Source organism: Anoplopoma fimbria, chromosome 24 (assembly GCF_027596085.1).
Source record: "Anoplopoma fimbria isolate UVic2021 breed Golden Eagle Sablefish chromosome 24, Afim_UVic_2022, whole genome shotgun sequence".
Classification (NCBI taxonomy): domain Eukaryota; kingdom Metazoa; phylum Chordata; class Actinopteri; order Perciformes; family Anoplopomatidae; genus Anoplopoma; species Anoplopoma fimbria.
The window spans coordinates 23113069-23338891 of record NC_072472.1 but is presented as its reverse complement, the minus strand read 5'-3'; the positions used below and the strand labels follow the sequence as shown (position 1 = coordinate 23338891).

General features: G+C 41.4%; 6 protein-coding genes across 7 annotated transcripts; 4 read left to right on the top strand and 2 right to left on the bottom strand.

Annotated features, from left to right (window-relative positions):
- Positions 1–1494: 1494 nt before the first annotated feature.
- On the bottom strand, positions 1495–9675 carry zbtb21 (zinc finger and BTB domain containing 21). The gene is made up of 2 exons (XM_054625843.1): positions 9588–9675; positions 1495–5139 (listed from the first exon to the last, which is right to left on the bottom strand). The coding sequence occupies exon 2, from the start codon at positions 5135–5137 to the stop codon at positions 2078–2080; it is 3060 nt and encodes a 1019-aa protein (XP_054481818.1). The 5' UTR covers positions 5138–5139; positions 9588–9675; the 3' UTR covers positions 1495–2077.
- A 2616-nt stretch (positions 9676–12291) lies between these two features.
- umodl1 (uromodulin-like 1) lies at positions 12292–23468 on the top strand. The gene is made up of 17 exons (XM_054625232.1): positions 12292–12367; positions 12556–12798; positions 13045–13203; positions 13842–13969; positions 14153–14336; positions 14956–15096; positions 16396–16545; positions 16836–17093; positions 17296–17408; positions 17530–17749; positions 18079–18216; positions 18303–19489; positions 19581–19735; positions 20844–21086; positions 22270–22426; positions 22582–22666; positions 23281–23468. Exons 1-17 carry the CDS (start codon positions 12292–12294, stop codon positions 23466–23468), a joined length of 3825 nt encoding a protein of 1274 aa, XP_054481207.1.
- A 4425-nt stretch (positions 23469–27893) lies between these two features.
- On the bottom strand, positions 27894–44916 carry map6a (microtubule-associated protein 6a). Its single transcript, XM_054626530.1, has 5 exons — positions 44240–44916; positions 33351–33564; positions 32935–33149; positions 29975–30085; positions 27894–28059 (listed from the first exon to the last, which is right to left on the bottom strand). The coding sequence occupies exons 1-5, from the start codon at positions 44914–44916 to the stop codon at positions 27894–27896; spliced, it is 1383 nt and encodes a 460-aa protein (XP_054482505.1).
- Positions 44917–47590: 2674 nt separating this feature from the next.
- Positions 47591–56226, top strand: mogat2 (monoacylglycerol O-acyltransferase 2). The gene is made up of 6 exons (XM_054626462.1): positions 47591–47684; positions 49172–49350; positions 54222–54426; positions 54615–54789; positions 55088–55287; positions 55683–56226. The coding sequence occupies exons 1-6, from the start codon at positions 47591–47593 to the stop codon at positions 55835–55837; spliced, it is 1008 nt and encodes a 335-aa protein (XP_054482437.1). The 3' UTR covers positions 55838–56226.
- A 3084-nt stretch (positions 56227–59310) lies between these two features.
- On the top strand, positions 59311–74171 carry dgat2 (diacylglycerol O-acyltransferase 2). Of its 2 annotated transcripts, none has more exons than XM_054625677.1 (8): positions 59311–59542; positions 63282–63410; positions 63639–63746; positions 64886–64956; positions 68516–68720; positions 69295–69469; positions 73210–73412; positions 73634–74171. In XM_054625677.1, the coding sequence occupies exons 1-8, from the start codon at positions 59476–59478 to the stop codon at positions 73786–73788; spliced, it is 1113 nt and encodes a 370-aa protein (XP_054481652.1). In that variant the 5' UTR covers positions 59311–59475; the 3' UTR covers positions 73789–74171. The 2 variants fall into 2 exon arrangements, with proteins under 2 accessions (XP_054481652.1, XP_054481653.1); XM_054625678.1 differs by lacking the exon at positions 59311–59542 and adding an exon at positions 60478–60842.
- A 3553-nt stretch (positions 74172–77724) lies between these two features.
- Positions 77725–166790, top strand: uvrag (UV radiation resistance associated gene). Its single transcript, XM_054625582.1, has 15 exons — positions 77725–78009; positions 81806–81923; positions 82684–82718; positions 84042–84203; positions 85916–85990; positions 86120–86205; positions 92163–92268; positions 95093–95219; positions 103222–103306; positions 105931–106018; positions 106325–106385; positions 109225–109390; positions 125795–125870; positions 155116–155207; positions 164317–166790. Exons 1-15 carry the CDS (start codon positions 77905–77907, stop codon positions 165158–165160), a joined length of 2226 nt encoding a protein of 741 aa, XP_054481557.1. The 5' UTR covers positions 77725–77904; the 3' UTR covers positions 165161–166790.
- Positions 166791–225823: the final 59033 nt, after the last annotated feature.

The window sequence follows — 225823 nt, the reverse complement described above, 5'->3', positions numbered from 1 at the left end:
CTTTATATGAGCTAAGAAGAATGGTTAGTGAAAAAATTGAACACTACAAATGGTTGTATATATACTCCATTGTTACTCTTTATTACAGAAATTAAGCACAAAAACTGTAGAAAAACCTAAACACAAAACAGCTGCAAGTTTCCAAAAGCAACAATAATGCAACCAATGCTGATACAAATATTCATTATTGCAGTGAGAGCACAGGAATACTAAAAAGATAAAACTTTTGTTTACTAACAAAATTGGTACAAAATCGAGGATACAAACACTTCCATGTACACAATTCTAATCATTTCTGTGAAAGTTTCAGAAAGTCTTTTATCACAAGAAATTAAGAGCACTATTATCAATACAGAAGTTCTCAGAAGAATTAAACATCACAATGCAGATCGCGTATCAGAGGAAAACAAATTCCTATAGTTTGTGTGGAGCACTCTTTGAATGCAACATCTCCCAAATTGTAGCAATCGTAATCATTTATGATGAAGGTCTAATCCATCTAGCCAAAGCATAACTATATACTTGTACAAGAATACAATTGTGAAACAACTGGAATACAATCAACACAACCTTTAATAATAAATCTTGAGGGAGCAGGAACACTTTCTCACCATTCATAGAATAAAAGATTTGCCTCCTCACGCTTCCCTCTTCTTGAAAAGCCTGAGTCATAAATCATCTGAAACTCTGTTGTGCTTTCGTGAAAAATAATATCGACAAAATATTTTTCAATATTGCATAAGGCCATTAAAGCACTGTAAAGCTAGGTTAATTACCACATAGGTGTTGCACTAGGGTGGTGGACTTTAGTGATTCAGAAAATGTGACAATGTCTAATATATAACAAATTATATAATTTTCAGTTCATTTCTTTTACTTGAGTATAACCATGAATTGCATTACCCTACTGCAGTGTGCTTTTTAAACATTCTTCTTAAAGTTTGAATGTTATCTTGTAATTATTATACTGTCAAATAACTCATTATTTTTTACAATTTCCCCCTTTTTATATTTATTACTACTAAGCTGGTCTGAGCACCTTTTACAAATGAGCTTTTCAGCAACATTTAGAATGATTCATAGCCATTAACCTGTGGAGAAAAAAACACAACTTTCTCAAATCTTATGATTGCACTCATTCATTTGTGTTTTCATTCATTTAAAAAAAATATTTCTCCAGGCTAGTAGTTAGGAATACAAATAAAAGAACTGCATGGCGACTTTACGCAATGAATCAAGGCTGCATCCTGAAATGCCAGGCCTAAAACTAAAAGGTGTCTGAGGTGCGTTTAATGTACAGTTTTTACTATACTGATGGCGTTTTTCAATTAGCCCATTACACGAAATCATGTAAAAAAAACTCAATTGGAGACAATTAATACAGAGGAATGCTCAGTATGTAGAAAACAAAACTAATGGACCTATTTATCATTTATACTTAGGCAGCCTAAAAAAAACCTCAGATAGTGAACGGACCCTAGCTAACATTTTGGACAATGCTCCCCCCCCCCCCAACAGAATCAAACTGTTAAACAAAGTGCATACTAAAAGTCATTGTTGAGGCCACCGACATTATCTTAAGGGATGTCGCTTACGCCAAGAGATAGATCTGATAGAAGGGTCAAAAAGCAAAACTCGAATTCAACTGCAACCTCCACAAATTTTAAAGCACTTTTTCCACACTCTGAGAGAACAATGTACACAGTTGCCACTGTAAACGTGGAACAGCTGGTGCAACTCTGTACCTTGTTTCCTCAAAAACACCTAGACAGATAAATACAAGTAAACAACCAAAGGAGGTTTAAAATAGATAAATGCTTATAGCTCAATTTGAAAGGAAAATAAACCAGTTATAATCATCTCATCTCACAGAGAACTCTAGCACTTGATTGCACATTCACATTTACACCTCTAATGAACATGGCCACTTCATATATATATATATATATATATATGACATTTGAGGCAAGCAAACAAGCTATACATTCAGAGTCTTCCTTTTGTAGGCTGAGGTGTGTTCATTCTAATATGAAGTATTGTCCCAAGAGAAAATCCACCACCACTACTTGTCTGATGCTTACACGTGGCTGTGACTCTGCTCGTGGCTCCAGAGACTAAAGGCCGTCTTGAAGGTCCTGTGACAGAGTTTACACATGTACTGCCTCTTGAACGTCAGGGCCGAGAGAGACGGCGCGTGGTAGAAGAGGGTGTCTGATTCCTGAGGGCCCCCTGCGTTCTCCATGCTGTTTGACCTTGACAGAGGGCTGCTGGCTTGCAGTTCTAGCTCGGGCCTCTTCATGTTGCTTGCTGACGAGCCGCAGGGCTCCGGGCTGCTGGACTCCTCGGCCATTACTGCGACCACTGGCGCCGTCTGGGCGGACTTGAGCACGGAGGCCTGTGGGGAGGGACGATCGGTGCTTTGAGGGGTCGCGGGCGGGGAGGGGGACAGAGACGACGGGTCTCTGTCAATCTCTTTGGCTCCAGGCTCGTTAGCGGTTGACATGTGGGACTGGAAGTGGCTCCAAAGGCGGAAGTTGGTCCTGAAGGCTTTGTTGCAGATGTGACAGATGAATGGTTTGATGTGACATAGCAGCTCCTGGTGTCGCTCCAGGTCTTTGCGAGAGCTGAAGAGGTTTCCGCACTTCTCGCACGGCCACACACCGGGTTCCTCGGGGCCCGCTTGGACAGTCTCTGAGTTCTCCATCTCGCTCACAGCCTCCTCTAACGGCTCTTCTTTCACCACCAGCCTGCCGTGGTGGACCATGCTCAGGTCCTCAGGCACATAAGACGAGGAGTCTTCTGAATCGTACATGGGCAGACCCGAGGAGTCGCTGTAAGTGATGACCTCCCTTGAGCTCCCTTGAGGCTCGTCACAGTAATGCTCCTCCCCAAGCATTTCAGGCGCCTCTTCGTTGTTCTCTTGCTGCCTCAGGTGAATCTGGTCTTTAACTGTCATCATGTTGTGGTTGTGGACCTCCACCTGGTGGCGCCATATGCTGAAGGACGACTTGAAGGTCCGCATGCACTCAAGGCACGTCAGTTTCTTGTACTTACAATGAGCCTCGTGGTCCGTCTTGACCGTCGGACTAGAGAAGCGGAGGCCGCAGTAAGGGCACACGGTTGCGTGTCGACAGCCCCTCTCGTGGTCGCCCTGCTCGAAGAGTGAAGACAGCTTCATATGACAGAGTCTGCAGGAGTAAAGGCCAGCCTCCGTGTTCTTCTGTTGAATGTTCTCATCCTGGTCCTGGTAGAGGAAGCTCTCGCTCTCCACCTCCTCGTCAGGCTTTTCAGCAGGATGTGTTCTTAAGTGCTGTCTGTACTGAGACTGGAACACGAATACTTTCCCACAGTAAGGACATATGAAGCTGGGCCTTGATCTCTTCTTAGCGAGTGCAGGAGATTGCAGACCCTGCTTATTCCTCTTCAACTTCCAAAGCAAGGCCTTCTTTATTTCCCGCTCTCGAACTATATCTATCAGCTTTTTCTGAAATTTCTCATCCAGCACAGAGGAGCTGGAGGACGATGCTGGGTTTTGTACTACACCATGCTGAGTCTGGCAGTGAGTCCACACTTTGAAGTTGGTATGGAAGCGCTTGTGGCAGATGTCGCAAGCATACGGCTTTTCGGGGTTGTGATACATATTTACATGGCGGTGCAGTCCAGCGCTGGACCTGAAAACCTTCAAACAGTTCCAGCATTTGAAAATCTTGTTCTGGGGCGGCTCCCCAAGGTTATCATTGGAGTCGCTGCCGGCACTCTGAGGTACTGTTTCTGACACTTCTTCATCAAGTGAGAGGGTATGTTCCTTAAATATTTTGTTCTTTTTGAATGGGTACCTTCTGTTGTCCGGCCTGTCCTTCCTTTTCCCAAAGGGATTGAAGTCGGACCGGGAATCTTGCTCGTAATTTGTTTGCAAGTCTCTAAGATTGACCGGCAACGCATCTCCAACTGTGATTCGAATAATGTCCATGGGGTCAGCGAGTGGACTGCTGGGCTCAGCTTTCACACTGTACTCTCTTTCTACCTGAGTATTTTCATCATACCTGCTGGGGTACTTTGACCTGAGAACCAGGGGAGATGTTCTTTTTGAATCGCCATTGTGAGCGGATGTTTCTGGCCCGGATGCTTTTGATGCCATTTTGACGACAGACTGTTCGCGGTTTTGCAGCTCCTTGAGCTCCAGCGTGGGCGAGAACACCGGAACAGGGCTGTCCATGGACAACGATCTTCGGAGTAGGCTTTTTATGAGCGGTCCGCTCCTGTCAATGGTCTGGCTTGGCTCAGTGGCCTGACCCCGGAAGGGCACTTTGGTGTGATAGTGGGGCTGCAGCCCCTCATCCTCCTCTTTGGTGTCCTGGTCAGTGCCAGACTGCAGCCTGGAGTGCTGCACTTCCGCATCACTGAAAGACACCGATGATGTCAGCTGGGGCCGAACGGATGTGATGTGCGATGAGTTCCCTTTCAATATGGAGGTGTAGGGATAGGTGGGCTTCCTCTCTGCAGCTTCACTCTGCTCCAATGATTTCCTGCTGACGGATTCAGAGTTTCTGAGAGATTCATACGAGTTGTGTTCCGATGGAGGCAGAGCAGGCTCTCGAGCAGAGTGGGGAGAAGAAGACAATCTCTCTGATGCTTTTCTCTGATAACTCGAGCGAGAAGGGTGGGTTGTGTCGTTCCGGACCCGACACACAATGACGCTCCTTGTCTGGACGTCGTTCTCGTCACCCTCTGAGAACGAAAGCCTTTTCCTGGACACGCAGTAGGATGCGTGGGGCCTTGTCGACGCGATGTTGGTGAGGAAAGGGATTCCAAGGCTGTAGCCCAGCTCTTGAATGGCTGCCAGGCTGCCTTTGTCCACAAACAGGGAGGAGGAGTAGATGTAATTCAGAACTATCTCGAAGGCGTCCGGCTCACAGAAGTCCAGGTTCACAACTCTCAGCGACTCTGCGTCCGTCCGTGTGAACAGGGTCTGGAAATACTCACTGGTGGCAGCCAGAACACTCTTATGGGCCTGGTACCTCTGGTCTGCCACAACCAGGACTACGTCACACATCTGGCCCCGCAGGCGCTGCTCATTCAGAACCCCCAACACTGAGAGGGCATGGGAGGTGTTGCTGTAATGCACTAGGCTCTCCATGGCTGAAAGAAAACGAGAGGATTGTGTATAAAAAAGCAGGAATGTAAACACAAGAGGAATGTTAATACTAAAAGGTAATCATTACGTGTGGAGACGGACATGAACCGGCACATGCACACACAACATAAGCCAACTGGAGATCAGGTACGGTTCCTATTGGCCTCTCATTAACGTGTCTATTGGCTTTTGTCAAAGGAGCCACAACACCATCAGTGTCAGAGATACAAACTCTGCGAATTTGAAATTGTATTATCCCAGTAATATCCCAGCCTTCAATTATAGTTTATTCAGCTCAACATGTGTCAATTATGCTAACATGTAAATAGCCTTTAAGTTAATGATTGGTTAACTATAATATCAAACAAATATAAGTGTCTATAATATTCAAAACAATCTAAATAGATATGCATCTAAATCAGCTTTTTAAAAATCCATTACAGTGTTAAAATGCTTTGCAGTCAAGTCAGCTTGATTCTACTGTATGTTTTGATAATTCATTAAAAAGTAAAAAGTAAAAGACATATCACTCTTCTAATAGAACAACATTGTCACTTCATTACAGAAATCTTATTTTTTTTATCTTGATGTATTAAGGCCAGATGATTAACATTTAAGCAATAATTTGACATCTTACTATAACCAAGTACAATTGAAAGACATCAGCTGCCACCTGATGGTAAATAGAGGCAACAAAAAGCCTTGAAATGATTTTATAAATTAAATAAATAAAAAATAATTTATTTGGACAGATTTCTTTATTTATGATAACTTCAGTTTAGACATGACTGGGCAGTGTTAACTAAGCTTCTTTGTTGATAAGTGTATGGTCTATGTGAAAATAACACTTTAAGGCACAGTAAGGACACTAAGGATAATGTGTCATCACTGGGATTTAAAACTCCAGCACTTAGTCGACTAATTGAACTACAAAAAAAAAAGACAGGCAGCTGCCCTTATAATTGAATAAGCATTTAAGCCATTTTTCAAGCAAACATTACAAATATGATCTGGTTCCAAACAATCATTTGTGGGTATTATTTGCTTCTCTCCATTTTATACAGATCAAGCAATTGAGTAATACAATAATCAGTAGATTAATTGATAATGAACATTAGCTCTGGTTGTAGGAACAGTGTGAACAAAGGCTGTCTTTTGTTGACCCTATTTTTCTTACTGGTTGTTTGTGATGATCACTAGAGTTATACACAAGGACATACAGAGTAAGAGTAATAAGTTTATGCAAAGGCATGATTATCTTATCTTATCTTATAGGCATGCCATCATGTTAAGAGTCAATAGGTATGGACATGCAGCTCTGTAAAGTCACCCTCAGTGACACAGACAAATGCAGGAAGCTTAACAAGTTGGCCTTTAAAATAAAATATTTAATATAAAGGCTTAGGCTAAAGCCTTTTAAAAGCACAATTTTCTGAGGAAGACCCTGCACTGGTGACCAGCTATACATAAAGTAGACATTGAGCATACTGCTGTTACCCTGCAGTATGCACTAAATTGACAGTTTATGAGGTAAACAGTGTAGGTTTGGTTTCAGCAGTGTGTGTGTGTGTGTGTGTGTGTGTGTGTGTGTGTGTGTGTGTGTGTGTGTGTGTGTGTGTGTGTAACCTGTATTTTAAGTTACAGGTACAGTTAAAATAATCTAGCACATTTTCCATATCATTTTTTATCTAAAATATAAAATAATGTTAACCGTTGCTAAATTTTGAAGGCAGTAAGCCAACTTAAAATCTGCCTATTTAATTTTTTTTGTTTCCTTGATAGAATATATACATTTTGTATTGGCATCTTCACAACAAAGAAACCCTCTACTGCCCTTATTTTGGATCTATGTTTTATTCCATCACTTTACATTTTTTTAGGAGAATAGCAACTTTGAATAAAAACGTTGTTAACATAACATAATGTTTACTTGAAAAACATGTCGTTATGCAGTTATTCCCTTCAGGCTGTAGACCTATCAACCTCCACCATCAAGTAAGGGCCGCCTGTATGTAGCCTGAGACGCAAAAACAAATATGCACTATGGAGATTTTAACAAATATGCACTATGGAGATTTTAACAAATATGCACTATGGTGATTTCTTGGTTATAAAGTTAACCCAAAATAAGAAAGCCAGGGGGGGGTTAAAAGAATATGAGATGGAAAAGCGAGGGTACATGCACCCCGCATCCTCAGCAAAGATTGCACCCTTGGAAGTATGCCTTACTAAATACACCAGTTCTGCAATAAATCATACTGCACATAATGTAGGTTTTAATACGTTTTTGTTGGAGCTGATATAGAGCTTTATGGTCTCATTTGAAGCAGTCGTGTCAGGTGATGTTAGGACCTTCATGGAGGTAGGGCTACTGAAAGAGGCTGCATTAGTTTTAACTAAGTATATTTATCAAACTGGCAACTGATTGTAATTACATTATCCAGTTATAAGACACAAATTCGTTCAATTTTGTTGGAATCGTTCATATGAACACATGTCAATCACCATCTGACATTTGTTGTGCAACAGGTTTTAAAGAACATTACATTACATTACATTAGTCATTTAGCAGACGCTTTTATCCAAAGCGACTTACAGGAAGTGTATTCAACATAGGTATTCAAGAGAACTACTAGTCACCAGAAGTCATAAGTGCATCTCCTTTCTTAAACAAGCATCTTAAAGCATAAACCAGAGCAAAAGTATAGTGCAGAGGCAAATTACTACGAAAACAATAATTGCAACAGACTAATACGAATATAATAAGTGAGAAGAATGTCAGAACAGCAGAATCAACAGAATCTGCATCAGACACTAACCCTTTTTTAAGCAGGCTTGGTACAGTTTAAGATCAATTTTAAGAAAGCAAAAAACAATATACTTAGTCTATCCTAGCAGAATCAAGTAGTTCAGTATCCCTCCAGAAGCCAAATACACAATACAAACATTATGTGAGAGGCCTATTTAAGGTGCATTGGCTTTTTACTTTATGAAAACGAAAACAATTGCGTCTTCACCTGCAAACAAGTGATATCCTGCTGCCCATCTTTAGGCGCAGGCTGAAAACTCACCTCTTCAAGAAGTACTACCCGGAGCCTTCCTCGTAGCACTTATTGCACTCGTATTAGTTGTTGCACTTACTGTATTCGTATCAGTTCGCTGCACTTATTGAATTTGTATTTGTTTACTGCACTTATCCTATTCGTAGTAGTTTGTAGCACTTATTATATTCGTATTAGTCTGTTGCAATTATTGTTTTCGTAGTAATTTGCCTCTGCACTATACTTTTGCTCTGGTTTATGCTTTAAGATGCTTGTTTAAGAAAGGAGATGCACTTATGACTTCTGGTGACTAGTAGTTCTCTTGAATACCTATGTTGAATACACTTCCTGTAAGTCGCTTTGGATAAAAGCGTCTGCTAAATGACTGTAATGTAATGTAATGTAATGTAAACCTTTTTACTTGAATAAAACCTTTGAATACAACTATTGACTTACTCCATTAAAGGTTAATGCATTTCTTTTGAAATATATTTCAACTTAGTTTTTACTTTTTATATGGAGTAAATGATTGTACTTAACATTTTAACATTTTAACTAACTGTACTTTTGCTCTGGTTTATGCTTTAAGATGCTTGTTTAAGAAAGGAGATGCACTTATGACTTCTGGTGACTAGTAGTTCTCTTGAATACCTATGTTGAATACACTTATTGGATAAAAGCGTCTGCTAAATGACTGTAATGTAATGTAATGTAATGTAATGTAATATCCATATTTGTTTGTTTCTTCGGGGGTTTTATTTTGAAAATGGTGACCGGAAGTCATGTCACTGATGTTGACGCTTTCTAAAATAGGCTCATGGGCACTGGGCAGAAGCTTTTCATTCATTCACCAGAAGCTAGTGACCATTTAAGTTGCCTCTCCATCAGAACGTGTAGTCCACATTAAGAGAACAACACCGACTGTCTCAGATTCTTGGGAGCTTTAGATCAGAACATGAGACGTGGCTCAATGTCTCATGACAGAACTTCTCCAACTGAGACGCCACTTTCAGTTCAGTTCAGTCACGAGTTAAATGTCGTAAGAACCGTTTCGCTTTAACGGTTTCATGAGGATGGAGGGAGGAGTTGATCTGAACGCGTTTCAATGGACTCCACCGCGGCAAACCCCGGAATGAAAACACAGCCGAGGAGCTGTGAGAGAGGAGGGGGGGTGAAGTGAACTTACCGTACCCCCGATGCTTTGTTAGTTTATTCAAAACAAAACGCTTCAACGTAGGTATTCAAGACGTAACGTCAGTTGTGGGCTGCAGAATATGCAGAATATGTCAGCTTTTACAGCAACGAACCCCCTTTCGAGTTACGTCAGGGAGGAAAAGGAAGAAGAAAAAAACAAAAACAGCTTCTCCTTTAACAGCACTATGTCCGCTATGTCCTCCTCTGTCTGCACTTACCCTGCCCCGTCGTCAATGTGGCCCTTTCTCCTCCGCACAGCCGCGACTTTACTCAGTGTTGTGTAGATTTCTGCGCGCTGGTCGTGATTCCATCCATCTTGAATTTGACGTCATCCCACTCCAGGGATGAGGTCATCGCAAAGAACGCTCGTCACGTGTACTGCGCTCTGATAGGCCGGGAAAGGGACCCGGGGGGGCGGGGCCAGCGGAAGGCGTGACGCGGAAGCTGATTTAAAGGGACAGGTGTTATTTTTCGTGTTAGCTCTGTCAGTTGTTCTGCTTCTTGCCACGTTTTTTATTTTGGCCAAAGATTTATCACCTTGTTGTTATTGACAGTGCAATATTATATTCCTTTATTGATCCCCATGGGGGAAATTCAAGTGTTGCAGCAGCTCAACTACACAGACACAGACAATAAATACACATACTATACAACTACACAGACAATAAATACACATACTATACAACTACACAGACAATAAATACACATACTATACAACTACACAGACAATAAATACACATACTATACAACTACACAGACAATAAATACACATACTATACAACTACACAGACAATAAATACACATACTATACAACTACACAGACAATAAATACACATACTATACAACTACACAGACAATAAATACACATACTATACAACTACACAGACAATAAATACACATACTATACAACTACACAGACAATAAATACACATACTATACAACTACACAGACAATAAATCACATATATACAACATTACACATTCACAACTAAATACACATACTATACAACCACCACAGACAATAAATACACATACTATACAACTACACAGACAATAAATACACATACTATACAAGTGTCTTGCCCAGACACATCGACTACGAAGCCATACTATACAACTACACAGAGAAATCCACTAATACAGACAATAAATACACATACTATACAACTACACAGACAATAAATACACATACTATACAACTACACACAGACAATAAATACACATACTATACAACAAAATAAAGAATAGAACTGCTCTGTCATTATTTTTTAAGTATTTCAATTAATTATAGTAAGTTCTCTATTTAACTTGATGTTAAATCACATGCTTTACAGTAAACTGGCCAAGAGTGGAGACTGGTGGTAGTTAATCTATTTATTTTTAAGCTTACTGTTTAACACATGAGTGTATATATTCCAAATAACCAGAGCCCACGTTTTGAGATTTTAGCAAAAAATACATACATTTAATAAAATTGTAATTATACATTAATAAAAATATATATATATATGATATTATTATTTTTTTAATTTATTTTTAAAATTAATTACTCATATATATATATATATATATATATATATATATATATATATATATATATATATATATATGTATCCACCAACAGAAGAGACTGTCTTTTGTAAGTTTAAACTGTGAAAGATAGATGTAATATGCTTTCCCCCTAACCCCAATGAAACCAATTAGTTTTGTGATTGAATGGAAGTCACTACAGAGTAGCAGTAGGTTTGTGTCATTACTGGCATCCAGTGGGGACTTGTTGCTATATTTATTTGGCCTACAGGCCTGTTCCCGGAAAGCCACAGTGCCATGACCCAATCAGGTGTGGCACTGATTGGTGAAACACGTGCGATACGGACTAAAACCATGTTCCATTGAGCTTGTGATTTTAATTTTGTGATGTAGCTGTGTGTAGTGACCTTAGTTGACTCAGCCTGGATCCCCAACCTCCCTGTATCCACATGCTCCACTGCGTCAGCATGTAACATTATCACTTAATGACCAATGGAAGTTTAATCAGGCACAGTTCCACACCTCATTAAATTGAAGAGTGCAATTACATCAATCACCACATTTAGAAGAAAGAATGAAACAGAAATATGCATGAAACGATTTAAAAGAATACAGAAGATCTGTAGAATTTTCTTTCATCAAAAGTGGAATGTATATTCACATTCATAAAGTCAAAGTGACAGAATGTTGTCTTTTTTTAGAGCATATCTTTGGCAGCCTGAAGCATCCCACTGTTCCTTCATATATAACGAGAAAGAAGACATGTGGGAACATGGCAGGAAAGTTCTCACTCCTTCTCACTTGACATTAATGGCTGACAAAGGCTGTTGGTGCCAGCAGCATAGCAAGCACTGCCATGGTTACCTGTGTTGAAACCAAGTCACTAGGGACTCTTACTCCTCCCATCCCTCATCTCTCTTCCCGGCATCATAAACATGTTTACTGACACCACCAAAGAATGAGTAAACTGACAACTTATCTTTTATAAATGATAAAAGCAAGGCCTGAGCTCCCCTTGTGTATATCATGCGACCCAAAGGCTTTTCTCTTGACTCAATATCTTGTCATGCTGCCACACGTGATGGCAATGCAAGGTATCAAATTGTCTGAATGTTGTTTTATTCTTGCAAAAACTGATGTAATTTTACCAACCTTGGAAAATGTGACTCCAACGTGTTCATAAATGCGATACCTACCTGCTGTCCGTGGTGATTTTGTGGTCCATCAGGAATTGATGGTGGTGGGAGCGGGGGTGGGGGGAGGAGAAAGACAGAGCCACTGAGGATTTAGTCTTTGAGTACGCCCTGAACAGTGAGTAAGCATCATCTCAAAGAGGAGCATGCACGCACAATGCGGTCATTAGATGTATGGTTGGGATTTTGATCTGTGGAAAATGAGTTGGATGCTCTCCGTCTGGGTGGCCACTGCCCTGCTGGCTCTCTGTAAGGGACAAGACACTGTGCATGAAGGTAGGCCTCCACGCAGATGACAGAACTTATTGCTTTGCCTGCTTTCCTTTGTTTTCTGTTTTTTTTAAATAATGTTTAATGTCATAGAGAAAGTAAAAATCAAGCAGCATTGTAAATTACTAATTCAAAATGTCATTATGCTACCATGGCAACCAACAGTTGAATTGACAAGATATATTTTGGTCTAGGAAATAGCCTGTCTGCGTCTGGCTACCATCTATGTGTTCACAATGTGACAAGGAATGTGAGTTTCCTGGTGATGCACCCGGTCCCCTACATCGTGACAAAGCCTTGCGGTGGCTGGATCCTCTGGAAGACATGTACGGTCACACTTTACAGGATGACCCATCAGACTGACCACAAGACAGTGATGGAGCAGGTGACAGGATGCTGCAGCGGCTATGAACAAGTCGGCCGTTACTGCGCCCGGCGTGAGTGTACTGCACATCACATGTATCCATCATCTGAGATTACAGAAGAGCACAAATTGCTCTGCGTCTTTGTGCAAGTGTTTATAAAATGGGATGATATTACATAGCTTGGCAGGCCGGAGACAGACAAGTTATCGGCGTGACCTTTCAGAGTGTGGTGCTGTGTGCAAGACACCAGATGGGAGCATAGAAAATATCTTGCTGCTAATATATGGCCTGTAATGTGTTATTTCCTTTTGAACGAAGCTGTAAACAGGAGTGACGAGTTCACTGCCAAGCCAGGATCCTGTCCAACCGCAGATGGATTGTGTCCCAGAACTGAGGAGTGCGAGTGGGACATGGACTGCCCAGGCTGGCAGAAATGCTGCCACCGATCGGGCCGATTTCTCTGCATTGATCCTGCAAGTTAGTTGAGCTGATTGTTTAAAAAATATATGTTTAAAGTAAGCAAGTATGCTTTTAAGTGTTCTCTATTAACAGGTGATTTCCCCCAAACGTTGAAAAAGTCACTGCCCTGCAGATAGTTACAGACAGTTCATCAGAGGTGAATGTTGTTTGTCATGGTGAAAGCACTACAACATTTGTTGTGCAACGGTGGCTACAAGTTGCAATTACAGGATAACTGTATAGCTCATGCTTAAATGTAGTCTTAACAGTAGCGCAAATATAGTGGAGTTGTAAAATCGGTGTCCTGACTACACAGCAATAACAACCATCACTTGCGCAAATAAACACAAGGGTGCATTTTATTTCTCATGATTCCAAGTTTTCATTGCTTATACAAGGAACGTGCTTTTATTTAAAAAGTCCCATGGTCTAACTTAACAGAACCTCAAGTCTATTTAGAAAGGTGTCTTGGTTCGTTAAGTGGTGTTGAGTCAAGGAGAGGGTCCATTGGATTACTTTAACAAAGCTTGGGAACACCTTGCTTTTTAAAAAAACGTCCCCTGCCCAATCATTTTTACACGGCCCCTATACATCCTAGGTGCTAAGTGTTAAAAAACATCTTGGTTGTACTGACGCTTTTAACTTAATTTTTTCAGGCTCAGCAAACTATTCTGAGAATGGAGGATACCGATTTAATGCAACCGTGACAGTAAAGACAGATTACGAGCAACTGATTTCCAGTGAAAGAGGACTTCTGAATCACACACGATTGCTACAAGCAATGGTAACTGCTAATACTAATACTGCTTATAATACAGCTATTATACTTCTGCTGCTTATATGATATATGACTAAGCTGCCAAAACATAGAACATATATCAAAGCTTCCTCATGTCTGTTTTTGATTTTCCTTTAAAAAAGAAAAGAAAAATGACACTCATTTTTTGTGTATCTCTATCACTAATAGGTGACTGGAGCTCTGAAGTCTGATGTTTCCGTTTATTACCTCAGCTCACAGCCCGTGCATCCCTACAGAACTGCCACCTCGCTGCTGATTGAGTGCAACCTTGCTCTTTCACTGCACAATGCCACGTCAAAGCTGCACCATCTCCTCAAACACATACAGGAGGTGACATCTGTAAGCGTGGAAGGTGAGGAGACACGGTTGGTCTGTGCAGCAGCAGCATAAAAATCTCTCTGAAGCTGCTCTTGGCTTCTTTTTTTTCTTTTTCTTTTCTTTCGTTGTTTATAGAAATGACGTTCTTGTACAGTTTAAGAATGATTCATATTGCAGAGAACACGGCGTTCAGGAAAGAATGACTCAGTCGCACCACAGTTTCCTTCTCCCACTGCTTCTGTTTGAGTGACAGTCATCTGTGGGATGTTTCCTGCAACAGCGGAAAAATAACACCAGAGCGAGCGCAGACACACATACAAGCATGCACGCAAACACACACAGAGATATTAATCATGAATCAGTCATACTTTTACATTTGCACAAGACACAGTAACAAGCGTGTCATACAATTAAACACACACCAAGTCACCTTCCAAATGTTCTTTAAATTAATTTCCTCTCAACACAAATTTAATTAATCACTTTATGCCAGCATGATAATGTACTTGCACCTCTGAAATACTTAGCCTTAAAATCAAAGATACAAGACGACTCAGGGATCAAGTCGAGCTGTATGTCTCATCCCATCTTGTAATTCAACAGCATAAACATGTACCTGTAACCTCCTCATATGACTGTATTTCTTGTTGCAGATGTGGATGAGTGTGACCAGCCTGCTCTCCAACAGTGCTCCCCTCATGCAGACTGTAACAACACAGTGGGCTCCTACCATTGTTCATGCCACCAGGGATTTATTAATCTTGACCCCAGGAACCCTGGAGCCCATTGTACAGGTATGTGAGTGAGTGAGTGTGTGCATGCATGTGGGATTCTCAACACCACCAAATTGACTTGCGTGTTTTTGTACCTCAGAAAACCTAACCGTTTATTATATACAATTACTTTGATACCACGTCCAGGGCATGAACATGATGGTAAACATCTTATAAAATAGAAATGTAGGTGAACTTTCTGTTTAAAGATAGAGAAGGAAAGAGTGAGCTGGAATGATACAAGCTTCTTTGTGGGTAACTTATGTTTAGGTGAGCCTTTCGCTTCACGCTCTTATTAGGGTGACGTCATATGGAAATGCCGTCTCGCTTAAAGGTGAAATTCAGGAAACAAGGCTTGAAACACAGCGGAGGAAAGTTCATCACCCACACTGACAACTGTGTACAAAAAAACACAAGACATGCTTCATTAAACACAAACATAGAATTCTTGTGGTAGGGTAGAATTATCAGACAATGCAAGTCTTGTCTTGGGGAACAAACCAAGGCCTTGAAATGAAGTAGAGGCCTCAACATGTGCCAAAGTAGTTCCTCAACGCTGCTAGAACCATGAAGTTGGGGTTAGATTTAATGTGAAGACATTATGTCAAGACAACAAACCTAACCTGGAGGCTGGTTTCTTAGCAGGGTCTGAAGAGTGAAGCCAAAGCAGAAGGTCCATCGGGGCGCGACTCCTCTGGTTGTAAACAAGTCTATGAGAAAATTACTCTACTTCTCACTTAATTTATTGCCACAGTAAACATTGTAAACATGAGTTTATGGTCTTAGTCGCTTGTTTCAAGTTATCTTTAATACAGCATATTCATTTATAAAATGATGGTCCCAATTATGTGTAAAATAGACTATAAAGCAAGATATGCTCTAGGGCGGGGCTACCTTGTGATTGACAGGTCGCTAAATTTGTTTTCTTCTTGTAGCTTTAACCCTTTCGCAGTGTATTTCTAGTTCATCAAAATGAATTGTAGCCATTTTGGTCGTCTAAAAATGTCCTGTTCAACGTTCAGTTGTATTTAGCCCCAACTTCTGGTGTCACTTCTGGCTGCAAAAAATCAAGATGGTGACGGCCAAAATGCCAAACTCCAGGCTTCAAAACCGTAGTCGAGAGAATAATGGGTGACGTCACCTTAAATGAGTTCACCTTTTATATACAGTCTACGGTATTTATTTATTTCCTTTTATAGCACTGTGATGTCAGCCATGCTAAACAAACTCTTCTGAGTTTCTCAACAACATTCTTCTGTGACACATTCATATTTTGCATCAGAAGCTTTGATTTCAACAACTCACTTTCTTTCTTCCCAGCTGACGTCGGGGCGACGACCACCACAGAGCTCCCTCTTACCTCCCTTACGCCCAGGAACACAGCGTACACCCCAGCCTTCAACAGCACCCAAGAAGACCCTCTGAGCACAAGCTCAACTGTAGAGCCGCCTCTGCCGACAACCACATGCTGTACGAAACATTTACATTTCTTAAGGCTTAATTAGCTACTGTTTTGTCCAAATAGAAAATTGTCGCTTTTTGAGAGGAAATAACTAAATGTCTAGAGACAGGATCAAATTATGTCTCGAGACATTTAGTTAAATGAGTTGTATGTCCATGTTTAACATCTTTTAATCCAATAATTCTCTAGCTGATGTAGATACATTTCTAGGAATTGTTTGACATTTTGGAGAATATTTGGAAATGAGCATAATTGCCCATTGAATGAATGATAACCCCCCTCTATCACCACCTTCCAGCGCCTCCCAGCATCACCAGCGTGTGGTCGGCTAATGTCACCGGAACCTCCTTCCGCATCTACTGGTCGAGCCAGTTTCAGACGAACCAGACATACCAGTTTGTTCTGAGGAACAGGTCAGAGGTCGTCCAGGATTTCATGACCAACCAGACCATGGTGGAGGTTAGGGACATGAAGCCTGGGATGCTCTACAATGTCACTGTCACGCCGTCTTCCTGCGGACGCCAAGGAGTCGCCCTTGGTATATCGGCCAAGACTGGTAAGCCCTCACAACTAAGATTGCAACCACTGATTACTATAACAGGCAGTGATACAGTAACCAAAGCGACAACATTGCCCTTGATGACTAATATGTGATGAAGATAGGAGAAGACATTTTTAACCATTTGGCCCAGGGCAGTTAAGAGGGCTGACATTTAATTGAAAAAAATGTGTCTACCAGGTTAGTCTTTTCTTTGTAGATGCTCAAACTCTCGACGCCACAGCCCGACTCACCAACATCCAGTTCACTTCTGATCTGCACAACACCAGCAGCCAGGCCTACGAAAACCTCACTGAGAGCATCAGAAAGGAGGTAGGTGTGTCAGTTCACCGACTTATTGTACAGTGGCGGAATGTGATCTTTGTTGTATTGTTCCATCTGCCTATCCGTCACTATTCTGACCGCGGGGTTGTCGGCTTTTTTCCGCCAACAGATCTACCAGTCTCTGTCTCCAGAGATGAAGGCCATGGTGGATTCCGGCCAGGTGAGAATCGAGATCAAAAGCTTTTCCCCGGGGAGTGTGGTGGTCAACTTCACCATCGTCTTCGCCCCCAGTCAAAACCAAGACATCGGTAATGTGTCCACAGCTCTGCTGCACTCCCTGATGAACAGCACCAAATACACTGTGGATGGAAACAACACAAGCACAAATGGTATATCTCTTTATATTCTCCTTTCTAACCATGGTTTCATGAAACCAGGGCTGGTAGGTAAAAATATAGGAAGTGCTCATCAGCCTGGGATAACAGTTTAATAATATCTTCTGACCATTACCAGGGCCTAAAAGACAACATATATTGTATCAAAAGGCAATGTAGGTATTTGAAAAATCAAAGTGTCAGACAAACTAAAATGTAATGCATTTTCTCGCCTGGTCTGGTTATTAGGTAGAATGAATGTGTAAGCCAGGAACCTACAGAACAATACTACAACAACAACATAAACCTGACTTACTGAGCCAAATATCTTTTGCTTTGTGCAGATTTCGATGAATGTGCTTCAGGAGAAAATGACTGTTCCCAGTGGGCTACATGTACAAACACCTGGGCCTCCTACACATGTGTTTGCCTGGATGGATTTACTGACAACAACCCAGAAAGACCTGGGCGAGCCTGTCAAGGTACAGTCTCACAGTGTGGTAGTGGGAAAGACTTGTGTAACACGGATTACATGCACTAAATAACCTGACTGTTTTGTCTTGTGCAGAAATCACAACAACCACCACTGCCCCAACAACCAACATTACTGCCAATGCATTCACCCCTACTGCCCCAACAACCAGCATGACTGCCCCAACAACAAACATTACTGCCCCTGAAATCAACCCTACTGCCCTAATAACCAACATTACTACCAATGCATCCACCCCTACTGCTCCAACAACCAACTTTATTGCCTCAACAACAAACATTACTACCAATGCATCCACCCCTACTGCTCCAACAACCAACTTTACTGCCCCAACAACAAACATTACTACCAATGCATCCACCCCTACTGCTCCAGCAACCAACTTTACTGCCCCAACAACAAACATTACTACCAATGCATTCACCCCTACTGCTCCAGCAACCAACTTTACTGCCCCAACAACAAACATTACTACCAATGCATCCACCCCTACTGCTCCAGCAACCAACTTTACTGCCCCAACAACAAACATTACTACCAATGCATCCACCCCTACTGCTCCAGCAACCAACTTTACTGCCCCAACAACAAACATTACTACCAATGCATCCACCCCTACTGCTCCAACAACCAACTTTACTGCCCCAACAACAAACATTACTACCAATGCATTCACCCCTACCGCGCCAGCAACCAATATGACTGCTCCAACAACCAACAATAGTGCCCCTGAAATCACCCCTACTGCTCCAACAACCAACATGATTGCCGCAACAACAAACAATACTTCCCCTGAAATCACACCAACTGCCCCAACAACCAATAATACTGCCCCAACAACCAACAATACTGCCACTGTAATCACCCCTACAACTCCAACAACCAACATAACTGCCCCTGCAAATACAACTACTACTCCCATAACATCTACTGCCCAAACAACCACAACTATAACCACAGCCACAGCTACTGCAATGATATCCATGACTTCTAACCCTACAACCCCCGTTGCCAGCATCACTCCCACCATAACAGCTCCTACAACTACAACTGCCCCCAATGACACTATGCTGGGGGCCATCTCAGTCCAGTGCAGGGTTGGTGCCATCACTGTAACAATTGCCAAGGATTTTCTTCTGAGGAACAAGATCAGGGAGCACACTCTATACTTGGGCTTGCCGGAATGTGCCATCAATGGAGGCAACGCCAGCCATGCCCAGCTGACTGTGGCCTGGAATGAGTGTGGTACCAGTCTTGTGCATGTGAGTTTTGTAAAAGTGATGTGTTTGGGAAGCTTTTGTGTGCAATAACTCTGTAAATACCTCACACTGCTAGCAACTTCTGTTGTTTTAGAATGAAACCTACTACACGGCATCTGTAACCCTGTTCAACAACATGGATATGTCAGACAGCGGAGAAGAGGAGGTACCCAGAATACGGCTGGAGGCTCCCATCATGTGTACATACATGAAGAGCATCCTCATCTCTGCTGACTTCGGCTCCATGGGGTACCAACATGCTGTCTTTATTACTTAGCATACTTTATGCATTTTTCTGAACAGCCTCAGAGCATCTGAAACAGTTTTTATTTGTTCTCTTGCCAAGAGTTAGATGAGCAGATTGATACCACTCTTTACATCTGTACAGTAAATATGTAACTGAAATGATTTTATTACATTTGTCACTAATTCTGACAATGTCACATTATTATTATTGTGATGATGTTGTTATTATTATTACAGCTATTGTCATTATTATTATTATTATTATTATTATTAATGAGTGTTATTATATAAATGAGTGTTATTATTGTTATTATAATATTATTTGTATTATTTTTGTAATGAATGCATCTTATTTTTTTGTTCATATTTATTCATTTATTTTTTGGTTATCACCGCTTCCCACAATAATAATTTGCATTATCATATACTGTATATTTATTTGTTTGTATATTTAAGTCATTTTTTCTTTCAATTGTTTTTGTTATTTTTACAATGTTAAACGCACATGTTTATTATTTTGTAATTTAAGTTATCTTTAATGTTATATTCTATGCCCTTTTATTTATTTAATTTCATATTGTCATTTCTATCATTTCACATAGCTCACATACAAACACACACACACACACACCCACAAACACACCGACATCACTCCAATCTCCCATACACTGACTACATGATTTTAGCTGGCCTGTTTTCACTGTTCTTGTCGTCCTCTTTTTTGCAATAAAATGAATAAATAAAACATATGTAACTGGAGCAAGCAGACGGCTAGCTTAGCTTTGCTTAAAGATTGGGAATAGGGGAAAACAGCTAGCCTTGCTCTGTTCGAAGGAAGCAAATTTCTGCAATCAGCATTGCTAAAGCTCACTAAGTAATCAGTAGCTCACCAGTGACATCCTGGAGTCCCGTTCAACAACAACTTTTAATTTTTACACTTGGAGTTTTGCTCAGTCTAAACAATGATATAACATTTTAATTAGTGAGCCTTAGAGTTGCTGGTAAAAATATTTTTGTTGTGTGTTTCTGTTTTATTTATGGCTATATATATATATATATATATATATATATATATATATTATTATTTTTTTTTTTTCTCACCCAACTCCAGGTATGACATGATCAAAGATTTCATCACAGGCTCGGGGACGTTCCAGGTGACCGTGCAGCTAATGAACGGTACAATACCTCTACCCAGCAACCACAGCCTATCCTCTGGCGATGCTGTGGTGGTGGAGGTCAGCCTCAGCATCAACACCTCCTTAGAGCAGATCAAAGTAATCATCAACAAATGTTGGGCCACTCCAACCCAAAACCCTGAAGATGCCTCCAGCCTCACCTTCCTGGAGAACAGGTCTGCTTCTTCCTACAGCACTTCCACTATTTCCATTGCTGTTATACTTTTAGTCGACTTATTTGTGTAATTCTTCCCTCACATTAATCACAGCTATTACTTATCATTTACTATAAATATTACTGGTTCTGTTACTTCAGGGTCTCAACCTTGGACATTTAGGCCTATATATTAATATATCCAGGTAATGGGATAAAAGTCTCAGCTTCTGCAGGTTTTCTATACATGAGTGATGCACGTGATTTATTTAATTTAAACAATTTGAAGCTCCCTTCATGCTTTTCAAAATAAAATACCCAAAGGAACGTTTCCATGAAAACACTGTAACTGCTGGGTTGACGAGGACTTTTTGACCCAGAAATAGGGTCACAGACAGAAAATAGGGTTGAGAAACTGTTCACTACTTGTTCTAATCCTCCTAATTAAAGGACTGTGATCTGGTTTGTACTCAGACCACTCCATACCTAAATATAACGAGCCAAACTTTAATTTCCAATTGTTAAACCAGCAAGTAAACTTACATTTTATAATGGTAAATTGTTATAATACTTTTCACCTCCTTGCTTAGAGTTGGATGAGAAAATCGATATCACTAAACGCTGTTTAAATATCAAGCTACAACCAGCAGCCTGTTAACTTAGCATAGCACAGAGACTGGAACCAGGAGGAACAGCTAGCCTGGATCATTATTAAGCTAGCACAACGCACACTACCTGCAATTTTACTTTGTTTAATCCATAAAAATAGTGACTTTCTAGAGGAGGTTGCAGCACATAACCTATTTTTACACTTTGTTTTTTAGTATGGATCAAATAAACAGGATACAAGATATTTGTTTATCGAGATTTAGAAGTGCTCTTAGGCAGATTTTATCACTGGAAGCAGCTGTTTCCAGTCTTTATGCTAAGCTAAGCTAACTCTCCTGGCTGTAGCTTCATCTTCAACAAACATACATGAGAGTGGTATTGACATTCTCATCAAACTGACGGCAAGAAAGAAAAGTAGTGTATCTCCTAAAATGTTGAAACTTTAACATGAAGGAAAAAAAACACCCTTGACCTTGACCCCCTGAACATTGTTAAGGATTGTCATTTCACAGTCCAATCAGACACACTGCATATCAGATGCAGACTAAGATTTTTAAAAACGACATTTCTGCAGTTCCTCGCCTCTGTCTCCACAGCTGTTCCCTGAACCCATACACAACCGTGTTGATGAACGGCAACTCCACCACATCACGTGTGTCTGTGCAGATATTCTCCATCGTCAACCTGGATGTGATCTATCTGCATTGCCTGGTCCAGATCTGTGTGGAGATTGGATCGGATACCTGTGTGCCTGTGAGTGCAACCTATTAAAAAACAAAATAGCATAGTACCTTTCATCTTCTATAGCAAATAACTAATCCCCCATTGTGACTGAAGCATTTGGTTGTTATAATGTTTAAAAAGAGATTCAAATTTCTTCCTTTGTCTTTGTTCATGTTTTCTTGCAGGACTGTCTGCAAAGAACAGCTCGGTCATCTAAAACAATTGGAACAACTGTCGCTTCTTCTGGTGCTCTGCTGAGGTCATCTGATGGTGAGTGCTTTTACACAGAACAACATCTACCTCTCACTCTTCTGCAATATGTGAGGTTCTGTTAGAAATTAAGTATTTGTCAGCTGCATGCCTCTGCTGTGTTTAAATATGAGTCAAAAATGGGATTTAACTACAGCTGAAGTAACCATGACACTTCAGCTTCTACTCTACTACTGACGAGCTGACCAGTTTTAAAAGCAGAGCAGCTATCAAGATCTTCAGTATCCATTATAAACTTGAGTGTCTCTTCATTTTAAAATTCCAATGGGCCAATCTAGCTGTTGTATTTCGGCAGAAGCGCTGCTGTCTCTACCATCACTGTGATGGAGAGGCAAGTTTAAGTAGCTTAATGGAAAACACACATTTTAAAAGCCTTGAAGTTGATAAAGTATCTTAATTTGAAGTGACTTATATATGTTCAGGGTGGACTCATGAGTTGAATTGAACATTTTAGCTTTTTGGGAGTGTGCTGAACAAAAGAGTTTGTTATTAGTGCCAGTACTTATAAAAGTCATAGTGTTTCAAATAATCTCTTTGTAATTTTGTTGGTTAAGTATTTCTTTCTTCCTTTTCACTGTATCTTTACTGATTTCTAATTCTATATCTTCTTGCAGAGTCCTTGGATGATGATTATAGCACTGTTTATATAGTGGGCCTCTCCTGTCTTGGAGTCGGCGTGACGCTTATCCTCATCATCGGCTTCGTCTGCATTTTCTACTTCCAGAGGAACCGCATTGGACACTACAACTTCAGCGTCAAACCCAAGCAGGAGAACTTCACCTACCTTGTTTTTAACACCTAAAGGTGCAGCAGCACCCGCGACCAAAGTCACAGAATTAGGAAAGATAAACTGTCTTGCAACAGCAGACAATTTTGGTAATCCATTAGAGAACAACTGCCACTAGGTGGCACTGCTGCACCATTCACATATTTGTTCTCGCTGAACATAGCAAGTCTTTGCACATTAAACAATGAATGAAATACAGATCTTATATATTTATATTTTACTTCCCCTCAACATATATTTAATGTTTTGTGATGATATGAGTAGTTGCATACTTCAATGTCAAATATATAGACTATAAATATTTCATGAATATTTCACATTAAAGAATATGACTTGTAACAAATTTAAAAGGTAAAAAATTCCGTCTTGAATAATCACAGAAGCAAGAGACAAATATATAAATTCACAATATTTCACCACATGCTTCACATCAAAAACTGTAATGCAATGAGCGCACTAAACTAGATTGTGTTGCATATTTTTGTCTAAATAATCATGTTCATGTTTAATACTACTCAAGTACAGTCATCACTTTATTGTCTTTTAGCTGCTATTTTTCTATATGCTATATATTTCCACATATTGTATTTGTACTGTTTGTTACACATCTGAAATATTTATTGTGTACCAGCTCTTCTCTTGTGCTGTAAGCGGTATAACTAAACTAATAAACTAAATTCCTGTATGAATGTAGACACTTGGGGGTGCTGCTGTCACAGTTCTTCAGCTCTGTAAAAACAAGGCAAGATGGCCTCCTGCATGCTTAAAGACAACATGTATACACTGTTTACAGAGGACAACAAAAGGTATGAGATAATAAAGGAAGGGCTTGAGAAAATGATCCAGGGTACGCCTTTCTCAGCCGACCAGAGCTGAAGAGGAGGATCCAGCTTCACATCCCATAATCCCACATTGTTGACTACAGGGTAATAAATGCACCTCTTGGTTTGTCGGCGAGGGACTGAATACTAAACAACAGAGGCTTTCTCTTTGAGAGGGGGTCCCTGGAGACCAGCAGCGAAGGGGGCCTACACTACCATCTGGAGAGCTGCAAACGCCCCGCCTCCCAATTAACCCATTCGGCCTCACCGTCTGAGACCTGGCAACCCCGTCGCTATGGCAACAGCCCTGTGCAGGGATGGATGGAGGGAGGGTGGAGGGTGGAGGGTGGGAGAGCAAAGGCGATCAAAGGAGAGAGAAAAATTTCATTTTAAAAGCATGAAATGCCCCTTTATTCTTGCTTTGAAACAACTGCAGGATTCAGATGCATCTTTCTGGGCTTCAACCTCTAATTTCTGCTGACTATTTTAATGAGTGTTTTGCAGTTAATCTACTAGGGATGGCCTTGATTGCACCGGACTGTAAAAACAGCAATGTGCAGGTGTTAAATCATTTATAAGTGGCCCCCATCACACAATCTAACATTGTTAAATACACAAAACAAGCCTCTAGGGAGTGATATTCCCAAATACAAAGACGAGGCCTTTGGGATCGGGAGGATGCTTCTATAATCCGGAAAGCAGCATGGCCACATCCCTCGTAATGGCCTGCAACATGATACGTGTCTCCACAGTCCTTCCTCTCTCCTCCCTCTCTTCCTCACACCCGTCTCTCTTTCTCTCTCTGGTGGTTCAGGTCAGAGCGGCTCTGAGACAGTCATTCATCATGCTTAATGTCCTGCTTTCTCTCACACAGGTCATTACTAATTAAACATCCTTATTGTGGTTTTATAGAGCAGCTCAGGCCCTTCCTCCAAACAGCTCGGCACTGTAATGGATCACAAATGTGAGCAGTGTTATTGCGCTGTCTGGAGACTGGTATGAAATCTCAGTCACCTGCTACTGCACCTGCGACTTTAGCTCGTCAAATGATCTTGATATTTCAGTGGTATAATGTAACTAAGTACATTAAACACTTGTACTTTACTCTAGTGTTTCCTTTCATGCAACTTCATACTTCTACACTACTTTTTACTCCTGTAGATTTATTTGAAAGCTATTACTGCACCAAGATGTTTCATACAAAATCTATGATAAGAATGTATTTTTATTTTAAACTAACGAGTAATCTACAAAGTAGTTAAAATCAACATTTTACTTAACAAGTCCTGCTGTTTTCTATGAAAATATAATAGGACCTTCCTGGAAAAAGCTGTGTCATCTAGTGCAAATTATAGATGAAGCATAGACAGTTCTTTGTGTTTATTAAGTTGTGTTGGGCATATTAAGAGCTGTTGATTTGCAATTTAATTTCTATGAAGGTACAGCAAAAATGTTGATAACTGACTATAACACTTACACCAGCAGTTCATTGAAACTAATTATATTTATTTTGATGTGTCCATTTCTCCTTTATTGCTACCAAATTTGTTCTTTTTATTTACAGGAAGTAATGGGATCCATAAATAAAGGGTAACCAAATTGGCTAAGCCTCCATCTGCAACAGTGAAATGCTCCTTAAACGAGAACGTATTCATCCATAATATACTAGTATACAATAATGTAGCACTCATTGGATACATTTTTCTGTATTCACTACTTTCACTTTCGATACATACAGTATATTTGGTTATTAATACTTTAATTTAAGCCACATGTTCAATGTCCGACTTTTAGTTGTTTTACTTAAAGACAAGAATATATGAATACTTCCTCCACTAGGTAAGTTGAATGAAGTTCTATTTCTGAGGATTGCTTTCTTGTTGAATCTTAAAACTACATTAATAGTGACATTTATGATTTATAAAGCTTCTGGAACATATCTTTCCCTGGTCTTTCTCTTGCTAACAACAAGTATAAACAAGATAACAGACCAGAAGATGATCCAATCTCTTTGGGCAGTCCTCTTTGAGCGTTACATCAAAATGGCTGACTTGCTGATTAGGAATGACAGAGTGAGAGTGACTTCCCCTCCTCCCAGTGCTTGTTGTAGACAACACTCTCTCCAGTCACAAATTACACAAATCCCAGAAATCTTCAGCACGTCGTGATGAGCTGAAACTCAACTATGCTGCATGTGCTCACTGTGTTATTTCTGTGAGGGGATGTGAGCATAATCAGATAAATTGTAATTTCCAGTTTGCCATGAAGCTAACAGCAGTAATGAAGGAAAGCTAGTCTAATGAGGAGCAACATGAACTGTGACAAGGGAACATCTTCTCTGCACCAAAAGCTCAAACCAGCTGCTTGGGTTTGTTCCCTGTCTTGTTTCTTAATCTCTCTTCCCTCCACTGGACTGTAGGACATAAATTAAATATGAGTATCTGCATTAATTAGCCACCAAACAAGCTTGCCAAAGATGCAGGTAATCCATTGATCTTTTCTTGTTGTAGTTGTCTCGGAGTCCAGACAGGAGTGTTTGGTAACAGCTTCTGTCCTAGTTCTCATCCAGTAGGGATACATTTGGTTGAACCAGCTGAGATGTACAGCTCCAGGCTTGTTACAGTGTTGTTTAAACTTGAGGTGGTTGGGTATCGAACCTTAATACGTTTCTATTTTGCTGATCAAAATGCGTTTGTAGCACAGTATCAGAACTAAGAGCTGGCATTGAACATCTGGTCGGAATCATGATGTTGTTTGCGTATTCGTTGATCAGATACTTCCTGATTTAAATCAAACATATTTTTGGTTATTTCTTGTGTAGCTGCTCGTGTTTAGACCTGTGTGAAAACGGTTGAGTTCTCCTTTAAGACACATAGGAACCGTGTGCCCTAATAATAATTTATGGTTGTCCCGCAAAAGACTCAATTACCTTTTCTACGTTTCCTAAAGGTCAGTTTTTTGTGTATGTGTACTGGATTCATCACACTTATGTAAGTTGCATACTGGATTGGATTGGCTTCCAAACTGGTTGTGATGTCACAAAATCCTGCTCGTACATTTAAGGTACACACAGATTTAAGGTGAGCACAGAGACACTTTCCCCCTTCAGCAAATTAATGCAAAATAAACTGTGCACATACATAACTCTGCACATTGAAGCTAAAAAACCTCAAGTGAAGGAACAATAAGTGAAAAACATTTTTGAGTGGAGGGGGACCCCCTATTTGTGAATTACTGATCGTACAACAAAAACTACAATACAGTATTGTAATGTGCAAGTTATGATTATTTATTTACACTAAAACCGACCAATGTACAGCACAGTTTCTGTTGTAATAGTTGTATAAGCACTTTATGGTGTGGTATTTCTAGTGATGTTGGCATATTCTTTTAAAATAAAATGCATGAAACCAGAAAATGATGTAGCACCTTTTACAATGATGTCACGGGTCATACAGCTGTGACCTAAAGCTGTCTCAAACATGCGTGTTTCAAATCTGCCTCTTAGATAGCTAAACGGTTTTTTTTTCACCTCTTGTCTTAATCCAACTACTAGATATTTACAGTACAGAGCATCAGTCTAGATAAGGTGTATCTGCCTCCATCCTCACGGGCAGAGCTACTCAGTCTGGTTCACATCTAGGGCGAAGCGAACAACTCCGCTGCTCCTCCGAGGCTCGGGTCTCTCCAGCGGTGGTGGTGGTGATGGTGGTGGTGGTGGTTCTCCTCCAGTAGCACCCTGGGAATGATGATGACTGGGTCGGAGAACCTCGTCCTTAGCATCACTAGGAGGCAGCACATGGTTAAGACAGCAGAGAAGAAGGAGACAGAAAGAGACACACGATGAGGCATTTTATTTCAGGCGAACAACAACATGTCATCGGGCCGAGCACCCTGTGACCGCTCATTTCAGAGGAGAATTCCAGGCTTCTGTTTTAGGGCTGAGAGCTCAACATGAGACAAAGAGACAGCCCTGCTATGGGGCCCGTTTGCTTATCTCTAATATTATCAAAAAACTCTTGATAGAATCAAGTGACTCAACTTTGATACTTAAAAAGACTATAAACCCCATTGTGTTGTGGGAATACACATCTAAATGAAAGCTCTTTGTCTATTTCTAATGACGCTTTGGACAGATTTGCATTTAAATCAATACAGGCCCTTGGTTTAAATCAAAACATTGACCCGTTCAGTAAGTCACTGTGACGTTATGAACTACAGGATGCCAATAGTGCAATGAGGGTCTCGGGGTGTTCTGTGACAGAATTGCTACAAGATGCGAAAACACATTTGAATGATATAAATTAGCAGCACAAATCAGAGTGAAGATCAATAACATGCACTTACAATGTCCCTTTGAACTGTGTGCTTCCAAAGCAGAGTTGCTTCTCTCATTCCATTCATACTTACCTCTCATCTTATATCCAAGCCAACACTCAAAGTCTAGACCAAATTATCAAAGGCATCATCGGATTGCAGGTCCAACAGAAAACAGTGGCAGCATGCTTTATAGACGAAACAAAATCATCGTAGTTCAAAACACAGTATGAAACGTCCACCCAGTGACGGCAGGCTAAGATGCAAAGTGCGACGGTTTCAAATGTGAGTGATTTGTTTCTTAAATAAATAAAATAGTGATCTCTTATAATAGTTCGATAATACAGCAGTCATGCAGTTTGTTTTAAAGGGCCAGTGTGTAGGATCTGGTGGTATCTAGTGGCCAGGTTGCAGATTGCAATCAACTGAAACTTCTACTGAGTGCCAGTCTGTAGATACATGGCGGCTGGCTCCGTGAAGAAGACATAAGCGGCTAATTCCAAGTTAACGTAAACACTTATTACGATTCCTATTTTCAGGCTATTACACACTAAAGAAAAAATGTAATAATACCGTGATTGACAGCTTATATGTATCAGAAAGCATATGCTGTTTAAATAATTTGCCTAACATATGGGAAAACATTTTAAAACTACAGTGTTTAAAGTTGTGTTCTGTTTATTACTTTACCCCCATGATACATTGCCTCACTGTAACCCGTCTGCTTTCTGAGGCTGGTGTTGAATGCACATTGAAATCATGACGAAAAAAAAAGACCTTATCTCTCGATGAAAAAGAAAGCTTAAAGGGTAAGCACCCGAGGTTAAAGCCGCCCCCGCCATGTGGATTGATAAGGCCTGGTCAATTACGTAACGCCCCAAAAGTGAACCTCTGACAATTCTCAACTATATATGTTATATTAATATATAAATATTAATCATATACTTATAGTGAATGATTTGACCCTGACAGACGTAATCCCTACAAGCGGTTTCAACCTTTTTACATATTCTATCTCTGCCATTAGAAACCCATCTATGCTACACACTGGCTCTTTAAGAGTGGGTGCATTACAGCAGCTAACAGAGGTCCAAGGATGGGTGATGTTTGGACTAAACCTAGGCTTCCTTAAGAATAGGCACCTTAAGGATCCTGACACGTAGGATGTGATCCCCGTTAAACTATTGTCCATATGGAAGAGAAATACACAGAAGGGCTGTGTTCGGAGGAGTGGACCAGAGGTAATGGGGTAAAACAAAAACACTGTGTGACTGTAATATAAATCAAAAGCAAATCACAACTCCATGGGCATGTATGGAGGGGAATGAGTGGCATTTGCGGCTTGCGGTCGACTTTCCTTTGGTTGCTCTCGCGATTGATTACCTTGGATTGGGTAGTGCACAGCCCCACAGGTGTTGCTTTAGAGTCTGCACCCAGCCAATATCTCGGATTGGCTGGCAGAGTTGTATGTAGTGGTACTGTTTTAGCACAACCCTTCAAATGAATCAGAATGTCACTCATTAGCACATGACAAATTGGACACAGCATCAGTATGAAGAAAGAACAATATGATCGCAGCAAATGGGATATCACACATTTGTGGGTGTTTTTTATGCATAGAAGAGCATCATTCGTACATAAACTAGGAGCCTAAGAAGCACATGACATCTTATTCTGGAATGAGTTTCTGGACGTCCTTCGACGCGCATGTTGCTCTACAAGTCGTGTGAGTTCTTGAAATATATTAAAGACACACGATGCAAAAAATAATATATTCTTCAGTTCTCACACGAGGACAACATGCGGGGCCCAGGAGGGGACGTCAGAGCTCATGCCAGAATGTGGGCGCAGTCTTGGATAAGCATAGAAAGAAGTTGTGAGAGCAAAATAAATTCTCTTCCATGTGGATGCATTCAATGTTGTCTTCCTCACAGGGACAAAGACTGGGACAGGAGAAACGCAGACAGATACTTGCAACCGCTATTTTTTTTTTCAGAAATGAAAGACACTGCTTTTTCTGCTTTTTTGCATTTATTTTTAATGTTTCATTAAATATAAGCAAGCAGATAGAAACACAAGCACGTCACAGTCATTTTTTTTTCTTGGCCCAAGACATAACTTTCTTCACCATACTTTCTATCCTTATTTGCCTAATAGTCACAAAGATATAGCACAGGGTGTGTGGTGTGCTAACAACTGGTTAAATTGACCGCCCCTACAACCCCCCCTTGTGTTACATGACAAAGCGTCCCCCCCAAACCAAAGGCTGCAAAATGCTAATGAGTTGTCCCTGATGGGGCAGCTTGGATAGACATGGTGGTGGTGGTGGTTATGGTCGATGTCAGACACCAAAGGATGTAGAGATGGTGCAGTCGTCCACTCACAATGGAGGGAAGGATGCTGAGAAGCAGAGCTAATGAGAGCAGTGAGGTGTGTGTGTGTGGGGAGGGGGCTGTACAGTGCTCTTCTAGTCCAAACACAAAGAAAACAGTGACATCTCTCTATATATGCTCAGTGAAAAAAGCTTTGGACCGAGTGCAGACTTAGCCAACACGTAGGCCTGATTTAATATACTGTATATTTACACAAGATGTTATTATTAGTCTTAACAGGTAAAACATTTACGATACAATTTACTTCCTGTTCCCCTTTTCTTCAACACATCTTACTGAGGACATCTTGAGTCAACCAGAATTCATGTTTTGGTTTTGGTATGTTTTTCACACTCAACACTACCGTGTTGAACTCGCCAGAGTTTAAATAAATAAACTAAACCTCGTCAAACCAACATACTTTGCTTGTTTTATGAATTTGGACAAAACAATAAGAACAACATGGATCCAGAAACAGAAGCAGTCAGCCTTATCATCACATCACTGAGCCCTTATTGGGGCTTTATTCAAATAAAAGATGGTGTTAATAACAGATGCAACTTATACTGTATACGGAAAATGGGATACAACTTTGTATCCTTGTAAACAAATGGCAGTGAATTGTTCACGACTCATTAGGAACGTGGATGAGTGCTTCATCCATACGACTCCCTCTTTAAAGATTATGTGAAAAACGCCATTAAGCAGCAATTTCAGCCGTCTGCTGTCGCCCAATGGCAGACTAATCATATTGGTTACGGTCACCCTCTGCAAAAAAAGAGCCAAAAGAAGGGGTTTGTTTATACTCACGCTACTGCAATTGAAAAAAACAGCTGTGATGCCTTGAAGAGGTATCGTTCTTAGTAAATAAAGAGCACACTGGAGGTGATTACACTGAGTTATGGCTATGAGATCGACAGGGCTGCACGCTGTAAGCTTGGGAGGATACAACCTGCATTGCTGCACACATCGTTTTCCAGCTCCACTGAACTCACCCCTCCCTGTTTCTCAGACACGTTGGTACTCTTATGTTAAACGTCGACATGACTGCACAACAAATTATCATCTAATTCGGAGGGAAATGCTCATCTGCCATGCAAATGGCTGGTGTTTAATGCATAATCAGTTTAGTGTGACCTAGATGCTTCCTTGGCAACAAATCGGGTTTTACAAAAAATAACATAACTTAATGAATGGGCTTTACATGAAAGGAGCAAATGTTGAATGGGATGAACAATTTTCGTGTAGCCTTCGACAGAGTTCAGTTCACAGTGAGACAGTACAAAATCACATTGAACAAAAGCGTTGCATGATATTGGCCAACACATACTGAACAAGCCGTGGATCAGACAGTCAAGGCTAACCAAGCGGGACGTTTATCAAAGATTTTCAGATTTGTTCATAATTGAGCAAGCGCAGAAATCATATCCAAAGTGCCAATTTGATTATCTTTTCCCGAACAAACAAAAAGAGTGGGGCAAAAATCCTTGATAAACTCAACAAAGCAATCTGCTCAGTTGATCAAAGCCAAGCCTTCCGAATTGCTTTTCGTTGGGCCCATGCAACGAGATCCATCCATTGCCTAGCCAGGCCGCCTGTAGCCATGGCAACCTGGAGATGGAGGCAGGCAGGGTAGAGGGGGTGGCATCAAATGGCGGAGGAAGAGGATGCTCCCGCCCACTCGTTACTATAGTGATCTAATATTGTGTGAGATGGGAGGAGCAATGACATGTCAAACCCCCGACACCTTGTTATCATTGTACAAACGTAGCCAGGAGGTAGTGAGAGACAGAGAAGAAGGATACTCAACAAAGGAGAGAAGAAGAAGAAACAGACAGGAGGAGGAGGAGGAAAGAAGAGAAAGAAGGAGGGATGATGAAGGCCTTAAATAATTTTGCAGCCTCTGTGTTTGTCCCCCCCCCCCCAAAAAAAAAAGAAATAAAAGGAGAAGTAGTGCTAAATGATTTTTACTCTTTTGCCTCAGCCAGTTTGTTGTTCATCTCTTTACTTTTCTCCTTGTCCCCCACCGCTGGCCGGGTCTCCAGCTGGTTCTCTGAGGCCGTCTTCTTGGAGCCCCTCAGCGTGGCGCTCTGCTTATCTTTGGCTTTCTTCGTTGTCTTGCCCTGGCCAGCCGCCGCGCCTCCAGGCCTTTTGGGTTTAGTGCGAAGGGCACTGTACCTGTCAACCTAAGGATGTCGGACAGCGGAAATGAGACTCCTGAGCTGAAACGCTGCATTTGTGGCTAGTCAATTCTAAAGCTGTGTTGTGATATGAGATGAGCATGTCAGGAATTTCTCCCTACAGTAATATAAATACTTTCTTTTGATCTTTCCCCTCCCTTAATTGATTTTTAACCATACATCAAAGTTAGAAAGGCGTGCTCTCACCTGATTGATGGGATCTATGTAAGGCTCGCTGTACAAACTGCGTATCCGCCTCCTGTCCACGGCCTTGTTTTCGGTTTGCCTCAGCGGGGCTTGGCCCTTGTATGTGGCATTGTAGCTGGTCTCTAGGCTGGTCCTCTCTTCTGGTGGCAGGTACTGGGACCTGGCCCGGATCATCTTCGCTGGCTTCACATCTCTGTAAGCCTTGTACTCAGCTCTGTATGGAAAGAAGGAAGTCGGGGATCATAAGTCAATGGGCTGTGTCGTAGAGCTTTCAAACCCATGGTTCAAAGAAACTCCACTCTAGTCTCAACTGGTTGCCTGGCAACCTCAAGGTGACACAAGATTTCAAGAACTCTATGCACCCGGCCAAGAAATAGTCCAGTTTTATCAAAACAAACGATATATGACATGGTAATTAGTGCCCTGCTTCCTTTTTTTTTATGCGAATCTAAGCTAGCCAGCTAGCCTAGCTTCATATTTAGGGTACAGAGATGAGAGTGGTCACCATCTTCTCATCATCCTCTCGGAAATATCCATATTTCCTAAGATGTCAAATTAGACCTCCAACGCAAATATAAATGAATCTGTTTGTTTTTAATGAAACATTTCCCACGTTTTCTAATCACTGACATGCTGGTTCATTATACATTTCAGTATTTAGTTATATACTTCATTTTTCTTTTTTTTTGTGGCTGACTACTGTGGTATAATTATCCCCATGCAAATCAGTGATTATTTTGGGTCTTGGTGTGTATATACTGCTGTATTTAGTTGGTGACTGTCTAAAGAAAACCGTCTATATTGGAGCATCATCAAAGAATATCTCTATAAAAATAGTTATCCCTTTTTATTGTAGACAGCATGACACCAATGTTGTAATCCGCATCTGGAGAAGTGGTGCATTACTACTGTAGAGTGCAGTATGTCAGAGGTATGGTAGGTGGGAGGAGGTTTGCCCCACAGTCTGATGGGGTGATATTCTGTAGTCCTCACACAGCAGTTCTGATGAAGGTCAGCAGTATGGCATTCACACAGAGCAGGCTGGCCTGCAGCATGTGCTCTCTATCAGTGACGCTCCCCACATTTATACACCTATGGATGGGTGTACCACAGAGGACAACCAGGTGCATCATCCAGGTTCATTTGAAGCAAACTAACATCTGTTACAGCTGCAGAAAATTTGAATCTCCAGTGTTCACATTGTATGAGGGATGCAACTAACAACTATTTTCATTATTTATTTAAATGCTGTTTATTCTCCCTTAAGTAATTGCTTAATTGTTTGTTCGTTACAATGTATAAAAATAGAAAAAAAAAGCCTCACACAAGACACACCTAAACAGTGGATCAGTTAGTTATTACAATTGATGTTGATTATTTTTCTGCCTATCAATCGACCTTGTATTGTTGTAAAAGAAGAAAATTCTCCTTACAGGAGAAGATGGACTGCTTTTCATAACAAACATTCATTACTATTGTGGAAAACAGATGAAGAGGAAGCTGAAATGTACCTTTTCTTTAAATGTTACTGCTTGTAGGGCTCGTTAATCTTCATAAAAGGTCATCTGGTGACGCTCTAGAAAATTAGAACAAAATGAAATAATCTAAACTTGATATAGGAAGAGTAAGCTTATAGTGTATCTGTATATTTATAAGACTGTTTATGAACCATGAATCTACTTCTCGTAACTGTTTTTTTTTTAAGGCAGAACAAAAGAGAACACCTTTGCTCTTATGATAGAGCTGTATTTGCACCAATGTAGGTTTCTTCTTAAGAAAATGAAACAATGGAAAATGTCAGCGTGTAACCTTAAATGGTAAAATAAAACAGTTAAAAGTGCTTTCAATGTTAAAGAAAATGGATTGATGTATTCCTCTACACATCGAGTTTTTTTAATTCAAAACATTAAAATTGTTGTTTATGAATCTCGCTTCCCCTGCGATATGATACCGTGATGCTGGGACTAATAACAAAGGCAAACAAATAGCTCTGTGTTTTAGGCGGGTCTGATGACACCTAACGGGTCTCCCCTGTGGCTCCAGTGCAGTCACAAACACATAAGCGGAGCAGACAAGGCCAGGCTGCTGCACAAGAGCCTCATTAGAACAAAATGTAAGCCCAAGTCATCTGGAAAGATATTGCATATCAATATCTCTACGGAAATCCGCCTCAGAGACCTTGTGATCCTGTTTAATGCAGTCATTTCAGGGACAGTTGTATCGATTTGACACCTTTAATGCATTACTTTGAGCATGGGTAATGAGGGGGTAGCTGAGTTGTCTGATTTTGCATCAGAGTGTGAAGCTGGGCTTTGATGTCAGATGTTCTTGAGGTGGGTTGTCATGGATTAGCAGGTAGGTGTTGCTGATAAACTAAACTGAAAATGAGAGCGCCATTGTTCGAAGAAACAGAACGCTGTATTTCTAAGAGAATTAACGAACAGGCAAATTAAATTGTTGAAAGAAAAACTTTCTTATTGTTTTGTACAATTCAATATAACATCTCTGGTAAAAGAGTTTGTTGCCAGTGTTGATGACAGTGATTATGATAAGACATCAGGCCGTAACAATTCTATTATAGTAGTTACTCAAGTATTTCATTTAACCTTTGGGAAACTGTGTCAACGCAGAATCAATATAGACAGCTGACATTTACAAATCATAACAGATGTTAAATTAAAAAACAAAATGCTTTAACTCTCTTTATCTCATCTACATAACTATATCGTGAGTCTCCTTAAATCTTAACTTAAATCAGCTATCAGGCGCTAACATTTAAGCTGTTATTAAACAAAACCGGGGCGTAAAGAGTCGTTTTATCAAAGTATGAAAAGCAAACTATTTATGATACGAAGGCTGGTGACAGTGACTGCTGTACTCCGAGGAGAGGTAAAAGTCACACAGAGAGCCGTTACATAACCTGACTGAAGTCCATTTTCAATGCTTGGCTGGGCCAAGAAGCCACAAAGACAGGTTATACAACAATGTCCAAGGCCAATGGTCTAGAGCACTCACATCGTGTGTGTGTGTGTGTGTGTGTGTGTGTGTGTGTGTGTGTGTGTGTGTGTGTGTGTGTGTGTGTGTGTGTGTGTGTGTGTATCTGTGTGTGCGTGTGTGTGCGAAGGACAGAGAAAGAGGCAGATTGTGAGTGCAGACAGGTTCCACAGTGTGAAACACCGGTCTGTACAGTAACATTGCTGCTATTCATGGACATATGACTGTTTAACAATAACGCCTTTGTCTCTGAGGTCAGTGTGTACTTGGTACTTATTTAAAAACGAGTGTTCAAAAAGCTTGCTTGGTTCAGCAGGCGTCATTAAACAGCTACTGTCACATATGTAACAGGCAGATTAATGTGCAACACTGCAAAACTAGCAGTTCACTGAGACTGACACTGGTGTACGAAGCATACCTTTTGGTTTGACTATTGTCCAGTGTCAAGAAGCAAAAAGCTCACTGTTAAAAAACGAATTTCAGTCATATAAGGTATTATAGATTGTCATAAAAAAATCTGTTTACACCTCAAACTACTCTCGTCAAGTACACCCAGCTTTATTTGTCTCGTCTTTGCAAGGATGTCTGATTATTTTAGCAACGAATAGCCGCTCAATGGCTCGCTCTGTCAATCGACGTAAACGTCCCTATCCTCTTTTTTGCCCTAGGAGGCTGAAATGACTTGGAACAAGGTTGTGTGTGAATGCATGAAAATGTAGAGGCATGCAAGTACAAGCTCACAGCTTTTGCAAATATACAAAATATGGCTTTCAATTTTTCCAAATGTATTTTAATTGGTGCTTTGAGCACCACAAGTCCCATCTAGTCCCATTATATCGGAGAGAGAGCAGACATCTCTATGTCCGCTATCCAACACTAGGCAACTCACACCAAAACATTCTATATTGATAAACAGTGCTACAGGTAAGAGTGTTTTTGATTTTAGGGCGAACCTTCCCTTTAAAATGAACCGCACTTTGCAAATAACCACATCTTCTATTTTCTCTTACTATTACTATCTTTTACTTCTGCATCATTTCCTCCATCGTTATTTCGGGAAGATATTCAGATCTGTGAATCACTGCGGCTCAGGCAATGCAATCATACTGCCTATGATACTTGTTTTTGCTGTGTGACTAAAGCCGCTTTGGATGGCGGACCCCGCTGACCCGCTGCAGCTGAGGGGATGTACAGAGAAATGCCTCGTCACTGCAACAGAACACTGGCGTGTGACAGGGTGGAACCACACCAGGGTACAGCACTGCTGAGCTCCAGGCAGCCCTGCATTGACGCGGCACAATCTGGACCTCTCAGCACGGGGAGGGTTATGGGTGAAAAGAATAAAAACGAATGCCCATACATTTCTGCGCTGTGGGATCAAACACTGTCAAGCTGCACAAGTCGATTTCGACACATAAAATGTACAATGACATGTTATAAGCAGGCCACAGATCACCAGCCAGGATAATAGCAGTGCAAATCTAGTTTACTCTAGGAAAGAATCCTCCTTGAGATGACGCTATTGCATATTATCACTAAACAAAGTACAGCTGAGGCTGATGAGACTGTCATTACCTTTTCAGGTGTTTTATCATAAACTAAATACTGGACAAATTGAAATTCAGTCCTGATTATGTCACTAGATGAAAAGTTAAGGAATCACCAAAGTGATCACAGTTCATCCTGAGGGGAACATGAATATCTGTCCAGCATTTCATTGCAATCCATTTCATACAAAACAGAACTTTCAAACTCATGGTAGCGCAAGAGGAAAAGCCAGGGGTTCACCAAAGTCAGTAGGGTTCATCCTCTGGGAACCATGAATGTCTGTTGAAAGAGTGTTGGCAATCTATCCAGTAGTTGTTGAGATGTTATATTATATATTGGTGGTGAATATACTGTACCACATCCATATATCAATGCAAAAAATCCCAAACTAAATCCTTTCTGATTCTGTACATTAAGTACGTATGATCAGATGTTATCATTATAAATCGAATACTGGAAGGCTTCAGGCAGTTTTCATTAGTCAAAGCAAGCATTTGAAGATATAGTATTGATATAGTTTTGGCTAGGAAAAACTAACAATCTTCTGACATTTTAGCTAAAATCAACAATTATAATTTTATTATGATCACATTATAATCTGTGTTAAAATGCCCTTCGAAATAACGCAAGCCATAAATAGGTCTGTGCACTAACGCTGCTGGGACAAACTTCTGTGCCTGTGCATTATAGCTGATGGTGACCACAGTGACTGGCTCTAGTCCTACACCATGGCTGGCTTCACATACAGGGCCGGCCCCCTTCTCTCTGGAATCAATCTGCCCGGACGGTACTGTATAGCTTCACTTCCTGGCAGTGTTTTCTTGGTGTGTCAGCGGGTGAGGGCCTGGCTTCTGGTCAATACTCCCTCCTCCCTCTGTGACCAGTTGGCCTCGTCTCTAACTCACAGACTCTCTGTAGCTTCTCAGGCAGCGGCTCAATGGAAACAGCTACACACTAAGAGCTGGAACAGTACATTACAGGGGCTTGTCATTGGGTCACAAAAGGTGGCTCCCATGTACATTTTCCAAGCATTCTTGTTATTGTCAGCAATTACAGTAATGCTCATTTCTATTTGAAAAATAACATGTTTGTGTCCTTTATAATAATGATACAGCCAGTTTGTCACAAAGTGCAGGCTTTCAGTTTTAAGCAATGGTCAGAGATCAGTCAGAACTGCAGGTTTAACTGGGTTACAGGATCTTACATAATTCATTCATAACCAGAATCAAATCCGAAAGACATTTCCTTGTAAATTAACTGTAATCAGATGTGATAAATCAGATTAAATCGGTTACATAAGACAGTGAGCTTTAGCTGGCAGAGCTCTGAATTGATCAACAAATGAATACTGGATATCAGCTGACATTTTTAGTATTACAGGCATGAATTAATCTCACACAACTTCCTTTCATGAAGCAGAATGGTGTTTCTGCATTCACTCCTTGTCAGTAGAAACATGAGGCTTGGCTGGCTCTCTAAGAGGATCATTTTTAAATCCACCAGAATCCATCGGCCTCTCTATAGTGTACCGTCCAATACCACTACTGCTACTGTGTGTACGTTCTGTAAACGTGACATAAAAGGCAAAGTCATTTATAGTGGATGGGGCGTCCTTGTCTTGGAGAGGGAGGAGCTTATTCGCCCAAGTGAAAAGAGAAGAAACAAAAAGAAGAAGCTCTTGAGATTGTGCTGCTGTGGAAAATGTCGAGCTGTGATACGTGACGCAAATGAAGATAAATTCATGCCTTCGTCTCTCTCTCTCTTCCTTCCTGAACTCAATGAACCTTCACTACCTGCCTCACTGTCGACTTTGTCATTCTCTGTAATAATCCTTGATGCAATCACCACTCTGTATGTCTTTTATTAGACGCATCACATAATTGAACAAATGATGCTGACAAGATGAAGAATGGCCTTTTGTCTTTTACACCAGTGCTGGTAGGAAAAAAGAAGACACTAACAAAGACTCCAGCAGCTGCTGTTGGAGCCTCATGACTTATTCTCATGCAAAAAAATGACATTTTAAACATAATGCAGGGAGGTGGCGGCGGGATGATGGCTGGATGGGGGCATGTGACTGGGAGGCTGCTGGTTGAAAATGCTGCACCAATTCAGGCAAGAAAATAAATAGTTAACACAGTGGTAGGCAGAAAAGTGCTATAGTTGCCTTTAGTATTTCCTGGGTGCACTGCAGAAAAATAGCCATTGTGATCTCTGTGGAAAATAAAACGTTTTTTTTAAAACAGCAGAAAATAGAGCTGAGGGGAACAGGACTTTGTGTGTAATGAAGTGCAAACCAACACAAAGGAACGGGGGGCTGGCTTTGAAGAGACAGTGAATGTGGCTCCCTAAGGAAAGTCGCTTCCCGCTACAGAGTCTATATATGCTCTATAAATAGAGCTACTGTACACTTACACATTGCTACAACCATATCCCAAATGAGACAGGGTGTTGGAGGCCAATACCCATATTAAAAAATGGCTAGTTGTCTCACAGTACACAGGCAATTTATACAAATGTTTTTAAAACAACCACTCCCTTGGGATATATAAGGGGTACCACAAGGGTCTGTGCTGGGTCCCTTTACTATTTACACTCCAATATTATCACTCCAACACAGACTTACAATGTCCATTTTTTATGCAGATGACACAGTCTTCATGTCAATAATGTCAAGCTGCCTTTGACTTTTATCTCTAAATTCTCTCGCTCTCATTATCTCTCTGAATGCAGAAAAGACAAAATGTATTTTATTCCCAAGAACCCATAAATCCAGCTTGCATCTTCCTACATCAACATCCATGATCTTAATACTACTAAAACTGAAATTGTTGAGTCTTAAAATTAGCTCTGAATTATGGCTTCCTTTAAATATCATGTGGAGCAACTTGCACAGGAATTGTGAAAATATGAAGCCGTTTGCTGCAGCAGAATGCAAGATTAGTCGTGGAAAACACAGAGGTGCACATTCACTCACTCACAGACTCACTCACTCACTCACTCACTCACTCACTCACTCACTCACTCACTCACTCACTCACTCACTCACAAGTAAACGTATGACGAGTTGCTGACCAAGAATGTAGCATTTAGAAGGCTATTTTTAAAAAGAGACCAGCACACTGCTCACCCCAGATAAAACTACATTAGGCCTGCAGCACTTCCAGCCAACTTCACTGAGAACAAAGAGGGCATAACAGTTTCACTGACTACGTCTACACAAATACCCAAGACTGGCCCCAGCATTGGTCAGCTTTATATGGCCCAGATAAATGCAGCCAAAGTTACTGTCATTCTCAGTACCTTAAAGATAAATTTACTTCATTACCTGTTTAACAATTTCTTCCGAGACAGAGACATTTCTGCTGAAATGTTCTCTTAAGATCATTAGTAGTATGAGCATAAATCAGGATAAAGACTCATCAGGACTGATCTTACTCCTGCTGTCAGCTGTGCAAATGTTGCTGGCAAGCTGACCACTACAAACCGACATGGACGCAATGTTTACGATCAGTACATTGGCTTTTTGTTTGTCATAGAACTATGAAATAATTCAACGTTATTGTGTGTCTATAGTGTCTTGCAGTAGAACCTTATTATGATGATAAGTCACTGTTTTTACAAAATTCTATTCTATTCTATCCAAGCAAATTGAAGTAAAGAAAACAGTTTTGTTACATGTAACAGTTAACAGTGGAATACAGTCCAACATTATAAATCCCCATCAGAAAAATATTCTAACCAATATCGTGACATTCATTTCAACAATATCGCCCAGTCCTAATTGAGGAATTAGCCTTTGTGTTTTTTGTTTTTTAACTGCAGCGATGGTTCTGTGTGATTATGCATAATAACCCAATGATGAAAAAAGTGATAAGAAAGCCAAAAAATACTTAAATAAAGATTTTATTTTGTGCATGTGTTATGTGTTAGTGTGTGTGAGTGTGCAATTTCCACACTGTATGCACACTATCCATGATATTAACCCACAGTTGACCTGCTTTAAGTCTCCGCTGGCGAAGTAAGACAGAGAGCTGACTGGGCTTCTGCTCGTCACGGTGCAGCCATTTAATGCCATGGGGGGGGAGCACCCCGGGCTACACCCTGCTGACTGCTCAACGACATAGGCACGGCAGCAGTACGCACCAAACAGCTGTAAGACCCGCTCACTGATCTTGCATGGCCCCGTTCACATCCGCCGGCCCAATCACACTTCAGCCAGGGTTTCTGTCTCAGACCTAATCTGCTCTCTGTGGCGACACCGACTCAACATGTCATTTTTCATCCTTTTTTGACAACACTGTGAATCCGATGGAATGTATTACAGATTATGGTATACAATATAAATGCTGAGATATGACTTTGCTGAAGGTAAGTCCAAGAATGAGTGCTTTGAAAATCCCCCCAAATCCACAGTTTACAGCAGCAGTAACAAAAACAAAATCCCCACAAGCCTCAAGTATGAAATTAATCTCATATATCTCACACTCTTATGACCAACAGCCTTCCCCAGAGCATAAATGCAACCGATAACATCAAGGCGCAGCTTCAGGAGACATGTGTACAGTGACGGGACGTGCATGACTTGATGCTCATCCATCCACCAGTCCCCACCATCCTGTGGACCATTGCATGATGGGACAGAGATTACCCTCGTGGACTGAAACATCAACAGTCAACTCGACCTTTCCATTTAATTGAATTACCTTCAGTAAGGAAAATAACAGTGGACTGATCTGTAATGTTTTCACATGCTGTCTGTACCTCTGGGTTGCTTTCAATTAAGTATGTGAACAACTGTTCACATACTTATCCTAAGATTAAGTGATGAATTAGTCAACCTAAATTAAGTCCTGTATTGTGGTAAAATTCACATTTCTCATGCCAGGAATGTAACAACTGACAAATATATAATCTTGTATTTTTAAAATAATTCCTCCCAAACCGGACCCTCCACTTATTAAATGTTTTTCCTCCAGTTAATTAGGGATTGTGTGAACATTATTCAGGGCAAAGGGGGTTCTGAAAAGTGGGGAGGGTTAGGTATTTTTAACAAAACAAGAAATTGAAATGTGTCAAATAATGTGACAGTGATGACTTCCGCTTCAAAAGTAAAGTAAATAGCAGGAGTATTGGGTATACAGGATCAACGCATCCTGATACAACGTTTCATACGATGTCTTACAAACATATGTTTTGTGCGTTCTCCTTTTTATGTGCAGCAACATGAGTGAAAAGTGTGCAACAAAACCACTTGGTAAGGTTTAGAAAAAGATTGTGGTTTGGGTTAAATTAACTATGTTTGTTAAGTAACAAAATTAAGTTTAAATAAGTCATTATTGACTTTTGGTTTCACAAAAGATACACACAGCCGTCTCCTGGGTGAAAGTCCTGTATTTGTCAAACCCATCTGTACCCAATCTCCTGGTCTACACTGACCTTGTCCCTCTTGACACCACGTCAGCTGACTTTCTAAGAGGCGCCCTGCTTACAGGACGTTCAATTTGTTAAGTATGCCATAACCCTGACAATGCAAATCACTTGTTTATTGTGCAATTCGGAGGCTATGTGAAAGTATTATTACACTTACAAAGTAAGGTTTAATTAAGGTAAACACACCTTAAAATCATTTATTATGACGATTGACTTTCATATTATTTTTTCACTTTGTATATTGTTGGGAGGGTGTTGCAGTTTTGAAGGGGGAGAAAATTTTACTAATTCTACACTCCTCCCTAAACATTTTCACCTGACAACAGATGAATTGCTGTGTTTTCTGTGTTTTCAGGATATATATATATATATATATATATATATATCCTGTGCAATACATTACACATTACACTGTGCAATAATAGTTAAAAAAGTTAAAAATAGTTGAAATAGTTGTTGGTTTTTTTTCTGTCTGTAAATATAATATTTCAGTTATTGTTGTTTTTTCTACTGTTTTTTTTTTTTTATTGCTTATTTATAATACTTGTTTTATTTTATTTTTATTTTTTTATTTTTTAGCTTGTCTTCTTCTACTATGTCTCTTGTGTGCACTTTACTCTACGCTGTTGTAAGCCTGCAAATTTCCCCGCTGCGGGACTAATAAAGGATTATCTTATCTTATCTTATCTATATATATATATATATATATATATATATATATATATATATATATATATATATATATATGCACTGACAGTAGGCCTATGCAACACTTCTGATCTTTCTGACAGTCTACTGAATGAATGGATAACACAGTGTTATACCGTCTTTGACCCCTATGACCCTTGGACGCCTGAGGCCTTTTGGACCCCCAGTTTGAGAGCCACCACATGATGGACGGTGTGTAAACTCACTTGTACGAGCTGTCGGCTGTAATCTCCTGTTTGATCTGCCTGTTCACAGCATCCCTCCCTTTGCCCTCTCCTTCCACCTTCAGGACTACTTTCTTCTGCCCCTGCTCCGGTTTACTGGACTTCTTCTTCCTCTCCTGGCCCTGCAGCAGGTCTTTCTCCTGCACCTTGTCGGCGACAGCGCCTTTCTCCACACCGCTGTCTGCGTCCTGCAACCCAGACTGTTTAGGTATCCAGGGATGGTCTTGCCTTTTCGGAATGGGCCAAGCTTTGAAGTCCTTCTGGTACTGGGTCTTGCTGTTGAACGGCGTCTCCGGTCCGTGGTACTCGTTCTTGGGTTTACAGCTCGGTTCGGGTCTCACCTTCCAGTGCTTAAAGTCCTCCCGCGTCACCGAGCCGCACATGCGCTCTTCGGACACGCACCTGCGCGGCGGCCGCTCAGCAGCCTCCGTGCGGGACGGCTGCGTCTCTATGGCAACCCGGCCCGCAGGATGGAGCGGAGGCTGCGTCTCTATGGCGACGCGGCCCGCAGGATGGAGCGGCGGCTGCAGCTGGACGTGCTGCATCTCGGAGACGTCCGTGTACTTGGTGAACACCAGAGGCACCGCGATGTCAGCCTTGTCCAGCTGGTTCCAGAAGCGGGCCATGCAACACGCCCTGCTGATACAGGGCCACGCCATTGTGGTACAAGGTGTCTCCACTCTATCCTGATACGACAGAAACAAGATGGTAGCACGGGAAAAGGCACCAATACCGGAGACGTTAGATGGTATTCAGTAAATCCATTTTTATTTAAAAACAACCTTGCTAACGTTTGTCCTGTACGTCTCGCCACACCACTCCACGGCATGGCACTGCAACGAAAAACAACCCCGCCCGCCTGCTCAGCATCCCGGAGACACGGAGATGGAGGAGGGGGGGGACAAAAAAGTAAAGTCAGAGAGAATATGGAACAACTTCCGGTTGAGAATGTAGTCTAAAACCCTCAATGGCGCTCTTTTGAAATAGAAAGCCCCAACAGAAAAAAGGCGTATCAAAATAGATGTATCACATAATAATATATTATAGTATCGTCATTTCGCATATCTGTAGCCATGTACGCTGAGGTCTGCTGCTTTTATTTTGAAATGAGACCATTCATTTCCGGTGTAAAGCTGATGAACACGGTGAGCTTGACGTAGACGGTGTTTCTTTACGTACGCTGCGTGACGTTGTGGTCCATCCATCACTCTGCTTCCGTTTCTGTGTCAACGTTTGATTAAAACAGAATGAGAAAAATGGGAAGAGGTCTTGCTTGAGAATAATAAATAAAAAATAAAATATATATATAAAAGGAAGAAATATAAAATGCTTATTAAGAATACATAAATATTATGATATCATATGACTTGATGAAAAAGAAACAAAATAAAGTAGGATAACATTGCCAATCACTATTGGACTTAAAATATTTAACCTTAAATAGAAAGTTATTTTTCACATGGATGGAAATTATGAAGAATAACAGTAATCTTATTTGATTAAGTGTAAATGTAGCTTGTCAAAGACATATCAAAGATCTGCACTGTTAAATGTAAGCTACTGATTCATGCAAAATTGCCTTTGTGACAAAGACACTGCTGGCAGACTGTGCCACACATGAATAATGCCAACTCATTACAAACCCTGGGGGCCTGTTTCACGTTAGACTACAGTTTCTAAGACATCTGACAGACAAGCAGGTGATCTAAACTGAGGCTTTTATATTGAAGGATGACAGCTCATTTTCAGAGACAGTGACTCTTATACAGCTTTGAATTGTGATGTTTCCTTTTGTATAAAGGACCAGTGTCTAGGATTTAGTGGCATCTAGTGGTGGGGTTGCAGCTGAATTACCCACCAAACCCTCCCTTTCCAAGCATGTAGGAGAACCTATGGGGGCCTTCAGGCACATTTGCTCTGCATTCACGCCACCAAATACAAGCTGTCACTATTTTTATTTAACCACATTATAACCATTGAGATTGAATGTTTTTTTACCATGGCAATCTTGCCAAGCAGACAGCAAAGTAGAGTGCACGTCAATTTTATACATACAATAAAAAAGTTTCAGGTGATTTTACACTTAAGAAAACATAGTTATGAAAAATAGATTCTATTTCTGTCGATAGCTCTCCCGAAAAGCCACACCAATGGTCCTTTAACTGCATTTAGTGTTTTTTATATGGGTGAAGGTAAAATATTAACTGACTAACTAACTGTATTGAAGGTTACAAGGTCCGTCATTGACATTCTGCAACACAGGGTTGCGCAACAAAATGCGAGTTTTAGTCTCTTAAGGCCTCACAAGAAAAACAAAACAATTATTTTTTAATAATGGAGTTCGAAGGATGAGTTGAGCAGTCTCACTGAGGGAAGAAGCTGCTCTGTAGTCTAGTGATACGGCAGCAGATACTTCTGTATCTCTTGCCAGACAGCAGCAGGGGGGGAACAGGCTTGCTGGTTTTGGGTTTTATCTTATTTATCATCCTTTGGGCTCTGCGCAGGCACCTCACCTCACCGATATAGCTGATCGTCGGTTAATGATGTTCCGGGTCGGTTTAATGACCGGCTGATGAGATCAAGTGTTAATTAGAGGTAATTAAAGAAGATAAACCCTGAATAAATCAACAATTCTAAGGGCAAAACTTAATGGAGGGGCGGTCAAACAAATTGACCCTGGCAAATGTCAATCCAACAAAAGCTAATGAGGTGAACAGATTAGCAGATAAAAACAAAGCGATGTGTCAGTGTGTGCTGATTGGTGACTTTCTCAAGGCATGAGTGGTTCCTCCACTATCTCCCGTTAGCTTGTTTTCCTCTTCTTCAACACCTTGGATAACCTTTTAGCCCCCAGTGTGTTATGCACAAGCTTTATGGGCTTGCTTAACAAAACTGCAACTGCCGTTATCACAATCTGCATACTGAGATGCAGTTACATAATTGCTCAACCAGATGGGGCTGCCTTTACAGCATTACATATAATGGTATATCATCCAGTCACATGCTAACCAGCGACTGGCTTCCATGCAGTGCAGGGGGCTGAAAAATGAGTAAAAGCAACATTAATTGGCCATTCCCCTCGTGAGTTATTGCTTTGCTGTTTGTGTTTGAATGCCGTCCTGTGTGTTAGCATTCTCTTTCCCTGCGCGGTCAAAAGTCAGATATAGATAGGGATTGACAAATCAAATCATATTTTCAGTGTCTGAGATAAGGCTGTCAATAGGATGATGGAGAGGTGAGAAGGGCAGACTTTGGACCCACTTCACTCGTTCTTCTTCTTCCCCTCCGGCTGCAGCACCTCGGTTTGTCTCTCTCTTCTCCCCCATGAAAGACATGAAGATCGCTTTTGCCCCCTTGAAAGTGCCGGTGCGCCGGAGACTGCAGACGGCGGCGGTGCTGCAGTGGGTCTTCTCCTTCCTCGCCCTGGGTGAGTGAGCGTGTTTGTAGGGGCGTCCGCCAGAAACATCCTGAAACTGACAGGATGGCACTGTTCATGAAGTACACACCTGAACAGTTTTTGTGTCTTTACAGTAGCTGTTTGAATATGTCTGCCTTGCTGTCTTGAGTAAAGTGTGAGTGAATGTGAAAGGTAGAGGAAGATTGTCTCTAGTGACATGAACTGCTGGATATCCGGAAGAGGGAGCTAAACATTGACATGACCTGAGCATAGTGCAGTCCACGCCCACACCCAAAATATTGCCCTCTCAACTGACCTCTGGTCACATTGTGTGTTTTTCAGAACACTTGCACAAATGAATGTGACTACCTAGTGTATTTGTTTAGCTCTCAAAGACCAGGTGTTGTAAATTTACAATTTTGTCGGACATACCCCTGTCAAATTGCAAAATGTATGTTATTTAATCCTATTAGTTATATAATAGTGGATATTATTTATTTTCATACAAGACAAAGTGATCGAGCATGTGGTGTTCAGGTGACTCCAGGTGTGTACTGTGTCGTCAGTTTGTTATATAGCTCATTGATTAATGTGGCTATAAATATACTTCATTAATCAATCCCACACCAACTTGTCTTTATATTTTTTTTAACCATTATTTAACCTGAATCATCATCATCATCATCATCATCATCATCATCATCATCATCATTGCCTTTTTTTCAAAAAGCCAGTTAAGCAGCAATGATAATGAGTTACAAACTACATAAAACAGATAACAAACTATGCCACACAAGATGAAAAATTATAAAACAACAGGATAACATTTTGAATACAATCATATACAAAATGTCATCTTAAAATCAATTTAAATGAGTCCTTAAACAAGCCAAGAGCTGTCTAAGGCTGTACCCATAATCCAAAACTTTCAATTCAAGATAATAAAATACAGAAAGCATCGGCATCCGGAAGAGGGAGCACCCTGTCTTCTGCAGCAGGGACTTGAAATCAAACCAAATTTTGCAATTTTCAATATAATTGAATAGGCTGAGGGAGGGGATTCAGGCACACTTTGTTCCACTAAAACAGAACAAATAAAAAAAAACTCATCACTTGCATCCAAACCATCACCTGATGCAGTGATCATTAAAAGGAATAGAAGTGGTGTTGTTGGATGACTGTGTGCGCCAAGAGAAAAACCAGAGCTAACGCTGAAAACCGTAACAACAAGGTTAAAATATAAAATTGCGCTGACATCACACCATCAGCAGGGCTCTGCTATCAGAAACCACCCAAACCACTCGTGACGTCATCATCCAGCAGTTCGGAATGCTATTGATGGAGAGCAGACGTCAGCCATTCCTAGAATGGCAAATCCGTGCTGAACACATGATCTAGTAACTCTTCGTACAGTGTGTTTTACCATTTCTCATGGCGGATTAGGGTGCACTTGTAATGCATTTATTTACTGTGTGTTCAGAGCTGCTGGTCATGACCCTGCTGTCCTCTCTCCTCAGCACCAACCTGCGTCCTCCTGTTCTTTTACCTGCTGTTCACCCGCTTCTGGCTGATCAGTGTGCTGTACTCCATCTGGTTGTACTTTGACTACGACAAACCTGCACGTGGAGGCCGCAGGGTGTCCTTGTTCTCCGGCCTCAAAATGTGGAAATACATGCGGGATTACTTCCCCATCAAGGTGAGAGACAGGTGATGTACGAGGCGTGTGGATCAATACTGTATATGCACAGCTTTGTTCTCTGACCTGCAGAGGCTCTACCTCTGCAGGTCAGAGAACAGGACACCAGGACATATCTTTCTGCCAGTTCACTTTATCTAATCGTTGATTTCCATATATGTGAGCAGCAGACCTTATCTCTGTCTTTGGTAGCAAATAAACCACTGATGCATGAGATCACTGTGTTCCCTGGTGCAGTCCAGTTTGATGATTTTCATTTCCAAAACAAACACATATGTCGCATGTCACTTGACAGACAAGTTTGATACTTTATTCAGTTTTCTTGGCGACAGTTATATGAGTAGATTGATACCCATATCTGTAAGTTAAATGTGGTGCTGGAGCCAATGGAGACAATTAGCTTAGCATTAAGCCTGGAAGCAGGAGTAAACAGCTAACCCAGCTTTCTTACAGTTGTTACAGGTTTAATGGGGGTCAAGGTTAGGGTTACAAGCGCACATAGCTGGACTGTGTTTTGGCCCTGCAGTAACTTCCTGGAGTCTCTCCGCAAAAATTACGTTCCCAAACAACTAACCCGCGGTCTCAATAACGTTTCAAGGGGGACGTATTTCTTCCCGGAATACGGTCGTTGTAAAAACACTTGGTTAACGTAGCAAACTAAAAAACACGAAAACAAAAATGCAACACAATGAAAACATCATGTTTTGGTTTGTTATTTTATTTCATTTTCAGATGTAAATCAAATTACGCCAACGTTTCTTTTTGGTTTCACTTGGGACATAAACAGCGGTCTCCTGGGTCAAAGATCGGTGTTTGTTTGACCCGGCTGTCTACCATAACTTCCTCCCTTCATTAACTTCTGCGGACTACGATAAGAAACAAATGTTTTCCAGGAGTAAATACGTTTCTATGTAATTGACAGTGCAGTTATTTGTGTGGGAATGTAATTAGACCAGGATACAGGCTGATGAGACGTTTCTTGGAAGTCAGCCCCCCCAGCTTCATATTTAACAGACAGACATGAGAGCGTGGAATCGATTCATCTCTTGATAGTCAGTCTCATATATACATGGGTGTAAACCATGAACCGGTTTCCACACTGAAAAACAGCCAAGTCATCCTTAAAAATGAAGAAAAGAAAATCTGATAAATTACAAGAAATGGCTGGTTACTGGGAAAACATTACCCAGGGATACAGGGTAGATACACACAACTGATTATTAAAGCTGCAGAGGTGGATTGAAAACATCCTTACTTTGTAGGATTGGTATTGCAGCCTGTTGTGTCCCCCTTGTGGTCAAACACCAGTAGTGCAAACATATGATACGGGGTACATTCCATTACCAGCTTTTGATCATAAAAAACTCAGTATTTTATATCAAAGTCAACGGTAGCGCCCAACGTGTTTTTTATTTTTTATTTTACAATGAAAAATAATCTATCATCTTCACAGAGAAGAGAACCCCGTTGACAACATCCAGTTCTTTCATGGGTTTACATTCTGCCCCCAGGCATGATTAATACTTTGGACTGTGCTGATAAGACAGAGAGCAACAACAACACAACTTCAGTTGTCTTTTTTATTGATTGCTTGGAAACAGACAAAAGTGAGTTCATGATTTGCTTGTAAAAACAAAACAAGATCAGAATGTTAAATAGCAACCTGCTTTGAGAGAAAATATAGACTTATTTGTGTCTCTGAACATTAAATGGGTCATGTCTCTGTTTGCACAATGTGCCCTTTGCATCCATAAAAGATAACGCAGCAATCCGTATCAGCCTGTTTAGCTGAACTATCTGAACTGATCAGATTCTGGCCATCTGTATAATTTAAAGTTGAAAATACAATTAAGTATAAGACTCTGAGAAAAGTCAGCACCATTTTAACATATGGATGATAATTCATTTTAAATATAGAAATATTAATGCCACTTCTACTACTATCGTCATTGTCCTTCTTTATCTTTATACATTAAACAAATGGCAATAAAACCCAGAAATGTACAATAATGATAATAACAGAGGCATGATAAGGCAGTGACATCATTGAGCACCATAAACACAGCAGCATATAATAATAAAAGTCAGGAGAAGACCGGCACAGAAGTGATAATACTACAATAACAAGAACCATACATTGGGTGAAATTAATCATAATCATACTGTCTTTACTCATAATAAAACAATACAAAGTATTAAATAAAATATTCAGAAGTTGATATACAGACATAGAAATGGTAGACAGGAAGAAGAATAGTAGGTACAACTGACAAAATAATGCAACACTGCAAACTGTAAAATAGGAGAATCAACTCCTTTCTGACACAATTTCAATTAGAAGACACAATTATAAGCTTTTTGTTTTGATATTCTGTATTGAATTGGATCAGATGAGTGTTCATGATATTATGTCCAACCCTGCAAATCAGAGTCACACTAGTTAAAAGAATACATTTTGAGAAGAGATAGAGGTGGATGACAAGCAAATTTAATTGTTTACATGGTTTTTACATGGAGTTGATGATTGTGTTAGTCTCTCGTTAGAGGCCGCTTATGTCCCTAAATCTGACAGAAGAATACTGTTTTCTACTTTTTTTATTAAGTCATTTCCAACATCAAGAACTCATGAAACTCCCCGGTTTGGCCCGATCTTACGTATCCAGTTCAAAATGTATCATCAGCATCATCTGACTGTATGCCTCATTAAGTCTGAAACAAGGAGTCAATGTGCGGGTGAAGAGAAGCAGTGTCCTTCAGAGGGCCTAATTAGTTTCATTGGTGTGTCTCTGCCCGCCGTTTCTAATGACACCATCACCTGCTCAGACTGAAAGCTTGCCAGCTGATGTGTATTCCAACAGAATGACGCTACACATATTTAGAAAGGAGGCATTCCCAATTCTTAACTAACAGAACACACAAGTGAGAGTGCTATAAATTGTCCCATCTATCTCTCTGAAAGAAAGCCAATTAGCCTGTTTCCCTAAATGTCACAGAATTTTTAATTAAAATTTTTAGGAGCTCAGAGTTTATGTCTGGATCCAAATTTATAAGAAGGAAATGACTGATTCTTTACTTTTTTTAAAACTCAAAGTCCTTGGGAGGGATAGCAAAGACAAAGCTGATTGTCTCTGTGACAACCTCGTGGGAGAGCTCTGTGATTGGTCACATTTCCTTTGTTTGTAAACATCTGCGGTCCTCCTCATCAGCGACTAATGATTGACTCTGCGATCTAGGGGTCGCCAGGAGTAGGTACCCCCAGTACAAACAGAGTGGACACAAAACAGCCTCGACAGGGTTCAATGTCATTGGCTCTACAGTAAAAACACGTTTAGTCCAATCTGTTACATTCTACATTCTAGGAAGGGAAAGAAAGAAAACAACAAGAAAAAAAGGACAATAAAATCAAAATGTACGAACACTTTTTATGATGCCCACATCTATGATGCATTCTAAATAAATGTATGTGTTATAATCTGATAATAACTTTATTAATAATTTTATAATTTAGTTTTAAGCAGTAGCAAATACTCATAATGTTTTATAACAATAGTCATAACACTTGACTGATAAGGTGAAGTACCGGGACAGAGGATGTCGCATGTGTACAGATTGTAAAGCCCTCTGAGGCAAATTTGTAATTTGTGATTCTGGGCTCTACAAAATAAACTGAATTGAATTGAATTGAAAGTATCGTAATACTTCATAATGACTGGCTGATATTTTCATTTGCAAAGATTAAAGTGTTTCATGATTCCCATATTTGTAATACATAATCAATAATAATACAACTTTTGTGTGTTTTTTTGTATAGATTTAATGATATTTCACTTTACAAATAATGACCACTTAGAGCAACTTGAAATCACATCATAATGCATTATAAACATATTATAATCTATTACAACTACGGCAACTATAATACACTATAATACTATATATATATATATATATATATATATATATATAATAACACATTATGATTAGGTTTTCAATGCATTAAAGACACGGCGTCATAGAAAGTGTTCCCTTCTTTGAAGCTGCCTTTTTGTCCCTGATGAGAGAACATGGTTTCCCTGATAATGGCTGCACATGTTGCCATAACAACATCGGGGCCTTGAGATATTAATCTCACACACAGATACAAAGAGTGAGGGGAGTAGTTTTGTTTTTCATACAACTGAGCACAACACTCGCTTCAAAACAAATGGCAGCACACGACAGGCGACCTTTGACTCTTGACAGTGACTTTTGACCCTCTAGTGCCTCTCACTATCTCCTCCATATCCGCTCTGGACCGGTGGAGACACGTACACAACGCTCCACAGGTGGCGTATCTTATCTGGTCCTTTACAGCTGATGATCAAGAAACCATCACTTCTCGCTCTAAAGGGAAATATTACTCAATTTCCAAGAATTGATTACATGGCTAAAAGCTTGTCCAACCCTTTACCTGCCAAACATAAAAATCCTCTGTGTGTAAACATTAAAACATCTCATTGGATTCCTGCCCAGGGTTTGGTGCTTTTCCATGGTCAACACCTGCAGAGTTCATTTTAAGTTTTAGATACATTTAAAGGGCTGCCCCAGATTCTTTTCACCTCTATAAGAGAACAAATTACTCTCCAATCAAAATTTGCCCCATCAAAACACACATATCAATTATTTAAAGGGCCAGTGTGTAGAATATATTGTGGGGTTCTAATATAATAGTTTTAGTAAGTAAGTTCTCTTACGTGTTAATCACCAGAAAATAATTATCATTGTGTCTTCGTTACCTTAGAATGAACTGTTTATATCTAGGTATGGAGAGAAGTTTCAGTTGGTTGCAATCTGAAACCTCACCTTTAGATGCTTTTCTTTTCTTTTCCCAGTTGGTGAAGACGGCTGACCTCGATCCCAGGCACAACTACATCTTGGGCTTCCATCCCCATGGCGTGCTGGTGGCAGGAGCCTTTACCAACTTCTGCACCTACACTACAGGCTTCAGGCAGCTGTATCCCGGCCTTACCAGCTACCTGCTCATGTTGCCCCTTTGGTTCAGAGCCCCGTTCTTCAGAGACTACATCATGTGTGCAGGTACGGGCCAGAGACCTTTCAATCATACCTGATCAGTTTGACCTTACAACTACCTATTCAATTATATGTATACAGATAGGGTAAACATTTTATCCTTAGTAATGCTAGCAAAAATATACTCTATTTGATGGCATTCAAGATATTATTTGACTAATTTTAACTACTTGTTTTCTGTTGCAACACTGCAGGTCTGATTCCCTCGGACAAAGAGAGCGCCAGCTATCCTCTCTGCAAAAGAGGCGGCGGTAACGCTGTGGTGATAGCAGTCGGTGGGGCCCAAGAGGCCCTTGACGCCCACCCTGGGTCCTACAATGTACTATTGGCTGAGAAGAAAGGCTTCATCAAAATGGCGATGGAGCACGGGTGAGAGCAGAGAGCCCTGTGGCAAATAAGGAAGGTTTTCTGCTTCCTTATTTGTCTTATCGGTTGTGAAAGGATCAGGTCCATCCATTCATTTTAGGTTTCGTGCAGCTCAAGCGTGGCATCTTGCAACAGAGGCTTATTCATGTGGAATACATGAATGTGGAATTTCCTGGAAAAGCACGCAGTGTGTTACGAGTTCAATTTAGAAAGAGATCAGTAAAACACTTCAAACACGGGGCAATGCTATGTAATCAATAAAACAACCTTTTCATTCAAATCTTTGTTGTTGTTTTTTCAGTGCTCATCTGGTGCCGGTCTTCTCGTTCGGGGAAAACGAACTGTTTGATCAAGTGGGAAACCAAAGAGGAACCTGGCTTCGATGGACACAGGAGCGGCTACAAGCAATGATGGGTATCTCCCTGCCTCTCTTCCATGCACGTGGCGTTTTCCAGTACTCCATTGGTCTCATGCCCTACAGAAGACCCATCAGTACCGTAGGTGAGTGGGCTGTGCTTATCTATCAGGGTGAACCCGCAAATGCAGTATATCAAATAAAGGATGCATTTCATTAGACTTGTCTGGCTGGGGAAAACCTGAGCTATATTTATATAATACTGTGTATTTCCCAACCTGCAGTTTCTTTTGGCAGAAGCATCAGTGAGTTGCTAAGAGTTTTTGAGTAATCACCAGTGATACCAGTCAGACCACTCTATTTTAGATAAAAGGCATCTAACGGACTATATTGCACACTGTAAAGTACACTGACTATTTGTGTGTGTGTGTGTGTGTGTGTGTGTGTGTGTGTGTGTGTGTGTGTGTGTGTGTGTGTGTGTGTGTGTGTGTGTGTGTGTGTGTGTGTGTGTGTTGTACTTCACCTTATCTCCTACCTGCAGTCGGGAGGCCAATTAGGGTGGAGAGGAATGAGAAGCCATCGGCCGAGCAACTCAATGCCCTCCACCAGCTGTACATGGACGAGCTCAGCAATCTGTTTGAGGAGCACAAAGGCAACTACGGAGTGGACGAGGACACACACCTGAACTTTGTCTAAACGGGACTGATGACGGAGCGGATTCGAATGCATATTTATTACTGAACCTCTGGTCTGCAGGCTCTCCAACTGGCCTGTTAATTAAAAGAGAAATACACTGTTGACACGATGCTGTACCAGTTTATATAAGGGAGCATTCAACAACCATGTGAGGGAAGAGCAACCACAATTGACATGATTCTGTATCCATAACTGAGACCTTGCTGCTGTCTTTTGCTAGGGCAGTGTGGGAAAAGGTTCAGAGGGAGGTCTGACAACACACACTTTCATCACCAGCTCCCAGTGGTGGCATCTGTCTGGGGTTTGGGCCTTTGTGCATGTCCTAAGACTTTCTTAAACAGAGTCAGAGGTTGCCTTTTGGTTGCTACATCATATGGAGACGCTGCATTAAAACACCAGTGATTTCAGGGTTTGGTATTTGCTACAAACAGGGAAAATAAAAATATTTTATACAGCACTCAACTGAATTTTCTCTCTTTTGTTACGACAATATGCCCTTGAAACATTAAAGGAATAGTTCCACATGTCAGTGTTGGAAGGTAACCAACATATACTACTATAAGTACTGTGCTTAAGTAATTTTGAGGTACTTGTACTTTACTTGAGTATTTCCATTTTGTGGTTTCAGGTTGTGACCCCTTCCATAAAGGCAGTAGGTGTCCCTTGTCACAATTCTCCCGTCTATGAGTTGTTAGCAGTTCCATCAAAGATAAAATGGTCAAATTATCATAATAATTGCATAAATGCTAAAAAAAATGCATGAAAAGGTTGCTCAATCATATCACATACACCTAGAGTTAGGAGACTGTTAACTTAGCTTAGCACTGAAAGCAGCTAGCCTGGCACAGATACTGAAAAATTCACTGCTACCAGGCCAAGAAATAATCTGGTACATAAGCCACTGTAAAACCACAGCTCGTCGTTTTAACACTTCAGTCTTCATACGGTTTAAGTGAACATGATATAAGTTTATTTGTGAATTTAAGAGCTACTGGTTAGCAGAATATTGTTGGGACAGAACCAGGCTAGCCGTTTCCCAGTTTTTTAAGGTATGCTAACCATCTCCTGCCTCTGGCTTCATATGCAACCTACAGATAAAGCTGTAAGGTAAATATGAAGAGACATTTGGCAGCCGGTTAGCTTAGCTCAAGGACTGTAGGCTAGAAGGGGGTAACAGCTAGCCCAGCTCTGTCCAAAGCACCTTCAAAGTTATACTCTTCCCTGCCTTTGCACTAAGCTAAGCAAGCTGGTTTCTCGCAATCGCTCCAAATGAACCAACTAGATATGAGAGATGTATTGATCTTCTGTTTTAACTCCATGCAAGAAAAGCAATAAGCACATTTTCCAAAATATTTAATTATTCCTTTAATATCTAGTGTTCAGCTTTATAAAAACTGAAATAGTAAGATCTCAAGACTTTTTAATCACGTGGAAGAACATGGAAAAAGTCATATAAAAGATAATTTATTGTTGATTTAATTGAAATCCCTGACTAAAGTGATGCGTCTGCTGCGCATAAAATACACCGGGGTTAATGGTGGTTTTGGTCACATCAAACATGCTCAATGTACATGAACACGTGTCTCATTTATTGTTTTATTAGTTCTAAATTCCACATTAAAGTTGAATGCCAGCCTTTGGATCAGGTTCCCAGATGATAAGACTGTCTGTGAACTTTGGCAGACACTTTTTATATGAGATGGCAGCGTTTTGATATTTCCAAATGAAATGACAGATTGGACAATGCCCCGATCCTTTCAACACACAGTCTGGACGAGGTTTGAGCGTACGTGTGTGTGTGTGTGTGTGTGTGTGTGTGTGGGGCATGGGGGGTGTGTGAGGGGTGGCTGTGGCGTAGTGGAGGGCAAGGTAGTTCTCCAATCAGAGGATCGATACCCGGCTTCGGCAGTCGATGTGTCCTTGGGCAAGACACTTAACCCCAAGTTGCTCCTGAAGGCTTGCCATCGGTGTGGACTGGATGATGAATGTTAGTTAGAGTCTGATGGTGGCACCTTGATGGTAGCCTGTCATCAGTGTGTGAATGGGTGAATGATATGTAATATACTACTGACTGTAAGTCGCTTTGGATAAAAGCGTCTGCTAAATGACTGTAATGTAATGTAATGTAATGTAATGTGTGTGTGTGCCTGTGTGTTGGGCTGATTAAAATGCTGACTAAAAGAAATTGACCTACTGCAGTACTGTGATGAAGAGAGAGAAATTATTGGGGAAATATTATATATATAATAATAAAAAAGCAGTCACTATTAAAGGCTGATAGGTATATGGTGTGTCAGGACACTACTGGAACAGAAGGCCAACCTGTAAAGCAATCAACCAACCAACAGCAAAGGCTTTCGCGGAGTAAACCCACTGTATTCACACTTGATCCAAAATTTTGTCCGTATCAAGAGATCTGTAATCGGAATCATATCTTAACGTCTCATGTTCTGCAGAGCTGCAATGTTAACATTTATATAAATTGATGAACCAGGCTTTGTGTTTTTAGAGACAGTCAGTGATGTTAGCAGCGTCATTGTGATTTGGGGGGAAGTTATCTGTCACATTGGGGTCTGCTTGCTTTGGACAATGGTGCTCTGCAGTCGATAACTGTTTGGTCTCCGATTCATCTTGGGTGGAGTGTGACTGGTTTGTCAGGTTAACAACATTATTGACTTATTTTTCAAGACAATGGTCAAGGTACAAACGTTTTCACAGAGTCCTTTAGGCTCATATCTTATCTTGTCTTTTTCTGAAAGGAAAAACAAAACATAAACAGAGTTCCGTTACCACTGAGTCATTAGAATATATACATAAACTGTATATACAACAGAGGCTTGATTGTTTTTTGTATGAGAGGTTAAACTAAATAAAAGTTCTATTGAAAAAAACAACAGCTTATTGAGTCCTTAAGAAAAACAAAAACATTATTATTACCTTGCAAGGTAATAAAATCATATCTATAGATGATTTGGTATCTGCTCTTCAGACACAGTATGCTGTACGCATATGGAACACTAAAACAACAAGTGTAAACAGGTTGGATTTATTGAGGTGTTGCACAACACAAACACATCATTTAAAACAGCCTGGACTAAACTAAACCAGAACTAGACCTGAATTTATCATGACAAAATTGGAATATGCCAAAATAGCCGTTTGAACCCAAAATAACAGGGAGAAGGCATTAGGGACATAAGAGGTGGGTTGCTAGGTAACTGTAATGTAAAATGACATGATAATACCACCAATGGCCCAGAAATTGTTAGACAGTGACATTTCTCAACAGCAGCCTGGTGTCAAGGACTGTGTGGCTGATTTCAGCCAAAAGCAGTTATGATTCTTGGGCCCGGTCCAACCAGATATGTGCTATCAGTTCAACTTTTTGGGATGAACTTCATTCGATTCAAAGTGCAAAGATTTTTTTTCCCCAGTAGAGTATATTATTGAATTTGATAAAGTGATAGGGGGTGAGGAAGCAGACTGGGGAATGTATCGGGGGGATGTTAAATTGGTTCTGGCCTCCTGTTTGAGTCAACGAGAATGCTATTTCTGCAGATTTAAACTTGACTTGAGAGCTGATGTGGTATGCATTATTTAGAGCTGGGGCTTGACTCATGATTTGAGGCGTATTGGTTATGCTGGTGATGATCATAACCAGTGGAAGAAAGCAACTAACTTCAAGTGCTGCAGTGAGATTTCGAGGTACTGTTACTATTTTCTTTCCTTTTTCATGTTCTACTTCACTACATTTCAGAGGGAAATGATACACCTTTTACTTTACCATATATTTATTTGACAGATATAATCAGTTACTTTTAAGATTGTTGAAGTTGAACTTTTTGGCTCATGGTCTCATACTAAAAAAAGCCAGTCTAGTTTTATTTAAGTAATTATCCAAAATTTCACAAAACTACTTTCCGTAGAAGCAGGATTTACCTGGAGGCTCAAACAGATGGCGGCCTCTTTGGACTTTTGCAATGAAAACCCACACTCTGAACTCACACTGTAGTATGATCAGACGCGCTCCGTGCCACTGCGACAAATGTAACATATCCCCAATGTGATATGAGGGCAATGAAAATAGTTTCGTAAGAGATGGGGTTTTTTTTTTGCAGAATGCCAGCCCAACACTTAGAAGAGAATCAGCTGTTGCATTGGCACATGCGCAACGAGGCTCCAGTAGCCATTGACGAGCATCTGTTTCTCTTCTGTGTCATTTAGGTTTTTAAACACAGCCATCTCTTAAGAGCTCAAATTTGCATTCAAATTTGCATTCTGACATGGGTTGTGTAGATTTATATAGTAGACCAACCGTGTGACACGAAGGACACAGAAAGTGTTCATCCAAACAACCATGTCCCTGCCGGTAGATAAGTACATGTATTTTCTCACAGCAGATAAGGTATTGCCGAGTGGGACACACACACAGTATTCTTATTGTTAATACATCAAATCTAGAAAAAAGCTGACTAGTACGAGCAGGTGCAAAAGCATATTACACAGCGTTACTGTAACAGTGGCATTTATGACACACACATCTGTCTCATCCAACCCCCAAAGATCCAGGATTGAGACACCAAGGAGAGGCAGGATCAATGGTCAATACATGCTGGGTGTTTTTTTCACATCTGACCCACTTGACTAGCCCAATAAATACAGAGAGGTAGAGAGGGAGAAAGAAAAAGAGAGAAAGAGAGAGACAGAGAGAAGCCCAGCAGCTCCACTGGTTTCCACCTCCAGGCCCTAAGTGTTGCTGTAAAGGGGGCTGGGACTCCTCACGACATTATTGATACACTGTTCTGTTCGCTCCTCCCCACACTGATTAAATGCCGGCCCGGCCCGTCGGCGTGCCGCAGTTGAAGGCAGCCGTGTCAGAGGAGCAGTAGGGTCGGACCTGTATCACCCCGACAGAGAGGGAACACGCTTTCTCTCTCTCTCTCTCCATCCAAGAAGGGCTCAGTTATGAAGACCATTCTTGCTGCATACTCTGGCGTCCTCAAAGGTAAGCCAAGGTTTCCAGGGTTTGAGCAGTGCAGCAAGTCGGTTTACAGCAAGTTTAGTTTAGTTTATTAAAGATCCCCATTAGTCTACACACCATAGTGGAGACTATTCTTCCTGGGGTCCAGGCAAAAGATATTACAATACAGATTAAAAGAAAAAAGTGCAGTACAGCATGATCATTGTTGGTGACCAAAACACAAACTTAGTAACCAACATTTACATTACATGTAAATAATGCAAAAAACAAAAAACAGAGAATTAAAAACAAATTATTTTTGTCAGTCCAAAAATACCTTAAATAATAACCTAATCTACTCTAATTTCCTTTCTGATTATTGCTGCCTTAAGTTTCCTTTTGAATTCACCTTTATTCCTGGTTAGAGTCAAATATGAGGGGAGCAGATTCCAGTATGCAATGGCTCTGTACATTACTGTTTTTTTGAGTGCATTGGTTTTGAAAGAAAGAAAGTCAACTAGAACACACACACACACACACACACACACACACACACACACACACACACACACACACACACACGCACCAGTTATAACATGTCATGTTTTATTCTGCGTGAAGAAACGCAAATATAAACAAACTATCATTTTAAAATACCCTAATTATTATAATGAGGTTTTTTTTCTAAAAGGGAAACTGCAGAAATGCAATAGAAAAACTTTCTCCAAAACTTTTAAAAAGTATGATACATTATAAAAAAAGCAAGTAACATTGTGATGTCTCTTAATGCCAGTACTTCCTAACAATCAACCAGGTTTATGTGCAACCAATTTCTTTCTTTTTGCATTTTTCTGCAGTTAAAATATTTAGAATTTGAGCTTTGATGAAGTTTTAAATGTGAATGTGGAAGTTATTTATTCAGTGAAAATAGAATGCTAAAGCAGTAGACAGACTGAAGGATTTTGTCGCTCATCAGTTAAATTGAAATGGATTTAGGGATGGATGTGTTCACGGCCAGTGTGGGAAAGTTGACGCAATTAAAACAACCAAAATCTCTTTCAATGTACATATGGGCATGTCAGGATTGAAGAATGTGAACTTGTCCTTTGAGTCGCCTCTGCAGATGGATATGAGTCTTATCAGTGCAGTTAGAGAATCATCGAGGCAGATCTGTTGAGCCAGTGGAATAACTGAACATTTAAAAGAAACAGGGTGGATTTTGTCAGACAATCACATGTATTGGCGGATTAGGAGAGGAAGGGTCCCTGGGCACAGACATTGGCCCCACCGCCTCTACTGTAGGAACAACACACACGGACTGTTAAGTTGTTAAACCTCTTTTTGCATTTGTTTTGTGTCTCTTTGTGGTCATTTGTTGTTATTGTGTGTCACTTTCTAGTAGTTTTGCCCCTTTTTGTATTTATTTTGTGTGTCTTTGCAGTTGTTTGCGTCTCCTTTCTGGTGTTTTTAAGTCTCATTGTGTTTTTTTTTAACCCTTTCTGTAGTCATTTTGCATCTATTTGTAGTCCTGTGTGTCTTTGTGGTCATATCGTTTTTTTCCTTTGGTCGTTTTGTGACTCTTTGTGGTTGTTTTGGCCTTATTTGTAGTTATTTTGTGTGTAATTGCAGTTGTTTTGTGTATCTTTATGGTCATTCTGAGTTGGTTCTTGGTTGGTATGTTTCTCCCTAACACTTTCCCTGGGCCTGCGCCTGCTAGGCCCATTCAGTAAACCATCCATGAGCACATGGTCCACCTTGCGTCATCTGATAGTGTTTGTGTACCTCTCATGCTTGCATGCTGACCAGTTTGATCTGGCTCCCATCCGGACTCAGAGAGCACATACTGTAAGTGGGGAGATTCAGCCATGAACCGGTCACTGGCCGTATCCTGACCTAGCGTCCTCTCCTGGCACTGATCCAAGCAGCGACAGCCTTTAAGCCGTCATAGCATCATAGTTTAAAGTCATTAGCAGCAGTGGCAGCTCGCTGCTGGGTTATTTTCAGTGTGCACAGATGGGATTAGAGTAGACGTGTTGTCCTGGAGGGGAGATCCTCTTCTAATTGGCTCTCAGTGGTACGAGCTTGACTTGCTTCGGATGCTCTTTATGTGTCCATTGCTTGTGCTCGCCGTCTCTCCTCACATGAGCTGCATGGCTTCGCTTTCATGGGCTGGTGACTGAAAAGACCTGGTGAGTGGTTGAGGCTGTGGCTGAAATGTGTAGCAATGTAGGGCTGCTTCGTTGTGTCGTTTGACAGAGCTTTCTAGGAAATCATTAAAATGTCCTTATTTCCTTTGATGTCCAACTTTTGGGTTTGTTAAACTCAAACCATGAGTATCACTGTAGTGTTACTGCATCTTGTCAATGCTTCTCTCCCTCATCTATTTAAACGTCTCTAGCTGTATCTTCAATAATCAACCCACATGGACATCTGACAGTTTTGATAGAACTCTCCTTTTTATTATTTGTGATCTTTTGCCTCCAGGCACCGGCTGCAGCATCCTCTCTGCCCTGCAGGACCTGTCCGTGGCTTTTTTGCCCTGCAGATCCAAGATGGAAAAGCATCTGCAGGTCATCTCGGTGCTGCAGTGGGTCATCAGCTTCTTGGCCCTGGGTGAGTGAGTGTATGTGTTTGTGGGCTAAGGCCACAAGAAAACAAAGAAAGCTAGAAGAAGCTTGTAGTCTCATTAGTCTCCTGATGAGGAGGTCAGATCTCTGAGCTGCACGCATACACTACTCTGTTAGCCTTTAACAGAATATTTTAGCCTTTAGTTTAGCCTACAATTTCATTTAATTTCTAGTCAAGTGCTTGTTTGTACCATCTCTCTCCTCTCTCCTCCAGGTGCTGCCTGCACTTTCCTGCTGATCTACATGTTCTGCACTGACTGCTGGCTTATTTCTGCCATTTACACCGCCTGGCTCATCGTTGACTGGAACACCCCCAAACAAGGCAAGACATTAAAAGCTGTCAATCAAGAAAATCACTGTTGCATAATTGTCCAATTTCGACCCCCATCTGTAGGGATGCACCGATATCGGGCCGATATTATAGCTAGACCAGATATCGGTGATAATGGGGCCGATCTATTCAATTCATGATTTATATACTATATACATTACATAATGGAATTTTAATTCTTCTTTGACCAATTTGCTGCGCCATTAAAAAGGTATGCACTAGAATTGTAATTTCTGTTCATTTTTAAGATTTTCTACTTAGTTGGTAGAGCTGAATTATGGTTGGTATCCAAACTTTTGGTGCTGATTTGGTGCTAATTAGCGATCTAAGACGGTGAACATTGGTAAAATATATGCCTGTCGAACATTATTATGTTAGCATTTGGATGTTAGCATTTAGCTCAAAGCATAGCACTATGCCAAAGTTAAGCTTCACAGTACCACAAGGCACATTTTATTGGTTCCAGTTTGTCAATGCGATGATTAGCAGTAAATGGAAACAATTTGTGTTCCCCGATAAAAACAGACAATCTGGAGAGGTTACCTAGGACTCTATTTTTTTCTGACATCTTGTAACTAAATAATATAATTAAAACTGGGGTTTGTAATGTTTACAAACAAGCAAGAGTACGATAGCTTTTTATAAATAATCCAGATTAAAAAACAGCCCAGTGTTTCCAACTCCTTTCCAATGAATGCAGCTAGCAGTGCTTGCTCCTAAAGACACTAAATCTAGCGAGAAAGTTGCCAAGTCAGCAATACTGAAAGCCTGTCTCTTCGGGCCTTCCTCACAAACCACTCCCCCAAAATAATCATTATGAATGTTAACAACAAACATGCTGTGGTTATTACTCTCAACTATCAAGCTAGCGGCATGTGGAAAACTCCGGTTATGAGCCAATGATGGGGTTTTTTAGCCTTTGAATAATTAATGGCTGCTGGCATGTAAAGATAATTTCAACTAATATAATCCTTTTTTCTTGAGGAACATTACCTACCCTTTCTTTAATGGAATATTCCAAAGAAACTTAAAGGGATGAATTGCTGATGAAATGAATTGTTGGTTGCAGCTGTATATTTGCTAATGCTAATGCTAATGAAATGAGTTCTAATCTGTAATGTCCTCCTCAGGTGGCAGGAGGTCCTCTTGGGTGAGAAACTGGACGGTGTGGACATATTTCCGAGACTACTTCCCCATCAGGGTGAGTAAATCTGTCAGATTCTTGGTGGGCCATTGCTAAATTTAAACTTCTCCAACCTTGAAAACTCAAGATAACATCAGAGTTATGGAGACATCAGGATTGCAACCAGTATGGAGATGAACCATGAAAGTGAGCACGTCCTCCTCTATTTCCTGCCCACACAGAAAAAGTTGTTGTGCTTCAGTATTGTAAGATTTAGCAAGTTCATCGATTTCCAGTCATGCACAGGTTTGACAATGTAGATAAGCTTATCAGGGGTTGGATGGGATATCAGCTGTCGGCTCCATGCTGTGCCTTGTCCCGTGTTGATTATGATGAGGGCTTGACGTCCGTCGGGAGTGTTAGACTTTGTCCTACCTGATAGGCCAAGGAGCAGTGCTAAGCTTGTTTGGCCCTCAGGTATTCCCCACAGCATCTTTTCGATGAGAATATAACGCTGATTAAGGCAAACACACTAACTGTCAGTGAAGAAGCCAGAAGTCATGGGTTGAGGGTTTCCTGCATGATTCAGTTAGTTGTCATGGGATTTTATTGAATCATCACTTTTGTACAGCTGAGAGCTGAAACAGTGATTAATTGATCAGTTGTTTTCCACAAAAATAATCAGCAACTATTTAGATTTTTGTTATTAAATCTTTCTAGTTCTCTGGTTCCAGCTCCTCCAGTAAGACAATTTGCTTCTTTTCTTTTTTGTATCATTGTAAACTTTTGACGGTTAACATGTCTTCTAGGACATAGGGATAATGTGAGGGACATTTTCAGGTATTTTGTTACATTTTATAGACAACACAATTGAAAAGAAAAACAAAGTAGATCAGTGTAAAACAAAAGATCCAGTATTGATTTTTTTTATTGATTTTTTAATAAATTCCTCTCTGATGCTGAATTAGCTTTTGTTTTGCTAACCGCTCCTCAGAATGCTAATGAAACACACAACTTTCACGCAGCTTGGTTGATTCCATCACTTCCTTACTTTACATGTTACTTGCGATACAAAGAAAGCATTACCCTTCTGACTAGGTTTCATAGTATTAAATCCCTTCACCAGGTGTTGACAAGCTTATCTCTGCTGTACAGAGTGAAGAAAGAAAAGAGGGCTGTCTGACTCCAGAGGGAGGAATTTGAAGTCCCACTTTTTGCAGATGAACTTTGCTCATCTCATTGATCTGAACAATGTGTTCTATGTAGCCGTTTGTCACAGTGGCTTGATGAGATCATTCACTTGTCTCCCTGACGCCTGATGCCAGCTGACTGTCTCGCTTTAATCCCAATTTCGCCCAAAGACTTAAATTGGCCGACGTTTTTTTAATTTTGCTGTTTTTTTTTCTGTCAAATGTTGAAATATCGGTTATTAGCTACTGACACAAGTTGAGACTGTAGTTGAAACTTTATTCCTTGCAGCGGAGTTGAAAAGGTCGAACACATTGTGATTAACTGGTACTTTTACTTTAGTCTCATAGCTCAAAATAACCAGAATATATCTGCAGGGCCATCGATTGATTGTAGGGCAAGTGTTCTCTATCGCTCATGAGCATATGATTATTATTTATATGAGTTGGAAGCAAACCGGTCAAGGTCCAAACCAGCCTTAAAATCAGAGGGAGAACTGTAAGAAGTGTGGAGTGGGACTGTGACATCAGCGTCTGCCTCAAACAAAGACTCAGACTTTTATGCAGTAACCAGCAAATCTATAGCCTCCATCTCTTTACTGAGATTCTCTTCTCACTATATAAGGTGTTGGTTATTTTATAAATATTACTTTTATTCATATTTGCTTAAACTGTCATTATGACAGTAGGACATGAAAAATCTGGTTCCTCTGCCTCGTTTTAAGTGCCCCTAATGAAGTTTGTAAGATTCCACTAAACTAGGCAGCACTCATCAAATATGTGAATAGAGATTTTGCAATGAATTTCTCACCTCAAATAGGCACCTGGTCGATGGGCAGAGGTTGGATATGACTCGACTGTTATCAACATGGCAGCTGGGCCACTTAAATATATTTTTTAAACCATTTGAGGCGAGAAATAGGCGACGCGTCAACAGAATGTTGTTTGACAGTTTGTTTGAAGTTCACAAGCTTCACAAATAGTGATTGGGAGCTGCGTTTGAGACTTCTCGGCTCTGATTGGTTTTCTTCAGGGGGCTTGAATCTGAGAAACACCATTAGAAGCACTAAGAGGAGGATTGATATTTTTTCAAATATTATATATAGCATGTACTACTGTCAGGGTATAGAGACTGAGCTTTTGTTTGAGCAATCACAATGAAAAGTTATATTTTTTTAAAGTTGCCAACCCTAGCTTTAATGCTGGTCACATCTCCCTTGGTCCTGCTGTAATCCTTCCACATCTGCCATGGTAGCCAGGTGGAGTCGTGCGGTGCTATGGAGAACTTGAATGTGAGCTCCTCTGCTAATGTGGTAATGCAACGGTTGTGTTTGACCAGCGACGAAGGGAGCTTTGTGTACACACGGTGATGGAATCAAGTCTACAGTGCAGATCAGAGCACAGCTTTAGTTTCTTATGAGATTCTGCAATTTTACAAGTTTAACATGAAACCAGGATGTTAAAATAATACTGAATGTTTAAGGTTTATGGCTGCCAATATGATATACATGAACAACATGTGAAGTGGGTAATTATTTTATAGCTGCACTTGAGCAGTCGGGTTTGAGCTGATAAGGATGTCCTCGTTCTACTAAAAACATGAGCTGTATCTAAAATTCATCCAACACACTTATTCTAAGCTGGTCTTCAGTGTGTAGTTTGTTCAGACTGGAAAGTCAAAAAATAATACCCTTCATACTCTTCTTCATCCATGTACCTTTTCCTGAATTTATGGATTGAGGATTTCATGAAGAAAATGTCTTGCTTATGATACAGAACACCATGCTCCACCTGTTGACATTGTGGATTAAGCTTGATTGCATTTCAGAGATTGATTGGCAACTATATTGATGATCTATTTGATCTATAATGTAATTTTCAATTAAAAATAATTTATAGCCTCTAGTTCCAGCCTACCAGATATGAAGGAAAACATTTCATTTGAATATTTTTGGTCAGAAAAAAGAAGCGATAAGCGTTAATTTGCTTATCACCTTTGTCTTACATTTGATAGACCAAGCAATTGTTAAATAGAGAAAATGATCGATTAATCAACAATAAATGTAATCGTTAGTTGCAGCAGCATAATATATAAATATATATATGCATAATGGTAAAGTATGTTGATGTATTGTATACTACTAACTGCAAATATTAATTTACTATAAAGACTTTAATGATATAGTATAATAATAAAGTTTATTTGTATGGTACATCTCAACAATAATGTTACATAGAGACAGTTTTCAGTAAAACACCAAGCTTAAGATTAGACTGTATTTTATGATGTGTATAATACGTATTTGGTGTGGAAGTAGTAAGCAGCTTCTGTTCTAAAGCCCTAAAGCCATATTGGTCACTAACTTGACATTTCTTCAATCAGATGTTCCCAAGTCTGGCAGTGTAGAAATCAGCCTCACACTGGTCTTCTTTGTGTTATTCTCCTACAGCTAATTAAAACCCACAACCTGCTGCCCAGCCGGAACTACATCTTTGGCTACCACCCGCACGGCATCTTCTGTTTCGGTGCTTTCTGCAACTTCGGGACCGAGGCGACGGGCTTCACCAAGAACTTCCCGGGCATCAAGCCCTCCCTGGCTACCCTGGCGGGAAACTTCCGGATTCCCGTCCTTCGGGACTACCTCATGTCTGGAGGTGAGCATTGAGGAGCAACGGAGGCTCGTCTGAGTCCTTGAAAAATCAGATAGCTGTATCTGTAAGGGAGCGGACCTTTGTCCTGTTGCACAGCTGAAATAGCTTCTGTTTGCCTGGATCTGCTGATTTCACAGATTGATAGAGAACTGTTCTGTTCTGAAGGGCTGTTTGCTGTTCAGCTTTACCCATAGATACTGTACATACTGCCTTTAGGGTACTATAGGTCATTATACATGTTGTTTCAGAATGCTTCATGTGTAAATGGCCCTCATAGAACATTCTTTGCTCCTCTTTTTGTTGTAATGTGTAATGCAACAATTTTCTCTGCAAATGTTCTGTTTTGAGGCTGTTTTTTTTATTTTCAGCTGCTGCAGATCAAATTTTGCACATGGGTTTATTTTACATTTGGCCTAGATTTGTTAAATAAGACTGTTAATTCCAATATTTGCAGCCAGAATTTGACCAGATCTAAAAGGATTAAGCAGATGTTAACAGACTTAAGAGGTCAGTGTATTTTCCTTGTGTGCACTGCTTCTTTACTGCAGTTATAATCATCTTTCTTTTTGTTCCTCAGGTATCTGTCCAGTGAACAAGAACTCAATCGACTATCTGCTGTCGCGCAACGGGACAGGAAATGCTGTGGTCATCGTTGTCGGAGGAGCGGCAGAGTCTCTGCAGTGCGCGCCGGGCATGAACACTGTCACCCTGAAGAACCGTAAAGGCTTTGTGAGGCTGGCCCTGCAGAAAGGGTGAGCTGGCTGCACAACACCTCGCAGACAAGGCCCAAACACAGCCTCGAACCAAATCTGATTTATGTGAAATTAATGTCATTTTCATGGCTGCAGGGACTCATTGGAAAGAGTAATCCCTAGATTATTATTCACAAGAAGGTTGAAAGGACCTTACAGAGAGTGTGCATTGTCCTTTAGTAGGGGTCAGACAGGCGTTGGGCTCAGCCATGCATTAATCTTTATAACAAACTGTACTATGAATGGAAGTGAACCCGGTTTGTGTCTCCTTAACCCAAACAAGCCTGATTATATAGCTGTGGCTTATCACAGGGTGCACCGTGTCAAAAGGAGCTTAGAGCTTGCTAGAAGGGACATGCAGTTATGCAGAACTTCATTCATAACTGAAATGAGGTCGCTTTGGGTTCACTTTCTGGACCTTTTAGAGTTTGGTTTTGATTCTTTTAAGATATAAGCTTATATATCTTATATTAAAGCTGGTTGAACTTCAGTTGATTTCTGCAGAAGATTTAGTCAAATTGAAAATCAACGTTTTCAATCACAAATTTAATAAAAAGAAACTTAGAAATGTGGAAATGTTTACAGTATACAGAATATTTTGGTTGCTATAAATTAATTTCTGCCCCACTTTTTTTCTTATTGCTTGTAATATCTGGGACAGTTTTATCATTGCAGGCCTTCAAAAAGTATTCAAATTAGTAGTCTTTTAAAGGGGCACAAACCAAAGAGGTTGACACTGGTGTAGACGGTGCTACTTTTTCAGTGATTAATGAAAAAGTTTGAAAGAAATCCACCAATATTGTGAAAAATGTGGAGTTCCAAATTGTCTAGGTCCAAAAGCTGTCTCTCTCTCTCTCTCTCTCTCTCAAATGCTACATTGTAAGCGTGGCCACAGATCTGATGTAGCTTTAACACTGATCCAGAACATTTTCTGTTTACATAAACTCTTTTATAACTGGCATACCTGGCAAGACAAAAGCATGGCTGAGCACCAACACTGAAGCTGAATATAGACCCACACCAAATTTTGAAATGCCTGTGAACTGGAAACTACAGCAGTCTGCCTAGGTGCTAATTATCATGACCTACTGATAAATAATAATTACAACATTGCATATATAAATGTTTTCGTTCTTGTCTGCTAACCTAAGTGAAAGGTCGGTGACGTAGAGACATGTATAGAAATTCAAGCCAACCAGTTATATATGATGGCTATCTCAGATAAGTAATTATTCCAGTGCCATAATTGTTCCCAAAGCCATTGAAATTACAGATATGACAGTAATAATAAAAAAAGCAAGAAAAATATCAGAGCATATAATTTATGCATATAATTATATAAACAAGTTTACAAAGTTTATGTTTTAGCCAGGGGATAGCTATGTTTATAGGCTTTCTGTGAGGTTTTATCAACATCGGAACCTTTTTTATTGTTTTACATTCGTTAGGTCTCCATCCATTGAAATAAAATAGGAAAAGAATGGACATTGCCATTCAAATCAATGTAGCAGGATGGTCAGAGCGGCGGCCATTTCTATGTGTACTTTTGCCAATTTGACCGTCGTAGACAAACTAAACTGACTTAAAGAAAGCTGCGGACTCACCAAGGTTTTGCAGTACCAACAGTGGAGTAGTAACGTGACGAAGCATAGAGAGCCAGAGTTAATGAGTCCAATTTGACAATTTAATGCTTCATTCACACACAGAAAAGCACATGTTATTGCCTGACGATTGACAACTTGTTTTGGCTCATTTCCTGGAACCGGTGCAGCGTTAAAGCATGGTGGCAAGCTAGCAAGCTTGTTAATTCCACCATGCTTTAGCGCTGCCACGGTTTTAAAAAATGAACCAAACAAAGTTTGTGAACAACTGTTTGAACGGCTGGATAGTAAGCTAGCTTGCTAATTCCGTTGTACTTGTATTCTATTTCTCTTAATAATAATAATAATAATAATAATAATAATAATAATAATAATAATAATAATAACTTTATTTATATAGCACCTTGTAAGAACAAGGTTTACAAAGTGCTTCGACAGACAAGGCAGCAAAACAGTGCAATAGATGAAACATTAAAAACAATCGTTAGGATAAAACTAAACTAAGAAATAAAATGAAATAACAAGTGACAATCAAATAAACGAACAAAATCAATAAAATCAAGTGAAATAGATAAACATAAAATAGTAAACGAATATAAGATAAATAGTAAAACCAAATAAAACGAAACATTAAAACGACGACATCACATAAAAGCCATTGAGCCAAGTGATTTAAAAGAGACTACTGATTCTGCAAGCCTTATCTCTTCAGGCAGGTCGTTCCAAAGCCGAGGGGCCCTTATGGCAAAAGCATGGTCGTCTTTAGTTTTTAGTCTCGACTTTGGAACAGCCAGAAGGGCCCTACCTGAGGATCTAAGGCTGCGAGCTGGCTCATACGGGGTCAACATTTCTCCTATGTATGTCTGGGCCAGACCCAGACGTGCTTTAAAAGTGATCAGTAAAATCTTAAAATCAATTCTAAAATGAACAGGGAGCCAGTGAAGAGAAGCCAGGATTGGGGTGATGTGATGTCGTCTGTTACAACCAGTAAGAAGCCTAGCTGCTGAGTTCTGAACCAGTTGGAGGCGAGAGAGTGATTTGTGGTTAATGCCAGAGAGGAGGGAGTTGCAGTAGTCCAGTCTTGAAAAGACAAATGCATGTATGATTTTTTCCAGGTCTGGGTGAGTGAGGATTGGTTTTATTATGGAGATGGTTCTGATTTTGAGGAAACAGGACTAGAGTATCTTTGTGATGTGGGGTCTGAAACTGAAGTCGGAATCAAAAAGAACTCTTAAGTTCTTAAAAGGAGGTCATTGGATACCTTGAGGAGGGCGGTTTCTGTACTGTGTAGTGCTCTAAAACCTGACTGAAATTTCTCAAACACATCATTAAGACACATAAAAGGTAGAAGTTGGGTTGAAACAACTTTCTCTAAAACTTTTGATAAAAACGGAAGTTTAGAAATTGGCCTAAAATTGTTAAGAACCGAGGGATCAAGATTCGGTTTCTTTAAAAGAGGTTGGACATCAGTTTAAGACTGGATGGAATAGTTCCTGTGGCTAACGAGCTATTAATAATCAATAAAATACTGGGCCCGACTGTGTCAATAACCTCTTTAAGAAATTTAGTTGGTATAAAATCAAGGCTGCACGTGGTTGGTTTCATACAGGATATGGTTTCTGCTAAAAATGAAAGCGATACAGGATTGAAACTGCTAAAATAACTAAGAATATCCCTACTAACATGTAAAACACGGTCTGGGGGGGAAATTTGTTGCCGTACTCTGTTTGCAAAAAAAAATAAAAACTGCTCACACACCTCTTGTGAGGCATCAGTAAAATGACAGGGGGAGGGGGTGACCATTGGGTCAATTATTTTAAATAAAAGTCTTGGATTTGAGTGGTTTGCTGTAATTAAATTAGAGAAGAAAGAAGTTCTTGCTTCTTTAACTGCCACTTGATAGTTCTTCATCGCATCTTTCCAAATTTCATAAAATACATGTAAGCCTGTTTTTTCTTACATGTCTCCACCACTAGAAAACTGTGGTATATATTAAACTTGTTTCACTTACGTTGTTGCCGATCTTAGATGTTTCAACTCTAGAAACATACTTCCTGGCATTGTCCTACAGTAGCATTGCTTTTGAAAGTGGACATTTAGGGGACAGTTAGTTGAGTTACCTCCTCTGTGTTTCCTCAGGTCTGACCTGGTTCCAGTGTATTCCTTTGGAGAGAACGATGCCTACAAGCAGGTGATCTTTGAGGAGGGGAGCTACTGGAGGTCCATCCAAAGGAGGTTACAGAAGATCATAGGCTTTGCCCCATGCGTCTTCCATGGATGTGGCCTGTTCTTTGGCAACTCCTGGGGCATTGTGCCTTATTGCAATCCTATCACCACCATAGGCAAGTTTGTTCAAGCTAATGTTTTCTTGGAGTGATTGACGTAGACACAGATTAGGGTTATCTCTAAAAATGTCAACAATACTCTGCTATTTTAGTACAGTTAACCGTATTTCCTTTGTCCAAGTAACACGGTGTATTATTGGTTAACACTGATGGTTCTTACAACTTCAACCAAAGTTTATTTGATCAACTCTTTGTTTAAATTCCCCTTCTTATTATAGTTGGAGAGCCAATCACTGTGCCAAAAATTGAGGATCCAACCGATGAGATGGTGGACCTGTACCACGCGATGTACATCAGGTCCCTGCAGTGCCTTTTTGACAAGTACAAGACCCGCTTCGGCCTGAAAGAGAGCGACATCCTGTACATCCAGTGAAAGGACAAGGGGGCCTGTTGAAGCTCTGAACTTTTTGACAGCATCTTCAAAAAAAACTCTGCCCCCCCTCTTCCCCTTCCCCACCCCTGCACAGTTTACTATCTTGCGGCCTGATTTTGGATTATCTCTGGACTGCAAACTCTACACATGAGGACGTTTGCTAAAGAAACCTTTGCTCTCTGCACTCATGTCACACGCACATATGTTGGCATAGTTCCATCTCAGGAAATGGCAGGTTTGAAGAACAGTCACATCTCCCTGCTGCTGCAATCAGGTTTAACCATCTCGGTTCTTATACCAAATCCCACATCAAAAATTGGGCCATTGCTGTTTCCATTTCTCTTTGAAGGCATTGGGTTCAGGCTGTGTTTATGGGGGGGGGGGGGGGGGGGGGGATTTGAACCAGGTGGAGCTGGAAGCTAACATGCAGGACTTCAGAGAAGTCTTTCACTCATGCAGCCATGTAATTCTCTCCAAGCTCTTTAGGATTAAATTATATGCTTAATGCACAAACAATGCAAATGGAAGATTCCACTTCATTAGTGGGATGTTAAGCCAAAAATGTTATTGAGCCAAAGACCTGGGTTGTCCCCACACAGGCATGTATTTCTACTGCATAAAAGCCAAAAGTGAAGGAATTATACAGGATGGATATATAAATATATATATATATTATGAATGCATACGCATGTAAATCTGTTCCTGTGATTGTAAAATGCCATAAAGTATTAATTGTATGCTGTAGAGAGGAACAAGCCTATTTTAGTTCTCGTCCAACAGTGGATATTTCTGATGCACTTTTCGTATTGCTGAGGTTTTTGTGCCTTTTTGATATGAGAAATTTTCCAAGAAAGTAATTGTGCTGCTTGGCTTGATTTCCCTTTCTGTTCCTACTGGTGTGTTTTTGTCTATGCAACAAAAACTACACTGACGTCTTGTAACTTCTTTAAAATGAAGGTATTTAGCTGTAGTTAAAGGAGATCATGTTTTGTGGGTGAAAATCCTGAATGTTTGAGGATTCCGGTGTACAGTAGATGTCTTTGTAACCGTGCCATGGGTGATAATTGAAAAATGAAGTGATTATACCGGTCTTATTACTGGTACTATGTAATGTTTTGAGGGTGCCCCTAGTACTTTTGTGAAATAAGAGTATTTGGGTATGGAATAGATATCGGGAATTATCGAAGAAAGTTATGTTGACGGACATGAAGATGGGGAAATTAATAATCAGATTGTCATTTGAATAGCCATTTCCCTTTGGTTTCACCACTGTGCCTTCTTAAAGAAAGTAGTATAATCCATGTGCAATAAATTTGCAAGAAATAAACGGCGAGAGTGATCTGTCAATATGATGAATGGCATCGTCCGTCTGCCAATATTTAAATTAAACTTTTATATGTTTTCAGAAGGAGATGTGTGTGTTTTTTTGTCTTGTTTTTTGGAAACATTTTCCCCAACACCTTACCTATTTATTATAAATGCTGCGTCTTTTTCTCCAATTTACTGAAAGAGATGACCATCATTTGATTGTGACATCTCTGAGTCCTCATGAGCACATTTGACACGATATATATATATATTTATACATATATAAACAATGTCAGCAGAGTTGCAGTGTACCTGTTACCAATCCTCATAAACCAATCTTACAGTTTTTTATAAATTAAATATAAACCATTAGGGAATTGACTTGGAGCTGTACGTTAATACTGTACATGTTTTGTACTGGTTCGCTCCTGCTATACAGGCACATGTTAATAGGATTTTGCCACATAGAGTGACATAGCTGATCATTTACAGTGTATTAATGTATTAAAAAGGACATTATCCATTACAGAAACTTGTTTCATCTGAGAATTCCACTCAACTCTACCCCTCAAGCAGCTGTAAGGCTGTTCAATTTATTTTACACCACACTATCTGACAGTCTCATACATGTATTACCTGTATTTGGCTGAACACTATTTTAAGTAAAGACAAAGTTTATTAAAGTTTAATCTTGCAAAGAATACCTCAAAGGGCTGCACATATAATAAAAACAGCTATGAGCAACATTAGTAGAGCACACTAGTACATACAAAGATCACAAAATAAGACACTCAGTGCATAAAAAACAGTAGCAGCATTCAAAAAATACAAAAACGTACAAAATTGTATGAATAACAGTAATTTAGTATTTTAGGGCAGACTAAGTGGGATTGAAGGCTGTTGCAAAATATGTATTTTAACATTACTTTTAAATTAATCAACAAAATAGCCTCTATATATATGGGTTTGTAGACGGTTCTGAAAAATGGGTGCTTGGTAAGAAAAGGTACCACCACTTTCTGGTGATTTTTGTATTTTTAGAATAGTCAGGAGGCTGGCATTTTGAGGTATTTATAATTGTAAAATATAGTGGTGTGAAAAGTACAATATATCCAATATTGCATTTTAGAATATTTAAAATGTGATGGAACATAAGTATGAAGTAGTAGAAAATATGAATACTCAAAAGGGCTGGAATCAGAAAATGTTGAGTATTAAAAAACGTTCGGTCAGGATTAGTGTGTTCTAATACGCTTGTTTTGTACATCAACAGGCCATTTTCCAAACCATGCAGATTTGTTTAAAATACAAAACAGAGAATTCCTAAAAGCAAACAGCAATCAATATTTTATTGTAAAGTCCAATGACCCAGAGGAAACAGAATTCTGTGTCTGATGCTGCCCTCTGATGGTTGCTTAATATACTTCAGTCAGGGGGATCAAGGCTCCCACAAATCATTCATGTAGTAGACGTTGGGGAGCCAGCAGTGGTGGAAAGTAAATTTCCTCAAGTACTGTACATAAGTACAACTTTTTCAGTTTTTTCCCACTATATTATTCAATACTTTCACTGCACTACATTTATCCAACATCTGCAGTTAGGTGTTGCATTGCAGGTTACGTACAAAACAATATGATACATTGTTAAATATTTAATAGTAACAAACCAATTATATTATACAGCCTAACATATATATAAAACACTATGAAATGTGTTATTTTACATTGAGAGAATGTATTGATACTTAAAGTACATTTAGCTGAAAGTACTGTTGTACTGTGATTAAGTTTCAATGTAAATGCAGGACTTTTACCTGTTATGGTATAATTTTTCACTGGTATTAGGCTACTACTTTTACTTAGTGAAGGGTCTCAGTACTCCCTCTATCTTCCTCTAGTCACCGAAGAACACTAAAATGTGGAAATATAACAAGTGAAATGGGACACTTGATCTTTTTTTTTCTTTTTTTTTTTTGCACAGTTCTGAAAACATTAAATGTTTAATATAGGCATGTAAAGTCAAAAAGGCTACAAAACTGGGACACTTTTCTTTACACAGTTACACAGTTCAGTGACATGTCTTGTTTATTTTGCCCTTTGTTATTAATGTGAAAATGTGAAATGAGTCAAATGTTAATGTTAATGTGAAAATGAAATGTTAATGTGAAAATGAGTCAAATGTTTCACATTTTGTTTATCATTTTGGAAATTCTATTTGAATAAATGATATTTTTGAAAGCTAACCTCACCTTTTAATTGCCAAATAATAACATACACTCTTACCAGCGGTCAAAACAATGCCATTTACTGCTTTTTATATAGAAATAAAATGTATATTATGCATAATTGAGGCATTTTGGCACAATACACATTTGAATAGTTTTCGTCACCTCAGCATTTAACTGTCACCTGCAGGTCACGCTGTTCTGCGCAATTTCCTTATATTCTGCAGCTTTGACAGCTTTCAACAGATGCCCGCCCCTTACTGGAAGATAAACAGATGATTCAACCAATAGGAGCCCGAGTTGGTAGGCTCTAAGTGACGGGCGTTACTCTGAGCCAATCAGCAGCCCGGATGTCACGCCGCTAAACCGGAAACGGATTTCCGAACCAAGTGTAGCAAAACAGTACTTTGTTTACGTCCCGCTGGTTAGCTGACAGCTGCGGCGGCGCTTCACTCACACTAACAACGTGTCTGCGTGTCTCTGGTGGAGCCAGGAGGTCCAGCACACTTCACACCGGGTGTTCTGGATGTGGTGGACGGGTTGTTCTGTTGAATGAGGGGGACCCGCTAGGTGCCGACAGGAGGATGAGCTCCATCACCGGTCGGGTTCTCGCCATCCCCGCCGCCTCTGTCACCAACTCTGGAGCTTCATCCTCTAGAGCCTTACATGTAGAGCTCACATCCCAACAGGTAAACGCAGTAATACGAATATATATATATATATATATATATATATATATATATATCTTAGTTTACAACGTCAGTCACAACTGCTGCCTGGAGGAGCACGGCGGGCCTGTCAGGCTAGCTAACTGCAAGCTAGCAACTGCTAGCTTGCAGTTAGCTAGCTTACTGTAAATGAATGTAAGCTAACCGACACTGACACAAAAAGAAACATTAACCACCAGCTAGGCTCTTGTTAAGCATTTCCGAGCCTGGCTTTTTTCCAATGTGTTGCCTAATTTTGAGGATATAGCTATATCTTTCTATACGTTTAATTATGTACGAAGCTAGTATGCTTCTGCTAATGGCAACTTAACTTGGCGTCAGGTGACAGCACAGCGAAAGGGAAACGGTAGCCTGTGTCATAACTGTGATGTTATTTTGTCTGGTTGAGTTATTGTATGGATACATTAAGCATTACAAAGCCATGAACTCATTTAGTTTGTGCTTCTTGGGAAAGAGAACTTAACTTCCATTTACCCATCCATTCATTCTCTCATTCATTCATTTGGAAACATGTAAAAAGTAAGCAGTTACATTACATTACAGTCATTTAGCAGACGCTTTTATCCAAAGCGACTTACAGTCAGTAGTATATTACATATCATTCATCCATTCACACACTGATGACAGGCTACCATCAAGGTGCCACCATCAGACTCTAACTAACATTCATTCACATCCAGTCCACACCGATGGCAAGCCTTCAGGAGCAACTTGGGGTTAAGTGTCTTGCCCAAGGACACATCGACTGAAGCCGGGTATCGAACCACCGACCCTCTGATTGAAGAACTACCTTGCTCTCCACTATGCCACAGCCGCCAGTTGACAGTTCATTCATAAGGGCTACAGACCTCAGGCTGTAAACTCAGCCCCTCATAGACACACATTCCTGTCATGTTCAGAAGTAGTTCGATAGTGATTGTATTGAGAAACGCTATAAAACTATAAAAGTGTGATTAGATTAAATGAAACCCCCTCTCCATATAGTAGGTCATTCATAGCAGTGTACAAATTGATAGTATTTAATATTTTTGGCCAACATTTTTTTTTCTCTTGCACCAGTTACTTACTCTTTGACCCTTGTTCCTTGCTCAAATTTGCATTAGATTGCTAGATTATGTGGTATTCAGATTATAAATAGTACTGTTTGCATATCTGACGTGCTGTATTTAGAGTGGTGACATGCTTGTAGCAACAACTGAGGATAAAGTTCTTGCTGAAATATCTGTTAACATTCTATCCCCACTTGCTTAAAAGGATCAGTTTACCCAAATTACCCAAATTACATTTGAAAGATTTATCTGCACTGAAATTCCATTTATTTCTATCAAATTGTCCTGGCAGCAGATATCTCAGAGACAGAGACCCTAAAACAATAGAAAAAAAGAAATCTACTACACTAGATTCTATTACTACGGGTCAGTAGAATACATTTTCCCTTTTTATTAAGGTGAACTGACCCTTAAAAAATACATTTTATGGATTTTAGCTTTAGCTATTATTTTATGTAAAATTCTAAATGCTCCCTCACGTGATATATCTCACATGTCTACTTTAAAGGTCTGAGGCTGTGACCAATGCATTTCTAATTACTGGTTTCCTGTATATTTTGCACGGTAAAACTGTTTTCCCACACCCTTCTCTAGCTCCATAGTAAAACATTGTCCAAGCAACATTGTTCTGCTGGCCAGCTGGCTCACAGTACATAAAGATAAACTCAAGAGAGATGATTGATCTGGGAGCTTTTACTGAAGGCTTGTGACTTCTGTTAATATACCTGCTATGAAAACTGTGAGTGTTCATTAAAAACTATTTGGAGCCAAACCTTTAAAGCCACAGCAATACAAATAACTACCTCCCAACAAAATGCAAACACTGTGCATTGAGAGTGCTTTCTCTGGTGGTGTAGGGCTGTGTGATACGGATAAAAAATCAAATACCAAAACATAGTTGACCAAATACTTCTTTGTGGATATCAAAGTAATAGGAATGTACATACCCTAATGTTACAATATTTATATTTGGATAATAGTGCCTTCAGAAGACAGAACGTGCGTACAAGTGTAATAAATTCTATGTAGAGATTATTATTTTTATTATGTTGTGCTCATAATTATTTTAAGATTTTAAAATGTATACTTATGTCTCCTGTGAAGTTTTGTGCAATGTGAAAATTAAGATAATTGTAACTAAAGTTCCATTTATAGCCTATTCGATGTTATGCAGTAAATGTGATTTTAAAAATTGAATTAAACAGTCTCTATTATTAATCTAGCTAGCCATGATTGGGTGCTCTCAGCAATAGTGGAGGGATTACACAACCGACCAACTGGCTCTCCTCGTGGCAAACCGACATTCCTAGCCCAACCTAGATTTTTTTTTTTTTGAGACGCTGTTTGCAGAATTCGGCAATAAGATGTTTTAATTCTAGCTGTTGGAGAGACTTGACTGGGCACTTAATTCAAGAGTATTCGTGGTGATAGCAATATCATACACTCAGTTTCCTGGTTATTAGGTACAGCTAGCTTAAACAATGAAATGATTGTGTACAGCAGCACAGACTGAAGGCCATGACCAGTGTGTAGTTTGTATGTTCATGCATTACATATGTTCAGCAGCGGACTTGTGACCAGCTAATCACTTAGTCACAGTATTAACTTTTCACATACCATACACCATCAGAGCTATTTGATCACAGTGGAAAACTAATGGTGATACTAAAGTTGATCTTTGTCTGATTTTTCAAAGTGTATTATGATTATTAGTGTAGTGTTATTGTTAAGAGCCTGACACACTAGAGTAGATTCACACTGCACAAGCGTCCCTCCCAAACTTTCCTCTCTGCCTGCGGTCCACATCAGCCCATTCAGAAATGTGCAGTCACATTTTCAAGGAGGGGAGGGGGTTAAAAGTCCCTTGAACAGTCAGGGTTTTTGTTTGTGAGGCCCTTAATCATAATAGGTAATCCCATGACTTAGACTTAGTCTCAGTATGGCTGCAGGAGGGGAGGTCTGCTGGTCAAGAGAGAAATTGTGCCGTGGTGACGTGTTCGCCCGAAGCGGGAACACACAGACATTTATTTTACATAAAGATATTATGTAAAATAAAGAAGCAGGTTTTTTATAATGATTATTCAAGCAATGCAGATGTTGTTGGATTGGTTTAGAGATTCTCTAATGAGTCATGCAGGTATTTATACATTAACAGTCTTAACTCGTCTTTACTGTGCATCTCTGGTATGCTAGCTTTAAGATAAACTGATGTACTGACTTTTGTTTTGAGTAGACGGGAAGCCTTTTTTTTTTAAATAAGTGATGGGTTTTCCGTAGTTGGCTGGTTTTGGTTTGTAGATTCTTTGATAAATCCTCGTAGAGCTAAAAGTGTTGCTACCCCTCTCATGTGACTGTCATGCCTGCCTGGTTAACTGGCTATTTCATTCTGCCATGAAGATGTCATGCCTCTATTATTTGAACCGCTGACATCTAGCAGGCCGTCACAGCCGGTAGTGCCTCTGTGCACGAGAAACTACTGCTATTTTAATCTGATTACGTATAGAAAAGAGAATGTGGTACTCTATTGACTTGAAAGCATGGCTTTTAACGTGTCCTGCGACCCAGTCAGGATTCTGCATTTTCAAAACGGCCCAGATAGTATCAGACTGAAACTGAATACAGCGGCCCTGATATCTGTTCTTTGTTCACTATCTGACCTCACTCTGTCTCTCCTTCTCTTTCTACATTCCCCCCACACCGCCAAACAGAGACGATTGCGTCATCTCCGGAGCATCGCCGCCAGAAACATTGTGAACAAGAATGGTTCCCCACTGCTGGACACTTACTTCACCCTCCACCTCTGTATAGGAGACCGCATATCTAGAGGTCAGTGTTAACACCCCACACACACACACACACACACACACACACACACACACACACACACACACACACACACACACACACACACACACACACAACACACACACACACAAACTTCCAGCCTGTAGCTTCCAGCCTGTGTTTTTTTCTACAAAGTAGAACATGTCAACTTTTTATCATGCACATTATATTTCTCGGGCTAAAACTCCACATCCCCTATGAACTAATAATGTACAGACGTTAAGGTAGCCATGACAACCATGAAAATGCAAAATGCTTAAATTGTCAGTATATAAAAGACAGAGCATTGATTTGGTTTGTAAAGTAATTCAGTAAAGTAAGTCAGTCAGCATCTCAAGTCAAAGTGTGATGGCCTCTCTCAGGAAAACAAAAAATAGTCTCCCTGGGCTCATTATGTCAGCAGTTTTCACTTTACGGAGCTGCGGCATGGACATTGGACAGGTGAGCGACTCTGTTTTGTGGGAGTTTTTATTTAAAGGTATTCCAATCAGATGCTTTTCCCAGCTGTGAATCAGAACATGTCCATAACCCGTAAAAGTCAGCGTGGTGTCCTTGCTGTGTTTTTACTCTAGATGACATCATTTCTACAGCCTTGTGTAATGGCTGTCCGGCAGAAACTGATCTAGATTCAGAAATTGAAGCTGAGCTTCTGTAAATTATATTTTAGGGTAGATTAAACTCTGACGGTTGTGCACCAGTGTTTTTACCTTTTTTTTATGAGTGTTCCTTGTTCTCTTTTTAGATTTTTACAAGAGTGAAGTCATACGGGACTCACTGGTGAGTATACCTACTTAAACTATCAAACTGTCCAAGTCTTCTCCTGGGATTAGATCAGGATGTTGTCATCACATTGCGGCCTTTAGGGTCTGCTGCCTATCTGCCATTCACACATTTCATTTCACTATAAGCTTCCTTAAACTGGTTTTAAATCAACAACGAACAGTGACATGCTGCAAAACATGCTTCGTTGACTAAAATGTCAGACTTGCACCAACATGACTTGAATATGATGATGTGCTGTATTCCCATATACGCAACTTTCACTCTTGGTCTGTAAACATGAGTCAGTTGTGTTAATGACCCGTGATTCTTTGGCTGCTCATACTTTCATTTGGACGGCAGATGCAGCATTCTGTGAAGCTATAGAAGCAACACAAGGAGAGCGAGCCATTACTGTTGGGCTCGTTGCCGAGTCATGAGCTGACCTAAGCTGCTTTCCAGCCATCCTGCTAACTGCCCTCAGCAGACAGACTGTGTAATGCGCTGCAGGAGTCATGACTCCTCCTGTCGTCTCTCTCGGCCCAACTTCCTCCTGTTGAATTTAACAGCCCTGCTGACGTTCGTTCTCCAGTACTCTGTCTCAGGAAACGTTTCCTGTCCGTCTTCCTGTTTCCATTTCAACTGCCATGCCCCCGTTGCTTCCACTACTGACTCTCACTAGTTCTCTTTTCCACCCTCCCCCTAACCTGTGTATTGTACTTCTGCATTTAAGATTCTTCCCCTGCCTGTTCTTGAAAGTGACCCGAATAGCCAGAGATTTTTCTCTCTGATGGAGGGAAATGATACATAATTGAATGATGTAAATGGCTACAGTGCTTTTTAGGACCGGTACTCAGTGCTGTCAGGCTGGAAGTTCAAGGACGGAGAACAAGCTGCAGTAGAGATCAAAACATTAAGGTTAATGTAGAACAGGTTGATTCAATTACTTTGCCATGTGTAGGGATCACATTATGACATTGAGTTTGACAGAGGTAAAGCACATTTTTTTAATTTACAACTTTGATCCAAAAATACACTTTTGTTTTGCCTTTACTTGTCTGACATAAGCAGTAGCTTCAGTTCAAGCTTGAGTGTAATTATTTCCTAATTGAATAAATCAGTTATAGTGCTGATCAGCTGAAATGTCAGGTATTTATGTACTCTTACTAGACCGATTATCCTCAACGTGTGTGTGTGTGTGTGTGTGTGTGTGTGTGTGTGTGTGTGTGTGTGTGTGTGTGTGTGTGTGTGTGTGTGTGTGTGTGTGTGTGTGTGTGTGTGTGTGTGTGTGTGTGTGTGTGTGTGTGTGTGCGTGTGTGTGTGTGTCTGTGTGTCTGACAGAATCCAACTTGGCGGAGCCTGGACTTTGGAATGCTGCCAGACCTCCTGGACACCTCTGTGTCTTGCTTCATGGTGAGGATCTGGGGAGGACAGGAGGAACAGTACCAGCTCCTCATAGAATGGAAGGTCAACCTGGATGGCCTCAGATACACGGGACAGCAGGTCAGCAACCATGCGCATGTAAACTTTATTTGAATCATATGCAATTTTGTCCCTGTGCGGTAGGAAGTGTGTACAGGCTACAAAGGGATGTATAAAGTAAGAGGTGAGACCTATGAATTCAGCTTTACAACAGAGTTTCAATTTTCAAAATACTTAACACAAAATGATGTTCTCTTAATGTTGACCTTGGTATCTAACAGAGCACACAAAATGAAAACGTCTGTATCGAATTAGGTTCATCAGAGCATCACAATGTGAAATGATCTCAAGAAAAACATGAACTAATTCTGTCACTGCAGAAAATCCAAGACGTATCACGTGACCGAGACAAGCGTCTTGACATGTGTCAAGAGGCACAGGCGGATATAATTGGGAGAGAATCAGGTCATTTTTCAAAATAAAACATCTTTCAGACTCTGATAATAAATAAAATGGAAATAATACGAGTTATTTATTGTTTCTGTGTCGCCCGGTACCAAATGACGGACCGGTACCGGTCTGCGGCCCGGGGGGTTGGGGACCGCTGCATTAGATCACAAAAACCATTTGATAAAATTTCACTTCAGGGAACATTTTGGTTGTTAGATATGATTAAGACCAGAACTCAACTACAGTTGGGGAGGTAACCGAGAAGGAAGTGAAAACTATGATCAGAGTAGTGTATGCTATGTTCACACTAGGAGCGACAAAGCAACATTCTAAAAGTAATTTCCAGTGGGAGCTGATGACATCAAGCTACAAACTGACGGCCGACACTTGTCGCTGCGCTACATATGAAAGCAGAGCTGGTCTCAATTTTTCAGGGCTCCAATGACGCGGCAAAGCGTCAACCAATCATATGATTCAGATTCACCCTGTTCCGCTCCATCTAAATAATCCTGTTTACCAGTTCTCAGTTCTATTTAACTAGATAGCTACGTCAACAAGCTCTTTATCAATACTTCAATGGCTACTCACAGTCAATGTACCTGGCCACTCATGGCTCTTTTTGATGCTTTTGTTGCTGGTAGGTGAATGTAGCATTACTCCCATTAGGCTCTCTTCTATACTGAATGAGATAGTGAAAATTAACTTTATCCTATTTTTTCTTTGAACCCCATGGAAATCTTTGGGTCCTCGAACCCTTAGTTGAGAACCTCTTCCCTAGAGACTGACTCTACCCCGCAGTAAATCCAGTAAATTTTATTCACCATACCTTTTTACAATCACTTAAAATACAGAAAGCTGATATGCACATTACTGTTAAAAACATCTTGCCACTAATCAAAAGGAAAGAAATCTCACCTGATCTTCCATTTCACCCCTTTACATTTAAAATGTATGGCAGGTGGGGGCTGAAGTAATAAGAAATGATGTTGCAATACTACTCACCAGGTTAATGGTGTAAAGTAATGTTAGCCTAGCACATTTTTGCATTGATCCAGTGAGCTCTACACTTAGTACTAAGCACTTAAACTTTTGAGGCGTCTGTATTCTTAGGACCAAGTCCAAGTCGTATTTGCACTTTAAAACTCTCTTTGGACAAATGAGCCAAAGCTTTCCCAAAATTCATTCAGTAAAATAAGTGCCATTGTCATTCTTTCACATTGACACTAGTTTCAAAGCTGGTAAACAGATGGTACATTCTCCTGCACAGATAGATGCCCGCCGTTTGTTCTCTTCCCTGTCTCAGTCCCCACACATGAGCCTCTGATATATCTCTTTGTCCACAGATTCGATCCCGAAATCCAAACGAGATAATATTCGGGCTGAATGACGGCTACTATGCAGCTGACTTTGATCATAAGGTACGGCCTTTTTTGTCAGTCTTTCCAGAGCCTTTGCATCACAATGGTATACCCGGTGCTAATCTCAATAGCTATATTCAGACGCTGTTTGGCCTCTGCACTGAAACACTTCACATGTGGCTGTTGCAGGACCAGTCGGAGCGGAAGAAAAACAGTCTGCTTCAGGTCGACCAGAGTTCAGTCAGGAACTCCTACAGTGTTTTCTCTCTGCTCAGGTAAGATTCATGCCATGAAGCCGTATCGCATCGTATTATCATATCCTGGAGTTATCGCATTATTACAGGGGAGTGGATTTCCACTACTGGCAAAGAATGCTCCACAGTATGTTTGATTTAATTTAACCCCCAAAAATAAATAAACAAAAGATCTTTTATTTAGTCTTTTGTTTTGTCATGTGCCGAAACTTTATCCCATTATGTCGTTTGCATTTTTGTCTTTGGTATTTATTTTCCAGCAGATGGCGCCACAGGAAAGCCGACATTTTGAGCCATTATCAGGGCAGCTCTTTTGGCCTATGTACAGTCACAAAGCCTGTAGTAGTCTTTGTTGGACATGATGGGACAAATATAGTAAACATTTTAAGCAGTCTAACCAGTGTCAGATTTGGGATTGTGATTTGAATTGAAGTACTCACTGCTGACTGTGACAAAACGGTTGCAATACAAATACACACCACTGGAAGGAGACAGAGATTGGCTGAAAAAATAACCCTTACTCTAGTTACAAGGGGAACCCTGGTGCAGTAATTAGCAGCTTTAGACGACACAAGGCAGTCCCTGCATCTGTTGACAAACATGGCTTTGCCGTTCCAAATTTATATTTAAATGCGGTAGAATGTAAACGCTACTTTCAGCATCAGGAGGGCTTCCCCAGAGGGAAACTCTGTGATCATGGCCGTAACACAAAATAACCTAATTACAACCATCCATTTTCCGTAACCTGCTTATCCAGTTAAGGGTCGCAGGGGTGCTGGAGCCGATCTCAGCTGTCAATGGGTGAAGGCAGGGTACACCCTGGACAGTTCGCCAGTCTGTCGCAGGGCTGACACATAGAGACAAACAACCATTCACACTCACATCCACACCTACGGGCAATTTCAGAGTCATCAATCAACCTAAGCTGCATGTCTTTGGACTGTGGGAGGAAGCCGGAGAACCCGGAGAGAACCCACGCTGACACGGGGAGAACATGCAAACTCCACACAGAAGGTTGTCCAGCCCGGGAATTGAACCCGGGCCCCTCTTGCTGTGAGGCGACAGTGCTAACCACTACACCACCGTGCAGCCCTAATTACAACCAGTTTTAACTAAATACACGTGTTTGAAGTTTCAAAAATAAGATAAGGATCCTGTCATTAGGAACATTATGAAGGCCTCCGCAGACATTTTCCTACTATAAGAGTTAAATAGGGGAACATAAACGCATCACAGGCCTTTGCAGCGTCAAGGAAAGGGGAGTCATGCCAAAGCCGGCTGAACTTAAACAGCGCTCCCTCATCCACAAGTGGTCATGGTTTGTGTTTGTATGAGAAGATACCGTTGACTCCCCAGCAGCTTGCAGCATAAAAAAATCCCTGTTTGAATCATAACTTTTATGACCTCTGCTCTTGCCACCTTTTGTTATTGCAGCTTTCCTCCACATCCTCTTCTTCTATCGGCACCCTGTGGGACTCTGTGGAGTTTAACACAGTTACATTGATCCCCCCTCTTCCCACACACTGCTCTGCCTGCAGCTCCTCACCCCTGTCAGAGTGGTTCCTTGGCTCGGCGCGCTCATATGCACATAGTTTATGATCATGTTCTGTAGAATGATTCATCAGATACTGAACACTCCAACAGGGATTATCCTCCCCCCATCCCCTCCAATGGTACATAACCATATATACCACTCAGTTACTGACCCTTCTTCAAAGAGCTGCTTGTGGAGCCACGCTTGGTGTAGAAATCTCTGCTTGTGTTATTGGCTCACTTAGATGGTTGCATGCGTTGAAAAATGATATATGGTAGCCACATTTACTTGCCTATTGGAGAACCTTATTGGCGAAAAGTAAAATACTAGGAGGTTATTTTATGCATGTCGACCTGGGACACCCACAGTGTCGGATATTCTCGCCCAACTCCCACTCTGCCTTTACCCAGTGCAAAGCGTCTCTCTCTCTCAGTGCAATGCTTTAATGGAAAAAAAGGGCAGAGAGCCGCTTCGCTGAGAATGCGCTGGTCTCTATTAACGGCGGCTATTTGTCAGCAGATTCACTGTCTGCTGTCTCAGCCTGGTTGACAAGTTGACAAGACCCATCACGGCCTGTGTTTGGAACACAGTGACGTGGGCTAGCAAATGCGTCACGTCTCAGATGGAGAGATGAAGAGGGAGAGTACAGATCATCAATCAGCAAAGTCTCGTCTCTTCCAGAGAGTCTTCCAGAATGAGATAGAGGCTGATCCTCCTACATACAGTAGAGCTGCCCCCCCCCCGTCTGGGTAGAGAGAAAGCCAAGGAGTCGGTGACGAAGATGATCCAGCTGTGTGTATGCTCCTCTGTCTTACCAGGGAAAGGTTTGATGTTTGAGCAGTGAGAGAGGAGGGAAGAGCTGACAGGACCGATGGTAGACTTGACTTATTGTCATCACATTACCGACATTTACTGTTCCAGTTTAGAACCGTTGGAGGATGGGATCCTTTACGGCCTAATATGTTCTTGAATGTCACATTGAAGCGCCGTGTAAGTGGAAGCACTCGAGTGGCCCCTCAGTGATTCCTCGCTGCTCCCTGAAAGCAAAGAGTCATGCACTTACTGTAAAACGTTAAGTAGTGTTTACAGAGTAGACGCTGAATGTTGAAAGTTATGGTCCATCGTAACAGTGGCCCATGTGACACATGGTAAACATCATTCTCGGGGCACAACTTTCACAGCTCAGCACTGTGACATTGCAGATTAAACCTGTTTCTAACTCCTGGAGCCTAAAGCGGGGAAACTTTCTTTTTCTCCCATGATCAGAGCCATATGTTGCCCGTGTTTCCAGATTTTGCTTTTGTACGCTTCTACGTGGAGTATGCATGTACACTATGTACGTGTCAACAGAAGCTGGGCACAGTGGTGTGGAGCTCTGCGGGGGGTCTCTCGTGCCACAGAGGCTGCTGAGGTGATGATGCTTCAAGGCAAGGCAGCCCCTTCAGGTCTACTCGCCTGCTGGTTGGACGCCCGCGGCCCCGGCTCTCTCTCCGGCCGTGGGTAGTCGTTGTAGTCCTGCGTGAAGCTGGCAGCTTGAAGGGAGTCTAAGGCTGACCCCGGGTCTCGAGCAGCAACTTTAAAAACAAACCGACGGCCTGAGCTTTGAATCACCGTGGAGAAATGGACGTGGTTGCTCTTGTTTTTGTATCACACCTCTGGAGTGGACTAACGCAGAGACAAAACAAACCCCCATATACATAATTTAAGAGGAGGTTTAAGGGAGTTTTTTCAGCCCAACCTTTTCTTTTTTTTACATTATCTCAATGCTAAGACCTCAGACATGTATTCCTCTGAAGCTTATTTTCCTTCCATTCTCACAAGCTGACCAATTATTTCGTGTTCCTCTCTCACTCTCTCCAGTGTTACAGCCTCTGCAGCGCTTGCCATGCGGTGTTATACACTGTTATCTCAGCTTGTTGATGTAGTGTGCATTACTCCCACCTTTCAAATTACACGCAAACTCAAAACTCCTAAGCCTTAGCCTTTCTTTGTGTTTTCTGGCAACCCAAACAAAAGTCAATAGGCGTTGACTAATCGAAATCTCTGTGAGATTTTTCTAAATGAAAGTGTTTTGGTTGTGTATTATTTGGCTTACTCCACCAGGAAGCTTAAGTCACCATGACTAACTGTTTTATAGTGTAAGACAAGGTCATGGTGCTCATGCTCATGACTGGGTTTTCCAAACTTCTATGATTATCTACACAGGGCGTGACCCCTTTTGGACCCTGTAAGGACCAAAGAATATCGTTTCTCCAGATCTCTTTGGCTACCTCGCATCTCAGTAGTAGTTGTCGCGTTAATACGGCTTATAGTAGACTCAGCAGAATAGAATTCAACTTATCTTGCATCCAATCTAATGTGTTGACATTCTTTGGGAGTGAGACGCAGGCGGAATTAAGTTTTGTTTGTTTAGTTCTCGTTTTGTGCCTGACAGAGGTGTGTTAACGGGACATTGTCCTCAATTTGTTGTCCCCGAACGCCTCAGAGCTCGTTTTGAATGGCCCTAATCGTTGAAAAATGGTTGCTGGAAATGAATTCAGTAAGGTCATTCGTCCATGGGCTCGTTTCCTCCGACCCAGGTTTGTTTGACAAGTGAGTCGGGCACACTTGCGTGTGATGAACAGCTGGAAGTACATTTAAAATTCTGCTTTGGTAAGGGGAACTAGCCGTTGTATTTGTCTGCTGAGTTTGAACTAGTCGATTAATTTACCTGATCGCAAATTTTATTTATTGCTCCGTTTGCTAGATTTGACCTACCTACTTTCTCTGTCACACACAGACACGAGGCTGTGACACAACGTTGCCGTTTCATCCCTTTCATTTAGTGGATTGTAAATCCTTTAGCAACATTCAAAGTTTAAGCTTTGTATTTTTAACTCTACCTAAAAGCCCCTATTAAAATAAATCTTCAAGATGCCTTCTGTTTATCAAAAAAAAGAATCTGGGAGTTTCTAAAGCACGAGTTTCATCCGACACCCCTTGCAGGATCTTAGTGCCACGGTCAAAGGAGAAGATGTTATTGTTTTTCTGATGTTTATCGGCATCAAGGGTTGAGTGCACAGGTTCAGTCATAACTTCCTGCAAATCCCATGTGGCAGAGTTGTTAGTTATCCTGGAATAGGAAAAGTTATAGAAAAGGAAAGTTGTCATGGCTCGCACAAAGTAATTTCTGGACTGTTGCCCAGAGATTCAACTGCTGCCTCATTGTGGGCGTACAGTGGTCAACATCACTGTCCCCCTGCCAATCCACAGGCTGTGATAGAGCCTGATGGGCAGGTGTTAGGCCAAGACTCAGGAGGGGAAAGATAAGGGGGGCAGACATGCGTGAAAAGGAGAGAGGAGATAACAATTCTCACCCGGGGGAAAAGAGCAGATCAGGTTCTGCCATCGCAATCACCTAAACAGATGAAGCTGTCAAAACAGATTTGCCCTGATGTTCCAAAAGGCTATCTCCGACTGCTATCGCTGTCACCTGAGACAAATTAAAAAATGTGGGCAGAAAATATGTTTCCTGTAGGACTCCTCTATTTACATCGTTGTTGAAATATTTTTTTCCCAGGTTGTTATCCAGAAAGTGGCAATAATATCCAGAGGTGACTGAGTGGTGTGTGAGTTTCATAACAAAAAACAGCACCCTAGGATTTGTAAAATGACCCCACCAAGTTGAGTGTGTGAAAAAAGAGGCTCTTACACTAAACCCACTGAGGCAAATTATTGAAGACTCAAAGCTGGTGCATACCTAAGGAAACCCCTACTCACATCTACCTCAGGCTAGGAGAGACAGAAACATGCTAACAAGAAGCGCTTGTTAGGGGGGGGGGGGTTTGTCTCTCTTTCTATGGGCTCGGCATTTGAGGGAAACATACTTGGAAGGAATTGTTCCTCTGATTAATGGTCTAAATAATGCGCCGGCTTGTCATTTGGGAGCTGATGTTGCTGTTCCCTCTTTACAGCGATGACAGTGACATCCTTGTGGTTTCTTCGGTTGTCTCCGCCTCCCGGGACTGATGGGTTCACGTCTATCGGAAAACTTTTGATCTCACATTGCGGTTGGATTATTAAAAAATAATAGTAATTAGCCTTAGTGATATTTGTGGTTTGTGGTATTTAAGTATTTGATCCGTGTGGTCAAATGAACTGTTGACTGTTATTATCATGAATTCAAAGCTTGTTAACTTTTAGGGTTTTAGCAGACTCAGCAGTCGGGCCGGGACAAAGGAGATCAACAAAGAAACGAACACAACTCGTCTGCTTGGGGACAATCGTGATTCTTAAGATGCCAAACTGTCTAAGCTAAATGATATAAATTGCCAGTGTAGTCAAAACACTGGCCGGTTGATTTACTGACCATTTGGAAGCACCATTACAGATCTGAGGTCCAGTCCACGGGCGCAAACAATGATGTGGACGGTGACTTTGTCTTATTCTCCTCTTCCTCCTCCAGGCTCCACACCGCCCAGAGAGCCATCAAGCAGACCCAGGTGACGGTGCAGAAGATCGGGAAGGAGATCGAGGAAAAGCTGAGGACGACGGCGACCTGCACGGAGCGGGTGAGCGCGGTCAACCAATCGGCAGCGAATTACCAGCTCAGCAACACTCCCTTTAAATCAGCAGCAGCAGTGTTTAGGCCGCTTATTTGCTCATTTTCAGCAGCGGCAGTGGGTTTTTTCATCAGCTTATACAATTTTAAAAATATGCAAACGTTTTAGGTTTTGAGGAAACAGATAGAGACGAGGCGCAATTTGAGATTCAATGTTTTCTAAGAACGTTCTCCGGGGAGCTGTAATTGCTGCGTTCAGCAATAAGAAAGCCCATCGGCTTCCACACCGACAACAAACATCAGCAAACTTTTCCGGGCCGTATACTTATGTGAGACATAAGAGCTTGTTTCACCCAAATCCCCAGGTGTAATTGTAACGTAAAGTAAGGTCAGGTGTAATTATACCCTTTGGGCTGCTATTGTATCCTTTTGTTTGGATGGCTCAACTGCTCAAAAGTGGAGAGAGCAATACCCCCCTCCCCCTGTGCCTAAATGCTTACGTTTTGACCAAAACCCACTGTTTGTGTTTCCACCTCCTGTCATACATCCTCGACTGGGATCCACAGCAAAAGCAAGGGAGCATATTTAACATTTTTGGAATCGGCAGCCGCACAGCTGTGAAAACGCAGCGCTGATCCCAGGTTTGACATTGTGTTTATTGTAAACATTCACTTCAAAAGCGTCCCGTCCCTTCTGCTGTTATAAAAGCCCTGAGGCAGTGACACTTTGGTGTTTTCTATCCTCCAGGTAGACTTGCCTTTTGGAAAAGAGTGCAGCTGGGATGTGTTTGCGTCCACCCAGTGTTTCGAATCTACAGGACAGTGTGTTTTAGGCATGCGCTTTTCGCACAGATACAGAACCTAAAGGTTTCGTGAGCCTCTTTAGCCAGCTGTTACAGCTGTTGCTTTCCATCACGCTCTCATCGGCTTTTGATATTGCTCTCCCCGGACCTTCACCCTACCTATTAAAGCAGCTCCACTATAGCCTTTTCAAGCCTTCCTTCAGAAAGCATTGAGGCTCCATTATTTTCCCTCCACAAAGGATCCCTTTCAAAAAAACTCCTCTCTGATATTTCCCCCTCAGTGAAACATTCCTTAAAAAACCCTTTTCAGAGCTCACATCAGCCAATAAATCACATAATCCTCGTCCTCCACCTCTCCGTCGAAGGAAAAAAAAGGAACCCGGCAAGAGTGTGTGGAGCATTGTGTGGCTCTTCTAAGGGTTTCCCCTCTTCGCGTTTTGGAGAGCTCAGTTCTATCCTTCTGTGTGCGTTGTAGTGAGCACGGATCAAAGTGGGGAACAGGGTGGAGGCCACCAACCCCAACGCATGGCCCTTTCACCCTCTCACCCACACTCTGCCATTAATCTGCTGGGTTATATCATGCCCTCCCCCTCCCCCTCCACCCCACGCCCCACGTATTTACTCAGCTGACCCAACTGCTGTTTGATGTCCAGTAAGAGTCAGACGGGCCCTGGTGGTCGGCTACAGTCTCTCAGACAGACAGACACACACACACACACACACACACACACACACACACACACACACACACACACACACACACACACACACACACACACACACACACACACACACACACACACACTTGTCAACTTTGTCGCTCAATGAAAAGTCCAGGCCGGCTCGCGGTTCGTGCCAAAGCCAGCGGCGGTTAACATGCAAGCATCAAGGAGCGACACGTGGGAGAGATGGAGGCTCTATCAGTCTCCTGCGAACTGATACCCCTCTCTGTTTTTTAGCTGCGAAGTCCTCAGAAGTCTTCAAGAAGAAGCGTATCTGTGTTTCCTCTGATCCAGGCCACGATCACTATCTTGAGTGTGTGTGTGAGTGTGAGTGTGAGTGTGAGTGTGAGTGTGAGTGTGAGTGTGAGTGTGAGTGTGAGTGTGTGTGTGTGTGTGATGCCACAGTCCCTGCTTGAAAACTACAGGGTGAATAACAAAGGCTGGGTCTCTGTTACACTGCCAGCAAGCTTTCTACCTTCTTCATTAACCATATCATACTCTGTTGTACCTCCACAGTCATTTCATTGTAATCATCCACATAGTCCCTTATCTGTTCATCCGCACCTTTTTAACTGTATGTTTCTGGTGACGTCTTATCTCTCCCCTTCATCTACTGTATATCAAATCTTGTTGCGCCTAAATACCTTTTATTGACCGCAAGAATAGGAACTCACCAATCCCACTTTTTCAGTCCTGATAGAGATACCAACACCTGGGCCTTAGGTGTACACCGAGCACTGATCTGATATCAGTGTTTGATTAATACGCTATATGCCTCACTGTGTGGAAGAGAATGGGAGTTAACATCAGATTTTAACCTGACTTTAACATTGCTTCCCTAACTTTGTAAGACAAAATGTAGCAAATACATAAATATAAATTAACTGAATGGTTGTAATGACACCTAAAAAAAAAAAAGGAACAGGAATTCATATGAAAACCTTTTTGATGCAGCAACAAATTGGCCAAAACTGACTGACAGGATTACACTCCCAGTATATAATGTAAATAGTATAAAAGCACAGAATTTAATTGAATAGATCAGCCCCCGTTGTCACCGATAACCTATCCAGCTATTTGAGGCAGTATCGGTATCGGTATCGATATCGGTGCATCCGTAGGCCAGAGTTAGCTCAGTAGATGTGCATTAAATCAATGTCACGTGGAAGCATAGCTTGTTTTTGAAGGAGCTTGTAGGAATTTTGGGGTCATTATAAAGGGTAATAAACACTAGAATCATTGTGCCCACACACTAAATATTTTTCCTTCATCCTCTTTCTCTGGTTTCTCTCCTGTTTCGCTCTGAGCAGAAGAAGGAGCGGGAGTGCATGCAGCTGCGCATAGCCGTGCTGCGGAGTGAACTGCAGCGGCAGAGGAAGGCACTTGGCAGGGAGATGGACCTGCGGCAGAAGGAGAGGGCACAGCTTCAGAAGAAAGGTAACGCCAACAGGTGCACATGCAACACCTGGACTGATCTGCCTGTTAACACCACAGAACTACGAGTTTTATTGTTGGATTCTTTTCCCCAGTGAAATAGAGGATGGGACGAGAGTTATGCATTTATATGGCTTGCTTTGCTCATCTTTTGCACACACAATATGTTGATGGGCTATTAAATGTTTAAAAGATTAATTTACACAGAAGATAACCAGTGGTTTCAGGTCTATAAATGTCATCGTGCTGCCCTGAAGAGTAGACAGTGCTCTTCTACTCCAATCTAAAGTGATACACAATATCGTCACACTCTTTCACTTTTGCAGATGCACAAAGTGGCGTTCAGCCACAGGCAACTTAGCCAACAAAGTGAATACTGTATACACATAAGGGTGCATATTGAATATTGATTCATGTTCTATGAATCTGATAGAGCTAACATGAACATATTAATGGCAATAGCAATGAAATTAATTTAGGGTTCACACACAGTTCCACATTAGATGATAAGTCAGTTCTGGTGCAGCTCATTGTGTTGTCTCCGATGGTGCTCAACAACTCAAGTTTTGGTATTTTTCAGCCTACATCCACTAAAGGAGCTTGTTTTTGCTGCTGACAGGCTCTGATTGCTATTATAAGTGGTTATAAGACTGGTGACAATGACAACCCGATGACAACAGAGGAAAAGTGCTGTAAAGATTGGGACCTGTTGATTTCACAACAAGACTTGGGACACAATCACAAACAGATATTGTATCAAATATTTTTGTCTGATTAAATATAACAACAATCTGAGCATTTCAATGACAAATACAAGCACTTTTAGCTAATGTTAGTATTAGTTGATGTGAGTCTGCACAATCACCCTTGCAGCTCATTTTGCAGCTGCTGGTTGCAGCATTCTCCCTTGGTACTGGACCAATTTCAAAAATTGTTTAATTCATTAATCACTCAAACTTCAAAAATAGGGCCCAGGTTGAAAATGACTGAAGTTACCAATAATATAATGTTAAAACTACATGCAGTGAAATCTACCAAAATCCCCAGACCTTTTATGTTTACCAACAGGCATCTGTTGCCGCTATTTATATGATGTGAAGATGATTAAACAAAAATATTACAGAATGATGTTGTGCCACAGTTTGATTGGGATTTTGTCTATATTACATTACATTTTTTAGTAAGAATAATGCAGTAAATCACAAATAGATTCAACATTTTTCTTCATTGAAGCCTTTGTAATATGCTCATAATATGTTGCATCTCTCTACATCTTAATCAGGTACTTGCCCCACACAAAATGAATGTCTTCAATATTTTTTCCATGTTAATGTATCACCAGTTATAGAAATGGCAAGGTAAACATGATACATTACCAATTAGATAAATTCTGACATCTGATATTTATAAATGTATTTATTGAAATAAGATGTCTCAAATGTACTCCCTTTCCCATTTTGTCACCTTCCACATGTGATGTTATTGTACAGGAAACTCTCATTTTAAACACAGCGGTGAAGGTGTCAGCGCTGTCTGACCGCAGCAGGTAGACTGTGTGTGAGCGGTACTACCTGTTCATATGGAGTACAGTGGAGAGTGTTGTAACGTACAGGAAACGTCTTTCAGAGGACCGGAGTCACTCAACACACATGCCCATAACGTACAGTAAATAGAGCCATTCCTGTGGTCGTTGCAGCCTGTGCCAGGCCGCTAAAGCGACGGTGTTTGTGCAGTGGTGTCATTTATTTAACCCTGTGAAGTCTGCAGCTCCTCCCTCTGATGTCTGAGAGCTGAGGAGGGATTTACTGCTGCCTGTTAACGTTCGTAGGGACATAAAAAGGCAGTGTTTGTAAAGCTGGGTTTGACAAACAAAGTGCACCCACAAATAAACCCAAACACAAGTGCAGGTGTACACAGGTATGCTTGATAATAAACTATAATTATGTTGGTTTTTTTTATAAACGTGTATTATAATTTCAAGGTATTCCTCGTTGGCTGCAGCACATGAACTTTAGTTTTTTTCTTTTCTCAACTACAGCCCCGCCTGTTTCATATTTAGTTATGTGTTTCTGATGGTGCTCATAAAAATTCCACATACACCTACCGCTTTGTACAGTGTCTGTTTATGGATTTACTGCATCAGAGGGGCCTTTTGTGCTTTGAATAAGAACAAACAGCTAATAGCTTTCAAACCAGACTAATAAAAACAGCAGAAGTTCATTTTGACCAACAGCTTCAGCCTGATGGTTGTATGTAGGAGATTGAACCTGTTCCTGTGCAGCTTTTTAAGATGCATTGTTTGCACTGACTAGATATATCATCAGCACTTCTGTTTATCTTAAAGAGGTTCAGGTGCTCTCAATATGAACTAAGGTGGACTCCAATGCTTCAAATCTTCAACCGTTGCCATGGTAATTGATTTCCAAATCAGTATTCGAATGGATCTTTTTTTATTCGTCATTGCCGGCGCTTTCTGTGGCTAGAGTCATTATGTTTTCGGGTCCTTCTTCCATCTGGTCCATTCTAGTGAATGAGATATCTGAGGAACGCCTGAACGGAATATCTTAAAATTAGGCACAAACGTCCAACTGGACGTGTCGGTTAACTGACTAGATAGATAAGTGGTCAAAGGTCAAGGTCACTGTGACTTCACAGAACTCTTTTTGTGCCGCAACTAAATTATTCATATGCTAATAATGACAATTCAACACAAACATCTAATAGGAAATCATTATTAAGGAACCCACATGGATTTCATGTGCAACCTCACTAGTTCGTGGAGGCAAGAGTTCTTTCTGTGTTTATTGTTTATTGTTATCGCTGTGATGTATTCAATGCGATCATTGCACATTTTGTTGACGATTTTGTTTCAACAAAAAGGAAAATCCTTGAAATCCGCATATTTTGTCCACATTTGTCTTTTGACAATAATAGCAAAGCAAATAATAATAATTCATGCTCGTCTTTTTGTGCTTGTCCTGACTGAATGGGAACGGGACAGAGGGTTCCGTACTACCGGGCGCTCTGCGCGATTTTCCATACATAAAGACGCAACAGCAGCAGTTTTATTTTTTTTACTCTGTCAGAACCTGCTACGATGAGAGAAAAAAAAACTATTTCTTGCAGCTGTATATGTGACTGAGATCTGTGTCTCTTACTGACTGAGTGACGGATGAGAGGCGAACAACGCTCGTACAGAGAAGAAGGTTCTCCTTTGACACTCTATTTCCCTCTCTCTCTGTGAGTGCACACTTTAGCAGGCATATGCATGCATTATGTGTGAGCGAGACTGATACAGTGTCCCCCAACTCAATTTCTGTAACGTAGAATATTTCTCACTGAAGCTTTGAAATAAATAAAAAAAATGTATTATGTACAGCATTAATTAGAGCCTTGTGTCAGTGAGCTCAGCTAGATCTTTGGCCAACACCTCATCCAGCAACCAAACCTGTGGAATGGATTGGTAATGATCAGCATGTAGTCCGCACATGCATGCAGACATTACACACGCACACAACAAAAAGAAAGCACTAGGAGGGGTTCAGGGAGAAGTTTCCTTTGTGCTGCAATCCCCCCCCCCCCCAAAAAAGTCTGTTAATCCTCTACCTCTTTACCTGTCACCACTGCGTCTACAGCCAAAAGAACTCACTGCTCTCCTTCATGGCAGCTCATTGATGGCTTTTTTCCCCGACTGGACAAGTGCTTATTAAGAAACAGAAGAAGAAATTCCTTCAGCTGGTTAAAAGGGGAAAGGTATTTTAGGATAAATTGAAATGCTCCAGCTGAATAGGGCTTGCTGAAAATCAGTTTTTTTATATTTTTTATTTTTTTTCCAGACTCATAACTCCAAAACTAAAAGCCATATGCTGCCGAGCTCTGCTGTACTTCCAGGTTGTTGTTTAACTCTTCTAATCAGCCTGCACATATTCATTGGTTCATGGAAAGAAAGACGCCCTGCATTAATTATAGACAGGATGCTCTTGGAGACAAGCGTTTACAGTATTTCATTCAGCAGCTGATTTTGTGTCTGATTATATTTAGATTTGCAACACAAAGTATTTGTTTCATCGGATCTCATCTTTCCTTTTTTTTTTTCTTTCTATCAATTGTAGCTTCAATTTCAATCCGAGACTTTTTTGGCATGTAAGTCAGAACACGCACAAACTTTAAGAAGCAGATCTAGACCTATTCAATTGCATACATTGTTCATCAGAACAGCTGGCGTTGCTAAGCTAACGTTCAGAAGTGTTTCATTTGTTGAATTTTTACACATTCCACTACTTATTAGATACAGGTTTCTTTGTGAGTTTTATTGACAGTTTAACAATATGCTTAAGTACGTTGCTATGTAATATATCCCCCAGAGGGCATCCAGCATTGGACCGTTAATCCCCATTCTTGGTCACGTTTGCTTGAGGATCTCATCTGTATCTGGCTGTGTGGTCCTCCCCATCTCCCACGCAGTCCTGGGGCCCATTAGCAAGGAACTCTTATCAACCTGTTATTCCCAGGAAAACCGGCCTCTCTCAAAACAAGTGGCCCAGTAAACCCAAACATACAGTTGGGGGTGCTGCAGGTGTGTGCGGCGACACGTGAGCTAACAAATAAAGATGAGGGGGAAATCGGAGGTCCACGGTTATTCATTTTTTTGTAAAGTAACCACTAGAATGTTGTTAGAGACTTGCGGATCTACTCTGCGCTCATCTTTGTGCTCCCTCTTTGCCGTCCAGGACAGTGTTGGCATGATAAGCACTGTAAAACGTCAGCGGTCGGCATCATTCTGATGAGAGGTTAACAACTAGCCGTTCAGTGCCGGCTGATTTACTGTAATGGAAATCATAGCAGGAGTGTAGACTTTAGAAAAGCTGTTGTTTTACAATCCTCCGGCAAATGCACGTATACTCTAAGTCCACTGCATGTCTTTCAAATGATCCATAACAGAGGACATATGAGCATGACCACCGTTTTTTTTTTTTTTTCTCCCTTTTCATGGCTATGAATTCTCCTCCCTCCAGAATGAACGGGTTCAGTTTTGGTTTAGGGGTCACCCTTTTGTCACAATTTCCTCCAGCCTAATTTTCCTCCTCCCTCCACCTTGAGCAGATGACATAAATCAGGTCTACATGCGGCGTTTATTGTACTCAGTAACGGTAGTCATTCTCACGCTCTGTATCACAGCCAGGGCTCCCGACCAATAAATGTCAGTGGTCGGGTTTCTTGAGTGCGAGGAGCACAGTTTTTGCGAAGGTTCAGTGTGAGGAGGTATTTGTCACCTCGGAGAAAAAGGTCTCATGTTGAAGCCATCATCATTAGGGCTCCTTTAGAAGCAGATTTACACGTCTTACACCAGTCGGCTGGCTGCATTCTTGACTGAGGATAAAGGTTGACAGGTACCACGGTCCTACACTCTGCCTAATGACTCAATAGAATGTCTTTATACGTTCTTCATCAACCCCCCTGACATCCCAGGTCACGGCCAAAAGTTTCCTTCATGTAGCATGAAGAGCCTGTTTTTTTGGTCTGTTCTGATGGATTATTTTTAGTTGGAAACAAAGGCGTGCTCTTTACAGTTGATTTGCAGGATTCAATATGGTCCACACAGTTGTTGAACTTTTCCCCAGACACTTATATGTATAGTTTTGTTACTTTGAAACACTTTTCCAAAACTCTTCATCGCATTTCATTTGTTGTGGTACTTTGTGGTTCTGTTTTGAGTTGATCGTGTTCGCACTATATTTTTATTTCACACTCGGTAATGATGTCCCAAAGTGAAGCTGAGCACCAGGATGCCTTTTAATAAGCCGTATGATCATCAACAGTTTTTAATGTGGACCAGATTATGTGCGCCTATTAAAGAGTCCTTTTGTGGAATTTTCTCACGAACATTTTGCTCTGCAATTTATGACAATAACTGTGTCTCAATAGCTTTACCGATCACTTGTATTTTGTTTAATTTGGATAAAGATTATTTTCTTTTAACTGCAGACTGAAATTACTGTTTTAAAAGAGTATCACAGAGGGGAATCATTTTGACATGAAAACAGTCAACTCTCTTGAGCTTTTTGCACCTTTTGCAATACACACAACAGCATGATATTGATATAGCGTGTCGACCCACACACGAGCAGAATGCTGCGTGTACCCTATCGTAGTATTCGCTGTAGTTTCTCTCTTAGAGGGATGAAGGATCAGGAGACGAATCGAACAGATAGCACACGGCTGGGCGTTACATGAAAGCAACACAGTGCAGTACAGGCCCATGCAGTCATTGTTAAAATATGTTTTCTCGTCATTCCTCACGACAGAGTCTGATCTCTGTCTGACGCTATCTGTCTTCCATTTTAATCTGATGGGGATACCGCGGAGTACCTTTATTTTCTCCCTCCCTCAGTCTCTGTCAAGGTATCTCTTCTTCAACCCTCATGGTGTCAGTGGGAGCAGCCTGGATGTCAGTGGAAATATGTGATTAAAAAGCAGGTCCTGTGATCCATCTGATTACAGATCCGATTTGATCATCTTAATTTCTCAAAACTCACTTTTCTGCCAGCCGGTGTCATCGCATCCATCTTACGATAGTCGATTCCCAGCACCCTAACACGGTTAAACGTTTTTTGTCCATTTTGAAAAGAGGCATGCAGAAGTAGACCTGGCATACCATAGCTAGTGCTTGAAAAAATGAATTAAACTTCAGCTAACAATGCCACAGAAATTGTAAAGCTCTCTGCAATATTTAAAAAAAGGATCCACTGACAATAAAATACTAATTTCAACATCACTGACTAAGACTACAGAAAACAGAAAACAATAGGAAGTCTAATGTCTACATTAACAGAAGCTTAATTACAGATTTCATAACAGCTCTGGGCTCAAACTATAAAAAAATGGTGGGAGTGCTACCTGTAGTAATGTTGTCTAATGGTTCATGGAAATGAGTGTGTGCTTACAAACAGGGTACAAACCTGACACCCACATTACCCACAATGCAACACGATGGCCCCGCTCTTTCCCTTGTCGTTAAGAGCGAGGGCCAGCCACCTTGGGGAGAAACCTCATTACCGATGTTTATATTCACAGTCTGAGCATAAAGCATATGTGATTTTTGGCAGAAGAGCTTTGCGTCGTGGCTCTGCTCTGTCTTCACCTCCATACCATCTGATACAGCAGCCGTCGCCTGCTGTTGCACCTGACGGTCAGTCTTTGAGACCCTTTGGTCCTAAATTAGTACAACAATCCAAAAGTTTTAATAATTAAGACAAGGCACACACAGTTGCCCATGTGACTTTTCCCTTTTCAGCTTCAATCAAAGATGGCAAACTAAATGAGCGTTTTCTGTTTATTCTGGAGTGTGGGGGAAATATGCAGGAGAAAAATGTGTAGCGATCATGGGGTTTGGTTATTCTGAATCACTGCGTTGTCAACCTTCTTACCAACATTGGGGATTGTATGTAATAATAGCTGCAAAAACAGCTATTATATATTAAATTAAATGACATGCTTAAAGTGAAATAACCAAATGATTTTTGATTGATTTGTTTGTTTTAATGTGTATCTGATAGTCAAACATCTTATTTATTTAAACCACCTGGACCCATAAATTCATGTTTTTCTGTTGCGTTTTGACACCCCACCATATATGATGCTGGATGAACACAGATTAGAGAAGAATTCTGTTGCAACCCAGTAAATTATACTTAGCGTGCCAATACTGCAGTTACATAACTTCAACACTCTGTATCATCACTGCCCCTTATCTGTCAGATTTTATTTATTTGCCCACCTCTGTATTTACACAGTCTGGCCAATCCTGTAATTTGCATACATGTGTTGTTTGGTTTTTTATGTGCTGTCAAAAGGAAATGGTTTTGGCTGTTTGATCTTGCTTAAGTTTAACAGTGGATGGCAGCCTACCAAACACAAGCCCACCTGGCTGTTCAGATGTAGCAGAACACACATTCACACCTGATAATTTCCTCTATATTTTTTTTTTTCTTTCTGTCTCTTTCAGAGGAAGCGTTCTCCGCCCAGCACGAGTGTCTGAAGGAGGAGAAAGAATCCTTAACCAAGCTGCAGAAGGAATGCACTGCCAAGAGGTATGTGTGAACCTGTAATTAGCTACCGCTTTATGTCTGCACAGAAAACACACTTTTTAAATGCGTTTATCCCCGTCAGACATTGCCCAGATGTGACCCGATGTGTTGCTCAATCCCACTGAATTGAGATGGGACTACACCCTGCTCCCCACCTCCCACCGCGCTCTTTCAAAACAAGGCGATGTTTTTGCGGCTGGCACTGCCTATTTATGTGTTCTCAACAGAGAGTTTGCCCATTGTGCTAAAAAGCCCGTCGGCCTGTGTTTGCCTTGGCCTGCGGGGAGACGTGTTCGGCCGGTGCCGGCCCTGGATACGGCTCTGTTTGTCTGAGAGGTACCTGGCAGTCGCAGAGGGTAAACCAGAGCCCCAGGAAGGCCGGCAGGGGCCAAGAGTCCCAGCAAACAGGAAATTAACGCCGACACTCGTGCATCTGCCTAACATCCATTCTTTGGAAATATCTGTGTCGTCAATGTTTTTTCATGGAATGTTTCTTTTTTATTTAACTTCTTTTTTTAAACTTTTAGCTAGGGAAAAGTTATGCTGAGCATGCACACTTTTTTTCACCCTTTCCACATTCCTGTTTAATATGTTACATCTGCTGTTGAACAGCTTATCTCACAAAATTGAGGCTTAAAGATAACAGATTACAGTTCTAGTAACTTAAGTTGTTGTAGTTGTTAAGTTGAGTGTTCTTTTTAAAAGACAGAAAAGGATTTTACTTGGTGTACTTGAGGTGTTAAACCAAATCCCCTTTGGTCAACAGTGGTTAAAGGTACTACTCAAGTACTACAGTTTTCAAGTACAATTTTGATGTACTCTACTTAAGTATTTCCATCATGGTACTTTATACTTCTATTCCGATACATTTCATTCGAAGTGTTGTACTTTTGCAGATTCAACTTAAAAAAAAAAAAAAAAATAATAGATAAAAAGATAATCTTCTGAATACAGTGCGTTGCTAAAGGTTAAACCAGTTGTTACCAACCTTTTGGAGCTTGTGAACTTTTTAAATATAGCAGTGTGGGGCCCTTGTGATGTTTCAGAGGTCAAAGAGTTGTTGGCAGATCCACCAAATACTTCCCCTCTAAACATCCCAGACGGTTTCATTTAGAGAACAGTTCAAGGAGTCAAAAGTGTTAAAATTATCCAAAATTTCATTAAAGGTGCTACATTTGTGTGCCGTAATCTGAGTTTATCCCTGCTTTGTTGATTTAGCCGGGCCTGCCTAATGTGCTTTCAGTGCATGTGAGCTGGCCCCATTGGCTAGCTCATGGCAGCCACTCTGCACTGCGCTCATACGGCGTTGTCACCGAAGAGTAGCACCGACCCTCTGGTTCCCCCTAAACACTGTTAGCACTGTCAGCACTGTTGCCGTATGTTTGCATTATTAGCACTGTTAGAAATCTGTCTCTTCCTTTATGAAGAAGCCGCACACCGGGGAAAGGGAAATGATAAAAGACCGCTAACCAGAGACAAAGCCAAATAGGAAATTCAAGTGCAAGGCGAGCAACATGGATGGGAGGGGGCATCATATTTGATAACGATTTCCCCCCCAAAAATCCTCCTTCATCTACATGAGATGATGGACTATTTACCACAAGCTGTACTGTAAAGGACGCCCACAGGCCTTTCATGCAAAGCAACCGATCATCTGTGTTACTCAGACAGAAGTGGTCCCTGGAATATATGTGCATAAATCCTGGAAGAGCCATGTTATCTTTACTTTTTTTTTAAACGCGAGGCTAGTTGCAAAAATTGAATATGTTTTTTATATTTGGAATGGGTTCAACACAACTCATAACTAGATTAATTGTACATACAGACTTGTTTTCCATATAAAGCCAACTTTACAGCTGTAGCCTTTAAATCTCCTGGACTCACCGCATAGGTTCCTCAGTGATATTACAATACTGTAGATGTTGGATGTGGAAGAGACATCTAACAGCAATCCTTAAATTGGGTTATTCAGTGGACTTGTTCCGATTCTTGTACCAGTATCAAAAATGATTCTGAGACAGACTTAAATTCCGATCCGGTCTTGGAGTACAAAGGTCTATGCACCCATCAGATATCACTTTATCTGATAATTTTTCAACTGATTTATGCTACACAGGAACAACAACAACAACACCACGTGTGACTAGTCCTAAACACCTGTGGTCAAACACACTCTTGTGCATCCTACTTTTTCCTGATAATGTTACATTGCGAATAACAAATCTGTTATGGCTGTAAATCTGTTATTAGCAAATGGCTGCAATGAAACAAAGAGTGAAAAATTTAAAGGGGTCTGAATACTTTCCGTACCCACTGTACATCATTTTGCTGCATAAATCAACTCTCCTCTCTGTTTGTGATAAATCTTTTATATTTTCACCAACTTAAATTCCCTCCATGCCTCACAGTGGGTCCCTGAGGAGCAGTGACTAGTCTGGATGACTCCCACCACTCATTGCCGTCTCCCTTCCATCCTGCAGCTACACTCATTCCCCTACGATCTCATCTCTGCTCTTCCTCTGGTCCTTCTTTGGCCTCTCCTCTCTCAATGTCCTCCCAGCGTACGTCTCCCTCCACCAGAAGGCTACTCATTGTGCCGTCCTTGTGTCTGGTATTTGTCTCCCCAGAGAGCAGTTCCTGAAGTCCAACGCCCAGCTCACCATCCGCTGTCGTCAGCTCCTCTCTGAGCTCTCCTACATCTACCCCATCGACGTGGTGAGTTGACGGTTCACCGCTGCACAACACATTGTTGACGAGGCAACTGCAAAGAATTATCTTTCTACACAACCGGGACTTTGATCAAGCTGAAATGGTGCAGATCGGTTCAAAAGTAATCTCTAATTCTGAATGTTATTTCTATTGAGTCATCACCTATCTGTTTGACATACAAACCAAACATTTCCAATGCCGACACCAAAATGATGGAACAAGTTTAAGCAAGTGTCTCTGCCGATTGCAAATCTGGTGTTTTACACAAGGTTCTCATCGTCCTTAACACGAAACCTTTATTGAAATTTGCAGGCCAATCAGTCGGATTATGTCATCTGCGGAGTGAAGCTGCCAAACTCCGAAGACTTTCAAGGTAAAGTATAATGTGCCTGCTTGTGTGTCTCAGGGTTACAGGAGGATACGCTGCGGTGTGGCACGCTGAACAAATGTTTGGCCTTAGCTTGAACGCTTGAGGTTATATGTAAATGCTTGATGAATAGAATCCAATCTGAAGGCCGATGATCTCATACATGCAGTATCTATGAGATCATGACTTTGGCGACTAAACGTGGTAATTAGGCATTACTGTTCTAAGGTATTACAGTCTTTAACACGCATAAATGTCATAATTTTATAATCACCGGTACAGTGTGCCATTTTAATGCATAAAAGACATAATGACATAATTGTATCATCAATAGTTTTACTAGCAGGGAAAGGTTGACATTCCTTTTAACTCTGGCTAATTCTGTACAATAAAAGAAAACAAAGTAGACACGCATAACAACGTGTCTTAGATACTGCGTGTGGGATGAGCTGGTAATGATTGAGCACCTGTGTAATCACTTTCCTGCGGCAAAGACGGCCTCTGAATTCAAATTAACAGGCACGCACGCACAGGTACTTTTGCTTTTATTAATCTTTTTCCTCCTCCTGACATTAGGTGCCTTTCCATCCACCTGTTTTAATGCACATTTACAATTTGCGCCTAAAAAAAATAAATAAATAAAGAAAGAAAAACGTATTTTAAACAGCAAAAGTTTGACAAAATCTTCAAATCTCGCCAAAAAGTTTTCCCACTTGGCTGAGGTGAAAAAGTCAGTGTGTGGATAAATGCAAAATAGGTTGACGTACATCAAGCATTTATGACTTCAACATGCAGTGAAGCTTCAGTTCTACTGAAGAGACAAAAGATAGCAGCCGTTGGACTCTGATGGAGGAGCTGTTCAGCCTACCACAGTCTCATAGAGTCTTGTCACAGGATGCTTTTGTAACTGGTCCCACCGCCCCCAAAGAGACACAGCCGCAATAACCACACAACGTAATATCAGAGATGGGCATCAGAGCACTGGAAAAAAAGAGGCGGTTTCATCCACAAAGCCCTTGTTATCACGTTGGTGGGGCAGGTTAGAAGGTCACGCTGGATGCGTCGTGATAAATGGGGTTTGCTGTCACAGCTAGGTGACGGCTTCATGACCTCTCAGTAGCTGGGATTGAACGGGCAATGAATGGTAAGCTTTTGGTCTGCAGCACTTGTCTAACACTGAGAACACACCCGCCACTGTCCGCTCCTCCTCGCAGCTGGTGAGACCCGGCGGGCCTCCGTACCCCGTAAATTAAAAAAATACCTCTCCCGATCCCTTGCTGTCACACTCCACCTGTCGCGGCATATTTCAACAGCACAGCGGAGCACGCAGTAGTGACAGCCAGCCCATTTTATGTTCGCAGCCCTCACTCGTTCCCATAAGTTGGAGGCCTGCGTCTGCTTCTGCCTCCCGGTCCTGCGTAGGTGGAACCCTAGCAGTGAGTAAAACAACCGAGCATGTGCTGTGGCGGAGGATGAAAGGCCTAACAAAGAACATCCTAATGCATTTACGGCTAACTTCCTTTGACCTCCCTGTCAGCTGGCTTGTTGTTTGTGAAATGTAGAGGAGGGCTGTTCACCATCCAGGTAGCCATTAATATTCAGCCTCTCTAACATCACCGCTGAGACATATTAAAAAGGGCAGTACAACATGCAGAGACCTTTTAGCCAGAGAGGATGGAGAAGCATGCGTTTTACCGCCTTCATTTAACCCCCTGCTCTCATTTGTGTGAGGTCTGCCCCAGAAAAAGCCTGATCATGTCTAAAACCGCCCACAGGAGGAGGATGTTCAACATTAGAGACCAGGGTCAGGGTTAGTTGGAGTCCTAATCCCTCTGGAGGTCAAAGTGGAGCAGAGCGTCACTCTGTTGAGGCCTTTCAGTGTTTTACATTCAACTAACTAAGCTTCCTTTTCTCAGCTCTGCAAGATACCAGCAGTCTCCACTTGCGCCCTAAGGTGTCCTTTAGTTGACCTGTTATTGTGTAGCATCGTCTCAAAGCACCAGAGGCCAAGAAGCTGTTGACTCCAGGTGCTTTTTTATTGTTTATTATTTGTTGCTGTTGACTAGAATATGCAAGGAAAAAAAAAAAGGGAAAAGGAAAAGAATAATGATACAAATTAGACGTTCTGGACGAAAAGGCAGTTCGAGCCAAGGAGCATACCATTCAGTATTGCCACAGTCTATTATTTCAACGCATTAAGATAAAAACCACGGTGATTTTAAGCCCTCGCCCCAAGCAGTGTCCTGCCGCTGTTTGAGAATGTGAAACCACTTAGTGTGTCGTCTTGAAACCATTCCTCCTCATTAAAGCCAGATAGTTTGCCGTCCAGTTTTCCACTCTTAACAGTTACTCGGGCTCAGAGGGAATAGTTCTACGTGATGCTTTCGCCTCTCAAGCACATATCTGAAAGATATTGGATATCCCACTGCAACCAATGTTTTTTTGGCTACGTTGTGTGCCGTGCCAAATTTCGTATCGCTCAAAACACCATGCCACATGAATGCAACGGGTCCTCTTCCTGTGGATACTGGGTTGCCAAACTATCTTTGGTTAGATGTTTGTTTGTACATCTTTGTTCGGATTCTCAAGATGTGGACACGGTGTATGTAAACGTCTTTATTCTTTTTCCATGTGAAACATTGCTGACTGAGCTTTGAAGTTGTTGGTGTGATAAAATACCTTTTGATTAAATTAGAATGCTGCTGTTTTGAATTTAATCTGCATTGGATTATAGGTTTAGATGCTTCAGTGTGTTGATGCAGGTCACCTTAAAGAGCACTTCTGCTCTGCTCAGCAACACTCCTACCTAATGTGCGGTTACTGGATCTTCTCTTTTACTTTGCAGCAAAGGATGATGGGAGCCTGGCAGTCGCCCTGGGTTACACGTCGCACCTGGTCCTGATGATCTCGTGCTTCCTGCAGATCCCTCTTCGGTATCCAGTGATCCACAAGGGCTCCCGCTCCTCCATCAAGGACACCATCACTGACAGACTCACTGAGAAGGAGAGAGAGTAAGTGGGCTCAATACTCAGACGTCTAATCTCAGCATGCATCTCTTTCATCACTAGTTTGTCTTCCTATACGAATGGATTGATCTTAATTCAAGGTTGCTTTTTCAAACACCTCAGAAATTCCTTGAGCTAATTTCTTCAAATTTGGCCAAAACATCCACTTGGACTCAAGGAGAAGCTGATTAGTTTTTGGCGGTCAAAGGTCGGAAAACACGTTTTGGGACGGAACTTTTAGAATTCAAATGGAATTATTACAATTTCACACTAATAGGATAAAATAATGATGTGATGTCATTTTGGACAGACTTGAACGTAAACTGCCGGCTGACGAGGGCAAACAACCAAAAGGTGGAAATTCTAGTTTTATTCATTAAAAGGATAGTTCAGCTGTTTTGAAGTGGGGTGTGAAGTGTATCATAGCCAGGCGGCAACCTTCAGTTCTGAGTTAGGCCAATGCAAAAGTGTCATAAAACTTGCATTCTCTCTACTGAACAGCAGCGGCTGATTCCTGCGACTCCAAAAAAAAGGCAAATAGTATAGAAGTCTATGAGAAAATGACCCTACTTCTAACTTGAGTTATTCCTTCAAGTTTTCTTCAATACAGCATGATTTTCAGTAAATGGGCCCATTTAGAGTCAAATATACCATAAAGCGGAGTATGCTTTAGGGCGGGATATTGTGATTGACAGGTTGCTGCCGCTAACAGAGCCATAGAAGCCGTCTCTATGTCCCTCCTTCGCATTCCAAATATGGTAACTTCGATTCATTGGTTGCCAAAAAACAACAGGGTGATGGCCGTAATCCAAGATGGCGATGGGGAAACGCCAAGATTTAAGGCCTCATAACGGCATTCCACAAACCAATAGGTGACGTCACGATGACCACGTCCACTTCTTATACACAGTCTGTGAGTGTAGCGTGCCAACCTCCATCTACTGTAGCTAACACACTGACAATGGATGAGTATCTCATACATCCCCACTTCAAAACATCTGACCTATTCTTTAATGAGAGCAGATCGTTCTTGTGGCTGAAGTTATTCTATAGCTCTCTCTCAGCCTTGTGTGGGCTGTATGGTTAGTTTAGGTCCCGTCGTTCAGGTGAAGCAATACAGACAATACAAATAAGCACTATTATACAATCCTGAAGTTCATGTTTTATTCCTTGAGTGATGAGCCATAAATCTCACTCATTGCTGTTGTTAGGATGAATATGTTTGCAGTGAGTCAACAAACAAGTTATTTGTTTTAGAGAAAAGAGACACTTAAACATGCTCTCATGTAAACAGGGTTATTGTGGGAAATTGGCAGTTTATACAAACATGTAAGGGGCTGCAACAAACTATGGCATCACCCAGAGGATTTGGCAGCAGCTGTAATTTTACTGTTGTATATAGAGAGAAACACAAAATCAGGGTTTGACAGTAAGGGTTGCCAAGTTGCCATTAGCGACCCTTTTTAAGGAATTGGCAACCAAATCTGGCCTTCGTCAACCACTTTTTCATATGTAAAAGCAGCAAACAGCAAAACGTGCACCCAGCCTCTTCAGCTGTATGTGAGAGGGGACACTGCTGTCTAACCAGAATCAAGTCAGACTGGAGGTCGTCTCTGCAAGTAGATACGATAGACAAGCTGATGCTGGTGTCACTTGAGCGTCCCACAATCCAAGACTTTAGTGTTAAACGGCAAATGGATTTCTGGTGGATCAGCCGAAGGTCCAGAAAAACAAAAATTGAAAAGGAGAGAACAGATGAGCAAGCAGCTACTGACTTGCTGGATTCATTTGTGAGGGATCTGTGAAGAACATGACAACAGCTGCACTGTTGCCAGTTTGTATATAAGGACCTGAGGATGGACATGCTAATGCATAGCACTTAGGATTCAACTCCTGTCAAGTATCAGATAAAAGACTAACTTTTGTTCAGGTACTGTTATAAAGCTTTTATTCTTTTATGTCACATTAGGCTGACGTATTACTGCATAGTATGTTAATTACTCAAAATAAAAGGTGACTTAAAATAGAAATGTTCTCAGTTTTTGCAACCAAAACTAATGCCTGCTTGCCAGCGTGGCAACCACTCTCAAAGTTGGTGTTGAGCCCGACATAATTGAATATAACTTAAAGACGAACTCAACTCTCTGCTTTAGATTGAACAAGCCTCCTGCACAAACTCAAATAATGTTTATTGACATCCGACCTTTCAACCACAATTATCCTCCTAGTATAATCTGTTGAAATGTTTGAGGAATAAAGCCATTTGTTGAATTAGTGACAATGTGTTAACTTTTCTCTTTTTGCCAGTGCCAACACTTAAAAGTTAAGTAGATAATGTGTTCTGTCTTATTGTGCGACAAAATCTCCCAAAACTTTTGCAAATCCTCCCTTTTTAGTTTTATGTTTGCTAGGTAGTTTTATCTTAAAATAATCTTCCTTAATACATATGAAATCATCCTTTTGAGTTTGAAGTAAATGTGTCAGACTCTGCTAGTTGCTCCTCATCCACCCTGTCAGTTTATCCTGTTTTTTGGCAGAGTAAATGTTTTTTTCATTGGACTTTTCTCACAGGAGATTTTCGATAGTAACATACAGAGTTGCTGCCTGTTAAATTTGAAAATAAAGGCTTTAAAATGGAATGGGCATTAATCAGAAATCTCAGCTGGTACTCATTTCCAACTGGAACAGTCAAGATTAAAAAAACTTTAAACATTTGTTACATTTATAACAGTGTTTACAAGAAAGTACATATGGTAAAATCAACAGTACATACTGAATGTTTATTTTATGTCATAATCACTGCTTCATGATCACACCCTTCTTTGATTTCCACCAAGTTTATTACACTTTAAGTAATCTATCAAAGCACAAAATCCACATCAAATTACTCAGTGCTGCCAGATTTCAAAGATCTGAGTTATTGAAGTCAATAAATAGCCAGCCTTGATATACTGTTATTCTCTTTGAGGCCACGCATATTTACGATTATAACGGATCATAAATTCATATATTTAATACAGAGTGGTACCATGTATATATCAAAATGCCTGAAGTGTGTAGTTTCTAACTACTGTGATTGACTTTACCACATGCTGAGTAGCTTCCGAGAACAGGAGTCTGGATTTGTCCGTGTGAGATCTCTGCCGTCTCTGCTATTGCTAGAGTCAGTAAGGCTACAATCACACTGGAGGCAAAAGAAGCCTTAATCTGTATTATTTATTTTTCGCAATTGTCTGCCACTTTTTCAGGAAGTCTCTACTGCATCAATTAGTTTAGCTGCAAGGTTATCAGATGTGTGTGTCTGCCTGACATAATCTGTCAGGATTTTCAGCAGTGTCTTGAAAGCCTGGCGTAACGTTAGGGAGTGTCCGGTCGAGAGACAGAGAACGTGTGTCATGTTGAGTATAAAATACTCAGTAAAGTTACAGCTGTGGATGTTGCAGTCTAGTGTGTGCGCAGTTTATTTGTCAGTGAATAAATTGTATTACTCCTCAAGACCCAAGCCAAGCTCCTGTGTCTTGTGGCCGAGCCACCTGCAACCTGTTGATTCCGAAGATAGCAACTACAATGGCTCTGGTGGACTTAAGGTTGGCTGACCTTTAAGGACCGGCTAATATCTTTTTCAGCTTTTTTATTTAGCTGATAGCATTAATTGGTCAAATTTTCGGTCAACGGTTAAACAGTTAATTATCAACATCCCTTATCCAACTACTTAAGGGATTTACCAGTTTCTATCTGCTCACAAATCCGCTGGCATTCATTGAGCATCAACAGATAAATGAAACCATAAACGCTTACTTCACCTGCCTCCATGTTTTCAAATGAACAGTGTGCTGCATGAAACGTCCATGTTATAGTTTTTTTATGCATGAAGGTCAAACTTTTACCAGTTTCCCTTTAATCCGATATTGCCACATTAAAAAATATGGCGAACCACAATACAACAGAACTAAACAGATTTGATCACTAAAGCTTGCAGTGTGAACGTGGCCTAAGAGACAGAGTACCTGTCCACCTATACATGTATTTCTCTGCTACTTGTCCTGGTCAGAGAGACATTCATCCTGGGTAAACTAAGTTACAGTGACTGCAGTAACTATTGCTTCCTCTGCAGTGCAGAGCAGAAGAGGGACTCTATCTGTCGTCATCACACCCCTCAGCTGCGTCTCACTACTGTATCCTGTGTTCCATTAGCTGCTGGTATTCCCTCTTTAAGCAAAAACAGATTCCAGGAGGGTGTGAGGGCTGGGGCTTTTGTATTCTTTGTCACATTTGGTGTTGTGGCATATTCTTGTGACGTTGAAACCTCCAACTTCTGTAACTTAATAGTAAACATAGACAGCAACTTTTTGAATTGAACATTTTAACTAAACCCTTTTTTTTTTTTTGGAGATTTTTTTTGGAGATGCTTACTGTTTTGTTTTGCCCATGGTAACAAGTTCCCCTGTTTTTTAACATACTCAGGTGTTCAGAGAATCTATAAAGAAGCTCTGCTGTGACTGTAAATCACAGTCACACCCTGGGGCTGTGACCACTTTGCTTCCTATCTTCACAGCACATTGTTTTTTATTTTAAATTGACAACTATTCAGGATTGATAATATTATGTTGACATAGAGAGCAGCAAATGATAAACTGAGAATCCTACCTCACCTGGGGCTACACCAGGGGTGTTTGTCATGAATTGTACAGACACTGCAATTACAGCGACAGCCAGTGTAATGAAATTATTATTTTTGATGGTTATGGTCTTGTAACTATGCATCAAGTCGTGATAAAAAAAACAAAAAACACTTCTGAGTTATGATAATTGCACGCTTGGGACACAATTGTTTAGGAATGCACCTTACATGCATATTGACATTCCACACGTTCAAGACCACCTTCAGTGAGTGTGAGAGGGGGAGTGCTGAGATGAAGATTATGCAGTGTTACTAATTGCTGGGGTTGTGGGTGAATATAGTGTTGGAGTGTGTAGTCTGGTTGGGTTCAACGCTACTGGAGGAGAATAAAGATGAAAATCCAAAGTCATGCTGCAAGTTAGCTCCTGCATTATGCCCAATATTCTGCTTTTGCTGTGCACGGCCTTGCTGACATCAGCAGAATATTTAAGTCCTTTTTGTCTTGCTTTTATGTAAAGACATTTCACACATGTTCTATAGGGTGTTTATTGCTGGGAATCTGAAAACATATGAGCACTTTGGGGGCATTCTCGAGCAGTCTGCTGTGTTTTTCTGGTGCTAGTTGGGGTCTTTCTAAACCAGACTTATTATAGCAAATTATTTAGATTGGTAGGAGAAGAGATCGAGGTCACATGGCGACGTTTAATCAGGTCTATATAACAGGACTGCAGACCAGGGAGCCTCACCATCCCTTTGTTTCCATTCTCACCTTTCAATGTTCTATGTGAAGCTGCTCATGGAGTAGCATGGTGGATATGAAAGTATCCTCGTAGAACGGTTGGTATATTATCATACAAAAAGATATTCCTCATTTAATCGTGCATTTTCCTAGGAATGTAAACAGCAACATGCTAGTTACATGCTGGTTACGTTAAGGAAAATATTGTGGTTTAAAATAAAAATAACTACTTTGAGAGGTTTAGGCACAAAACTACTTGTTTATTTTCGGGAAAACATTGTGGTTTGGGTTTAAATAACTAGGGATTACTTAAATCCATAATTCACAAATAAATTAATGTTGACTTCTTGTTTCACACGGGACACAAACAGCATGTCACTCTTCTCTGGGTTCATGATTGCGTGACATACATATGATTTCATGGGCTATATAGACCAATTACAGTGATTCATTTTGTAGGTATAGCTACAAGCCAACCATGGGTTCTCCCAGCTCCTGTGTTTACCAGCACCTCTTTTTGCTCTACTTTCAGTCCAAGACAAGTATCTTCTTATCCCTGTCTGAGGGAGGCAAACAGGGATGACGTGTAAATCAGAGCTGACACTTTCACATCCACATGTGTCGCACTTAAAAGACAAACAGCCGGGAGAAAGTGTGTGAGAAAAAGAGACGTTATCAGGCAACGCAGTGATGGAGCGGCCGTCTCTCTCTGTGTGGGTGATTATGTCATGACAACAGCTGGAGGGGCTCACTGGGAGTCGCATTCCTAGTCCTGCCATGCAGGATATTTACACCCAGCAAACGAAAAATAAACTTGTGGGCTGCGTGGCTGTCGAACAGACGCGACAGTCCAGCTTCGCCCTTAGGTGTCCCTGAGTGGGGCCGAATGCTCCAGCAAACTTTCACCCCCCCCAGCCTATCCTTCACATGTTTATGACCCCTGAGGTCTTGGCGGGCTGCAGACACGCAGCAAAATTATGTGTGGGAGACGGAAAGCAACTAGCCGAGCTCTAAAAGTGTACAAAAAAGGGGTGATTAAAGTGTCGGAAAGAGGCAGCCAGCGGTGATAAGTGAGGTGGCTTGGGATTGGGTTCCTCAGAGCTTGGTAAGATTAGCAAGCAGTTGGTCAATTATGATAGCGTGCATATAGGAAACTTAGCAGTTTTAATTACATGTCGCACTGTAGGCTCCTGCTGAATTTTTTGTCCTAACCCCAATTATGCAATGCATCTTTATAGTAAGTAAGTTTAGCATACCCATTTCTGTGGCTCTACTGCAGAGGTGTGGATCTAGATTTGGGGAGCTGTCACAATCCAACATGAAACCCCTCATGTTGATTTCGCAGAAAAAAATCGTTATACCGAGCTAAGGATTTGGCCTTCAGTGTGTTGTTGAGTATATGAATATACATTTTTTTGTTTGGCTGAATTATATCATATGGTTTGATATTTTGAAACAGGAATGTGTTCCCCTCCAGATTTTTAGAAAGGCCTTGTAAGAATGTTTGAAAGTAAGGGGTGGAATATCACTGGTCTGTTTGGCACCCTGTATGATTTGGTCTTTTCTGGACACCCACCACCCCTCCCAGTCCGAGACGTTCTCTGGACTCTTAACGACATGTTGCGCCCACATTTTGTCCTGTGGAGAGCCAGGTTCCAGTGTTTCTGATTGCAAGGGGGGAGAACGAGGGAGATGCGATCCAGATGTCCAGTGTCTGATTGAGACCAGAGCCCAGCCATTAAAAAGCAAGCGCGGCCTCATATACTGTTCGCCCCAAAGTATTGAGGCAAATCAGTTTTTTTTGTTTTAGTTTTTTTTTTAGTTTTTTTTGTTCTTTATCCCGGCCAAAGAGGGGAAAAAAGGATGCAAGTGGGATTTACACATCACTGCTTGGTTCAAACGCAAAATAAACTGTTGGTGGAGGTAGTGAATGTGAATGTGAACGCCAGGGAAGGGGGGGAGGGTTGGGAGGCAGCTTAAGGGGAGAGGAACCTGTGAGCTCCAAGAAAAGAGGTTATTGTTCCGGGGCTTCAGCGGTTTCATGTCTCTTAACATGGACCATGTGCACAGGAGGAGAGAACTGCTCCCAAACTAACCTGTCCTGGAAAAAGCACTGAGGCTGGAGGGCAAGGTTAAGCATCCTGCTGAAATGCACATTATATAGAAAGGCCTACACACATACAGTAGTCGAGTTTGGCAATGACTTAAGGTGATTTATTAGCTCAAGTTAAAGCTAGGATTGGTAATGTTGAGAAAAAGTAAGAGTAAGCTTCACTTTAAAAACGATCCAATCAATAAAACCAACTTAGTGTTGCCAACTCTTTGACAATGAAAGTAGCTAGCAGCACTAGATTAATCAAGCAAGGAAGTTGCCAAGTCAGCAACACTGACAGCCTGACCCTTCGGGACTCCCAACGAAGCCACTCCCCCAAAATCATTATGAACATTAGACTGTATATATGAAGTGGACATAGTCATCGTAACGTCTCCCATTGGTTTGTGGAGGGTGGTTTTGAAGCTTCGAGTTTGGCATCTTTGGACCAGTGAACGGAGGTAACCATATTTGGTCTGCGGAGGAGTGATGGTGATGGCTTTTGGGCCTAAGTTGGACCATAATTTACTAAATAAACATCATGCTGTATTGAAAAACACTTGAAACTAGCGATTGAGACCATAAACTCATGATGACAATGTTTAATGAGGTAGATGAGGTAGAAGTAGATGATGGATAGTAGAGATAATGCAAGTTTAAGGTACATCTGCATTGGAATCACTTTAAAGAACTGTAGGGTTGCCTAATGAAAATGAAATTATTGGACGGAATAATTAAAGTCTTGCGACAGCCACAGATACAGGCTTTTTCCCCCCTTTTCTTTGTCAGAGCATTTGATTTATTAATTGTAATGATGTATTTCAACAAATATAACAAAAAAAATGTTTTAAGAAGCTTACCAACATTAGCTTTTAAGGGTGAGTTCCCCCAAATGACATGCTTGGAGAGGCTTTCTATCTTACCCCCAGTAGGTATCAAGCCAGGCAGATGGATCTTTAAATATCCTTCTGGGCATTTCTGCTATAACGCCAATGTTGTACAATGTGGGTCAATGGGATTACATTTTTTGGCACCTGATCAACTTTCTCTGTCTTTATATTTTGATTGTGTCCTACAGCACAGATTCATTTCATTTTACAAATTTACAGATTTCAGCTCCAATTTGAATTCAAGTTATCCATATTAAAATGAGTATTAAATATATCTAATGAGAATCTTTTGATGTTCTACTGAGTTTTATAAGAGACGACACATTGTGCAGCATGATAGACTAACTCATTATTTAAGCAGTGTGATGAGCACATGTTTGGTGGTGGGTCAGCTGCATAGTTACTGTGTTTCTCATAGAAGAGATGAAAGAGGTGATCAACTAGGGAGCCATAGAGTTTAAATCAGATTCCAACGAATTGTTCATTATTTAGGTCTGTACGTCAACTACAAAGGCACTGTGGGACTGGACTGAATGTTTACTTGTCTTCTGAGGTTACCTGCCAAATCACTCAGGGACAATAGCATGAATACTTTGTTTATGATAGCTGTGAAGAAGCTGAAGAGTCTCTTCTAGGTTGACGGGTTGGTTGCATGAGCAGCCCTTCATCTCGGAGCCCTGCTGTTGCGCAGCTTATTGGAGCAGTCGTTGTCCATACTTCATTAAAAAGATAACGAGAAGCATCTGTGCGGAATGGCTTTCTGAAGGATGCAGAGAATATCTAATAAAAGTTTATTTATGTTCATAGGTTGAGGAGAAAACGTGAACGTACCTCTAACAGTTTTTCCTTCATTATTAGCTTTTTTTTTTTAACAATGCTAGCGTAATGTCTATCTGCTGGTCTATACACCACTTTGTCCAGATATGTCAAAAACTATTAGATGGATCCGCACATGGTGTTTCACAGACATTCATAGTGCCCAGAGGATGAACCCTGCACACTTTGGTGACCCTGACTTTTCATCCGGCGCCACTTTGAGGCTGAATGTCTTGTAGTTTTAAGTTAAATGTATCCACAGCCACCCGTTGGATTGCTGTCAAATTTTGTACACACCATGCAAATGTCCATCTTAGGAGGAAGTTTAATGATTTTAGTGATTTTCTGACTGTATCATTTGTGAAAAAATGGTATTTGTTAAAGGCGAAATATGTGTCAAAATAGCATTTTAGGTTAAATATAGTCTTGTTCAGATTTTAGAAAACATCTTTGTTTGGTGCAGATCCTCCAAAATAATCACACCAATACGATCTTTATTATGTCTTTAAATGAAAATGAGAACAATGTGGTAAAAGTGATCATTCCCTCTAATATTGCAATTGCAATATCAGTCAAAATAATTGCAATTAGGTTTTGTTTTTTTACAAAATCGTTTATCCCTACTAGCATTTTCATTATGAGCATGCCTATGGTAGTATTTAGCTCAAAGTACTGCTGTGCTGAAGTCCCACAGAGCAGCTTGCATGACTCTGCACTCTTACTCTTGTTAGTAGTGCAGCTATGATCATGTAAATTGGTGTTGACCATAAACCGCCATGGGGTCGGAATATTATCGTAAATCTGTGTAATAATCTTTGATTCAAAATCAGATAGCATGTCATGTTTTTAGTTTGTTTGGGATAAAGTGATGGTCTGCTAGGTTTTTGGCGAGAGAATGCTATGTACTGTTTGGCTGCTGGTCAAATTGAGCTCCTCTTTTCGTTCCCTGCTTGTGGTTTAAAACAATGAAAGAAAACAAAAGGAAAGGGGAATGAAAAAAAAATGGGAGTGCCGAGGTCGGGAGCTGGGGTCAACAGACCCCTGGATATTCTTAAGAGCTGTGATGAAAACCCAGTATGACAGAGTGAGCAACCGCCACATCACTCAGGAGGCGCTTTAACGGCGCAGGCCAAGACGGCGAAACGGTTATACCGGGGTCCTAAGTGCAGCCGCGATCATTAAAACAGCGTTCACTGACAGATGCTCAGTGTAATCATTTCTCAGATATTGAAAAATACAGCTCACTGTGATTTATATAGTAACCACTGCCATTAGAGCTTTGACAGTTGCAAGGCAGGTGTTTTTTTTCTAAAAAGCTGGCCCAGATGATTTATGGTTCCATGCCGTTTGAAATTGCACATTAAAGACATTTGCGCACACACACACACACACACATACACCATTAAAACGGGGGCTTTACGTACTGGCCAAGCCTTGTCTGCAACATGTGAGCCAGAACTGTTGTTTTGCACATTTGGAGTATTAATTAGGATGTCTAAACAGGCAAGCCAACACATGTGGCGACCTCAGCCTGTGTATACATTACTGCAGGTCAGCCGGTCGCTAGGAGTCCTCCCACCGTCTTTCTAGTGAACCGCGGCGAAGCTGAGCACGACCACCCACCTGCATAGCTGTGTCCTCCTTTTTACACTCCTACATTTAATACAGTGGACCCAAGAGGCAAGAGATGGGAGTCCAATATACTATAACATGCTTAAATATACATGCTCTCCATAGTATTCCCAAGAAGCCCCCCTTCCCCTGACCTTGTGGCCTTCTCTAATAGACTACTTTTAACAGGACAGCCAGTAGAGACGATGGTCATTTTAACTACAAAAATAGAGCTCAGGTGGACTCCATTTTGGCTCCAACACTGTAGTAAAACTCCAGACAAACAATGTCGATTTAAAACAGGCTGTATGCACAAAGCAAAAAAAAAAAAAGAAAACGCATGTACCAAGCTTTAACTAGAGTCTTTGGGCCGTTGTAACCTCACAACTTGTCTTTGCACAAATAGCCCCACAAAATGTTGCCGTTTTAACTGGAGGGTGTAAAAGGCTGCTGACACCTGTTAAGAGGCCTGCCGGGATGCAGTGCAGGGAGACGGTGGAGACACTGGCAGTGGTGGATATCTCTGTGATGAAAGACATAACCGTCAGCCTGCTATTAAAAGATCCCTCACCAGGAATAAAACATAAAGAAATGGACAGGAAGAAAGAGCAAAGGACTTCCTATTACTCATTACTGTAGCCATGTGTTTATTGGTTGTATCCTCCCTTTAACAAGAGTCCTTCCTTTTAGATTTTGACGTTGCCTTTGTCTAGACCCCAGCAGTCAGAGAGCTGGCAGGCCGGGGCGCACATATTCTCGCTCATAAAGACCTGGGACTTTCCTGTGAGACGCAGCTTTTGTCTTTTTACAATGTCAGGGATTCACACTTATTAATTACACATTTATTGTGTCTGCGCTCCGAGCCAGCACTCGCACGTTAGCTATCCCATGGTGTAGGGGGGTGTAGAGGATTTTTTTATTTTTCATTTGAGAGGTTAACTTCTGCTCTCAGCTCAGTGTCATTTCTTTTTCTTTTTTCAATTGTTCCCCCGGTGCACACAGAGTTGAATATTACTTAAACGAAAGCACATTTCATGTTTCAGCAATCGTTTTTTTGGGTTGTAAATGGACGCTGAAGCCAGTGGGTGTGTTGATTATGGCGCCTGTCATATTGGGTTTGCTGTGTTAGTTTCACGGACACGACCCTTCAACGGAGCTGCCACCGAGGGGAGCAGCGAAAGCGATGTGCTGACGGAAGAAACGGCCTGATTGAGGGAAGTGAGGAAATCTGAGGAGGAGCTGCTGAGATAGAGATGATTGCGTTTGATTTATATGTACAACAGAATTAAACAAAAGAACCAACAGAACAAGATGCAAAAGCGGGCATGAGCTTATTTGGAGACAACAGACAAACAAATGTGTTACAAGCCGGTCGTGGAGGAGGAAATCACAATTAGTGCCACAAACAGTGCTTCTCCGGCCCGTGTGTGAATCTCTGGTTCGTGTCTGTTTATTCTGGACCCTCAATTCCGATGGACGGACAGGGTACTGATTTTGGCCCGCATACTCATCCAGGAACTGTAATTTATTTCATCCTGTCTAGTGTGCAGGACCGCTTCAGTGTAGGCTGCTGCCGCTGGCTGAGTGATTAAAAATGGCGTCCTGTCTGTTCTTCCTCTGCTGCTCTTTACTTCTCTCCGGAACAGAAACAACACTTACTTCCTCTGCTGTTACAGCAGATGCTTTTTTTGACAGCAAAATTAATTAAAAAAACATTTATAATCAGACTTTTTGCGTTGTTGTATGTCCCCCCCCCCCCCCCCCCCACACACACACACACACACACACACACACACACACACACACACACACACACACACACACACACACACACACACACTGGTATGTAATAATATATTTGACTCTACTGGACGTCCCCGGGTGGAATTCCTGGTGTTTGGTGAACCGGAGTCTCTCCAGTGTGATTTCAGACACAGCGGACAGCGGCCATTAATCACTCCGCCATGACTGTGCGTGTTTGTGCGTTTGCGTGTGTGTGTGTTGGACTATGCTCTGTTTTCCTTTTTGTGAGTGTTCATCAGCAAACAAGTCCTATCTGCTCGTGGGGAATTGATATTGGGAATGCCAGCGGCGCAAGGGGAATGCCTGTTTTGTTGTTCTTCCTCTCTCTGTAAGTTATTTCCCAGTGCTGTGATATGGCCTCCGGCATGTCGCTTTCTCCGCGGGGCCCCCTGGCCGCACGTCGGGGATGTGGAGGGCCAGAAAGTGTCTGGTAGCGTGGCCCCCCGAGGCTGGAGCGCCTCACTCTTTACTTCTTTGGAAGCAGCATCCTGTTAGAATTAATTCTAGGGCTGGAAAGACCTCCATCTGTGAAGGGTTTACTTTTTTCACTTCCCAGGGTTGCAGCGTAATGTGTGAGGGAGGAGGTGTTTACAGTGAGCAGTAGGTCAGAATGTTGTCTGCTCACACACGAGAAGGAGAAAACAAACCAAAGAAATAGAACCAAACCCTCATTTGAGTTCACGTTCCTAAAGCCCGATTCTCTGGCAGCTGAAATTCTGAAACCTGGGTTTTATCAAAGACTCCGGAGCATCGAGATCTGAGTAAAACCTGCCCTTCAAAACGTCACAATCACATCTGAATCAATACATTCAATTCAATTCAATTCAGTTTATTTTGTATAGCCCAGAATCACAAATTACAAATTTGCCTCAGAGGGCTTTACAATCTGTACACATGCGACATCCTCTGTCCTTCCCTCACATCGGCAAAAAAAAACCCTTTAACAGGGAGAAAAAAAGGAACATAATAATAATAGTAATGTGACTAATAATGATAGTGGTAGTAGTAGTGGGTGTCAGCAGGGCCTCAGTAGGTGGCACGATGACAGTCCAAATATAACCCCGATTCCTGGGAACCTGCGAGACATCAACCCCGCCGTGTTAGCAGTGCTGTTAGCATGATCTCAGTTGACAGAGGAGTCCAGTGAAGTGGCAGCACTGAGGAAGTGTATTTTCTGCTGTATTCTCCTTTTGCCTCAAGCACTTATAGGTCATAGTTAGGGGGAAGAGGGGAGGGGGGGCATATCTGCTCTCACAAAGGATTATCAAAAGACCATGACCCAGTCCCAGGGGGCGCACACAGAGAGGAGGCATGCCGGATGCACATACTCACCAGCACACACTCTCACACACACACACACACACACACACACACACACACACACACACACACACACACACACACACACACACACACACACACACACACACACACACACATATGTGCAAAGCATTCAACACATGTCTGCACATACTGTACAGAACAGGCACATCAGAACGCATCTGCTGCTTCTGGCAGAGCTGTCATATAGTGACAGAGGCTCATGTCTTGTAAAATTGGTCACACTCAAATTTGCCGGTAAGGATACCGCTTTTTAAAAATCTTATCGATGTGTCTCATTTTAGAATTTGCGTTGAGACTCCCATTAAGGAGCCTCGAGCCCCCCTTCAGTTTTGCTATTCATAGACATGATGTCTTTATGATAAAGTAGCCAATCAAAATCCCCCTATTTTACAGAGCTAGCCCCAGTAGCAGATGAAGGCACTGACATATAAGAGATTGACAGGTGAATAAAAAAACAAACTTGTACTAATAGATATCACCATGACACTGTGCCAGTTGATTACTGATATTTAGACAATTATTTTGTATTACAAGATTTCTGAAAAGTCGTGTTTAAATATGCAAATGAGGCATATTTAAACATGACTTTTCACTAATATCAAGAACATAAATCTGAACATTGGATAAAGCCAGGTTTTAAATTCTTGTTTCATGTTGTTCACATATTTCAGTCAAAGCTTTGTACAGAGGGAAGTTTGGATATCTCTTTGTATCACTCCATAAATCTGAAATTACTGTCAACAGCAATACAAAAATCCATTTTCTCAATGATTTTAGTAATAAAAGGCCATGAATGATATCTGAACAAACCCTCAGTAAAAACCTGGCTTAGAGTCTGACAAAAAACTGCTTTTAAAGATATGTTTTGTAAAAGGCACAACAGGTGAATAGAGTAAAAATACAACTAAGATATATCACCATGAAACTTCCCCTATTGATTAAGTTTCCTGAAATGTGTAAATGAGGCATTATTTAATGCTAACTTTTTGCTGAATTTAGAAGAAATCTACAATATACAAAATAGTTAAATAAATACTTACATGTGTATTTTAGGTGTTTTCTTTCCACTGGCTGAAAGAAGACATTATATGGAAGCAAAATATCCCCAAATCTCAGCCTGAGGTTTCCTGCTTGAGTGAGGTGGTGCATTTAATCATAATTTGTTGAAGTTATTTTTGAGGAGATGAACCAAGGTGCTGCTATAAAACACAATTCTGTGCTGTTGTTTAGACGTGGGCCTCCCTTACATGGCATCAGACGACAACACAAGCTTTATGAGTTAGTTTTCAGATATAAAGGCTGGTCTTTACAATCATATTTCCTCCGCTTTCCTCCGCAACATAAAAAAGCAACAGCTGTTTATGTTACCAACTGTGTGGATGCTGCATCTGTGTGTATGTACATATGTATGTATGTATGTATGTATGTATGTAACTGGCCTTGGTCACATCTCATGTGTGTTGTTTAGTTTTGTTTTTACAAACACCAGATGTCAATTCGATGTGTAGAAAGGAGCGGTGCAATTCCTCCCCCTTCTTAAAAAGCACTTTTATTAGTGTTTGGGTAAAAGGTTAAGAGAGGGATTAGCTTTAGGTTACTCTGAAGGTTAAGGTGAAGCATTTAGAGATGGGCTAAGATGTGAACGTGGATAACAAAGGTCACGGCAAGTATGTTGATGCAAACGTGTGTGTGTGTTTTGTCAGACCAAAGCCCTGCTCAGTTCATGGAGCTGGTTTCCACAAAATACGGTATCCTCCTCCATGGGAGATCAGCAGACATAAGCACATAATGACAGAAAAGGATGAGTCCAGGCCTAAGTCCCTGATAGCAAAGAGAGTTTTCCCTCTCCACATGTCAGCATATTCCCCATCTGTACCTGAACCCAGCACCCAGGGATATCATCCTCATCCTTCGTGAGCACTCCCATCGCTCTGCGAACTAAGACTTATGACTGACACAGATAGGAATTTCCCATCATGCTGAAAGGGAAAGTTCTCCTTTGTTCCTGCTCAGAGGCAGATGGACGGGCTGCTCAGATGCCTCCGCTCCTGTTTGATATTTCAGCTTAACGTGGCACAAGGTTGCGTATGTGGAATGGGGATCGTAGACCTAGACCCGGTTTCATCTGTCCTTCTGCAACTGTTACCGAATGTAAGCGCTGCTGGCTACGTGGACGGCCACTTTAAATCATGGGAAAGAATTCATTGCCTGTTGCGAAAGCCAAAGAGCAACAGTTGTTTGAATCTTTCAAAGTAACATTAATAAGCAGTTCACCCTTTTAATCCCATCATCCTTTATTGATATTTTCACACGCACAGACCTACAATATGACATACAGTATGGATTCAATGCCGTCATAAGCTTGACTGTGCTAAGTTGGCTGGGGAATCTCTTAACACGGCTGCTTCTAGACTCTGTTGGTAATGGATCAAGTAGAATAAATCAGCTGTTCTTGTGTAACGCCGTGTTTGTCTTTTTCTCCTGTCTTCAACAGATTCCCTTTGTACCCCCGAGGAGAGCGCTTTCATTTTGAATACGGTGTCTACTTGCTCAACAAGAACATTGCCCAGGTATGAACATACACATAGTGCACAAATGGGGTTCGAAATTGCAACTCCTCATGAAAAATTTGAGGATCTTAGAATGTCTAAAGATGAAAATGTATTAATTGCACTTTAATTTCTATCATAACGGTTTCATCCTGTCATCCTATGGTCAAAATTTTTTTGACAAAGGGGATCTAGAGTGTCTTAAAGCCAAGATTTGTTTTGGAACAAATTTATTATCTGAAGAAGGCACTGTGCTCGTGATACCACAGACAATGGCATAATAGTAATATACTGTATACCTGTCATTCTAAAGCGCTTCTCCTGCTTCTTGAATTTGGGAAGGTGTCACACTAAAGCCTGGCAATAATGAAAAGGCAGAGTTCCTACTAAAGATAAGTCTTTAGAAAGGCATTAGTTTCATTAAAAAAAAATAGTTTTCTAAGACATCTGCCTGGACACTGTAGTCTTTAACAAGTTTTACTGGAGTAAACTGTGCAGCTGTTGGAGACTACTTTCAGCAGCAGATTCTGTGTGCTTGTGAGTATTCTTACGGCAGCAAGACGGTGTGTATGGGACCAACTCCAAATAGTTTTACAGTGCCTGTGTCAATCATAATTAATCAACTTTTTACCCTGTGCTACATGGATGTGTTTTTGCCATTCTAGCGGCGCCAGCATGGTTATATGGATGTTTGGTCCAGACGGAAATAACAACTTGGATGTATGGGTGGGATGGATTGCCATGACACATATATATACAGCTCTTTAAAAAGAAAAATTAAGAGACCACTTCAAAATTATCAGTTTCTCTGGTTTTACTATTTATTGGTATGTGTTTGAGTAAAATTAACATTTTTGTTTTATTCTATAAACTACTGACAACATTTCTCCCAAATTTCGAATAAAAAATATTGTCATTTAGAACATTTATTTGCAGACAATGACAACTGGTCAAAATAACAAAAAAGATGCAGTGTTTTCAGATCTGGAATAATGCAAAGAAAACAAGTTCATATTCATTTTTAAACAGCACAATACTAATGTTTTAACTTAGGAAGAGTTCAGAAATGGTGGAATAACCTTGATTTACAATCACAGCTTTCATGCGTCTTGGCATGCTCTCCACCAGTCTTACACATTGCTGTTGGGTGACTTTATGTCACTCCTGGCGCAAAATTCAAGCAGCTCGGCTTTGTTTGATGGCTTGTGACCATCCATCTTCCTCTTGATCACATTCCAGAGGTTTTCAATGGTATTCAGGTCTGGAGATTGGGCTGGCCATGACAGGGTCCTTATCTGGTGGTCCTTCATCCACACCTTCACTGACCTGGCTGTGTGGCATGGAGCATTGTCCTGCTGGGAAAACCACTCCTCAGAGTTGGGGAACATTGTCAGAGCAGAAGGAAGCAAGTTTTCTTCCAGGACAACTTTTTACTTGGCTTGATTCACGCGTCCTTCACAAAGACAAATCTGCCCGATTCCAGCCTTGCTGAAGCACCCCCAGATCATCACCGATCCTCCACCAAATTTCACAGTAGGTGCGAGACACTGTGGCTTGTAGGCCTCTCCAGGTCTCAGTCTAACCATTAGACGACCAGGTGTTGGGCAAAGCTGAAAATTGGACTCATCAGAGAAGATGACCTTACTCCAGTCCTCTATGGTCCAGTCCTTATGGTCTTTTGCAAACCTCAGCCTGGCTCTTCTTTGCTTCTCGTTGATGAAGGGCTTTTTTGAGCTTTGCACGACTTCAGCCCTGCCCCTAGGAGCCTGTTTCTAACCGTCCTCGCCGTGCACTTCACCCCAGCTGCCGTTTGCCATTCTTTTTGGAGGTCACTTGATGTCATCCTACGGTTGTTGATTGACATTCGAATGAGTTGGCGGTCATCCCGGGGAGTGGAGAGTAGTTTTTGTCCTCTGCCGGTCTGTAGCTTTGTTGTCCCTAATGTCTGCTGCTTGACCTTGTTCTTATGAACCGCCGTCTTTGAAATTTTAAGGATGGAAGCAACCTGACGCTCACTGTATCCCTCTGCCAGTAAAACCAGAATTTAACCCTTCTTTTCCTCACACAAACTTTTCTTTTTAACTCTTTTGGCATGGTTCACTTTTTTTATTCCAATTACTTTTGAGGTACTACTAGCACTGTTTCTGCCATCCAGCTGGTCCTATTGCAAGAGGATAGTGATGACCACAGCACTGGTTTTTATATTTTTCTTCATTAAATAAGATTTGGTTCAGGTGATCACCTAATCAGTACCTCATTAAGTAGAATCAGGTGTGCCTGTATTGGAATTCAACAGACACTGGAATGGAATGGCTGCCATACACGTAGAGATGCTGATTTAAGAAAAATTTGGAGTGGTCTCTTAATTATTTTCAGAGCTGTATATATATATATGTATATGTATTATTTTTTTTATAGGCCCTAGAATACCTTTTTATTATCCTATGACTACCATGTAGCCCCATTGTCATGTCAAAATTTCAATTAGTCCAGTACCGTTTATGATCAAATATCCTGTGTTTGTTTGGAGGTAATAAGCGAATGTTAGCACTTTAGCATTTAGATGGTAAACATGGGGAAAACCATACATGCTGACATTAGCATGTAGCTCAAAGCACCACTGTGTTCAATAGATCCACACAGAGTCACTAGCATGGCTCTAGAATGGTGTCAATAGGTTTTGGACAACAATGGAGATCTATGGGACAGAGGAATAAGATCTATCAGGCGTTGGGTACGCAGGCATCAGTTCATTGTTTTTTTAGTCTTTTCATGGGATTTTTTGACATGAGGAAAACAATAGAATATCATCAGACTTATCTTTTAAGTTGCCTTCGAAGGAGCAGATAGTTGCAACATTAAATTTGTTGAATCTTAGTTGAATTAATGCTCTAAATTGGTTTAACTTTCTCTCCCAATCTCTCATAAACACTTAACACCTCAGGGGGAGGGTTGAACTCTTGACCTATCCCTGCTTAATAAAGTACTCCTAATGTGTTGACCTGGGTTCCTCCCTCCATTCATCCCTCAGACATTTACCACTGGCTTATAACAATTTGCATTCCATTCCCAGTTTTCCTCCTCATTGGGGCGGGAGTGAAGGGCCCCTCTGCTGAATAAGACCGGGCAATTAGCGCTAGCAGGTGGCTGACTTCAAACTTCTGCAAGTTGGGAGGTTTTAGTTCTAATGCCAGACCACAAGCTACTTGCCAATATCCAAGTCTGCCATCTTCCCAACAGAGTCCAATAATAAGAAAATAAGCCAGATAACAAACATTTTAGACAGCAAAAGAAAACTAGTGCTGCATGAAGCTCCCAAAGGGAACCTTAAAGCGGCCCGTCATGTTTTGAAAAAAAGTGTATTTAAACCAAAATGGAAGCCCTTATCAGATGTGCTGTTGTACGTTGTTAGCTCAGTGTACAACGCCAAACTTTAATCTGACGCTCATTCCATCAATCATTAGTCAATTTTATTTATATAGCCCATTATCACAAACCACAAATATGCCTCAAGGGGCTTTACAATCTGTGCAGCATGCAACACCCTCAATCCTTAGATCCTCGATTCAGATAAGGAAACCCCCTTCCCTTCAAGTATGGACAACCTGGATGAAAACATGATCAATTTAAATATATGAACATAAATCAGTGCTTGTCGATCTAAGGGCATTCATTTGCACCACCTCTAACAGACACCTGGCAAAAGCTAAGCAGTAAAGCTCAAAGAAAAAATGTATACTGCTCATATATCCGACAAGCTGAACATATTATTATTTTCGGTGACATACACTTTAGTGTGTGAAGTAACAAGTGATCTATAACATAACTTAGCTTGTTAAACTATCGAAAACAGCTAATTGTGATGGTGTTATTTAAGTAAGTAACCACCGAATTGTATCCATGCACGAGAGAGAGAGAGACAGATTCAAATATTCATGACACTATGTAATCTTTTTCACATATCAGAACATTTGGCATGCAGTCATCTCAATGCATATTCCTGCCTTTCAACTCGCATAACCCCCACTCATAATCCTTTTTATCTAAACCATGCATCCAGATCTGAGCTCTCTGAGATTTCTGTTTCATGAATCTCAACCATGTGGTGCCATCCAGTGCAGCATTGCTCACTCACTCTTGCTGAAAGTTTAATTTGACTGCTGATAGAATACACATGCAAGTGGCTTGAGGAAAATGCTCTTTATCTGAGTCAGCTTCCCAGCAGTAAAATCTGAAACAAGAAAGGTGCGCTCAGTAGAGTGCGGATCAACTTAAACTTAAGACTTTTAATTTTAATTTAATCGTCATATACATACAGGTACATACATCAAATAGCACCTCTGCATTTAACCCATTCAAAGCATTTTTAGGAGCAAGTGGGCTGCTGTTAAGCTCCCGGGGAGCAACTTAAGGTTCAATGTTTTTCTCAAGGACACTTAGACGTACGAACAGTGTGAGCCGGGGATCGAACCGCCAACCTTATGGTTGATGGACAACCCCAGATCTTTGCCAGGTGTGTCTGCAAAGACCACTGCTGTAATGTTTGGTTGAATGTATGAATTGCCAGTTAAGAGTAGTGATTGAGGGGTTAGCTGTCAATCACAGGCAGAATAAAACCTACAATGAAACGTGTTTTGAGAAAGTGTGAGTCACTGCAACCATTCGAGGACCTTGTTGCAACAGAATGCGGGATTTGTGTTGGACAGACACAGAGGTGCACAAACACTCACTCAAGATCACACGCATGGCCTATCTCATTATCTCCTGGGGGAGATAATAACGGTGCAGTGATGAAGAGATGTCTTTTTCCGGTAGTCCAGAGTGGAACACATCTCTTCACAAGCTTCAAAGGAATTTATTCTACAACAGATGAATAATGAGATCCAGACAGCAGAACGTTCTCACCTGTGTCCATGAAACCCATGCAGATAGATTCAAACGTAAGGTTTTGAAACCAGATGTAAACCATCGGCTGCAACACAATGTGAGGAGTGCATGATAACTCTGTAAGCGCAATCTGCGGGATGATAGATTAATAAACGACAGTGTGATGTCTTTGAGGACTTATTTCTGTCAAAGTCCGTGTCTGAAAGGTTGCATGTTCAACTCAATGAAATCCATGCATACAGATATAAAAAAAAAAAATCTATATATACCTAAAATAGAGTAAAACTCTTCGTTTTCTCATTGTCAGCGAAGCTTACACGCTCTGCCTTTAACAGCTTGGGAGAGCATCATTGTTTTTTTGCAGGATGAAATTTCAGCTCGCGTTCAAAGCCCTGTCTCATGCGTTCCATGTGTGCCCGACTACGGCCGCGTTAAGGATGAGTTATCAGCTCGACTCCACAGTATAACGGCGTCCCACGAGTGGTCCGCATCCATATGATAGTGATACACCATTGTATCAAAACCGAAGCAGTGGTAAACATGTCACAGTCGATTAAATGCAATGGAGATTCTCCATCCCGGTTTGGCTGCACATGGCATTAAAGTGTGTGCTCCTGTGAGTCTGATCTTTCAGTGGCTTGGATCTCACATCACCACACATGTGAGGCTAAGACTTTTGTGCTCTATGTTTCTCGTTCATTTATTCAAATTTATGTTAAGAAATGATGGCTGCACTGACAACTACATATTGTACCTGGATCTTCTACGGTTGAAATGAATTACAGACAGCATTTTAGTTGCAGCACACTGTTATTATTTAGTCTCTGTTTTTTTTTTTTTTTTTTGGTGGCAGCTTCTTTATCGAGCCAGGCTTGTTATGCGACCATTGCACGGAGTGTTCGACGTCTGGCTCTGTGATAAAAAGCCGAGATCCGGATTCTGGGCAGAACCAGCTGACTGGCTAGCTCGCCGACCGACTAGAGCCTGGGTGGGAGACATTAGCCGTCCATCTTTTATTAAATTGCCCTGTGTGGCTGCGTTTGAAAGTGATACAGGGGACGCTGGCAAAGGATCGGGGCCACAGCAGGTCACCCCCAGCTTTGATGTGGTTAGTTTGCTTTCATTAGGGCCTCTTGTTCATGAGGCCAGGGGCAAAGGCTGGGGCGGCTGTGTCAGAGAACCCTGGGTGTCAGGTGGGAACATGCAGCCACGTTGCCACCTCGGGTTAATTTGTTAAGAAAGGCTTCGTAGAGCTTTAGCCACTCTCACCAGCTCCCTCTTATTTCTTGTGCAACTATTGCAAAATCTGCAATGCCTGAGCGTGAGCATGCATACTTTCTCTTTGGTCCCTGTTGAGTTGATACCAGTACGTGAATAAAAGAGAATAAGATTATTTTTTTTCTCAGCTATGTCATTAAAGTGAATTCCTCCATTCACAGAGACAAATCAGCCAAGTTAGTGTGGCTGACTCCAAAGGAAACCTTTTTTCTAGAGGCACGCCATGTTTTGCATTTACTTACTCTCTGTGTGTTATCCACTAGGCTGCGTTGTTGTGAAAGCAGCATGTGGGGTTGATTAGTTGACAACCGATGTTACCACAAAACCTTTAGGTTTTTAGGAGGAGGGGTCGGGCACGACAATTAGTTCTCAGTCACTTAAGCTCGGCGTATCATATTTTGCGGGCCTCGGGCACAGGAAAGCTGGTATCGGGAATTAAAACACAGCAAATCCCGTCGAGGCTCAACCCGGTCACCTCTGGGTTCACCTTTATTTTCATCTACTGGGGGAAAGTCGCCTGAAGTCGCCTGAAGTCTCCAACCCTCCGAGTCTATGGGCAATTTCACGCCGCGACCTGCAGGCAAAGTGCCATTCTGGTGGTCCAAAGCGTACGTCAGAGCGCTGCTGCCGTTAAGAGTGGCAACTGTGGCTCCATAAACTCATGGGGGAGCCTACTGTGTTTAGTGGTTAGTGGAGGTGGCGGCAAGCAGAACAGGGGCTGGTTGGCTGGAGGTATTTATTTTGAAGCTATTTGGGGATGTTGTAGGCGCTCTAGCAAGAGAAAACGTTTGCTTAGAAATGTCAAAAATTAATGAGCGTTATAGTTCATATTTTCCACACGGTGACAATTCATTGATGGAATGGGTAGATATGGAGGGGTGTTTTGCAGTTATAAGTATTGACCATTTTTAGCCTGATAAATAAAGATTATGTAAATTAATACTGTGAATTAATGTCATTATCCAAGCTTTTTGGGCTTTATACATCATTAACTCTCACCTGCAGTGAGTTCATTAGCACACAAAAGTCTGTAGAAAACAGGCAGCATTTTGCATTATACTCATATATTTTACTGTGTTAAACTTCTCAAATTAATAAAAGTAACAAGTAGCAATTCACAAAAGGGCAGATTTAGAATGTTACATGGTATGATCTGCAGACACCGTTCCCAACCTTACAAGGAGATCTGGTTTGGATATAAAATATAAAGAGAAATTGTTCCTTTTCCTGCAATGACAGCACTGAAACTGAGATGTAAGCAAAGGTCTGACTGATCTGTAACTGAACAATGAGCTGACTGGAGAGCAGTCTCTGTTGCTATTTAAAAAAAAAAAAAAAAAAAAAAAAAAAGGAACATGAAAATGTACTACATGTGCCACTTTGGTCTGGTGGAGTGACTGTAAGCAAACCCATTCACCTTCTCTTCTTCGCACACTTTGCTCTTTTCTCATCCGTGTCGTCTCTGCTCATTTGACATATTCCAAAGCTGAGGCCCCTCCCTTGGCTCTTCACCCCTGTGACAAAGCTCATGACCCCCAGTAAACAGAGACACGACATAGTCTTGGCACGGCCAGCCCTTTCACGGCCATTAGCTCATGTGATTGCGCTTCGATAAAAACCATATGACCCACGCAAAGACCTGCAAAAAGAGAACATTACGCAGCTCCCTCCCACCTCATGACTCCCCTCCTTGTCAAGACCGTTAACATTTACCAATGAAAACTATCTCACCCTCATTCCCCTTCCTCTGTGATGCAAATGTTGGACATGGTACGGTCCACAACTGGGGTTTTGTGAATATAGACTCCTTGCAGTGAAACAATGGGCGTAATATATATTTGCACATGAACTCAGTTTTTCCACAGTTGACATTCTTGTAAGCAGTTGTGTGTTTACTTTGTGTTGCTCCACAGGCCTGTGAATCAGACATGGCTGTGCACACCAAGTGATTGTGTAACAGTCAGATGTTGGATATCGTGTATTGCCGTTGCAATGATTACGCTTGTTCTTTGATGCAGCGCTGCTGCGTCTGTGTTACTCGGACTAATGTTATTTCATGTTTTGTGTTTGTTTTATGTTGCACACTATGCCGAAAAATCGATTGCCCTTTGGGGACAAATACAGTTAAAAGTTGAAAACATGTGCTTCCGTCTGCCTTGTGTGACAAACGTAAATACACAGGACTCTTATCTGAATTTCTTCTCTCACATGCTCTGCAAATTTTAATTTAATTATATTCAATATTTACTGTATTATACCAAACAGGACTGAATTAAATGAAAGCAATAGCTAGTTTTTTCACTGGTCAATTAGGAGATTTTGGGCTACTTTGCTTCCATAACATGTCTTCTTACACATTGGAAAGGAAAAATACAAAATCAAGATGTTTATTTTACGGCTTTTTTTAAAAAAAAGTCCTGCATTAACCAAAAGTTAGTAGATGATGCCTAATTTTCATATTTAAGAATAACATTTCAGAAAAATTAATAAATAACAATATAAAATGAATAAAAATATAAAATTGTTGTCTAATGTAAGTAATTAACTGGGGAGATTTCTTGGTTATATTTATTAGTTAATTTGTTTACCCTATTCACCTGTAGTGTCTTTAAAATGTAAGTAACTTTACAAAACATATCTTTAAAGGCCGTTTCTCCAAATTAGTTTTTTCTCAGACTCTGAGCCAGAAATCGCCACTTCAGTAGCACCTACATACACCAAACTTTACCTTTCCATTCATATCTATATTCTAAAGGTTTTTAGCAGAGTGGTTTGTTAATATATCATTCATTGCCTGAATTAGATCACATGTTGTGACTTTAAACATGGCAAAAATAGATTTTGTTCAGACTGTTGACAGTGTTTTGTGATTTATTGAGTAATACAAAGAGATATCCAAAAGCCCCTCAGTGAAAACCTGACTCTAATATGACTCAAAAAGAAACAAGAATTTTGTAACTGGCTTTATCCAATGTATGCAAGATAATGCCTCATTTGCATATTTAAAAAATAACATTTTAGAAAACTTTTTAATGCAATATTTGTCTTTTTTAAGTAATCAACTGGGGAAGTTTCATGGTGATATCTGTCGATTAAAATATTTTTCCTATTCACCTGTAGTGTCCCTTTTTATAGTCTTTCATCACAGCGAACAAGGATCCATTATTTATTATTCTAGGGGGAAAAACAGCTCTATCTGGCCATATCTGCAGTATTTATCAGCATTTATTCACTCGTCCATCGCTTGAATTCCTTTGAATGGGAATGGGATCATTTTTAGACCGAGCTATTCCAGATTTCCCTGTTGGTCTTCCTCTCCCCGTCCAACTCAGGCTTGTGGTTGAGAGACTCACTCCTTGGTGCGTTCAATAAAACGTTCCAGAAAAAAAAGAAGAAAAACAGATGATTACATCTCCACTGTCCAAACAGACTCCTCAATGTTCAGGAATCATAATGCGGCCCAGTGTAGGCCACGCTGTTTGTTTACCTGAACCCTGGACCACGGCTCCCCGGGCTCCGCCACCGGCCCCTTGCTTCCAGACACTGCCTGGAAGTAATCAGGCAATTTCAACCGCCTGCTGCCACTCATTGTCTCCATCCTTCCATAGCAGCCACATCCGTTTTCCATTGATATGATAAAACGGGTGGGATGGACGGCAGAAAATCTAGCGCCAAGCCAACGTAATGTATACGTCACTCTCGAGTCCTAACAGGAAGGAGGACTGAAGGAGTGAGTGAAGTTCTCTTCGAGGCCACGCCACAAACGTGTGTGTTTCTGCTCCAGCACGGTGAAGAACAACCTGAATCCGCTCCCAGTCTTGTCTCCCACATGGCAACATGCTGTACAAATGTTGGGTAATCATCCCCTTGTATCGAGTAGAGGATAAGTTATAGGCCCCTGAGTCTGACAATGTGTTTTGCATTTAGATGCCATTAAGGTGCCACTTTTAACCAGATCTCCGTAGTCCGCTGACAGTTAAAAGCACTTCATTAGTGTACTTTATTTGTCACAGTTCAAGCAAGGAATTATTTTTGGCATGTCATAAGTGGGTTAAGCTGAGAGCAGCGTGGGTTGTGTTGGGAGATTGTTAAGCGGCCTTACATGAGTAGAGACAGTAGGCTGATGGCTGTCTGCTCTCTCCCTCCGGTGATTGATGCAAAGAAAGAGGAGGGGAGTCGTTTTCATAACGCTGGATTTAAGATTAGATCTGTCAAAAGGTTGTAGTCTGAAGCTGCCAGTGCTATGTTATCTCATAATATGCATTTACAGTGTAAATGCATATTATGAGATAACATAATAATGTAAATTTTACACTATCTGAATATTATTATAATAGGGGTGCATTAAATAACAATTATAGATGAATTAACTTTAAACGTAACATTGTTTTGTTATAATTTTCCCTTTAACTACAGTATTGTGCTGTATGTATCCTTACATTTTCAAAGTAAGCGAAAAGGAGCATCTTGTTAGCCGATTATGTGTAATGAGAAGCTTGACCAGCTCCCTGCACTGCCACAGAAAGAACAACTACTGAGAAACCTTTACTGTAGATAAGAATTTTTTTTTCTGCTCGGAAGAAACAGCCTGTAGGAAAAAGGGGAGAAAAAGAAAAAGCTTGCAGTGGTTTAGTCGTCCCGTGGTTCTCTGAAACTCCTCATTCAAGCTACCTATTAACCAAACCCAGGCCTTAACGTATACTTCTCTATGCCCATGGGTTTTCATAGCCCTACTGTGTGGTCCCTATTTTCCATCAACAAACCTCTGTTGTTAGCTACAGCTCGCATCCAGTGCCACTCATCGGCCAGAGCGGGTTTTTGTGGGACCCTTTTTTTTACCACCAGAAGCACGAGAACCCTTTTCTATAAAAGGGATATTCTCCATACACTGCTGTATCAGGGAGATTGTAAATCCCCCCCACTGCAGGTCCCTGTGTTTGATAAGAAACAAGAATGTAAGGCATCGCCACTCCAGTCCTGACCAGGACCCGACAGAGAGAGCGGTCTTTGTAGTCCGTCAGCTTGACGTCGGGCCGAAGTAGCGATTCACAAGCAGGCCTCAGACCGCAGTTGTGGGTGTGTGTCACCGTCCTGCGGTTTCCAACGTGGGGCGTGTGTGTGCGGCACTGAGGCCGTCGTTGTGCTGCGATTATGCCTGAGCCCCAGGGTTTTATGGGAATTCCTCTGGACAGCCACCTATGACTTTATGAAACACTTAAATTCGTCTAATTGAATTTCCACATTTTGTGGTTGGTAGTTCCAGGTTCGTCCTTCACCGCAGAGGAGCACCAGAGCAGCTAGTTCCACTAAGTACAAGAATGAAAGTAAATGTTAGTCCTGTGTCTTTATGTGTGTGTGTAAGAGAGTAAGAGTGGGTTTCATATGTGCCAATGTATTCAGTTTTTGTGGCTTGTTTAAGCTTGGACTGATTGGTGTGAGAGAGGGACCCGTATTGATATTATATATTTGTTCTTATAACATCATAATAGATAGGTTGAGATCCAGAGATATTAAATGGTATGTTTTATTCTTTTTTTATCAGTACAGTCGTGTTCTGATCATCACGTCAGTATATCTCCTTCCCACAGGTCAGACTGTGGGTTCCACTGGCAAAGTGTTCTGAAATATGAGGGCTTTGCCTTGATTCCGGGTGTTTGGAAAAGTGTTGGCCGCTCCGCTCCCTCATTTTCTTAATAGCGTGTCTGCAGTTTCCAGCTGGTTTGAATTTCTAGCCGAGGCCTGTTTGTTTAGAGCCCTGCTCTCCTGTTGTCTCGCTTCGAGCTACACCGCTCTGCTCCAGGCCTCTCTGAAATACCTTTCGCTTGCAGGGAGCTCCTTTGTTGCAACCGAATCCACTTCACATTTCTATAAATGATAATGACGATAATATCTAAAAATGACGGCTTAGGTGAGAAGGAAACTAATTGCTCCGTAGATTAAAGGAAAGAGATAGAAAAAGTCGTCACTGGAGGTTGTATCTCTCTCTCTGATTGTAGTTTTGTCATTGTGTGTTTAAAATATCTGTATTTCTGGTTCATTCTGTTTTTCTCTTTGTGAAGTACAAAACAAAAACGTTGTCTCTGCTTGTGTGGCTGTTTTTGTCTGGCCAAGCCTTCCTCCTGGGGCCCCCCACCAACGTCTCCAAAGAATGGCCAAGGGCAGTGACCAAGTATATTTTATGTCGGCAAGTTTAGAAAAACTTGTTTTTCTTGTTAATTCATCAAACCCTGTGTGCTGTCACATGGGTGTTTGGGAGTAGAGGTATTTAATCATGAGGCCTCGCTGCGGCTCAATGACACTGAACAGCTCTCAGAATAAAACAATGCTGGCCTCATCTGGTCAGTATTTGAAAGAATATCAGCCATCCTGGCTCTGTGTGTTACTCCTTCTATCCGGTGCCGTTTCTTGCTTGCATGTGGGTTTCATTATAGCCCTTTGACTCCGGCCAATCTGAATTAGCGCAGCGCCTCTGGACCACAGAGTTATTTCAGTGCCACTCATCACCGACTTAAGAGAATAAGTGTTTCTTTCCACTAATTTTTATTTTTTTATTTTATCAAGTTATTGCCCGCATTAGTCTCTCTCTCTCAATGTTAGTCGCTCCAACACTCTCCTCCATCAAATAAAGTCCCACCTCATTAGATCAGTGTCACTCTCCATCACCCCCTGATGTCAGCCTCCATTACTCCGTCAGGAGGAGAGGATATGGCTGTCTTGTCATCAACTATGCCATCCAGTCACTGCCTTCTGTCATTATTAATGAAGCGTCTGTGATGAGCCCAGGCCTGTTGTCCCCGAGGCCAAATAATGGTTTTACAGTTGTGAGAGAAAGAGAGGCTAAGTGGCTCATGAAATAAGCTGTTAAATAAACACCAGCTCAAGTTTTTAAAAAAGAGGAAGCTGAGTGAGAGTTCTTTTGAAAATAATTAGTGTAAAAGCTGTTTCATCTGAATCTGAATTGAACTGAACTGTTATTTCTAAGATATTAGCTGTATAAACACTGTAAAAGTTTCTCACCAGTGGGATGCAAAACTGCGGTTCAGGAATACAGAAAAATGATGTTTTCCATTCCAAATAACTATCCAGACAGAGAATGTTGAAGGGGCAGATGTTAACTGCATAATGCATAATTACAATTTGATGCTAACGGTAGCTGTTGTGGCTAGCCGTGTTCCCTGAACATATAAAGTCAGCAAATGCATATCGGCTACATTACCATCTTCATCTTATCCCAGCTGCTGTACAATCGTAGGCCATATATAGTCCTTTACCTGGTTGTTTAGGTTTTTGTCTTACATTATTGGTTGGTGTGAATGGGACTGCCCATTGTTCTGAAACCACATTATTCCGAATCACCAATAGTCTGTAAAATAATTTGCAGCACTCCATCCCCCTGAAAACCAACGCTCATGGCTCCTCACACTCACTCTCCATGCAACAATCCGAAGAACATGGCTAATTATTATGCAGCGTGTTGATATTGTTGGAGCAAAGGGTTTCTTTGGTCAGACATGTTTCCGCAAGCGGAAATCTGTCTGAACGGTCTTAAGAACCCACAAAATCAGTTGTTATAAATTTCAGTCCAATTTTTCAGGGCACAAATACATGCTTGGATTATAAAGCTTTTTCTTTGCTCATGTGGTTTTGAGACAAGTAACGAAATGCATAGCTCTGACTGATACCTACGGTGCAGAAGCAGATTTGGACATGAATTTTATACACACGTTGGCATAGGAAGCTGCATTCCTGAATTTTGACCATTTTTAAACAAATTTTATTGAGTGAGTAGTTAATTGGAGTGAGTCTCACAGGAGAACTATTGCTGAGTGTGTTAAGTCAGAGGCACTGCAAAAAGTTTAGTTCCAGTTACACATGAGCTTATATACTTAGATTCAGTTTGATTGCATCTCAGCTGTTTTGTTTGTTGTTAAGCTCCAGATTGTTACTCACCCAATTATGACGCCCAGAAAAAGGCATCTCTAAAGTTTAAGTAGACAAATCATTGCCAATACTGTTGTCGTCCCCATGGAAACGAGTTAAAACATGTCTCGGCCAAGTTGTTGGCTCGTGCTTTTCAGAGCAATTAGAACGGCGTCCACAGAAACTGCACCCGACTACAAATATAAACACAAATGCACACTGTAATTATATAATGTTAGCTCATGTGTTTGGCTTTTTACGCGTTCGGCGCCTTAAGCCTCACGACCGCTCAGAGCGCAAAGTTATTCCTGAGAGGAGGAGAGTATTTCTGTGTGAACCAGGCAGCAGGAGAAGTTCGTAATTCATCTATCTCCATCATCCCTGTTGACAAGGCTTTTCTCCACCTCACAGCCTCAGTCAGTTTGTTGACCACAGAGTCCTGATCAATAAATCCAACCAATGAGAAGTGCTGTGTGAACAGTTGTTTGGATATCTTTTGTAGATTGGTTATATATCATGTCACTTGAACTTTAGTGTTAGTTTGTCACTCCATAATAATTCATTAATAAAGGGTACATTTATTTATTTTAACAATTAAATTACAATAAATATTTTTAACTCATTATTAGTAATGCTATTATTTGTAATTTTAACATTTTTTGCACACATTATTTTTATTAAATACAATGTTAAGTATTTGTAAGCCTTTAAGAAATTGTTTGTAAAAAAATATATATATTATTGGCATTTTACATTTAATCCATCTATAAGAATTACATAGCTGGATGTGCATGTGATGTTTGTAGATGTTTTACAGAATTTTTTTAGGGTTTTCAAATCCTTTGCTAATCATTCACAGATAATATGGTAGATATAATGTGTGCATTTAGACAGTAAAATAATTATTAAACAAAGTTTAATTAACTTTCAATTTACAATGAATTAACGATGGTTGTCATAAAGTGTTACCCTGTACGACAGCTAATCTTTCTGAGGCTGCGATGGTTTGGTTTTTTATGAATTGGCTGTTGCAGGAGAGCCGGATTTCACTTTAACCTTCAATTCAGCAGTGGCCTTGTTCCAGCTCATTAGAGAGTTAGAAACCACACATTCAACCTCACACTCTTTCCATCATGCTGAATTAATGGAACAATTCACATAGTTGGCTACCAAAAGTGTATGTGTGGGGGGGGAAATACTCGACCACACAATAGCTATTTGCTTCTTGTTCATCTGTCTGTTTCTGCCTCTCTCTTCAAGTCCTAAGCGTATTTGGTTGGGAATTTAGGGCCCATACTTTGAAAAATTAAACCATTTATAGTTTTTTTTATTTGTATGTTTTTTTGTTTTGTTAATTTAATATGATGATTTTCTGGAGAGTTGTTTGACACATAAAGTGGAGCTTCATTTTGAAAATTGTAGGTTGTTGTCATCTGACTGTACAGGGCTTTTGTGCCAACTTAAATGGAAGGGAATGTTATGTATTGTGTTTATTATATCACAGTATATTACAGAATGTTTATTGTCTGGCTGAAGCACATGGAGGCTAGAGAGGAAGTGTAGCAAATAAATCTAATCATTGTCCTCATGGGCAAACAAGTTAAGAGCTGTGAGCTGTTATTATTAAGCATGAAGTTGTGCGAGTTGAACTCTGGACAGCACTAAGTCTGAGGACATTGTGAGCTCCAATCTGCCAGTCTAATCACAGATTACACCATTTTATCTGATTAAAAACAATACAGCGCTCCACATGTTTCTCTTTTGCCACAAGTATTTCAAGAGTAACATCAAATATTGTATACAGTCAATTGACCTTGATTATGTTAGGCCATTCATTATGATTAAATCTCTCACCGCAGCCAAAACTGCACTGCAAACATAAAAGTTTTGACAAGATGCAGGGTCACAGTTGAACAAACCCAGATGAGCAGAGAACACTCCAGGCTCTCCAAGGTAAACCGGACACGGTCTTTACTCCTCTCGTACCGTGGCAGGTTCAATCTGATACTTGGAACCAACAAAACAGAAAGCCAAGGGTTCCTTATTTTTCTTCTGTTTATTGTACGATTATGTTGCTTTTTTAATTTTCATCCCCTTCTGTAGAGATCACTTTTATCGCTATTCTATTTGCTGGACATACACTGGATTTTACCGCACTATTTTTTTTCAGTCATATTTGTGGCTACGACTGGAGATAGTGTATTTACTATTTTCCTTCTCTCTAGCAGAGTAGCTCTCAACCATCTTACAGTGTAACATCACTTGCTTCATCACTGAAATCCAAGATGTGGTGCTCACAATTGACCCTTTGTGAAGTCCCGCCCCGCAAATGCAGATTGACCAATCGTGGGGCGGTATCAGCCAGCTATAATCAGGTTCCTAAAACATTTGCGTTTTTTTGTAAAAACCTGTGGAGCTCACATTAGCATATTAGCGATAGCATGTCTATGCTACCCTAGCTGCTGAAAGATACTGAATGCATACACATGCTGCTTTTGCGTTTTAATGATGCAACAGTGAATAAATACCTACCTGACTCTACAGGAACAGTGTTGTTCCTTAATTTTATTGTCATCTCTCCTGATCACCAGGTGATGTGGTAGTTCACTTTTACACTGTTATCTTTAGATTTAGCTTCCATCTTTAGAATTTAACATGTTTTCTCTGCCAAATAAGTTTGACATCCTGGATATATCCTTCAAACGTATATGGTAGACCCTTCTGTCTGCTTCTCTCTGAAATTGCCTTTCCAAGAAATAGTGATTATCTCTGAAGGGAGTGCAGTTAGTGACAGTGTGGCTGTCCATTGTAGCTCTGACAGCTTGACAGAGTAGCATCGGGGGGCGGGGCTTAGCAAAGGGTCAGTTTGGTCTTCAGTAAGTTACTGTCAAGTGTGACAAAATTTATGTGAATTGGTGCTTACCTTTTATTCCATATTTCACAAAGGCTTTACCTTTCTCTCAGATGTTCTTGTGTAAGAGTGCTTTCTAAAGCAAAATGTGGACTTTGCCAGTTGCTCTAAGAGAGCTCACTGCTCAGATCTGTTCTTCGAGCGCTCAGGCATAGCTGATCTGTCAAATTACAACTAGGATGCCCGCTAGTACTAAATATGTTCAGAACCTTATCTTGATGGCTTTGTCTGGCTCCCATACATTTACACAGATGCTCACAAAAACAAAAATCTTACAAATCTTCAGTATGTCCTGTGTGCATAAATGTACATTCAATAAACATAGGTGTGATACAGCATGTGATACATGTAGCTTAATCCTTCACCATGCATATATATGAAAGACCTCTTGTTTTCCGATTTTATCCCCACCAAGCCAAATTCCTCCTCAGAGAAGTTTGATGCTGCCGGTTTTATCCTGGTAGAATAGTGGCAGGATCCGTCTGGAAATCCCTTTGAACTCTGTGAAATATTGGAAGCCTCGGCTTTAATCTGGGGCTCTCTGGTTACTGTTTTGATAGGGCATGTAGTTGGCCAGTAAGTTGGACTGTAGGCCAAACGTGGCCATTTTTCTGTCATCAAGGTTGTATTCATACTTGACAAATTGCTTCTATGAAGCGGGCTGAACGTGGTTCAATAATGTTGTTTGCCAGATGCAAACGTTTGCTACTTTTATGTCTTGAGGAATTGTGAGAAACAACCAAAGTGAATCCCAGATCATCCATTCCTCATTTTTTGTTATGGCCCACTCGCACTTTTGACTTGTTAAAATAACTGCAGACATTTGGATAAGTAGCTCTCGTCAGCCGTCACTTTGAAAGCAATACGTTTTGAAAGTTAGTAACTGAGACGGATGAAGAGGAATGTACGCAATATGGCAGCCCAGGCTCTCCAAATGACCTCCAATCCGCTGGTAATACTAATAGAAAAATCTCAGTCGTAAAACCATCCACAAATTAAAGAGGAAGTAAAGAAAATATAATGCGCCCATTCACAAGCAGGGGAAGGGAGAGAAATTGTGGGCAGCACGATGCCGGGATAGGCACCTGCCCACAAACCATATATTCATCCTCCTCTCTGGCCTACTATTTTCCTAGGGGCCTTGTGGAAACACAACACACACATAAAAAAAGATTTCCCTTGTAAAATACCACAACACTTTTATTCCAAATAATAAAATGAGTGTGATCAGACTCTAAATTGAAATAATGTTTTAACGACTGTATTTGGCAGGTTTATTTAAAAGCCAGCGTAGGGCAAAGTTTGTTGAGGTTTTTTTTAGGAGCACTTTCCTCCATTTATGTATCTTTCCATGCTAAGGACAAGACATTAGACCTGTGCTGAATCCAGGCTATCCTCCCTTTCCTTCCCGTCGCCCATCACACATCTTGTGCCCTTCACTGTTTGGCACCACTTGCCATTCAACGTTCATGGCATCCCCAGAGAACACACTCCGTATGCTTTGAATTTGAAGCTACATAGCAGTGAATTAGCACAGTCTCACCCAGGGCACCCGGAGTCCTTGGTGAGAGCGGCTGCGAAGGATTGATGATGGCTCTGCATGCCAGCACTGCTAACAGGAAGTTGACCCCAGTGTTGTGACTTCACAAACCGGGTCAGCCCCAGTGGGTGGGTGTCGGGTTACCTACCAGCAATACCCGGGCTCCGGTGTCACAGTGATGACGGCCATTAACCCCGAGGACCTTGGGCGTCCCTCAAGGACAGTGGCTCGTCCAATAGGTGTCACTGTAGCACACAACACTCATTGGATTCCTCTTCATGCTGACCAGCATACACAGACTCAATAACAACATCATGAAGGGATCTTATTAAGACCTAAGGCACCACGGTACCCGCCTCCCACCCTGGGAGGTGATTGGGGTCAAAGGAGACTGACATTGGTCCTCTTGTCACCAGTGGTCCCCCCTAACTGAATTTCCTATTCATCTCACACAGCCTTTCCCATAATTATGTAAATCTGTTGACTGAATTTGGTGGCAATACGATATGCAGCAAAGTGTAACGACAAGTACCGCAACGGAAGAATCTGGTTTGAGTTTTAGGGCTGCGTTTGAATCGGACCTGGGCACCACACCTGTATTGCATTACCACAGTGTGGTAGGAGACAGAGCCGAGGGGAGAGCAAAAGGAGCAGAGTTGAAGGATGTTAAATGAAGTGGAAGAAACCTGGAGTATGCGATATTAAAAACTGTTTTATTACACGCTTGTTTGAAATGGCAACAGAGACAGGAAGTGAAAAGAATATTACATTTCAGCTGTTGAGGAAGTGCTTAAACATATAGAGCGGACCACGCAGTCAGGCAGTTCCCATGGACACGTGTGTGTTGAGTTTGCTTTGGTTCTTAAACATCTTACAGTGATAAGGCCGCTGCTAAAGTCAATAACTTAGTCACACACCATAATCTTAAACACATACTGCTCCGTTATCTGCTATTTAATCGTCTGGAGGTGTGGATATGTTTATGAAAGTGAAAGGCTTTAGGCCCCATGCACATCTCGAGAGGACTCTGAAAGGCAATTCATGTCAAATTTTGGATGAGTAGAGTTTCCCGACCTGTAGCACAAAATCATTGTGGAGGTTTTAGTTGGAAAGCTGACCAGCAATTTCACCAAATTTCAGTCTCCTAGAACTCCCCCTCCCAACAGAAGACAAATTACACCTTTTCAGTTGACATTTTTAATTTTTTGCTCAGATAATTATCCCATAAGATGATAATTGTGAGTGTTAGATTGTATATGCTGTTGGTCACTTACAGTCCTCTACTAGTTGAGCTTATAGAAAGTCTACCGTGTTTGGACTCTGATTCTCATAGGAAGTGGACATTCTTTGAAAGCTCCCGTGTTCATGAGTTGAGATGTGTTTGCTGACGTTCTCAGAAATCTCATTACGCCGTAGCATTTCGCTAGCTTGCTTTTTTGTTAGCCCCGATGGCTTTTGGCACCGTGTTGCCGTTGCCTAGTGGCAAGCACATGGCGTTCACGACTTCCTATGTCGGAAACCAGGAGCTAACGAGTTCCATTCAAAGGCAGCATTAGATGACAGAGGCTGATAAAAGATGTAAATTATTTGTTGGCTTTTATTCAACACAGAACCGCTCCTGATGCGTCTCTTCAAATAGCCGACAACAGTATGTTTCTTATCGGTTTTCCCAACATCCAGACTAATACTCATATCTGAAAAGTCTTTTCATGTCTGGTTGTAAACAAACTAGAGCATTTAATCTAATTTAATTAGAGTGAATGAAAGTATAATTTGTTTTCTCAAACCCTGGAGGGCTGACATCAGTTATTCTTTTGCATTGCCCGTGTTTACACATTTCTGGAATTGACGGGAGCAGTTTATCAGCCAGTCAACATTTAACATTGACATAAAATCTGATAATGACTTGAAGGACTCGGTCCGACTTCTGTCCAATCAGTGGGTTGCTGGTGGACCCCGCAGCCTCAGCTCTATTCCATATTTAATTTAAAGTGTATTTATCTCACAATCCCTCAAGCTTAAGAGTTCTACACAGTTTGTTGTGTTGGACGTTTACTTCGTCTGAACATTTTAATGAAAACAAACTCCACACAGAAAAGTAATAATGCAATATTTTGCTGATCCTTCTTTTCTCGTTCTGTTTGCCCTTTGGAACGTTTGAAGCAGGGCCATTTGGAGGAACAATAATTAAGCCACGGCTGTCATTATGTCTGAGTGTCAACATTTCAGTATGGCATTTTCTTGCCCAGTCCACATCCAGTGTAGGAAGTGAAAACGTGGAAAGGAAATTTAATAAAGTTGTAAATTGAACTCAAAAATGTAGCATGGGAATTCAAGAAATATATCTTTTGCCATGCATGTTTGAGACAGTGGGGGGATTCCTCCCACTATGAATATGTGGGAAGATATTTTCTGTGGTAAGCAAACGCCTGTGGTGTTTATGGATCCAGATTCCCAGTTTGGATTGAAGACTGGATGATGATGACCGTGGCACGTATTCAAGGCCAGAAAACTGCTCTGAGTTTAAGGGAAGCGAGTTTCTGTTGTGAATGAATTATATGACTATAGCCAGATTCAAACAACTTCTCAGCCTGGCTCTGTATATTTATTGAGACACATGAAAGGCTGCGGTGATTAATCAAGTTGGATTTCATATTCAATGTCGTACCACATGATTGTTGAGGTTCTCTGAGCCTCCATTTCACCATGTGAGACTTCACCTACCATCGCCCGATAGAGAGTTGGAAATGTAAAAACGAAAAAAAACAGCGGGTCGGTGAACAAGGACAGATGATATAGCTATAAATACCCAGAAAGTGGAAACAGTAAGGAGCTATACAAATTAACATATCATTCTCACATCCTGGTTCTACTGTGAAACTTATTTACAATCATTCTTTCACTTCACGTCACAGCTCCCATCTGCAGTCGCTTTGTCTCTGGTCCGTTTTGTATGCGTGCCTGGTCAACATTTCACTGTAACTTATTTAGTGGATGAGTGAAGGCTGTACAGAGCAAGTTTCATTATGTGCCCATAGTAAGCCAGAGGGGCGGAATCATTGGAGCACCGCGCTGTAGCCAACATAATCAACCATTTCAAATCCACCAGTGAGCTAGAAAGAGATTCTCATCTCAGAGAGGGGGGGATCCAGGGGAATATAAATGAAAAAAACACAAGGCAAAATATATATGAAGAAGATGCTGATAACACCAGAAAGAACCATCATTTGCATGGAGCCTTTTATGGACAACATCAGAGGTCCTGGGTGTAGTTTTTATCTTACATTTGCACCCCCAAAAACATTGCTGGTTTGGCTACATAAAGCTGGATGTATGTAAGTTTCCAACCTTCGTGTGAAGAGTTAACGTTTTTGCAATTGGTTCCTGGCATTTCTATTACGGCTGCAAAAACAAGACATGCACAGAACCAATGGTTGCTTTTTTCTCACACACTTTTGTTCAAATTAAAAAGGCTTTTGGGTAAAAATAAAAAGGAATTTTCTAAATGATACTTCCTCAAAGTCATGACTATATTAGCAAAACAACTAAGAAAATAACAGCTTAGGTGCTAGGCATTGGACTTGATCGGAAAAAATTCATGTTACGATTATTCTGGCCAAATAGCTGGGGTTTACGAACTTATCCTGATAATTATCAAAATATGCTTAAAACGGAAATTTAACATACTGGAATCTCTTTACCTAACTATTTGTAAGGAAAAAAACTTTCAAACAATCTTAAATAAGGTAATCAAAAATCACAAGGTCCCCCTGCATAAATAAATTATATATAAAAAGGAAAATAGCATTATTGTGTGAGTCTGTTCTTTCTTACATGTTAGTTCCTGTATATCAGGCTCCATTTTACTTATGTCTCTACCATGACAGAAATGTAGACAATTTTTCACGTCCCTCGTGGGGATGTTCTCGATTATTCGTCCATTGCTCATAGCTACAAACACTGCAAAGGGGAAAGTAGAGGTCAAGTGTGATGATAATAAGCCTTTGCAATGGTTACTACCTAGTTATCACTTTCTGGTTCAGCTGCGAGGTGAAAAATCAACAATAATTCATTGTTTTATTTCCCATGTTCAAAGCAATTGTCAAGCATAGTTCTGTTATGTTGTAGGTTTTGGGGTAAAATAAATATACTTTGTAACACAAGAACACGTGAGGCCACAAAAGATAACGCCAGCCTGTAATTCTTCTGGATGAGTCAAACTGTTTATTGAAACGTCAAAACAATAGATCAGACAGAAAATCTCTATCTGTAAATACGACGTTCTAATGAACGTCCTAACCAACCATGTCAGCCCACTGAGGTGAATGAGTTGTTTACTCCTCCAAACCCGGACTTCCAAAGGTTGGCAACAACAGATCTGCTGGCAAGGATCCCCAAGCTTATGTGTGGCTCACAGAGCCATAAACAAAAATGTAAGATAATTGAATCGATGTGCCACTGTGTGAGTTGGTGGTAGGGAAACAAACAGACAGGCGTAATGAGAAGATTAAAACGGGAACATGCACACGCTGATTTAACGACCACCATAATGAGGAGAGTAAAACTACACCTGCTGCCATTGGGGAAGTTTAGAGCTTGAATTCCGGGTGAAAGGAATCATGAAAAAAACATGAGCTCTGTGTGGGGTATGTGGTTTTTAATCGGCAGCCAAACGGCTCCAGTGGACACCGTGGATGCTCAAAAAAAGAAACCGCTCTTACAAGCCAAGAAACTGCTGATTATTGAACATTTTATTACTTTTCCCTGTTGAAATAATATGTATTAAAACCTTTAAGTAAGGGCCCATAATATACAGCACCACCTGTATCAGTCCAAATAGAAGTAAATGCAACATTAGCTTATAGTAGACTCTAACATACTTTCCCCTATTTCATTGCACTAAAGTGTCAGATTGCAAAAGTAATTTTGACTACAGTAATTCTGGGTTTTAGCTTCCACAGACTAGTTAGCAATTTGAACGAACACTTCTTTGTTTTGGCGTGAAGGTTCCTGGAACACGGTTAGCTTTAAAAAAAACAGCCAAGCATGCAGACCTCATAGCACTTCCAGGCAGGATCAGTAGAAATGACGGGACAAGCACGACAGGAACCGTTCCATTACACTGTAATATTAATATATAATATTATTTGTTGTTACAGCTTGGGTTTTTTTCTCCTCTGGTATGTAAGCTGTTCGTGAATCATGTCATCTTAACTAGAAGAGGCACAGCCCTGAAATATTGTCGGCGGCGGGTTATCTCCCATAGCTCCACTTCTCTACACATGAGCTCTATGTCTGTGTCTAGAGACTTATGCCTGTGTCAACCTCACGCTCTCTGCTAAAGTATCCAGTCCACAGTTTGACCAGAGGGACGGTGGAGGGAGGAACACCTGGTTATCCCCTCTATAACAAGCTGTCATAGGACCTAATGAGCTCCCTGATTATCCCCCCCAGGGACTACGTCAAACCGATGTACTGTGTAAAATAAGCTTTTCTATTTTTACCCCCGTGGACAAAAAGCCTGCTGATTATAAATCACAGGGTAATAGTCCATGATGCAGGTCAGACATACACAGGATACTCCCGGGTTTGATTTTCAGGACTTTTAACCCTCTTGACACATGAAACTCAACGCTTTTGATGAAAACACCCTGCTTCCCAGACAGACTTTCCTCCAGCGACGGTGGAAGACCGCCTGTGAAACGATGCTTATGACCGTCACCGTTGGGATGTCCGCTGCAGACAAGTGGCTTTTTTTTTTTTTTTTTTTTTACCTGGGCCCTTCTTCCTATACCGCGTCATCGTCAATCAACCTCAAAGTTCTCTGCAGCCCGCCCACATTCGCAAACCTGATGTGAGGGTTATTAGCACTGACAAACTCGGAGCAAACAAGCAGGTTTTTTGCCAAATGATGGGTGGCACATACTGTAAACTTTATCTTTGAGACGGATGAGGATGAGTCCCCCAAACCCTCAGATGTTTTGTTTAGTTCAACGCTCATCCTCTAGACTCATACACAGGCTCATACTAAACCTCGCAGTCATACTCGCTGATTGCTAGACATTCTGCGGTGTCCCCACAGCCCTGCGTGGGCCTAGTAGAATAGCTAAACAGGGAAGGGAGTGTCCAGACACAAAGGTGTAAGCAGCGACGAGGGGAGACCTGGCCGGATCTGTTTCAGTATGTCATCATGTAAAAGGGGCCCCACCCTCCCTCTGCCAACTCCTCTCACCTTTCAGCCTCCCTCAATGGGCCCTGGGAATTTCTCACCCCGATCTGGTTAGCCCCTATTACAAAGAAGCCCGTGGCCAGCAGCTTGAAAGCATCCCTTTCCTGTACACATAAGCGCAAGCACGCAAAGGACTCTGCCAGCATTCATCACGGTGATGTATGAAAGGGAAACGAGGAATGACAAGCTGTCTCAGGTGGACTGATCCTGAGCCATTTGTGTGATCTGGTCTGGAGCTGTTGAATTAGGAGACCTCAGAGGTTGTTTTAAGTTGCCGTGTTTGTACAATAATTCTCACTTCACTGGCTTGTGGACTCAGAAATTACAGTGTAAACCACTGATAGTGATCAGGGATATAGTGATCAACCGCTTTTATGGATCAAAAATCTTGGGACGGAATCATTCCCATAAAAATAATGTTTAAATAATATGCTTATAATAGTCAGCTTAAAGTGTTCATTTCGGGTCTCTACATGCATGACAACATATGGAAAACCATTTTAAAGCTACGGTTGGCTCAAGTTCCTTTAATTTTTGTTTCAAATTTTTACTTTACTCCCATGAAACTTTGCCTCAAGGTTACATTTCAAACATGTTTCAGACCCTTCCGTCTGCTTCTCTTTGAAATGGCTTATTTCCCAAAAAATGTAAAAGTATTTATTCGGGGAGTGCAGTTAGTGACAGTGGGGGCTCCGAGGTAGCTTTGACAGCTTGATGTAATAACAGCGGGGGACGGGGTTTAGCAGTTTGGGTCCATTAGAGGGTAATCTGCATGAGAAATTAAGAAAAAGAAGAAAAGACAACAGTTATATAACAATTCGCTGAAAGGGATCAATCACAAATCTCAATTTCTATTCCTGTTGTGTGCAACAGATAACAATTAATTGTGTTTCACCTCATATGAATTACAACACACTGCCTCATATCAGTTACAACACACTCCCAAAGGCCAGTTTGCGTGTACAGAACCAGAATCTACACCCTTTCCCCGCTCAGCTGTTTGTTTCCACCCTACAGTCAAAACCTTCATGCCGCCGACAGTTATAAATGACACCGAGCTTTTATGTGGTTAAGCCGCCTCACACGTTTCCTCTCTTTTCCCTCAGATGACATGGCTGGGTCACTGATGTTTTTCTGCTTTTTTCTTCACTGCTCGGAGATGAAGGGAGGGGGTTGACGTTTGCAGCGTCTAGGATATATGCCTTCCCAAGACGAAGGCCGGAAGCAACACATGTAAATACACATGTAAATACACATACACATATATATATATATATATATATATATATATATATATATATATATATATATATATATATATATATATATATATATATATATACATATATATATATATATATATATATAAACGAGAAGGCCGCTCTGGGAGGGAAACGTAAAGCAGCTGAATATTTATGAATATTTAAGAGTCTGGCTGGCTGAGCGTGGGTCAGCTGTAGGGCCGCAGTATTCCAAACTGTCTGAATGTGTTTAACACAGCTCATCACAAAGACACCCGGTGCCGGCGGCTCTGCACCGCTGCCAACCGGACACTTAGCTCAGGTGTTGTTGGTGCCCACTGGCAGAGAATTGGCAAAAGCCCGAGTGAACGTTCATGAGTTTCCAGTTCTTCTGTGACGACCTGACTCCTCATGCATCATGAGGATTCCCGGACTCTATTTATTAATCCCCCACAGCGAGCTCCGTGTCAAGGAAGTCAATGATGTCACCCATCACTCTCCTGTCTTCACCCATATCCAGTTTCCGTATATGCTGTGCGCTTTGAGAGATCTTTTCTTGTGAGGACACAATAGGAGGCACACATACAAATGCGCACTAACACTCTCGCTCTCTCTCCCACACACACTCTCTCAGCCATACAGCCGTGTAATTTGACATAGGGTCTCCTGTCAGACACACAGTGTGGTTATTACACTCACTTCAGGGCCGAAGGCGAGTAGTGTGATTTATAGATAGCATTTTGTTACGCCTTCCGACTGAGAATGTATGTACTTCCTGTAAGTCGCTTTGGATAAAAGCGTCTGCTAAATGACTGTAATGTAATGTAATGTAATGAGAATCAAAGAAAGCATACAGCATGTCCAGTGAACGCTGTTTACCTTCACTGAAGCCATAATATTTATGCTTTGCACCAATCTGGTTCCAGATTTCTGATTCATACTTTCTAAAGCGTAACCTTAAGATATGCATGAGATTGGGATTTTCCTTCTTTTTTTTTTTAGCATCTGGCCACAGAACAAGCCCCCCCCAATTCCCCCACCCCTAGCCCAATGTTGTTATGCTCTTTCTGTTTCTAAACTGGTGGTGTTATTGATCTTGGCCCGCCGCTTCAAACCCAATTCCGTTCAGCTGGCCCTGTGGACGGTGTAGCGCCGTCATTTGGTCAGACCCGGAGGTTTAGTCCGGGCCATGAATGGATCTCTTGTGTTGTTTGCACAGGTTTTGGACCGTTCCATCAACATCTGGGTTTTCGCGGCGACACCCCTTGTCCCATTCCCTCCATCTGAGCTTCTTTTGATAAAGTCCTCCGTCGATACTGTCATGACTGTCCATCTTAGGCCAGAACACACACACACAAACACACAGGAACATTGATACAGACATGTGAACACTTTGGCAAAAATATTACTATTACTGGAGCACCTAAGGCTGTGACAGAATACACTCAACATCAGAAAAGGTGCAGCAGCCCTTGAAACGATCACCGCCCACGGCCGACCACCTAGCCAGACCTGCCCGGACCAAACGCCACCGAACTGCCACAGGGAGGAGAGTAGAGATGGAAGCTAAGCCAACCCAGCTATGACCAAAGGCTACTCCACTAACCAGCCTGCTCCTTGCTCTCTAATGAAAATAAGATGGTTTATATAAGACTCCAGGTGAACCCAGGGACGGGAGATGGGTGAATATTTAGCCCATGTAGACACCTGACTCCATCGTTCATCCCAGATCAAGCAGCACTTGATGGGGGTACCTCAGGACAGAGCGGAGTTCCTGGTGGGACTAGAGGAGTTTACATCAATGATGCTTGGTGATCATACATATAACCCTGCTCAGAGAATTGTTTTTGTTGCTGCTGTTAACATTCCTTCTGATGCAAACTGAAAAAATGCACTACAGGAATGTACTAGTGTTTTTTTGTTTGTTTTGTTTGTCATGTTCTTTTGTTGAACTGCACCGTTCATATTGTACAGTTAACAAGTTATTCTGGCAGCTGTTCAGACAGAATGGGATTTGGCCATACTATGCTGAGTACAAATTTGACACGTATGCACATGTGGCCTGTGAGTGCTTCTTCCAATGCCCAACCTCCCAACATTAGTCAAGCTTTACGAGAGCCACTACAGCAGGACTCTGAATAAATGTTACGGCAATTATCACAAGGAAACAGGTATTGATGTGTTATGGGGGCCGCTGATACCCTGAAAACCATTTGTCTCCTCCCAAACTGTTCAACCAAAAACAGGGAAATGTGACCTTTGTCCTCTGAGGCTCAAAGATGTATTCCTCTATAATTTCTTTATTATCATGTCACTCATCCATTATGTGCAAGAAGAAGCAGTTATCCCGGATGAGTGATGTTTTGGAGTCACGTGCGCTGCATCTCTTCATCAGAAGTGTGTGTTTAAAAAAAAAAAAAAAAAAAAGAAGCTGAGTGGTTGCCGTGGCACCCGAGTGGAAAAGAAACAGATGTCAGCTGGTGCAGGCAGTGTGTGTGTGTGTGTGTGTGTGTGTGTGTGTGACAGAGGGGGCCTCAGAGATGTAGCCGGACGTGCGGCGTGATGCTCCTCTGCTGTTCAGTAATATAGGTTAAATAAACTCTGCGGGACAAGAGCTGGCTCGCTGTGACATCACTCAACTGTTGGAGGAGATATTTCTGGCAGCAAGAGCTGGAGTTTCAAGGTTGGCCTTGTTGATATTAGATTTTTTTTCTTCACTGAATTTGATTCTATCATCATGAAATAAAGCACTGTGGTACAAAGGAGGGAACACTCAAGGCCAAATTTAGATGTGAATCCACAGACGAGTGAGGGAGAGATCATGGGAGAATGTAACCGGGTTTCTAATGTGCTCTCTGTCTCTCTCTGCGCCATTTCGTCCAGATGTTTTAACAGCAAGTTGGTTTTGGGGTTTTCTTTCTCGCCACCCGCATCTCATCCCCTGTCTTTCCACACACCTTACATATTAGCGTGCATGCCTGTTATCAGGGAAGGATGCCCATTGTATGTCCAGATGAGTAATGGTCCAATGAGGGGGAGAGCAAAAACGTGTCATGGCCAAAGAATGTCGGCTTCAGACCTCTCCTGTAGGTGGTATTCCTTTCTTCTCCAAACGACACCTAAACAGGGAGAATTTGCACACGTGTCTAAGTGATTCGCCGTAGAGCCGGCCCACCGCACATATGTATAAGGTTGAAGGATGCACGATGTGGTAGGTTGTTTGAGGTTAATGACGGAGTGTGTGTTCCCTTGTCTTGCAGCTGAGATATCAACATGGTTTGACCACCCCAGACCTGCAGCAGACACTACCCAACCTGAAGAACTTCCTGGAGCACGGCCTGCTGGTGCGATGGTAAGAATCATTTCACTTATTTCCATCTGCAGTACCTTCATCAAAACAGAATCTGTTCCTCCTGTAGTCTCATCACCAAGCACATTAAAACATCACCTGTCAACACACCTTAACACCAATGCCCAACAAACTGAAAGCCAAAAATTGAAATAGACAAACAATGCAACAAATAGCTAAACCAGTGAGACAGATATAATACCTGAGCGTATATTACAATTCGGCATAAACCGCGGCTCAATACATTTCAATATTTTACAATGCACATGATTGAAGATCTTGAGGTCTCTTCTCATAAACTGAGACATGAGTACCAGCACGGTAGCAAAGCAAAAAATCAATATGAGTTTAAGTTAACGCTATATATTTAGAATATTTTCACAGAGACATCTGGCTGTCAGACAGTTGTTTCTGAATGAGAACTCAAGACATTTTCTATTCTATCTATCAAGGTCACCAGACTATTTTGACAAAAACAGTAATTTGATCTCACAGAACACAGAAGTTATTGGTCTACTGCTGCCTCAACGAGTGAGTTTTTTTGTTTTATTGTGTGACTTTGGCTTTTTAAAAAGTAGTTTAAATTCACCAGAGTCCCAGTAAATGACTCTACAGGAATACATTATGTATTGACACCAGGCATAATAATCTCTTTAAGATTGTTCTCACTGAAGTAAGTTTGGTCTGACACAGCACATTATGGTCTGAAATCATATGGATGTATGATGTAAATGTTAAGAAGGCTTCATACTTCACCTTTGTAACGATGTAGCGCCTCTGCACACCATCAGTGCCTCCACATGTAAAAAGAGAAAGCGGTGCTTGATGAGATTTGCAGCAGCCACTTTGTCCCCCTGAAGTGGAATGCTTAGATCTCTGCCCCTCTCCTTCTACAGGCTTGTGGCCTGTAAGTAACCCTTCACTTAAACCCGCGAGTCGGTCCGCGTCCGACTTCAGCTCCACTGCGCTATAAAAGAGAAAGCTGTCTTTGATCTCCACTCCTCTCCTGGGGTCAGCAAAGGGGAAAATGTGTATCACACACATTAATTGAATAATCTTTTGTTTTGAAAGGAAAGAAGCCATGAAAAGCCTGAGCTCTCAAATCAGCCCTCCACCCCCTCCTTAATGGGAAGTGGAAGGGCCCAAAGATAGATGAGATGAAAGCATGGGCCCGCTAAGCCTGGAGCTATGTATGTGAATGTGTGTGTACACATTCATGGAAGAAATGGAGGTGGAAGTGTAGTACTTCTACAGTGGCTCTCCACAGCCACACTCCGTGTACGACAAGGAGGCCACAGGGACAGGAACAACAGCTACTCTGAAAAAAAGAGCATGATGGGGAAAATGTCAAACATACAGTGGGTACGGAAAGTATTCAGACCCCTTTAAATTTTTCACCCTTTGTTTCATTGCAGCCATTTGCTAAAATCGAAAAAGTTCATTTTTGTTTCTCATTAATGTACACTCAGCAACCCATCTTGACAGAAAAAAACAGAAATGTAGAACTTTTTGCAAATTTATAAAAAAACAACAACTGAAATATCACATGGTCAGAAGTATTCAGACCCTTTGCTCAGTATTGAGTAGAAGCACCCTTTTGAGCTAGTACAGCCATGAGTCTTCTTGGGAATGATGCAACAAGTTTCTCACACCTGGATTTGGGGATCCTCTGCCATTCTTCCTTGCAGATCCTCTCCAGTTCTGTCAGGTTGGATGGTGAACGTTGGTGGACAGCCATTTTCAGGTCTCTCCAGAGATGCTCAATTGGGTTTAGGTCAGGGCTCTGGCTGGGCCAGTCAAGAATGGTCACAGACTTGTTCCGAAGCCACTCCTTTGTTATTTTAGCTGTGTGCTTCGGGTCATTGTCTTGTTGGAAGGTGAACCTTCGGCCCAGTCTGAGGTCCTGAGCACTCTGGAGGAGGTTTTCTTCCAGGATATCTCTGTACTTGGCCGCATTCATCTTTCCTTCAATTGCAACCAGTCGTCCTGTCCCTGCAGCTGAAAAACACCCCCATAGCATGATGCTGCCACCACCATGTTTCACTGTTGGGATTGTATTGGGCAGGTGATGAGCAGTGCCTGGTTTTCTCCACACATACCGCTTAGAATTAACGGCAAAAAGTTCAATCTTGGTCTCATCAGACCAGAGAATCTTATTTCTCATAGTTTGGGAGTCCTCCATGTGTTTTTTAGCAAACTCTTTGCGGGCTTTCATATGTCACAGCAAAGGGTCTGAATACTTATGACCATGTGATATTTCAGTTTTTCTTTTTTAATAAATTTGCAAAAAGTTCTACATTTCTGTTTTTTTCTGTCAAGATGGGTTGCTGAGTGTACATTAATGCGAAAAAAAATGAACTTTTTCGATTTTAGCAAATGGCTGCAATGAAACAAAGAGTGAAAAATTTAAAGGGGTCTGAATACTTTCCGTACCCACTGTATATATATGCTCATATTTAAGCAGTTACAGTGGTTAAACTTGCCCCTCTCTCTTCATAAGACCATGCATATTGCAACTTCAGCCAAACCTTAGGCCTCCGGTGAGGATGAGGAGGTGACTGTTTCACAATGCCCTGTAATAAGGAGGATATGCGAAGACTTTTCTTCACACTTCTTCTCTGCTGCGCTGTTTCCTTTCCATATCAGTTCCAGTCTGTCTTTCACCCCCTTGTGAAAAAGCCTACATTCAGATACAATTTCCAGCGCTGGGACCCAACTCATGAAATATGGATGTATAAAAAAAGCTGCATGGCAGCTGCAGATAATTACCTTATAGACTGTGAGAGAGAGAGACTAATCTGCTTCCTCTATCCTTCCTTGCCACCTCTTTTCTTCCTTCCATGCATCCAAACAAGGATGATGTGATGAAGGATATGACCAAGGGCTATGTTTCCAGAGCCCATTTCGAAACGGTTCTTCCCTCCATATAGAACTAATTCAGCATGCATCCAGTCTGCAGGGAGAGCTTTTCCCCAAAGCGCCAAGACCCACACCAGGAGAGCATAGCGGGTTCATCTTGAACGTTTTATACCATTATATAGAGATGAAAAACTGGGTGCATGTGAGAATAAAAAGGGTGTACCACAGAGTACGTTGTGCAGCGGGCTAAATGATGCTCGTCCGGTGAGCTGCTGATCATATCTTTACACATTTCCAAACAGCACTGTCTCAGAAACACATCATAACATGTCATAATATATACAGCCCAGCTCTGCTGAAAAACGTTTTTTTATTTTTTTTTATCTTGCTGAAGGAGAAGAAGCAGCGGAAAATGGTGAATCTATTACCCAGCGGCAGACAGAGACAGTACCAGAAACCAATTCTTTGTAAACTGTACAGTCTGCCAAGATCAAAGCAAACGCATTCAACATGCTGCCATTTGCCGCTCCACATCCGCTGAGGGCCTGGCCGAGGTTCACAGGGCCCTAATCCCGCTCCGGTGCCTGGAAGCAGGGCTATGTACACTGGTGGGTGGGGGTGGGAGGGGCAAGGTGTGGCAGAGCTCCTGGCCGGGCAGATTCAACAAAACCGCAGTGGTCCCCCTGTGCTACATGATGTACACAACGGGATGCGATATTTAGACAGCTGCAGTCTCGTCAGTGAAAGATAAAAGGATATAATCTAGAATTTATATACCTAAAATAAGCATTTGCAAGGTACATTAAGCCCGACAGGTGCCCTATGGATTTACTATATTTATAATAGCGGCTGGTCGTTTGGAAGGATAAATCAGGGGTATTTTCTTTTCCCTGTTCATGTGATATTCTGTAAAGGTACATTTGTTCTCCAAATACCCCTTCCTCCTTTTCCGTTGGGAATAATAATGCCATTTCCATTCCATTTCTCCCTCTTTAAACTATTTCTCTAACCAACCACAGGTTTACATTTCTTTTCTTTTTTATTTAAAGGAATGTACTATAACATGATATCTTTTTCTTTTTTTTTTGATATTCTAAAATTTGAAAAAATGGCATAGATGTTATTAGAACTTGTGAACGCGTGTGGAATATTGCTAATCACAAGCTTTTATGAACAAATTAGGGTAAACTAAGTTGGTTCAACAAAATATTCTTAACTCAACTTAACTGGTAAGCGTATCATGGCATAAAGACCGGTAGCGGAACAGGAAGTTGCTGTGCACGAAAAAGATAAATTGTCATTGTTACACCTTGGTTTAAACAAACAAGATATGATGTGCCAATCAGTGAGCTTTAGGGGCACTGATAGGGATGTTTTGTTACCTTTAGACAGAGCCAGGCTGGCTGTTTCCCTTTGTTTCCAGTGTTCCTCTCTTTCCAGGCCAGATAACTAAGCTGTAGCTTCATATTTAGTTTACACAGTAGTTTATGTTTTGTTCATTTAACAGTGACAGTAATGAACATTTCTCTAAAAGCTGTAGTCCCTGGACACTTGGTACAAAGCCATCAGAAAAAAAAGAGTTATTTAAATTACAAAAGTCACATTATTGTTCAAACCACTGAGCAGTATGTACGGGGTGTTGATATTGTCAGCTTGTTGATCGTGTTCCTCATGCTGCGCTGTGGTGAGTCCCTGTCTTCAAAGGCCAGACAGTTAATAAGTGCTGCCCTGTTAAAGGAAAAAATAAAACTTAGCTTCCACCACAGTAATGTTTGCTCTTTAAGTTTCAGAGGGATTTCCCTGAACCACATCAAACAGCCAAATCTTATCTGCCGTTATTGTTTTTGGCTCAACATTGCGACTCCTTAGCAGGATTTTGATACGAACAGGAGAATGTTGTGAAGCCTGTCCGGGGATTGGACATTGAAAAGTCCTGGCTTACTAAACTCCTGAGTCAGCCTGAAATATGCCAGGTTTGACATCAGTGGTGGAAAAGGAAGAGAGCAGACAAAAAAAGGACTTATGGCTATTTCTGGCTCGGCATGTCAAGTTTTCTGCTTCATGATTCAGGCTGATGCATTTTAGCAGCATTTACAGTGTGCAGTGAAGTTGTTGTCAGGCTGGTGCAGCAGTTTGGGGTCCATTGACCCTTACAGACATACTGTTGGTTGTAGCTGCCAGTGGAGGGAGCCTATCACTATGCAGCTGTGAATCATACATTGTGGATGAGCAACAGGCCTTTTTCCCATCAGTATGGTATATCAAGCTGCTGTCATGAATTCACTTTGCTTGTCACGAAGCCTCAGACGAAGTCCAAGCTGCACAGAAAGTTTGAAATCTGAGCCATCTATTGTAAAGCTCCATCCTATTTAATAGTGTTCTTATGGACGGAAATTTCATCATATGGATAGAATAGGTTATTTTATCCGTCTTCATTTTTATTGGTACAGTAATTATAGTTGCCATTGCAGCAGAAAGTTTAAAACATTAAACATACTTATGGGATGAGGAATGCTAAAGACGCGCCCAATTACATCATTACATGCTCAATAACAACTGCTAGTGGGCCGCAGCATCCAACTCAACGGACATCAAGAAATGTATGTGTCATGACTCAGGGATGCCTGGCAACAAATCAGGAGTCTACACAGAACACTGACACAGTGAATATTTAATCCTAACTTTGTCCACAGACACACAAGCAGCACTGTGAGGCTCTACTTTGACACAGTGGTGCTTTGACTTACTTGCTAAAATGTTTACAATAACCATGCTGACATGCTGAGCAGGTATAATGTTTACCATGCTCACCACCTTAGTTTGGCGTTTTAGCATGTGGCCGACAGCTAAAGCTGATGGGATTATCATTAGTCTTGCAAGTATTAATTCCAAAGTATTGACAAATCTTTGGATTTTATTAAAAAAAATTCACTAAACCACACCGATTGCTGATTATCTGTCAAGTTGTCAGAGCTACCATGGAGCCCACACTGTCACCAACTGCACTCCCTGAATACATTGTACCTTATTTCTGGAAAGAAGTAGAAAGAAAAGCATACAGAAGGGTCTACAATATGCGATTTAATTATATATCCAGGATGTCAAACTGATTAATCAATAAAAATGGGTTAAAAAGATAGAAATACAAGCTTAAGCGCAAAATTGAACCACTGCATCACCTGGCGTTCAAGACGGAATACAATTAAATTAAGGGACAGCACTGTTCCTGTAAAGCAAGGCATATGTAGACATTCGGTATACCTTCAGTAGCAAGCGTGGCATTGAAGTGCTGCTGCTTGTGAATTATGTGCTAACGTACTCTGCTAATGTCAGCTCCACAGGTTTTGACGTAGAACCGTAACGTTTTAGAAAGGTGTATCTCCTCTCAACCTCTCTGTGTAAACCCTAACACTTTAACACAACTTATAACCATGACGAGCTCCAAATCCACGCAACCAGCCTGACGACCAAGAAAATCTTTGACGAACATTGCACGAGTGTCTATGGAGCAGAGCCGGATAGTTGTTGGAACCTGGTCAGAGCTGGCTGATGATTGGCCAGTTCAAGGGGCGGGGCTTAGCGAGTGGGCAATTCATCCTGAAAGGGGAATGAATGTGTGCACCAAATTATTTGGGCCTTGCATTCAACAGCTGTTGAGACAGTTCACTTAAAATCAGAAATGTTAACCTCATGGTGGCACTCAAGGAAATGTCAGGGGATCACCAAAGTATTTAGGATTCATCCTCTTGGAACCATGAACATCTATACCAAATATTTTGCTTATCCCCTTTGTAGATGTTGAGATTTAACTAGTTAAGTAGAAACTTTGACCTGCTCGTGGCGCTAGAGGAAAAGTCAAGGGATCACAGATGTAGTAGGATTCATCCTGTGGGGACCATGAGCATATGTCCCATATCTAATGGCAATCTATCCAATAGTTGTTGAGATTTTTCAGTCTGGAACAAAGTGGTGGACCAGCAACAGACAGACACACATTATTATCCCTAGAATTTCCTTCTACCTCTGTTCAAAAAGCAGTTTAAGGACTACTTGTGAGAATGATTTATGCAATGAAAAGTAAGTTTCACAATGGGAACAGAGTAAATGTTTATCAAGAATATGAAAAATCTCACGCAGTGCACCGAGAATGTCAACAAGAGACAGTTCGCTCATGCATTATTGGCCTGTGTCAGTTCCAGCTTTTCCAAACAACTCTAGGAACAGTGTTTCAGCAGTTCTGTCTTCCCAGCAAACATAATCAGCACACATGCTCACAGTGGCCGTACATGTGTAGCCTAATTGCCCACATTAAAAAACATGTCATCGATATAATAGTTAAAATGTTTCAAGAGAAAAAAATGTTATGACTTTTCAGAGGTTTGCTTGGCTGAAGTCCTCACCGACACACCCAGTCTTTTCTGTTACTCACACACTGCTGCACTGTTTGACACAAATAATGGAGCAAATGTAGGCCAAACATAGAAACTGAGTGGAATAAAATAACATGCTCCAAATATGAAATTCCTCATTATACAAACGACTTGGTGTGATGACCATGTGATTTTTCTGCCAGTGTCAATAATACATTTGCTTGTGGCGTAAATTGCCAGCTACATGCAGACCAAATGGATTATATGAGAGAGCCAGCTGGAGGGGAATGGAAGAAAATGGCTGATAATAATTAAAATCAAAGCCACCCAATCCTTGCCGAAAGGACATCAGTCGGTCAACCTAAAATACGTAGCAGTCACTTATTAGCTTTATATAAATGATGCATGGAAACCTGAAACTTTCCGCTCGGTACCAGTTGTCTCCGGTTTCCAAACCTGCATTGTGTTTCAAAGAGCCCGAATCACATTTTCCACTTACTTAAATCATAATTGACTTCTCATGACATCCGCCTTTCTTCCTTCCTACCGAATCAGGGTTTGAATTTTTTTTGGGGCTGACTTCCAAAGAGCCCATGATGGTTTCATTTGGAAAGTCACAGATAAGTGTTTGAGATGGCAAATCGTTCATTCTTTCTTTTTTATTTGTCTCTCCAGCAAAATTAGGTGTTAAAGAGCACATTGTTTCCATTTAGCCCTTTAAAAGCCTCGTCACAGAGTGAAGCACATGCTCGTTAGGGGTGGCAAGCTAAAGCCAGTCCTATCAAATGATGTGTTTTGATGGACATGCGCTGCCAAGTTAAGCATAAGTCCATCTCTTGTATCACATCAAGCATCACATCATTGCCCTATGCCTTTATTGTCTTAACGCTGATCTTGTCTGACGGTCCAATATGTCGTGTACATACTGTACCTTCAGACCGTGAATGGTTCTCATTTCTGATCAAGTTTTCTGAAAACTAGACAGGCTCCTCCACTCTTCTCAGCAGAGTGTCCCACCTATGAACCCTGTCAGGACCACCACGGCACGGTGCTGGTGAGGGGTCAAGGTCAGGCCCCTTTTTTACAAGCTGCCAAGTGTTTGGTGGTGGAACTGTCCATCAGACTAGTACACAATAAGTGCATTAGTCAACTGCCACTATCATAAAGAAGACATGCTTAGTAAGTGCAAAGCTGCGGGAGAAAATGTACAAGGACATCTATTATGACTGCACGTCCAACTGAATAAAGCAGAGATCCTTCCTTACACGTGAATCTCTAGAGCGCACAGGGAGGCCCCGCTTCACCTTTGACCCCAACAGTACAGTGCATTGGCTCCTGACACAGTGGAATGGTCACGTTAAGCGGAGTGTTAAGCAGTCCCGTGATTTTGGCCCCGGCCAATCGAAAGAGGCGGTTAGGCCCCATTTAAGTAAATTTATGGCTCCAGAACTGGAGCCAAGCAAGGTGTCCCCAGATCCCGAGTCTGTTATCTGTTAAAGAGGAAAAATGTCTGACATACTTGGGAGTACGCCTGCTGTGCACTTCCAGCAGCAGAAAGTGAATCTCACAGGATGCAGGAATGTTTTGTGAATGTTGTAAGTTGGAGTGATTTACAAAGAACTGCAGCTGTCTTTCTCCTGGACCAGGGGAATGGAGTTGGGTGCTTTAGGTGGAGGGGGGAAATCAATGGAGAACAAGGTCCAAATAGAGACTGGGTGTCACATTCGACTGCTTAGGCTGTTCCAGGATCTTATGTAGGCTGTAGAGTTTGTTGCTGATCAATTAGGACTAAGTCTTGTCTTGAGTTTGGTTCCGAGCACAGAAGTAGCTTGATTGTTGTTGTCCTTATTCATTGACTTTCTCTTTGTCCTTGTTCCTCACAGTGACAGACACCATGTCTCAAGCTCCATCCCGGTGCCGACCAAGTCTCAGCTCGGTGTGTCTGCTGCCTCTGAGTTAGGCTACCCCAGCCACACCAGCTCCCCAGACCGAGGCCTGAGAAAAAGGGCCAGCTCTGAGGCCGACAAGTACAAGCAAACTCCTCCACCAAGCTACAACACAGCCATGGGCGAGGAGCAGCCCCCACTCGGCCTCGCTCCGCCCTCGCCCTTGCCTTCACCCAAACACCTATCCTCCTCCCTCGATGCTGGCATGGCCTCACTCAACCTGGCCAAGACTACGGAGTCCATTGAGGAGGGAGAGCAGAACGAAGAGAATGAGGAGAGTGGGGAGGCAGCGGTGGAGGTGGAGAGACGAAGAAGCATCGCCACCGAGATCAGAGAAGATAAAGGAGAAGAGACCGAGGAGCGACCGCCCAGCAGCACTGTTGTGCCCAACTGTTCTACAGTGCAGGACATCGGTGAAGAACCTGCACCAACTAGCGAGCACACGGGCGCCATGAACGGCTCTCTGGTACCAGGACAAGCGCCTGTCAGCCTGGTCCCAGAGCTGCGCTGCTCTGTGGAGCAAGCCGAGGAGATCATGGGCACAGAGGCCACCAGTTTAGGTCTGGGGTTGGGGGTTGGGTTGGGTTTAGGGCTAGCGGAAGAGGCCCGGATGGAAGACTACCGCTGCATCCCTGTGGACCATGCGGTAGCCGTGGAGTGTGACGAGCAGGTGCTGGGAGAGCTGGACGTCGCCGGCTTTGAGGAGTTCTCCAGGCGCATCTATGCACTAAACGAGAACATGTCCAGCTTCCGCAGGCCGCGAAAGAACTCTGACAAGTGAGGTGGGGGACCTGAGTGAAGAGGAAGAACAAAACTTGCACAGGGACTTTGGACGAACACAAGGACGAGGACTTATCGCAGCATCAAAAATCATATGAGCTATTCTGGAATAACGACCAATTTGCACTTATTGTAAACATTTCCGTAGTAAACTTTTAAATGAAATACAATTAAAAGTGCAAGTATTGGGACAGTGAGCTTTACTTTTATGACGGCATTCATATAGTTTTTTTTACAATGGATGGAATCATTATTCAGACATTTTTAGCGTGAACAGCCACCCTCAAGAATTAGTGTCAGTTATTATATCACTTGCACTTTGCTTTCCAAGACTTACTGCAATAGTAGCCCTTAACTTGTTTTATAAAAACACCAACTGCATTTAAGATTCACATCCAAAGTCAGTGCAGCCTCAGTACATCAGTGTACAAAGATGTTCCAAGGCGGCAGCTTTTTTGGGGGGGATAATTTGTCAATTATTAAACCAACAGACGCCCACTTGAGAATGTTTGCAACTAGAAGTTTTTATTCAAAGTGAATCGAGTCCGCTGTCCCAGCACTTACACCTTTGACCGTACAGTACGAGCAAAGTGTTTGGACACTTCCCGAGCCTTCATTCAGGGTGCAAGGCGGTGGGTTCGCACAGGAGGGAGGGCGTGTTGTGTACGCAAGCGCGTGTCGGGGCTTCACATTAGCATGCAACATCCGTCAAACAATCGCAGTTCGGTGTCAAGTTATCCCACCGATGACCTTTGAACAGGGCAGGATTTTGCCCCCACAGAGTGAGGTGGGAGCAGGTAGCCCCAATGAGATATTCCCTGAGCGTGACACACGGCGTCCTCCCCGCGACGGCTCAACCCACCACGCCATTCTCCACATGGGAGTTGAGTTTCTCCTTCAGGTCTTTACAGGATCAGGTGGCAGGTTCGAGCTCACAGCACATGGCAGGGATACGGTGTAATTGTTTTTCTGTCCATCTCCATGTCCTCTATTTTTCTCTTTTTATTTTATTATTTTTTCAATGTTAACGTACGCCATCAATATAAACGTCAATGTTAATGTTAAGTCCACTGATTCTCATAATCAGTAGACCAAAAATTTAATTCTGTGTCCGTGTCCTGTTGGAATGTCTCACTCAGGCTCTACTGTAAGTGTTAATAGCAATTGTCTCGATCCCAATGTCTGTGATTATTTTGTCCCTGTGTCTCCATGTTCTGAATGCTTTCTTGCACTGGTATTCAATTTTTGCTTTATTTATGTTTCGAAACAGTTGCGTGCGCTTTGTTTCAAAGGAAATTCACATTTAGTTTAATGTTTCCCACTCACATGGGATGTTGCTAATTAATGTTGTCAAATGTTAGACTGATATAACTGGTGTCTGGGTCCAGACATTGACAGCTGCTTTGCATCGCCCGCCATGACAAAGATGGACTCTCCACCGACAGCACACTTTGTGTTGCAGATCCAGTACTGTGGTTGCTGACTGTTGAGAAGTATTGTATTTAAAGCTTAAAGATGAACCATGTTCGATCATTTCCATAAAAATGCTATACAGTAAGCGACCATGTACAGATACTTTTGTATGGAGGGGTGTTTTTTTTTTCTTCTTTGTTATTAAAGACTTGCAGTCCAATGGCATGGATGTATGTAGCCCCTTTTACATTTGCATCAGTGTGCTCAAGTTTGAATTTTAGGTTGTTACAACTACAATATATTGAACATATGGAAGGATATGATAGTTCTAAAATGGTATGAAAATGGACAAAATTCCAGAAGCTCCTAGAAGTCTTCAATAGTATGAATTTGAGACACTAATAACATTTATTTTTACAATCATCACTTGAAAAGATGAAGGCCCTTGCAAATGCTAAGGTAGTGGAAATTGAAAACCTTACTTTTGGTGTTTCATTTTTACCTGTTTACTAAAAACTTTTTTTTTTCTCTTTTTACAAAATGTACCAAAATAAAACGAGGTTGGCAATGAGGAAGATCTTTGGTAGATAATAATGAGAATAAATATGACACAACAATTAAATCATACCCTCTAAACTAAAATAAATCAGAATTGTATTGAAATTGAACACTATTACTATGCTCGTTTACAAGATATCTAGTCATGGCTGATCTATAGAGGGAAACCATAAAGTGCATATTAGCTAGCATCTAAGTCAGGCGGTGCTTTGAGCTAAAATGCTAATTTTAACATGCAAATGCTGAGAAGTTGCTATGTTCATCATCCAACTGTGCGTTCCAATTCCCATACTGCCATACTATTTAGTATGCCAGAAGGCAATTTAGTATATCCCAATACCTGGTATGTCCAATGCAGTATGCCATAAATTACAGGATGTCCTTCTGCATTTTTCAGTATGCAAGCTGCCATTCTTTTCTGGCCCCTCTAACCCACAATCCTTTACGCAGCGTACTTTTTTGTAAGGCAAACATGTTGACTAATCATAACAGGAACAGGTGTAACTATTAAACATTAACGATTGAAGCGGCAATTATAAATCAACCATTAATGGAGGGCCACTTACGCTTTTGAGCACACCAGCGCAGTCCTGACGAGATCCAATCAGGTGAAATTAATGCGAACACATGCGTCATGTTATTGTGATGGTGCATAAACAACAGATATGTTTCATCATCGCCAGAGCTGATGCGTTTATAGGTTAGCACAACTACTTCAGAGTCATGGGTAGGGGGAAGACTCCAGGTGCATCCTCCTTGGAACTGCCCGAAACACATTAATCTGGCAGGTATAGAGCTCTTAATCTTTAACACATTTCTATGCGCTGGTCTGTACCTTTTGAATTATTTACGTGCAGCCAAGTTGTGTCAGCGTGAACTTTTGTGCTTTACTGGTTCTTTATTTAGCTTTTTAGGGACATGAGTTTTGCTGGAAAAGTTCATAAGACTCCAGACGAAGCTTCATCGCAACATGGTAAGTAATGTGTTAAGCACTAACTATAATAAATGCGTACTGTTAGGAGTAACTAGCTTTTTTTTGTATGGAATTTGTTTTATTCATTTGGCTTGATGAAACTTTAATGATGCCCATAGGGTAGCTGGTTTATTCCAGATTCGTCACATTATTTCTGCCTTGAACAACTACTAGAGCTGTTTCAATCGGGTCAGCCAGAACGGGTTAAATCCCCTTTCCCCTAGTCTGACACGTGGACACATGTGGTTGAACATGTGACTAACCTTACAGTGCCTTCAGTGCTTGAATTAAGCCCTCCTGCATTCCTTTACCTCCTTATGCATTTGTCTGAGTAAAACCAAACCTTTCTGTAGGGTAATACCGTGTCACTGTGTTGTCAGGACTTTTGGTAATGGATCAATTTGTTCACATTAAGCACTGGGAAACTGTAGCTTAAAGCATTTGAAGTGCAGAGCGTCCTTGTAATCCTCATCTCCGCTTGGTTGTTTCAGGCAGATCATGTTTGGCTTCTCATTATATTTTAGCCCATTTGTCAAGGCAATAAAGCTTTCTCCTTTAGAATCACCTGTTGGACTTTTCATAGTCGTCCCCGTTAGGAATTCCAATAATGCAGACGATTGCTGAATGTGTCCTATAGTGCATTCTCTTTCCAGATTCACATGAAGCAGCTTCCTGCTCCTATAAGCTCTCAGTGTCTCTCTGCAGGCTGTCTTCTCTCTCTCAGAGTTAAGCCCCTACAGGTGTCTGAGGGCCTCAAGGCTCGGCCCTCTGGGAATCACATTTCATATCCAGCACAGAGAGACGGGACATTTGTGCCATCATTGGAAGGCAGACCTGCTCCAGAGCGTACTGCAGCAATGTGAGTGCAGGTGCACGGTCTAAAACGTTGACGGTTTGCAGGTTGTTATTGTAGTTTAAAGTTTACGAGAACGAGAACCGAGGCATCGAGACTGAGAGTAAGCAGGCCTTATTTCCTTACTCACAAAGCCATCTTCATATTTTCTGAGTGCTCAGTTTAAAAGACTTCAGCGCGGCTGCACCGTACAGTCTGCTGTACTGTTCAACATCACAGGCACCTCGCAAAATACACACCGGACAAACTAGCGCCGCTGGCTGTCTAAGCCTGGGCCTCTGGGCTTTACACCACGATGTGTGTACGTGTGTGACAGCAATGAATGAACTCTTTTTCTGTCTTTACCCCCTTCATGGTGTCTTGATTAATTATTGATTTTAATAGACACAGGCCAACTTTGTCCAAATCATCTAATCCTGAGATTAGAGCAGAGTCCATCTCAGCATTCATCATAAATAGGATTAACACTGTGCACGGGGAGGACCGCTGCACCACTGCAGTCCATCAGCACCTCATTTGTACAGCAGCCGTATCGTCTGACCTCATCAGTCCCAGGTCAAAGTCATTCTCCATACCCTTGTCATTCTCCGGTCTCGCTGACACCCTATACCCTTGACGTTACACGGGTACACATGCTGTAGATCCCCTGTCATTATTACTGTGGGTGTCTCACTCATGCACTGTAATCCTGTCATTGCTACATGTCAGGCACAACAGCATGCGCTGTACATTTATTTTTGGAGATCTGTGAACAAATGGAAGACAAAGGAGTCGGGAGTATTTGATGGCTGCATTACGGTATCTTGTGTGGAATAATGGCCATCAAACGTCTCATGGGAATAACACCCGAGTGGGAAGAGAAGCTATGTCTGTGTGTGTGCGGAAATCCCTCCTTTCAGTCAGTTTAAACTTGTTCTAATGTTTGTTTTAGGCAGATGACTGCAACAGAGTAAGATGAGATCACTACCACTATCACGTCGTATAAGCATATAAGTGAAACTTTTGGAAGAAATAAAAGTTACATAGAAATAAAACCCTGAATTCATGCAAAAAACATACTCTTGTTCAATTCAGTAAGCTACACTCAAGGGTATCTGGCTACAGCCTTACTCCGGGCCTTTCTCAATAACAAGTACGCCAAGTACCGACTTGTGTACTTGGGAGTTTGGACTTGGCAAATTGGATTTAGGAGTCCAGACTTCCAAGGACGGGGGGACGCAGTACAGTCATTCTGCAATTGGAACAGCAGCTTACTTGATGATCTCACCACCTCAGCTGGTCTTGGTAATGAGTTTACTGCGATTCTTCACTGTAAAGTAATTATACAATCAAACCAAATATGACAATGCTGCCTTTTTTCGGTTTCATAAAAAAAAGATATATATATTTATATGCTTCATACCATGGTCTGGTATGAAGCATATGCTGACTCATGTTCTAGCTAACGTTAGCAAACTTGAGATAGCTATAGCTGTATGGCTAACACTGAGTCATGACTCTTTTGTACTTTTGCTACTGTTACACTATGTTTTAGCATTAACCGTTGTACTGTAATTGTCATTCGTGGCCACAGCAAGGATGCAGGAGAACAGCTAACCTGGCCCGTCCTAAAGTTGTGGTTTTACTGGAGGGTCGGGACTGTTTCTCTGCAGGACACTGACTTTCTGTAGTCTTGTTGTGACCTTGATGTTGCCAGTTGCCGCTTTTCACTTTGGGTTTTGTTTGGATTAAACAAACAAGATTTGTTTTACCTTATGGACGAAGCCAGGCGAGCGGTTTGCCTTTGATAAGCTAAGCTATCCATTATAGCTGTAGCATCATATTCAACTCACTGATATCAAAGTGGTATCGATCTTCCCATCTACCTCTCGGTAAGAAAGCAAATAAGCAATACAGTGTTAAGGATATTAGCTGACTTAGTGTTGCATGTATCACTAAACACCCTGTGTCTCCTGACATGAATGCCCCACATGTAGGTATCGTCACGGGACAAGAGGAGGGCAAAAGTCGGATATCAGCTTTGGCAAGAGTTCAACTCTGCGGTTTAAAGTAAACACAAAGACGTAAAGCACTTTATTCATTAGCGTGTTGAGACCTCATACTACGACTATAACTCTTTAATGCTGGATTATAGTCACAATACGGGTATCGGGGGGACGGCGTTACAAGCGTGGGGGGAGACGAAACGGCTCTGGTGTCCTGTCTGAGAGCTCAGACCAGACCCTAGTGGATCCGCTCACCTTGACCCAGCCTGGTCCCCGGACTTGGCTGGTCAACATTGTGCTGTGATCTGGCTCAGCTGTTTAAACCATCTCCCTGAAAGGAGACTATCTGCCTGGATGAATTCCCAACCACCGCTCCAATTCTTTCGGCAGTAAAACCTTGCTCCTCTCTATCACTCTCAGTGTTTTCTTTTTCTTAAAACGCGAGCCTCGACCTTTCCCAGCCATTCAGCACCAACTCAGACTTTTATTGGGCTGACTTATTCTCCCTGCGTGCTCCAATTGCACGGCCTAATGAAATGTGTCCAGCTGATTTCACTGCAGCAATATCAATGTTGGGATTGGAGTGCTGTTGAGTGCAGAATTCTGGGTAAAAACTAATATCACAGGTTTTATTGTGGACATTGTGAAATTAAAACCATTTGCTCAGGACTGATGTCATCGTGCTCATACGAGGATTTCGGGGTAAATTCGTGCTCGAAGACATTGTGGCTTTCTATGATTACCTATAGTTAGTGTGACTGACGTAATTGATACCAGACAAACAGACGACACGGGGAATACTCACCAAACACACAGTGGGCCCCCCCTGCAGCTAAAGCAATGGGAAACAATATGAACAGGCATATCAGAAAACAAAGGGAAAGGTTAGAGTTTAGCTTTTGTACAGTAACCATTGTACTGTGTGGTGTACATGTTTTGAAGTAGATATATTTTTATGGATAACATCATGTTTTGTCCTCTCTTATTTCTAGAAATGATTCCCTTTCTCTTGCCTTTGAGGTATAGCCGTGCATTGGTTCCCGGTCCTGATCTCGTGACTCAAACACTGGCTGAGCGTCCATCTTCACAAACAATAACGGCGTCCCGCTGAGCTGCTACCAAACCACTGCATGGCTTCTGATGAGATGAAAACTGAGAAGCTTTAAGAGAAAGAGTGGTGTCTGCTTGTTGTTTGCGCATATTGAACCACTATCTGTAAATAGTTTCAGCATGATTTTTTTCTCTTCCACTGACCGAGTCGCATCACAACCCATTTGAATAGTCCTAAATACAACACCCAGTATGTCCAGGTGTGATGTGAATGGAATTACTTCTCCCAGTCGACGCTTATATTCCATTTTAAAAACAATGGGTTTAATTTTGCCTGGCTTATTTGAAAACGTGTCTGAAAAGAACACTGCTTCTTTAGTAATGCTCTGAACGTCATATATTGCTCCTTTAAGCTAACAACTATTGTCTATGTAAATATATAGTGTAGTAACGTCTACCTGAACAGAGAATGAAGTCACTCTCTGTATATGTGTGTTGTAATCTGAGCTTCTCCCAATTTTGTTAATTAGCCTTGCATGCTTTTATTGCATGTTCGTGCATTTGCTAGCTAAAATCCTTCCCGACCAACAGCATTGTCATGAAAGCGTAGCATCCCTTCCGTGTCCACCTAAGGTTTCCCGCTCAGGTAAACACTGTGAGCACATGTTTCTGTAGTTTGTATTGTTAAGGCTGTTGGCACCATTAGCGTTGAGACGCCGGCTCAGCCGTCGCCATGTTGGGAGCCGTTGATTGGCAATCAAAATGCTCCAAATCTTGTATTATGCACCTCCATGTGCTTAAGTGACGTATTTGATGTATCTTCTCCTCAAATCAGCTTGCATCCTCACATCAAGTAATGCTTGTACAATGCCTGTTTACTTGCATTTTAGCCATGCTAATTGCATGACTTTATCCCAGTCTATCAGCCAGTCTGTTCACCACTTGGGTCCACACTTAGCTACAGTTGCTGCATCTCATCTCTTAGCATTAGTGTGACATTTGAGTCATCGAGCTATAGAATCCGTTTCTCAAAAAGATTATAGCTGGCCATGTTTGAAAACCCCTGAATGTCTTTTAACAATCCTCAGAGATTCCTCTAAAATGATGTCCACTGCACAATTAAAAGGTTCTAGTGATTCAAAGTAAAATATCTCAACAACTTCGAATGGGCCCATTAACATTTGTAGTTTTAAGTAAAATAATAATAATAATAATAATAATAATAATAATAATAATAATCAATCCTTTATTAGTCCCACAATGGGGAAATTACAATTCTCTGCATTTAACCCATCCCGGAGGAGCAGTGGGCTGCTAAGAAGCGCCCGGGGAAGAGTTAACATGTCTAAATGTCGGCGTTGCACTGGACCATTGTGGTGAAGAGGAAGCCGAGCCGTAAGGCACAACCAGCTCTTACTCCCAGCTCGTCAAAGAGGGTTTACCTAGAGCGTCAAAGTTTGAAGCTACAGCCACTGACCTAGCATAAGTTTTTGAGGAGTTGGGGATGAGAATGTGTTGGAAAGCAAAGCTCTTGATTCACCAGTCCATCTACGTTCCGATCCTCAACTATGGTCATGAGATTTGGGTAGTGACAAAAAAGAATGAGATTTTGGATTTAAGCGGCCAAAATGAGCTTCCTTTCTTAAGTGGCTGGGCTCAGTCTTAGAGAAAGGGCGAGGAGCTCAGACATCTGGAGGGAGCTCGGAGAAGAGCCGCTGCTTCTTTTGCATCAAAAGGGGCAAGCTGAATTGTTTGGTGCATCTAATCAGGATGCCTCCTGGACGCCTCCCTTTAGAGCAGGGGTCACCAACCTTTTTGAAACTGAGAGCTACTTCAAGGGTACTGAGTAGTACGAAGGGCTACTTGTTTTATACAAACTTCCTGAATAACATAAGGTTGCACAGATCACAATAATTATTAACAATGATTTCCCATGGTAGGAAACACAGATATATTTAAACACGCAACATTAATTATTTCTGTTAATTTGTTTCAACTTTTAGTTATCACATCTCTGATATTTTTGTAAATATCTTTCTTGACAGTTCTGTATGAATGAGCACATTTGTAGCATTTTGTTCAAAATCACACCTGTTATTTCTTTTGTACAAATTATCACCTGTCCGAAAAGGCTGTCTTGTTCTTTATCAAAAAATGTGCAGCTCAAAAAAGAAATTCACCGGCCTCGAGAAAAAGACTGCTGTTTGCCCAAAGCTGCCTTTCAGTCACGGGCTTTTTCTGTCCGTAGTGCACTGCCAGGTGGGTAGTAAACCCAGAACACGCTAAAGGGATTATATATCTCATCTGGTCTAAAAATGCTTCAGGGTTCAGGAAGAGCTGGAAAACGAATACCTTGCTTAGCCTGCTGCCCAGCAATCCGGCCACGTATAAGTGGATGAAAATGGATGGATTTGGTTCACTGTCGAACCCAAAATGGGCAACCAAAGGTCAGCTTCTACAGGGGAGACGGTTTATTCAACTCTACAGAATTTATCCCCATCACAACCATTACAAACACAAGTCACACAAGGGCCACAGTGTCATTTTTTACCACATCCCTGTGTCTATGTCTGGACTGTGCCCGTTTGTGTAACTTACACCGCATTAATAACACATGTTGTGTACAAATGTATCAGTAACATATGTTGTCCAAAAAGTAACACAAATGTGTGTTGTCTGCCAGAAAAGAAGATACAGGGGTGTACGATAAGCCTCGTCATGATTCCGCTAATGAAAAACATATAAGAACAATCTGAGGTATGCTTATTAAGTAAATAAACTCCCAAATATTTGAGCTTGTTCCAGCCAAAGTGTGCAGTTCAAATTCAAAATGTCCAGCATGGGAAAGGCGATTCGGTTTGGACTCAAACCAAGACCAAAGCCATTTCTTAGCTGCGCAAACTCGGTCATCTGATAATGGGACACACATGTCCACTGTCACTGATAATCACTGAAATACCGGCACCGGCGGTCTAATGAGGAGATCTCCAAGGTCGTGGAATTGACTTGATGTCCTCTTTGCTAATTACCTCGTCATGTGCGTAATTGTCTCGTCTTGTACATCACAGGTGCATCCAGGCCTTTACATCCCAGCAGCAATTACGCACATCTGATGCTCATTGTCTCCAGGAGAGACCAGTTACACAAAAGGAGTGAGAGGAAGTGAAGATGGGGGGGAAGGAATGAAAAGTGTGTGTTGTGCATGTGCATGTGTGTGTGAAGGAGACACACTTGAGTGCTAAGTAGTTGAGGTGAGATTTCAAGGGAGGGGCTTGGGGCCTAGCGCCCCTTTTTCTAGAAATCCACCCAGCAGGTGGGACACTCTCGCCTGAGGATTTACTAAAGCCTCCTGGCTGCATCGGAGAATAAAAGCTTTCTTGTGTGAAAAAGGGGAAGAATGTCCTCCTGGCTGCTCCGATGGCTTTGATACGCCTGGAAACGGTGAGAGATTTCTCCAACAACAGAGCCTTGGAAGTAGTTTTCTTCCTGCCTGCTCTACACTTACTCACACATGCACGTTCTCACCTCTAGAATATTAAATCCGCATTCATGGACGGTGTTATCCGACTGCCGTCATTTCCCTAAGCTGACAGATATGTATCTGGCGGTCAAATTTTCAGCACAACTGTTCATCAACATGTCGAGTTAATTCCTGACAACTTGTCTCTGGACTTCCTCTCAAACTTGCCAAAGCTTCGTGTGGAAACGCAGTTCGGAGTCATTCTGGGAGCGCTCCCAGTATTTCAACTTGGCCTGAAGACTCCTGCAAGAGTTCAGGGAGCCAGTGGGGAACATTAAAACCTACTGATGATGAAACTTTATCAACAGGGCTGAACGCTCAGCACCCTCATAGACATTTACATAGTGCTAAAAGGAATAAACACATTTACGCTTTAAGTTTGTTTAGAGCTTAGAGCATATTATGCCCAATAGTATCTAGATGTTTTTGCTGTTATTTGTGATTAAGCTTTTTTAAAAGAAAGCACATAACAGCTGATTACTTAGACTCCAGTATTGCTGCTTGCAGCTTTCACGAGAACTGCTCATCCAAACAACTTCATACTCCACTCTGCTCTCTCTTAGGTCCTGAGCAATACACCCGCCAGGTGATGAGAAATGTACTATTAAATACGTCCCGTAGACGTCCCATCTCCCTTTCTTTATCTGTTCTTGAATGTGCTGTAGTGAGTGACGGAGAGTCAGATGTACCAAGCACGCTGTTCGGCCGTCCTGTAGGGGGCGCACTCAACACTGCACTTCCCTGGGTCCTCAGCAATACACACGCCAAGTGCTAAGTAGATTGGAAGTCAAGAAAAACGTAGGGCAGAGAGACTCACCAGTTAATTTTGTAGGTACAATGCTATTAAAACCCATAGGTATAATAAAAACTATATATATATATTTTTAACCGTTTAGGGAAACCTCCAGCACTTACAGAGAGGCGAAGTCCCTCCCCTTACGATGAACCCCCTGGGGACCTTATTTAGGGAAATATATGTGAGGCAGTAAACTGCAAAAGAGAGAGACAATGTTAAGATCCAGATTGAGTTTCGCTATGAATTAAACATATGATTGCATCATTTTGCAACTCAATCATTTTGCGTAAGTGACGTCTCTCGCTGAAACTACGACAGCTGAACAACGAACCTGCTTCCCAGTTCATGAAACAGATGTGGGCTAAACACTTCAGAGACAGGTCAACAGATCATTCACGCTCACATCCACAACAACAATGTCTTTGGACTGTGGGACGAAGCTGGAAAAACTGGAGGGAACCCACGCTGACACAGGGAGAACATGCAAACTCCACACAGAAGGCCCAGGTGTTTGTGACATATACTGTACTTGAAAAAAATGTAGACCACAGAGCAGTTTCACACAAAACTAACTGTTAATACAACAAACTTTGACTCTCTTGACTTGCAAAATTCTCATTTAAACAAACTGAAAATGAGTATTTCATGGCACAATTCAAACAGGATCAAAAAAATATTTGTCTCTTGCAGATCACTACAATACAATTTTCCCAAAAAATAGGGTCCAATGGAGGACGTCTGTAGGGGAGGGACTTGGCCTCTCTAATGAACTGTCCTGATCTTTTCAGATTCACTCTCTGTGTGCCATATTGAAGTTTTTTAAATGTTTTTAGGAAAGAGATTGGTTCATTTGGTGGCAAAGAATAATACTTCCCATCATGCAACAGCCTCCATCAGCCACACTGTGTCCGGGCTCAGAGAAACGTGCTGCTAATTGATGCCACTGGTTGACTCCTGTTGTGCTCAGCCTCTCATTGGCCCGCTCTGCATCCAGCTGAGCAACTCCCTCCCTCCTGCTTAACTTTGTCAAATCAGAGAAATCAGAGGGAGGAAACACGCAGACTTGTTTCCTCCCCCCTAAACATTTAGCTTTTAAGAAATACATAAAAATCTTGGAACCAATTTAGATTCTATAAAAATGTCACTTAACTCTCCACAGACTATTCATTTTACATTCGCCGAGAGGAGGAAACACATTACACACAACATTCTGGATGGTTGTATTGTGGATCATTCTCATTACCCTCTTACTTACTTTTATGCCTCAATCAGTTACAGTTAATCTATATGTGCAGCATCGGCTGCCAAGTATTGGCATATATAGTAAGTCTGATAAGATTCCTGAGATCAACCCAACATCTGTCCACTTCAGTAACACATCTGTACTAGGATGCTTCCAGAATTGGGAGTGGAAAACTTGGAAGTACCACAGTGCAAAGTATCAGTGAAATGCTGGTCTGTATGCCCACTGGTGCACCTAACATATGCTGTATTCAAATATATTTAAGTAATGGGATTTTGATCCAAACTTGACTTTGACGACAAGCTCTGTCCAAATGTTCTGCTTCCTGTCCAGCCTGTAAGTGGTCACTTACTAACATGTGCTATATATTACTATAGGGGAAGTTCAAATGAAACAGGACCCTTCTCCTCACTAGACAATGCACGCTGAAGTCAAGAGAGAGTCAATTCAAATAGACAGATGGATTGGACTTTTGGTTGATATAATACTTCCAGCAGGCTGAATCATCGGCAGCAGCAAATGTTAATGTTTTGTGACTAATAGCTCCTATCTTTGTTTGGCCGAACAGATGCTTCAATCAAGCTGAAATGTGCCGGTCAGGGACTGATGTGTTAGTTTAGGTAATCCGGTACTAATAAAAAATAAATCTGCACCTAAATGAAATATTTCTAACTAGTTGTATTCCCAGAGACACAGCCAGTATTACAGTTTGTGATCCTAAAACTCTCTGCATAATCTGTATGTATGTGTATATTAACTATTAAATATTTTTATCTTTTTATTTCCGATATTATTTGTGTGCCTGTGCTAAGATTCTATATACATTAAAGGCCTATTAATGAAGTTGCAAGTGGATTATATGTGCTCCTATTTCTCATAAATCACCAGATCGACAATTTTGCTTTTACTCACGTAGCCTATGTATCATATGAAAAAAGTCCTGAATTACTGTGAATGGAACAAGAAATTAAAAAAAAAAGATAAATCAGCAGATGCAGCAAACAAGAAGCTGGAGGTCAACATGCTAACATGCTGCCTTCACTGACATGACGGCGGAGCCTTATTTTGAATTTAAGGAGCGGCCTATTTGACTGGTTGTACTGGGACCAAAGAGGACTGGTGGACTGGTTATGCATTTGAGAATGTGACGAGTGGAGAAGCTGAAAGGACGTTGCTGGTGCTGAAGACTTGCAGGGTGACGTACATACAGGTGAGAACAACGCACGGCTGTTCAAATGTTGCCTTAGTCATTAACGTGAACAATTGTCAACCCAAATACCAATCACCCAATCAAAATACATAACCTAATGGCATACTTTAGCAGAAAATACATTTTTATTAATATTACGCTTAATCTGGACAGATAACCCTCTGAAAAGCTCCTGAAAGTGTAGTACATACATATGGAAATGTTGGAAATCTGACATTAGTATAACGCCATCACTTACTTATAGGGTACTTTGATTTACCGCGACCGTGTATTTGAGTGGGGAGATGCTTTGTTAAATCAGCTTTCCCAAGAGAAGTAAGAGATATAAATGTCCTATTTGACTGCACATATGACACTTGAAAATCACTGCACGTGTCTCACCCTAGACTACAGTGTGTGCCTCAAACAGGAGGCCTACTGCCCTTCAAGCTTTGTCTTTTCCTTGCCTAACACCTCAAACTGTCACCTGTTCCCACTCCTTCATCCGTCATCCTCTAATTAAACTAGATCCTAAAATCCCATCTGCTACCCACTCCCTTGGCTGAGACGCAACCCCACACATGAATGGTCTCAGGATGCTTTACTGTTGGCATGACACAGGACTGATGGTAGCGCTCACCTTTTCTTCTCCGGACAAGCTTATTTCCGGAAGCCCCAAACAATCGGAAAGGGGATTCATCAGAGAAAATGACTTTACCCCAGTCCTCAGCTGTCCAATCCCTGTACCTTTTGCAGAATATCAGTCTGTCCCTGATGTTTTTCCTGGAGAGAAGTGGCATCTTTGCTGCCCTTCTTGACACCAGGCCATCCTCCAAAAGTCTTCGCCTCACTGTGCGTGCAGATGCGCTCACAGTTCATGTGTGGGGTTGATTCTCAGCCAAGGGAGTGGGCTCACTCACAATTTTGCCTAAGAACACAGCCGTGAATAAAGAATGGTACCAAAACATCCTCCGAGAGCAACTTCTCTCAACCATCCAAGAGCAGTTTGGTGACGAACAATGCCTTTTCCAGCATGATGGAGCACCTTGCCATAAGGCAAAAGTGATAACTAAGTGGCTCAGGGAACAAAACATCGAAATTTTGGGTCCATGGCCAGGAAACTCCCCAGACCTTAATCCCATTGAGAACTTGTGGTCAATCCTCAAGAGGCGGGTGGACAAACAAAAACCCACAAATTCTGACAAACTCCAAGCATTGATTATGCAAGAATGGGCTGCCATCAGTCAGGCTGTGGCCCAGAAGTTAATTGACAGCATGCCAGGGCGAATTGCAGAGGTCTTGAAAAAGAAGGGTCAGCACTGCAAATATTGACTCTTTGCATAAACTTAATGTAATTGTCAATAAAAGCCTTTTAATTATACTTCAGTATACCAAAGTAACATCTGACAAAAAGATCTAAAAACACTGAAGCAGCTAACTTTGTGAAAACCAATACTTTTGGCCACGGCTGTAGTTAATATTAATTAACAATATTATATCTTCATTAATAATCATTCTCCTGTTTCTATTCTTTATGCTAAGCTATGCTAAGCTAACAATCTCCTGGCTATGGCTTCATATTCAACAGACAGATATGAGAGTGATCTTCTCATCCAACTATCGACAAGAATTTCCCCCAAAATTTAAAAGTTAAACTATTCCTTTAATGCATTATTGAAAAATCATTTTTATGAATGCTACATTAAATTACTGTGAGGCATCATGAAGATTATATAAAAAAGCTTTTTGATCAAATTTGGTCAATAAAGGAATTTAGTCACATATCCATGAACTATGACTATTTTCTCTACTCTATTGTGTATATATTCATATAATTGTGCAAATCAAAAGACATCCAAGCTCACAAAGCAAACAAACTGAACAAGTATAGTTTGTATGTTACTAACACATCAGTATTATATTACTGGTACACATTGTTTTACATTGTTACAGTAAGACTGTACATGCACAGTTATTAGCCGCCAGGACAACATGTCTCTTGTGCTTGTTGTGTGCGGTCACCATTGTACGGTTTCAGTTACCTCATGTGTGTGATGAATGCAACAAGAGACAGGAGTGCCAGGATGGATAGCTTGGTAAGCCTGCTCAGTAAAACTTATATCCTTGTTTTTTATGATAAAGAGGGCAGTGTTCTTATCAATAGGCACATTTCTCAGAGCTGCGCTGGAGACAAAGTCCACATACTCCCTTATTGTGTGATATGGGGAGGATTATTTTTGCTCCAGGAATTCCGTGTTATTCTAGAGGGCCTCATGGTCTAGTTTTTCAACGGGGGGGAAGAAACACGGCGGGCCCCGGTTTTGAAGACCCTTCCAGAAAATCTCTTGCAGGACCCTGTAGCAGCACTGACAGAGCAGCCTTAACCACCCTGACCAACTTCTCTGGAGAGGAGCCCAAATCTATGTTGGGCTTAATAATATTCTGGGGCAAACGGGGGTTTTTATGTTTTTTGTGAGCACCAATTAAACGATGAAAGGGAGATGCACTGATACCGTATCTTAAAATGTATTTATCAACTGGCTCGAACAAGAATAAGACCCAAACAGAATTCTAGAAATGCTGAATTCCTCCCCCAGAAAAACGAAACTTTTGCTAAAATGTCTTTTAAAATATCACTATGTCAAGCAGTATTCATTATTGTAAAACATTTATTCACAAATATGAATTCCGAAGAATGTCATTGTGGTATTTCCTTTTCTATTTTCATTGAATACCCGGTTGTTTCTGGTAAGGCCTTTTACCATTTGTGGCGTGATTGCAAATTCAATTTAAAATGTTGTGTGGTTTAGAAAACCTTATCCTGTTCAACTTGAAAAGCAGTGGGTTTTTTCTGCTTCGACATCAGGCCTTTGTGGTCAATTCTCTTTTGATGCAGGGCGTTGTTGTTGTATGGTTGTGTAGTTATGGTCTTATTGGTAACAATTTTAGCCTTGGGTATGTGTGTGTGTAAATCTTGTAGGCCTTTAGTCTAATTGATTGCCTTGGTTTGCATCCATGTAGATGATGCCGTCTTATTGAGTGTAAGACTTCAGTACAACACTGAAGCACAATGTAGAGGGGATTCTATTGGAACCAGGTATTTTTGCACACAGAACAGAACTTTGTCTCCATGTCACCTAAACATTACCATACTTGTACTTGGTTGTCTGTCCAGAAAACGTCTCTAGAAATCATCAGGAATTTACAGACCTGTTAAATAAAGCATTGCTGTACTTTCATATTCTAAGATAAAGGCCTAAATGCGGAGTGGAGAATACTTTATTTATTGATTTATTGGCCTATAAATAATAATTTAAGACACAAAAAATACTGGAATCAGCCTACAAAATACCCACCATGTGTATATTTTACTCTCTGAAAAAAAATAAAAAAAATATTCGACAAGACCTCAGTGTCCTCAAAGGTATCTACAACCCTGCGTCCAAAAATAAATTCTTAGAATCCTGAGAATCTTAATGCCTCACAACTTTCTGGCAGCCTGTAAAATATTTAGAGGTTAGGTTGCCCAAAATCTCTCATAAATTTCAACTGTTAATATTGGTGAGCCGAATGTAATATGATAGTTGAAAACGTTTCTGAGGCTTACTACATCCAAGACTGGCCACACAGGCAGTACAAATATGGAGGTCGCTTGTTTACTGTGTTATATAAAAAAGGTATTACTGTATGTGTAGTTATAAAAAGGACAGACAGATGGACAGTTTAATGCAAAATAAAAGGCCCCAACTGCTTTCAAATTGTCAATTCTGACAGGATCATATTGGATGTGTAGTCCCTAATATTTTACAATAGAGGCGTTTTTATTCCCCACAAGCATAAAGACCACCGCTGTATATGTATTGTTCAGAGGCCGCATATTTCTGTCTCCTGTTTGTAGAAAGAGTCCTGGAACATTCCTCAGCTTCCTCTGTCACACCAGTAGTCCATTAGTGGCCCTTGAAATGGATACTCGGCCCCTTTATCATGAAATGGTGGTATTACGCCATTAACATTATTCTTATTACCGGTTTAACGCTGAAATCAGACACAGTATCAAAGTCTCTTGTAATGCGAAGAATGACATATAAGACAATATCATCTTGACCAAGCTTAAGAAAGCACATAAAAAGTCCTTTTAAGGTGTTATTATGTCCTTGTAGTTTTCCTTAAAGATGTCTGATAGTAAGGCTTTAATCTGTGCAGTCATCCAGCCCTCGGAGAGATAATGACTGTATTTTTGGGAGATTGCTGTGCTCTGGAAATATTTAGCATTTGCCCTTCGGTGTTTGTTATCATTGGCTCTGTCCATGCGAAGAATGACTGTGACAACATAAACTTTTGATGCAGCATTGATCTGTAAAGCAATACTGCTAGTTTTCAGGAGCTTGTTTGGATGTTTGGTCACATTTTTCCACCAACTGAACGAAGGTCTAGTTAAAATCTCTTTGTGTTTTTTACCTCCTAAAGGATCCTAGTGTTGGTCAGTCAGTCGCCATATCCACTTTTGGTTCCAGAGTAAAACATCTCCATAACTACAAATGGAGTGCCATGAACTATTGTACAGACATTCATGATCCCCAGAGGATGAATCCTAATGACTTTGGTGATCCCCTGACTTTTCATCAAGCACCTCCAAAAGGTTTACATTTGTGCTTTTGAGTGAAACTTCTTAGCAACTGTTGGATGATTGCCAGTGAAATGGAAGTCAAAGCGTCTTTAGCTTCTACACTGTGACGTATTTCCCAGTGCAACAGAATATTTGAGAGGTGTACAGTTATAAGAGGGATGTAAATCAAATCTTTTGCATTTAATTGGACAGCTAAAAAGTGTGCAGGCTTAGAATGTAGCACGATACGGAGCTACAGAGGACTTTGGCTCCCTCCCTTGTCGCTCAAAGTTGTAGGTTGATTTATGGATGGATTTCATGATATAATTGGTTGGAACTGGTTGGTACTAGCGCTAGTGAAAATTCTCTGTTCAATCAGTGGTCTGCAGCATTTTAACTCCAACTTCTAGTACCAGCTTAATTCACTTGGAACCTCAAGGGAGGTGGTACTAAAAAAAAGTACCAGGTACCATCTATAAGTCTGGCCAATGAAAAGGCTAAAATAACCCTTTTAATGTGTAACAAAACAAACTGAACTTAACTACTTTGTGGATTCGCTTCTTTAGACTTATAGGTGGATCAGAAACAGGTTTATTGCAAAGTAGTTTTTTTCAAGGAATTTGCCTTTTGTGGTGTGATACAACACTTAAAAACAAATTAAGCTTTGAAATACATAATGTATGTTCTAAAATGAAGAGTAGTACAGTGTTTAAATTGAAGAGGATGAACTGGGCCAAATATTGACTAGAGAATGTACAAATGTTTACATTATAATGAAAAAAAGAATATGTGCAGTGCAAAGAATGTGCTTTAATGTGATGTGTCTAAAGTACTAGATCGGTCCATCTGGCATGCATGCTTTCCTTTTAGCAAACAACAGTTATACTCTGGCAGGATAGTAAGTCAATTTTAATGGCACATATCCAACAGATACAGTGTGATACAGAACCAACCGCAGACATGACCAAATCACGTCCTGTGACTTTTCTCATTGTGCTGTTTTAGAAAACAGCACTGCTCTCCGCATCATGCTGTCCAATTGGACTGCTCCCAACATGGACTGCTAAGTTTCCTATCACAAGCAGCATTGAGAGGAAGGATGAGATAAGCTGTGCAAGGCACCGCCAACAGGCAACATTGTACTTGTTGTATTGGGCTCAATACTTTATCAGGAACATCCTACACAATATCAGGCTCAGCTGAAGAAAAGCAGACTGACCACGCTTCCACCAGAAGATTGAGGATTAAAAGCACATGGCAGCATATGTCAGCGAGCGCTGCATATAACCGGCAGCATGCAACAGCAGAGTGCACAGAGAAAACATGGGTTGCCTGTGGCTAACCCGAAGGTATACTTTTCAGTTATAAATGGCCGAATCAGAAATAGTGCACAGTGTGCCATGCAGCTGTCACAAAGCTCTTATTCAGGCGCGATAAAACCAAAGTTCATGCAACACGTACGGAACTGCCTGGCAGAGGAATAACATTTCTCAAAGCGTGAAATTCCCTCATATTCCCCATAAATACTCTCGTTCCAGTGACAAGGCTGTCTGTTCCAGTGATAAGTTGGATAAACGTCACTTTAATTTGCACCAGCAGTGCACCGGGTTTCACCGTCCGTACGTATTAAGCACAGACTCTGTGTATAGCCTCCTAATAGAGATTGATGCATTTAATCAAACGTTCCCTCGGCCTTTACCATTCCAAAGATTTTGTCCTGGTTATCATAACAATAATGTCTAATGACGTTGCAATGGCAAACGGCGGAGCAAACGAAATCGTTTCAATCTATTAAGAGTACATTAAAGCAAGTGTACACTGAGTAACTGACCAGTCACACATAAGTCACACATGCACTGTAAAACAACACTGAGCCATATTAAAGTCTGATTAGAGTCTAATGAGGAGGCCGATTCAAGTGGTCGGAGTGCAAGATGCTTGTGCATTAGTCCATATACATACTGCACAGTACAGTGAGCGCTCATGCTTTCGTTGCTGCATGACAAATGCACTGTAGGCCATGGCTGAAGAAACATCAGCTAATGTGCTTATTTTCATGCTGCAGAAGGTAACTCATTTTAGATTAAAGGAACACTTTGCTCATTTTCCATATGTAGAGTTACTGTACGGACGTATCGTGTTCTAATAGAGCTCTTTGTATCGCTGTTGCCAGCTGATCTGGTTCACTTCCACCGTCCGCTGACATGTTCTCATTATTCTCCTGATTTTGTGTTGACTTTGGCGGTCCCTGTCGGCAAAAGCGGTAGTGTTTCCCGAGAACCAGGGATCCTTCAGAAAACCTCTCATTTTACTGCAGCGAGGTCTGACAGTTTTCCCCGCCCAGTTCTGGCACTGGTTCTCCCGTACCTCCCTTCCCTCCAGTGGGCCCAGCAATACGGCCTGGTTCTCCATTAGCATGGTGTCGGTGTTGGCTCCCACCGGTGAAAGGAGAACGTGGTGTAAACATCAATGATCGAAAGAGGTGAAAGGTTTATTCAGTTTACCGATAAAAGGCTATGGAGGAATATGTATGAGCGGGGCTGCTATAGGCTCTCTGCTATAGTCTCATTGATCCAGGTTCATTGTAGACTATTTTGTATGCGTGTCAGATTTAGTTCCCCACATCAGAACAAAAGGATTATGACTGCATGCTAGTGACAATGGAGGCTTGACACTGTTGTTAAGATGAGAAGTATCTCAACGGTGAGAATATAGTTATCTCATCTAACCCCTCTTGACAGATGTGTCCTCTCACTCTGTAAAGAAAGTGTGTCATATGTCATTATGAGCCATTTGCTGAAGTTCTAATGGATGGTACCTGCTATCTTATTTGCAGCTCTAGTATGGGGTGTACATTATTTCACATGGCCCCCTCCCAGCTCCAGTTAAAGCAGCCATTAACAGTACAGTCAAGTCTCAGGCAGAAACAGTTGCAATATACACCTCAAACATAACGCATTCTGGCAGTTGTAAGAACTTTGAGGTAGCAGGATAACAATCTTTCTGTCAGGACGAGTGCCGTTGATGAGACTGTGGTTTCAATGGATTACAAAGATCATCAGGACAGACTGGAAGTCCATATAAGTGCTGTTATTGCACAAAAAAGGATGTCACATGGCCTTGGGGTTTAGGACGCAGACCATGTAATTGCAAAGTCCCCCGTCTGGGTCTGACCAGTTCTTACATGTCGTCCTACCTCACTTTCCCCCTATTTCCTTTCACCGCTTTACTGTTGTTAACAAATATCGGCAAGAATGCCTTATAGATGCAACTTATTATGAGTTGAAAGCTTAGCTTAGCTATCATTCAGTAAGAGGATCATTGTTATAGCTAATTAGGAAACACATTCTTTTTAGTGTTTCCAAAGGCTTCCCTCTTTTAGTTCAAAAGGTTAATCAAACAGCAATATTTAAAATAATGAACTTAAATGCTGTTTTTCCTGACTTTTCCTCTCTTTTCTAAATCAAGTGGACTGTGCAAAAGGGAATTTCTTCCAGCAATTCAGGAAAAACAGCTAATGTGTCCTGTAGATCATCTGTCTGGAGAAGATCTTCCTTCAGCTGAACTGCTGGGGAAGCACTTTATACCAAAGATTGATCTGAGGTCCGAATGCACGCACACTGTGTTTGGTTAGTAAATGTCTGCTGCGCGGGGTCGACTCAAATGTACTCTCTGCTGCGAAAGTGTGAAACGTGACCCAGTGTTGTTCCTGTATCTGTAGACTTAGCCGTAAGTGAGAATTTAAGTTTTGGATGCAGCTTAAAACATACAATAACTTTGCTCATTGGGAGCTAAGATAACCATATTGTGAAATCAGCCGTCGGACTTCATGTGATTGCATTGCAAATCCAAATTGCTATGTCATGTAGAATTAATGAAGTGCATGTGTATTGTCAGTGAGAATCTTCCAGCACATAGTAAGTAACATTTTTTTTTTTTCCTGTCACGATCAAAACCTCAGTAGCTCTGCAGACAGGATGAAGGCTTCCTCGTCGGGTTTCACAGTGAGTCATCCATCAGATGAGGTCAATTATTTGTTGTTTGTGGACTGACTGGGGGCTTGGCAAGGGGGGGTGGGGTAGCCCAGAAGGAAAGGTGGTATGTGGATTCCTGAGCAGTCAGCTGGGCGAGCAGGAGCAGCCTTACAGCACTAGTGCAGATGAGATGGATGAGATAGAGGCTCGAGTGCAGGTAGAGGAGGGGCGAGGGTGGGGCCGGACGGGCGGAGGGGTCCGCTCTAAAAGTCCCGAGGGGGCACCGCATTGATCTAGAGATGTCTCCTTCAAAGTCCACATATCTCCTATCTGACTAATATTGACTTTGACAGATTTGTATCTCCGTCTTCTGATGTTTTGTCGGCCTTAGCAGTGTCACCTCTGACCCCCATTTCCCGCCACTTCTTATTGGAGGCATATGTGGCTACATTATCAGAATTGGTAGTCCTTCCTCATAGGAAACAATGCAGCGTCTTTGCCGGTTCTAAGCTAACTGAATTAGCATCAAGACACATGAATTTGTTCAAGATCACCATCAAACGGGCTGAACTTTTACCTGCATGTCTGTAGTGTAGCAACAACATGAGTCCCATCTGAGAAAACAAGATTGGTTATACAGGGGTTCCCTGGTGGATTGGATGGATAAAACATTACATAAATTACATTGTCAGCACACATCTACAAAGCCTACAAGGAGCATTTACAACTGTACTCTAAAGAGAAAGAAAACGTTACATATGATTCTAGCAATTAACTTTAAAATCATGCTTTTGTCAACAAGTGGAAGACAATGGCCAGGAGGAAAAGAAACGTCAGTCACTCCTTAATACTAATAAACATTTCCCCCAGTGTATAACTTTAAATCCACCTCCTCTGATGTGTTTTAACAGATTTAAACTTCCTAGTGTATTTTTAGTAACCACAATTCCTGTTCTCCGTTTGTTGTTTGTCGCTAGAGGCGCAAGCCTGATTTATTGCACAATTGAGGATCTTTAACCATAACAGGAAGAGGAATTCCTCACTTGTTTGTTACAGGGCAGGATTATGTTACAGGTGAACAAATACACAGAAAGTCCAGATGGTGTGCAGTAGGGGACAAGGGGTCAACTGCTTTGGAGAATGAATGTATTCCACCTGATCACTCCAGTGAGGATTACTGCAGTGAAGCATCGCTGCTTGACCAACTGACCGACCGACTGACCGACTGACGTGACCTGACTTTGGCTGGTGATGTGTTTAGCGCAGTGGGAAATTGGGACCTTCCTTCTTAAAGACAGGTTTATCGCACATTCAGTGTTCAGTTTTCTCCTCATCTGCTCTGTATACATCTTCCTGCCATGTGTGGTGCGACTTAATATGAGCCTAAAATGTGCTTAAAGGTAGTTACTGTCTTGTTATATTTTGTGTGTACATAATGCATACTTATACAAGGTATATTTTATATATATATATGTATTTCATCTATTTTGCTTTCTGATTGTCATTCTCCATAACTGTGTGTGTTTGACTGTAATGTTAATGTCCGTGCTGCTGCATGACGACATAATACTTTCATGCAGCGTCTACAGAACATGTTTGTAGATGTTACCAGCAACAAATGAACTGAATTATGAGACTTATCTCGGTCACCAGTCATGACCCATCAGCTGAAAATCGGCTTTGATCGGCTTCCAACCGAACGGTGACTCTCTAGCCAATACATCATTTATTATTCTTTGGAGGTCATTACTATTGCAGCTAGCTTTTCTCTTTCCAAAGGTAAAGAAAAGTCTGCCTCTTAACCACACTAACTAATACATCATATATCAACCAGCTGCCACAACAAAATGTTGGCATCGGATGTTTTCCGCAAACCATGGATATGTTGAATGTCAAATTTTCTGAACCCAAAATATGTTCAATTATTAACATTGTTCATACACGAATAGTTATTGTGCTTTGACCTTTTGTGTTGCTTTAGGCTTTTTTGAAACAGCATTCTCAATTACCTTTAGGATTAGGCAAAACAAGTCCTTGGTTTTTGTTTATGAAACAAACTTGCTAAGGATTAAGCAACCAAACCACTTGGTTTGGTTTAGGCAACAAAACTACTTGGTTTGGTTTAGGCAACCAAAGTACTTGTTCAGTTTAGGCAACAAAATTACTTGCTATGGTTTAGGCAATAAAAGTACTTGGTTAGGTTTAGGCAACAAATCTACTTGCTTGATTTAGTAAACAAAACAACTTGGTTAGGTTTAGGCAACAAAACAACTTGGTAAGGTTTAGGCAACAAAACAACTTGGTTAGGTTTAGGCAACAAAACTACTTTCTAAAGTTGAAGCCACAAAAGTACTTGCTTAGGTTTAAGCAACAAAACAACTATGCTGGGTTTAGGCAACATAGCTACTTGGTTAGGTTTAGGCAACAAAAGTACATGCTAAGGTTTAGGCAACAAAAGTACTTGCTTAGTTTTCCTAGTAGAAAGCCCCATGTTTGATCCGTCCTATCTCCACCTCATTCTCCTACCTACGTAGAATTGTTTTATGGGAACGTAATTTTTAGTCTGTAGATCTCGATTGTTTAATCTGTTCAAATTTTAAATTTCTTGGGCAGTGACTTTGACAGCAAGACTCCAGGAAGTTTCGGAGGTGCTGGCAGGGGGATTTTTCGGGGGGCCTTATTGCCTTTATTAGACAGTTTTAGAGACTGAGACTGGAAATGGGGGGAGAGAGGGGTATGAGAAGCAAAGGTCCCAAGGCTGAAACTGAATCCTGGACTTTGTAATAATGTGGCATCTGCTGTCATAACTCGGCAACGAAGGCGCTCCAGTTTATTTTAATTGATTTCACCTTTGGACAGGGGTAGCTGTTTCCCCTTTTTCCAGTTATTATGCTAAGCTAAGCTAACTGCCTGCTAGATGTAGCTTCATATTTAATAAACAATTATCCGAGTGGTATTGCTCTTCTCCACTAACTCTCTGTTCCTTTTAGCATCAGTAAATGTTTTATCCATGATTAAAATGATCAGTGAACTAATTAACTGATAAGTATCCTTTATTTGAAAGTGTCTCCCTAGCTTCTCTACAAACACTATCCACTATTGTGAGCCAGCTTCACCAAACCAACATGTAACGTTATCCTTGTGCACAGTGCGTGTAAAGACACCTGTAACTTGCACTGACTGACCTGTGGTTGTCCTGCGGCGACGGATGCTGTAGCTGCTGTAAGCGCCACAATAGACAACATGTCACCCTAATCCCAGCAACAATATAGCTAAGAATAGAAGCCAAGTGGATACTGGAGACGGGCATGAACAATGGTGAAGTAGGGTAGAAATACACCTTCAACAAGGACAATGGTGTATTTTAAGCCTCGACAAGGCTTTGACATAGTGATTGCTAACCTTTGCTGCTCACCTTAATGGCTCTTACAGGTTTGTAGCCTCCAGTCCAGGCTCTCTGGGGATAAAGTAACACATCCGATGACTGTTCTCAGTGTTAACACAACAGTCTGTCCATTTTTGGCGCTCATATTCTGCCTGTGTGTATGCTGGGATGGTTGTCAGCGTGACAGCTCGCCAGCTGTTGGTACTTGAGTTGAAGCCTCCAACATGTAAAGCAACACAAAGAACCTTTAAGGTTCAACGACTGATACGAACGCCTGGTCCGGCAAACTCTGCTGATTGTGAGGTCAAAAATTATTTCTGACCCCGTTGGACCCTTTAACAAATGACTCCCAAAGCATCAGGGGCAGCAGTCATATCCGATGTGCTGCTCTGTCCATGCGAGACACATGTGCTACAACTTAAGTCGGAGGAATAAATCATGCTGTATGAGGGGAATGAGGAGGATTTCACATTAACCCCTGAATGCCTTGTACTCACATGGGATCTCCCTCTGGCTACAGGGATAAATAACATCCAGGGAGCCCTATAAACTCTTACACAGCCAAGGATTTATTCTTCCGCCTGCTGAATGGTAATGAGATCAGCCGGTTTTGCGGGGCATGAGGCGGGTATGAATGTCGAATGACGTCGGTGCAGCAGGACAACAATGCGAACCGCAAGCGCCTGTCGTGTAACACCACGCTACCTGCCATCCTTCAAGGTGGGACTCCCTTTTGCACCTCATGGTAATAAATCAGCTGTCAGGGTGGCGGCGCAGAGGTGTCAGATACTGGGTTGCGTAAGGGGAAAAAACAAAAGCAAAAGACAAATGAAGAAGGAAGGGGAGTGAGCGAGTGTGGACGGGTCAAAATTCAACCAGGTGGAATGTGGGAAAGCTGCGAGCCTCCCTTTCCTGGTTGCCCAGGATGTGTTTCAGCAGACGATACGTATATGCGCCTGTTTGCTTTTTATACCTGCTGCGCATATGCAGAGGACATGTGAAGTAGCTCTGAATGCCTCTCTCTGTAACGCTTTTCCATCTGCCCCTGTAACTTTAACTGCGTCCCATCAACCGTTGTGCTCAGCGGCCTGTCACTACAGAGGCAGCAGCATTTAGGAGCTGTCACAATGTACACATAAAGCTTAGCGTGCAACTGTGACCCCCCCTCCTCTCAGTGTGTCTGCCTGTCACTTTATGAGACAGGTACAAAGATACAGCGTGAGTTCAGATGTCCTCGGTGCTCTACAATAGAGGCAAAGAGGGAATTGAAGAAAAGGGAGAAACAAAAGTAGAAGGAGAGAAGGAGCAGAAGAAAGTATGCTAACGAGTTTAGACAAAAGGCAGACAGGGAAAAAAGGGTACAAGGGCGAAGAAGGAAGGTATAAAGAGATAAAGAGATAAAAAAAACAGGGATGAGAAAGTAAGAAGTGACAGAAATAACAAGAGAAGGAAAGTGAACAAGAAGGGAAGGCAGGAGAAAAGTATGTAAGGAGGAAAAAATGGAGGGAACTGTATAGATGAAGAAGCAAGGGAAAGCTGACAGAAAGAAGGAATTGAGGCCAGAAAAGGGGTGAGAGAAAGAAGATAAAAAGGTTTAAAAGGGGGGGAAAGGTAGGAAGATAGAAAGGTAAAATTTAAGGAACATTGTACAAAAGATGGGGGAAAAAGTAGGTAAGAAGCAGAGGGAAGAGCATATATATATATGTGTTTAGCTTCTCTTTGGATTATATTCCAAAAGAAGTGAGAACGATAACACCCTTTTCATTGCTAGCCCAAGCTGTTTACCTTCACCGATTCAATCGCCTCCCGTTAAATTAAAAGCCTGCCAACATCAGGCTAACAGCTTCTGGCATCTCCAGACAGGAATTCCTTCTTGCCCCTGTGATCTCAGCATGCTGGGATTTCGGACAAGGAGGGAGCTACAAAGGAGCGTGTCATTATTATTTTTTTGGACGCGGAGTTCGGGTGCCTCCCCGCCACATATCCCCTCCGTGCAGCAGGTTATAGGTTTGCACTTGCACTATCTTGAATTTATTTTTTTAGCCTAGCGCACCTCAGCTTCAAATCGTTCAGAGAGCGTAAAACACACAGTATCAGATCACGCATCAGTATCAGTGTGAGGAGGATCAACCATCCGAGCTCTGTAGCTCTCCCAGGTGGTGCCGCAGAGACCAACATATCCCAACCAGAGGGTTTCTGTGTCTCTGACTGTAATCAATACAGCTGAGGATGAAACAGCAGGACATAAACATCGAAGAGATGTGTGTGTGTATGTGTGTGTGTGTATGTGTGTGTGTGTGTGTGTGTGTGTGTGGCCTGGCTTGGCTCACTTTCACACCCCACACCAGCCGTTACTGGTTGCAGAGCCGGGAAGGTGACCATGAACTAATAACAGCGCTCATTCTAGGTGGGTCACAGCTGTTGAATGAACCACTCCGCGTTTGCTCTAAAAATACCAGCGTTGACACAGGAAGAAAAAAAAAAGAAGCTAATTAATGAAGCCCTCCTCTGTCTTGATTTACTGCTGCCAGTTTTCACATCCTGTGAGATTTCATTCAGAGAATATCTCAAATTTTCCTTTTTTGTGTGTACATTTTTTCCCCAAACCATTTCTCAACCTTATGAGCTGAGCTACTCCCGCTGTGAGCAACGAGATGCGGGCCCTCCAGGCCTGTGGCCCCCCTCGTTGGTTGGTCATATAGTGGAGGAACACCATCCGTGCAGCTGTTATCTCACCAATCCCGGAGAGCTCTAACTGGTTTTATGAACATAAGACGTCGGCGGTGGAATTAATGGTTTTCCAGCGATACCTTGAGAACAGTGGGGTTTTCCACTGTGGGAACGCATGGTGGGCTGAGCTGTAATACAGTGTAATGAGATCTGAGCAGGACCCTTGAGTGTGAAGGGGCTGTCCACACTGCAGGCTGCCTTTATGGGCTGCTAGAAAGACGAGATCAGGCTGGCACCGCAGGTCAACAAGTGGAATGCGTGTGTGGGTGTGTGTGTCCTGCTACACAGCCAGCGTGTGGGTGCACGGAACATCCCATCCTTAATTAAAACAGCATTGCCTCCGTTTTTGGTTACAGGTGGGAAAATGTTGCACCTTTTTTTCTTTTGCTTTCCACGCTGTCGTAAACGGCATTAACTTTTATGTGCCACACATGCACACACACAAACAAGCACATAGGCATGCAAATAATGTGTACACATATGCCCACACACGCTAGCGCTCCTTGATCAGAGTCGCCATGACATGCTGGAGGGTATTCGCTTGGTTATGGAGAGAGTTGGAACACACGTGTAAACACACACCCACTCAAAAGGACATTAAAGCCCGGAGCTCAGTGATAATTAGAGGTCAATCCAGTGACAGCTGGCGCAGGGCATACCACGGCTAGAGGAGGGTGATCCAGCATAAAGCAGGCATTGCTTTCTGAGTGTGGAGAATGCTGAGAAACCGCTGCAGAGTAAGCAAGCATCTTGCGCCATAACGAACGGCTTTACAAACAGAATAGTCAGTGTAACAAGTGTGGTATTCTGTGAACTCTCTTGTCAGTATGTAACTTAATTTGCTCTCTGGCATGGAAGGGAATGGTTGGGGGGGAGAAATCCTTGATGGCTATCTTTTTTTTCTTTTCTTTTTTTCAGTGAGGAATCACAGTGATTAAAAATGTAAAATGACATACCCCCATTTACTCACTCTTCTCTCCCTCATACTTCATTAATACATTCATCCATCTCCACTGTCCTCCTTTCTCCCTCCGCCTACACACTCTTGACACCCACCCACCCTTCACACTCATTCACTGAGTTAATCTCAACAGGGAATGGACAAGGAGAGAGGTCTTGGAGATGGATTATAATAATAACACTTTTTGTATAAATTAATTCATTTTAAAAAGTAATAATTGCAATAATAATGATAATGAAAATGAGTAAATACATAGTAAAAAAAGAATAATTAGAAAACAAAGAGAGAAAGCAATGACAACATTGTTTTAGCCTTGATGTTTCTAGTTGAATATTTGTCCGGGTTCAACCGTAGGATATTTTACTTGTACAATGTAGAGTGACCACGGTTACAGGGATCAAGCGCTTATATGGATCAAAAGCTTGGGAGAGAATCATTTCTTAACAAATGCTGTTTCAATTATTTGCTTGTAGTAATCAAGTTGTCTGCTACAGTTTTTGGAGGTCTTTGAATGTAAAACAAAGCATTACTATTATTTTGTATTGTACTTTACTCCCATGATACTGTATTTTATGAATACTTTCTTTTCAAACTCTGCCCCCAGTGCGGCATCAATAGCCTACAGTTTATTTTCAGGCCTGTTAAAAATGTAGAGATGCACTGAAACGAGTCAAGCTGTGTCTTAGTAGCCAATTTGCACTACTGATGTTCCTGTATTTGCAAACAACACAATGTGGTTATAGCCTAACTGTAGTTTGAACTACAGTAAGCTATATTTTATATACAGCATATACAATTTTTGCAAGCCATTAAAGTCTAAATTCCTCTCACAGACAAAGAATGGCCTTTGGAGCGGAGTGTCCCAGCCTGTAAAGTGTGAATGCCTTTTCAGCAGGTCATCCGTTGGCACTACATTTTATAGTCCTCTTCCTGTTCCACATTTTCACAGCCAGTTCCTGTCAGCTTGATCGCACCTCCATTGTGCGATTGACAAATCGGAGGCCTGGTCAGTATTGCTGTCCTATGCTGAGATCAGCAATGTATTTCGATACTTCAAGTGTAAGTGAGAAAAATGTTATGTTTACGTGCAAGAATTGTTCCAAAGAGAATATCCAGCCATCTGTGTGGAACTGGACGCGCATTGACTGGCCTCCGGTTGCAAATTAAGCTATCAGCATTAAGACTTGACATATTGTAAACCTTTAATAACCTAGGGAAACAAGCTGTGAACACAGCACTGACATATTGCCTCATAAGGTTGGCCAACTTGGCAAACGGACAAGTCATTTACACGGAGCACCGTTAGCAGTAATTTGTAGCTGTGTCTCTAGCTGCCTGGTGAATTGAAGTATTTACTCTCTCCGTTTCGCTCCATATTTGGTCTCAACCGACCCCTGAGAAAAATATCTGTCTTTTTCGCAAAATGAATGTTCTACTATTTTCCCTCGTTAGCTGACTTTGACAATCTGCTGTCTGGTGCTGGAGCTTTTTTGGTGGAAAAGGATGCTTATGAGAAACGAGAGGGTGAATAGAAAGAGTGAAATTGCTGGCTGTCAAACCTAAACAAAGAGCTGAAAGATTACTGCAACCTTTTTCACATACAAGTTGTAGTATTGATTGATATTGATTATGGCTGTTTTGAAGGATAGCAGTTTCCACATTTTTTTCTGAATTTTAAGAGCAATATCTGGGTTATTATTGCAGTGCCTTTTAAAAATGTGCATGTAAAAATTTGAAATGTGAAACACACCAAAGTCGCCACCCTCACACAGTCACAGATCTGAAATATACTACTTTAATATACTACAGTTGGCTATCCGCTCGTGTTGACGTCAGGGAAGCAAAGAAGAGTTCTGTTGTAAAGTGAACTGCAGACAATGAGCCACGGTCTGCCCGCGGTGGACGACTTGCTGGACTGCAGAGGCCTGAAGCTCCGCCCCCACTGCTTCACAGAACGTTGTCCGCTTGTCTATTAAAACATTATTGATATTGAACCTGCTGTATGTGAAAATTGCACCCACTCCAGCTAAGCACTCCCTCGGGTCCTCAGCAATCCACCCAGAGTGGATGGTATGGTGTGATTGAGGTTGGGTTGGCTTGTTCTTAGAGGGTCTTGCTGTAATTTCACCAGAGAGTGTCAGAACACTTACTTCTTAACTTCTTGCATGTATTAAGTGGATCCTAGAACTCTGTTAAGGGGTTGGTTGGCTCATGTCTGTTTGAGCAGTTGAAGTCATGGAAAAAAGTATTCAATTATCATAAGTATATGGTTTCGTTCGCTGTTGGCCTTGGTTCCAGACCTCTGACCATCCACTTCTCGGATTTTCTGAAATAATTCTAGAAATGTCCGTCCAGTCTGAATATCAGGCTGGGTCAGCGTTGGATTTGTACCATGATTCCAAGGGATCACGAACACTGATTGTCTTGGAAACATTTTGGGTATTTTAGGAACGTTTCTGGCCTCTTTTGCTCACTTAGAAATGCAGCCAAGTCAGATTGGAGTTGGAACTGGAAAAACAATAGCTATTGGTACCATATGCCTTTTTGGAGCTGCAGTCAGTTTGAGGGTGTTATAAAGGTATTCATTTCAAAATATTAGATTTTATGGTGTGAGCTCATATTGTGTGATAAATTATGGCCTCTTTTTTTATTGAGAAAATCAGTTCCTATAGAGGTATTAGTTTAGGTTTGACAAGTGCGGTTTTTGACAGGGCTCTGCTTCAGAGTCCTGAACTGTCTTACTAAGTCAGTGATGGGAAAACTCTCTCCTTCCACAGCAAGTACTGATCATACAGGGTCCTTAGTAAGGCATTTAACTCTATCCAACTGCTTCAGTCCTGCTGGGTAGCTCCCAAGTGTGAACATGTGCAGCTCTTTGAAAGTGAAGTATTGCAGTCCTGAGAAAACCGGAACCTGGATAACTAAAGATAAAAATCACCAGGAACAGGTTTAAATCTTGTGGGAAAGCAATCAGGGGTTCAATTAATATAGAAAAAAACCTTCCCCTGACACCATTGTTGAAAATAATATTCAGGCTGCAGCAGTATTGGTCCCAATACCTGAGATACGACCACACTACTAAAATAAAGGTTACGGGTAGCAAAAGCTTTTTCAATCTGTAAATACGCTTCAACTCTAGTCTACCTTAGAGCAAGACGTTTTTCCACTCTTTAGCATCCCTGCTTTTTAATACGGTCCCTCCGAAGCTGATCTGCAAGATTATTTTCTTCCATTTGTATTTTAGTCTTCAACAGGACGAAGTATCACCTAACGCCTGACATGGCGTTTAAGGGACCGGCTACAGGAAAGAGAAGAGGTCTGGATGTGACCTGCGGCAGTGGCGGAGATATAGACCAGATCCGCCATCGTGCAGCCAAAGATGGGTGTGGTGTCCCTCTCTCAGCTCCCCGGTGACTTCTGGGTAGAGGGAAGCAGTTTTGGTCTTTTTCAAGACGGTTATGGAATCTGTTCTCACATCCCCTCATTTATTTAGGTTCCGCTCCAGACATTTAGGAGTGACATCAAGACAAGACAAAAAATTTAGAAGAAACATAGATTTGCAAAACGGTTCATTTGTGGATTTATATTTGTAGTCTTGGAATGGTATTGGTCCAAACATTACCGCTGCAGATTCCTTCATCTTTTTACCATTATCACAAAGTAACAACATGTCACGAATGTCCCGGGACCTCCCTGTCTCCCTTTGACAGAAATGTGATGGGGTAATTATTCCAGGAGGAGCACTGTGGGCTGCTGTGCTCCTGCAGGCTGCACTCAGGGTCAGGGAGCTCTAAATCTCGAGGGATTTTCTGTGCTGAGCTGTGCTGTGTCCTCCCTCAGAGCAAACCATGTACATTTGGACGGGGATGAATCAGACTATTATTAATTATCCAGCACGCAGGTCAGCGGCGCCATAAATAACCATCGACTGACAGACGGATTTTAACCAGAAAAACAGGCAGGGTTTAGGGGGACTGCAGGGTATGTGGTGAACTCTGAGAAATTTGGATCATAAGGACATTGCTACAGTGAAACTATCTTTTTCGATGATTCTTGCTTCGACACTAATCAGTAAAGAACGAGAGAGGTCAGCGAGGAGGACACAAGACAAAATAAACGTCCCACCCTGGGTTTGAACCTGTGATTACCAGGGATGCACCGATCTGACTTTTTCAGTCCCGATAGCCAGTCTTTGGGTATCGGCCCATACAAAGTACTGATCCGATACTTGCGTTAATTAATAAGCTGTATGCCTCACTGTGTGGAAGTTACAAGGATCATTATGTCATGTGTAAGGAAACAACAGACTTCTTCACTTAAACATTTCTCTCCTAACATAATTGAACAAATTTAAATATAAATGTACTGAATTGTCAAGTTATCTTTATTATAATAAATCGAGCGCCAACATCAAAAATCTTAAAAGGGAATACAATACAAGTGTTAACCTTTTTAACGCAGCACCAAATAGTTCAAAACTAAACAGGAATTAAATAGTATGTAACTTCTAGAGCATAATTGAATTGGGCAGAATGGCCCCCTTGTCACCGATACTCTATTCTGCTCTAAATGATTATCGGCCGAATATCCGATATGGGTACTGGTGCACCCCTAGGGATTTCTTCTTACTTAAGTTGCATGTTTTTCTGCCTGTGAAAACACACCATAAAATGGAAATATTTAATTCCCCCCCCAATTTTTTAAGTCCTATTAAAATCTTTTCACCTGGAACTTTTATTAAATACAAAACCTTAGTTTAACTTAATCTTGAAAGCGATGACTTTAAAGTTCACCAGAGTACACCAGAATACAGCTCTCTTAGAATATAGTTTGGTTCAAATGTTTCAAACCACACCATTTCAAGGTTATTATACATTAATGAAGGACTCGCTTGTTTTGAATTTCTAGCTGGAATTTGTGGCGGCCAGTACGATCTGAAATTTGGACACTAACAGCGTCTTAGTGTTGTTGCTCCAAACCACCCCTGGGGTGGTTTTGTATTTTCCCCACCCACCAAGGCAAACACAAGGCGTGTGGGACATCAAAGAGCCAAGATGCCCTCGGGGCACCCAGGGGCCACAGCATATCTGAGTTCAAGCATCATTTCACCATTAGACAAATCGCCTCCTCATAATCCTAGCTCTTTCTAACTAGCTGTCCATCATTTTCTTTAAACAAAAAAAGAAGAGAAAGAAGATACACAAATAAACCCAGATATCCGTTTGTTGACTTAGTTCAGATTTGTATGCCTGCTTATGGTCAGCACAAATCAAATATGAGGTCAGTATATTTTGAATCTCCAACCTCCATCTCAATAGCTGCTGAGCTGTGACATTGCTTTCCATTCGGAGCTGGGAGTCAAATAAACAAATAACTCCATCCCTTTTTTTGCCCCGAGGTGTTGCTCATCGTTATACACGTTTAGTGACGGGCGATTACAATTTTAATAAGCGTGAGAGGAGAGTGCCTGTTGGCCTCCTCTTGTCAAAACATTTATACAGCATGCAAAAGGGCCTGTGGTTTCACCGGCAGTCAGGGGAGAATGAGTTGACTTTTATTTTAGTCCTCCCAGAGCAGGACAGTGGGAGCATTTAGCGGAAGAACCTCGCAGCTCGGCCGTCTGTCTGGTTGCATGCACGTGTGGCGGGATGATTCATACTTGGGAGGAGAGAAGATGAAACACCTGCACAATGTCACCCTTGTGCCAGCTTGCTAGCTGATAGTTGAATTCCCTATGCAGGTCAAGGTTTGCTAAAATGAAGTGAAACAGCACTGTCTAAAGTTAAGGAAAACAAGACTTGTAATGAAGGATAGATCATAAGAATTGGACTTGTCATTTTCTGACTTTCAACAACTGTCTTGAAGAACAATATTAGTATAAATATAAGTGAACATTTTTTTTACAAATTAGGACTGTCCATACTTACTGTACTTCTGCACAATCAATGGTGGAAGAACTCACTTTTTTGACTCAAACCCACAATAACTGTTTGGTTTTTTTGGCCACTTGTGGGCAGCAGAAACAAGTTGTAAACACAATAAGATTTGAAAAAATTGCCAGCAGTTAACTTATTCACACACCCAGCAGTTATGGAGCAAAGTGATCATTGATTTAAAGTCGTGTTTCTGGCCAACTGGAGAGTCTAAGTCCAATAATAAATCACTTTTAGCTCTGTTTTTGGTCCCCACCAACTCGTTACGAAATGCTCCACCATGTGCAGTGATCCCATAATTGGGAGTTGGATTTAATTTAAGCTAAGTGTGATTTTTAACTGCGCTTTGCTGTCATTTAATATTGCACTTGTTTCTCTCCTCTTTACCGAGGGCGGAGCTTACACACACTCCATGTGCAGATCGACGGCACTCGGCAGTCCGCTAACTTGTTGCTCTCGCTACCAATAGTAGCTGCTCTGTTTCAACAATGTTGGGCTAAAACGTGCATGCAGGTGGAAAATTCAACCGTGATGTTGTTCTGTTGGGAGATGCATTGACGTAAGAGTAAGAAAGCCATGAGTCAAAAAAAAGTCCCCTAGCCGCTAAGTTAATTTATGCAGTGTAAAATGCCATAGGCATTTAGAGCCCTGTCTTTGATCTGCTATGTGAAAACCTTATTTTTGAGTACAGCAAGGCGGCAACCTCTGTTTCTGCCGAGTGAAGTGAATGCAGAAGTGTCTTAAAAACGTGCATTCTCTCTACTTGCATTTAGGGGGCAACTCCTCCGGTTGCAAAAAGAAGTCTGGTTGTATGGAAGTCTATGAGAGAACGACTCTACTTCTCACTTGATTTCTTCTCTCAGTAAACATTGTAAACATGAGTTTATTTAATCAATCACTATTTTCAAGTCTTCTTCAATACAGCACGATGTTCATTTAGTAAATCACGGTCCCTTTTAGAGTAAAATAAAAACCATAAAGCGGAGTATGCATTTGGGCGGGCTTACTGGGATTGACAGGTTGCTGTTGCTACCAGAGACGTATATCGCGTCTCTAGGTCAACCCTCGGCATTCACAAAAATGGTAACTTCTGTTCATTGGTTGCAAAAAAACATCATGGCGTTTTCCAAGATGGCGATGGCGAAAGTGCCAAATTTGAGGCTTCAAAACTTCAGTCCACAAACCAATGGGTGACTTCACAATTAATACGTCTACTTCTACTTCGAACTGCAGAAGGATTAATATGTTTTTTACATGTTTATTTACTGGGGTGCCTCACACGGATCCTGCATAGATGCATCTTATATTATTATAAACTGTTCTAGCCCGATTCTTGAGTTCCGATTTCACCTCAAGTATCGGGATGAAAAAGTTGCCATGTGTAGAGATATAGAAAATTGAGGATGCGGTACATCGAGATGCATATTCAAATCGTTGGTGAATTGTAATTGAATTAAATTGTGAGCACAGTGAAGATTCACAACTCTATAAGAGTGCCGCAAGAATCCTAAAACCAGGACATGAGTCAGCATTTTTGAACTTCCGGTTGCCTTATCTCAAGTCAATAGGTTTTTTGAATGGTATTTTGGTTTGATGCATGAAATAAGTAGTGTGGTTAACACAAGCTTAGGAGATTTAAGGTTTTGTTCTCCAATTTTAAAATACATCAAAATGTATCCCGTTAGTACATTTTGAAGATTTTACGTGTTTAAAAAAAACGGTTACTTATAGCTTAAAGTTAACTTGTACTCCTGGTGGTGGTATTGACGCTTCAAAAACCATAAAAGTGGTTTTGACTTGTGATAATTATCTTGCTGAACGACACTTACAAGTATCATAAACTTGCTTTGCCCCAGAGCTTATTTTCTGACATAAACCACAATCTAATGGGAGAACCCCGTTGGCTTCTTTACAAGGGAACCAGGGTGTTGTTGCCAGACAAAAATATGTTGTCACAGCAGCATTCAATGGCAGTTAATGTACAGTGGGTTTCTAGAGCTTTTCACTTCACACAACATTATTTGCATGAATCAAGCCCAAAGATGGAGTGAGATTTTTTTTTGCCAACATTTCCAACAACAACAAGGTCAATTCAATATTTTTTGTTTCCTGTACTCGTTTTCTTGATCCTGGTACTTTGATGTGTCTTGTTCTGTTTTGACTTGAAATCACCCAGATTTGCCGGATGTGAATAGAAGGATGTGTTTGGCAGTTATGTTCCCCGTGGCATTTCTTTGTTGTTGGGCAACTTGCTTTGTTCTCAATGCTACGCCGATCCCTACCTCTGTCTTTCTGTCTTTGATCTGCTCCCACAAATAGAGGCGAGAATAATCAGCCTGTGATTATTCTCGCCTGAACCACAATTTTGCTAAAACGATGTCCAGATTCCTGTGAACTCAAACAACCCGTACTTCCATGAGCTGAAAATGAGCTGCAAGTGTTTAGAACACACCACCTCAATGCCTTTCTGTTGCGCAATTGATTGACAGCTGTTTACAGCCTGCACACTGCAACTTTATTGGTCTTTAGATGAGTGTGAAGCGTGTTTTGCAGCAATTCTTCTGTGGGTTGAATCGCACTAATTATGGAAGATCTCTTCAAACACCTATCCATCAGTTTGCTGACAGCTCGTGCATGCATGGTGGGACCGATGTGAGTGGAGCTGGCAGCTTGATTGCTAGTAAATGAACACAAGATTCTGAATTGTGGTTAACCAATAATTAAATTAAAATCTAAAATAAGATGCCTTTTTTTTTTAATAAACGACCCAGAATGCACTGTAAAAATAAAGCTGGGCATTTTTGTCTTTATGATCCAATAACTATGTTTAGTTTTTTAAGTATTTACAGACTGCTTTCTGCAATGTTCTCTTTCAGTCTTTCGTTTGCACAAAGTTTGGTTCCATCTCTTCTCTTCAGCTGTGAGGAAAGTATGATGAGCAGGTCAGAAACACTTTTATCTAACAGCGCAAAAACTTGTCACTCTGACAGGCTGTTTACCCAGATATTACGTTAGTCTAAGGAAAGCATCTCAGCACTATCTGAAAATTAGACATTTTACAACAGCACGTGGAAAGAGAAAAGGAAAATGGAAAACAGAAAAAGCCCCTCCGAATAAACAGGTACAACTGTCGGTTTGAGCTCTTGGGTCCATAGTACAACACAACGTCACACCAAAGCTGGCTGGCACTGCGTTATCATGAGCCCGCGAGATGTTCAGCCAAAGAAAATGAACCAGAATGGATAAAAGCCCAAGACGTGTTTGTTGAATTTAGTGTTTGTTCCATGGGAATAGGCTGAACATTGAACATTTGAAGCTGTTGAAGAAACGTCGAAAGTTTGACGCTTCTGTGATTTTGCGATCTTAGCATAGTGTTTTATTGTCTTTTTATTTATTTATTTATTTTGTAAATTATTACCAGATTCTGTTTTAGTTTTTTAGGCCCCGAAGAAGACGTCAGAAACAAAGCATTTGTGTAAGAACAGCATAATTGTCAGACTCAAGGCCACAGAGAAGTTGAATGTTCACCATGTGCTGGCAGCCATTTTGGGTGAAACTCCAGAGCTGTGATCCAATTGCACACACTGTACTAATCCTTTAAAGTGAAAAGCATGTGCAAATGTTCATAGTCAAATAGTCATATTTTGGCCGTTAGTATATAAGAAATTAACATTTATTTTACTGTTTTTAAAAAAACAAGTTATAGAAGAGTTTAGAATTTTGAAACGTTGCAATAAAGAGGGCTATCCAAAATCAAACATTTTTTGCTGAAATGTTCCTGGAGCCTTCTCAACATTGTCTACACTAATGTTTGTTTTAATGTTTTCCAGCTGTGAGGAGCCACTCCATTTGGGCATTGCATTGTGGGACAATAGAGTCCATCAACTCCACTCCAAAAATAGTTCAGCATACTTACTGACATCCTTTAAGATACAAGTTCTTTATTGTTTTATTTTGTTTTCTACTATTTCTACTTTTTACATTTTATCACATTGTCATTGTTTTACTCTTTTTAAGCACTTTATAACTTGTTTGCAACTTTTAGAAACTGATGTCAGAAGCAGCTTTGCAGACCGTTATAGAATAAGAATACGGACGTGATGGAAGGCGCTTGTTTGCAGATTGTCGTGCTCTTTTGGGACTACTCAGTGCTTGAGTCTCAGCTTTAAGTCTCAGTTTTCCAACAATATGCGTGACACATTTCAATGTGTCTCTGACTCTTCAAAGCGCTCCGAGTGCGCTGCTTTGCCCACTTTAACAGAACGTCGAATCAAAGTCCTCAAATTACTGCAGTTAATCTGTTTCCTCTAACGTTGCGGCAAAGAGCGGGGATGAGTAACACTTAAGAGGCATGTCTTGTTTTTTGAGTTTACCAACAACCCCTGAATGGGACTAGATAATCCCATGCAGGTCTCTCACTTTGCCTCACAGCGATCCATTGTGAAGATGCTTCTTTGCACTCCAGCTCCCCACAGCGGGGGATGTTTTTCTGCGGCGGAGGAACAGAGGGAGACCGGAATGGCTGCAAATGTAATCCTCTGTAGCTGAGAGCCCAGATTGAGTCTAAGCTGATAAGACTGTCTTGGGGCTAACGACAGGCCACAGCAGGTAACCAGCCCATCCATTTTGCTGAAATAAAGCCTAACTTGCAGCCTGGTCCCCTGAGGCTTAAAAGAAAGAGTCAGCCCTAAAGCAGGCCGACCCCGCTGAGGGTCACAGCCGCTGAGAAGAAACAAAGTTGCCAACCGCGGGAGAAGCGATACTGCCTGTATGTCTGGTCATCTATCCATCTCTCTGTTAATGACACCTGTAACTTATGCCGCTCCGCCAAGTGTCACGGCTCTGATGGCCAAGGTACAGAGGAGACATGAGAAGCTCCAGGGGTCAAGAGGGGAGGTCAGGAGGCTGTATTGATGTAGCTGCCCCCTGACCTTATGTCTCTAGAGGAGGGCGGGTGCCATTCAGCTCCTGGCGGTGTGTGTCCACAGCCTGACCTGAAACATAAGTCCTGCAACGGCCAAAGGTCTTCATCAGGCACTGATTTTTACACTCTGTGATTTTTACAGAGAAAAGGGGGAAATGGGATCATGGGCAAAGATATATGTGATTACACTTTGTTTTACATCCAGATCCAGGTGTGAATCCAGGATTTGATTGCAGAATGGCTCTAAGGATGGCAATGTTGGTCCGTCTGTGTGGTCCGTCTGTGTGTCTACTGCTTTGGTGCATACTGTAATATCTCAACAACTCTTGGATCAATCATCATGTAATTTGGGACATAAATTAAAGTTCCCTTAATGATGAATTCTATTAAAATATTAAATATAAAATATCTCAACATTCACAAGATGGATTTTTACCAAATAAAAGTAAAAACATTCCTGTTTCCTAATTTGTGTTTTATTCAATCATTTGATCTCCTGACTCTTCCTATTGCGCCAACAGGAGGTTGACATTTTAGTTTTGTGGTGTGGGAATTTTTTTTGGGACAAAATACCATAGACTGTAAATAAGAAGAGGACATAATCACCCTGACGTTAACCATTGTGTTCTTGAACTGTGGTTTTGATGCCTCATGTTCGGCATTTTGGTCGTGGCCATATTGGTGTTTGGCCGTCGCCACCTTGTTTTTTGACGCAAACCAGAAATGACACGAACATGGGGAACATTTAACTTTCTAAACATCAGCATGTATTTATGTAAGCATGCTGTTGTTGGCTGGCTTAGCTCAAAGCACCTCTCTGCCTTTGGCAAAAATACCTGCAGATCTATCCCATAATTGGGACGGGGTATAATTTGATGCCGATCCGGATGCTATAAAAAAAAGAACATATTCTATTATTAAAATACATTTTTGAAGAATAGCAGCCTTGACAGAAGTATGCCATACTCTAGAGTTATGATTGCTCCTAGTTTCAGCTCGGTATGCAGCCAGCTTTTTAATTCACAGAAAAAAATAATTATTCCATCAACACTGTGGCTACATGGCAATAACAAAATGAAATTATAATGTAGTATTGCCCTGAAAAATAAACAGAGATAAAAAAAGAAGAAAAAAATGATGCCAGTCAGACTGAGGTCCTTCCGAGAGACTGCTGTGTCATGCACAGACCAACATTCTCCCTGCCATGTGATTTACGACGCATCATTTGGAGCGTACAATTAGGACCTGTAAATTAGCTCCGAAAACTCTTGAGTGCTCGTATCTGCACAGCGAGGCCTCAGGGGCAGCCGATCTGAACACTGACGGCCGCCGCTCCCCCACAGAGACACTGGATAGCACACAGCACACCGCACCACAAACAGCACAGGGAGGATAGAGTCACAACAGCTCCAGGGACGAGTCACACTCTGGGACGGAGGCAATGTCCACCGCGGTGGGCTGGGTCAGCCGAGCGATTTTGCAATCGTGGGAAACCATTGATTCATACGTAACTGTGTTGGATTTTATGATTTGAGTCATATACTGGTTGATGTTCCCTCACAGGGGACCAGTAAAGCTCTTTGTAAAAGCTAACACAGTTTATATAAGCTAAATTCTAGTGGTCTCTCCTGGCCAGCCAGGCCTCCTGCTCTGTTTTTCTCAGACCCTCGGTTCACCTTATAGAGGGGGAAATAAAAGGAGAGGAGTAAGAAAGAAAAAGGGGATACAACTAATCTGGTACAGATAGCAGAGCTGAGCTGTAGCTTAGAAACGCAGACACACAGGCTGGGTCCAAATTGGATCGGGTGGATTTCGACTTGCCAGTTTGGCTAAGAAAGAGAGAGGGAGAAAAAAAATACAAACGTCAGGAACAATAGAAGATAAGAGACCACTGAAATGTTTGAGCTCTCTGTCTGCTTGAGTTAAACACCTGCTGGATTCAGTCCTGAGGCAGATGCTTACAGTTTCAGTGCATCTTTGTTTTGTGAGTGAAGGATCACCGGCATGTGACCCCTTTCCTCTGATCACGGCAAGCTAAACAAATCATCCCTAAATGTCAGTTCTGGGTGTTCTGGCTCACAAGGGCCAACCACTCTCTGCTAATAAGTCATATAACAGATGGAAAGACACGAAGGCTTGTGAAAAGCAGTGAAAGCAAATTGGCTAGGCCTTAAAGCGGCGCGGGCAAAAGGCTTCATTGTAAAAACACATCTGTCTGTAAGAGCAAAACTGCAACATCCGGCGAGACGCTGCAGACTGGCTAAATGATATTGTGCTGTCAGGAATGGACGCTCCTCCCGCCGAAGGTGTCAAAATGAAATCTTTTATTTTATTGCTGCTCATGCTAACTACACATCTCCCTCTCCGATTTATTACAAAGAAACCACTGTTGCAGCTGTTACTGGAAAAGAAAAAAAACACATCACTTCCTGTGAACCAAAGCACTTTGTGTTCACCAGAGCAAATGTGAAAAGGTTCCATGCACAGCATATAGGTTAAATTGCTCTTTTCCAGCTTTAAAAACACGTTTCATTATTACTTAAAAAAATCAATAGTGATAAAAAATACAATGAAGCAGTGCTTCAGGAAGTCGGGGATACCAGTTTGGCTGGGACACCTGTGATATGTGTGCGCAATTTTCAGTGACAGTATGGCTTGAAGACGTATTGTGCTGCAGAGGAATGTAAGGGGGGGTCTGCTTGACCTCCACAGCTCACTACAGAAGGGCAGCTGGGCCTTCACCCCGTAATCCTACCACACCAGGGAGCGACAGGGACAGCTCAGCCTCCGTTAAAAGGCCAGAAACTCCCTGCAGGGACAGACTCCAATAAAATGTCTTTGTTCCCCCGATGAGCGCTACATCTCAGGTCCTCATCAATGCTGCGGTTTGGGGTTTCAAGAGAAAAACAAAGTACCCTGTGGCTGCTTTCTGCTCGCGCTCTTTGTCAGCAGAGTAATGGGGAGACTGGAGTGAGATGATGCTGCTCACAGAGATCTGACTGAGCCTTTAAAGCCATTGATCTTTTCCTTAATTTATTATCTTCATTATTTTTTATCGTGTCCGGTTTTCTTGTTGTTGTGCTGGTGTTTACCATGTCAAATTCTATCACTTAGCACCCTAGGGGATTTAGGGATGCAGCCAATTTTCTTTATCAGTCAATCTACATATTTTCTTAATTAACAGGCTAGTTGATTGTTCTATAAAAAACGATAATATGATGATAACGTGGGATACGTACCAAATCCAGTGCGTTGCTTTTTGTATGTGTAAGTATGAGAAGGGGATGAGAACAGCCTAATTGACTAATCTTTTTATCTGTAGTCATATTAAAGCTTAAGTTTGTTTAATAAAATGTCATGGAATACTAAAAGTGTATTCATACTAAAAAGAGAATAAAAAAGGAATCAATGAACATTGGTAACATGATGTTTTGTATGTTCACCTTGACTCAGAGGTCATAAACAGAGAATAATATTCTCCGGATGCAATATGTCTCATGCAATCAAAATTTGCAAAAGCTCTAAAACAAGTCCCTGCTGTGTATTCTGTAGACGATGCTGTTATTTCACCTTCCTCGGGTTTTTCACAGTTATTAAATAGGAATCCCTCGCAGGTAGAGGAGGTGTGTGATTACAGAGAAACGTGACTTCTCTGTCTGGTAATTTTAAAGTGACGGTCTGTTTGTTTCTGTTGCTATGGAGGTGAAAAAGCAGAGTGATTGTAGCTGACTAAAGGCACGGCATTAACGGCTGCATAGTTTGAGATGACTACGCCGCTGCCTTCTAATTAGCACTTCCGCCTGTTGGAAGCACTTTTGAGCGCCTGAGAAGAATTTAATTTGACAGCATGAATTATTGTAATATTTGTTCTGCTGCTAAGTACTGCGTGCTATCCTGTAATGATCCTATGGATGTCAAACCTCTAAATCAGCTGTGAACATATCCTCGTCTGTATCATTTCCATGGAAACCTATTTTAGAAGGATGGCTCTCCGTGCCCCGTTGTGGCAGAGAGGACCAAACGCAGGCAAAACAGCCTTTCACACTGCCAAATCCCATTTGTTAATGATTCTTCAGATGAATCTGTTTACATCTATCGGATGCCTCAGCATGTGAGAGAGGAGAGGCCGCCCAGAGAACAATGGGGAGAGTAAATATTTGATCCATCTTTCTTCTCCGCTCTGTCTAGCTGTCATTACAAATAGAGGGTGAAATGCAAAAGATTGCATGGCTCGGGAGCATAATGACTCATAAACAGCTTGTGCGAGAAATGAAATATCATTTTAATTGAAGTATAAATGTTTACGACGGTAGAAGAAACATCAAAGCCCTGACTGAGACTCTGTATACAGCCGTGGCTGCTATCAGAGGCCGCTGATAATGTTTACCCCAGTTGATGACCAGAATTTCATTGTTGCATCTTTAAATCAAACAAACACAACATTTGACCGTTTGTCCGTCAGCGCCGAGTGTCTCAACATCCACCTCTCATTATTCAGGCCATTTTCCATTCAAGTGAGGCACAATCAGAGGATCCAAGATGGCAGCAGATCCCAACGCACAAGGCACAGAGGAATGCATTAACCTAAAGCAACAATCAGCAGAAACAGTTTGATGCTCTGATTCCCTGAAACATTAAGACCAACAAAACTGAACCAGAAAAAGGCAAGCTGCAAATCTGAGGTCAAAAAACAAAAGCCTCTTTGTTCCAGACAGTGTGATTTCACCTAATCAGAGGCTCATGTGCCTCTGATTTGGAAACATTTCCTAAATTTGCTTATGAAATCTTTTCAAAATCGTTTAAAGTCCCCCTCCGCTCAAAAACATGTTTTGCTTCTTAATTCACTGTGCAGAATGATGTATGTGCAGAGTTTGACACCAGAAGGCTGTTTTTTATTTTACATTTGTCTGCTGAAGATTTCTCTGTGCTCTCCTCAAATCTCAGTTAATAAGGACACAAGCTGGATTTTGTGACATCGCCAACAGTGCGGAAACTAATCGTGGTTCAATATTCAACTTACAGAATTGCGATGTAAGCAAACATTAGGCGTTATGTCGGGATCTGATTCAGCTCACGGTGATGATCCATCAAGACATTGGAGGTTAGCAATTTTTTCTCTGACCCTTAGCCGACCCTCGTCAACGGATCATAAACCAATCAATGACCCTGATGTACAGACAAGTTAAATCCATCATTTATCGCCAGCTGCAGTGTGTGCACCCGTAGTGGAGAGTTAGCGGCCACAATGTTGCATTAAGCATTTGAGAATCGCTTTGGCTCAAGTCAACTTATTTGGACACATTCTATAGATGTACTGATGAATTTAGTTCACAACTAATTAAGAAAATAACAAAAGTTACTAAAACTAGCTGAAGCCCCACACAATAAATTCACCAGAAAGTTCTAATGGCTCTTCTGCTCTCATTACATTATATGTATTTTTGTCATCAGCGTGACATATTGATATTGATATTGATGATGATAAGATCACCCAAATCAGGATTGTGTTTATATAATATTTAGCAACATAATGTCACTCAAAAAATAATTTTATCCCTCATCAATCCCTAATTTTTATCATTATTTTAAAATAAACTAATTAATACTATGTTGCTGTTATTGGTGATCCAAAAACCATGGCAGGGTCCCAGCTTCACTGAGGATAAAAAGACAAAAAGTGTGTTTTGCAGAGCAGACTGTGTCGGGGCCCTTTAACATAGAGCCAGCCCCGTATTGAAGCTCCTCTAATGTGCAGCAAATACTCAAATAACAAATATTTGGCTGCTATTAAGGATCCACGCAACAAACGAGGACGACCAGAGAGATATTTTTTCCGAGAATCTCAAACCAGATCAGAGGACGTTCCTGTTATAAAGCGGCTTCAGAGTTTTGCGGAGTAGTTTCATGTCTGTGATTGGTCATGAAAAGGGGGCTGTTTTTCACCCACAGCACCTTGTTTTGAGCGCTTTTGTGCTCCCAAGATTTAAAAGAGGATTTTGTTTAAAAAAATAAGATAGAATTGTGCGTGCCGCAGCGAGGAGCAACAAAACTTTATATGGCATCCTCTTTGCAAATGCATTGGTTGCTGTGCAGTTTCTGGCATCTACCAAGGTTTTATGTTCCCAGAAATGTGGAGTTATTTCCATGAGCATGTGGGCAACCAAGTGACCACGAGAATGCTCGGATTACTGTTAGTAATAACATCTCAATTTGTTACTTGTTCTAATATTAAAGGGTAAGAACGGCACGAAAGGAACAACTTATACATGGCCGTTGTTTGTCTGAACCTATGTGCTGGCAGACTGATTGTTTCTGACATCTGAATTTAAAGTGATCAGATTAAAGCTAATAATCCAGAGCTCACCATACATCTATTGAATTTTGCTGCACAGTTCAATAATCTAAATTCTAAATATGACTTGCATGCTGAATTTATTCTTTAATTATTTTCTACAGTCCCAGTCATATAAAATATAATTTATTGCCACTATTTTAGTTAACCAATTACCTTGCCCTCAAGACTGCACCGGGAGCTAAGTGATTAATTGACCCCTGGCTCTGCACATGGAACTTGCATTGCCACGTTTTCTGCAGTAGAGCTGTTGTATTTATTCAGCCTAACCAGCACGTACACTGTTTTATGCTGAATGAGATTAGCGTGAACGTACACTAATTGACTTAAATTAACTTCGAGTTAAACATACAATGTACGAGATTGAGAGTATTTCTATTGCCTCTCAACGGCTCTCAACATGGCGATGGCCAACCAGCGCTTCTTAGCTGACAATGCTAACAGTACAAACTATGGGCAAAGTAATGACGGCGCTAAAAGGATTAGCCTGAGGGTAACAGGGGGTGAGTGCTACGCTTACTTGACAACGCTGTTAGCAGCTGTTACCGCCTTGTGATAGCAGTGAGGGGCAGCGACCATGAGCTAACCAGTGGGGCACGCTCACATGCACTAACATGAACTAAGCCTGCTAGGCCAGCCCAAGCAGGCTTAGTTCTATGTCAACAAAGCAAGGTGACGCTCTGATAACAACACACATACAGGGAGAGTGACTTCGTTCTCTACTCAGGTAGACATTACTACATTATATCTTTACGTAGACTATAGTTGTTTACTGCTATATTAATGCTCTGAATCCTGTCTATAAAATTAAAGTGGCATTTTTGGTCTTAACTGTCTTGTACTGCTGTGTTTCTCCACAGATGTGAACTAGCTAGGTTATCTTGCTGTAACAGTAAAAACTAGATGAACTCAGGCTAACATGCTTTGGTAGAGAGATGCTTGTGAGACAAAAAAGTTTTTTTTTATTTTTAAAAATCAACATTAAGAAAATAAATAGTGTGTATATATATATATATATATATATATATATATATATATATATATATATACATTAATTTATATATATAAATATATTTATGTGTGTATGTGTATATATACAGTGGATATAAAAAGTATACACACCCCTTAAAATGCCAGGTTTTTGTGATGTAAAAAAATGAGACCAAGATAAATCATGTCAGAACTTTTTCCACCTTTAATGTGACCTATAACGTGAACAATTCAATTGAAAAACAAACTGAAATCTTTTAGGGGGAATAATTAAAAATTAAATAATGTGGTTGCATAGGTGTGCACACCCTCTTATAACTGGGGATGTGGCTGTGTTCAGAATTAACCAATCACATTCAAACTCATGTTAAATAGTAGTCAGTACACACCTGCCATCATTTAAAGTGACTCTGATTAATCCCAAATAAAGTTCAGCTGTTCTAGTAGGATTTTCCTGACACACACCATTCTTGAAAGGTATCAGTCAGGAGAAGGGTACAATAGAATTTCCAAGGCATTAGATATACCATGGAACACAGTGAAGACAGTCATCATCAAGTGGAGAAAATATGGCACAACAGTGACATTACCAAGAACTGGACGTCCCTCCAAAATTGATGAAAAGACGAGAAGAAAACTGGTCAGGGAGGCTTCCAAGAGGCCTACAGCAACATTAAAGGAGCTGCAGGAATTTCTGGCAAGTACTGGCTGTGTACTACATCTGACAACAATCTCCCGTATTCTTCATATGTTTGGGCTATGGGGTAGGGTGGCAAGACGGAAGCCTTTTCTTACGAAGAAAAACATCCAAGCCTGGCTAAATTTTGCAAAAACATACATAAAATCTCCCAAAAGCATGTGGGAAAATGTGTTATGGTCTGATGAAACCAAGGTTGAACAATAATTCCAAAAGGTATGTTTGGCGAAAAAACAACACTGCACATCACCCAAACAACACCATACCCACAGTGAAGCATGGTGGTGGCAGCATCATGCTTTGGGGCTGTTTGTTCAGCTGGAACCGTTAGTCAATTATGAACAGTTCCAAATACCAGTCAATTTTGGCACAAAACCTTCAGGCTTCCGTTAGAAAGCTGAAGATGAAGCGGAATTTCACCTTTCAGCACGACAAAGACCCAAAGCATACATCCAAATCAACAAAAGCATGGCTTCACCAGAAGAAGATTAAAGTTTTGGAATGGGCCAGCCAGAGCCCAGACCTGAATCCGATTGAACATCTGTGGGGTGATCTGAAGAGGGCTGTGCACAGGAGATGCCCTCGCAATCTGACAGATTTGGAGCGCTTTTGCAAAGAAGAGTAGGCAAATATTGCCAAGTCAAGATGTGCCATGCTAATAGACTCCTACCCAAAAAGACTGAGTGCTGTAATAAAATCAAAAGGTGCTTCAACAAAGTATTACTTTAAGGGTGTGCATATTTATGCAACCAGGTTATTGTAAGTTTTTTATTTATTTCTTTTCCCCCTAAAAGATTTCAGTTTGTTTTTCAATTGAATTGTTCACGTTATAGGTCACATTAAAGGTGGAAAAAGTTCGGACATGATTTATCTTTGTCTTTTTACATCACAAAAACCTGGCATTTTAACAGGGGTGTGTAGACCTTTTATATCCACTGTATATATGTATGTATGTGTGTGTGTGTATATATATATATATATATATATGTATGTGTGTGTATATATATGTGTATATATATATATGTATGTGTGTATATATATATATGTGTATATATATATATATATATATATATATATATATATATATATATATATATATATATATATGTGTATTGTTACTGATTCATTAACATTTAATCAGCATTTTGATGTTTCATTGTAACAACTATTGGGTAGTTATATGCTAGTTATATAATGTATAAATTGTCTAGAACAAGACATGTTTTGTATGTAAAATCCTTATGTGTAAAGTAACTATCTGTACTATAGCGGTTGTATTTAGTGAGGTTAAACGACTACAATATGTCCCTCGTCAAGTATAAGTAACTGTGGTAGTAACATTAGTAGCCACAGACTACATCAGTACTCCATTATATTTAATCTCTTTACACTCTCTATTGGGCTGTCACATGTCAGCTTCTGCATGTTTTGTGATATTATTTAGACTGCTATGATTTCATTAACATCCAAATGGTGCTCGTTAATTTTATGTACTTCATAGTTTTACTGCGGTGCATTTTATTTTACAGAGCTTGGACCAAAAGCACCTGTCACTTTTCAACGTTTTTATACAACTCTGAGTAAAACCTAAAAAACTAATAATTTCCATTATAAATGTAATTTTTCTCCAACTGTTGGCAGGCGGCAAGCAGGCAGAGTGCAGCCAGGGGGATTAGAGCCACTGTCAGCAAGAGAAAAGGGCAGAGGGGCGCACAGGAAATTATCACGGCCCCATGGAGGTAAGTCGGAGGCCAGCGCCGCAGCTCCAAACTGCTGCAACCGCGGTGCTGAGGGAAACGAGGAAAGTACAAGGTCAGTAGAGCATTCAGAGAAAGAGCCACAAGAGAAACACTCAGAGAGGCCAACACGTGGAGAGAGGAGAGAAGTAAAAAAGCTTCATGACCTAGAGACTGATGTTGAGTTTGAATATTTAGATTTGTTAGGTAACCTTGTCCTCTTGGCTCCTCGTGGTCAGGCAAGAGGAGGTCGGCGCATAGGTGCTCATAAATCACACGTGCCGGCCATGGCTGCTCAGACACATTGCTCAGGCATGTGGAGAAGGAGGAAGTACGCCAGTCTGATTCCCCGGCACGTCCCTCCATGTAGAACCGAGGCTTTCTACTGACCCGTTGAGCTTTTATTAGCAGCAGCCGCGGCTCCGGAGGTGCTAATTGATTCTGGCAGAAGAGCTATGGCTCATAGTTAGACCGACATCAAAATGTAAACAAGTGGAATTTCTTTATAATCTGATCCGGCCGTTGAAAGGATATCAAAGAGATCGTCTCCGGGTCCGTCGTTTTGCCCCTTTATCTTCCCCTCAGCCGGCACAGTTTCAGTTCTCCTACATGAACGTGTCAGATATGAAGAGCGGACAGAACTGAAAAACAAACTATCCGCCATCTATCAAGACAAAAGCAGAAAAACAAATAAACAAAGATGCCATTCAAGACACGGAAAGCGCAGACATGAAATGGTTCCTCCCAGCCGAGGCCCAGCAGTAATTAAAGTAAAAAGCCAGTCAGGGTCTTTTTCATGTGGGGAAACAAGGGGACCATCTCATCTGCCCATCTCAGCTTTCCTGCTTTCCTTTGACTGGCGGCGACGTAGTCAGACAAATCCTTCCGCTTCATCCCCCCTCCCCCCCAACCAACAGTTCAGCTTGGTACTAAAAGTGGCATTGCATATAATTTGTTTCTCTCTTCTCGCCGCTGCCACAACTAACGAAACCCTTGTCTCGTTTGGCAGAGAAGAGGACGAATCTGTGAGCAATTGAGGTCTTGGCACTTTGCTGAATTACGGCCCAGAGAAGATTTCCAACCTCCTCCTTTGTCGGAATCTGTTAACCTTCGGCAGAAATCAACTGACTCGAAGCTAAGGGGGGAATTTACTTTGCCAAGGTTTTCAGGCACAGATGTTGGAATCAAATTTTTTACAAATTGCAACAAATGCATACTGACGGAGCAACAAGCTGAAAGAGTTAAGGAGGAGAATTGAATAAACACTCTGTTGGAGAAGGACTTCCAACAGAGGGTTTAGCAGGATTTCTAGTCCTTCTCTGGGAGTCCAAACGATCTCAGTCCTCCATTCTCCATTCTCCATAGAAACCACCCAATCGAAAGTGTCTGCACATGTGGGTGTGACAAAGAGAACTTGAATAGTGCACATGCAAAATAGAAACTTTTAACCATTCCCATTCTTTTAAGACACCTCTAGTGTCTCAACACACGCCCTGGCTAAGTCATTATGATGGACCAAAGGCGTATCTGTGAAATACTGCAAGGATGAATGATTCAGAGATCCACTCCACGGTCTTCATCAAAGCCTCCTCAAGCACCCCAGTCAAAATAGAGCCGGACACACAGCTGCACCTCGTTGAGGGGCCGGGTTGATTTAATCTGCGCTAAACATGATCTAATTTAAAGCTAATGTGGCCCTTGTGTGGTCGAAGTGCTGCACAACTTCAGACAATCAAACTGATAAGAAGAAGTGACCTCCGTTGAAAGGCTGCCAAGGGGCAACATTCCTCCGTTCCTCATGAATGCCTGGCACCCGCTTCTCCAGACCCGCTTGTTTGTTCGGGTTTGTCAGGTTTGTTTAGTCTGTACTCTCTAACAAGGATAAAATGTGTCCACCCTGGCTCAACCATTTTTTTTTCATTATTCTCCTAGTCTCCTAGTAAGCACAAAGTGTCACTTCCAAGCAATAGAGAAGGATGATCCACCTGTCACAGCCAGTGACTGTTGAGCAGCAGTAATGGTTCCACGCTGGCATGAAAGCCCACAGGAAATCCCTCAAACAAAACGCCCGTCAGGCTGGAATGTTGGCACCCTGCCGCCCTCGGATCACTCGGCCTCTGGTCAAGCATCGGCCCGAGCATCGAGGGCCATGTGACGCAGCGAAGAATGCCGGAGGCCGAAGTTGGGTTGTGATGGAGCTACGCTGGCTGAAGGGTAGCGCGCTGGAGATCCGCCTTGGTTAGCGGAGGAATTGGGGGGGGGGGATTTGGGGCCAGCAGCCGAGGCCGTGGTGCTAATCCCCAGTTGGCAGGCAGAGGAGAAGTGTGAGCGCCTCTGGGATTGAAGAGGCCATCCATCACTGTGAAGTGCTCTGAGTCCTTTCTGTCAAACGCACTTGGAGTGAGGTGTGTTCTGCCTTGACTCCCGGTAGAGGTACACGACAGGAAGCCCTATGATGGAGAGGTTTGGATAAAATCTCCTTTTATTTCAGATTAGTGAAACTGAAAAGAGAGTTTTAAAAAATCCTATTAAAAGAAGAAATTAGCAGTGCGTTTTTCTGAAAAAGCTCTCATCATTTTGATTTGACTTTAAGCTTAAATTTTTTATCCTAACTAATTGGTTTCTTTTCAATTTCTGTAGCACCACCCAAAGGAAACTTATTTGTACAAAGCACCCCTATCCTGAAAGTCACTTGATACATATTTTTACTCATGAAAATAACATACTTTATACATATTTATATGACATTATAGGTATATTTAGCTGATGCTGTTTAACCCTCATCCTACCAGCATGTTTAACTACAAGGATTACAGAATAAACTACTGTAGGAAACAACCTTCATACCATAATGTCAATGTGTAACATCATCTGAAGAAAAGAAGCAGATTTGCATATGGTGTGAAATGAAAATAGACGGAGCACATTTGGCTTCCCATGTTTGTTTGTCCTGACATAAAACACTGTCATCAAAGAGGTTTTGGTGACAAGCCAAGTGCTGAACCAGTACAGCTGTGGATCGCTGGGCAAAGGGGAACCAAGATTGTGATGCGGAATCTCGAGGGAACCTATCTGTGTAGGAATGCACTGTGATCAAGGCAATAATCTGCTCCCACCACAGAGGACAGAGAGAGGGGAAGAGAGAGAAGTGGAAAACAAGAGAAAAAATCTGTCGCTTGTCTACATCTCAATTTGTCAAATGTAATAATAAACACAACACGTGGCAAAACGCCGTTTATGACAAGCTGGACAATCACACACACACACACTTTACTTAGAGACAGCGTTGGACCATTCTACACAGCAGATGGTTAATATTTGGTCTTTGTTTGTTCGTGAGACTCTGGTGCCAACAGAGAGGGGAAAAAAAGCTTCCTTAATCATTTACTCTGTGTAGCATAAACCTAAAACGTGACTCCTTTGCACGGTGCTAAATAGCTGTGGAATCTCAACTCTATTTGATGTCATTGTCATTCTGCTGTGAAAGGAAAAAAACAATTCCTTAGGGTCATGCTAGAACACTAAAACGCTTCAATGGTGTCACGCAGTGATTCCATAAAGCATCAAACTCATAGCAGCTAAGCTTCTTCTTCTTTGGCTGTCTTCTGGTGTTTAGGTCAGCAGCAACATCCTCCAGGTCCTCGGGTCTCTTGCACTTCCTTGAAGTGTTCTCCAACTGAAAACTATGTCACTTCTCCTGCCCTCCAGCTTGAGCTTGGCATCCTTGGCATTCTTATCACGTGATCAGATGCAGTCGGTCTCTACCAGTATTTCGGTGTGAGGCAGTACAGTGCATTTTCCACCAAAACAACACAAGCTCTGCTGTTGGTCTCAGAATTAGCTGTATGAGTTATTTTGTTGGTTACCAGGCAAGCCGGGGTCACTCACTTACTCACACACACACACACACACACACACACACACACACACACACACACACACACACACACACACACACACACACACACACACACACACACAGCTTCATAGTACAAACACAAACCCGACAAACAAGACCGCTCCCGTCAGTCCACAGCTGCTCCCTCCACAAAGTCACACAAGGCCCTGAAAGGGACAAATGTTTGTTTCCCTCGGCAGAAATAATGAGGGCATCAGTTCCTGCCACCTCCGCTCTCCTCTGCACCGACAGACTGCGCCCAGCCACCGCTCTGCCTGGGCTTGAAAAGCCAGAAGTAAATATTAGGACTTGACTATTTAGAAAAGAGCTGGAAATGTGAAGCCCCGCAGCAGGGCCATGAGAAGGGCAGCGGGAGGAACACGGGCAGGGCATCGGAAAAGCTGCTCCCCGAAGGATGTGACAGAGCTAATTGCTTTAACCCTTCACACCTACTCGCTCCTTGTAGCAGCCCGTACTGCCATTCTTCTTCAAATACAGATTAATCTTCTCTCCCCTACACACACAGGCTACTACATTTGTTTCATTTTAATAAGAGTGTGATTGGCTAACTCTAAGAATAGTACTAAGGGTCTGCTCCATAGAATGTATAGAAGTCTGGCGATTTCGCTGTCGCCATCTTGGATTACAGCTGCGGCAAGTTTTTATCCCAACCAATAAACAGACAAATATGAGAGACGCCGTATACGGCTCTGGTAGCAAAATTGGACGCTGACGCCTGGTCTGCTCACACGTTTGGTTAAGAAAATAATCGGACTCCTACAATTGCAGATCATCTTACTGCATGTGAACAATCCATGTTGTCGTTGCAATTGAGATGCAATATGGACTTTTCGTTTCCTGTCTTGTAAAAGTCAACCGTTGCTCCATCTCCTGCATTCACCGCAGTTCCGCCTTTGATTGTGTTTTTTATTAGAATGCTTTAACTCACACAGATGACACGTGTCTGTTTCTAACGTGGCCAGGAAGTAGACTATTCGGTCACATCAACTAACAGTGTTGTTGTAAATGTCCATTACCAAGTTATGAATGTTCTTTGTGTGATCGGAATCTCAATGCTTTTTGTATGTTTTCCAACCTGTATTTTTAACTGCACTCTTTTCATTTGGAGGACCCGAGACAGACGATTATGCCAGACCTGAACAGGCCCACCCAAACAGCGGTGGAGCTATTTGCATCTAGAGAGCACATTTCCAGGAGTGTTTGTGTTGTTCGAGCGTGTCGGAAGCGAGGATTTGGATGAAGCAGGTTAGTAAGGAGAAGCAGCGTGTGTGTGTTGTGTGTGTGTGTGTGTGTGTGTGTGTGTAAGTGTGTGTCTGGAAGTGGAGGAGGTGAGGCCGAGTGCAGCAACAGTGACTGCTCCCCTCTTGGCTACATCAGCGTGTAGATTTAACAGCCCAGCCGAGGGTTTGAGTCCATTCCAGCTCTAATGGATGCCAGTAAATCAGGCTGGCGTCAGGCTGCAGGTATAATATAGTGGACCTGTGGCCTGTGGCTGAGGTCTCTGGGTCAGAGGCAGCACGGCGGACGGGCGTCTGCAGCGTCATTGCTCCTCAGGGCTCCGCCCACAATCGTTGTAGAAGAAGTCACTCCCTTCAAGTGAAAAGGAAAATATTTCCTTAGGGGATTAGTAAAGTACTGGTCCTTACTAGAATTACAAAGGACATTTAAAAATGTATACATATTCAAGTAAATACATTTTATTTTCAATGTCTTTCATTAACATTTTTAATACTAAATTCTAAAAAGACTACTTCAACAAAAAATGACCATTTGTCCATTAATTACTGCCTGTGTTTACTTAAATATTTGAAGAATATTTTTTTTACCTGCATGCCTCCACCTTGAATGGAGAATCAAAAAAACAGAGACTAGTCTTAATGGAGTAAATGGGGGCCGCGTTTACAAATTGGTGCAGTATAATCTAAATCTTATTCATCCAATCGTATGCTTATACTTCCCGAACACATGCATCTTCTCTAAAACCGTACCATTCAAACATTTTGAACTCGTCTGGACTGAAACGGACGAGAAGCGAGCCTGAGCAAGCGTGACTGTTTACGGAAAAGTGTGTTTTAAATAGCAACGTTTTAGCGAAGATGCATGAGTTGTGGTAGTGGTGATATGAGTGGATAAATGAGACTTGGATCATAATGCACGAGTAATCTGGCCGTTGACTTCTTTCTGCTTTTTGATTCTTCGTTCGCCGTGGAGGTGGGCGAGAAAAGTTTTCTTTTAGAACTCAAGGTAATACATGGTGAGTTTCTGATATACAAATGGTCATTTAAGGATGAAGTATTATATGTCTGATTTAATTGCATCTTGGGTCTTAATTGAATCAATTTTGGCATTAATTCTGTTTACTATGTTTTTTTGCCCCGTTGGATGTAGATCTCAACAGTTAACCTAGTGAGGACAATTTTACAATGACAAATGCAGATTTTAAAGAACTTGCCATTTCTATATTTTGTCACCACTTCATAAAATTAAGTAAATGCACATACATTTAAAGTGAAGTTGCGGAAGAGTACCTTAAAAGCAAAAGTAGTTATATTTCCTTTTCTTTCATTTTCCAAGATTTTTTAAAGTAAGACAAACTAGAAATATGAATACAAAATATGAATACAAAATATGAATACAAAATATGATTAAAATATTTTTAAATAAAAACAAGAAGACCAAAGATATACTAAACTGAAATTATTATTTGCTTTAAATACAGCAACCTTTTTCTTTTTTTAGCATAACAAGGTTAAAATAGAATATCACTTATTTTTCTGTTTTAAAGGAATTTAATTCTAGTGTGGGAAATGGTGGATATTTAAAAAGTATTTGACAAGAACATAGAAGCTGCTCAACATCAGCATAAAAATATCAGCACAGATGTATGTTTGCTGATTTGCCCTTTCAAAGTTGACGGAGCCTTAAATATTTCAGCACCTGTTTCCCTTTCAGTAGCAGGTTATTGATGATTGATGGTGGCACATAGTTTCCAGTTGGGTATACTTAAGTCGGAAAGAAAAAAATTAAATAAAAACTATTTTCCCACAGGCCGTGTCACCAATCACCCAATTCACAAATCAAATCAGAGCTGCAAACAGTGCTAATCACACATAATGGTTTCGCTGGCTGCCCTTCCCACACACTCACCAAATAAATGGTATTACCTCATTCGGGCTGAGAAATGTGGGAGCAATTAAAGAGAAGGGGGGTATCTGGCGACCATTCAACATCACCCTTATGTTACATATGAAGGAGAGATCGAAACAAATATGCGTGTGTATAAAGTCCATTCCCTCATTCACATCCATTGCCTTTTTCCTCAAATAAAAAATGGTTCTTTTAAACCAGAGCTCAAGTTGAAAGATTTGCGAGGGCTAAAGATTGATCCATTACAATGCGCTTGAGCTGCAGCAAGAGAAAAGATGTCTGACTGTTGTGCCCCGGCCATTCATATAGGCGACTTGACAGAGCGCCGGCATTTGGGCAGATCAGGGGGAGGGATTGGAGCACTGAACTCATGCGGTCCATCTGCCTCGAGCCAAGGGGCTGTGTGTACGTTTCAGCCACTCAACAACTGGGACTGTCGAAGGAAGTGGAGGAACATTTTTTAGCACTTAGGCCTGAACTTGTCCCGGCGCTCCAGCGTTCAACCTGAGCTGTCTGGGTTAACAAAATACTGCAACAAATACAAAACAGTGATCAGCAGCAGCCTCCGGAGTTGACTGACGCAGTACGAAAACCTTGAAGAAGAATTATTCTCATATATAACCTTTGGGTTATATCACGTCACAAGAGTGGAATATTTATTAGAAATAAACAGGGCCCACATCTGTTCTCAATCTATCAGTATATGTGACAAACAAAGCCAATCCAACAATATCCACTTGCACATCAATTTTCCTTAACTGGACAAAAGGAGCCAGCAAGCTGTGCCTCAAATGAAGCGAGACACTTAGTTTATTACAAACGTTTCTACATTTTTGTCTCATTTAACAATGAACTCATAAAATATTAAAACTAGAATAAATGATTTAACAATAAACATCTGTGACACATGAAACGTTGTAAATCCGGCATACACTCCTCGCTTCCTCTGCATGGACAGATGGAGAACACAAGTATTAATTCTACTAATAATAATAAGTCATGTGTAAAATCTTTGTTCTCGTGTTTTCCTCAATATTTTTTTCATCATATCTGCCATGAACCGGATTCCTTTGATGTGTTTTGCATGACATCAGTCAACTTGGCTGTGCGTGACAGCTGATGGTTAGATGAGCTTATTAGCAGGGGGAAAAAAAATACTTCATGCAGGGTGATGAAATGCAAATCCAATTGGCCCGGCGCCTCGCCTGATCTGCGGTCAGCGCGGGAAGCCGGCCCTCCGCATTTATCAGATCATCTCTGCTGATCCTAATGCTGCCGAATGGGTGAATGTTTTTCCTCACTGGTCCTGTCGTTGGGCCTTAAACTGCGTCTGAAACAGTCTCCGCCATATTCTCCACATACCCCCCCACACACACACACATCTCTAAAACTGTGACTGTGAAGTCGTCTTAACATGTGCGACCCTGAATTCTCTGCTTGAATTTTTACCCTGTTTGCTTTGTGTAAGTCAGCCAGACAACTGGGTAAACATGGCGGTGTCTCACTGATCTTCACGTGAATAAAGGCTGCGTCGCTGCCCCCTTTAACCCCTCTCAATAATGGCGGTTAGCTCGCTGTTTTTTCTTCTTTCTTCGGGTTTGTTGACTCCTCCACCGAGGGCGCAGCCTGCTCCGTCGGCCCCCCTGGCCATATTTACTGTGATTACACGGACCAGTGTTTACTTTTCCCAGCGTGCTTAGCCCGCTGCTTCTTTTATTCATATTAATTCAATCTCGCTCTTTCTCTCTCCGCGGCTCTTTTCATCTGTCATTCCCTTTATAGCTTTTACTGATGGTCCGCCATCCAGATACGCACTTCATTCATGTTGAGATTATGGAAGCACACATTTATCTGTTGCAGCGGTTTAAAGTCGAGTTTAGTCTGATGATGAACAAATTCGTTTTTTTCAAAACAATGTGGCATGTCTTTAAGCTAATATAAACTGAAGTGCTTTTACTTTTTATGGATGTTTAAGTAACTTTGATTTAGTTTCACTGAGTTTTCAAACACAACAGAAATTATACGATAGAGATGTTTAACAAGATATGTACATTGATGGAACCATAAAAGATAATTGTGGCTTTGCTGTTGGAGTTCAGATTAAAAAATTCAGTGTGATACATGTGCGTATATATGGCCAAGTATTTCAGCTGTTCGCCGTGCCGACCTTAGTCACACACATACGTTCTTGATTTGTGCGCTATATTAAATTGTAGGCTTATTATTACCTAGAGAGACTCACTGTGACTCATAACAAAAAACTGAACGTCTGCGTGGAGCTCAGCTCCCGTTTGAAATGAGGGAGCAAAGTGGTTGAAAAAAATTGATGATTGATTCTATTTTAAATGGAAAAAATAGATTTTACCAAATGAAATCCCATTTAAACTGTAATATGTCAATCTCATGTTGGCATAGGTTCCATGTGTATTATATATATTTTTTATCTCTCCTTTCGCAATATATTCAAGATAGATGACCTGTCGTCTTTAGTCATTAATACTAGATCCTTTCCAGGATCAGTTTTCAGTGTTATGTAATCTAAAAGAGTAATACAATGAAGGCAAAGCTTGGTGTACACATGACTCATGTTTCCACATATTCACAAAACAACAGAAAGCATGCGGTGACAGAAAATAAATCTAGAGAAATCTTGTCTTTATCTAGAGAAAGGTGCATGCTTTGCATGATCTGCTATCTCCCAGCAACATGCCTGAGGACACACACACACCCACACACACTCACTGAAACAAAAAATGGCCTTTAACAGCACATACTGCTGGGTTCCTATTTAGAGGGTGGGGGTGGGGTCCACAAAAGTCAATTTACAGTACGGGTCAGTTCATCTGAAAGCCTTTACCACTTCAGCCAAATTCTTTGTCTCCCTCATTCACAGCTAGTTATCCGGACCGCAGGCTTCACAAAGGCAATTGGCATTATATTGTCCGGGCTGACATTAACCCCTGATATTTTCACTGCTCTCCATTAAAGTCCTCTTTTCCTTCTTAATTACCAGGCAATTCCCACAGAGCAAGGGGGTCACGCCAACCGCAGAGAGATACTTAGATACTTTCTGACAAAGACGGAAAGAAAGAAAAGAAACATAAACTGCAGCGGCGATTAGTTCCGTCTTTGTCGACTTTACTTTTGTTTTGTTGTTGCTTCGGACACAAAGGCCCTTAACAGCCCACATAAGGGCGGCTCTTAAGCCGTTTTTCTAACCTCATCCCCGCCAAAAATGGACAGCCCATTCATGACCTATTTTCCACACGGTCACTCTTCTGCACAGCCGCGGCTTTGTGTTGACAGACAAACGGAAGAATGTGGACCAAATCAATGTTTACAGCAGGTTCTTATTGTTCGCACACGCAGGCCTCATCTGACATGTTTTATAGTGCGGACTTCGTCCAAGTGAGATATTTCAGAAGGGTTAGACTGAGGTCGGATAAATAGTCACACGGCTTAACTATAGCAATGGTTGCTCAGAGGGTCAGTTGGCATTTCCAGACAGAAGCCGGTCAGACTATCTTATCTTAAACAGAGTGACCAAACCGCTCTAATGTCATGTTTAGTTTACGTTGCGAAAATTTCACATAGAATTTCTCAACCTGATTTTAACATTTACGTAAACACAATTTCGTAATTCAGTACATTACTAGGCCTGACTATAGTTGACAGAAAATGAAGAGGTAATTTTTAAAAATAACATATCACTGTTCTTAGAACTTTAGAG

Bases quoted from the DNA above. Each gene is read 5' to 3' on its own strand.
- zbtb21 (XM_054625843.1), bottom strand. From the start codon at position 5,137: ATGGAGAGCCTAGTGCATTACAGCAACACCTCCCATGCCCTCTCAGTG.
- umodl1 (XM_054625232.1), top strand. From the start codon at position 12,292: ATGAGTTGGATGCTCTCCGTCTGGGTGGCCACTGCCCTGCTGGCTCTC. The intron at 17,750-18,078 runs GTATATCTCTTT...TGCTTTGTGCAG, and splicing joins AAACAACACAAGCACAAATG to ATTTCGATGAATGTGCTTCA. The intron at 19,490-19,580 runs GTGAGTTTTGTA...CTGTTGTTTTAG, and splicing joins GTGGTACCAGTCTTGTGCAT to AATGAAACCTACTACACGGC.
- map6a (XM_054626530.1), bottom strand. From the start codon at position 44,916: ATGGCGTGGCCCTGTATCAGCAGGGCGTGTTGCATGGCCCGCTTCTGG. The intron at 33,565-44,239 runs GTGAGTTTACAC...CTTTCCATACAG, and splicing joins ACAGCCGACAGCTCGTACAA to AGCTGAGTACAAGGCTTACA. The intron at 33,150-33,350 runs GTGAGAGCACGC...CGACATCCTTAG, and splicing joins ACATAGATCCCATCAATCAG to GTTGACAGGTACAGTGCCCT.
- mogat2 (XM_054626462.1), top strand. From the start codon at position 47,591: ATGAAGATCGCTTTTGCCCCCTTGAAAGTGCCGGTGCGCCGGAGACTG. The intron at 47,685-49,171 runs GTGAGTGAGCGT...CTCTCTCCTCAG, and splicing joins CTTCTCCTTCCTCGCCCTGG to CACCAACCTGCGTCCTCCTG. The intron at 49,351-54,221 runs GTGAGAGACAGG...TTCTTTTCCCAG, and splicing joins GGGATTACTTCCCCATCAAG to TTGGTGAAGACGGCTGACCT.
- dgat2 (XM_054625677.1), top strand. From the start codon at position 59,476: ATGCTGGTGATGATCATAACCAGTGGAAGAAAGCAACTAACTTCAAGT. The intron at 59,543-63,281 runs GTACTGTTACTA...TTTTGCCTCCAG, and splicing joins TGCTGCAGTGAGATTTCGAG to GCACCGGCTGCAGCATCCTC. The intron at 68,721-69,294 runs GTGAGCATTGAG...TTTGTTCCTCAG, and splicing joins GGACTACCTCATGTCTGGAG to GTATCTGTCCAGTGAACAAG.
- uvrag (XM_054625582.1), top strand. From the start codon at position 77,905: ATGAGCTCCATCACCGGTCGGGTTCTCGCCATCCCCGCCGCCTCTGTC. The intron at 82,719-84,041 runs GTGAGTATACCT...TGTGTCTGACAG, and splicing joins AAGTCATACGGGACTCACTG to AATCCAACTTGGCGGAGCCT. The intron at 92,269-95,092 runs GTGAGCGCGGTC...CGCTCTGAGCAG, and splicing joins CGGCGACCTGCACGGAGCGG to AAGAAGGAGCGGGAGTGCAT.